Raw genomic sequence first — 262,832 nt, forward strand, 5'->3', positions numbered from 1 at the left:
GAATAAATAAATAAAATCTTTTAAAAAAATAAAAATAATGAAATATACACCATAATACTTATATTAGCCATTTTTAAATGAACAGTTCATTACATTCACAGCGTTACCTCCTCGTCCCCAGTATAAACTCTGCATCAATTTAACAAAAACTCCTCAATTTTACCTGCCCCGAGCCCCTGGTAACCTCTTTTCTACTTTCTTTATCAAATTGTCAATTCTGAGTACCTCATACGAGTGGAATCATACATTTGTTATGTCTGGCTTATTCACAAAGCACAGTGTTTTTGAGGCCCATGCACGTGGTAGGATATGTCACAATGAAAATTTCCGGGGATCCCTGGGTGGCGCAGCGGTTTGACGCCTGCCTTTGGCCCAGGGCGCGATCCTGGAGACCCGGGATCGAATCCCACGTCGGGCTCCCGGTGCATGGAGCCTGCTTCTCCCTCTGCCTGTGTCTCTGCCTCTCTCTCTCTCACTGTGTGCCTATCATAAAAAAAAAAAAAAAAAAAAAAAAAAAAGAAAATTTCCTTCCATTTTCTGGCTGCAGAGCATTTCATTGTATGTATATGCCACGTTTTGTGTATCCGTTTATCTATTGTTAGACGCTTGTTTCCACCTTTTAGTTGTTGTAAATAATGCCGTGAACATTGGTGTACAGATAGCTGTTTTCAGTGCGTTAGAACCTATATCTAGGAATGGGATTGCTAGGTCATAGGGTGGGTTTTAATCTTGAGTGACTTCCAAACTGTTTTCCACATCCAAAGCTGCACCTTTTACACCGCCGCCACCAGCAGCACAGGACGGTTCCAATCTTTCCACATCCTCCCTGACATTTATCATTTCCCATCTCCTTGATTATAGCCATTTTAGTCGGTGTGAGGTAGCATCTTATCACAGTTTTTATTTGCATGTCCTTAATGACTAATGGTGTTGACCACCTTTTCATGTACTTATTGGCCACTTGTATATCTTTGGAGAAATGTCTATTCAAATCTTTGCCCATTTTTGAATTAGGCTGTTTGTTGTTGTCATTATCGAGTTGCAATTCTTTTTCTATTCTGAATATGAATCCCTTGTCATATATAACCTGTGAATATTTTTCCCATTCTGAAGGTTGTCTTTTCACTTTTTTTTTTTTTTAAGTCAGCTCCACACCTAGTGTGAAGCAGGCATGGGGCTTGACCTCATGACTGTGAGATCGAGACCTGAGCTGAGATCAAGAGGTGAATGCTTAACTGAGCCACCCAGGTGCCCCTCTTTTCACTTTCTTAATAGTATTTGTTCTTGACAAAGGTTCTTAATTGGATGAAGTTCAGTTTACCTATTTTTTCTTTTGTTGCTTGTGCTTTTGGTGTCATATCCTCAAAATTGTTGCCAAATCCAAGGTCATGAAGATTTTCTCCAAAATTGTCTTCTAAGAGTTTTACAGTTTCAGCTCTTAAGTCAGGTCTTTGATACATTTTGAGTTAATTTTTGTATATGGTATAAGGTAAAAGCTATTCTTTAACCATTGAATGATCTTGGTACCTTTGTCAAAACTCAATTGACCATATAGATGAGGATTTATTTCTGGGTTCTCTGTTCTGTTCCATTGGTCTGTATAGCTGCCTTTATGACAGTACCATACTGTTTCAATTATTGTAGCTTTGTATTAAGTTTTGAAGTATGAGTCCCGACTTTATTCTTTTTTTCCCCAAGATTGCTTTGGCTATTTGAGGGTTAAATGCAATTCCATACGAATTTGAAGATTTGTTTCTATTTCTTTGAAATAGGCTATTGTGGGATCCCTGGGTGGCGCAGCGGTTTGGCGCCTGCCTTTGGCCCAGGGCGCGATCCTGGAGACCCGGGATCGAATCCCACATTGGGCTCCCGGTGCATGGAGCCTGCTTCTCCCTCTGACTGTGTCTCTGCCTCTCTCTCTCTCTCTCTCTCTGACTATCATAAATAAATAAAAATTTAAAAAAAAATTAAAAAAAAAAAATGAAATAGGCTATTGGAATTTTGATAAGCGTTGTGTTGAATCTGTATAGCACTCTGAGTTTTGTTGACATGTTAAGTCTTCCTATCTATGAACGGCGAATGTCTTTCCATCTATTTAGATTAAAATATTTTCATTTCTCTCAGCAGTCTTTTGTTGTTTCTGCTTGCAAGTCTTTCACCTCCTTGATGAGATTTATTGCTAAGTATTTAAAATTTTAGATGTTATTTTAAAGGGAATTGTTTTCTTTATTTCCTCTTTGGACTGTTTGATACTATTGTATAGAAACACAACTGATTTTTTTGTGTGTTGCTCTTATACCTTGCAAGCTTACTGAATTCATTTATTGATTTTTAGTGGCTTTCTTGTGGTTTCTCTTAGACTTTCTCTATATCGGATCATGTCATCTGTGAATAGAGATAATTTTACCTCTCTCCAGTTTGGATGCTTTTTACTTCTTTTTCTTGTCTGATTGCTGTGCTAGGATTTTTAGTAGTGTTGAATAACAGCAGTGAAAGTAGGCATCCTTGTCTTGTTCCTGACCTTAGAAGGAAAGTATTCAGTCTTTCACATTAACTATGATGTTAGCTGTGGATTTCCAATAATACCCTTTATCAGATTGAGAATTTTCCCTCTATTCTTGGTTTTTGAAGAGTTTTTATCAGTAAAGGATGTTGGATTTTGTCAAATGCCTTTTCTCCATCAATTGAGATAATCATGTTTCTTTTCCTTTCATTCTTTTTTTAAAACTTGTTTTTATTTTTAAAATTTTTGAAAAGATTTTATTTATTTATTAGAGAGAGAGAGAGTGAGCACATGAGTAGGGGCAGGGGGTCGGGGAGAGGGAGAGGGAGAAGCAGATTCTCCCATCAAGCAGGGAGCCCAACTCAGGGCTGGGCTCAGTCCCAGGATCCCAAGATCATGACCTAAGCTGAAGGCAGATGCTTAATCAACTGAGCCACCTAGGTTTACCTCTTTTCCTTTCATTCTATTAATATGATGTATTATTTAATTAGTTTTCTTATGTCGAATCACTCTTTACATTCTTAGATAAATTCTACTTGGTCATTGTGAATAATCTTTTAATATGCTGTTGGATTTGCATTGCTAAAATTTTGTTGATTTTTGCATCTATATTCGTAAGAGACATTGGTCTGCAATTTTCTTTTCATCTGATGTGTTTATCTGGCTTTGGTATCAAGGTAGTTCTAGCTACATAGAATCAGTTAGGAAGTGTTTCCGCCTTTGCAATTTTTTGGAAGAATTTGGGAAGGATTGGTGTTAATTTCTCTTTAAATTATTAGTTAATCTGTGAAATCATCTGTTTCTGGGCTTTTCTTTGCTGGAAGATTTTTAATTACTTTTTCAATCTCTTTACTTATTATAGATCTGTTGAGATTTTCTATTTCTTTTTGAGTTAGTTTAGGTAAATGTATGTTTCAAGGAATATGTCCATTTCTTCTAGATTATCTAATTTCTTGGCATATAGTTGTGCCTAGTATTCTCTTGTAATCCTTTTTATTTCTGTAGGGTCAGTAGTAATGTACCCACTCTCATTTCTGATTTTAGTTATTTGTGTCTTCTGTCTTTTGTTCTTTGTCAATCTAGCCAAAGGCTTGTCAATTTCTTTCCCTCCCCCCATTCTCTATTTTATTTGTCTCTGGTCTGCTCTTTGTTATTTCCTTCCTTCTGCTAGTTGTGAATGTAGTTGGCTCTTCTTTTTCTAGTTCTTTAAGGTATAAAGTCAAATTACTAATTTGAGGGTTTTTTTTAATATATGCATTAAAATCTATAAATTTCTCTCTGAGCAATGCCACAGTTTGAGCCTATTACATTTTCATTTCTAAGTATTTTCTAATTTCCCTTGTGACTTCTTTTTTGACTTCTTGTTTGTTTAATTTCCACAGTTGTAAATTTTCTATTTTTCTTTCTGTTATTAACTTCTTTTTTTATCACATTGTGATCAGAGAAGATAGTTTGTATGATATCTGATTTTTCTCCCGAGACGTAGTTGGTGGCCTAACACATGATATATCCTGGAAAACATCTCATGTGCACTTGTATTTTATTGTCGGGTAGAGTTTTCTGTATATGTATGTCAGGACGAGTCGATTTATTGTGTTGTTCAAGTCTTTTATTTCCTTACTTATTACCTTTTTGTTCTATCCATTATTGAAAGTAGAATATTGAAGTCTCCAACTATAGCTGTAGACCTATCTATTTCTCTGTGCAACTCTGTCCACATTTGCTTCATATTTTGAGGGTCTGTTATTAGGTGTATAAATGTATGGGGTATAGCATCTTGCTGTGTTGAAACTTTTATTAATAAATACTGTTCTTGGGCATCCCGGGTGGCTCAGCGGTTTAGGGCCGCCTTCAGCCCAGGGCCTGATCCTGGAGACCCGGGATCAAGTCCCACATCGGGCTCCCTGCGTGGAGCATGCTTCCCCCTCTGCCTGTATCTCTGCCTCTGTCTCTCTCTCTCTCTCTCTCTCTCTGTGTGTGTGTCTCTGTCTCTCATGAATAAATAAAATCTTAAAAATAAATAAATAAATACTCTTTTTTGCCTCTTGAATCATATTTCTTTTTTTTTTAAGATTTTATTTATTTATTCATGAGAGACACAAAGAGAGGCAGAGACATAGGCAGAGGGAGGAGAAGCAGGCTCCGCGCAGGAGCCCAATGCAGGATGTGATCCTCCAGGATCACGTCCTAAGCCAAAAGCAGATGCTCAACCACTGAGCCACCCAGGCATCCCCTGAAACATGCCTTATAGCTTTTTTTTGCCCCTCATTTACACCATTATTGCTTTCTTTTGTGTTTAGTTAATGTTTTTATGTAAAATGTTCTGATTCCCTTCTCCTTTCCTATTGTATATATTCTATAGTGATTTTCTTTGTGGTAACCCTGGAAATTACATTACATATAAAACCCCCTAAAGTGATAACATTTCTATTTGAATTTATACCAGCTTAACTATAAAATATCATATAAAATCTCTGTACCTATTGGTCCCTATCACCTCCTTGCTGTTACTGTGTCTCAAATTACATCTTTATATGATGTTTTCCCAATAGCAAAGACTTAATAATTATTTTTATGGATTTTCTTGTAAGTCATGTAGGCAATTAAAAGTGGATTTTAATACAACAATACTAGCTTTTATAATTACAATTGTCTATGTATTTACCTCTGCTGGAGATCTTTGTTTCTTCTGATGGCTTTCATTTCAATGGGGAGGGCTCCCTTCGTCATTTTCTTCAAGGCAGGTCTAATGGCAACTAACTCTCTTAGCTTTTCCTTATCTGGGCATGTTTTAATTTTCCCCTCATTGTTGAAGGACACTTCTGCTTGTTATAGAATTCCTGGCTGAAAATTGTTTTTGCAGGATGCCTGGGTGGCTCAGTGGTTGAGCATTGTCTTTGGCTCAGGAAGTGATTCTGGGGTCTGGGATCGAGTCCCACATCGGGCTCCTTGTGGGGAGCCTGCTTCTCCCTCTGTCTGTGCCTCTGCCTCTCTCTGTGTGTCTCTCATGAATAAATAAATAAAATATTTTTTAAAAATTGTTTTTTCTTTCAGTACTTTGAAAATTCCAACCAATTACCTTCTGGCCTCCAGAATTTCTGATAAGGAATCAGCTAAAACTCTTACTGGGGACCCCTCTATGTGACAGTTGCTTCTCTCTTGCTTTCAAGATGGTCTTTTTCTTTTTTGGCTTTTACCGGTTTGATTACAATATGTCTTGGTGTGGATCTTTAGGGATTAATTCTATAGAAGTTCAGTTGATTTGTAGATTCATGTCTTTCTAAAATTTGGGAGGTTTCTGGCCAATATTTCTTCAAATGTAATTTTGTAGCAGCTTTCTCTCTATTCTTCTTCTGGGACTCTAGCAGTATGTATGTTGGTCTGCATGATCATGCTCCATAGGTCATTAGGTTCTGCTCACTCTTCTTCAATCTTTTTTCTTTCTGTTCCACAGACTCGATCCTTTCAGTTATTCTATCTTCAAGTTCACTAGTTGTGTCTTCTGCCTCTCACATCTGTTCTGAACTCCTTGAATGAATTTTTTATCTTAGTAATTGTATTTTTCAGCTCTGGGATTCCTTTTTGATTCTTTTTTTTTTTATATTTTCTATGTCTCTATTTTTTTTAATTTTTTATTTATTTATGATAGTCACACAGAGAGAGAGAGAGAGGCAGAGACATAGGCAGAGGGAGAAGCAGGCTCCATGCACCGGGAGCTCGATGTGGGATTTGATCCCGGGTCTCCAGGATCGCACCCTGGGCCAAAGGCAGGCGCTAAGCCACTGCGCCACCCAGGGTTCCCCTATGTCTCTATTGATATTTTCATTCTGTTCATACATCATTTTCCGTCTTTCACCATATCTTCTCAAGTTCCTTGAGCATTTTAAGACTGTCATTTAAGTCTTTGTCTAGTATGTCTACCAATCGGGCTTCTTTGGGGATATATTTTTGCTTTGAATTGGCCCCACTTTTCTGTTTCTCTATGCCTTACGATTTATTTTGTTGAAAACAGACATTCAGGGGCACGTGAATGACTCAGTGGTTGAGCATCTGCCTTTGACTCAGGTCATGATCCAGGGGTCCTGGGATCAAGGCCCACATCAGGATCCCCACAGTGAGCCTGCTTCTCCCTCTGCCTATGTCTCTGCCCCTCTCTGTGTCTCTCATGAATAAATAAACAAAATCTTAAAAAAAAAAAAAAAGAAAAAAAAAGAAAGAAAGAACACAGACATTTCAATCTTATAATGTGGTAACTCTGGAAATCATATTCCCCCTCTTCCCATGCTTGCTAGCAGTTGTTGTTGTTATAGGGTATCTCTGTGCTGGGGATCAGCCTGAGGTGAAAGTTTAGGGTCATCTCAGATCTCTTCTGAGTTTGCATTTTTCTCTGGGCTTATGCAATGACTTTCTAAATTCCCCTACATTATGTATGTATTGTTGCTTACAAATGTCCTAATCCCTAAATGTCTGGCTTCCAAAGACAGGAAAGGGGAGAAAAACCCTGAGGCTGTCCCTTTAAATCTCCAGGAAGCTGCTTCAGGCAATGAAGGTCGAAACAATGGTGGCCTGCTGCTGTGTCTGCACTTTTGTGATCAGAAGTAGTAATCTGCAATCAGAATATAGAACCCTGATATATAGAGGACAAGGTCCTTATTGTGCATTCCCCAATAACGACACTGGCTGAGCACTTTATTTACAGGATCTCATCAAATCTTCATAAGTGCCCTTTGTAGCCAGTACCATTAAAATCCCTATTTTAAAAATGAAGAAACAGGTTCCCAAAGAAGAAAGCCATTTGATCAGCCTTTCAGTGCAAGAAGAGACTTCACTGCTGTTCTAGATATGTGTGAGAAAGAGAAAAAAGCAGCCTCTGATGTGGGAGCTGGCCTGACACTAATAACTGTTGGTGTTACTGGAAGCTGGCCTAGGTTATGGTATACTGTCAAACATAAATAATTCCACAGAACACCAACATCACACAAAACCTCCCTGTGACAATGATGGATCAAGACAAAAATGAGATCTATAATCATATCTGAAAATATAAGACAGAAACATTGTCCAAGCCACAAAATACCAAATGTCATCCTCTCCCAGGTCATATGAGTGGCTGCTACTTTAGCTTTGCATCTTCTAGATAGTGTAGAATTACTCCCATCAAATAAGGATTCTCTTCTATATCTCTCCTATATACAAAGCCCTGATTTTTGTCTTCAATGACTTCTGTAGTCAGAGAAGGTTATATTTCCCCAGTCCTAGAGACCAAATCTGATTGTCTTAAGCCTATCATAAAAATTCTATTTTTTCTCAGGGATTGGTTTGGGTCTGCACATGGCACCTAATCCTTCCCAGTGAAACCTTAGGACATCTGATGGGATGATTTTGGAAAATATTTTAACTTTACGATGTAAAAGAACACTCCTTTAGTAAACATCAAATGCAGTAATCATTACTGACTTTCTTTTGCCAAATGTTTTTTGGGCATAGCAGAATTCCATTTGTTTGTTGGGCTGGTGGATTGGTGGTGCTATGTAACTGTTCCTGGCCAGTGGCTTGTGAGCAAGTGACAGGTATCATTTAAGACCAGAGCATTTAATTGTAGACATGAAATCTTACAAAGCTCTCTTTCTTCCTCCTCTGGCATGAAACTAGAAATGTTTGAGATGGCTTTGTTCCATTATCCTCGGTCCCTACGTGATTATATGCCACCCACAATGGACATGGAACTTGAGTGGAGGAGTAAACCTTTGTTTTTATGTCACTGAGATTTGGGATAAGTTTACTATAGAAGCAAATAGACTATCTCGAGTGATGCAGAAATGAGTATCAGGAATTAGGTGCTTCTGTAACCAAACATAAAAATACATGGCATTGGCTTTGACACAAAGCAAAGGGAACAAGAAAATTTATTTGAAAGCATCAGGACTGGGCGGCCCCAGTGGCTCGGCGGTTTAGTGCCACCTTCGGCCCAGAGCCTGATCCTGGGGACCAGGGATCGAGTGCCACGTCGGGCTCCCTGCTTGGAACCTACTTCTCCCTCTGCCTGTGTCTCTGCCTCTCTCTTTCTGTGTCTCTCATGCATAAATAGATAAAATCTTTTTTTTTTACAATTATTTATTTATTTATTCATAGAGACACACACAGAGAGAGGCAGAGACACAGGCAGAGAGAGAAGCAGGCACCACGCAGAGAGCCTGACGTGGGACTCGATCCAGGGTCTCCAGGATCATGCCCTGGGCTGCAGGCGGGGCTAAACCGCTGCTTCTCCCACTGCCTGTGTCTCTGCCTCTCTCTCTCTGTGTCTCTCATGCATAAATAGATAAAATCTTAAAAAAAAAAAAAAAGAAAGAAAGAAAGCATCAAGATGATGATTGTTGCCCAAGATACTTTTTTTTTTAAAAAGATTTTATTTATTTATCCATGAAAGACACAGAGAGAGGCAGAGACATAGGCAGAAGGGGGAAACTGCTCATGTGGGAAGGAGGGCACATCTTTCAATGCCACCTCAGGCATAGCGAAGGATAGTCATGGAAAAGGAGAAACCTCTCTGGAGAGTAAGTAGAGACGTGAGCCGCAGGGAACAAAGATTTAGAAAGCACCCCCACCCCCCTCAATGAGCTGATCTGGTGCTCTGCTAATTGAGCAGTCCTTCCAGTTTACAAGACAAGAGGTCCTGGCAGTTTCCTCAGTTGACTTTAGAAATGGTACAGACCAGTGAGGTCTGCGTACTCCTGAAAGTGCAACAGGACCAAGTTTCATTCCACTCAGGGCTGATGTCTGAGTTCTGTGGGTGACTTCACAATGCCCAGGGTGGTTCCCAGCATCCTTTTGTAGTCTCAGGCTACCATGTTGGCCACCCTGTGGCTGCTTAGCCTTTCTCTCCCCACTCTGCGGGCCTACACATTAATCAGCTGTGCCTATAAGAGTCTCTGCCAGCAGGCCCTAGTCTCAGGCAATGATGTTGTCCTGCAGTGTGACTATCCCAAGGCATTCTGGTACTTCTCTTCCGTTCTGGGGGAAGAACCCCTCCTGCTCTCCTCCATGCCTTATGTAAAAAAACTGCCCGGGGGCAGCCTTCAATTGACCAACCCTCAGCCCTCCCAGACAGGCCTCTATCACTGCCAGGACAATGACAGTGCCCTTGTGGTAGAGTATGAGATTGACTTCCAGGATGTCAGCACCCTGCACATTACACACAAAGACCTGGGCCAAAAGCCCCTGCAGAATGAGACTCTGGGTCTGAGTGGCCACGTACTCATCTTCACCCGCTGGGAGCCTTGGCAGGACTGTAACCGCTGTGGGGAGCCAGGCGAGCGGAAACGCTTGGGCTACTGCTACATCGAGGAGTACCTGGAAAAATCCATGCCCTGTTGGCTCTATCTGAGAACCAAGAAGGCACGATACAGCCGTATGCGGCCTGAGCTGCAGGTGGAAGCCTGTCTCGTACCCTGCAACCACGTCAAGGAAATCGACCAGCCATACTTCATCTTTGACATTCATCAATTGGGCAAGTTGACCAACAACATGTGGCTTACCTGCCCCTTGGCATCCATCTACAGGTGACTGGACCAGGGCATCAGCCCTGCCTTTGACCCTCACCTAGACAGTTTCCTGTGCCCACCTGGGGGGCAGGGGTTTGCCTTCCAGTGGAAAAGAAGGCTCTGTCTCCCAGCCCATAAGCCTTCACCATCAGTCTGTCTAGAAAGGAGTCTCTTCACTGGCCTGTTCAGATGTTCATTCAGTAGGAAGTACTTGTGTCCCTTCTGAGTCAGGCCCTGGGCAGGTGATACTAGGGACACAGTAGTGACCAAAAAGGTTTAGTCCCTGCCCTCATAAGCTCTTGATATTTGGAATGACCAAATGTAAAACCTAGACACCAAGATGCTTTGGTCCATACTCTTGCCAACATCATCGCTAGTGTGGTTTTTGTCATCTCATGGGACTCTGATGAATTCAATTTGTCAGTCCATCCTTGCACCAATGCCACAATATTTTTATTACTCTACTTTTATAGTAAGTCATGATATCTGATAGTATAGATTTTCTAACTAGTTCTTCAAGATTGTCTTGATTATTCTTGGCCCTTTGTATAAATATTTTGAAATCAGCTTGTAGTTTCTATCCCCCCGCAAAATCCCATTTTTTAATAAATTGAGACTTCATTGAATCTAAAGATAAATTTGGGTAGAATTAATGTATTACAATATTGATACTTCCAATCCATGAACATCATAAATATTCCCATTATTTAGGCTTTAATTTCTCCCAATAATGTACAGTTATTAATATAGAGATTTTACATATATTTTTATTATATTTATTCCTAAGCACTTGATTTTTCATGCCATTACAAATTGTGTCTTTTTTATGGATTTATAATGCATGATTTAATAATACATAAAATAAAATAATCCAAGGTTGTAAACAGTGTTTTGACTATTGACAAAATTTTATTTTATTTTATTTTTTTTTTATTTATTTATTTATGATAGTCACAGAGAGAGAGAGAGAGGCAGAGACACAGGCAGAGGGAGAAGCAGGCTCCATGCACCGGGAGCCTGATGTGGGATTCGATCCCGGGTCTCTAGGATCGTGCCCCAGGCCAAAGGCAGGCGCCAAACCGCTGCGCCACCCAGGGATCCCCTATTGACAAAATTTTAATATATCTGATATTAAAATCTGATTCAAGTCATAGATATGTATTATATGTACCACACACATACAATATATAATACATATTATTATAATACAATATGTTATTATATTATCTACATTACAGTATATTGTATAACTGAAGCTAATATAATCTTATATTTCAGTTATACATCCCCCCCATATATAGAGAGGTATAATTGAAATATGACATTATATTAGTTTCAGGTGCACAATGTAATGATTCAGTATTTCCATACACTGTGAAATAATCACCACAATAAGTCTAGCTACCATGCATCCCCATACAAAGTTACAAATTTTTCTTCCTGTAATAAGATTTATTCTCTTAAAAACTTTCAAACATACAAGAAAATATTATTGACCTTTGTCACCATGTTGCACATTACATCTCCACATGCCTTACATCTCCATTTATTTGTTTTCCAACCAGAAGTTTGTACCTCTTGACTCCCTTCACCCATTCTACCCACCCTTCAACCTTCCTCCCCTCTGGCAATGAACAATCTGTTCTTCGTATCTATTTTGTTTGCTTAGTTTTTTAGATTCCATGTATAAGTGAAGTCATTTGGTATTTGTCTTTCTGTCTGATTTATTTCACCTAGCATAATGCCCTCAAATTCCATCCATAGTGTCACAAATGGTAAGATCTCATTCTTTAAAAAAAAAAAAAGATTTTATTTATTTATTCATGAGAGACACAGAGAGAGGCAGAGACATAGGCAGAGGGAGAAGCAGGTTCCCTGCAGGGAGCTTGATGCAGGACTTGATCCCAGGGCCCAGGCATTAGGACCTGAGCCGAAGGCAGATGCTCAACTACTGAGCCACCAGGTGTCCCAATTTCATTCTTTTTTAATGGCTGATAGTAGACCACTGTGTATGTATACCACGTCTTCTTTAACCATTCATCCATTGATGGGCATTTAGATTGACTCTATATCTTCTACAGTGAACATAAGGATACATATATCCTTTATATATTTTCAAATTAGTGTTTTCATTTTCTTCAGATAAGTTCCCAGAGGTGGAACTGCTGGATCATCTGGTAGTTCTATTTTTTTTTTAATTTTTTAATAGTAACCCCTTATTGGAAAAATAATTTTCAAATATTTTCTCCTAATCAGTTCGTTGCCTTTTCATCTTGTTGATGGTTTTCTTTGCTGTGCAGAAGCATTTTAGCTTGATGCAGTCCCACTTGTTTATTTTTACTTTTGTTGCCTTGCTTTTGGAATCAGATCCAAAGATTTGTTGCCAAGGCCAATGTCAAAAAACTAACTGCAGAACTAACTGCCTGTGTTTTCTTCTAGGAGTTTTATGGTTTGGGGTCGTATATTTAAATCTTTAAGCCATTTGAGTTAATTTTTGTGTTTGGTGCAACATAGGGGTTTAGCTTCATTCTTTTGCATGTAGCTGTCCAGTGTTTTCCAACATAATTTATTAAAGAAGCTGTCCTTTCCTCATTGTTTATTCTTGATCCTTTGTCATAAATTAATTGACCATATACATGTGAGTTTATTTCGGGGCTCTCTGTACTGTTCTGTTGATCTGCGTGTCTGTTGTTATGCCAATACTACACTATTTTGATTACTGTGGTTGTGTAATATAGTTTGCAATCAGGGAATATGATGCCTCCAGTTTTGTTCTTTCTCAAGATTGCTTTGGTTTTTGGGGGTCTTTGGAGTTTCACCAAATTTTAGAATTATTTGTTCTATTTCTGTAAAAAAAAAGTCATTAGAATTTTGATAAGGATTGCCTTGAATCTATAAATCACTTTGAGTAATATGGACATTTTAATAATATTAATTCTTCCAATCCACAAGCACAGAATATCTTGCTATTTATTGGTGTCTTCTTCAATTTCTTTCATTAGTGGCTTATAGTTTTCAGTGTACAAGTTTTTCACCTCATGGGTTAAATTTATTCCCAGACATTTTATTCTTTTTTTTTAAAGATTTTATTTATTTATTCATGAGAGTTACAGAGACAGGCAGAGACTTAGGCAGAAGGAGAAGCAGGCTTCTCACAGGGAATCTGATGGAGAACTCAATCCCCGACCCCAGAATCATGACCTGAGCCAAAGGCAGACACTGAACTGCTGAGCCATCCAGACATCCCTATTTTATTCTTTTTGATGCAAATGTAAATGGAATCATTTTCTTAATTTCTCTAATAATAGTTAATGTATAGAAAGGCGGCTGATTTTTATACATTGATTTTGTACCCTACAACTTTACTGAATTTGTTTAACAGTTTTTAGGTGGAATCTTTAGAGTTTTCTATATATATAAAACCATATTGTCCACAAATAGTGATAGTTTTACTTCTTTCTGAGTTGGATGTCTTATTTCTTTTTCTTGTATAATTGCTCTGTCTAGGATTTCCAATACAGTGTTGAATACAAGTGATGAGAGTAGGCATCTTTGTCTTTTTCCTGGTCTTAGAAGAAAAGCTTTCAGTTTGTCACCATTGAGTATAATGTTAACTGTGGGCTTGACGTATGTGGTCTTTATGTTGGGTACATTCCATCTATACCCACTTTAAGAATTTTTGTTAAAGGGCAGCCGGATGGCTCAGCAGTTTAGCACCGCCTTCAGCCCAGGGCCTGATCCTGGAGTCCCAGCATCAAGTCCCATGTCAGGCTCCCAGCATGGAGCCTGCTTCTCCCTCTGCCTGTGTCTCTGCCTCTTTCCTCTCTGTGTCTCTCATGAATAAATAAATAAAATCTAAAAAAAAAAAAGAATTTTTGTTATAAATGGATGTTGAATTATGTCAAATGCTTTTCCTGTATCTACTAAGATAATCATATGACTTTTATCCTTCATTTTGTTAATGTGATGTATTGCATTGCTTGATTTGTGGATGTTGAATCATCTTTGCATCCCTGGAGTAAATCTCAACTTGATCATATCTTATGATCCTTTTAATGTATTGTTGAATTTGATTTGCTGGTATCTTCTTGTGGATTTTTACATCTGTGTTCATCAGGGATATTAGCCTGTAATTTTTCCTTTTCTTTCTTTTCTTTCTCTCTTTCCCCCTTCCTTTTTTTTTCTTTCCCCTTCCATTCCCTCTTCCTCCTATTTCTTCTTCTCCTCCTCCTTCTTTTTTTTTTTTTAAGGTTTTATTTATTTATTCATGAGAGACACACAGAGAGAGAGGCAGAGACACAGGCAGAGGGAGAAGCCGGCTCCATGCAGGGAGCCTGATGTGGGACTCTATCCTGGGACGGTGGGATCATGACCTGAGCCTAAGACAGAAGCTCCACTGCTGAGCCATCCAGCCTCCTCCTCCTTCATCCTCTTCTCCTCCCCCCTCTCCTTCTTCTCCTAAAAGTAAGTTTGAAAACATTCCCTCATCTTGAATTTTTGGAAGAGTTTGAAACGGATAAGTATTAAATCTTCTCTGAATGTTTGGTGGAATTCACCAGCAAAACTTTTTGGTCCTGGACTTTTGTTTTTTTTGGGGGGGCTGGTTACTGATTCAATCTCCATCCTAGTAATCAGTTTTTTTGGATTTTCTATTTCTTTACGATTCAGTCTTGGAAGATTTTATATTTCTAGAAATTTACCTCTTTCTTCTTGGTTGTCCAATTTGTTGGCATATAATTGTTCACAGTAGTCTCATGATTATATATATATATTTTAATATATATATATAATATATAAATATATATAATATATATTCATATATATATGATTTATTCATTTATTGTAGAGAGAGAGTAAGTGTGACTGGGTGGGGCATAGGGAAAGGGACAGAGGATCTTTAGCAAATGCCACACTGAGTGTGGAGCCCAACAGGGGGTTCGATCTCATGACCCTAAGTTCATAACCTAAGTCAAAACCAAGAGTTGGACACTAAACTGACTATGCCACAGGCGCGCCATGATCCTTTATATTTTTGTGATATCAGTTGTAACTTCTCTTTCATTTCTGATTTTATTTGAGCCTTTTCACTTTTTTTAGTGAGTCTAGCTAAAGGTTGTCAATTTTGTTAATCTTTTCAAAGAACCAGCTTTTAGTTATGCTGATCTTTTCCACTGTCTTTTTAGTTTCCATTTCATTTCTTTCTGCCCTGATCTTTTCCACTGTCTTTTTAGTTTCCATTTCATTTCTTTCTGCCCTGATCTTTATTATTTCCCTCCTTCTACTAACTTTGGGTTTCACTTGTTTTTTTTTTGTTTGTTTGTTTGTTTTGGTTTCTTTAGGTGTAAAGTTAGATTGCTTAGTTGAGATTTTTTTTTTAATTTTTATTTATTTATGATAGTCACAGAGAGAGAGAGAGAGAGAGAGAGAGAGAGAGAGAGAGGCAGAGACATAGGCAGAGGGAGAAGCAGGCTCCATGCACCGGGAGCCCGACGTGGGATTCGATCGCGGGTCTCCAGGATCGTGCCCTGGGCCAAAGGCAGGCGCTAAACCTCTGCGCCACCCAGGGATCCCGAGATTTTTCTTGTTTCTTGAGGTAGACCTGTATCACTATGAACTTCCCTCTTAGAACTGCTTTTTCTATATCTCCTAGATTTTGATATTTTGTATTTCCATTTTCATTTGTATCAAGGTATTTTTATTTCTCCTTTCATTCATTTCTTCATTAATACATTGATTGTTTAGTAGCATGTGGTTTAATCTCTACATATTTGTGATTTTTTCCAGTTTTTTTCATGTAATTATTTTTCTAATTTCATACTATCATGGTTGGAAAAGATGCTTGATATGATATCAATTCTCTTTAATTTATTGAGATTTGTTTTGTGGCCTAATATATAATTTATCCTAGAGAAGATTCCATGTGCATTTGAGAAGAATGTACATTCTGCTGCTTTGGGTGGAATGTTCTGTTATATATCTATTAAGTCCATCTTGCCTATCTGTCATTTAATGCTGATATTTCCTTATTGATTTTTCTGTCCAGATGATCTATCCATTGATGTAAATAGCATATTTAAGTCCTGAACTATTGTTTTACTGTTGGATCCTCCTGTTAATATTTGCTTTACATATTTAGGTGCTCCTACGTTGAGTGCATTAATATTTACAGATATTATATCTTGTTGGATTGAACTCTTTATCATTATGTAATGTCCGTCTTTCTCTTTTACTGTAGTCTTTTTTAAAAAGGTATTATCTATTTATTTGAGAGAGAGCACTAATGGGGTGGGGGTAGGGAAGGGCAGAGGGAGAGAGAGAAGTAGACTTCGTACAGAGCACAGAGCCTGACACGGGGCTTGATCCCAGGACCCTGGGATCATGACCTGGGCTGAAGGCAGATGCTTAACCAATTGAGCCACCTAAGCACCATAGTCTTTATTTTAAAATCTGTTTTGTTTGATATAAGTATAGCTGCCAGCCTTATGTTTGTTTGTTTTTATTTGCATGAAGCATCTTTTTTTTTAATGCCCTCATTTTCAGTTTGTGTGTAACTTTATATCTGAAGTGAGTCTTATAGGCAGCATATAAATGGATTTGGATTTCTTTCTTTTTTAAAATCCATGAAGCCATGCTATGTCTTTTTTTTTTTTTTTTTTTTTTTTTTTTTTTTTGAGACAGAGAGAGAGAATACTTGTGAGCAGAGGTGGGGTAGAAAGAGAGGGAGAGAGAATCTTAAGCAAGCTCCATGCCCAACACAGGTTTTGATCTCATAACATTAAGCTGAAATCAACAGTCAGATGCTTAACCAACTGAGCCACTCAGGCAGGTGCCCCCTATGTCTTTTGACTGAAGAATTTAGTTCATTTAATGATTTAAAGTAATTATTATTAGATGTATACTTATTCCCACCTTATTAATTGTTTTCTGGCTATTTTGTAGCTCCTCTCTATTCTTTCATTCTGTTGTTCTCTTCCCTTGTGGTTTGATGACTTTCTTTAGTGTTATGATTAGATTCCTTTCTCATCTTCTGTGTCTTACTGTGGATCTCTTTGGGTTCATCTTTTTCAGAACTCTCTGGGATTCCTGGATATGGATATATGTGTTCTTCCCCAGTTTAGGGAGGTTTTCAGCCATTATTTCTTCAAATAAGTTTTCTCCTCCCTTCTCTCTCTCTCTCTCTTTTCTTCCTGAGGCTCCTATCATGCGAATGTTATTCCACTTGATATTGTCCTATAGTCCCTTAAACTGTCTTTACTTTTTAATATCCTTTTTTCCTTTTGCTGCTCTGTTTGTGTAAGTTCCACTGTCCTGTCTTCCAGATCACTGATCCTTTCTTCTGCTTCATCTAGTCTGCTATTGAACCCTTCTAGTGTATTTTCAGCTCAGTCATTCTTTATAGTTCTGTGGCTTCTGTTTGATACTTTCTTGGATTTTACTTATCAATTTTTTTGGATGAAGTTCTCACTGTGTTCATCCATTCTCCTGAGTATCTTTCTGACCATTACTTTGAACTCTTAGTCTATCAGGTAAATTATTATCTCAATTTTTTTGAAGTTTTATCTTTTTCCTTCATTTGGAACAAATTCTTCTCTTTCCACATCTTGTTCAATTTTCTGTGATTATTTCTATGTATTAGGTGAAACAGCTACATCTCCCTGTCTTGAGGAAATGGGCTTGTGTAGGAGATGAACCTTTATCATTCAACTGTGTTCTAGTTCTTGGTTTTCTCTTATGCCTTTGTGGTTTTCCAAGCAGCCTGAGGCATTCTTGATAGGCTCCAGTTGTTGAGGGTGGACCTGTCAGACTTTCAAAGGGGGGAATCTCAATCAGCAGCTAGTTTCAGGCTGACTGGAAGCCAGACCATCTGGAAATAGCTTGTAAATTATACAGATGTATACAGTCCTATGGGACCGCAATCATAAACCCTGCTGACCTCTCGACTAGGTGATCTGCAAGTGTCTCTTGTGTGAGAGTTGTGGAAATTGGGGCTCCAGGTCAGTATATAAACTCCTTTCTGGGAGGTAACAGTGAACTGTAAAGAAACCAAGGGAGAGCACAAATATGGTGACCTTCTGCCTACATTCCCTGAGAAATCCTTCATAGCCTCTAGATGTGTGGCAAACTTGAAGCTATGCTAAAACTCTAGGATGTGTAAATAGATCTTTTTCACAGAAAGACTATTATGATGTATTTCAGTCTGCTGTCTGTAGAGTGCCCTGGGGATAGTAGCCTGCCAAGAACTATCCCCACAATAGTTTCAGTCCCACAGGAGACAGAAACACAAATGCTTACACACACACCCCAGCGAGCCACCAGAACCAGGCAATCAAGGGGAATCCTTGTGTTGAGTGCATACCCGCTAGCTTTTGTGAGTCAGGGTGAGAGCACAGGGCCCAGGTACATCCATCAGCTTTGGCAAGGCTGCAGGTGAGCGCAGGGCTGGAATTCATGCTTGTCAGCTTTGGAGGGGCAGCTAGAGAAATAGATTGTATCTTTTAAATTTCATGTTCTACTTGTCTGTTGTTGGTCAATAAAAATATATTTGATATTTGTATATGACTTTCTATCAAATTATTTTGCTAAATTCACTTGCCTCCAATAAAATGCTGAGTGGAGAAGTTGATGGCAAACATAGTTATGTTATTCTTAATATTTCACTAGTAAATATAATACTGCTCTAGGTTTTTAGTAGAAAAACTATCAGATTAATAAAATTCCATTTTATTCCTAGTTGTCCAAGAGTTTTGAGCCATGAGTGAGTGTTGAATTTTATCAAATGCATGTTCTGCTTTAGTGAGATGATAATATGGTTTTTCTCCTTTATTATGTTAATATGGTGAATTTCATTTATTATGTTCATATGTAAACCCAACCTTGCTTTCCTGGGATAAACCCAATGTGCTCATGATATTTATTCTTTTTGTTTGTCATTGGAAGAAATTTGCTAATATTTTGTTTAGGATATTGTATCCTTGTTCACGAAAGAGATTGGCCTGATATTTTTCTTAGTGGTAAAAACCTTACATGATTTTGGTATTAAGGTGATGTAGGCCTCACAGAAGTTTGGAAGTATTTCATATTTTTATATTTCTGGAAAGATTTTGAAAGATAGATGCCATTTCTTAATTGTTAAGAAATGTTTGGAAGGATTCAGTGGTAAAGCTTTCTGGGTTTAGAGAGTTTTTTGTGCATAGGTTTTTAATTCTAAATAGAGAACAGTTCAGTTTTTTTCTTGTGCCAGTGTTGCTAAGCTTTTCAATGAATTTATCTATTTTATCTAAATTTTTATAAGTTTTGGCCAAAAGTTGTTTTTAATATCATCTGATTATCTTTTTGTGCCTCTAAGATCTGTAGTAATGTTTCTTTTTTCAGTACTAGTATTTGTTATTTAGGCCTTCTTCCTGTTTTTATCTTGATTAGTCTTGCTAGGCCTTTATCAATCACATTCATCTTTGAAAGAACTAACTTGGTTTACTGGTTTTGTTTATTGTAGTTTTGTTTTCTATCTAATTGATTTATGATACTTGCTTATATCTCTAGTTTTTATCTTTCCTTTTTCCCTTGAAAATATGTATTTAGTCTGGAAATTTCCCCCTAAGTACAACTCACTAGCATCCTACAAGTTTGGATATTATATATCTTCTGTCAGTTAAAAATACTTTATATCTTCAGTTGTGGTTTCTCTTTGGATCCATTAGTTATTTGGACATCTCAATGTATAAATTTCAAATATCTAGTGATGTTCTTGTCTTTTTGTATTTATATCTAACTTAATTCCACTAACCTAAAATGTGCTTCTCTTCCTTTAACATTTATTGAGACTTGTTTTATGACCTAGGATATGGTTAATTTTGGCAAAAATTTCATTTAAATGTAAAAAATATGATCTGAAGTTGAGTGCAGTGTTCTATATATATGAATTAGATCAAGTTTATATCATATCGCTCAAATCTTCTATACCTTTACTGTGGACTTGTCTATTTCAACATTTAGTACTATAAGGTTTTGCTTTATATATTTTTAGGTTCACACAAACTTAAGATCATTTTAACTTCCCATTGGACTGGCCATGTTATAAAATGTCTCTTATAGTCTCTATTAATACTTTTGGCCTTTATGTCTACTTTCTGTTATTAGTATAGCTAGCATACCAGTTTTCTTTAATGTTTGCATGATACTTTTCCATGGCTTTACTTTCAATTTCTCTATATTTTTTTACTTAGGATGAATCTCTTAAGTATGTGTTAGATTTTTGTTGGGGACACCTGAGTGGCTCAGCAGTTGAGGATCTGCCTTCAACTCAGGTCATGATCCTGGAGTCCTGGGACCAAGTCCCACATCGGCCCCCACAGGGAACCTACTTCCCCCTCTGCCTGTTTTGGTATTCAGTCTGAAAATCTTTGTCCTTAATTGGAGTATTTAGTTCATTACATTTAATGTAATTACTGATATAGTTGGGTTTAAGTTTACCATTTTCCTCTTTGCTTTCTACATGTTCTGTCTCTTCTTTTGTCTTTTTTTTAATTTGGATTTATCAAGTATTTTTTAAAAATTTTATTCCAATATAGTTAGCATATAACAGTGTTATATTAATTTCAGGTGTACAATACAGTGATTCAACGATTCTAATACATCACTCAGTGCTCATCACAATAAGTATAGCCTTAATCCTCCTCACCTATTTAACCCTATCCCTCCCATTCACCTCCCCTCTGGTAACCACCAGTTTGTTCTCTATAGTTAAGAGTCTGTTTCTTGGTTTCTCTCTCTTTCATTTGCTTATTTGTTTTGTTTCTTAAATTCCACATACGAGTGAAATAATATGGTATATGTTTTTTTCTGACTGATTTATTTCATTTAGCATTATATTCTCTGACTTCATCCATGTCATTGCAAATGGGAAGATTTCATTCTTTTTTATGGCTGAATAATACATATATATATATATATATACATATATATATATGAGTATATATACACACACATACATATATATATGTATATCACATATTCTCTATCTATTCATCTATCTGGAAGCAGATAGCATCCGTGGATGGGCTGCTTCCATAATTTGACTGTCGTAAATAATGCTCCTATAAACACTGGGGTACGTATATCCCTTTGAATGAGTGTTTTTGTATTTTTAAAAGATTTTTAAATTTTATTTATTTTTAAAGAGAGACAGAAAGAAACAGCATGAGCAGAGGGGAGGGGGGAGACAGAGGGAGAAGGAGAGAATCCCTAAGCAGGTTCCATGCTGAGCATGAAGCTCAATGGCCTGATCCCAGGACCCCAAGATTGTGACCTGAGCCAAAATCTGGAATTGGTCGCTCAACCAACTGAGCCATCCAGGCACCCCAGTGTTTTTGTATTTTGGGGGTAAATACCCAGTAGTGTGATTACTGGATCATAGTACAATTCTATTTTTAACATTTTGAGGAAACTTTATACCATTTTCCACAGTGGCTGCACTAGTTTGCATTCTTAGCAACAATGCGAGAATATACCTTTTCTTCCAAATCCTCTTATGATTGGCCATTTCTTTTATTTTTTATTTTAACCATTCTGACAGATGTGAGGTGATATCTCACTGTAGTTTTTTTAAAAAATATTTTATTTACATATTTGAGATAGAGCAAGAGAGAGAGAACATAAGCAAAGGGAGAGGCAGAGGCAGAGGGAGAAGCAGGCTCTCCACCCAACAGGGAGCCCGATGCAGAGCTCAATCCCAGGACCCTGGAATCATGACCTGATCTGAAGACAGACGCTCAACTGACTGTGCCACCCAGTTGCCTCTTCATTGTAGTTTTTATTTGCATTTTGCTGATGATGAATGATGTTGAGCATCTTTTCCTGTGTCTGTTGGCCATTGGGATGTCTTCGTTGGAGAAATATCTGTTCACGTCTTATGCCCATTTTTTAATTGGATTATTTGTTTTTTTTTTTTTTGAATGTTGAATTGTATCAATTCTTTGTATATTTTGGATACTAACCCTTGTCAGATAGGTCATCGGCAAATATCTTCTCCTAATTCAGTAGGTTGCCTTTTAGTTTTGTTGATTGTTTCCTTGGCTGTGTAGAAGCTTTTTGTTTTGAGGTAGTCCAAATGGTTTATTTTTGCTTTTATTTCCCTTGCCTCAGGAGACATATCTAGAAAACTGTTGCTATGGCCGATGTCAGAGACATTACCACCTGTGCTCTCGTCTAGGATTTTAATGATTTCAGGTCACACATTTAGGTTTTTACTCCATTTTGAGTTTATTTTTGTGTATAGTGTAAGAAAGTTACCCAGGTTCATTCTTTTGCATGTAACTGACCAGTTTTCCCAACACCATTTTTGAAGAGAGTGTCTTTTCCCCATTGCATATTTTTCCCTGCTTTGTTGAAGATTAGTTGATCATATATATATTTATTTATTTATTTGCATAATTGTGGATATACTTTGGAGTTTTCTTTTCTGTTCACTACGATCAAATGGGATTTATTCCTCAGATGCAAGAGGGGTTCAATATTTGCATATCAATTGGCATGATATATCATATTAATTAGAGAAAGGATAAAAACCATATGATCATTCCGGTAGATGCAAAAAAAAGCATTTGACAAAGTACAACATCCATTCGTGAGAAAAGCCCTCAGCAAAGGCAATATATGAAAAACCCATGGTGTACATCGTACTCAGTTGGGAAGAATTGAGAGCTTCCCCTCTATGGTCAGGAACAAGACAAGGGTGTCCACTCTCACCACTTTTATTCAACATAGTACTGGATTCATCAAGTATATTTTTCACCAAATATTTTTTAATTATTCCATTTCCCCCTCTATTAGCTTATTATTATTTTTAAAAAGATGTTATTTATTCATTCATGAGAGACACACAGAGAGAGGCAGAGACACACGCAGAGGGAGGAGCAGGCTCCATGTAGGGAGCCCGATGTGGGACTCCATCCAGCAACCTGGGATCATGCCCTGAGCCAAACAGATGCTCAGCCACTGAGCCACCCAAGCACCCCTCTATTAGCTTATTAGATATGCATTCTTTTATTGTTTTCTCTAGAGATTACAAAATTTATTCTCACTCATTATGATATAATAATATAATATAAATTTATACTTGTACCATTTCCTAGACAATGTAGAGATCTTATAACTTTTTAGCTCCATTTGTTCCCCTTCCATCTGTTGTACTCTTGTTATCAGATATCTTTATTTTAAATATATTTTAAACCCCACAAGACATTATTTTTAAACACTCTAAATGTTAATTTAATTTTACCCGCATATTTACTTTTTGGTAGTTTTCATTCCTGCATTACCTTACTTCCACTGGGGATCATTTTCCTGCTACCTGGAGAATTCTCTTCAGTATTACTTTTAGTGTGCTCTGCTGTGGTAAATCTCAGGTTTCATCTGAAAATATCTTTATTTTTTGCCTCCATCTTTAAAGGATATTTTCATTGTGGTTTTATAGAAGTCTCCATATAGAATTCTAGATTGGCAATCATTTTCTTTTAGTGCTTTAAAGGTGATGTTCCATTGTCTTCTACCTTCCATCATTTATTTTGATTATTTATTTATTTATTTATTTATTTATTTATTTATTTATTTATTTATTTATAGATCATGCACAGGGAGGGACAGAGGGAAAGGGAGAGAAGTAGACTTTCTGCTGAATGCAGAGCCCAGCGTGGAACTCAGTCCCATGACCCTGAGCTCATGACCCGAGCTGAAATCAAAGAGCCAGACACTTAACTAATTGAGCCACCAGGTGCTCCCCATCATTTCTTTTTAAAAGTCAATGTAGGGGGCAGCCCGGGTGTCTCAGCAGTTTAGTGCTGTCTTCAGCCCGGGGCCTGATCCTGGAGACTGGGATCGAGTCCCACGTCGGGCTCCCTGCATGGAGCCTGCTTCTTCCTCTGCGTGTGTCTCTGCCTCTCTCTCTCTCTCTCTCTGCCTCTCTGTGTGTGTCTCTCATGAATAAATAAATAAAATCTTTTTAAAAATTAAAAAAACATAAAAGTCAAAGTAGGATCATGATCTCAGCTCAGGTCTTCATCTCAGGGTCGAGTTCAAGCTCTATACTGGGTTCCACTCTGGGTGTGGAGCCTACTTAGTAATGATAATAATAAGAATAGTGATGATGATGATGATGATGATGATGATGATCTTAAAAAGTCAATGTAGGGCCTTATGATTGTCGCTTTGAAAGCACTTATCTTTTTCTTCTCTGGACATTTTTATTATATCCTCTTTGGTTTTCAGCAGCATTTTCCTATAATGTGTCTAGATGTGGCTTCATTTATATTTATCCTGCACGGTGTTTGAAGGTCATCTTTTTTTTTTTTTAAGATTTATTTATCTATTCATGAGAGACACAGATTGAGAGGAGAGGCAGAGACATAGGCAGAGGGAGAAGCAGGCTCCGCAATGTGGGACTCGATCCCGGATCCGGGGATCACACCCTGAGCCAAAGGCAGGCGCCCAATCTCTGAGCCACCCAGGTGTCCCTGAAGGTCATCTTGAATTTGTTGCTTTGGTGCTTTTCATGAGTTTTGGAAAATTTTTATTCAATGTCTTAAAATATTGCTTATGTTCTTGTCTCTCCTTTGCTTCTGAGTCTCCATTAACATAAATGTTAGAACTTTTCACCATGTCTTATATATCTCTTACGCTCTTTTATGTATTTTCCTATCTTTTTTTTTTTTTTTTTTTTTGCATGCTTCAGTATGGATGTTTTTCTGTAGGCCCATCTTTCATTTCCTTAATCCTCTTTCCTGTTGTGTCAAAGAGCTTGCTACTCTTTCTAGTGAATTCTCAATTTCACATATTTAATTTTTCAATTCTAGTATTTCCATTTAATTCTTCTGTATAGATTCAAAATCCTCATCTTATCATCTCCTGGACATATTAATCAAACTTACCTTAAAGTCTATAGTTGTTAATTATTAGCAAAAGTGCTGGTCTGATATAAGCTTCTCAATTGTAGCAGTAAGCAGAAACCTCACCCACGTTATTTAAAGAATATCAGGGAATCTGGATTTTCACATGAAATCTCTTGGACTGGACTCCTGGGTGGCTCAGCGGTTGAGCATCTACCTTTGGCTCAGGGCGTGATACCCGGGTCCTGGGATCGAGTCCCACATCAGGTTTGGAGCCTGCTTCTCCCTCTGCCTGTGTTTCTACTTCTTTCTATATCTCTGATGAATAAATAAATAAATCTTTAAAAAAAAGAAGTCTTTGGATTTTACATGTTGGTCACTGATTTAAATATTCTAAAAACACCCTAGGGAGGCCAATGAAAACATTTATTCAGGCTGGATCCAGGCAGTTTATTACTTCTCAGTTAGACAAAGTGAAAATTGGAAGTGGGCTATCTCAGGGTCCTCCTAGCCCTGCTTCCTTGTTTAGAAAAGAGATTCCTGGGCTGAGGAGAGAGACAGAGACAGGGAGGGAGAAGCAACAGAAGTGCAGATGTTAATGTGACTTAGGTAGAGGGACTTTACAAGATCCTAGGAAGCAGAAAAAGACTCTAGATAGTTTTATAGATGTGAGAACAGAGGGGATGTGTGGCCCATTGGGGGACAAAGGTGGTGGCAAGATGCCTCAGAAGCAGCATCAGACTGGAACTGGATGCCTCAGTTCCAGTCTGAGCATCCAATTTGTGCCAAACACAGCCTGTAGAGGTCCCTGCATGGGGCAGGGACACGACTAAGAGAGCCCCAAGCCATAAGGAGCCGGGTGGAGAGGAAGGCAGGATGTCCTAGCAAAGGTGTGCATGAACCTCTGACCTCACCGCTCCTCACTCCCCTGCTTGTCCACTACTTCTTGGTCACTCTGGCCTTTACATATGGCAGCCGTGTCAGGGTCTAGCCATCTCTTGGGAATATCTGCAGATATCCACAGGGCTCTTTATCTCACTCTATTCACATGTTGGTGAAACCGCCTTGGGGGAGTGCTCAGACAGGCCCGATCCCACTCCCTAAAACAGCTCACACCCACAAACTCTTCTCGTCCTATCCCCATTTCTCTGCTCTGTTCTCATCCTCAGCGATTATAGGGTAACCCTCCCTGTTTGAGGACCCCATGCTTTTGTGAATTCACCTACTTGCTGAAATTCACGCAAAGCCCCCAGGTCAGTACCCACAGGGGTTTCATCGTCCTCCGCAGACAGGCCCAGGGTGGTGGAAACGTTGAGTCACTAACAACGCGCATTCCCAGCTGAGGTCCAGCAACATGCGGCCGCCTTCTAGTTTTAGGGCTCCCGCTATCAGCAAGTATCCTTTGTCCATGGTCCGTTTAGTGCCGCTCTTGTGTTGTTGCTGCATTTTTGCATTTTTGCTGGTGATTCTGCTGTTTCAAATGGCTCCCAAGCAGTGCTGATGGGCTGGCCAGCGTCCCTAAGCACAAGCAGCCTGTGACATATCTTGCGGAGAAAACGTGTGTTCGGGAAGCTTCGCTCAGGCGTGAATTAATTGTGCTGCTGGTCCTAAGTTCAATGTCAGTGAATTAAGAATGTATATTAAATAAGAGGTCTTTAAACAAAAATACTCGTAAAGCAAGGTTCTGTGTTGAGCAGTTGACAAAGATATTATGACCAGAGGCTTGGAGGACCTTAAGCCTGTATTTCTCCTAGAAACAATGTTTCCACATTTGCCAACTCAGCAACTTTATAGAACATAACAGCCCTGAATAAGGAGAATCTACTGTGTCTGATACTATGTATTATATACTTGCCTATTATCTATCTCTTCCTCTAGAAGGTAAGTCCAAGGTGGGGGTGGGAAGGGGCTTTGTCTGACTCGCTCAGGGCTGTGACTAGAATAAGGGCCAGCACATGGTAGGCATGCAGTAAACATTTGTGAAATGAGTGAATGATGGCAGATCAAGCCTGCACGATAATCATTTTTAATGTCGAGCCCGACAAGGGTAGGTTAGGAAAGGGTTTTGGAAAGAGACAACCGAGAAAAATACTTATCTGCTTAAAATGAATTGAATCATGCAGATATCTGTGGAAAGAGTCTGGGACGGGTGTGTGCAAAGATCCTGAGGCAGGAGCCCTTTGCTTGCCTGATGTTTTCAGGAGATGGCAGGGAGGCCAGCGTGGCTGGGAACACAGGGCTGGGATAAAGGGGCAGGAAGTCAGAATGGTAACCAGAGAGGGTTTAGTCACCTTTCATCACCTTTCCACGCCCAGTGCTAAGAATCGTGCCCAGAACGAACGTAGTAGGCGTTTGGGGGGAAATGTGTTGAATGTTCACATGTGACACTTTAGGGTTTTTAAAAATATTTTATTTATATATTTGAGAGATAGAGACAGAGCATGAGCTGGGGGAAGAGGCAGAGGGAGAAAGAGATTCCCTGATGAGCGAGAAACCCACTGCGAGGCTCGATCCCAAGACCCTGAGATCAGGACCTGAGCCGAAGACAGATGCTTAACCGACGGAGCCCCCCGGGCAGCCCCACGTGTGGCACTTTAATGCCAAAGCCGGGGATGGTAGAGAAAACCTTGAATGGACAAATTAAGTTTCGTCCTATCCCAGCAGAGCGGGGGACTCAGAATAGGAATTAAGTAGAGTTGTTCAATTGTCGCAAATCAAATGGGGATTGTGACCTCACAAACCCATGGCATGGACTATAATGCGTCCTGCGGCCCAGGGCTGAGATCTGGGTCTCTTGGGTGACTTCACAATGGCCAGGGTGGTGTCCTGCCCACCACCACAGCCCCAGTCCACCATGCTAACCACCCTGTGCCTGCTGCTCAACCTCGCCACCCCCTTGCTGGGGTTCTATCCTTCCTTCAGCTGTCCCAGTGAGAAGCAATGCCAAACAGCCCTCCTCTCAGACAATGACATCTTTTTGCTCTGCAACTCTTCTGGGGCACAGTGGAACTTCTTCTTCATGAACAACAGGGCCAACTGGCCCAACAAAGTCTCCAGCGTTTCCAACATAGAAATAATACCTGGAACCGGCATTCTCATTAGGAGTCCGTTGCCCTCCCAGACAGGCTTCTATCACTGCCAGGACGAGAATGGCATCCAGGTGGTGCAATACGAGGTTGACTTCCAGGATGTCAGCACCCTGCATATTACACACAAAGGCCTGGGCCAGAAGCCCCTGCAGAATGAGACTCTGAGTCTGGGCGGCGAGGAGCTCATCTTCACCCGCTGGGAGCCCTGGCAGGACTGTAACCGCTGTGGGGAGCCCGGCGAGCGGAAACGCCTGGGGTACTGCTACATCGAGGAGCCCCTGCAGAAACCCGTGCCCTGCTGGCTCTACCTGGGGGATCTGAAGATGTGGTCCACCCGCCTGCGACCTGAGATGCAGGTGGAAACCTGCCATGTCCCGTGCAAAACATCAACGCTGGATTTCATCACCTTTGACAACTTTGAGATCAGCGAGGAGTCAGAATCCGTGTGGCTCACCTGCCCCCTGGGATCCATCTACAGGTGATGGAGGCAGGCACCAGCCCCTCACCCCTCGCCAGGCTCCCCCAATCTGGAGCCCTCATGACTAATTCGTGCAGAGGGCAGGGCTCCCCCGGGAGCAGCCCTGCAGGCTATCTCTGCTGGCCTCTTCAGACGTGCCTTTGGCAAGAATCCCCTGGTGCCCACATGCTCTTGGGTCACACAGGTGGTACAGGACAGCTGACACCTATGGAGGGCTCGGCTGGTTCTGGGCCTGGTCCCGTGGTTGGCCCATGCTGTGGATGCGGCAGTCATCGGACCCCCGCCCCCCGCCCGGGAAGCCCCCAGCCAGCGTGGGTGGGTGCTACGGACAGCCTCAGGGTGGCCAGGGCTGGCGTGGGAGCAGCCCATGTGAGTATGAGTCTGTGCTGGGGGGAAGGCTGTGGGCCCGAGGCTGCTTCTCATCTGGCAGGATCAGCAAGTGTCAGAGCGAGGATGGTGCCCCCGGGGGATGCCCATCAGGGTCCGCCTCCCAGAGCTCACGCTCCTGTTCTTGTCTTCCTGCCGGGAGCCCTGGGAAATCTCCCCTTGGCCTGTCTTCCCCAAGCCACCGGCACTAGCCAGGAGTAAGGACTACAACCACCCACAGTGCTGTGCTTCGGCCCAGGCTGCATCCTGTTCCCACCCTCCTTCCCGGGGCCTCAGGGGCTGGGGGCTCCACGGGGGTCCAGCTCAGAGGGGTGCAGTTCTTGTCCAGGGGGAGCCGTGGTGACTTGAAACCGTGAGGTCCCCTCGCTCTCATTCCTCACATGCCTATGGCAGCCCCTCCCTTGCAAGGCGGGAGCCCGAGCCACCTCTTGAGGCCTCTGCAGCCACCTGCTCCATCAAATCTGGGCTCGCCACCTCCATCTGGTTTTCTTCTCCTTATTCCAGCTGTGACTTCTCTCCTCCTCTTTTGTCTCCCTTCCTCCTGTCTTCCTCCCCCTGTAAGTCTAAAAGTTAACACCTAGTCTCTCCAAAACCCCCACAATTCAGAAGTGCGGGAAAGTGCATGGGTGCCGGCTATCTGGACTGGGACGCTTGTCCCATGTCATTTGCCAGATAAGGGATTCCTGAGCGCCAGTCACAGGCCCTCTGGATGAGACTCAAGAGATGGGGGACTCCTGGGCGACTCAATCACTTAAACGTCTGACTCCATCTCAGCTCAGGTCTTGATCTCAGGGCTGTGAGTTCAAGCCCCGGGCTGGGCTCCATGCTGGCCGTGGAAGAACTGAAAACAGAACAAAAAACTCAAGAGAGGTCACTGAGGCTTCGAGAGCTACCATGTCTCTCGGGAGCTGCGTAGAATGGCATTTCATGTGAGCTTTATGTCCTGGACTCTGGATTCAGGCGGGCCTGGGCCCCAGTCCCAGCACTGCCACTCTCCCAAGCTGTGCGACTTGGGGCCTGTGGCATCTTTCTGGGCCTCAGTCTCCCTCTCTGTTGAATGGGGGTTGTATCCCTTTCCTCGGGCCCATCATAACAAAGTACCACACCCTGGTGGGCTTAACACAATTACAATGTATTCTCTTACTGCTCTGGAGTCCAAGTCAAATTGTCACGAGGGCCATGTGGCCTCTGAGATGCTGAGTGGAATCTGTCCTGGCTTCCTAGCTTCTGGGACTGGCAGGCCATCCTTGGCCTTCCTGGGCTTGTAGCTACATCCCCCCCCACCCCCCACCCCGATCTATCCGCATCACTTGGCATTTTCCCTGTGTGTTTGTATCTGGGTCTCTTCTCCATTTCTTAAAAGGACACCTGTCATATTGGATTTAGGGCCCGGGGCTACGTCTTTCAGGCCGCACCTTACCTGGTACATCTGCAACAACCTGATTTCCAGATAAGGATCACCCTGTGGCAAGGACACAATCCAACCCAGTACCGAGGTCTCGCTGGCCCCGGCCTCGCTGGGTCACTGTGTGATGTCTAAGGATGCAAATGCCTACAAAACACTCCGGAGAGTGTCTGACCAAAGTTCCGAGCTCTCATTGGTGTCCTTTTTTGCTTGTGTGATTATTGGCTTTGTCAGTGTTGTCTACTGAGCGGCCCTCTGTTCCTCAGCCGTGATAGGTGTGTTATGTGTCTGATTTGCTTGGTCACGTACCATGTTTTCACTCAGTGTTTGTTTATAAACCAAGCACTAATGTTGGTCCCCGGGGGGCAGGGGAGACCAAAGCTGGGAAGATTCCTGCCCTCATGGAGCCGTAAAACAATGTCACGAATAAAACATACGGTGGCCATCAGGGAAATACAAATCAAAACCACAATGAGATCCCACCTCACCCCAGTGAGAATGGGGAACATTAACAAAGCAGGAAACCACAAATGTTGAAGAGGATGTGGAGAAAGGGGAACCTTCTTGCACTGTCGGGAATGTGAACTGGTGCAGCCACTCTGGAAAACTGTGTGGAGGTTCCTCAAAGAGTTAAAAATAGACCTGCCCTACGACCCAGCAATTGCACTGCTGGGGATTTACCCCAAAGATACAGATGCAGTGAAACACCGGGACACCTGCACCCCGATGTTTCTAGCAGCAATGGCCACAGTAGCCAAACTGTGGAAGGAGCCTCGGTGTCCATCGAAAGATGAATGGATAAAGGAAGCTGTGGTCTATGTATACAATGGAATATTCCCCAGCCATTAGGAAGGACAAATACTCACCATTTGCTTCGACGTGGATGGAACTGGAGGGTATTATGCTGAGTGAAATAAGTCAATCAGAGAAGGACAGACACTATATGTTCTCATTCATTTGGGGAATATAAATAATAGTGAAAGGGAATATAAGGGAAGGGAGAAGAAATGTGTGGGAAATATCAGAAAGGGAGACAGAACATAAAGACTCCTAACTCTGGGAAACGAACTAGCGGTGGTGGAAGGGGAGGGGGGGGGTGGGGGGTGGGGGCGAATGGGTGATGGGCACTGAGGGGGGCACTTGACGGGATGAGCACTGGGTGTTATTCTGTATGTTGGCAAATTGAACACCAATAAAAAATAAATTTATTATTTAAAAAAATAAAAATAAAAAAATTTTTAAAAATTAAAAAAAAATAAAACATACGGTGTGCCAGATGGTGGTAAGGAAGGGCTGGGAGGGGGATGGGAGTGGAGGAAAGAATCATTTTAGATACAGAGGACAGGGGAGGCTTCTGAGAAGTTGCCAGACCAAAAGGAGGTGAGGGGGCCGCATGTACTGAGGGAGTGCACTCCCGGTGGAGGGAACGGCAGGAGCAAAGGCCCTGAGGCAGGACAGAGCCCAGCCCAGCAGGTTGGAGGGCCACCTTGGAGGCCAGCATGGCTGGGAGAGAGTGAGGTACAGGGAGATTGGAGAGAATGAGGCTGGCAGGGAAATGGGGGTGGAGGGGCTATCACACAAGCAGTGTTCTCGCTGATTCCTCCAAGTAGCCCCCAAGTAGTGAGGTGGGTACGACCCCTACACCCCCAGTTTTCAGACGATGAAGTAGAGGCTCGAAAAGCTGGAGGTGTGTGCCCCTTGCCCATTAGTGTGGGGTGGAGCTCCGAGCTGCATGCCCACCGTCCCCCCTGCTGCTGGGGCCCTCTGGGAGGGGGCGCCCCGTCTGCTGTTCCCCGGGGAGCAGGGGGCCGCCGTCTCCACCTCCTTTCTCCCCGGGCTGCTGCAGCTCACCTTGTCCTCCTTTGCAGGCCCATCCTCTGGGAAGTCAACGACATGCCCCTGACGTGGCAGGGCCAGCTCTCCAACCAGGACTTAAACACCGTTCTGGAACCCGCCAACGGCGGCAGGCAGCTGCAGGTCTTCCAGCCAGCCATCTACAAGTGCTTCGTGCAGCAGGAGCTCATGGCTCGGTTCAACCCCAGGCCCTTTCCCGACGTGCCGGAGGCCCTCAGGGAGGAGGAGGCAGGCCGGCAGCAGGGGGCGAGGGAGGCCTCGAAGGGGAAGGCCGGGCCTGTCCTCAAGGGGCTGAAGTTGACGCTGCTGGTGGGCATAGTCCTGGGGCTGCTGGGGCTGCTGCTCAAGTTCTTCCACCATTCCCAGGGCAAAAGAAGTGACGAGGTGCTGCTGGTGAAATAAAGCGAGGCCTCGGTGCCCAGGACCCCTGGTCTCCTGTGTCTTCAGCCCCTTACCTGTCCTTCCCTGGGCACTCTGGGGGAGAGGGGGGCACCCAGACAGACCCATGGCCATAGCTGAGGCCGGGTCTACCCTGTTCCAGGTCCTGCTCTGTTAACTCATTAGCAATCCCAGTCCCACAGATGGGGAAACTGAGGCAAGGCTGCTGTCTAGAGCCTAGGGGGCAGGGCTCCAGTGTGAACTCGGGTTACCTGGCTCAAGCCTTGTGTTCCTCCCCGGGAGGGAGGGATGGAATGGAAGGAGGCCATTTGCAGGATGAGTCTCTGGGAGTTGGGAAACCGCGGCCACCTTACTGACTGCACTCCCCCAAGGACCAGGGCCGAGGTGGGCTGGGGGGCGGGGAGCCCGCAGACTGCAGATGTGCACTGCGTTGGGGCCTTTCCAGGCTGCTCGCCTGCCCCACCCTGCCCCAGTTGTGCCTGGGGCCTCGGGCTTAGCCACATCTCTTCCGAGGCCGAGGATGCTGCCAGGGGATGGGTCAGGGTGGCCCAGGGCAGCTGGACGCGTGTCACCCTTCCTGGCTCTTGCAGTGCAGAGAGCCCCTGGGGCCCCGAGAAGGAGAGACAGACCCCTGTGCCAGGACAAGGCGCCAGGCCTAGCCCAGCTGGCCCGCGGGAATCACCAAGCCTGGCCGTTCCCAGAAATTCTATACACTGCGCAGCAGAGTGCAAGAGCGGGAAATAAAATATTAATGCCTGGTAAAGCTCATTGCCCTGATGTTGCACTGTGAAGCAACGTCAGCACAGATCTGGAACTTCCAGAAGAGAACTTCTGCCCCTGAGGAGAGAACAGAGCTCGCTCCTCACTTAAAGACGCAGTTGCCAGAACACGTAAGGCTTCACCGGTGCCTGGAGGCGCAAAGATTCCCTGCCGAATGCGGGAATGTTCGCGGGGAGCTGCCCGGGGAGGAGGCCGAGGATAATGACAGTGGTGGCAAATATTTGTGGACTTCCTGGCAGGATCAGAACTCACACCGTTCGCGAACATTACGTCCTCACGGCCACCCGTGAGCCTGCGGTTCCTACGAACCTCGTTTTATAGTCGAGAACCGCAAGGCACAGAGGGTTCAAGCGCCCTGGCTGGGGTCACACAGTGAGCTTGGGGGGAGGCCGGGGGTGGGAGACTGAAGACCTCTGGGCCCCTCCTGGCCGGACGCCCAGGCCTGTCCGCACAGCCCTAACAGTCACAGCTGCAAGTGGCCTTTTGGACCTGAGGTGACAGCTGGGGCTCCCGTCACAACAGCCACAAGGAAACGAACCCTGCCAACCATCTGAGTAAGGTTGGAGCAGATTCTTCAGCCAAGCATCCACCTGAGAACTCAGCCTGACCCTGACACTTTGCGGGCTCGGGAGACCTCGCTGAGCGGGAGACCTGGTCCCGCCACCTCTGGACTCCTGACCCCCAGACACTGGGGTACCATGCATGTGTGCTGTTTTAAGCCACTTAACATCTGGCAATCCGTCATGCAGTGGTAGGCAAGAGATACCCTTCCTGTCACCCCAGCCCACCCTGAGGTCCCCTGTAGCTTCAGCGGTGACGCGGACGGTCCCCATATGCACCGGGGGCCCCTGCTCCCCTCAGGGGCCTGCTGCACCAGGCTGGCAGCCGGGCGCTCGGTGCCCCAGGAGCGATCCTTCCCCCATAGGGATGGGAGCAGAAGATACGACTCCAGGCCACATTCCCTCCGAGGGTCCTTGGTGGCACAGAGCTTCCGGTGGGTACAGCAGCAAGCAGCTCTCTAAGGCGCTGTTGATGGGGGCAGCCCTCCCCAGCCTCGCTCACCCTCCTGCCCCTCTCCGTATTGATACTTTCTATTTAAATATTTGCTTTCGGGGTCACCCGGGTGGCTCAGCAGTTAAGGGTCTGCCTTCAGCTCAGGGGGTGATCCTGGGGTCCTGGGATCGAGTCCTGCATTGGGCTTCCTGCAGGGAGCCTGCTTCTCCCTCTGCCTTTCATGAATAAATAAATAAAATCTTGGGATCCCTGGGTGGCGCAGCGGTTTGGCGCCTGCCTTTGGCCCAGGGCGCGATCCTGGAGACCCGGGATCGAATCCCACATCGGGCTCCCGGTGCATGGAGCCTGCTTCTCCCTCTGCCTGTGTCTCTGCCTCTCTCTCTCTCTCTCTCTCTCTCTCTCTGTGACTATCATAAATAAATAAAAATTAAAAATAAATAAATAAATAAAATCTTTAAAATATATATATTTGCTTTCAGGGGAATCCTTGCTGAGATGCCGGGGTTGCTAACTCAGGCGTGTGTGAGCCAAGCAGAAGCCACACATGAGAGGGGAAGGCCTGGCGGCGGCCGTTATACAAATTATTATACTGGGAAGGGGAAGGGCTAGGGGGCCACGTCTGCAAATTCTAGCTGAGTGTCGCCGAGCTCGGGGATGCAGGCCTCGATCCTCCAAATGCTTCTGGAAACCGAGATGTCTGAGTGAAACTGTTTCAACTTATAAATATTGGCTCAGAAAAGTTTTCAGGGATCCCTGGGTGGCGCAGCGGTTTGGCGCCTGCCTTTGGCCCAGGGCGTGATCCTGGAGACCCGGGATCGAATCCCACATCGGGCTCCCAGTGCATGGAGCCTGCTTCTCCTTCTGCCTGTGTCTCTGCCTCTCTGTCTCTCTCTGTGTGACTATCATGAATAAATAAATAAAATCTTAAAAAAAAAAAAAAAAGAAAAGTTTTCAAACACAACCTCAGTCAAACAAAACACATGAACCCACAGGTGTTAGCCTGTGGGCTCCTGCTTCGACCTTTATCAGGGTCACATGTACATTTCTGTTTTCGATTATTCTTTCAATAAATATTTATTGAGCCAGAGAAGCCAAGGACAGCTTCTCTCAAGAGAAGACATTGCCGATGAGCCTTGAACAACAAGGACGAGCCAGACAAGTAGAGGTCTGGGGGGGAGCGGGGTGGGGGGGCGGGGGGTGGTTTCCTAGGGCCGCTATTGCAAATGACTGCAAACGTCATTTGGCTTTAAAACAACACAGATTTCCAATTTTACAGTTCAGGAGGTCCAAGTCCAAAATGGGTCTGATTTTGGTCTTGAATGGGTCTAAAATCATGGACTGAATCCCTCCGGAGTTTCGAGGGCAAGAATCCTTGGCTTGCCTCTCCAGCTTCTTAACATTCCCTCCATATTTTTTTTTAAGATTTTTGTTTATTTATTCACGAGAGACAGAGAAAGAGGCAGAGACACAGGCAGAGGGAGAAGCAGGCTCCTCGCAAGGAGCCCAATGCGGGACTCGATCCCAGGACCCCGGGATCACGCCCTGGGCCGAAGGCAGACGCTCTGCCGCTGAGCCACCCGGGTGCCCCACATTCCCTCCATCTTCCAAGCCAGCAGTGGAATATTTTCGAATCTCTGTGACTCTGGCCAACGATGCCAGGGGCACATCTTCTCCGACTCCAACTCTCTTGCTTCCCTCCTATGTGGACCTTTATGGTTTTATGGGGCCCCCCCATAATCCAAAATAACGTCCCCATTCCAAGGTCCTGAGCTTAATCACACCTGCAAAGTCCCTGCCACCATATACAGTAATATTTTCCTAGATGGCAGGGAGGGATTTGGAGCAGACTCTTCGGGGGCTGTGTCCAGCCTGCCATGAGGGGTTCTGGGCAGAGGCAGCGTTCACAAGGGCTCCGGAGTGGGTGTTTGTTTACCTGCGGGCGGAGCGGACTGGGCAGCGAGGACATGAGGGAGGGGAGCACAGCCCGATGGTGAGGGCCCGGTAGGCCAGGGTGAGGGCTTTGGATTCTATCTGAAGCGAGATGGGAGCCACGGGGGGCTTTTGAGCAGTGGGGACACCTGATCGGATGCCCTTTTAAAAAGCTGATGCTGGGCAGCCCGGGTGGCTCAGTGGTTGAGCATCTGCCTTTGGCTCGGGTCATGATCCTGGGGTCCCGGGATTGAGTCCTGCATCGGGCTCCCTACAGGGAATCTACTTCTCCCTCTGCCTGTGTCTCTGTCTCTCTCTCATGAATAAATAAATAAAATTTTTAAAAACAAAATAAAATAAAAAGCTGATGCTGACAAGGTAGCGATCCTGACAGGGAAGGGGGGTGGAGGCAGCCCTAGGGCTGAGTGGGGAGTAGCGGCCACTCTCCATCCTCGCCACTGGACCACGAGAAGCTTCCATCCTCCCGTAGGAGAAGGGGTGAGGCCAGCCCTTGCCACCTCTTCCCCACACCTCTGAGTGCACTGTAAGGCACAACATGCCCCATATTCCATTTTTAACCACCCTATTTTGCCCTTTTCCTTGTCATATTGTAATTTTAAGACTTTGCCTCTTTTTTTTTTTTTTTTTTTAAGAACAGTTCGAGGCTCACAGCAAAATCGAGAGGAAGGCACAGTGATTTCGTGGATTTTCCCTCCCCCCTCGACATCTGGTGAAGGCCCAGCGTCCCCATCATCCACACCTCCCACCCGAGGGGTACATCTCGCACAGCTGATGAGCCAGCACTGGCACATCGTTATCACGCAGGGCCCGGGGTCCACATCAGTGCTCACTCTTGACGCGTACCTCCCACGGCCTTGGAGAACCGCAGGCAGCACTGCAGCATCAGAGTCGCTTCGCTGCCTCACAGGGCCCGGGGTGGCTCAGTCGGTTAAGCGTCTGCCTTCGGTTCAGGTCATGATCCCGAGATCCTAGGATCGAGCCCCCATGTCGGGCTCCCTGCTCAGCCTAGAGTCTGCTTCTCCCTCTCCCTCTGGCCCCTCCCCCAGCTAACGGGCTCTCTTTCAAGTAGGTAAAAAATCTTTAACAACAACAACAAAACAAAACAGTGGGCAGCCCGGGTGGCACAGCGGTTTAGAGCCGCCTTAGGCCCAGGGCCTGATCCTGGAGACCCGGGATCGAGTCCCGCGTCGGGCTCCCTGCGTGGAGGCTGCTTCTCCCTCTGCCGATCTCTCTCTCTCTCTGTGTGTGTCTCTCATTAATTAATAAATAAATAAATAAATAAATAAATAAATAAATAAATAAAACTTAAAAAAAAAAAAAACAAGGTGATTTCACTCCCATAAAAGCCCTCTGTGCCCTACTATCCATTCCCATCTCCCAGCTAACCCTTGGCAACCACTCATTTTTACACCGTCTCCAGACTTTTCCAGAATGTCCTAGAGTTGGAATCGTGCAGGATGTCACCTTTTCAGACTGGCTTCCCTCACTTTGCCATACGCACGGAAGGTTCCACTTGTCTTTTCATGGCTTTTGCTGGCTCATTTCTTTTTTAGCGCTGCATACTCTTCCATCATCTGGTTGTACCACAGACAAACTTGGTTGTTTCCAAGTTTTGCCACTTATGGAGGAAGCTGCTATGAGCATATACGTGCAGGGTTTTGTTTGGACCTAAGTTTTCATCTCCTTTGGGTAAATAAATACCAAGGAGGGCAATTGCTGGGTTGTATGGTAAGAGGATGTGTAAGAAACTGACAAACTCTCATCCCAAACCACTGCACCATTTTTCATTCCGACCAGCAATAAATAAGAGTTCCTGTTGCTTCACATCCTTGCCAGCACTTGGTGTTGTCTTTGGTCCAGATTTTGGCCATTCTGACAGGTGTGATGCGATATCTCATTATTGTTTTATTTTTTTTTTATTTTTTAAAGATTTATTTATTTTAGAGAGAAGAGAGAGAGAGAGAGAGAGAAAGCCAACAGGAGGGGCAGAAGGAGAAGGAGAGAGAGAATCCAAGCAGAGTCCGTGCTGGGCGTGGAGCCCGACACAGGGCTCGGTCCAGACTCCGAGATGGTGACCTGAGCCGAAACCAAGACTCAGACGTTTCACTGACTGAGCCACCCAGGTGCCCACTCATTATTGTTCTAACTTGTATTTCTCTGATGGCATCTGATGTGGAGCATCTTTTCATGTGTTTATTTGCCGGGTGTAGATCTTCTTTGGTGAGGTGTTTTACACTGTGATTTTTTAAATTCTTAGGCTTACTTTTTAAAGAGTATAATTACTAATAAATGGCAAGTCCAGCACTTGGCCTTGCTGTAGCCCCTCCCGTCTCCTACAGAAAGAAAGGAGAATGGAGAAAATAATCCTCCCTTTTTTTTTTCTGACGCTGCAGAAATGCAGACAAAGCTGCCACTAAGGTGCCACTATGTCACCTTACTGTACAATTTAAAGCGGGCTTCCTTCACACGGACACAGCCTCCTAATCAGGGTACCGGCTAGGTGAGTAGGGCGTGGAGTGGGTCCCTACTTGCTCCTTGGCTGGCCACTTTGCCTAATGCTAACCTACACAACCCCACCCGCTAATCCTGAATATAGACACTTTCGACATCATGAAATGGCCTTTGCAAATATTATTTCTATTAGAGGAGTCCTGTAAGTCATTTTATAAGTCAGAGTGGGATAGGCTTTGCAACAGTAATGAATAAACCACAGAAGAAACACAAAGTCTTATTTCTCGCTCATATCATGATCAGATACAGCTCAGGGCTTTCCTCCAAGCAGTGACTCAGAGGGTACAGGCTGCCGTCTGAAGTGTGGTTTCCAAGGTCACCACAGAATGGACCAGAAGAACATGGACTCAGATATGGGGGTTAGGGCCAGGCTCAGAAGTGTCATTTATTTTGTCTACATTTCATCGGCCAGAACCTAGTCACGTAGCTGCTACTTGACTACAAAGGAAGCTTGGATATGTGGCCTTCTGCGTACCCGAGGAGGAGGAGGAGGTGAATTGGTGAGCATCTGACCAATTATTGCCCCAATCCAGGCGTCAGAGATTGTGGTCATGTCCTCTGAAGCAATTGTAACCTCTAAAAAAATCTGTAATTCTGATTCCTTATACTAATTTGTTGACCCGAGGGGAATATTTAAATTGACATTTCCCAATTCCCAGAACTTGCATATGCTCCTCATTATTTTTGTTCACACATTAAAAAGATCATCTCTTCTCAAATTTAGGTAAAAATAAAGCTTTGAATCTGCCATAGTCTTATGAGGCCCAGAGTTTTGGAGGATCCACAGCTTTTAGCAATAAGCAGCTCAGGGCGCCTTTCAATGGCTTTCATGAGAGTCCGTGGCCGTGCTCTCCCTCAATGCTCAGGCAAATCCAGGAGACCCTACATCTGCCTAAAGCCCCAGCAATGGCTATTCCTTGCTCCTAGAATCAGACCAACTATCTTCCTGGCCTACAGGGCCTGCACCAACAGGCTGCCACACACTCTCTTCTCTCCTCACACAGTATGCCACAGCATCTCTGGCTCCAGCCAAACTGGCTGCCTTCAAGTCACCCCTACTTTTTACCTTCCTCCCCACGTGGTGCCCTCCTTCTAGGAAAACCTCCCCTGCCTCCTCCTCTTAGTCAACTCCTTGTATTGTTCAGACCTCAGCTGTTCAGGCATTATCGCCTCATGGAAGCCTCCCCACCACATTCACATTTTCAGAATGGTCATTGTGCTGTTCACCAAATCTCCCTGGCTGCCCGTCTTCCAACAGGGTAGGTTGGTGCTACTTGGCCTCCTTATGGGTGGGTGGAGCCATGCAACCAGCCCTGGCCCAGAAGATGTGGGCAGATGTAATCCAAGGCACTTCCAAGCTAGAGCACTTGATTCCAGAGCAAGATGCTCTTGGGTCCTCTTTCCTCTGTGCAGAACTCACAGTACTTGAGACTAAATATTGTGGTTTGAGCAGAGTTCCAGCTGACCCACAACAGACAGGGCACATATATAAGAAATAAACACTTCTTATCCTAAGCTATAAGGCTTGGGGGACGTCAGTTCCCACAGCATAACCCAACTTGTCCTAACTGATACCCCCTCCTTCCAAAACACTTGTCACTTTTGTGATTTTTTCACTTGCTTTTGTCACTGGTGGGTTAATATTTTTCTTTACCCACTGAACTGAGGGCTCTCTGAGGTCAGGGATATTTTTGGTGTTGGTGACACTAAAGTATAAAAGGCTTGTTGTTTCTCCACTGTATCTCCCCCTCTAGAAACAGCTAGAATAAATGTATGTCCACTGACTGAAGGAAGAAAGGAATGAGTAATGATCCTCAGAGATAGGTACTAGTTTACAGGGACGAAATGGAAGCTCAGAAGGGTTGCATGGGTTGCTCAATGTCACATGGCAGGTAAATGGAAGAGATTGGTCAGAACCCAGGTCTGAGTCCAGAACTTGGACGTTTCCTGGACAGGATGGCCTCAGTGGGCCAGGCACACCTCTAGTCAATGGTTTCAGCCCTACTTCTGAGAAGGAATGTTTCTGTGTTGGTGACACTAAGGGATAAAAGGCTTAGGAATCTATGGGCCATTGGTCATCTCTGGAATGATTCACTGCTGGCCAGATAAAGCAGAGAGATTCAAAGAGAGAGGGGAGGTGGTCAGTTGTCTCTTTGTCTTCTATTTTACCTCTTTTTAAAACAGCTTCCATTAACTGCACGCTCACTCTCTGCCAGGCCCCACACCAAAACGATCATGAGCTCACGGCATCCTCATGACCCATCCCAGGCGATTTTTATTTTTCACAGGACAATGAGGTCTACCATGGGAAATCTACCTGCCTATTGATACAAACTTGGTGTATCAATTATGGCGGCAAAATAAAACATCCTCCCAAGTCAGGGATTTAGAAATAGTAAGAATCTATGATTGCTTATGAGTCTAGAGGTGATGGGATGCTTCTGCGATGGACAGTAGGTTGGGTTTGGCTCTCCCATCTGGGCTGAGGTGTCTTCCGTGTGCTAGGCTGGAGCAGGTGCCATTCTCTGGGGCAGCTGGGCTGGTCGTGTGATCTCTCATCTTCCAGCCAGGCTTGTCCACAAGGTGGTGGCAGGGATCCAGGAGAGCCAACAGAAGCTGCAAGGCCTCTTGAGCCCCAGACTCAGAGAGGCAGCGCCTGACTGGTGACTGGAGCAGAGTGGCCTTGGCTGGCCATGTGACTTCAGTGTTAGGTTTGGGGGTGTCGCCTGGACAAGGCTGGTGTAAACAAGGTGTATCTGTTATCTACTGTCACGTAAGAAACTACCCAAAGTGCAGTGGTTTGATGCAACAATGCCTTAGTTATCTCTCCGTTCTTTTTTTTTTTTAATTTTTTTAAATTTTTTTTATTTATGATAGTCACAGAGAGAGCGAGAGAGAGAGAGACACAGGCAGAGGGAGAAGCAGGCTCCATGCACCGGGAGCCCGTTGTGGGATTCGATCCCGGGTCTCCAGGATCGCACCCTGGGCCAAAGGCAGGCGCCAAACCGCTGTGCCACCCAAGGATCCCTATCTCTCCGTTCTGTAGGTTGGTAACCTGGGCTGGGCTCAGCTGGGTAGTTCTTCAGGTCTTGGCCAGGCTCATTCATGCGTCTGTGGTCAGCTCGGAGCGGCTAGACGGCTCTGCTTCCGGGGGCTGGGTGGCAGTGGCTGCAGAGCTGTGAGTCTCCTAGGCTAGCCTGGACATATTTGTGAGGTCCTGGCAAAGGGCCAAGGGAGCGAGCAGAAGCTGCGTGAACTTCTTGAAGCCTAAGCTTGGAATGAACACAGTATCGCTTTCTTTGTGATCAAAGCAAATCACAAGGTCAGCCCAGATTCAAAGGGTGGGGACATAGACTCATGTCTTGGTGGGAAGAGTAGCAAAGTCACATTGTGAGAATGTACATGGGGAGGCATGAAAGACTGCATCCTTTCTGGAATCACTTCACCACAGGCCATAAGGAGCACAGCTGGGACTCTAACCCAGAGTTAGGAGGGTGCTAGCTCTTCTAGAGCTGTATCACTTCTGTTCCTTGCCCATCTCCTCATATGTCTTCCCTGTTTTTTTTTTTTTTTTTTAGGATTTTATTTATTTATTCATGAGAGACACACAGAGAGGCAGAGACATAGGCAGAGGGAAAAGCAGGCTCCCTGCGGGGACCTGATGTGGGACTCGATCCCAGGACCCCAGGATCATACCCTGAGCCGAAGGCAGATGCTCAACCACGGAGCCACCCAGGCGCCCCTCCCTATCTGTTATTAGAGCCCCCAAGAGCCTTCTGTATTGGCCAGAACACATTTGGCTGCAAGCAACAGAAATCCAGGCAAAGTTGTTTAACTAACAAGAAGTGTATTGGCTCTTGGAACAGAGAAGTCCAAGAGTAGCTTCTGCTTCAGGCACAGTTAGATCCAGGTGCCTCATACAGTGTCCTCCAAAGTTGTTTTTCTTCATCTCTCTACTCCACTTCTTTTTGCATTGTCTTAATCTTCAAGCAGATGCTTCCCAAGAGATGGGGGCGGCTCCGGGATTCCATCACTGCAGCCTAGCCGCCTCAGTGGAAAGAGGGCACACCTCCCGTGCCGACAGGAACAACGATGGAGTGCTCGCTGTATGCCAGGCCCAGTTCGAAGCACTTGGCAAGTGTTAACTTACGTAGGCCTCATGAGACCCTATGAGGTATAAGTAATCGCCATCCCTATTTTACAGATGAGGAAACTGAGGCCCAGAGAGATTAAGATCCATGTTTAAGGGTAAACAGGTAATAGGGGGTGAGGCTGGAAGCTGAACTCAACCAGGCCGCCCCAGAGTCCTTTGCTCTTAACTACTTCACAGAAAAGCAGTAATAATAGCAAGCCCTAGTGGGAGCAGATACCCTGTGCCTGGGGCATCAGGATATCATGATAATGGTAATAGTAATAATAACATCCATTTAATTATTTAAGCCTTCCAGGAACCCTGTGGGGTAAGCACTGCTATTATGTCCATTTTGCAGATGGGGAGACTGAGGCACTGATAGAGTCACATGTGGGACAGCTAGGAACGAACCCAGACAGTAGAATCCAGAATCTGTACCTTCTGCCCCCAGGGCACCCCCCTCCTGAGCCAGGGGTGAGGTCAGCCTCCAAGAACGTCAAGCAGCGAGATGGAGGGAGGCCGGAGGACAGCCCAGTCTTCCCCTCGCCGCGTCTGCCTCTCGCTGCTCTCCCCTCCACCCGCCGCCTGGCACAGCCTTCCCAGAACCCACTTGTGAACAGACTGACCTAATGCAGGCTCGGCCAGAGGGCTGAGTCCAGGCAAACAAGCAGGGGCCGGCCCTGAGTCACCCGGCGGGCCTTGCCAGGGCCCAGAGTGGCGGCGTGGGGCCGTGCCAAGGAGGGCGTGGGCTCGCACAGACGACACCTGGTGCCACTGGGCAGCTGGAGTCCCTTCTGAGCCCCTGACCTTGACGCCCTTAGGTCTCTGCCAAGCAATCCTTGCCCACCGCCCTGACAGGGAGCCCGGGCAAGATGCCAAGTCATTTTTAATGCATTTATGAGAAACCAAACATGGCTATTTATATCCCTTTGATTTGTCAGCCAACTGAGAACTGGGTAAATGTAATGACATCCCGTGAGCAGCTGCCCGCCCCTTAACAAAGACAGCGAGCATGCTCTGCTCTGTGGGCTCCTCAGGTTCTCATGGCAACCTGTGGGCAGGGGGAAACTGAGTCTCAGAGGGGGAAGGGCAGTTGCTCATCACCTCGGCTGGAGTGGAAATGGATCCATGAGGCCTCTTAACCCACTCGGCACACCGCCTCGGCTGTGTGGCCGGGACCCTGCCATTAAGGACAAAGCTCTTTTTCCAGCTGTTTGGAAATCTCTGGGCTCCTTCCACCTGCTTCACGTTTCTCCTTCTCCTCCCCCCTTCCACCCTCACTCCCTTCCTTCCTCTTGAATGTGAAAATGTTTCCTTTTTTCTTGTCTCTCTTTCCCGCATTCTTCCCCCTTCCTTCATCTCCTTCCACCAAGGCGATAATCACAGTTCACAAGAGCTGGCATCAGAGAGGGTCAGGGGGGCCCTGAGTTCCCCGCACACGGAGTCTCACCAGCCTCAGTGGATTCTCGAATAAATGCCCTAATTATCTCCATTCTGCAGATCGAGGCGAGTGCGGTGTCTCCTCCCGGCTGTGTCCCGCCTGCCACTGAGGCTCTCAGCACTTCTGTGCAGACCCTGTGGCTTCTGTGGCTGAGATTGAAGCGAGGGCTCCAGAGATGAGTCAAGTAACTGTCCCCCCTGGGGCGGGCGGGGGGGGGGGGGGGGGGGGGCGGGAGTCTGACGTTGGACTTAGCGTTGCTCTGCAGGGATCCTTTGGGGGCGCTGCTTCGCAGTGGCCTTTCATGGGATCTCTGTGCTGTGCGTCGTGTCCCCTCCTGGTCCTTGGCATTGGGAGGATGGAGCGAGCTGATCCCATGGAGTGCTTAAGAAACAGGTCTTAAGGGGTAACTTGCTTCAGGCTTATGCACCCCCTGCTGGGGACCGAAGCCCCTCACTCTGTAGCAGAACCAGCTTTCCTCAAGATTTGCAGACCCCTGGCCTTGGGAAGCGAAAGGCCAGACTTTCCCCGGAGATAAGGCCCGACCGCATTCGAAACAGCCTCCGTGGGTGCCAGCAAGTCTGTTCAGGGCCGTGTGGACACAGGGCTCCCCGCCCGGGGCCCCTGCTTCTCCGGCACGCAGGCCTCCTCCCCATGCCCATGCTGTCCCCATTAAAACCCTCCAGCTCCCCCTGGAAGGGGGGGGAGATGGTTTGGAGACATTAGTCCCCCCTCTTCCCAGGTTGTCAGCTCCCTGAATAAAGCAACTTTTCCTTTCTCACCATCACTTGCCTGTCGAGTATTGATTTTCGGGCGGCAAACACCCCAAGACCTGAGTTTGGAACCAGTTTTCTGTCCGGTAACACTTAGAACAGCGCCTGGCCCGGAGCACAGGCCTCGGAAGGTCTGCCCGGCGCTACCATCTTCGGCCGAGGCCTCGGGGACCTGGCCTGACCCCGGGGAGGCCCCTGTGGGTGTCCCGCACTCGTGCGGGAGCCACTCCTGGCCTCAGGCTCCACCTGCAGCCTCCAAACCTCCGCCAGCGGCTCGGATGTCGCTGACCCGCACCCCAGGTATCAACACCGGCTGCACCTGCTCGCCTGAATGACGCTTGAGGTCTCAGGAGCGGAGCCTGCCAGGCTCCCAGGTTCATGCCTCGGCCCTCCTTTCCAGATCGCGTGGGTGCTGCTGTGGCCGCGGTGCCCTGCTACCCCGTGTGTCGCCTCCACCACTTCCTCCCTCCGGAGGCGACCACTCTTCCATCACAATCTCTCCATCTCTTAACAAGATGTTTATGCCTCTGGGTTTTGACTCATCAGTGCTACCAGCAAAACCTTTGGTTGGTGACTTCCCGCCGCCCCGATGCGGGGAGTGTGGAGGGTGGGGGTGGAATTGGATGGAATCAGATTCACACCAAACCCCTCCTGATATAATGACATGGCTCCTCCTCCTTGGCCTCAGCTTCCACGTCCGTCCGTCCTTAAAGGAGAACAGCAGTACCCACCCCGTAAGGTTGTGAGGAACAAGTGGATTAATTCCCGTGGAGGCCTTGGAGCTGGGCCTTGGCCGTCATGGGAGGGGCACGTGTTGGCTCTTGCTGTTGTTACGATTATCACTATCATCACTTTTGGTTTCTCTATTAGTTAGCTTTGTACTCTCAGTCACAGATCTCCATGTCTCCCTCTGGCCTTCCCCCCACCCCCTTGGCCTAGGCCTGTGGGCCTGGCGGCTGTGAGCCTCTGAGGACCGACCACAGCTCGGGTGGCAGCCCAGCTGGCTGGCGCTGAGAAAGATCCAGACATCCGCCGGGTTGGAGCCACCGTGATTTTGAGGACCTGCCACAGCAGAGGACCCGACTCCCTGACTCTCCGTAGGCTTTCCCCCACCAACTTTGAATTAGGAGAACTTTTTCTTTCTTTCTTTCTTTTTTTTTTTTAAGATTTTATTTATTTATTTGAGAGAGAGACAGGGACAGTGCGGAGGGAGGGACACAGTGGGAGGGAGAGGGACAAGCAGACTCCCCGCTGAGTGCAGAGCTGGGACCCTGAGATCATGACCTGAGCAGAAATCAGGAGTCAGACGCTTCACCTTCACCGACTGAGCCCCCCAGGCGCCCCCATCATCTAGATTCTACAATCAACATTTTTCTCCATTTGCTTTATTACATACCCCTCAGGCCGTCCTCTATTCATTCATCAAAACATGTGATCTCTTTGTTGATTCAAGTGAAGTATCTTGAATCAGCACAAGTACCTCCTAAATATTTCAGCATGCACGTCACTAATTGGAATTCAATGTCCCCCGTTCTTTTTCCGAGGTAAAATTTGCATACGATGGAATGTGCTTCTCTTAAACCTTAAACTCAGCAGTTGCTGAGTTTTGACTGGCACACGTGTGTCCTACGAACCCCTCAAGGAAAGAACACTTCCATCACCCCTCAAAGTTACCCCACTGGGTAATCCTCGCCCCATTCCCAAAGGCGATCATGGTTCTGATATTTTTATACCTTCACTGTTAAATTATCAGGGTTGGTGACATGTATGTTCTGGGAGTGACCTTAGCTAAATTGTATGAGTTGGTGGCTAGAGTTTAAAAAAATAATAATTACTGTGCCCTTCTGAAGAATGCGGGAACCATAATCAGCACTATGATGCCAGCAGTGACTGGGCCTGGAGGGAATGAGGGGCCCCTCCAGCTGATGGACAGGACCATCCATGCCTGGTGAGCGCAGTAGCCTAAGCACGGCATGGGCCAGGCTGTTGAAGTTCCTGTGCCACCCTGGGGGTATCAATCCCGAAGGTCACTGTTGGTTGCAAGGGCTGCAAGTAAGGGAAAAAGAGATTCCAAATATCTAAAAAAACAAAGGCCTTTATTATTTTACAAAACAACAAATCTCACCAAGATGGGGAGGTCATGGTCAGTGCATCAACTGTTCAATGGTGTTCTAGTGGACTAAGATTTCTTGGCATGTGAGCAGTGTCATCCCTCAGGGTGGCTAATGGCTGCCGCAGCTCCGGCCATCATTTCCTACAGATGCAAAACATTATAACCTTATGGTTCCTTTTGCTAAAATCCTCCTCTGCCCATCCCCCCCCCATATTTTAAGTGACCTCTCTGATTTTGCTCTCGGTACTTATAGGCTCTTCTAAGTGCCGGTAGAAGAAATTGCAGAGAGATAAGTACAAAAATGATCTTTCTTTGCAGCTGCAGAAAATCAGACACTCCTCAGCATCATCAAACTCCTGCAAATATTCTTTGTAGGCCATAGGGACTTCAGAGATTGATATGTCTTGGGAAAGCAAGCTCCAACCTTCCAAAATCTGTCATTCTGATCTGTCTGTCTTAATAATTTATTGCCCTGGGAATAATACTTAAATCGACATGAAACATTCTGAAAAGGCTAAATATTTACGAATCTCTTCTTTGTTAAACCAGAAGAGTGTGATTAGCACCCACTTTCTCCCGCACGGATAGAGGGGAAAGCCAGACACAGTCTGTCATGATTCTGCTTCAGATGAAGAGTTTGAGGAAGTCGAATCCTAGGCCAATTAGTGCCTCCTCATGTGGCCGTACTTCCTGCGGGAGTCAGAAAAGGCAAATTTCTCTCCCTTGCATTACTTTTTAAGAGCAAAACCATTTTTATCCTCAGAAATTTCTACTAACCACTTCCCAGCAGATTTATCCTCCCATGTAGGGGAGTAAGTCTGCTGGGAAGTGGTTAGTCAGAGCTTCTAGAACCAGTCACCGCTCAGGACACTAGAGAACTATGAGGGCCTTAGATGCTTTCCCTGAACACATGGACGAAGCTGATAAACAAGCTAATAAAATCCAGGCACAGCCTACCAAGAAGAGGGAAGGAAAAGGGATTTGCTTATGAACAATGCAGATTCTCAGTTCCTACTGCTGGTTGCATGGCTGCTTCTGCAGTCACCCCACCTCTGGCTGCAGGCTCCTGATTCTGCTTTTTTTTGCTTCAGGTTGAGCGAGGCCCAAACCCTAAGGCCTCGGAGAAAAAGAGCCTGAGATGGGGGCGTGGCTTCTGAATGAGGGAAGTGCCTGCCCACGTCCCTCAAGGGGAAAGTACCTGAGCTTGACCGAGGCCCAGCTTCAAGGCTTTGTTATCAAGTAGTCCATCTACTGCTAGGAAACCTAGACCAGCTTAAGCACAAAGGGAACTTATTGGTTCTTGTAATGGAAAAGTCCAGGGGGAGTTTGGATTTCAGGTTTGGCTGAATCCAGGTGCTCAGACAGTTCACTCGGGACTGTGCATCTCTCCTTCTTTTACCTTTCCTTCCTTCCATCTGGATTTCATCTTCAGGCAGGTCCTCTCCTTCCCCAGCAGTTCCAACCTTGCAGCCTAGCGGCTAAGCAATCACGGTGGAACAAATCTTAGCTCCCAATAGCGCCAGCAGAGTCCTGCAGCTGCCTCTCATTGGCTTTACCCGGATGATGGGCTCATTCCCGGAGTTAGGGAATGGGGTTGCCACAAACAAATTACGCAGGCAGAGAAGGGAAGGATGGGACATAGATCTCTTACATACAGACAGAGAGCCCCTGGGAGCACCAACCTATCCTGTTGTATCCCGAAAGGGAAGTATAGTTGCTAATGGGTGATAAGGGGCTAAACTAGCTGGGAGTGGTCAGGGAAGGCATCTTGGAAGAGGTGCCATTGGAAGCAGAGCCCTGAGGGATAAAAGACAATGTTCCAGGCAGAGGGACCTACAAAAGCAAAAGACCTGTGGCAAATCCACGCGCAATGGGTGAGTGGAAGGAGGAATGAATGAATGAATGCTGATAGGCAGGGCCTGCACGCCGAAGCCCCGTCTTCCTGCTCAGAAGGAGCCCGTGAGCCTGGTGGTAAAGGGGGGAGCTGGGGTCAGGACCGCAGCTATTGCAGGGGAAGTAGCCCCAGTGGAGAAAAGGAAGAGCCTGGAGGAGAAGTTGACAGTGAACCTTGGAGACCACGACCCACATCCCTCCCTCCACTGCAGAGGCTCCTGGGGCTGCCCGGAGGCCCTGTCTCCTCCCTCTCCCCAGCCTCTCCCCTCCCTCTCTGCCTTCTCTTCTCACTTCCTTTTCTCAGTTCCTCAAACACACCTAACTTGCTCCCATCTTGAGGCCTTTGTGTTTGCTATTCCCTCCGCCTGAAACACCCTTCGCCGAGGACTTTGCGAGCCTGGCTCTTCCTTGGCCCTCAGGTCGCAGCCAAACCCCCTCCTGCGAGCAGCCCTCCCCGACCACCCCAACCGAGTCACCCGCCTCCTGCTCCACAACTCTTTCCCAGTCATGCGCCCGGCTTGACTTCCTTTCCCTGAGGCTTTGAGGCTGCTGTAGTCACCCCAGTGCCCAGTACAAACCCCGGCACAGAAGCTCGCTCTCCCCTCCCTGAGCATCTGCTCAGGGGCTCAAGGTTCAGCAATGCTCCGTGTCTGCTCTTTCCAGGGTGATCGTCCGTCTCTGTGCCTCAATTTCCAGTGGACGTAACAGTAGACACAGCATCTGAAGACGACCTATCTCAGGCACGCTCAGCACCCAGGGGGAGCTCGGCTCACAGAGGTGCCCCACAGGGGGCAGCCACTTTAGTATCATTCTTACCACCCCAGGGCTGTCATGAGGTCTTTGGAGGGGAGCCGGGCACAGTGGTTACCTGTAGATGACCACCCAGTGCGCAGATTCCAGCCACGGCTGGGACCTCCCGGCCCTGTGACCCTGTCCAAGTGATCTCTCTTTTCTGGAGCCGTTTCTCTCTGGAAAACGAGCCTCAGTGCAGCACCACCACGCTTCTCTGCTCCCCGTCATGGGAGCACACGCATACAGGCCCACACAGCTGTGCTGCAGGTGGAACGAACTCATGCAGAAAGAAGTGTCTAGTGCAAGCCTCCAGGCAGCAAACGGAAAGTGATTTACGATGTCGTTTGTTCAGCCAGCTACAACCTAGAGAGGTTTCTTGGCAGGACATGTGACTCCACCCATGGCCTGGGTCTGGCTTTATCACCAGTCCTCCCCCAACCCTTACCTCCCTTCTTAAGGGCCTGCTAGGGGCTGTCCCCTGCACAGAGGGAGCATCAGAACTGCAAGCATCAGCCCCATGATGCTCCCTGCCCTGCTCATGCTGTCACCAGGTGGGGGCAGCTAGATTGAAAAAGGTCCCACAACTCTGGGATGAACATTTATAACTAGAGACATTGTGGGGGTGGGGTGGGGGGAGGGGGTAGACCAGAACAGGAAATTCCCCGGCCCCCAAGCCAGACACCTTCCTATTCTATGATCTATCTATCTATCTATCTATCTATCTATCTATCTATCTATCATCATCATCTCTCATCTCTCAGAGCTCCGTGGACTTAACCGTTTGGTCCCTGGGTCTTGGGAAAGCTGGGTTGTTTTTTTTTTAAGACTTTGGTTGTTTTGTTTTGTTTTGTTTTGTTTGAGAAACTGGTAAGGTGTGCAACAAAAATATAAAGTCTGATGCACTGTTCTTGCCTTTGAAAAAATTTGCAAGTAAGGACATGGACAACAAAACAAATCTACTAGATGAAAAAGCATTGCTGTATGATAAAAAAAAAATTAAATTAAAAAAAAAAAACGGGCAAAGACCTGAACAGACATCTCAGCAAAGAAAATATGCAGATGGCAAATAACCATGTAGAAAGATGTTCAACATCATACGTCATCAGGGAAAGGTCAGTCCGAGATACTATTAGAATGGTCAAAATCCAAAACACCTGACATCACCAAATGCTGGTGAGGATGTGGAGCACCAGAAACTCATTCATCACTGGCAGGAATGCAAAATGGTAACAGCCACTTTTGTTTTGTTTTGTTTTGTTTTTTAATTATTCTACAAATATTTATTCAGTGCATACTATACATCAGATATGTTTTAAGTATGTTTTCTTTGTTTAAAAATGACTTTGGGGATCCCTGAGTGGCGCAGCGGTTTAGCACCTGCCTTTGGCCCAGGGCGCGATCCTGGAGACCCGGGATTGAATCCCACTTCGGGCTCCCAGTGCATGGAGCCTGCTTCTCCCTCTGCCTATGTCTCTGCCTCTCTCTCTCTCTCTCACTGTGTGCCTATCATAAATAAATAAAATTAAAAAAAAATAAATTAAAAAAATAAAAATGACTTTGTTTCCAAAAATCATCTCACAGGGTAACTGTATACAACTGAAGTGACTTAGTGAGGTGCAAATGCACTTTTAATTGCATCCTTACTTATTTTTTAAAATTTTTTGTTTGAATTCAATTTGCCAACATATAGTATAACACCCAGTGCTCATCCCCTCACATGCCCTCCTCAGTGCCCATCACCCAGTCACCCCAACCCCCCACCCACCTCCCCTTCTGCAACTTTTTGTTTCCCAGAGTTAGGAGTCACTCATGGTTTGCCTCCCTCTCTAATTTTTCCCCACTCAGTGTCCCTCCTTTCCCTTATAATCCCTTTCACTATTTCTTAGTTTCCACATATGAGTGAAACCATATGATGATTGCCCTTCTCTGTTGGCTTATTTCACTTAACACCCTCCAGTTCCATCCACGTCGGAGCAAATGGTACCCACCATTCGTCCTTTCTGATGGCTAATATTCCAGTGTATACGTAGACCCCCATCTTCCTTATGCATCATCTGTTGACAGACATTGTGGCTCCTTCTGCAGTTTGGCTATTGTGGACGTTGCTGCTGTGAACACTGTGGGGACAGGTGTCCTGCCCTTTCACTACATCTGTGTCTTTGGGGTAAATACCCAATAGTGTGATAGCTGGGTCATAGGATAGCTCTATTTTTAACTTCCTGAGGGACCTCCGCACTGTTTTCCAGAGTGGCTGGTAGTTTGTAGTTTCTAACACAACTAAACCCGCTCCTACGGGATGATCCGGCAATGGCACTCCTTGGTGTTCACCCGAAGGAGGTCCCCACCAAACCTTGCGCTGATGTTTATGACAGCTTTATTTGTAATTACCCAAACTTGGAAACAACCAAGATGTTGTTCAGTAGGTGAGTGGCTATGTAAACTGTGGTACATCCAGGCAGTGGAATATTATGCAGGGCTGAAAAGCAGAGCACGGAGGCTTTTTAGGGCAGAAACTATCCTGTATGGTATGATGCAGATGGGTGTATGTCATGCATTTGTCCAAAGCCATAGAATGTGCAGCACCAAGAGTGAACTGTAATGCAAACTACGTACTTTGGGTAATAAAGATGTGTCATTGCAGGTTCGATTGTAATACATGGACTCTGGAGGGAGATGTTAATCACAGGGAGGCTGTGTCTGTGAGAGGAGGAGGGATTTTATGGGGCAATCTGTACTTTTCACCCAATTTTTTTTGCAAACCTAAAATGGCTTTAAAAAATAAAATTAAAAAAAAACAAAAAAAAATAAAAATTATTATTATTATTATTATTATTATTATTATTATTTAAAAGCATTGCTTTCAATCTCAATGGTTTTCAAGCTTTCTGGACTCTAAAAGGTCACCTTACATCACAAGTCAAGATGAACACATGATCACAACCGAAGCTTCCCAAAACAATACTTCCTGACAGCCCAAGACAAATTCTGATACTCTGAAATTTTTCTTCTCCTCAACTCAATTTAAAAGATGTTTATCATGACCTTCTAAATTGATCTCATGAACCACAAATGAGTCACTACTCACAGTCTGCAAAGCTTTAATTACAGGCAAGAAGAGGATGTTTTAACACAGGAAAAAGTGGGAGAGTTGTACCCAAGGAATATTCCTTCACGCTGGTTACATTTTGCTCAGTGAAAACATCATAGTTTTGTTTTTTAAAAAATCTGCAACGGACAGATGAGAGTGTGCCATGGAAAGGCACAGGTGGGGGGGGGCTATTTCTGTGGGATTAATTCCTTTCATTCATTCATTCATTCATTCATTCACTCGTTCAGCAAACCTGTGCTGGGTGCTGGGTGTCGGCTGCAGTGGGCGGCTGGAGCTGGCTCCACCAGCTGGCAGGAGTCAGTTGTTAAAATGTCCAGGAATTTTGGCTGAAGTCACATTGGTGGCTTGAGACTGGCCACACTAATCATCAAGAGCCGTCAATCGGTGCCCCCCTACGCACACACCTTACCCCTCTGAAAATTAATAAAGGGAAACTTCACTAAAGTCCAGGGGGAAGCTGGAAGGGGAGACTGTACCACTCAGTGTCAATTATAGGAAGAATTGTCCGTTACAGACCCCAAGCAAGAATCCCCAAGGGGAAGAATGACCAGTCAGAGGCCCTAAGAGGAGAAGATGTACATTGGATCTTCTGCAACAAATTGACAACCCAGGGACGCCTGGGTGGCTCAGTGGTTGAGCGTCTGCCTTCAGCTCAGGTCATGATCCCAGGGTCTTGGGATCAAGTCCTGCATCCGGTCCCTATGGGAATCCTGCTTCTCCCTCTGCCTGTGTCTCTGCCTTCTCTTTGCGTCTTTCATAACTAAATAAATAAAATAAATCTGAAAAAAAATTGACAACTCAGCCAATGAGCAACCACCATCAGCCTGCACTCTTGCTTTGCTCCAACGGACTTTCATTCGGAACAACTGCTCCCAACCTCCTCCTTCTTCTCGTAAAATAATATTCCTCTCCTGTGTTCTCTGGACCTGCCTATAGTTTTGCCATTGTTTGCATAGTCCAAATTACAATCGACTCCCAAATAAACCCATTTTTTCCTGATAAAATAACTGACTTTTACTTTTGAGGTTAACACCCCATAGCTGCTTGTTAAACACTCGTGAGCGCATTACTGGTCAGTTCCCTGCACTGAGTTTATGTTGTTGTTGTTGTTTTTTTTTAAGATTTTATTTACTCATTCATGATAGACACAGAGAAGAGAGAGAGAGAGAGAGAGAGAGAGAGAGAGAGAGAGGCAGAGACACAGGCAGAGGGAGAAGCAGGCTCCATGCCGGGAACCCAAAGTGGGACTCGATCCCAGGACTCCAGGATCACGCCCTGGGCCAAAGGCAGGCGCTGAACCGCCGAGCCCCCCAGGGATCCCCTCTTTAAAAAAAAAAAAGATTTTATTTATTTTTGTGAGAGTCACAGAGAGAGAGGCAGAGACACAGAGGGAGAAGCAGGCTCCTCACAGGGAGCCCGATGCGAGACTCGATCCCCAGACCCAGGATCATGCTCTGAGCTGAAGGCAGTGGCTCAACCACTGAGCCACCCAGGTGTCCCCAGAGTTTATGTTCTTCAGGGGAGTGAACCATTTACTGAAGTAACCGCAAAAGTAAACGTAAACATGTAAATGCTGTGAAGTAAACATAGGAATCCATGAGAGCCTATGATGCAGGGGGCTCCAAGAAGACTTTTCTGGGGACACGAAATTTGAGCAGAGACTTGGAGGATGCGCGGATTTAACTAGATGATGCAGGGAAGAGTGTTTCAGGGAGAAGGAATGGCATGTGCAACAGCCTTGTGCCAAGAGGGAAAAGGGCGAGCCTGAGCCTGTAGCCGGAGTGGAGAGCAAGTGGAGAGCAAGTGGAAGCAGGGTTGGAGCCGGGCGGCGGGGGGGGGTTGGGGGTGCAGGTGCAGGTGCCGGGCCAAGCAGGGCCTGCAGCAGGGCGGGGCATTTGGGTTGCAACCCAGGCACAGGGCTACTCCCACGGTGCAGGGGGGATGGGGGGGATGTTCTTGGAAATGTCTTCTTTCACACTTTCTCCCAGCACATCCTGGGGGCTAGATTTACGACACAGATTGTACACAACTGCGGGCAGAGAAGGCAACTCTGCTTCTTCTGCACGTGCCTCTCGGTAACGACGGAGACTTGGGTTTTCTTTCTTTCTTTTTTTTTTTAATTTTTATTTATTTATGATAGCCACAGAGAGAGAGAGAGAGGCAGAGACATTGGCAGAGGGAGAAGCAGGCTCCATGCACCGGGAGCCCGACGTGGGACTCGATCCCGGGTCTCCAGGATCGCGCCCCGGGCCAAAGGCAGGCGCCAAACCGCTGCGCCACCCAGGGATCCCGAGACTTGGGTTTTCAAAGCCAGCCCCTGGCAGGTCCGTGTGACCACGATGAGAAAAAGCAGACCTGGGGAGCTCGGCGTTTCGCTGGCGGGTGGGGAAAGCGTTGGCCTGATGTGACGTAGCAATGATGGCGAAAGGAGCTCAGAGGCCCACACAGGGAATATATTTTGAGGGCAGCCGGAACAGCCCACGGGCGGCAGGGGGAGGAACCAGGGGTGACAGGGGGAAGACGCAGGGCGCACACAGCTGCTTGGGCGCTGCTGCTCTTGGCGCTGAGGGTGGAGACAGAGGGGGGCGGGTTCCTTATGACACTGTGGTTAGGACAGTCATAAAGGGGCAGCTAGCCTGTACCAGTGCCCTCGGGATGGGACCTTTCCCTCTCCCTCTCTTGGGGCGTCCTCGCAGTCTGCTGTCCCAAAGTGATTGCCGTTCTTGCTTATTGCGCCTCACCTGCAGGTGGCCGTCTACACTGTCTGCGCCACGTCTAAGACAGGGGGGCGATTGTGGTGGCCTTCTGGTGGGGTCGTTCTGAGGACCCTGAGATACCTGTAGTGTTTCCAGGGTACCTGGTCCCTGATAAGTGTCCCTTCAGTGAGGTTAGCTGCCATTGTTAACGGTGTCTCCAGCCTCCTTAATTTCCCCCGAAGTCAAACACACTTGTGATGTGAGGCAGGCGTGAACAAATTCTTTAACTGAGGGGTCAGTTGATCAGTTTTTTTTTTTTTCAGTTGATCAGTTTTGACCCTGCTGCAAGTGTCAGAACCCCACTTTCAGATGGACTTAAATAGAACAACAACAGCAAAGGAGATGGAACTTATTATTTTTTTAAGATTCTATTTATTTATTCATGAGAAACAGAGAGAGAGGCTGAGACACAGGCAGAGGGAGAAAGCAGGCTCCATGCAGGGAGCCCGATGCGGGATTTGATCCCGGGACCCCAAGATCATGCCCTGAGCCAAAGGCAGATGCTCAACTGTGGAGCCACCCAGGCATCCCAAGATGGAACTTATTGGTACACTAGAATGTATTTAGCTTCAGGCATAGTTGGATCCAAGTGCTCGGAAGACAACATCAGGAGTGTATCTCTGCCCCTCCAGCAGCTCAACGTACCTTTTATGTTGGCCTCATCATCAGGCTGACTCTCCTGCGCCTGGGAGAAACAGTGGCAGCTCCAGGTTCACATCTTATCAAAAGGCGGAGCAACCCAGACAAAATATCAGCAAAGGTCCCAGAAATGAATGTCATTAGCTCAGCATAGCCATGTACCCATCCCAGAACCAATGACAGTGGCCAAGATACAATCTGGGGGCATATGCGTATCCCTGGAGCTAGGAAAGGGGGTCATAGCCCAAACTATAGGGGCTGAACATGGGAACAAGAACTCTCCAAAGGAAAATGGGCGGGGGGGGGGGGGGGCTGTTACTCAAAGACGAGAGAATGATTCAGAGGGAAACAAGAGATGTCCTCTAGAGTCACACAGATCCCTGCTTAGAGGGCTTAAAGGTGTGACTCTATTTAGCTTTTTTGCCTCCTTGAGCCACTCTGGCTTGGCTCTTGGAAAGGGCAGTGAAATATTTTCTCCTGTTCTCTCTTGTTCTCTTCTCCACCTTCCCCCTATAGCTCCTCTTTCCAGCCTCTGAATCTGGCATTCCTCCCTTCTTCCCTGTGAAATTCTATCCTCCCATCTTTTTTTTTGGGGGGGGGGGTGAGGGTGGGAAGGGTGAGGGGGTGCGGAGCTTCAGTCAGATGCTAATGGAAACTCTCTTCTGGCCAGAGCTTCCTACTCCCCAGGGGCCATGCCCACGTTCCAGGCTCTGGTTCTGAAGTCACAAGGATTTGGTGGGTGTTTCAGTCAGGATTCAACCCGAGAAGCAGAACCACTAAGACATATCTATAAATAGCCAGGAAGGCACTTGTTACTGGATCTGATCTTATGCAATCTGGGGAGTTAGCAGAGGGAGCAGTCTCTCTTAGGGTGTTGCCTCTGAGTCGCCTCTGAGTCTGATGCGGGAACTTGGAGTCCTGCAGGGCAGGCGGTCAGGAAGGAGACATGCACGTCAGGTCAGGGAGAGCAAGAATTAGCAGGAGCACCCAGCACAGGCTGGACTCCAGAGGAGGGACGGAGCCTCCGTCAATTCCTGTTGCCTCTGACGACCTTGGTGGTGTACGTGTCCTGCTGGAGCCAGAACCCTTCTTGGTGGTGGGGGCGGGGGTTGGGGAGGTGGGGGGGGGGGGGGGCGGGGGAAGGGGGTGCTGAATACACACCTGGCCCAGGAGCTAGGAAGCCGAAAGGAGGTTCCAGGAGAAGGCAGAGTCCTTGCAGGACCAATGGAGTGAGCCAGCCCATAAAGGACAGCATGTATGAGCTTCTAAGCAGCTGATTCTTACCCAAACCCTGCCCCATATCTTCCATAAGAATCCCTCCTTTGGGCTCAGCCTTGCTGGAAGCACACTGAAAAGGGCCTTCTGGGAAATGTAGTTCAATGTAAGCAACCGAATACATTACAAAGCCACCACACCACAGTCTACCCCTTGTCACCTCGCAGGTACACACGTCCTTAAACCACACTTAATCACCAAAGAGAATAACAGAGTCATGCTTTAACTAGAGCATACATCTGGGGATCCCCGGGTGGCTCAACGGTTGAGCGCCTGCCTTCGGCCCAGGGCGTGATCCTGGAGACCCGGGATCGAGTCCCATGTTGGGGTCCCTGCATGGAGCCTGCTTCTCCCTCTGCCAGTGTCTCTGCCTCTCTGTCTCTCTCTGTGTCTCTCATGGATAAATTAAAAAAAAAAAAAAAAGAGTATACATCTGTGCCAGCTAAAACTCAGAATTTGCTAGCACTTTCCTGAGGAGAAAATAGAATCTCTCTTGTTTTGGTTATGGTTGATGCTCATTCTTTTCGTAGCTGATTCTATACCTTTGATATCCTGTAGTTTACATATTGAGAAGTAAACCTAACCACTACGGACACATCCTGTGTTAGCTAACAAGGGGAAAGAGAGAAAGAAAATTAAAATATGTGTGTTTTAATAAACACACACACACACACACACACACACACACACACACACAAGCATATTCATTCCGAAAAAGGGAAGCAATATTTATTTCTACCCGTATAGCTGCTACAATTATTATTTCTGTGCGGGCTCACGGCTGGCGTTTATAGTTCTATTTATAACTACCTTTCCCATTACCCACCCATCTGCTGTGGTCTAAATGTTTGGGTTCCCCCCCCCCGCCCACATTCATATATTGAAATTCTGATGACCAATATGATGATATTATGCGATGGGGCCTTTGGGAGGTGATTAAGTCAGGGGGTGGAGCCCTTATGAATGGACCGCTTATAAGAAGAGACCCCAGAGAGCTCCCTAGCCCCTTGCACCATATAAGGATATAATGAGAAGTCTGAACCCAGAAGAGGGCCCTTACCCAACCATGCTGGCACCCTCATCTTGGACTTCCAGCCTTGAGAAGTTTGAGAAAGAAATTTCCATTGTTTATAAGCTACTCTGCCTGTGGTTATAGCAGCTAAATGGACTAAGACACCACTCCATGTTCACTCTGCCCTCAGCAGCCACCTTGTCTGGCCATGAATCTCTGGTAGGATTTAAATCAATGGTGAGTTTGCCATTTTATTTTTCTCATGTATCCCCTGGGTACAGTGATACGGACAGAGAAACCTTGAATTTGGGTGCCTTAAATTTCTTTTTCTTGCCTATTTGTTCTGGCTAGAACTTCCAGGACTATGTTGAATAGAAGTGGTGAAAGTAGGCATCCTTGCCTTGTTCCTGATCTTACAGGCAAAGCTTCCAGTCTTTCACTATCAAGCATGATGTTGGTTGTAGGTTTTTCACACATATCTTTTATTACGCTGAGCCAGTGTCCTATTCCTAGTTTATGGAGTGTATTTTTAAATCATGAAAGAGTGTTGAGTTTTGTCAGTGCTTTTTCTGCATCAGTTGATACTATCCTTCATTCTGTTTATCCAATCTATTACACTGATTGATTGCCATATGTTGAACCATCTTTGCATTCCAGGAATAAATCTCACTTGGTTATGTTTGTAATTCTTTTAATATACTGCTGAATTTGGTTTGCTTGTATTTTGTTGAGAATTTTTGCATCATGTTCATAAGAGATATTGGTCTTGAGTCTTCTTTTTTTTTTAATATTTTATTTATTTATTCATGAGAGACACAGAGAGACTGGCAGAGACACAGGCAGAGGGAGAAGCAGGCTCCCTGCAAGGAGCCCAACGTGGGACTTGATCCCGGATCCTGGGATCACGCCCTGAGCCACCCAAGCATCCCGGTCTTGAGTTTTCTTATGGTGTTTTTGTCTGGATTTGGTATCAGGGTTACTCTGGTTTCATAGATTGAGCTAGGACATGTTCTTTTCAATTTTTTGGAAAAGTTTGAGTAGCATTGGTAATAGTTTTTCTTTAAATTTTTGGAATGATTCACTAGTGAAGCCATCAAGTCTGGGACTTTTTGTTGTTGGGAGGTTTTGATTACTGATTCAATCTCCTTACTAGTTGTAGGTCTATTCAGATTTTCTATTTCTTCGTGATTTAGTTTTGTCAAGTTTTGTGTTTCATTTCATCTTTGTCCATTTCATCTGCATTGTCTAATTAGTTCACAGAACTTTTATAATACTTTTTTTTGAAGATTTATTTATTTATTCATGAGAGACACAGAGAGAGAAAGAGGCAGAGACACAGGCAGAGGGAGAAGCAGGCTCCCTGCAGGGGATTCAAATTCTGAGATCATGCCCTGAGCCGAAAGCAGACGCCCAACTGCTGAGCCACCCAGGAGTCCCTATAATCCTTTTTATTTCTGTAGAATTAGTAGCAATGTCTCCACTTTCATTTCTGATTTTCATAATTTCTTTTTTGAATCTGGCAGATTTTTCTCTTTTTCTCTTTTTCTCTTAGTTCTTTGAGCTAAAAGTCTTGGCAGTTTTGTTCATCTTTGCAAAGAATCAACTTTTTAAACAGTTTTTAATTTTAATTCCAGTATAATTTCTGGTGTAGAATATAGTGATTCAGTAATTCAGTACTGAACCCAGTACTCATCGTGATAAGTGTACTCTTTAATCCCCTTCACCCATTTCACCCATCCCCCATCGACCTCCCCTCTGAGAACCATCAGTTTGTTCTCTATATTTCAAAGAATCAACTTTTGATTTCATTGATTTTCTCTATTGTATATATATTCTCTACTTCGTTCATCTCTGCCCTAATCTTTATGTTTCCTTCCTTTGCTAGCTCTGGGTTTACTCTGTGCTTCCCTTTGTAGTGCCTTGGGTTATAAAGTCAGGTTGTTGATTTGCATTCTTGCTTTTCAACATAAGCCTCTCAGCAATAAATTTCCTCTAGCACCGCTTTCACTCATCCCAGAAGTTCTGATAGGTCATGTCTTCATTTTCATTTGTCTGAACTTTCTAGTTCCCTTGTGACTTTTCTTTGACCCATTGATTTTTTTAAGTGTGTTGTTTAATTTTATGAATTTGTTCAGCTTTCCTTCTGTGACTGATTTCTAACTTCATCTCATTGCGGTCAAAAAAGATATTTTGTGTGACACCTATCTTTTAATATGTAATGAGACTTACCTGGTAACCTGACCTACAATATATCCTGAAAAATGTCCTGTGTGCCCTTGGGAAGAATGTGTATGCCATGCTTGGGTAGCATGTCCTATATGTCTATTAGATCTTCTTGGTTTATTGTCTCGTTTGAGTCTTCTGTTTCCCTACTTATTTTTCGTCTGGTTGTTCTATTCACTATTGAGAGGGAGTATTAACATCTCCTGCTGCCATTGTAGCAAGGTGTACTATCTCTTATTTCCATTCTGTCAGTTTTTGCATTGTATATGTTCATAGTCTGTTACTAGATATGTAAAGTTTATAATTCCTTTTTTAAGATTTTATTTGTTCTTTTTAGAGAGAAAGAGAGGGAGGAGAGGGAGAGTGATAAGCAGACTCCATACTGATTGCAGAGCCTGATGCAGGCTTAATCCCACGACCCTGAGATCATGACGCGACCTGAAATCAAGAGTCAGATGCTTAACTGATGGAGCCACCCACGTGCCCCTAACACTTTATAATTCTATCTTCTTGTTATATTGTACTTTTTCTTAAAACATAATCTACTACTTTGTCTCTTTTAACATTGTAATTTAAAGTCTATTTGGTCTGTTATGAGTATAACCACCCTGCTCTCTTTGGGTTACTCTTTGTTGTTTTGTTGTTGTTGTTGTTGTTGTTGTTGTTGTTTAAGATTATTTATTTATTTATTTATTTATTGGAGAACGAGAAGGAGAGACAGAGAGAAAGAACATGAACAGGGGGAGGAGCACAGGGAGAGAGAGAAGCAGACTTCCCCCTGAGCAGGGAGTCTGATGTCAGGCTCCATCCCAGGACCTCGAGATCATGAGCTGAGCTGAAGGCAAACCAATTTAGCCAACTGAGCCACCCAGGCACTCCTTTTGGTTACTCTTTGAGAGGAATATATTTTTCCATCCCTTTCCTTCCAATCTATTTTCAATATATTTGTGGATTCAGATGATTTTAATCTATTCAACCTATTTATGTATTTCATTCTCAGTATGACTTTTTAGATCCAATCTCCTTGGATCTAAAATGAGTCTCGGGATCCCTGGGTGGCGCAGCGCTTTGGCGCCTGCCTTTGGCCCAGGGCACGATCCTGGAGACTCGGGATCGAATCCCACGTCGGGCTTCCGGTGTATGGAGCCTGCTTCTCCCTCTGCCTGTGTCTCTACCTCTCTCTCTTTCTCTCTCTGTGACTATCATAAATAAATAAAAAATAAAATAAAATAAAATGAGTCTCTTGTAGGGGATCCCTGGGTGGCGCAGCGGTTTGGCGCCTGCCTTTGGCCCAGGGCGCGATCCTGGAGACCCGGGATCGAGTCCCACGTCGGGCTCCCGGTGCATGGAGCCTGCTTCTCTCTCTGCCTGTGTCTCTGCCTCTCTCTTACTCTGTGTGTGATTATCATAAATAAATAAATAATTTTTAAAAATATTAAAAAAAATAAAATGAGTCTCTTGTAGATGGCATTTTTTTTTTTTTATTCCTCCTGCCAGTCTCTGTCTTTTGACTGGTGAGTTTTTTTGTTTTTTGTTTTTTGTTTTTTTTTTTAAGAGCCTGATGTGGGACTTGGTCATGGGACCAGGATCATACCCTGAGCCGAAGGCAGCTGCTCAACCACTGAGCTACCCAGGCATCCCTTGACTGGAGGGTCTAATTCATTTCCATTTACAGTAATTATTGATAAGGAGGGGTATAATTTCTGCCACTTTCCTATTTGATTTCCAGATGTTTATAGCTTTTTAGTCTCTCATTTCCTACCTTACTATCTTCTTTTATATTTAACTTTTTTTGTAATGAAGTATTTAAATTTCTTTCTCATTTCCTTTGTGTATATTTGATAGCTATTTTCTCTTCCGTTGCAATGGGGACTATATTTAACATCCTAAAGTTATAAGACTCTGACTTTAATTTATACTAGCTTAATTTCAACAAAATACAAAAACTTTGCTTCTTAACAGCTCTGTTCCCACCCCTTTTGGTTGTTGATGTCATACAATTACATCTTTAGACATTCTGTGCCCGAAAACACAAATTAAGAATTCTTTTGAATGGATTAGTCTCAAATTATGTAGAAAACAAAATGTGGCGTTAGAAACCAAAGTCACAATAATAGTAGCTTTTAGACTAATAATTTTTAAAATGTCTCTCAGATAAGATAGCAAACAAAAAGTACAGTTATAAATCTTTATTAAAATAATGTTAGCTTTGGGATGCCTGGATGTCTCAGTGGATGAGCATCTGTGTTTGGTTCAGGGCATGATCTCGGGGGTCCAGGATTGAGTCCCACATTGGGCTCCTTGTGGGGAGCCTGCTTCTTCCTGTGCCTATGTCTCTGCCTCTCTCTCTCTCCATGTCTCTCATGAATAAATAAACATAAATATTTTTTTAAATGTTAGCTTCTTAAATGCCCATATGTGATATTGTAATTTATAATAAGAATTATATATGTAGTCTCCAACCTCATTCCTGCACAGAGCTCCTAAAACCCTCAGAGTGATAAAGATGTCTTTTGTTATGTTAATGAGGTGATTCTTGGACCTGTACCTAAGGATGAGAGACATTGCCAGTGGAGCCAACAATGTGACTAGAGATTTGGAACTTTCCACATTACCACCCACCTCCTGGGAAGGGAAGGGCCTGAAGGTTGAGTTGAATCACCAATCTTGCCTATGTCATGAAGCCTCCATAAGAATCCAAAAAGAGGGATCCCTGGGTGGCGCAGCGGTTTGGCGCCTGCCTTTGGCCCAGGGCGCGATCCTGGAGACCGGGGATCGAATCTCACGTCGGGCTCCCGGTACATGGAGCCTGCTTTTCCCTCTGCCTGTGTCTCTGCCTCTCTCTCTCTCTCTGTGTGACTATCATAAATAAATTTAAAAAAAAATTAAAAAAAAAAGAACATAAGAACTTCGGATTCTTTAAAAAAAAAAAAAGAATCCAAAAAGATGGGGGTTCATAGAGGTTCTGAGTGGTGAAGACACGGACATCTGGGGAGAGTGATGCACTCAGAGAGGACATGGAAAGAGGACCTTGCTCCATGCATCTCTTCTATCTGGCTGTTCTTGAGTTACATTCTTTTATAACCAGCAATAAACCAGTATTCTAGTAAGTAAAATGTTTCCCTGAGTTCTGTGAGCCACTCTAGCCAACTAATTGAACCCAAGGAGGAGGTCATGGGAACCTCTGATTTACAGCCAATTGCTCAGAAGCACAGGCGACAACCTGGACTTCCAATTGGCATCTGAAGGGGAGGTAGTCTTGTAGGACTGAGCCCTCAACCTGTGGAATCTGATGCTATCTCAGAGTAGATAGTGTCAAAACTGTGAAATTGTAGGACACCTATCTGTGTAGGAAAATTGCTTGGTGTGGGGGGAAAACCCCACGTCAGAATTGGGTACAGAATCTCACCATGTATTTTCCTTTATTGAGATCTTCATTTCCTTATATGGCTTCCAGGTACTATCTAGTCTTTTCGTATCACCCCACAGAACCACTTTAATCATTCTTGTGGTGGAACAAACTCCCTCAGCTTACTTTTTAAATATGAGAATATTTTGATTTTGTTCTCACTTTTGAAAGACAGTTGCTGGATATCAAATTCTTGGTTAACAGTGTTTTTTTTTTTTTCTTTTAGATCTTTGCATATATCAGCCCACTGCCTTCTGTCTTCCAAAGCATCTGATGAGAAATCTGCTGAAAATCACATTGAGGATCTCCTGTACGTGACAAGTCATTTTTCTCTTGCTGTTCTCATGATCCTATCTTTTTCATTTTGGCTTTGGAAAGTATCTATGCTCACAACTATACCGCCAATGCACATTTCTTTGGCTTTTGAAAGTTTAATTATAATGTGTTTCAGTATGGGGATCTTTGAGTTCATTTTGCTTCGAGTTTGTTGAGATTATTAGATGTTTATATTAATGTCTTTCATCAACTGTGGGAAGTTCTCAGCCATTATTTCTTCAAATATGCATTCTGTGCCTTTCTCTCTTCTCCTTCCAGCACTCCCACAATGTGTGTATTGGCCCACTTAATGGTGTTCCATAGGTCATTTAGGTCTGTTTGCCTTTCAATCTTTTTTCTTTCTGTTCCTCATACTCAATAATTTCCATTGTCCTCTCTTCAAATGCACCAATTTTTTTTTTCTGTCTGCTCAAATCTGCTATGGAATCCCCCTAGTGAATTTTTCATCTTACCTATTATACATTTAAATTCCAGAACTTCTTTTAGGTTTCTTTTCAGGTTTTCTGTCTTTATTGATATTTCCATTTAGCTCATATATCATTTTGTTGACTTTCCCCACATATTCTTTTAGTTGTTTGAACTTCTTTAAGGCAGTTGTTTTAAAGTCTTTGTCTATTAGATCTGCCACCAGACATTTTTCAGGGGCGGTTTTGGTTGCTTTATTTTTTTCCTTTGAATGGGTCACATTTTCCTGTTTCTTTGTATGCCTCGTGATTTTTTTTTTTGAAAAATGGACACTTGAATCTAATAATGTAATCTGGAAATCAGATTCTCCTCATCCTCAGGAATTGCTGTTTTTTATTATTGGTTTTGTTTATTGTTTTTTTTTCTTTTTTTAAGATTTTATTTATTTATTCATGAGAGACACACAGAGAGAGGCAGAAACATAGGCAGATGGAGAATCAGGCTCCTTACAGGGAGCCTGATGTGGGACTCAATCCCCAGACCCGGGATCACACTCTGAGCAGATGCTCAACCACTGAGCCACCCAGGCATCCCGGTTTTTTTCTTTTTTTCTTTTCTTTTTTTTAAAGATTTTATTTATTTATTCATGAGAGACACAAAGAGAGAAAGGCAGAGACTCAAGCAGAGGAAGAAGCAGGCTCCACGCAGGGAGCCCGATGTGGGACTCGATCCCAGGTCTCCAGGACATGTCCTGGGCCGAATGTGGTGCTAAACCACTGAGCCACCCGGCCTGCCCTGTTCTTGCTTTTTTTTAAAAAAATTGTTATAGGCTGTCTCTGTGCTAAGAATCAGCCTGGAGTGTAAATTTAAGGTCTTCTGAGGTCTTTTCTTATCTTGCATCTTTCCCTTTTCCTTGTTTATGAATGTCCTGGTCTTTAGTATCTGGCTCCCGAAAGGGGAAAAAGAGAAAAATAAAGGTGGGGATAAAAAAAGCACCAGCTCTTTAAATCCCCTGGAAGTCACATCAGCTGGAGAGGAAGAGACTGAAATAATGTGAGGGCTTCTGGAAGGTTTATCTGCCCTCTTTATCTGCACCTCTGTCATCAGAAGCAGCAGCCTCTGGAAAACAGTATGGAGATTCCTCAAAAAGTTAAAAATAGAGCTACCCTATGATCCAGCAATTGTACTACCAGGTATTTATCCAAAAGATACAAACAGTGATTTAAAGGGGCACATGCGCCTCAATGTTTATAGCAGCAATGTCCACAATAGCCAAAATATGGAAATGTAGACAGATCAATGGAGAAAGAGAATGTGGTATATATAATAGAATATTACTCAGCTATCAAAAAGAATGAAATCTGGCCATTTGCATTGACAGGGATGGAACCGAAGGGTATTACGCTAAGCGAAATAGGTCAGTCAGAGAAAAACAAATGCCATATGTTTTTACTCATATGTAGACTTTAAGAAACAAAATGGCTAAACATGGGGGAAGGAAGGAAAAATAAAATAAGATGAAAATTGAGAGGGAGGTAAACCATAAGAGACACTGAACGTTAGAAACAAACTGAGGGTTACTGGAGGGGATGGGAGTGGGGGAGAAGGGATAACTGGCTGATGGACTTTAAGGAGGGCACTTGATGTAATGAGCACTGGGTGTTATATTCAACTGATGAATTACTAAATTCTACCTCTGAAACTTAAGCAAACAAACAAACAAACAAACAAATAATAAAGCAAGCAGCAGTCAGCGATCAGACCACTGATCCTCTATATTTGGAGGACAAGGTGCTTTTTGCCCTCTTTGGACCTGCAGGATGTGTGTAAGCTGCTGCAGAAACATGTTCACAGCTGCTTGCCACAGGGCTGGGGCTGGCGGGTGGGAAGCTGCTACTCTGCTAAGAGCGAAAATTGACTAAAATTAACCACAATTTACCATCCAAGCCTTCCTCTGGAAATTTTCAGACTTCAATAGTCTCCAGAGTTCTAAAATGAGTCTGCCAGTGCAATTGCTGTCCAGGTGGGGAGACAGATTCCTCGTGCTTCCTCCTTTGCCATCTTCCCAGAATCCTCCTGGGGTTTCTTTGTGGGATGATGAAAATGTTCTAATACCAATTGTAGTGAAGGTTCTATATATCTGTGAATATATAAAAAACCATTAGCACGTACACTTTAAAGAAGTGGATTGTATGGTATGTCAATTTTATTACAAGAAAGTGGTTATTTAAACAAAAAAAATGCTGCTCTTTCCATGAGGAAAGCAGTTCATTGTAATCAACCTGCCATCATCAAGCTGACTGATCCTCTTGAGGAATGGTGCCATATCAGGGGATTTAGTGCTGGTCTTTATTGCTGGAAGACCGGGCACTTATCAGCGGCAGTAGCCAGATCTGCCTTTGCGAGAGGAAGTTCTCACTGCTGACCCCACGCACAGTTCCCATGACTCCACCACCTTGGTGACATTGTTAATGAGCTGGCTGGGCGATGACAGGAGTGGCTAGGGAAAGTGGCTGACTGGTGTCCACAAAATGGGTTATTCTGTATTCCTAAAATCTCATTTTCTGAGGTCACTCTGGTGAGCATTCGCATGGGACACAATTGTCTTCCTCTCCTGCAGAGGTCTCTCTACTTATCTCTTCCTCAGACCTCTTTGTAGCCGTCCCAACCATCTAGCCAAGCCATTAGTCACAACTGATGAATTGATATGGATCCATATTTCTGGGCATCTCTTATTTCAGTCAAAATGGGCAACCGGGTGCACTGCTCAAATTTCTGCCCATTGGCAAAATCTCCCTGTACCCCCGTCCTTCAAGGTGTCCCAGAATGAGGCTGTAGTGATGCAGCTGTCTACTTCTGGGTGGCGCCTCCGTGTCCTGCAGAACTATATGTAAACCAGAGTTTTACTATTTGTAAAACCTGAGGTCTTTTTTCTTCTCAGCCAACCATAGAGAACTCTCCATTAGCCATAGGTGAGGTTTGAGAGAGAGAAGGCACTGAAGCAGGAGTCAGGGATCTGGACATAGGGGCATCTTCCTTGGGCAAAGTACTTTTATTGCCTTTCCGGCCTGCTAGAGCCATCTTGTACAAACCACTTCCCCAGATTGCTGCTGTGCATGCCTGACTATGTGACTTCTTGGATCACACAACAGATAATGACAAGTAGCTCAATTTGCATAGTATCTTAGTGGCCTGAGGTCAAATATTTAGTCTTGACTAAAGCCCAGTAGAAAGCCAAGAAGTCTCTCAAAGGTAGAATGATTATTTTCAGAGAATGACATGGCTTTGCTCCAAAATCCTACAGGTCTGCAGTGTGATTCACCTCTAGGGGGCTGCCAGTCTCCAAACAGCATCCCTATCTACCACTGACATGTCAAGCACCAAGTGTCATATCATATTAGCCTGAATCTGCTGCAGAGCTTTCTCTCATTCTAGATCCACTCAAAACTGGCAGCTTTTCAAGTTACTCAGTAGATGAGCTACAGCAGTATTCCCAAGTGAGGTGTACGTGGACTCCAAATTCCAAAGAGGCTCCCCAGGCATTGTGTCTCTATTTTGGTGTCAGGAGGGGCCATGGGCAGCAACTTCGCCTTCACTTAGGAAGGAATATCTCAACATGCCTCAAATCACTGTACTGCAAGAATATTCACTGAAGTTATAGGCCACAAATTTTTGTGGGTGTGATTTATTTCCCACTCTCTGGCATGCAACTGTCTTATCAATGTGTCTAAAGTAGTTGCTACTTCTTGTTCATCAGACCCCATCATCATCATATCATCCATGTAATGGGACTGCATGATGTCCTATGGAGAAGGAAGGTGACTAAGGTCGGTCCAGACTAGAGTATGACATAGGGCTGGAGCACTGGTATATCTCTGAGCTGGGGCAGTAAAGGTGTTTCTGGCTTTGCCAGCTGAAAACAAACTTCTTCTGATGGTCTTTACTATCAGGTAGAGATTTAAAAAAAAAAACACATTTTCCAGATCAATAACTGAATAATAGGTCCCGGGAGTTGCATTGATTGCTCCATCAACAAAACCCCATTTGGAACAACAGCAGCAGCAGTTGGAGCCACCACCTCCTTAAGTTTATGATGATCCACTGTCATCCTCTCAGATCCCTCTGTCCTCTGCACAGGCCAGATAGGTAAGTTGATGGGGTTGTGGTGGGAATCACCACTCTTGTATCTTTTAAGTCTTTTTTTTTAATTTTTATTTATTTATGATAGTCACACAGAGAGAGAGAGAGGCAGAGACACAGGCAGAGGGAGAAGCAGGCTCCACGCACCGGGAGCCCGACATGGGATTCGATCCTGGGTCTCCAGGATCGTGCCCTGGGCCAAAGACAGGCGCTAAACCGCTGCGCCACCCAGGGATCCCTATCTTTTAAGTCTTAATGATGGCCCCAATTTCTGCAATCCATCCAGGAACACAGTATTGCTTTTGGTTTAGTAGTTGCATAGGCCCAGAGAGTTCTAGTGGCTTCCACTTGGCTTTTCCAACCATTATATTTTTCACTCCATGGTTCAGGGAACCAATGTTGGAATTCTCCTAATTGCTCACTATGTCTATCCCAATTATGCATTTCCACATTGAACAAAAATCCACAGGGTGGATTCAGTGACCAGTTAGGCCTCTTGTGAGACAGAACTTCCCCTAAATTTCGTTGATCACCTGATCTCCACAGCCCCCCTCTGACTAGTGAACCACTAGTTCCTGGGATTCCAGGAACTAGAGTCAGTTCCCTCCCAGTGTCCAGTAATCCTTGGAAAATCTGATTATTTCCTTCCTCCCCACCCCAAAGTGTGCAGGTGCCTGGTAAATGGCCACAGGTCTCCTTGGAGAAATCTAGGAGAAAGATTAACAGCATACATTTTTGGCTGGGTAACAGGTCCTTCCTCAAAGGAACCTGGCCTCTCCTTTCATCGAAGGCTCTAGTGTACGAAGTGATTGAGGTTGCATGACTCCGTTTTGGACATTCAGGTCAGGTTCGTTCACTAGACCCAGAACTCACCCACAGATTCAGATCAAGCAAGACTTTAGTAGGCTGCCCACCTATGTCATGTCTGAGGATGCCATGACAAACTAGGAAATGCCAAGGAGCTCTGCAAGTCAAACTATTCCCATTATTGATTGGCCTTCACTATCCACTGTGGAAACCATGCCATCTTCTCTTTGGTGTGGGAGTGGCCCCAGGATCCCCGCTACCCCTGGTTCCGTCATGCCTCTCGCATTTAGAGGTCCCCGTTCAATGACAGCCATTTCCACTAGAGTTTCTGACCTTCCAAGAAGAGCCACCCTGGAGCTCTTCAAGGATGCTAGGACTCCTTCTTATGAATTTATTTCTGACAGCCACATGACAGCTAATGATAGTGATACCACTGCGGCTCTCTGACCCCCCAGCCGATGTGTGTGTCTAATAAGCAGTCATAATGACAGAGCCACTCAATAGTCTAATCTTTCTAAGCCTGTGTAGATTTCTTTCCAGCTTTACTGAGGTTTTATTGGTAAGTAAAAATTCTGTATATTTAAAGCATACAGTGTATTACTTTGATATATGTATACAAGGTGAAATGATTACCATCATCAAGCTAATTAACATTTTCGTCATCTGTGTGTGTGTGGGGGGGGTGAGAACACCTAAGATCTATTCTCTTAGCAAAATTCAGTATTACTAGAATAAATAAAGTATTATTAACTATGATCACTATGCTGTACTTTAGATCTCCAGAATTTACTCATCTCATATGACTGGAACTTTATGCCCTCTGACCAACATCTCCCCATTTCCCCCATCTCCCAGCCTCTGGCAACCACCACTCCACTCTCTGCTTTTATGAATTTGATTTTTATAGATTCCACTTATAAGTGATATCATGCAGTATTTATTTCTCTGTGTCTGGCTGATTCTACTTAGCATAGTGTCCTCCAGGTGCCAAGCCTTTTGGATACCTTCCTCTATAGCAGGAGTCAGCAAACCAAAATCCAGCGTGCAGGCTGTTTTGTATGGCCTACAGGCTAAAAATGGTTCTCGCATTTTTAAAAAATTTATTTGAGAGAGAGAGAGTGTGTGCGTGCACGAGTGGCGGCGGTGGGGGGTGGGTTGGGGGGAGAACAGAGGGAGAGGGACAAGCAAACCCCATGCTGAGCACAGAGCTCAATGCGGGGCTCCATCCCACGACCCTGAGATCATGACTTGAGCTGAAATCAAGAGCTGGATGCTTGACCAACTGAGCCACCCGGGTGCCCTGGTTTTCACATTTTTAATTGAGATAAAAACAAAAGAAGAATAATATTGTGTGACACATGCAAATGATATGAAATTCACATTTCAGTGGCCATAAATAAACTTTTATTGGGACACTGCCATGCTCATTCCTTTACAAATTGTCTTTGACTGCTTTTCCGCCATCGTGCCAGAGCTGCAGCTGACACTGGCCTGCAAACCCTAAAACATGTATTATCTGGCCTTTTACAGAAAACGTTTGCTGACTCATGCTCTGTTGATACATCAAGGAACCTCTGACATTTGACCTAGTACAGGCCACCTTTGGGGTTATATGTCAGTCAAACAAGCAAGCAAAACATCAGAGAGATTCTTAGACCCTTCTAGTCAAACATTGAAGCCAGAATCTCTGTTTAGTGGGCCAAATCAATACATTTGGCCTGATCCAACTTTATATCCTGCCACCACCTTGATTCAGCACACCGAAGACCCATTTCCATACACATCCTGCAGTTATCTGTTGATATAAATCGGCAAATGGAAACTGGCAATTGTTTCGGCGACTTCCTCATGGGTCATACTTTGTTCCTCGCCCTTTGGGTTCTGTTGAGACTTGAGTCTGGATATAGGTCTTAGAGGCAAGGAAAGGTTGTAGAGGCATCAGCAGCTCCTTGCCAGGCAGCTACCTTAGGGAGAGCCATTTCGGTTTTTTCAAGCAAGAGGAGACCAACCTCCCCAGGCAGGGGTGCAGACTCGCTCGACGGGCAAAGAAGAGGTGACAGCCTTATTAGGGTCTGCCCATGCATCCCGATTCCAATTTTTTTGTCTCCTGTTCCTTCCCATTCAATGCCCTCGTGTTAACAAAAGGACCTTGCGAGGTTGCAAGTTCCATGGATTGTAATTTGGCCACCTGCAGGAATGTCACTTTGAGTGTGGTTTTCAGAACTCTAGGCCCTGTGTCTGGGGGAAATAAGAGTTTCTTCCCTTGTAGTCACAGAAACTTTCAAGTCCCTTGGACAGCTCTTGAGCTGAGGATGTAAAGCTCTGAGCTCACCGTTTTCTTTCCCTGAGTTTAAGCAGTGGTAGAGGCAACCAACCAACTCATCAGGAGCCTTATTTTTACTAAAGTGTTCTATGGAAGCAAATATTCGGTCACCCGGAGCCTTGTCCCTGATATGGGAAGGTACTGGCCCTGATCTGAGTAACTGCTCTGCCATTAGATGCCGTGAACATCACTGGAAACAGGGTCATTAATGCCTTTAAATCTAATTAGATCAGAGAACCAACTGGCAAACCCTGACTACCATCATGGAAAACAAAGAGCTCCAAGGAGTTTGTTGATGGGGTGGGGAGGAGGCTGAGTTTCTCCCAAGTTAAGGATGTGGAGACTCTGCCTATTTTTATTCAAATATGAAAGGAAAAGGTAATTCTTAAGACCAGAGTCTGTGGACACTTCCAGGGGACAGAAGGCTGAACCTCAGACTTGGAAAAGACATCTGGGCATCTCTCCTGTTCATCTGCTGCCCCAAGCCCTTCTGGCCTAAGACGCTTTTTTCTGCTGCGGTGTCTGAGAGGCAGCCTCCTCCCCCACTCTTACATCAGGGGAGAGGTTGGAAGTTCCATGTGCATTGTAATTCAGCCACCCACAGGAATATCACTTTGAGTGTGTTTTTCAGAACTCTAGGCCCTGTGTCTATGGGAAATAAGAGTTTCCCATAGAAAACCCCAGAACTCATCTGTAAGATTTGGTTTTTCTGGAACCATTCTCAGACCAAATTCTGTATCAGCAATGCAGAACTACCGACAAACAGATGGACAGATGGACAGATACACACACACACACACACACACACACACACACAATTTGTTACAGGAATTGGACCCTTCACAACTGTGGGAGCTGGGTAAGCTGTCTCTGTAAGGCTGTCGTCCCGGTGCTTGACGCTGGAACTTGAAGTCCACGGAGCAGGCAGGCAGTCAGGAGGGAAAGAGAAGTGCGCAAGGTCAGGAGGAGCAAGAACAATCTGGAACCTACCAACATGAGTTGGAGTTCATGAGGATGGACTGAACCACATGCCACTCTTGTCACCTGTGACCATGGGGGTGCGAGGTCCCGCTGAAGCCAGGGCCCCCCACGCAGGGCAAGGCAGGCAGCTGATGCGGGACTTGGAGGAGCTGAAAGAGGAGGAGGTGGGAACAGATGCAGGCCCAGCTGTTGCCTTTGGCTGATGAGACAAGTCACAGATAAGCGACAGCTAGCGCGGGGAGGCCACAAAATGGCTGAGGCTCCAACCTCTACCCCGCAATCTCCCATGAGAACTTCTCTTGCGGCCCACCCTCACCAGAAGCGTAGAGGGAGGGGAATGCAGGGATGCATGGGTTAAATGTCCCTTAATCCAGCCGAGTGGACACCTCACAGAGCCACCTCATGGGGTGTTTCAAAGCCGGTTTGATCTCCCCACCAGCAGGAGCTCGCCGACTCGCCAGCCACCCTAAAAGCAACACCTCATTGTCACAAGCATTGCAAGTCCCTCCTGACACCCCAAGAGAAGCACAAGGTAGGCCCATGTGAAGAAAGTAGACTCCTTCCAGTTAGTGCGATTTGGCCTCAATTCTTCCAGAACAAGAAGCTTGTCGGGATTGTACTCAGGAGCCTGGCCGCATTACAAGAGCAATTCCATTAGGCCTTGGCAAGCCCTCTCTCCCCTGATGTAAGAGTGGGGGAGGAGGCTGCCGCTCAGACACCGCAGCAGAAAAAGGGGTCTTAGGCCAGAAGGGCTTGGGGCAGCAGATGAACAGGAGAGATGCCCGGATGTCTTTTCCAAGTCTGAGGTTCAGCCTTCTGTCCCCTGGAGGTGTCCACAGACTCTGGCCTTAAGAATTACCTTTTCCTTTCATATTTGAATAAAAATAGGCAGAGTCCCCACTTCCTTAACTTGGGAGAAGCTCGGCCTCCTCCCCGCCCCATCAACAAACTCCTTGGGGCTCTTTGTTTTCCATGATGGTATTCAGGGTGTCATGGACTTAATGAAAAGACTACATTTCCCGATTTCTCTTTGCAGGTAGAGGTGGCCAGTCAGAAGTAAGTAGAAGTCTTTGCGAGGGGATCCCAGGATTCCCTTTTTAAAAGGACGAAACTTACCTAGTGGTGCCTCCCCCTCCACACCTTTTTCTTTCCTTCTTGCTTTTTCTCCTCTGGAGTATGACACGATGGCTGAGGCCCCTGCAGCCGTTTTGTGATCTTGAGGATTAGAGCCACATGCTGAGGACGGCAGAGCAGTAAGACACCAAAGGACCCCTTCTCCGGCCCCGGACTATAGACTCCATCGTATGCTACGTGAGAGAGAAATAAATCACCTTGTTGAGCCCCTGCTGTTTCTGGCTTATGTCTCTTGACATCGAGCACGGTTTCTGCTTCCAGACTTCTTGGTATGTGAGATTAATTAATTAATTTCCTTTGTGGCAATACCCGGTGCCCTCGCTGTAAGAAGATGGTAGTTTCCTACCCTCTTGAACTCAGACGTGGTTGTGTGATTTTCTCTGGCCGGTGAAATGCGAGCAGGTCCCTTCTGGCAGAGGCTACAAGAGCCAGCATGCGTCTCACCTCATTCTCTCTTCTTTCTGTCACTGATAACCAGAGATGTTTCCGATGGTGACTTCGTCATCAGCTTAGGTCACATCATTGCTCCCAGCCGACCCATGGCAACCATGGGTTTTTTGCTGTTGTAAGCCCCGGAGATTTTGCGATTATTACTGTCACTTTCCAGCAAAAAGTGGGTTGGCTTCATATAGGCAATGAGGAGCTGACAAGCTTTTTGGGAAGGCTAGTGGGGTGGGCTCTAGGCTCACTCTGCAAATGATTCCTGGAAACCAGACTATAAGGAAAAATTCGCCTCTACTGCCGTGTGTTGCTTGTTTACCCTCACACTGCCACCACATCAAGCAACTCTCTGTGACACGAGCTGGGTGTCCTATAGTTCAATTCGACACTGACCAGACTTAACACAGACCCCACAGGTTAAGGGCTCTGTCCCATGCAGCTGCCCCTCCCCCACCTCTGATGCCAATTGCTGGTAGGTCCCAGGTTACCCACAACTTCTGTCAAACTCGACTACAATTGGGAGGTTCCCATGATTCCCTCACCTCGGATTTAATTATTTGCTAGAACAGCCCGTAGAACCAGTTTATCGCATAAGGAAGGATATGATGAAGGATACAGAGGAACAACCAGGTAAAGACACATGCAGGGCGAGGTCTAGAAGAATCCTGAGAATGGGAGCTTCGTCCCCCGTGCAGCTGGGTGGGTCACCACCCCGCCAGTGTGTGGCTGCGTTCACCAGACAGGCTGCTCTCTGAACCCTATAATTTGGGGGCTTTTATGGAGGCTTCATCATGTAGGCAGGATGGACCATTAACCCAATTTCCAGCCTCTGTTCCCCCTCCAGAGGATCGGGTGGTGGGACTGGAAGTTCCATGCTTCTGATCATGAGGTGGTCTTTCCGGTGGCCAGACCCACCCAGGAGCCCACCACACTCTGCCTCCTTTGAACAAAAGATACTCCTGTCACCCAGGAAATCCCGAGGAGCTGTGTGCCAGGAACTGGGAGCAAAACCCAACATACCCATTTCCTAAAACCCAACATACCCATTTCCTAAAACCCAACATGCCTATTTCCTATTATTTTCCAATAACCGGACCAAACCACTTGGGGAGCTTCTCTCTCCACCTCGGTGGCGAGGGCCTCCCCCACCGCCGTCCGTGGCACCTTCAGAATCCTGTTGCTCCGTCTCCGATCCAGGACCTGGAGGTCAGCACCGCCCAAGAGAGAACTGCCTTTTGTTTCCAATTTTGTTGTGCTCTGTGTTGAGGCACAACTTGCGTGTATTAAGCACGCAGGTCTGAAGCGAATGGTTCAGGAGGTGTTGACCGGTAGATACCTTTGTGTAGCCTGCGCCACCGTCGTGGTGCAGGATGTGTCGGGCCTTCGAGAACATTTCCTTGGGCCTCTCCTCAGCCAGCGCCAACCTCCCTCCCCCACCCCCACGGGAAAGGCAACACGATGTAGTAAAGGCAGCCGTTACTCTGACCATCACTTCTTCTTGCTTATTCCAGAACTTCCTACCTACAAGCGGTATTACACAGTCTGTGCTCTTTGGTATCCGGCTCCTTTCACTCAGGATACTGCGCCGTGATTCATCCGTGTCGCCGTGTGCACCATTGTTTCTCCTGTTCGTGTTGAGTGGTGGCCCATCACAGCACCTGCCAGCTGTGTTCACTCGGTGTGTGTATAATACATCATGTGTATACACGAATGACACCGCCTCCTGTCGGGGTAGGCATCTGAGTAGCAGATAGTGGATGCCAAGCAAAAATATTTTGAGAATCTCCCCTAGATGCATCTATCACATACTCTATGTGTCACATCTATAATACGCATGTGTCATACATGTCTACGCATGTACAGAGTATATATCACATGTGTACATATGCCATATATCGCATATAATACATGCTTGTTTTCAATGGATTTATCCTATTTATTTTTTTATATGAGAGAGAGAGAGAGTGCAAGCAGGGGTAGGAGCAGAGGGCAGGGGAGAGGGAGGAGCAGAGGGAGGGGGAAGGGGAGGGAGGAGGAAAGAATCTCTAGGAGACTCCGTGCTGCACGTGGAGCCTGACACAGGGCTCCATCCCATGACCCTGAGATCGTGACCTGAGACGAAACCAAGAGTCAGTCGCTTAACTGACTGAGCCCCCCACTCCCGGGGGGCCCCTCAATGGATTGAATCCTTATGGCTAACTTCTACTTACATGTAGCCATACTGGTTTTCCATACATGATTGTTCCTTTTAAAATAAATGTATTAAGTTAAAAAAGGAGGTGATGTCTTGAAAAAGTGAGTAATGATAAGGTAGGATGAAAATGTGCCAAAAATTGAGGAGAGTATATAAAGAGTCAGATTATTTGGGATATATTCTGATATTTTTCTTTTACATTTTATTTTCTTTCTTTTTTAAAAAAATATATTTTTTTTATTTATTCATGAGAGAGAGAGGGAGAGAAGCAGAGGCACAGGCAGAGGGAGAAGCAGGCTCCATGCAGAGAGCTGGATGTGGGACTCGATCCCAGGTTTCCAGGATCACGCCCTGGGCTGAAGGCAGCGCTAAACCGCTGAGCCACTAGGCTACCCTGTTTTTCTTTCTTTTTTAAAAGATTTTATCTATTTATTCATGAGAGACACACACAGAGAGAAGCAGAGACGCAGGCAGAGGGAGAAGCAGGCTCCCTGCGGGGAGCCCCAGATGGGACTCAATCCCAGGACCCCGGGATCACACCCTGAGCCGAAGGCAGATGCTCAACTGCTGAGCCACCCAGGCGCCCCTCTTTTTCTTTTTTTATGCTACCCACAGCTCACAAAACTGATTTCACAACCCATGAATAGGCTGTGACCTGAGGTCTGTGAACTCTTGTTATGCAACCACTTGTGAACAGGACCTCGTGTCTTTACCTTGTCCTGATGGCCCTTACCCAGGCTTCAGAGGCCTGCTCTGGCTTTATCCAGTTGGGTCCCTCTCCAGGGCCTGCAGGAGGTGCCCACCAGAGCCTGTGGCCCTTCTCGACCCTGCTCTGGGCCCCTGGAATTCCCTGCCCAAACTACCCCGAGCCCCCGTCTCCAGGCCCTGTGTAGCCTTCTTGGTGGCAGGCCCCTACACCGAGAGGTGGCCCAGAGGCAGTCACTTCGGCAGGGGGTGTAGATGGAGTCTGGATGTGTGGGCTGGGGTGTCCGCACCCATGTGTGAGGCCCCTCATGATGGTGGAAGGATCTGGAGTGTGAAGAAAAGTGGACCGCTGGGAGGCCCGGAGCCAGTTACCACTACCACCCCCCAATGGGAGGGGTGAGCTCCATCGGACACCAGGCTCTGCACACGCACAGGCCAAGGGGCCCAAAGTGCCAGGAGCAGAGCCCAGCGCAGACGCTCCCACTGGCCAGAGTCCCCCACGGCCTGCCCTCCCATCCCTCCTGCCTCACACCAGCCAGGCTGTGTTCACTGTGACCCCATCCTTGGCTGTTGAGTCTGTGACCCCTCCCTTTATTCCTCAGGGCACCTGTCCCCGTCCTGGCTGCTTCTTCCTGCCACCCCACCCCCCAGTCATGAATGATCAGAGACCACGGGCAAGGACCACAGTGCTTTACTTTTCGTCTGAACAGAATGGGTAATTGGGGGGGCAGTGCCCAAGGAGCCGGGCAGCCCTCAGGGTGGGCAGGGTGGGGAGCAGAGGGGCCTCGGGCCATCAGCCCCGGCTCTGGCTCCATCCGGGTCTTCCCTCCCAGGCTGGGCTTTACTGACTATTCTGTAGGAGAGGGGAGGGAGGAAGCTGGGCACGGTGAGCTGGTGAGGACTCAGTCCTGGGGTGCCCATCGATGGGGTTTCCGGCCCCTACTTCTGACGGCCTCACCTGTTATAATTCCGACATAACTGGGGTAACCGCCTACATTTGCCACCTGTGGGTGAAGGAAAAGTTTCCATCATGAGCCAAACAACATCCATCACTGCACGCTCTGGGTGCTGGAGACGAGGCCCATCAACCCCGCCGCTCGGGAAGCTCCAGGGCAGCCTCCACAACCCCCCTCCGCCCCCAGACACACAGGAGCCCTTTGAAAACCCAGCCTCGCTTGTGTGTCACTCATTCATCCAGCGAACATTTACTATGCGCCTACTATGTGCCAGGCTCTGATCTCGACCCTGGGAGCCAAGCTGGGAACAGGAGTGAATCAAATCCCTGTCCTGGGGGAGCTGACTTTCTAGTCGAGGAGATGCTCGGCAATGAGAAAAACGACTCCATCAAGTGTATGGACAGTGTCGTCAGATGGTGACGCGTGCCAGGAAGGAGGCAGGGAGGCCCAGGGGTCCGGGGCATCCTCATGGCGCTGGCTACAGGGGCCTCACTGAGCAGGGGACTTTTGAGCACATTGAAGGAGGTGAGGGGGGAGCCACGTGGACATCTAGAGGAGGGGTGTGCCCTGGAAAGGCAGAGGGAATGGCCAGTCCAAAGGCCCTGAGGTAGGAGGAGACAGGGGGGCTTAAGGCACAGCAGGGGAGTCAGGGGGGCTGCACCAAAGCGAATGAGGGGGGGACATTTCAGAAGACAGGTCACCTGACTGCCGCCCTTGCCTCCTCACCTCTTTCTACTCCCCGCCGAGCTCACCCGGCCCCAGCCACCCCGGCCTCTTCCTGTGGTTATTGCAACACGCTCAGCTCACTCCTGCCTCTGGGGCTTCGCCTTTGCTGCTCCCTTTACCTGTGTTCTTAAACCGTCTTTCTCACCATCAAGAATGAGTTCTGATTCGATCTCTTTAGAGGGAGTGTCGCCCCCATCCCTGTTGGCCTGTCATTCTGCTGTATCTTCCTTACAGCAATGACCTCTCAGCGTCCACTCCGCTCGGTCACGCACTTAGACTGCTTACGGTCAGCCCCCCACTGGCTGCGAGGTTCCCGAGGGTGGGGACCAGGGCACAGGGTGAAGACAGAGCAGGTGCCCACAAACCATTGTCACTGGAACGATTTACGGCCCCAGAGCTCATTTTGGGCTCTACACCCACACAGACCCGGGTCCAGTCCTTCCCGAATTTCTGTGTGCCATCTGGACAGACCCCTCCGGTCTCGGAGCCTCACTTTTCCCACAGCCGGTGGGGACAGGGCAGGGGGTGCAGACAGGGACCCGCACACAGTCGGGATCAAGGAACAGGTGTTTATGACTGAGGCTACGGTACCCTAGCCCTGGATTCTGCGCTGCCGGCAGGCGTTAGGGACCTCTTCCGGGGGCTGTTCGTGCCCCCCACCCCCGCCCTAGACAAAATAGAAGCTGTGGCGTGTGCATCCTCCTGATGGCGGAGTTGGGCAGGAGCGGGAATAAAATTTGGTGTAAAAAAAGGCTTCACTGAGAGCTTGCAAACTGGCGGCCTGAGTGTTCCAGTTAATCAGCAGCATTTTAAAGACTGTTCTAAAAATTAGTTTTTCTGCGTGTTCTTCTCTCCATGCCCCCATCCGTCGGGCAACACTTACCCCACGCAATGCTGCCCCTGCCCCGCAAGCAACGGCATCCCCTGGCCCCTGGCCTTCTAGCTGAGCCCCAGCAGGGTGGGGGTGACCCCCCTGCCCCCGCCACCCCTGCTCCCTCCTGGTAGGCCTACAGTGGGGCGGGGGCTGGAGCTACAGCTCCTGCTGGGGGGGGGCCCTGCCTATTGGTCTGTCTCCCAGCAGTCCCTGGCGTGGTCGCTGCCTCCCGTCACCTGTCACCCCTCCCGGCTGCCGGGACACAGCTCTCCGTGGCGGGGACCCTGCGAACAAGCCCAGGACGGCCTCCTGGAGTGAAGACTATGAGGTGAACGGCCCACGCACCCACAGAAACAGAGCCCCCTGCCAACCCGCCCCTGAGCCCAGGTGCCTGAATAAACCCAGCTGGGACCCCAAGAACCAGCCAGCCGAGCCCTGCTGACATTTCCAAATTGCACACTTGAGAGCTAAGCAAACGGTGATCATTTGAAGCCGCCGACTTCTGGGTGGTTTATAGGGATCTGCAGCTAATATGCGTCCTTTAAAACGACTCTGTCCCTGGGCGCCTTCGAGGACTGAGCCCTCTGTCAAGGTGCCAGCGAAGGCCTCCTCGCTCCCGATCTCGGGGTCCCGGGGTCCACCGCCGCCCCCCATCCCCGGTTCTCACTCGTGAGGATGACAATGCCTGTGATGAACAGCACAGCTGCGACCAGCAGCCCCCGCTTCCGGAGAGTGTCCTCGTCTGCAGAGGGAAGAGCGGAGAATGGCAAGAGCTGCCTCCCTGCCTCCCGCCTCCCACATCCTCCGGGGGGTAACTCACCGTAGGAGAAGGGGTCGTCCTCGCTGGAACCTGGGGGCACAGACAGGGACCAAGTCAGAGTTCGGCAAAAATTGTGGAGGGAAGCAGTGGATGGCAGAGTCGGGGGCAGGGGTGGGGGTAGGGGTGTAGCTTGGGCCTCGGCCTTGGGCAACTTAGAACAAAAGCCTCCGTGGCACACCCAGTGGCTCCCACCACCTCCCCACCTCAGCTCCTCACTCGCCCCCTCACCCAGATGCTCCAGCCCCACCGGCCGCCCTGCTGGTGGCCATGCCTGGCCCCTCTCACCTCAGGGCCTTTGCACTGGCTGCTGCCTCTGCCCGGAACACCCCCGCCCAGACATCCACGCGACTCCCCCTCTGCTCCCTCTCAGGGAGGTCTCCCCGGCCCTTTATGGGAAATACCCTCCAGTCACCTCTGACTCTATCTAATGCTGCTTCATTTCTCTTCAAAGCAGCTTTAAAGCACCTGATACATAATTCTTATGATTATGACTTATTGTCTCTACCGCCCCCCACCCCACCAGAATGTCTGCTCCACGAGGGAAGAGATTTTGGTCCATCCTGTTCACTGCTGTATCTCTGGTGCCGAGGACACAGTGGGTGCTTGAGAATATGTCTTGAATGAATGAATGAATGAATGAATGAACTCTCTTTGTGACCCGTGGACATGTCATTCCCATCCATTCAGTGGGGTTGGCTGGGCAGGAAGCGGAAGGTAAGACCACGAGGGGACGGATCAAGGTGTCCCTGAAGCAGAGCTCCCTGCTGGCCCTCCAAACTGATCTCAGGCGCAGGAGTAGGTCCAGCTGAGACCAGAAGAACCTCTCGACTGAGCCCAGACTGAACTTCCAAACTCCAGACTCGGGAGCTCCAGACTCGTGGTTGTCCTCCTAAGCTGCTGCAGTCATGCGTGGATTCATTCGTCTATCCGGACACTTTTTGGCTGTCTACCTTATACCCCCACCCCTCCAGCCCTCAAGTCACGTATCCACCTGACACATGGTCACGGAGCACTAGTTCACGCAGGGCAGGGTTCCAGGTGCCAGAAATACACAGAGAATAGGAAATAGCCTATTTCCAGTCTGGGAAGAGAGTTACTGACCAGTTGGCCCGAGTGGGGGGTCCCGCCTGATGTCTCTGCCTGGAGACTGTCTCTTGGAGGGCGTGGTGCCTTTGGTGGGTTCAGGAGAAGGAGTTGCTAAAAGGTAGCAGAGGGTGGAAGTGAGTCGTGGAGGAAACACAGGATGATGGGGACGATGTCGCTGTATGTGTGTCCCCAGGAGACACACTCCCCTCCATGTCTACACATGCAGGGGGCAGGAGCGGTATCCCCCCCTCCCACTCCTAACCTGGGCGCAGCAGGGAGGTAGGTGTGGAAATATTGACCAGCCTGCACCCCCTGGTTAAGACCAGCTGTCCCATCCCCCTGGCTCCTCCCCCAGGACCTCCTGGGCTGCCTCACAATGGGAGAAGCAAAGGAGAGTGTGTGTCTGAGCCAGGCAGGGGGCCCCCAGGACGGGGCCCAGCACCGGGAGACGCAGAACCTAGGGGTACTGGTTGGTTGTAAAATATTTTGTAGGTCACTTCTGCTCCCAGACCAAAAATACTAGACTGTTCCTCTCCTTTAAAAAGTCGATGCCACGGGGCGCCTGGGTGGCTCAGTGGGTTAAGCGTCTGCCTTCAGCTCAAATCATGATCCCGAGGTCCTGGGATCGAACCCGACATGGGCTTCCGGCTCAGCAGGAACCCTGCTTCTCCCTCTCTCTCTGCCTCTCCCCCCAACTTGTGCTCTCTCTCTCTCTCTCTGTCAAATAAATAAATAAAATCTTAATTTAAAAAAGCCAATGCCCCAAGGAAAATATCTGCCCTGCTGACACTGAGAAGTGTTCCCAGTGAAGTGGTCACCCCTGTCTGAGGCCCTACTATGAAGCCAACAGGCAGAAAAACTGCCTCACAGAGCCCAGGCTCCCAGGCCAATCTCAGCACCTCACTTTTTTTTTTTTTTTTAAGATGCTATTTATTGGAGAGAGACCGAGAGCACAGAGCAGGGCAGAGGGAGAGGGAGAGGGAGAAGCAGGCTCCCCACCTCCACACGGAGCGGGGAGCCTGATGTGGGGTCTCCATCCCAGGATTCTGGGACCATGACCTGGATTATCAAAGGCAAATGCTTGACCCCACTGAGCCCCCCAGGCACCCCAGCACCTCACTCCTTAAGTATGAACCGAAGGCAAGGATCCCGAGATGTTCAGCTGGAGGAAGGCTCGAGCCAGACAGTGAATGCAAAGGACAGCCTGGGTGCTGCGTGGTGCTCAGGCACGCTGGCCCTAGAGAGCCTGGGCTCAAACGCTGGTTCTGCCGCTCTGGGCTGTGTGGCCTAGGGCGGCACAGTAACCTCTCTGGGCCTCCGCTGCCCTCCTGTAAATCGAGGTACAGACAGCCCCTCCCACGCGGGGGGTGTGGGGGGGACAGTCCCTCCCATGCAGGGGGGCTGGGAGCCATGAACAAGTGAGCACAATGCTCACTCTGGGCAAATGCCTCCTGTCGCTGTTACCACGGTGCTGGCTCTCAGGCCTCCCTGCTTCCAGAAGCATCTTCCTCTTTCTTGGTGGGGACTGCTCCCCCTCCCTCCTCCCGTCCCCCCCCCCCCCCCCAACGGCCTCCTGGGTCTATCAGAACGCAGGCCACAAGGGGGAGCTTGTGACCCAGTCTCCTCCTTCCCTGGGACCTTCCAACTTCCAAGTAGGCATGGGAGGCACAGCTGGGCGAAGTTAGGGAGCTCTGGAGCTTGCCCCGGGGACGGGCAGGAGCCAGTTTCCTCACCAGGCGGGGGACAAGACCCAGCACCAGAGAAACACAGACGAAGGAGGGAGAGAGGCGCTGGGGGCGGGCGGTCCTGCCCAGGTTCTGGGTGACCCCAAGGCTCCTCGATGGCTTTTATCACTTGGCTCCATGACACCCCCGCCCCCGGCCCACTTGAATGCCTGTCACGTGTAATCAGGAACACGATATAATAACACAGAGTGACTCTGTGTTATTATCAGGACTCAGGTCAACCAGGACTCACAGCAAGCAAAGATGTAAGAAGGTTTCCTCAACGGGGAGGTGTGGACACAGTCACCGTCCCCTCACCTTCCCTCTTTCGGAAAATAGAAAAGAGTTCTTCTCCGAGACGCTTCATTTCTATCTGTTGTGAAATTGTTTTAATAGACAGGCTCTGTCAGAATTGGGGGCTTCACCGCCATCACTGGAAACTATAACAAGGATAAAAATCCACGTGGGGGATGACACGGCCTTAGAGGCGATGGTCTTGTGCAGTGCCCAGTCTCAGAACTGTGCACACATGTCAGCCTGGGAATGGCCCAAGCTACAGTACTTTCCAGTAGGGGCTGCTCCTCAAATATGAGTCAGACAGACCTTGGGGCCACCTGCTGCCTCCCCCCTGGCTCAGCTTCCTTTCCCATGCCTCTAAAACGTTAACTACTCGCTGGTCCCAGGGAGAACTACCTCTTCCCTGACTCCAGGTCTATGCCGTTCAGGCAGAGCAGATCCTGCTCTCCAGCCCCACAGTGGGCACAAGACTCAGGCCTAACCAGTCAGAGCAGTACATGTCCCTGGCTCCCCCGCCACCCCCAGCCAGACGTGGGCATGTGACCCCAGGTGGGCCAATGACAGTCCATTAAACACCTTGGGCTAGAGATGAGAAAGAGAGGTGCTCTACCTGCTGGGTGTGTGACCTAAATAGAACTATGGGACTATCTGTGCCACCAAGAGAACTTGAGGACGTAGATAACAGGGCTGAGAGACAGAGCAAGCCAGTTATGATGACAGTGCTTGAGCACCTTGATCCAGCTGTTCCTGAAACCATGAATCTGGATTTTACAGAACATATATAGCCATGAATCTATTTTAGCTTTAGTTGCCTTTGCAGTATTTTGCAACCGAAAAGCTCCTGCTCTCACATGAACAGGTACATAAAGGAAAAAAAGCCACACCCACATTTCCAAGGCACCAGCCCTATAAAGGAACCTGAATGAGAGTCCCAAGTCCAATCAGGTTTGGGGAATGCTTGCTGCAAATAAGCATTAATAAGACTCCAAGAAGTCCTGCCACAAAGAAATGTGTTTAACTTTAACTCAGAGTTTCCCTTGGACCGCAAAGCAAAACAGATGTCTCGAAAATGTATTAACAATTCCCCAAACGGGTGCTCCGAGAAATGTGCTCGGGGAGCTGCTGACCCAGATAGAGAATTAAACAAAATTTGCATGTTGCCCTTCTCGTTCCAGGACCTACCTCTCAGGCTGCTCTTGCCCGTTGTCATCGTCACCATCGCCCGATCCGCTGCTAGAAGCTCGGACGCTTCCGGGGGTTGTGGGGTCTGGGTCCCCTCCATCTGCTCCCATGTTGTTCCTACTCGGGTTGGATGAGCAAGGGGAGGGTGAGCAACGAGTGAATCAGGGACACTCAGGTCCACAAAACAGCAAGGGGCCCTCTCCCCTCCCCAGGCTGGTGAAAATCAAAGCTGTTCAGGCAGCAGGTGTCACTGCCTGGGCGGAAAAGGTGGGGGACGCGATGGCCCAGGGCTGGTGGTGGGGCTGATCCGTGCAACCATTTCCCAAGTGGCTTCGGAGACACGTTTCAGCATTTGTCTCCTCCCCCCACCCCCCGCCCCAGGTCGTGTTGTGGGTGAAAGCCAGGCCCTCGGGCCAGGCTCCAGGGTGCCGGTCCCAGCTGTGCGTCCCTGACTTGCTGCGACGCCTCGAGTGAGTCACTCCAAGCCTCTGTTTCCCTGTCTGTCAAGTGAGGTTGCTGCACCTCAGCGGGTTTGTGTGGGGATCAAATGATCAAACACAGGTAAGACATTGGGAACCGCGGCCGAGGTACAAGAAGCGCTTAGAGCCATTTGCTCAAGGAGCGGGGAGCGAGGTTGCTTATTGTGGCAACAGGTGCAGCAGAGGAGACCAAGATGTTGGGGAGCTGGGCATGGTTTCACCCCCACGCACGGGCCCCCGCACACCAGCACATGGGACGCGATCAGTGTTACATGGGAACTGGGAGGAGCCCCCCAACATACCCTTGCACGGGGCGGGTGGAGAAAGTTGCAGGACAGCAATCATTTTGCAAATGACCAGCTCACAAAAACGTACCGCCGGCCAGCATGGTTTCTGCCCGCAATACCCAGGTGGCACAGCACCACTGGGGGGCCCCCCCAATCCGGTGCTCGCAGTGGGGGCCTCTCAGAGACCAGAGTGGGGAACGCAACAAGGGATTTCATCTCGCCTATATGAATTTTATTACTTCCAAGCAGAACGTGTTTCTAGACGGCTGTATCGTTAAATATTGACGGAGAAAATCGGGGAGCCCTTTTTTGAATTCTGTTATACTGCAAGAAAGAGTTCAAAACTGGTCTGCACACTCAAAAAGGGGAAAAGATGCAGAGATGCAAGGAAGGCAAGAATGGCCTCGGCACATGGCGGGGTTGTAAAGCTCCATATATATGCCGTGAGCTGGGAGCTGGTTACACGGCGGTTCAGGTTAGGGTTTCCTCTGAAGTTGTACATTTATGGGGGGCTTTAGGGGTACTTTTCTATATACGTATTATTTTTCATGCTTTCGGAAGATTTGTTTTGAAAGACGTGGATGTGGGCGGCTGGCTGCCCCACCACAAAGTAAACCGGAGGATTCAGAGCTGGGGAACTGAAATGAGTAACCAAGGACCCAGAGTGTCGGGGGAAGAGGGGGAGCAGTGTCTGTCCCGGGCCCACGCCGCGCCCCCCCCCCCCGCCTCCCCTGCCCCGCTCACCACCAGTCTGCAGGCCCATCCGAGGTGTGGACTGGGGTTCCCGGTGGACTGTGTCTGGAGTCCGCGAACAGGGGGAGGAGAGACAAGATGTGGAGAAGGTCCGTGGATGGAGAAATAACTCAATTTTGACATCATCGAAATGACTTCGTTAACCGAGTCGTTTGCTAACAGCCCGACGGCCCTGCCCGTGCCTCAGACCTCCCCTGCCTCAGCCGTCCCCTCCCGCAGAGGGACTCTCCCCTACTCAGAACCCATCCGCCTCTGGGAAGAGCCCCTGGAACTTTCTTTATGAACCACCCTTCCCTGGCTCTGCGTCCACTCATGCACTGAGGCTGGCACCAGCCTTGGTGGAGGTTGAACCTGAGACCCGGGTCTGGCCGACCGGCTTTGGCCTGTGGCCACAACGATCACCTCACGGTGGGACGTGTCACCTGAGCCTGGGCAGGGACACTCAGTCACGGGATGTTTGCTGGATTGGGAAGGACCACCCCTTTCCTCTGGCTTCTTAGCAGGTAGGACGGAAGCCTCAGGTCTCTAGGGGCCATCCTGGCCCCGTAAAAGGAAAATCCCGCTTGAGAATGAAGCCAACACAGGAGAAATAGAGCCGAGAGGCGGTGACAGGCTTCCTGAGAGCATCCTCTGAGCACCTAGACCAAGCCGTGCCTGAAGGTCCATCACCAGACTTTCCAGTTGCACAAACCCCAAATTCCCAAGCGGTCTGAGCTTGAGATTTTTCGGCTTTTGTGATTTGCAGTGACAGGATCTTGACAGATCCATCCCTCTTTCCTTACCTGGGACTGGTGGGGTCAAGGCATTAACGTTCACACTGGTTAGATCTGCTGGAGAAATGGATGTGGCCTCCTTCAATATCTGTCCTGAGAAATCAAGGGCGAGGAGTCAGAGAGGAGCCTCTGGTGCCCCTTCTCTCACCACCACCCCCTTGCCCTCCCTTCAGAAGCTGTGGGCCGGAACTCGGGACACCTGGTAGAGCAGCGCGTGGACATTTGAAGGGGGGGTATCCATCCGCGGCCCTGGAGGTGTTTTAAGAAACCCCTGCGGCCAGGACCCGAACCCCAGCCCATCTGCCTGCCTGTCCTTGTGGGATGGGAGGCGCGATCTAGCCCAGCGAGCCCGGGGCCTGAAGTCAGGCCGGGGCCCTGGTCTCAAATTCTCCTCCCAGCAACTTCCTCGCCCCGTGACCTGGAGCAGGTGAAGTCCCCTCTCTGTGCTTCAGCTGTCTCACCTGTCTCACCTGTGGGGACACCTGGATCTACTTCTCGGGGCTGTAGGGAGGGCGAAAGGACACGGCAGAGGGAAGCATCTCCCTCACCCCTGGATACGCAGCCGGTTACAGCCACTGCCCGCCCCCTCCTCTCTGGCCTGGACCCCCTCCCAGGGCTCCCTGGCCTCACCCCTGCCCCCTGCAGTCTGCTCCCCGTCAACAGCCAGAGGGAGCCTGTGGACCCTGGGTCAGGGCAAAGCCCTGCTGGCTCCGACCCCCCCCACCTTGCTCCTAATAAAAGCCAAAAGACTCATGGGGCCCTCCCCCTGGTCTGTGACTACTTGGTGGCTGGCTGAAAGAACACATGAAAACCATTTTATCAAAGGCCAACGGGGACAGCTTCAGTGGAGGGTAGGCCCTGGTTCCAGGGGCAAGAAAGGTGGTCCTCTCCCCGCCTCGCCACTCACTAGCCTCCGGCACAGGGCACTGCCCGTTGCGGAGCCTCAGTACCCTCATCCATAAAATGGGCACGACAGTCCGTATAACCGAGTGGAAGTCGACATGAGTTCACACATGCAGCACCTGCCAGGTAGGAAGCCCCTGCAAATGCCCACCCCGGTCCTGCCTTCGAGAAACGCTTCCTAGGCCAAGAGTGAGACACCCCCAACCCTTGGGCGGGCCCCAGCTGGCCCCCCTTGCCTAATCGTGTATCACCCTGTATCCAGGCAGCTGCTTTGCTGGGAGCCTGGGCTTCCTGGCTGCTCAGTAGAAAACTGACACCAATGTCCCCGCCAAATCAAACTCAGTGGATTCTTCTTGGAGGTGAAATGGAGGATGCTCAGCAGGACAGGCTCTGGCCAGACTCATTGGAAGCGGCCACCCAGGTGCGAGGTGCCCACAGAGGGTGTAACCCTGGGCCCCTCACCGACACCTCACTTCCTGCTGCTGGCTCCGCAGGGCAGGGCAGCCGAATTCACCAGGTGCCCAAGCCAGTGCCCTCCAGGTGGGGGACTCTGGGGCGGAGGGGGGCAAGAGCTCAGCCTTACCTCTGGAGGGGAGAATCAGGCCAACGACGGTGAGGAGACACAGGTGACCAGAGAGCGACATCTATGGGGTGAGCAGGAACTGGGGTCAGCCATGACGTCACTGAGGCAGGCCCAGGACTGCACCGCCACCCCTCCCACCGGCCCCCCAGCCTGGTGGGATCCTGCAGCCCCTTCTTTACCCCCAGGCGAGCACCCCTGGCTTCAAGGGGCCCCTGCCAGGGCGGACAGCTGGTTCCCAGGGCGGGTGAGGTTTTAGGAGTGGAGGGCCCCGGCACCCACCCCCTGCTTCCATCCACAGGTCCCCAAAGAAAACAAGAAGCATCCGAGCAATCTGGGCTTCCAGGAGCAGCCACCGCACAGGGCCCAGAAGAGCTCCCCCTCCCCAGACTGACCCCGCGGGGCCCAGGAGGGCTGGGGGGCTGGTGCCTCCCTCTGGGGCTGTCCCCAGGGCCCAGGAGTCAGCAAGGAGGGGAAAGAGGAAGAATGAGTAATGTGCTCCCGATCTCAGAGGAAAAAGTGAGCCGGTGCGAGGGGCCTGTCGCCGCCGGAGCGGGACGGGACGCAGCGGGATGCGGGGCACCTCCGGGCCGGGCCGGGGGGGCGCGGGGCGGGGAGGCGGCGGGGGGCAGAGGAGCCGCAGCCCCCGGGGCGCCCCGGCAGGCGCGGGACGTGCGCAGGGTGGGGGCGGCCGCCCGACGAGCGCGGTGCCCCCGCACCTGAGCCCGGCCGGGCAGAGGGGAGGCGGCGCGGGCGGAGCGCAGGAGAGACTCACGTCCGAGCTGGGGGTCCCGAGCCGGCAGCCTCGTGGGCAGAGGGCGGCGGCGGCGGCGGCGGCCGGGCGGAGGGTGTGGCCAGGGGAGCGCTGGCGGGCGGGGACCGAGACGGGCTCAGTCATTTCCTCTCGGGTTTCCTGGCTTCGGAGCCCGCGGTGGGAGCAGGAGGGGGAGACGCTGAGGGCGACGGGGGGCAGGGGTGAGAGCCGGGCGGCGGCCTCCGCCCAGCGCTAGGGGGAGGGAGGGTGGGGACGAGCGGGCAGGTCCCGTGGGTGGGGCTCCTTGGGGAGGCGGGGGGGGGGGGGCGGGGAGACGAGCCGGGAAGGGGCAACTGGGGAGGGGACGTCGGGCAGGGGAGGGGCAGGGGAGCGGAGGCTCCCGGGTCTCTGAGAGGTGACGGGGCCCTGGGGCGCTGGGGGAGGCGAGGGAGGAGGAGGGGGCAAGTGTGGGCGTGGGACAGAGCTCCCGCAGGGTTCAGTTTTGTCCTCTCCCCCCGTTTGGTCCCCACAGATGAGAACTTACAGACAGAACAGGGGAAAAAACCAAATGCACATTTATTAAGCTCAAGACAGACTCCAAGGGTGCAGGGCAACCGATCTTCTTCGGAGGGGAGACAGGGAGGTGCCGGGGAGCAGTACGTGGGGATCCTGGGGGGCTGGGGCTGGGCTCCCGGACCCCAGGAGCTGGAGGCCTGAGTCCCCGGATCCGGGATGCACACGGGCTCTTTGGGGGGTCGTCATTGCCAAGGCCTGGGGAGGGGCAGCAGGGTGCAGCGGCACCAGCCTCGGGTGGGTGGGGCGGCTCATTCGGGGGAGCGCTCCCCGGCGCAAGGCTGGGGTCCCCACCGCCTCCACCCGGTCCTCAGGCTTCCGCACTCAGGCAGGGACAGCAGTGGAGGTGCCCAGGGCTGGTCTTACACGCCGCCACCTCCAGGGGCTGGGGGGCGGGGCACAGAGACAGAGAGAGGGGAGCGTCAGAGCTGTGGTCACCCACCTGCTGCACCTGGACAAGCAGCCCCCTCCCACAGCCGTTGGGGCCTCCCATGGGAGCCAGACCCCCAGGGACTGTCACCCGTGAGCTAACACTGGGGAACTAGGGACCCCTGGGTGGCTTTTGTCCTGCCCCAGGGGACACTGTCACGGAGGGGAACACACTTGAGGCTAGAGACCCCTGGGCCAGGCTGAGCCTTTCTGGGATGTCCCCCTGGTGCCAGAAAGGGGGGGGCTCCATCTCCTCCCACGTCCCCAACCTCCTCTGACCCTCCCACCCCAGTCACACACCCTGTCTCCCCAACACGTGGACGCAGGCGGAATTCCTCTGTTTCTCACCCACCCGGGACCATCACTCGGCTGAGTGGGTCCCAGTCCTCTGCCTTTGCCCCGGGAGCAGGGCCACCCCCGGCCCCGCCCCAGGCTCCCGCGAAGTCACCCGCGCACCCCCACCAGGGGTTTTAAATCTCACGAAAACAACAGGAAACAAAACCCATGAAATTCCACACCAAATCCCCCAGCACTGAGTACCCCAAGGCCCACTTTTTAGCCCTAAGACCTTTAGGAGAGGCAGGGAGACTCCCCTTTCTGATGTTTCCCATCCCCGGAAAGGATGCGGCTCCACGAAAAACAGGTCAAGATATTTTTACAGAATTTGAATTAACACCCCAAGGAGTCTCATTCCTGCTTATTCTCTCCTACAGCCTAATCTCTGCCCATCTTCCTTCACCCCTTCCACCCACCTACACCCCCTCTCCCCACCCCACCCCTCCACACCCCCACCCCTCACACTCCCACACCCCTCACCCCTCCACACCCCAACCCACTCCCTCCACACCCTCCACCCCCTCATGCCCCACACCACTCACCCTTTCACACTCCAAAACCCTTCACCCCCCACCCCCTCATACTCTCCCACCCCTCACCCCCTCACACTTTTACACCCCTCATCCCTTCACCCCCACCCCACCCCTTCCATACCCTCCACCCCCTCACCCCTTCACACTCCAATCCCTTCCACAGTCCCACCCCCTCACATTCCTACACCTTTCACCCCCTCACTCTTACACCCCTCACCCCTCCACCCCCCAACCCCTCACACTTGTACACCCCTCACCCCCTCACACTCTTACACCCCTTCTCCTTCCACCACCCACCCCACTCCCTCCATACCCTCCACCCTTTCACCCCCCACCCCTCCACCCCCTCTGTGGCCTCCCCCCAACACTTCCATCCCCTTCCTCTCCTATCCTCCCCCTCCACCCTCCACCCCCTCACACACCCTCCATCCTCTTCACTCTTTCTGCTTTTCCTGTACTTTCCATCCCCACGCTTCTTACATCCCCGCATTCTCTCTTTTCCAAAATCAGCTTTTAAAATCTGTATTCTATGCATTTCTCCTCTTGTTATTTTGCTACAATTATTCAAAAACACTTCCCTCCATTCCCCCCCCCCCGCCCCCTCTCTCCTTCCCCTTCTCTTTCCTCCCCTCCTTCCTTTTTCTTTCTTTCTTCTCTTTTTAAGTCATCTCTACCCCCACATGGGGCTCGAACTCCCAGCCCTGAGATCAAGGGTCGCAAGCTCCACCCACGGAGCCAGCAGGTGCCCCCCTCCTTCCTTTTTCTAGGTCATTTCATCCTCATTCTTCCCACCTGAACAGTAGTCTGGAAAACATCCCCTCTTCCCGCCTCCCCTAGCACCTGCTCTGTGCCCCTGGGACTGTGGCCCCTCTGGTCGCAGACTTGTGGCTCCCTCCCCTGGAGCATCAGCCTCCCCCCCCCCACCACCACCCCGGGCTTCCACACTCATCTCTGGGAAGCTTCTGTGGACCCTTGAGCACCGTCCCCACATCCCAGGGACTCCCATGGTTTAAGCTCTCCTACCGACGGGCCTGGCGCGGGCGGGGTCCGCAGGGACATCCAGCGCAGCTCCCCTCACCCTTCCTGCCCCCACCTCCCCTCCTCCCAGAACCACAGACTTCCTCACCCTCACCTGAGGAGGGAAGCTCCGACTTACAGGATTTGCATGTTGGGCTGTGGAAGCAAAGACCAAGAGAAAAGCATCAAGAAATCCAATAGCCACAGGCTTTGCGTTAGATGTTGTGCAAGCACCCCTGCACCCCGGGCTGCCCCCACCCCTCTCCTCTCTCTCCCCTCTGCTGCCAGACCTCTCAGACCTGGAGTCCGCCTTCCTGCACTTCACCTTCTTGCCTGTTAGGAGACAGACACAACGAGACAGGGCATGAGGGGCTGGACAAAGGCTGGCGGGGAAGCTGTAGGTGCCCAGGGCCCCCGACGCAGCCCTCTGTGAGGTGCTTTGGAGCCCAGGAAAGGGTCACACTTACTGATGATGATGAGAATGCCCAGCAGGAACAATATGGTGGCCAGAGTCATGCCCACAGTCTGTACAGTGTCATAGTCTGGGGGAGATAAGGGGGCGCATCAACGTGGGTAGTACGCAGCCCTCCCTGGAGCCTTGACTCGGCCAGGGGCGCAGAGTCCAGGGATGCTGCAGGCTGCGCTGGGGCCCCCCCAGTGTGAGGATGGACAGCAGGAGCTTGGGAGCTCCTGGACCTCTTTACCCTCCCCCTCCTCTAGATGCCTTGTACATCCAGAAAACCATGCTCTACGTCATGTATCGCAGACACATACATCTCACCTCCTTTCACGGCCTCCTCCCCGGTCCTGTCCACCACTGTCACCTGTCTGAACCATCGCAGCAAGCAAGCCGCTCTGTGGTCTCCCCACACCCCAGTCTCAGGGATCCTGCCAACACCTAAGTCAGATCGGGGTCCCTGAGCTCAGAGCGCCCCACCCTGCCCTGGCTTCCATTGCATTCCAAGGAAAAGCCAAAAAATCCTCACCATAGCCCGCCTAGTCCTGCATCACCTGGTCCCTGTTCCTTCTCAGACCTCACCCCACCCCACTTGCTTCCTCAGTCTCCTGCCCCAGGCAATCTGGTCTTTCTGCCTCTCCTGGAAGAGATTAAGTATGGTCCTACCTCAGGGCCTTTGCATCTGCTGTTCCCTCTACCTAAAAAGCTCTCTCCCCCGGTTTTTCTTCCTTACCAATTTCTGGGCTTTATTCAAATGTCGGTGAAACCTTCTCTGAAACCTTGTCTATTTAGAATTTCCCATCCTCTCCTCAATACTTTGTAATCCCATTCTTTCCTTATCTTCCTTCATAAGAAGCATTCTTGTCCAATATGCCACAGGAAATACAGTTGACCCTTGAACAATGTGCAGGTCCCCTTATATGCAGATTTTTCAATAAATATTGTACAGCACTGTAAATGTATTTTCTCTGCCTTATGAAATTTTTTTTATTTTTATTGTTTTGGTAAGCTCTACACCCAACCTGGGGCTTGAACTCACAACCCCGAAATCCAGAGTCACATGCTCTATTGACAGAGCCAGCCAGGCGCCCCTCTTCCTTCTAATTTTCTTAATAACATTTTTCCTCTAGTTCCCTGGGTTGTCAGAATACAGTATATAATACACATAACATACAAAATGTGTGTTAATCGACTATATCTTCTGTAAGGCTTCTAATCAACAGTAGGCCATGAGTAGTTAAGTTTTGGGGGAGTCAAGAGTTATATGTGGATTTTCAACCGCATGGGGGGTCGGCACCCCTTAATCCCCACACTGTTCAAGGGTTGATTGCATTTATTGGAATATGAATGTATAGAGCACCCCCTCTGTACCAGCAGTTGTCCAGGCCTCTGCCTCAGGGAATTGACTTTCAGAGTGTGATAAAGCCTTCAACAAAATAAAATGAAACATCAGGGCCATGTGACTATGGCTAGATGTATCTGTGGCTCCTGTTGGCAGAGAGTCAGGAAGAGCCTCTCCTAGCAGAACAGTCAATATTTGATCTGAGCCCTGAAGAAGGAAAAGGAGCCTTAGTCAGCTGTTTGGAGAGCTAGATGAGGAGTATTCCTGGCAGAGGATACAGCACGTGCAAAGGCCCTGAGGTGGGAAAGAATTTGGCATATTGGAGGAACAGAATGAGTGAGCAAAGGTAGAGGGGTGTTTAGAGAGGGAGCCAGGGCCAGGTCTGCGAGACCTGGGGGTAACTTCTTCAAGCTTCCATGCTGTGGGGGTGATTTAATGGCCTCACTCAAGTAAATCTTTCCCACAATCCTCATAGGTAAAAACTAATACTATCCCTTATTTACAGAAGAGCCCAGAGAGGAAAAGTTGCCTGCTCAAGGCCACACCGCTGCTAGCAAGGAGATGAGCCAGGATTCAAACCCGGGCAGCCTGGCCTCCGAGCTGTATGCCCCTCTGATGACCACCATGTACGATCCCAGAGTCCTGGTGAAGCCTGAAGGAGGTCCAGAGAGGGTACCCCTCAAAATCTGGTTTTGCCCTCTGAGCCCAGCTGGTGTAAACCGAACCTGCATGGTCACATGGCCAGTGGCCCAGCAGGTATCATGTTGCCGGGGCTGAAGCCACTTCAGCAATTACTTGTGAGGACCTGCAACCACCCCTTTATCCAGCCCCAGGGTACCCTCATCAGAATCTGCCACTCACCATAGTAAAATGGGTCAGGCTCCTGAGGAACTGTGGGAAGGAAGGCAGGAAAAGAGAGAGAGGGGAAAAAATATTTCAACACTGGGTTTCTTAACATTTCTGAGGCTCCAGTTGGGGCCACTGGTCCAAGGTTTCTGGGTAGAAATCAGATAAAGATGCCCCTTGATCTGAATGATACAGCTTCATGCATGGCAGGACACAAGGCTTGAAGAGTGGAGCATAGGATGGATTCCAGCCCCCTACTCACACCATTAGTCAGTACCTTCCCTTGTTCAGTGCACAACCTACCAAACTGTACATGGCAGTCTTGGTCCTAGTCCCCTGTGGAAATCTGAGGCAAGCTATGGACTCATTTCCTGAAAAACACATACACACTCCCATTTGCATATGATGCTGGGTTAACAGACTCCAATCCCACTGGTAAACCGCTGAGTAGACCAGCTTCCCCCAAATACTCCGTAAAACTCCTCAGTCATCTGACAGCTCCAAAAAAGTCAGACGCTGTCCCTACTATTCTCATCCACTCGCTCCTGCCATCAAATCCTATGCAGGGAAGCTGTCCTATAATATACCCTGTACTATACTACATAGGATACATACTTGATGACTTATTTCTAAGCCATCACCAATTTTAAGATTCAAAATTGATTTCATAATAGCTTTCTGGGTGTGTGTGTGTGTGTGTGTGTGTGAATATGTATGTAACTCTACCATCCAAAACATACCCATCCATTAGAGGACTCACCCCAATTTCAGAAATGTTACTGTGTAGATAAAATGTGTGGTGTGGGGGGGTATTTATCTCTCCCCCCCACCCACCTCCCTGTTCCAAACCATATCCCCCTTCAGGAGAACTCATTCCCATTCGAGAAGCCCATCCTGACGGCTCCCTAATTCCTGAGAGCTCTCAGTATGTTCTTTCTTGGCTAGAGCAGAATTCGGCACAGTGTGCCCCACTAGGCGAGGGGGACCAGGAATGTCAGGGCCATGCCAGGCACCGGCATCAGTGCTCTCTTCCAGGATCCGGGGAGGATGGCAACTGCCTTGAGACTGGGGGAGGCCACGTGACTAACTCTGGCCACTGAACTGTGAGCCCAGGTGTCCCATCTCTTCCAGGCTGGACATTTAAGCGCTCTTAGCAGAGCTCCCTGTGGCCATTGGCCCAGTGACATGAAGCTGACCTGTGATGGACATATCGTGTAAGTGAGAGTTCCTCCTTGGTTGTCACAAGCCCTTGAGGTGACACCGTTTAATATGTTTACACTTGCTTTTAAGACAAAAGAAAAAAAAAGTCCCAATTTTCCATGTCTGATGGTGATACCACATGAAGCTAATTACGTTTTTTTTTTTTTTTAAAGCGAATCCTTGAAAGGAAAAATACTAAATATGAGTGTGGGGAACATCTGGATAGGCCAAAAACTGTGGAGGTGGTCCTCGAAAGTGTCAAGATGGGGAAACGCTATTTTAGAGTCATATGTGCTATCTTAGCTCCCCCCCTCCACCAGATGGGGAGTAGATTTGTTTGACTCCTCTGCCATTAATCGTGGCATTTATAAAAATATTTCGGGGAAGTTTTCTAGGATGAATGAAAGAAAAAATGAATAAATGAGTGAGCGAGTAAATGAATGAATGAATGAATGAATGAATGAGAGCCCCTGCTAGGCTTTGGAAGCTGCATCAGAGGTGGAGTGGACGGATTATCCTGATTTGTCTCCTGTGTTTCCAAACACCCTGCCCTCCTTAACCATCAGAAACCCACTGGATGAGCACCTGCTCCAGAATCCTCTTTGGTGCCACCCTGGGTGCCCCGTGCTCTATGCAGAAGTCCCTCTTCTGGTCCCTGCTGCCCCAGCAATCTGGTTCCTCAGGGCGAGGCTGGGCTAAGGGTGGAGCCAGGAGGCAGGAGGAGAAATGTGCACCACTCCTGGCTAGTTGCCAGGGAGACATCAGGAAGGAGGTGGTTGCTATGGCAACTGGGGCATCTTAAGAGGTGAAGAGAGGTGATGGGTCTGGGCACCCCCAGGCTGGGTGGGGTCCTGAGGGTTAGGTCTCTAACTCTAGGGCCAATCTTGACTCCCTCTGCTCCCTTCGTAGCTCCCATTGTCCCTGCAGGGCTGGCTTCTGGCCAAACCCAGGGTCCTTCTCAAGGATGGGGACCCAAGCCCAGCTGTGCCTCTGCATCCCCTTTCTGCTTGCCCCCTGATCTCTGACACGGTGGGAGAGCCCTCAGCTCCCTCCCCCATGCTCCCCCCCAATAATCCATTAATCAATTTAAGTGGTGCAGCACACAACATGCTCTTCTTCACCCCCCCCCCACACCCCCCCCCCCCGGGGTTTCCCAAGACCTGCGGTCCCCTCTTGTGCTGTGACTGGGGAAAAGGTGGGGGTGGGGGTGGGGCTGAGGCGTCTGTCCTCCCACCTCTGCCCGTCTGCTGCCATCGATCCTGTTAACCACCATCTCTGCGAAAAGAAGCCCTGGGCTCCCGCCAGGCCCGCTGGCTCAGCCCTGCCCCCTCTCCCTAGGGTGGCTTCCAGCCTCTGCAGCCCCCCCCTCCCCGCCCTGCTTCAAATTCTGCAGATATGGCTCAGTGCAGCAGCCCCTGCCTGCCGGGAAGGGGGGCAGGGAAGGAGAGATCCGAGTGGAACTGGGGTTCCCTTCACCACCAGGGGCTCCTCAGCACCACTGGCCTATCCCCTCTGGCCCTGCTCTCAGTGCTGGAAACCCCACCCCCACCCCTACCCCTACTAGAGCATCCTTCCCCTTGTTCCTCCGCAGAGGCAGGCTCAAGAGCGGGCTGTCAGGGGGCAGTGGGGGTTTAAGTGGGTGAATAACTGGGTTAACGGTGTGAAATGTAAATCGCTGTGTGGCTAGCCGGGGGTGAAGGAGGGACATCTGTGTGCACAGTCGAGTGCACCCTCCTGGACCAGACGACACCCCTGCATGTGGGCTGGGAAGGAGGGTCCCACCACCCATTCCTGCCCGGGGGGCTCACTGCAGTGGCTCGGCCCCACCCCATGCTGCTCCTCCTGTCTGTCTCCTGCTCTGTGGGTCCTTCTCTCTCTCCTCCTCCTCGATGCCTTTCTCTGTGCTTCTGTCTCTGATTTTCTCTCTTTCTCTGCATCTTTCTATTGCTCTCTGCCTTCCCGTCACTCCCAATCTCTTCCAGCCCCGTATCTGTCCTCTCCCTCCGAGTCTCGGACTCTGGGTCGCCTGTCACCCTTGCTCGCTCTCTCTTTCAGGCTCTCAGACAATTTTCACATTCCTTTCCGTCTCCCTCTCTCTTCTGTCTCTTTCCATCTCTCTCTCACTTCCTCCGGCGCTCTCCCCTCCCCTGTCTTTCCATCCTTCTCCCTCCTTCCCGCGGAACCTGCCTGTCAGGGATTTCTGGAGACACCCACCACAGGAGCCAGCTCTGGGAAGGAAAGGGATGCAACCCCCCCTCGCCCACCTCGGAGACCCTGAGATTTGCAAGAGCCTCTGTGGCGGCCGAGCCCCCCGTTCCCACCCTCGAAGCCCGAAGCCCGGCTCTCCGCGTCCACTACCGCCGCTGTGCAGGACCAGCCGCCCGGTTGCCATAGCTACCGGTCCGCGCATCCCTTCTCCCGGGACTGCCGCTCTCCGATCGCTGGTCCCGCACGGGAACGACACCGCCGGGAGGGGGTGTCCCAGAGGCCTGGAGGGGCGCCAAGGGGTGCACTGCAGGGGCCGCCGCCCGTGGAAGAACGGACATCCCCTTCCCCATTCCCCTCCTTTTCCGTACTGGCATCCCCCTCGATCCTCTCCCCTAAGCTCTAAGATCCCGGAGCCTCCCTGCCCACCCGCGCGCCCTCTCCCCAGGCGACGCTCACCCTTTGTGGGGGCCTGGGTCGGGGTCGCCATGCCGGGCCGGAGCAGGGGGCGGCTGGAGGCCGAGGCGGTGAAGGCGCGGCTGCAGCAGCTGGAAGCGGGACGGACTGATGTCGGGGGGAGATGGGGGGAGCCCTCGTGTGGGGGGGGCCGTAGCCAATGGGGGCCCGGAGAGCCCGCCCCCGTCCCGGCCACCCCCGCCCCCGCCCCCGCCCACTGCCGACGTCCCCGCCCCTTCCCCAAGGGTGGGGGCGCCCCCTGCCGGGGCCAAGGGGGCGCCCGGGCTTCCGCGCAGAGGGACTGACAGATCCACAAAGCGCCGTCAAGAGAGAAAAGCACGTTTTATTGAAGTCTGGGCGGCAGAGAGGAGCCTGCGGGGGCAGGGCTGGGGAAGAGGGCAGTCCAGGTGGCGGTGGGCGCACAGGTGGTGGGTGGGAGGCATCAGGCGCCAGGGGAATCCTGTGGGGGTGACAAAGGTGAGAGGCAAGAGAGCCCCCCGGCCATCCCAGCCCACCCTTCGCCCCCTTCTCCTCCCCCCGCCCCCCAGCCTAGCCCGAGCTGCAGGACCTGGCTGGGTTCCATCGCGCCAGGTGTCTCTACCGCCTGCGGGTGGACAGACCTGAGGGGGAACACGGAGAGTCCGGGCGTCAGGAGGGGCACCCTAGCTCCTGCGGAGCGGGAAGCAGCAGGGGGACTCGGGGACCTCGGGTTTCAAAGCCAGCCCCTCCCACCTCGCACCCCGGGAGGGCCAGGAAAGGGGTTCTTGGAACCCGCCCTCACCCCCGCCCCAAACACTCGAAATCTCCCCAGACTCACGGCGGATGGAGCTGCGGAAAGTTCCCTCCTCTTCATCAGGTTCCCCAGTCCTGGCAGAAGGAATTGGGGATGAAAACGGAGAGAGGCAGCCGCCCCCTGGACCCCTCCCTCCGCCAGGGCAGCCCTCACTTCACAGTCCCCTGCGCTGAGGGCTGGAGATGGGCGAGGAGCAGGCTCGGGGGCCGCCAGAAAATCGGGCGCACCCAGGAGCGGCTTAAACGTGTGCCAGGGGGTGCTGCTCCCAGTGCCTCCCGGAGCGCAGGGGAAGAGACTGGAAGTTGGTGGGGGAGGGGCGCCGAGGGGCCTGAGCGCGGCCGGCCTGGCGACAGCCTAGGTTAGAAAAACCCAGAACCCTCATCTCCTCGTTGAGCGATCTTGGGCAAGTGGCTTCGCCTCCCTGTGCGCCGGTTTCCTCACCAGCAAAATGAGGTTAATAACAGCACCTACCTCCTACTAGGGGTGTGGGGAGCAGATAAGGCAATAAAACGGTATCTGGCGCGTGGCGCTAAATATTAGCTATTATTTAAAATGACATCCATGACTGTTTCAACATGGAGAAGGTGTTCATACGTTGCCTTAAATTTTTATTTAAAGATGAATCAAAGAGCTAGGAACAGGACTCTGAGCTAAACTGGGCCGCCAAGCGCGGTGATCTCATTTCGCCGTGGCTCTTTCACAGCACTTATCACGCTTTGTGATTTTATATTTGTGGGGCTGTTGGAGCCCACGGCCGCCGCCCCCACTGGGCTGGGAGCTCAGCCAGGCAGGGAGGGCAGTTTATTTATTCACTGGTCCCCAGGGCTTGGCTTGGGGCTTGGCACACATAGTAGGGGCTTAATACATTTTTGCGGAAAGGGCTCCGGCTGCGGGTCTGGTGGATGCCCTGCCTCACCCCCGCAGCGCCCCTCTAGAGCGAAAGTAGGTGAGTGAGATCCCGGAGGGGCCTCTTACCTCTGCTGCTGGTTGAATTTGCACCGGCACCTTCTGCCTGCGGGTGGGGGTAGGAGGAGGCCGGGATTCAGCTCCGGGCGGGCACGGAGCGGCGCTGGTGAGCCGCCTGGGGCTGGGGAGGGGCGGAGCCGCAGGGGTAGGGGCGGGGCGAGGCGGAGGGGCGGGGCGGGGCGGAGGGCGGGGCGGAGGGCGGGGCTAGGGCGGGGCGGAGGGCGGGGCGGCAGGGGGCGTGGGCGGGGCGAGGCGGAGGGGCGGGGCTGGGGTGGCAGGGGTGGGGCGAGGCGGCAGGGGCGGGACGTGGGCGGGGCTAAGGCGGCGGGGGCGGGGCGAGGGCGGGGCGGGGCGGAGACCCGCGGCGAGGCGGGCACGCACACCACGGCACCCGCGGGGGCTGGAGGCAGGGGCTGGGGGTACTCACTCAGGACGATGAGGATACCGAGGATGAAGAGGATCCCGGCGATGATGAGGCCTCCGATCCGCAGGGATTGGTAGTCTGTGGGCGGCAGGGAGGAGGGTGAGGGCAGGGAGGGGAGGAGGAAGGGGAGGAGGAGGGGGCGAGGAGGACCCGGGAGGGGAGAGGAGAACGGTGAAAGGAGGAAGTGGGAGCGGGATCAGGGAGGGAGATCAAGCGGGGTGCGAAGGAGAGGGAGGAGGTGGGCAGGGCAGGCGGGGAGGAGGCAGGAAACAAGGAAGTAGAGGAGGATGGTGGAGAGGGTGAGGGGACCGCAGAGGGGAGAGAGGGAGGCACAGCAGAGGATGAGCCATGAAGTACGCAGAGGTGACAGGAGAAAGAGACTCAGAGAGGGACCAAGTAGACAGACACACAGAGACACAGACAAGGGCAGATCAAAACAGGGAGTCAGAGAGCCAGATCTCTGAGAGACGCGAGAGACCGGAGAGTGACCGAGATACAAACACCGAGCCCGAGAGACAGGTGGACAAGGAGAAGAGAGGTAATGAGGACAGGACGGGCACACCTAGGCCATGCGCCCTCCCGGCTCCCCAGTAGATGCCTCTCCCTCCCTCACCGTAGGTGAACGGGTCGTGTTCCTGTGGCGCTTCTGGAAAGAGAAGGAAGTCAGAGGTTGGCTGCTTCCTGGGACTCTGCACAGGGAAGGGCGTAAAGAGACCCTCTGGGGGCTTTACTCCCGTGGGCTGAGAGTCTGCGGACCGCTGGGCCCTGAGCAGGCTGCCCACCCTCCCTGGGCCTTAGCCGCCTCATCTGCCCTGTGCTGGGTGGGGCAGGGGGCTCCTAACTGCCCCCGCTTCCTGTCTTATCCCCTGTTGTCAATGATTCTGTCATTTGAGGTTAGAGGCCTCCATCCCACCATCCGCCTTTGCCTGACCTTGCATCCGCTCCCCTGCCCCAAATACTAGCTGGTGTTTGGGCCCACGCGAAGTCCCCAGTTTCCTGGTACCCCAACTGACTGGGTGGAGGTTGGAGTCTCCAAGTTGGTTCTCTTGAAGGGCTTTCCCCTCCCTGGCCTCCCTTGGGGCTGAGGTGGGTTGTGGGCTACCCGCCCTAGACTCACCTGCGGTGGCCATGGTGAGGAAACCCACACAGAGAACCAAGATGTGGTGGAGAGGTGCCATCGTCCTGGGAGGCAGCAAGGGTCAAGAAATGTGTTCCTCGTCTCCCTCACCATTGGGGCTTGAACCCAAGGGGTTAAATCAGAGTCCAGGGGCTTAATTCCAAAAGCACCCATCATCCAGCTTGGCCACTGCTTCATGTGGACACGGTGTCCCCAAAACAAACCACCGTGGGGGTGGTACGACACACAGCGAGGGCAGGGGTGAGACACACACAGCCCACCGGGGTCGCCCAAGGCCTGGGCCTCCTGACAGCGGGCCCCAGGTTCCCACACCTACCCCGTGGGAAGAGCAGGATGGCTCACCCCACCAGGTGGGGAGACAGACGCACGCCGTGAGGGGTGAGCGACACTGCAGCCCAAGACACGCCCAAGGGCCACCTGCCCACACACAGGGCCTCGCTGTGTCCGTGTAATATCCCGGCTCCCCTGGCCTCGGCCGCTGGCCGGCTCTCTCCTGACCCCGGGTATAAATATCTCCCACTTCACCCTGGAGGAATTTGCCTCACACAGGCCACCATGGCAACAGCCTTCCTTCCCCCACTCGGGGGTCACGCACAACTCTGCCGGGGTGAGGCCCGGCTGCCACATCGCTACAGGCTGCCCCTGGGGGAAAGGCCACCCCCTTCTCTTCTGGAAATGTTGAGAACAAGGATAAACATCCCCTCCGCCTGCCTCTGGGTGACATCTCTCACAGGCGGACACCACCAGGCGAGTGGCATGAGGCCCAGAGCAGCGGGGCTGAGAGACGGAAGACAGATGCCAGGGCCAGGGACACACACAGACACACAGACACACAGACACACACACATACGCAATGGGGCTGGAATGGAGACAACGCCTACTCCCCAAACCTCTGGTTTGAGCAAGACATGGGGTGGAGACACAGTCACTAAAACGATACTCTTCATCTGAGCCTCCAGTGCCCCCCAAAAGTGACGCCACCCGACCTACACACATCAGTGCTCAAAACCCACCCCAGCCTGCACACGCAGCAGCAGGGGAGGGGGAGTCGCACCCACACTCGGCTCCTGGGGAACCCCACGGCCGTCCCAACCACACTCCCTTCCTCTTGGGTCTGGCCTGCCTGGGAAGCCACGGGCTGGCCACTCCTGCTCCCAAAATAGGTGGCGTGGCCAGGCCAGGGGTGAGGCCTGGGGGGGAGGGCAGGGGACGCTCACCCCAGTCAGGCTGTCCCCTGCTGAAAGAAGGCCCCCAAACGTCCGGCTGTGCCGGGGGTGAGCACTTTGGACCCCCTGGCCCAGAGCTGGTCCTGCGCCGCCCTCAGCGGTCTCCCCTCCCAGCCCCACCCCACCCCTACCCTCCCCAACCGGCAGCTGTAACTGGAGCCCGGGCTGGAGGGGGGCCAGGGGGCGGCCCCCAGCCCAGACCGCCCTGGCCCGCTAAGTTAACTCTCTCAGCTCAGATGGAGGAGCCAGGGCGGGATCGCGGGGGAGGGTGCTGGCAGCTCACGGACACGCACCCGCACCCACGCAGGCAGGCACCCACGCTCCGCCCCCGGCGCCTCAGAGAGCCTCTGCCCTGCGGTGGGCCGGTGGGTGTCGGGGATTTTCTGGGAGGCTCCCCGGGCATTGGGCCGGTCGGGGCCTAAGGTCACCCTGTCTGAATGCTTCGGAGCCCACTGACCCCTGACCCCAGCGTTCTGCGGAGACCTGGTGGGCACCGCAGGGCTGTTGTGGGAGCATTTCAGTGTGTGTACGTTGTCTGCTGCTGACGGTGAGTTCACCCAGGAGTGCACACCACACACACACACACACACACACACACGCGCGCGACTCCATTTACATAGACAGAAAATCAAACATACGTATGTGCTCCTACATACAAACACAGAGACAGACACACAGAGGATAACACCCGTGGAGACCCCAAAGACACACCCGTACAGCCGATACTTCTTACACCAGTCACAAAACACGGACAGATACATTTGTATACGCATGCCATACACACGCGCGCACACACACATGCACATTCGTTCGCATGGATGCCCCTACAGAGACACAAAGACCTAGCCACGCAAGTGTGCACCCTTACAAATGGCCACACCCTTGTGAAGACGCACTCACAAATGGCTGTACAGAAACACACCAGTACACACACCGCACATCAATACATTCAAAAGCACAGATGCCCACCAGCCCTCCCACACCGTTTCCGAGATGCGAAGGCCCACAGACCATGTACATATGTACGTGGGTACCTGCATATACCTCTGCGGGTACAAAGAGAGACAGAAACTCTGTCAAGGACTCAGGTGTAAGACGAGCCACTCTTACAACCACAAAACACACACAGACACACACACACACACTGTGTTCATACCCTCATGCACGGGCAAATAGGACATAGCTGGCCACTCAGCCATAGGCAGACAGGTCTACACCTGGAGGGGGGGCCAGGGGGCGGCCCTTGTGTTGACACACTTGGAGACACCACCCAATGTGTGGTGATGTGTTTAACCCCAAACCCCCCCTTTCCTGATCTCATGTGGCCTGTAGGACTCTCTGGAGAACAGCACGTGGTGTCCTCACAAGCGGGCCAGATTCGTAGGTACAGGTGACAGAGAAACCTGGGGCCAGGTCTGAGCTCTGCCGCTGGTGGTTGTGCGACCTTGAGCAGCCCATGTGACCTCTCTATGCCTTAGTTTTCTGTCCTATAAAATGGAGAAATCACCAAGAGCGTACGTAAAACGCTGAGGCAGGCTCAGAGGCCTGTGAACCCAACACAGTCCTATTATGAACCCGTTTTAGAGATGAGCAAAACAAGGGTCAGCAAAGTGGAGCTAATTCTCCTGAGGTCCCTGGTGGTTAAGGACAGACTCTGTAGGACGCAGTTTCAGGGGCAGGTGGACACGCTCGCACTTGGCTCAGGCATAGCTAGTGCTCACACGATACGTGTGTGTGCATGTGTGTGTGTGTGTGTGTGTGTGTGTACTGCCTCAGAGGAGCCTCAGAGGTGGCTTTGAAATGCACCCTCATCCCTGTACATCTGAGCCTCTGCCCCCCGTGGCCCTGCACCCCTGGGTCACCAGCAGGCCTTGGTTAATGATAACCAGGATGTTTATGCAGCCGTGGGGAGGGCTGACAGCGGAGCAGGGAAGTCAAGCAGGGCTGGGGGCACCCGGCCAGCTGCAGCCAGTCCTTGGCATCTCCTCCTCACAAGGCCGACAGCTCCAGAGTGGAGCAGCTCAGCCACTTCCGTGCTAGGTGACGTTGGGCACATGACATAACCGCTCTGAGGCTCAGTTTCTCCTGCTGTAGCACAGAGGTAAAATCGCAGTCACCTCAGAGGGAAGCTGGGATGATTATCTGAAGTGATCCATGGACAGCATGTAGAACAAAGCCTGGCCAACAGTAAGTGACTAAAAAAAAGGTTAGCTAGCATCACTGTCGTCATCGCCATTCTCTTTGCAAACCCAAGTGAGAACGCTGCTGGCCAGGGACGCTGTATGGATTTACGCCTGTGTCCCCCCTGTGTCCCTGGCACAAGTTCTTCATCTTTGCAAAGGCTTTGGAAAGAAGTTTATCACCTCTGCTTTATAGCCGAGGTAACCAAGTCCCGAAGGCCTTGCTCAAATCACAGAGCCATTCCGGGTGCAGGACAAGCGCTGGGATCCAGAATCCACCTGCAGGCCTGCCGGCCACCGTGGGGGGCCCGCCCTGCGCTGGCCCACAAGCAGGGGCCACCGCCCCCCTCATCTCATGGACAGTTCTACACACAGGGGAAGTGGGAGCACCAATTGCCCCACTTGACAGGGAAACTGAGGACCAGGGAGCCAGATGACTTGCCGGAGCCACGCAGAGCTGAGTCTGTGATCCCTCCTGAACTGTGCTGGAGCCTCCTGACCTCCGAGTCTTCTGGGTGTGCGTGGCCGTAGCCAGAGAGGCTGTGTGTTTTCCTCAGGGTGGGGAGGAGGGTGGGTTGGTCTAGTTCGGTCCAGGGCCATGAAGTGAATCGATAAACCTCTTCATACCTCATTTTTTCCATCTGCAAAGTGGGGATCAGTAGTATGACTCCCTTCACAGGGTTGTTGTGGGAGCTGATCACATTCGTGGTAAGTCAGGCACACAGCAAGGGCTCAATGATTATTAGTACGACTATTTCGGGTTGGGTACAAGTGTCATTTATTTCTTTTTCTTTTTTTAGTTCTTTCTTTCTAAAAGGCTTAATTTCTTTATTCTCGAGAGACACACGGAGAGAGGCAGAGACACAGGCAGAGGGAGAAGCAGGCTCCGTGCGGGGAGCCCCACGTGGGATTCGATCCCAGGACCCGGGGATCACATCCTGAGCCGAAGGCAGATGCTCAACCGCTGAGCCACCCAGGCATCCGTATTTATTTTTCTTACTTAATGGACAGAATCTATCCAAATTGCTAAAAGCTTAGTCCAAATGAAAATGACCAATATCCATGAGCTCTGGTCCCCCAAGAGGGAACACAAAGTCACGCGGAGAGGCCCTGGAGCTGGCTGCTTGGGCTCCAGAGCGGGCCCTGCCCCAGTCCCTAACCCAAATCTCAAGTTGACTTGACCTCCCTCCTCAGTGTTTCCATCTGTAAAACAGCCACGTAAGAGGATCAGCCTCAGAGGGTGCGGCGAGCTCAGCATGAGCTGAGAGACGAAGTGTCAGGACAGGGCCTAGCGCAGAGCCAACGCCGAGGAAGGGGGTGGCATCCTCACCATCGGTTTCCCCTGGAGTCGGCTCCTTATCCCAGTGGGTGGCTGGCACTCAGGGGGTTAATATGAGGCGGGGCCGCGGCTGTGGGCTCGGGGCAGGGCTACTGTCCCGCCGAGTGTGGCCACCAGAGGGAGCAGCTGGCCCCCTCTGAGGCTTGGGGCCCGGCTCATCACACCCTCCAGGGAGGGGGCTGGCTGGGCGAGCCCAGGATGGGACCAGCACCCCCCCTTCCCCGGGGTCGCTCCTGCCACCCCACCCCCACCTGCAGAGCCATCCGGTCCCCACCCTGGTGACATGCTCCTCACACTCCGGGTGCGGTGGAGCGGGAATCTGGGGAGGGGGCCGACTGAGAAGGGTCAGGGCAGCTCCGGCCCTTGCAGCCCCTCCCCTCCCATGGGGCCATCCAGTCCCTTCCTTAGGGCCGCTCTTCCTATGGCCTCTGACCCCCTCCTCCCGCCGCGGCAGTGCCCAGAGGCGCACCCGGTGCCCCAGTGAGTCCCTTTCCCAAACCTCCAAGGAGAAGGGGCGTGGGAGGAAGGGGAGAAGGGGAATTGGAAGGGGCGGTGAGAAATAAAGACACCAGACAGAGGGACACACACACACACACATACACACACACACATACAGGCCGACAGACCGACAGAGACAGAAACAGAGAGAGACAAAGAAACAGAGATAGAGAGACAAACAGAACTAAAGACAGAGAGTGGGAAGCGGACTAACTCACTGAGTCAGAGAGAGAGAGAGAGAGAGAGAGAGAGAGAGAGAACTAAGAAAATTAGCCGCCCAGGGCATACAGGAAGAGAAGGCAGCTGAGGAGAGACGGAGAAGGGAGAGACCCGGCGGCCGTGCTGTGCCAGCCGGCCAGATGGGGGGCCGCCCGGCGGGGCGGAGGTAGTGGCCCGAGCCACCCACCGCGCGGGTGGGCAGCGAGCAGAGAGCGGCGGCCGCAGGGGTGAGGGGGCATGGGAGGGGCGGGCGTGCTGCTGCTGCTGCTGGCCGGGGCCGGCGCCTGGAGGCCCCCCAAGGGAAAGTGCCCCCTGAGCTGCTCCTGCTCCAAGGACAGCGCCCTGTGCGAGGGCTCTCCGGACCTGCCCGACAGCTTCTCCCCGACGCTGCTGTCACTGTGAGTGTCACAGTGGGTGAGGACCTGGGGCCCCAGGGGCCGGGGGCAGGGCGTGGGGGGTCCCCGAGGAAGCCGGGACCCTCCAGGATCTTGGGAGGTGGGCAGCAAGGGCTGTCGGGATGCCTCGAAGGGAGCTGCTGGGATGTGGACAGGAGCCGAAGGGAAACTCCAAAGCCCAGGGCAGCATTTGGGGCTCCAGGTGGGGGGCGCGGGGCGGCCGGGGTTGGGGGACTGGATGTCGCCAGGATCCTTGCCAAGTGAGGAGGGCCAATGCCTGTTTCCCTAGGATGGAAAGGAAAGACATCCAGGGTTGGGGCGGCGTGCCAGTGTCCCCCAGACAGGAGACGGCTCTGGGGCGGGACCGGAGCATTGGGGTGGTTTTCTCCTCCGTCCCCAGCTCACTCGTGAGGACTGGAGTCACCCAGCTGAAGGCCGGCAGCTTCCTGAGGGTGCCCACCCTACACCTGCTGTGAGTGCGGCTCAGCTGAGCCGAGGACAAGCTCGAGGGAGTGGGTGGGTGTTGGCACAGGTGCGTGGGGGTGTGTGTGCACAGAGGTGTACGTGCACGTACAGGTGTGTGTGACCGTGTCCATGAGGGTGGAGGTTGGGGGCCAATGTTTAAATCTCATGGGGTGCAGTAATTTGGGGGAAAAAACTCTTCTTGCTCCCTTGGCAGCCTCTTCACATCCAACTCCTTCTCGGTGATTGAGGACGATGCCTTTGCGGGTCTGTCCCACCTGCGGTACCTGTGAGTGAGGCCAGGGGATGGGGACAGGGGTGGGGGCTTGGGAGAGGAAGTTGTGGGGGGCCATCTGAGGCTCCGAGAGTAGACGCAGGTAGGGCCTTATTGGCATGGGTAAGGGGAGTGTCTGGACAAGGGTCCCTCTGGAGGGCAAGAGGCCTGGCGTCTTGGGCTCCTGCTCAGCTGTGTGATCCCGGCCTGCTCACCTCCCCTCTCTGTGCCACAAGATCCACAGCCCCAAGACTGTTTCTGGCTCTCTACCTGACTTAGGGGAGCTCAGGGAGAGTGAAAGAGGCCAGAGATAAGGAAATACTTCAAGTGAACAGGAAACAGCTCTGAGGTGGTGGTGGTGGTGGTGGTGGTGACAGTGTGACAACACCAGCATTGGTGTCGGTGTCAGTGATCATGGTGTTGATGGTGATCCTGTCGCTGCTGCTCACAGGGAAGGGGTGACATTATTAAGGACAATGAAGTGGGGATGATGTTGGTCACCATGGCAGACCCAATGGTGCTGGTGCTGGTGCTGGTGCTGGCAATGAAGTTTGAGGGGCTGGTGTTGCTACTATCAGTGTTGTGGGTGTTGGTAATTACAGCATCGGTGTCGCTGTTGGCAACGGCTGTGGGGGACGCTGGTATTGGTGCAAGGGCAACGTTGCTGGCCCCGGGTTTGGTGGTGATGATGGAGGTGTTGATGTGTATGGAAGTTGTGGCGGTGGTGGTGCTGGGGGTAACGGTGACGTTGGTATTGGCAACGCTGGTACCTGTGCCGAAGCCTTCGATAATGGTGGCAGTGTTGGTGATGACGGTGGCAGTCCTGTTGGGGCCACCGTGAAGGCTGTGTTGCCGGTGACGCTTATCAGTATAGCTGGGTAAGGCTTGGCGACGATGCTGTTGGTGTGGACGACGGGAGTGGGTGGTGATGCTGGCTGGTGGCGGTGGTGGCACAGTATTGTATGGATGACAGTAACAGTCATTGGCACCGGGGGTGGTGATGGCGACAGGGGCACGGGTGTTGGTCAGATGGATGACGGTGGAGGTGCTGGCGGTGATACTGGAGCGAGTGCTGGTGTCGGTGGTCCTGTGGTGGCAGTGGTGGTGATGCGGTGGCAGTGCTCACTGTCAGGCTGGCAGTGAGCCCAGGGTTAGGTTCTTGGCTCCTGGGATGATAGTCTGGAACCTTGGGGAGGAGAGTTTCCTGGGGAGGCTTCGGTGGGCTGAGTTTCCCCAAACGCTCCGGGGCCACCGCAGGGACCCGAGGGCCTCCCCCTCACCCCACCTTCCCTCCACAGCTTCATTGAGGACAATGAGATTGGCTCCATCTCTAAGAACGCGCTCAGAGGACTTCGCTCACTCACACACCTGTGCGTGCCTCCCCCACTCGCTCACCAGCCCGCCCAGACAGCCCCCAGCCCCAGCCCCAGCCCCCAGGGACACAGGGGAGCCGGGTAGCTGGTGACAGCCCCTCCTCCTCTCCTTCCACCAGGAGCCTGGCCAATAATAATCTCGAGACCCTCCCCAGATTCCTGTTCCGAGGCCTGGAGACCCTAACTCATGTGTGAGGCTCAAGGGGGCTGGGTGGCTCCAGGGAGTCTGGGGATGCTGGAGAGGGACGGGAATGGCTGTGCCCACTTTTGGTCGACAGAGATCAGTATGCGATGGTTCTTCCGTATTTTTCACACACCGCCTCTGGGGCCCCATCCTGAACCTTCGCCCGGGGAGGGGGCGGCAGACGTGGCCTCCAGGGGGGTGGAAGCCAGGTCGCAGCCCCTCCCCGGCCTCTTGCCCCAGGGACCTCCGCGGGAACCCGTTCCAGTGTGACTGCCGTGTCCTCTGGCTGCTGCAGTGGATGCCCACCGTGAATGCCAGCGTGGGGACCGGGGCCTGCGCCGGCCCCACCGCTCTGGCCCACATGCAGCTCCGCCACCTGGACCCCAAGACGTTCAAGTGCAGAGCCATAGGTGGGGGCTTTCCCGGCAGGGTGGGAGGGACCGCAGGGGTTCCAGAAGAAGGCGGGAGATCAGGGGAATGGCTCCCAGGGCTGGAGGGCTCACCTCGCTCCCTGCTCTGCTGTTTCCCAGCTTGTGAGACCCTGGGCATGAGCATCGGCTCCCTGAGCCTCAATTTCCTCATCTGTAAAATGGAGGTAATAAGCCGTGACATAGGATTGCAGCGAGAATTCAGTGATGCATCCACCCACGCCCGCATTTGGCGCAGAGCCTTGGATGGGAGGCCCTCACAAGTGTTCACTCTGGTGGTTGTTATTCATATAAAAAATGACCGTTTACAAATACTTGCTATGATACTTGCTATTTTGCTTTTCCATAAATACGTTTTGGCACCTTTATGGGTCCTGGGCCATGCAAGAGGCACAGCAGGGATGAGGATGGCCCCGGCTCTTGCCTTCCCGGAGCCCGCAGCACAGAGACGGTGGAGAGTGAGAGCCCAGAGTGCTCAGGGCTGGGGTGGGGGAAGCCCACCTGCAGGCGCCCCGAGCCAGGGCCAGTGCCAGGGGAAGGTGGAGCGGGAGGGCCAGGGACGGCTTCCTGAAGGAGTGGGTATTTGAGATCAAATCCGAAGGCTACTAATATAATCATCAATTCTTACCATCATCTCAGTGTAAGACGTGTTTTTGGTTTGTGGGACTCCTAGAACCAGAGAAGTTAACTTAGGGTCACAAGCAGTCACTGAGGGCCACTCTGTGTCCTGCCCTGTGAGAGGCGATGGGCGCACCATGGTAACCCAGATGGCCGTGGGCCCTGCCCTCAGAAGCCCTGGTGGGTGAGGACATAGACATTAAACAAAATCCTGCTGAAACAAATGTATGCTACATGTTGTGCAAACCCAGGGAGCGATGAGGGAGATGAAGGGGACGGAGCGGTCCCACCTTCCACGGGGCATCGGAGAAGCCTTCTCTGAAGAGTTGGCTTTACATCCAGATGTAGCTCAGTGAGGTTCAGAGGGAAGGGCACTCAAGGAGAGAGGGAACAGCATGTGCAAGGGTCCTGAGGCAGCAGACAGTCTGTCCAGCGTGGGGGACTGAGTGAAGGGAAAGACACAGGTGAGGCTGAAGGCAGCAGGGGCCTCACTGTGTAGGACTTTGAAAGCCCACAGACAGCAGAGTGGACTTACTAAAGGCTGGGGGAACCCGCGGGGGGTTTCGAGCAGGGAGAGGGGGTGATGATATGATGGACGTTTTTAATAGACCCACCTTTGCGTGGGCATCCTTGGTAGCTCGGTTCGTTGCTTCAACCCTGGGGCCTGGAAACAGGGCCTGGCACATGGAGTGGGGTATTATAACCAGGAGTCCATCACCTGGCTCTCCCCTCGCGTGCCGGGCCACCTTGGTGCATCAATACTGTAAAAGCTAAGTTGCTGTAACAAAGAGGCTCGAAATACCACGAATTAAAGACGACCGAAGGGTCTGAGGTGAGCAGTCCAGGCGGGTGGGGCAGCCCCCGGGTGTCGTCCTGGTTTTCTCGTGGTTGAAACAGAGTTGTCGCACATCCATCTGCCAGGTCATGGGGAGAAGGGGAAAGAGACCAAGTCCAGGGGAGCCGTTGCCAAACGAGCGAGCGAGCATTGCCCCCATCACTTCGCTCTTTTCCGCTGGGGACCCGGCCTGGACATGGCCACACCGAATATCAGGAGGGAGGCGTCGGGGGCAGCGCTGGGATAAGGTGGCCTGCAGCTGGCCAGCTCTGCGCCCCAGTTCTTTCATGGAAGGGGGGAAGGATGGATCGTGCTGCGCAACCGGCTGCCTGAGCCTCTCAGCCTTAGCTCCCTCGTCTGTAAAACGGACGCAATGGGATGTCCCCCAGAGGGAGCTTGGGGAGGTGAATGAACGAATAACCAATGGTTCCTAAGCAATTAGTTGATGACAGGCAGCTTAGGAAATCAAGGATCACCATCTTGTCGGGACTTGATCCACCAACCTGATAGAAAGATTCCGCTGTAAGTCCCGCTGGGGCGCACACCGCAGTGGTCCTCGTTGCAGAGATGTGCAAACTGAGGCTCGGCGACGAGGGCCCTCGGGGTCCCCCGGGGCCTGCCTGACTCTCTCCCGCCACCCCCAGAGCTGTCCTGGTTCCAGACGGTCGGGGAGTCGGCGCTGGGCGTGGAGTCTTTCTCCTACCAGGGGGAGCCCCACATGGTCCTGGCACAGCCCTTTGCCGGCCGCTGCTTGATCCTGGCCTGGGACTACAGCCTGCAGCGCTTCCGGCCCGAGGAAGAGCTGTCCGGTGAGCGCCCCGCCTCCGTCCTCCCCGCGCCCCACAGCCGCCTGGTGGGCCTGCCCCTGCTGGCGGCCTAACCAGGGGCCTGCTCCCCGACGCCCCCACAGCGCCCTCCGTGGTGTCCTGCAAGCCGCTGGTCCTGGGCCCGCGCCTCTTCGTGCTGGCCGCCCGCCTGTGGGGGGGCTCCCAGCTGTGGGCCCGGCCCGGCCCCGGCCTGCGCCTGGTGCCCACCCAAGCCCTGGCCCCGCGGCGGCTGCTGCGGCCCAATGACGCCGAGCTCCTGTGGCTGGACGGGCAGCCCTGCTTCGTGGTGGCCGACGCCTCCAAGGCGGGCAGCACCACGCTGCTGTGCCAGGACGGGCCCGGCTTCTACCCCCGCCAGAGCCTGCACGCCTGGCACCGGGACACGGACGCCGAGGCCCTGGAGCTGGACGGCCGGCCGCACCTGCTGCTGGCCTCCGCCTCGCAGCGGCCCGTGCTCTTCCACTGGCTCGGGGGCCGCTTCGAGAGGCGCACGGACATCCCCGAGGCCGAGGACGTCTATGCCACGCGCCACTTCCAGGCTGGCGGGGACGTGTTCCTGTGCCTGACGCGCTACATCGGGGACTCCATGGTGAGGCTGGGCCTGCTCGGGGTGGGGGCCAAGCCGAATCCCCTCGGGGCTGGCTTTTCAGCGCCGGCCACCTGATGTGGACTGGTCTTCCGGCACTGACCCCGCCTTGCACGCAGGCCTCCAAACTCTGACCCCACCTAATGTACTGATCCTTGACGTCTGGCCACCCCAACACCGACTCCAAGACCACTATGACTCCTCAAGGCTGGCTGACCATAAGCCACTTCCTACCCCCAACCCTGACACTGGCCCCTAACCCCAGCTCTGTAACAATGACGCACTCTAAGACTTACATTTGGCCACAACCACCACACGCTGGACCCCCCAAGGCTGAGGGCCCACCCCCCTCTGGCATTCCCCTTCTCGGGTGAGGAACAGCCAAGTGGAGCGCTCTGGGCCTACAAGGCTGAGTCAGGCGTTCACAGGACACGTGTGTAGGGAGCAGACTGTGGGTGCAGGGATGGGAGTGGAGAGCCCAGGGAAGAGCCTGCCGTCACGGAGGGAGGTGACTGTGGCGGGGCGGAGTGCGGCCAGAGGAGACGGAGAAATAGACACCCTCATAGGAAAAACCGACGGATTCTATGTGGGGTGCGAGGGAGAGCGAGGGAGAGGCCAAGAACGACCTCGAGTCTGGGGTCTGGGCAGCTGGGCGGTGACAGGTGTGAAGGTAAGAAAGCTGTGGGAGTTTAGGGACCTCCAGGCCGTTCCAAGTGCTCTGAAGCCCCGAGGACAGGGGCAGACCCGGGCCTCCTGGGCCCCAGGCCCTAACCAGCGGCCACACTTCACAGGTCATGCGCTGGGACGGCTCCATGTTCCGCCTGCTGCAGCAACTTCCCTCGCGAGGTGCCCACGTCTTCCAGCCCCTGCTCATCGCCAGGGACCAGCTGGCCATCCTGGGCAGCGACTTCGCCTTCAGCCAGGTCTTCCGCCTCGAGCCTGACAAGGGGCTCCTGGAGCCACTGCAGGAGCTGGGGCCCCCAGCCTTGGTGGCCCCTCGCGCCTTCGCTCACGTCACCATGGCCGGCAGACGCTTCCTCTTCGCCGCTTGCTTCAAGGGCCCCACACAGATCTACCAGCATCACGAGCTAGACCTGAGCGCCTGAGACCCGCGGGGGCCTTGGGCATGGCCCGGAGGGAAGGGGGCACCGGCGGCGGCAGTCCCAGGCCTCTGGACACCCCCCTGGACCGGCCTCCTGGCCCTCCTCGGGGTGCCGGTGCCTGCGAGGTCCTGACCACAGGCCAAGTTCAAGGCGAGAGCGGGCCCTCCGGTCTGACGCCACGCCTCTAAGGATGACGTGGGGGCTCGGGCCGGGGCGCTGCAAGGAGCCGGGGTGCAGAGCCCCACGAGGTCCGGAAGCGCCCGTCCCGCCCGCACCCACCCTCCCGGCTCCCAGGGACAGGGCCGAGGCGCAGCCAGCCGTCCCCTCCCCTGAGCGCAGTCCGGCCAATCGCTTTTAGCGCCCGCCTCCGTGACGTCACCAGTCGCTGGGCGGGGTTCCCCGCCGGGCTTGCTGAGGGCCTCTGCTGCCTGTGCGCATGCCCGCGGCCGAGGCGGAAGCCCAGCGTGTGGGCCCTTTGCGCGTGCGCGGGGAGCAGGTGGGAGAGCGGGAGCTGCGGGTCTCCGCCGAGGGGCGGGGCTGAGGACCGGAAGTGTATGAGCTCAATAAACGCGCTGTGCACCTGCCGCGCTCGTGGGTGGGGATACTTGGGAGACGGTGTTTCCTGAGTGGCCTGGGCGGGGGCGGGGGGGGAGTGGTGTCCCAGCTCCTGGGCTGTATCATGGGGGGTGGAGGGGTCCCGGGGGTGCATCTTGGCTGCCCTGGTGCGCATTCGCTTGCCCCATGAGTGTGAGCTCATGGTTGGGGTGGGGCGGGGGGAGGTCATGGGATGTTCAAGGGATTCTAGGGCCTTATTAGGGGACAAGTCGCTGGATTATTGTGGGTCTCGGGGTCCTGTCTCAGGGCATTGTAGGAGATCGTTTTGGGTGTTTTAAAGGGTGTTTTAAAGGCATTTCATGGGGTGGCCCTCGGAGGCATCTTGGAGATCGTACTGGGCATCGGGGGGGTTTCAGAGGAGTCTGTGGCTCCTTGGAGGTTCTCACACCATATGGCCACTATATATTAGGAGTGCCGTGGGGCATTATTTAAAGGCCTCGCGGGGACAGTTGGGTATTAGGAAGGGTTTTCTATAATAAAGTGGGGTCTCGGGGGTGGGTAGGAGGGTCATGCGGTCTTACTATTAAAATCATAAGCTCTCTGACTACTCATATCATAGTAGGAACATCCACATCTTTGTTTTCCTGGGATGGTCTCAGTGTCCCCTTGAACGTCCCAGCAGTGCATCTGGTTAGAGCTCTCTTTCACCCCCCAAAGTGTCCCCCATTTGGCTACTAGAAAAATCTTAAATTGTGCTTGTGGTTCCCCTAGCTTTGGAGGCAGAGGGTGGGCCGCATGCCACTCAGCAGGTCTTGGGCTTTTCCCAACAAGGAGATTCAGCTTCCAGCTTCTGCACCAGCTGCCAGTGTGCATCCACCTTCCAGTCCTCAAAAGCCCACCCCCGTGTACACATAGGGAGTCTTGAGGCTCTTTGGACAGGAGGCGAGATCAATGTTAAGGATACAAATTGAACAAAAAGACCCCTCCGGAGAGAGGTAAGATGAAGCCCTGGCAAGGTGGTCTGAGGCAAGAAAGGAGAATTCTATCCTGGTGTCCGGGCTCCTGTGCAGGGCCAGGACTTGAGGGAAGAGAAGGGACCTCTATGTCCTTTTGGGATGATGCATCCTCAGCAGTTCTGGGCAGAGCCTGGGAGAGATGATGGGTCCGCTTGTGAGAGCAGATGGAGTCTTTTCCCCAAGGCACGTGCGCACACGTGCATGCACACTCCCACGCGCCCACCCCTCCCATCCTGTGTTCCCTGCACGCCCATTCTGTTCCTGTCTTACCTGGAGTGATGAGAGGTGGGGCGTCCCCCGGATGGTGGCTAGGGAAAGAAAAGTGGTGAGATCTGTATCCACCCACCTGTCCTCTCCCTCAAGCCTAGAGGATTCTCAGCTTGCCCCTGACATAGCTTCCTGGCTATTTTTCCTGGAATGGGAGCAAAGCTTTTCAGGATTCAGGGCCCTCTGAAGACTATCAGCTCTGAAGAATAAACCTGGGAAATCTTAGTGGCGGGAATTCTCCAGGGCAGAGCTGGGAGGCCTCTTTCTGCAAGATTTAGCTCTTTTCACCGGTGAAATGTGTTCACTGCTTATTGTGAAGCGGGCAGCAGGGAACCCATCTTACCTGGGCTTCTGGCTGAACTTGCATTTGCATTTCCCACCTGTTGGGGGAGAAGGAACGGTTGGGGGGAGGGGACCCACAGCCCTGCCCTGCCAGCTCAGCCACCAGGGTCCCCACTCACTCATGAGGACAATGATGCCGATGGTGCACAGAACCGCGGCACAGATGAGCCCCCCGATCCGGAGCCTCTGCCAGTCTAGGAGAAACCCAGAGGAGGCGATCGATGCCTGCCTGTGTCCTCCCCAGCCCAACCTCCCTCCATTCGACAGGTAGGTATCGGGCGCCTTATGACGGGCAGGGAGCTGGGGACACGGAGCCGAGAGGACAGCAGCCCCCCAGCCCTCCCTTTACCCAACAAACAAGCGATAAGAGATTTAATGGAAGGTCAGGTGGAGATAAGCTTATCTGTCTGAAGACAAATAAGCAGAGCCAGGGAACAAAAAGTCAGAGGGCAGCTCTTTTAGGGAGGGTGGTCAGGGAAGGCCTCTCTGGCCAGGGACCCGAGGAGGCAAGGCAAGGGGCCATGGCAGAGGGATCAGAAGGCACAAAGGTCTGGAGGCTTGGAGTGTGTCTGCTGTGTCTGAGCAACAGCAGGGAGGCCACCCAGGCGGTTGTCGCAAGGCGAGCCTCCTCCCAGCAGTGGATTTGAACCCTAACAACGGCTCCTTGTGAACCGCCTGGCTTCCTGTGTGCGTCTCTCCTGCTGGAAGGGAACCTTCCCAAGGACCAGACTGGCAGGGCTCGTTCCTTTTATTATTGTCGACAGTTCAGTGCCCGCCCCCCATCCCTGCCTCTTCCTATCCTCACCCCTGTTTCACGCACATCAGACCCCTGCCCGACCTGTGGGGGCCCCTTGGCACAAAGTGGGGTGCGGGGAGGGGGGTAGTGGCGGGGAGACAGCGGCACTAATTCTCACCATAGTAGAAAGGACTGTCTTTATCTGCAAGGAAAGAAAAAAAAAGAACATGAATCCAGGACAACAGCCAGGAGGGCAGGGGCGCGGGGAAGAATTTGGGGGCGAGCCCAGTGGAGTTGTCCGACTCACCTTCTGGGTCGTTGGCCTCCAGGGCAGGCAGGCCTGCTGGGAGAAGCGGGAAGGAGTGGGGATGGCCATGCTGGCCCCAGCAACGCCGGCAAGCAGGGCCGCAGAGCCTCGGGGGCCTTGAGAGAGGGTCCCCTGGTGGACAGTCACCCCCCACACACACACCTGCTGAGGGCACAGGGGTCTGGCCCCAACCTAGGAGATGTGGACTTCCCCCCAACCCCACCCCTGTGAGCCCCACCCGAATGCTGCCTCCCTAAATCAGTTTTACTCGGGGTGTCTTTGGACCACCCCTCCACCTGGTGCTTCCAGACACCTGGCTAACCCTGCCTCCTGCAGAAACGGAGCAACATTCTTGTCACGCTGACAGATGGTACCGGTTCCCATCTCAGAGCCTCGTCCACACCGCACCTGTTCTGGTGGGTGCTCACCACTTCCTTTTAGAGCAAATTACTAATTATAAACCCAATACACTGTATTTCAAAGAAATGCAGCTTTCCATCACTACCCTGAATGGAATGCCAGTCTTGCCTAATGTAAGGGATAAAAAATACAATAAAAGCAAAGGACTAGGATTACATTCTGGCCAGAAGCAGCAGGCTACCTGAGCTCTGGCCCTAAGCTCTGTTCTTTTTGTCAAAGGGCCATTAATCAGTTTTAATTATATTTAAAGCACAAGCACATAGTGCTTACTCCGTACTAGGCCCCGTTCTAACCGCTTTTCACATACTAACTTGCATCATCCTCACGACGACAGTACTAGGTACGGACCAGTATTGTCCTCATTTTTACAGCTGGGGAAATTGAGGATTCCTGTAGCTGCTGCATCCACTAAGCTCCCAGTTACCTCTCCTAATAAGGTGCTGGGGAGGTGGTAAAGACACAGCACACAGGGCTGAGCCGTCCCATCAAGGAGGCCTCAAGACGGTGACTCTGCAGCAGTGTGAGCCGCTGTCTCCGTGTGTACTTTGCAGCCACCGGTTCCCCCTCAAGGAGATGCTGTCCGGGTAGTCACCACCCCACAGGGGAGGCAGAAAGCACCAGAGAGAGACACACATACGCGCGCGCGCGCACACACACACACACGTGGGGCTTTGCCACCCCTCAGTGGAGGGGTTTGGGGAAAAGGCGGCCTGGGGCACAGGTGCTCACCTGCCAGGAAGATGAGCAGACTCAGGGCCACCTCTTGCATGTCAGCGAGCTGGCCTGGAGGGGTGTGGGGGGTGGGGAGGGTCCAGCTTTAGCAGGGCCTCTGGTTCCCGATCCCCTCCTACTCTGCTCCCACCCAGGGTACACAGCTCGTCCCGGGGCAGAAAGGCTGGCACTAACCACCACCCCCGCCACCACCCCCCCCCCCCCCCCCCCCGGCTGGAAGGTAAGAAGGAGCCGCAGAGTACAGGGGGGTGGGCGACAACGGAGACCTGGCAAGGAGCCGCAGTAATAACTCACTGGACACCGGTTTGGGGCTTTACGGGAATCGCCCTGGTGACCAAAAGAGGGAGGCGCTGTCTGCTGCCAACCCCATCTTACGGTTGGGGAAACTGAGGCCCTGAAAGGTTAAAATGGGTGCGCAGGGTCACCTTGCCAGGGAGCAGGATTTAAAGCAGCCTTGGCTCTGCAGCCGCTGTTTGTCACTCAGGATTCTCAGGGCCTCGGGGTGTTTTGGGAAACGGGATATTGGGAGCCAGGTGGCAGGAGGCCCGGGTTCCCGGGTGTGTCTCCCAGAGACAGCTCGGAGCTTGCCCGCCCTGCCCGGGCTCTGCAGACCTTGGGCTGGGCCCCGGGTCAGGCCGGAGCTGGCTCCTTAGGCTGCTCAGAGCAGGATGTGCAGAGGAGAGCACTGGAGCCTGGGGTGGAGGTGGTGGAGGTGCGGGGGGGGGGGGGGGGGGGGGGGGGGGGGCCAGAGCAGGGAGGAGCCACCTGGCTGCAGCCCCAGTCCCATCTGTCTCCACAACCCTGGAAGCCCTGGTTTCTGTACTGCCCCAGCCCCTACCCCTGCCCCTACCCCTGCCCCAGCTCCACCCCCTGCCCCTGCCCCAGCCCCAGCCCTTACCTGTGCCCCGCCCCAGCTCCTGTCCCTGCCCCACTTCTGCCCCTGCCCCTGCCCCAGCTCCTGCCCCTGCCCAGCCCTTACCCCTGCCCCTGCCCCTGCCCCAGCTCCTGCCAAGCTCTTCCTGGCAGCCATTATTTCCTCTTTCCCCAGATAGGGCTGTGCAGCAAAAAGAATCCCTCCGTCCCTTTCCTGGTCTGGTATCAGCCCACCCTGCCCCCATCCTGAGTGCCTGAGATAAGCCCCATCTCTCTGTGCACCCTCCCATGTCCTCTCCCTGCCCCCGCCCCAGCCCTTGCCCCTGCCCCTGTCCTGCCCCTGCCCCTGCCCTAGCCCCTGCGCCAGCCCCTGCGCCAGCCCCTGCCCCTGCCTCTGCCCCAGCCCCTGCCCCTGCCCCAGCCCCAGCCCCAGCCCCGGCCCCGGCTCCTGCCCCTGCTCTTGCCCCAGCCCCTGCCCCTGCCCCTGCCCCTGCCCCTGCCCTGCTGCCAAAAGCATACACTGTCAAAATGCTGACAGCCAGAACTCGCCTGTCCTCCGACCCATCCTGTGCTGGGCACTGCCCAGCGACCTTGCTGTGTCTTCACCCATTGCACCCCCTGGCACCCCCGGAGGTGATCTGTCCCAGCCCTCATTTCACTGAGCCCCTGGACGTTCCCTGCTCCATCCCCAGGATCCTCTCTACAGCTGAAGAGAACCACCCATCTCTCTCGTACCCCCCACGTAACCCCCACCTCGAGTTTCTTTCTCCTTCCTGCCTGTTCTCACACACTCCTCCCTGTCCCTGTGCCCACTCAGGTCCTGGCAATCCTCTCAGCGGTTAACCCCCTACAGTGGACTCAAATGCAACCATTTCTTGCAGGAAGGGGCCCGTAGCTTTGGGGAGCATTACTAAGGCATTTAGGACCCCAGAGATTGGGGAGAAGAGCTGGAGCGGGTGTGTGGGCAGGACAGCCTGGTGGCTCAGGGCGCAGGTCTGTAGGAGGACCACCTATCCTCTAAAGCTGCCTCGTGGGCACCTGGGTGGCTCAGTGGTTGAGCATCTGCCTTCAGCTCAGGTTGTGATCTCAGGGTCCTGGGATCGAGTCCCACCTCGGGCTCCCTGCATGGAACCTGCTTCTCCCTCTGCCTATGTCCCTGCCTCTCTCTGTGTTTCTCATGAATAAATAAATAAAATCTTTAAAAAATAAATAATACATAAAGCTACCTCGTGAGGCTTTGTCACCCGAGAGGATGCCTGCGTAGTGAGAGCTAGGGCCTACTTGAGCGGTTACCCCATGCCAGGCACTGGTCTCAGCTCTTCACTCATAGAATCTTCGCCGCTCAATGATGTTGGCACCGTGGTCACCCCACGTTGCTGCCACGGCCTTGTAACCCCTGCTCACTCAGCTTAGTGCTGTCTGCTTCACCCAGGGCCCAGAGTCCCTAGCTCTGAAACCTCTTCCCATGGAATGCACCAAGTCCCCCCGGCTGTGAGGGCTCTGTTACTCCCCATCCCCAGGGCCTGTCCAGGCGTCCCCGGCACAGGGGAGACCTAAGGGTGATCTCAGCTGCACCCCAGCCCCAGGACAAACTTTCCAGCCTGGCTCTCCTGCAGTGCAGGCTGCCCTCACCTTCCCTTCCCGGCCCAGGCTGCTGTTGGAAGGGGCCCTGAGCTGCTCCCGAAGGGACTGTAGTTGGTGTGAGGACTTGGAGATGATGACAGCCTGCAGATGGGGGCTCTGCACACCCCTCTAGGCTCCCTCCCTGCCCTGCAGGTCCCAACACCAGTGCGATGGCCGGTTCCACCGTCCGCGCTCTGCTGGCCTCTCCATGACGGTGGCCATCAAGCCCACGCAGAATGACTCCCCCATGTCCCTGGAATTTCCTACCCAACTCCCCACTTTATAGCTTCCCCAGGAAGCCACCATCCCCTTTCCTGAGAAGCTCCAGGACCCACACTCCTCAATCCCTAGATACCCCAAGTCCACCCCGCCACCCACGCATCCACTCTGATACCCTCAATCTGGCCCTGATCCACCTGGATACCCCCGTCCACCCAGGCACCCCTCTCCAACGCTGTCCACCCAGATACGCCCAACCCAGATGCTTCTGGTCCACTCTGACACCCGCGATCCACCCAGGCACCCCGCTTCCACATGTGGACCTTACCCTCGTCCCAGCTCACTCACCCAGTCCCCTCAAGGCAGAATGATCAGGGTCAGGGGGACCCCCGATCAGGCCAATGGAAGATGCTTTGTCTAATCTCCTGCCTCCTGCTCCTTGCCCCCCCCTCCCCGGAAAAATCCTTGCAAGGAGGAAGTTCTAGTTAGTGTCTTTAACAGAGATCAGTGGGAAAGCTGGAGTGGTTTGGGGGCAGAGCCAAGAGGGTGTTGGAGGGAGGGGACCCCAGCCGCTCACCTGTGTGGCTCCCCAGAAGGCTTGGAAAGTTCTGGGAGAGAAGGGAGGGAATGCAGCTGCTAAGCCTGAGTCCTGCCTTTATCCGCAGCTGCCACGCCCTAGGCAAACCTGGGCAGGTAGAGAACAAGTCGGACTCCCTAAAGCTCTGGGGCTCTCTCACCCCATTCCTGCTCTTAAAGAGACAGCTCCCACATCCTTCTTCCCAGCCAGGGTGCTCCCTGAGGTCCCCAAGGTCACAGCAGCCTCAGGTAGGCGGAGGGGGCATACGATGGGCTGGATTCTGCTCCTCACATCAGGACAGGGGGCTTTCTTCAATGTCTCGCCCCCGTGGAAGGGACCTGGAAGGAAGAAGGTTGAGGTCTCCAACAGCAAAGCTTCTGTCTGGAAGAATGGTGGGGGGAAGGCGAGGCACTGGGGTGATAATCTCATGTCTATCACTTAGATTGTGTGCTACACTTGGTCCAGGAGGGCTTGGTGGCAGTTTCAGGATATCTGAAGTCCCTTTCCAGATCGCCTGTTGCTTCCGACCCCTTGAGGGTCAGCAGATGATGCTGATAGGACCAAGGTCATGAGGTGGAAGGTGGTGACAGGAGTGGAAGGTGGGCGCCTTCGGGCTTTAGACTATGACCTCGCTCCCAAGTGCCCAACGTGCCCTGGAGAGATTGGGAACTGGTTTCTGAGCATCGGCAGACCTTCCTAGCTCGGGCTCTTCCCGAGGGTGCTGGGAGCCAGATGCCTGGGTCCAGGCCGAGGGCGTTGGGGTGGAGGCTGCCTCCCACTCCGGATAAGGCCATTGCTCAGTGGTGCAAGGCCCCCTCCCTCCCTCACCCCTCCTGCCCCTCCTCCTCATGGCATTCTTTCTGGCTGGGGTCTGTGTAGGCCCCCACATGGTCCTCGTTGGGGTGCCCCCTCCCCCTAATTCTGCCTTTTTAGACAGAGGGACTTTTGTCTGGGGGCTGGATGGAGAACAAGGCGCCTTTGAGTGGCTGGCGGAGGATTGGGGTCATGGGGAGGGGCAGGGCCAGGAAAGGGGTGGCTCTGCACTGGCCACCAGCTGGACTCCAGGCGACCCCCAACACCATCTCGGGGCAGGGGAGGAGGGCTGCAGGAGCCAGGCCAGGGAGAGTGCGGAGTACAGGATGGGGAAAGGGAGTTTCCGAGGTCAAGACTCTGCTGGGGGTTGTCTGCTGGGGGTTGTCCGCAGGGCAAGGGAGAAAGGACCCCCCCACTTCCTAGCAGGAAGGGCTGGGGAAGCAAGGAAGGCAAGCCCAGATACATGCTTTCTTTATGTGGCTCCCTCAGGCAGTTTTTCAATCCCAGGCCTTAGACTAGGACAAGGCCTCCCCCGCCCTGCTCCCATCAAGAAGTCCCTACAAGGAGTGGAGGGGGCACTCGGGGTGAGAGGCTCCATCAAAGTGGGAGGTTCAGGGGGAGACAGAAACAGTCAAGGGAGGCCTGGAGGGGATGATCCCAGTGCAGCTAAGGGGGTCTTTTGTCTCGGGGAAGACAGACTCTCTTGCCCAGACTTTCAAGATGCAATGTCCCTGGGAAGACCCCCTAGGTGCTCTTGGGGGTTGGGTGGTGTCTCCCTCTGCTGGGAAGTGCAGGAACTGCAGGCATCAGGGAGAAGAGGCCTGCGCTCAGGGCTGGACTGTCCTTTACCTGGGCCCGCTTCTGCAAACTGAGATGCCAAGGGGGCCTGGCAAGGATTGTGAACGAGTGCAGCAGGACGGGCACGAGACCACAGGGCGCGCTGGCAGCTGGGCAAACGGGAGAACTATTGTCCTGTTTAAAAGGCAGCCACCCACGGGATCCCTGGGTGGCTCAGGGGCTGAGCGCCTGCCTTCAGCGCAGGGCGTGATCCTGGAGTTCCCAGGATCGAGTCCCACATCGGGCTCCCTGCATGGAGCCTGCTTCTCCCTCTGCCCCGCCCCCCTCTCTCATGAATAAATAAATAAAATCTTAAAAAAAAAAAGGCAGCCACCCAAACGACTGGAACAAGCTCCGTGCACAGAGAGGACAACTCGCTACTATGGGTGCAGAAAAAAAGCAAGATATATAGGAGTATGCTACCTTTGGGGGGCGTGGAGAATGTATTTGCATACACTTGTTCATGAATGAAATAACTCTGGTTAGTGAGGGGCTGGGGGGCTGGCACCAAAGGAGACGCCTCCCTTCTTGTACCTTTTGAATTTTTATATTCTGAAAATGTCCTACTTCAAAATAAGTATAATTAAAAGACATAAAGGATAGTCTCCACACCATCCCAGGCAATTGCTGTTATATTTTCAATTGATATTAGGAACCCGAATCTTTACACGGAATCCCCGATATGAAAAGTTGGTTCAGGGGCGCCTGGCTGGCTCGGTGGGTTGGAGCCTGCGACTCTTGACCTCAGGGTGGTGGGTTTGAGCCCCACGCTGGATGTAGAGAAGACTTAAAAAAAGAAGTTAAAATAAATAAAATAGATAAAATAAATAAAATAAAATTTGGCTAGACTTTTTTTTTTTTTTTTTTTAATGTGTAGGTTTAAAAAGTTATGCAAGTCCAACAAAATACCTCTAAGGACTGGTTTCAGCCTGCAGGACCAACTTCCGCCAACTTTGTTTCCTGAATCTTTCATCACAGTGGCCTTGCATTTAGATATACAGACATTTACGGGGCTTTTATTCAACCCAGGCCAACCGTAACAACCCCCCAGGGCTGGACCAGAATGTGCTTATATAACCACATGTGCGTCAGGCTGGGGATGGATGAACGTGCGCACATTGACACTCGGGGGAGGTTTGCAGGGAGTAGTGGGTGCAGCTGCTTGCATCCTACTGGGGGTTGAATCTTTCTTGGGGTGTCTTCTAGGCCAATTTGACTTCAATCATATTTCAAATCTCTCTCTCTCTCTCTCCATATATATATGATGTATGTATATATGATCTTTTATATGTAAATATGTTACATATATTATTATATTATATAGGTAATAAAGTCATTTGAAATATTTCCCCTTCATTTTGCTTTGACATCACTTGGCCCTGAGGAATCTGCTGAAGCTCATGATTAACTGTGATTTCTCAGTACCTTGGGAATTCTTGCAAAATGAGAAAAACCAAACCTACAGATAGCTTCTGGACGCGACAAAGTGTTCAGCAATGCCGCGCTGAAGTACCAATGCAGAGCCATAGGGTGTCATGTATCACCGACTCCGCTCTATTAATTTGGGTTTTGCCATTTGCTTCTGATGTCCGGGAGGGGGGCCAAAACCCAACATGCCTCCTTTGGTTCGCAACGCGGTGCAAAAATGCACAGTTGCCGACATTTAAACATCAGGATGTTCCCAACTGTAATCTGTCTTTCCAGCTTCTCGTGGAAGACACAGCCTGATCCGACCTGCGCTTGGAGATTCCCACTTGGCAGCAGTGGCTGGAGGGGCAGGGCCATGTCCTGCCTGGTTTGAGGCTTCATGGGAGGGAATGGGAGACAGGGACACCCACCTCCTGTCTCACACCTGCATCTGCCTTCGGGGCCACGGTTATGAGGCAGACCCTGGACGGCCGCTGCCCAGGATCGATGGGGCCTGGTTTACACAGGAAAGACCCCAGGCCTGTCATCCCGACTCTGCCCACAGCGACGGGGAAAGGCTCAGTTAAGGAAAAGCTTGGTTGTGTTTTGTGACCCCCTCCCAAAAAGGCATTGACAGCAACTGCCCGTGGAGAAGATCGAATCCTTCGACAGTGCCCACCTGCCCAAAGACAGGCAGGAGAAGATGTCTGAGAGGCAAGACACTCGGGAAAAAAAAATAATAACTGGGACACAGATACATGGAGCAAAAGCAGATGAGGGAAAATAGGAAGAATCGATGGATCTTCATAAGGAGTATTTGAGTTCGTTGTACTCTTAAAATTTTTTTTTATTTATTCATTTGATAGAGAGAGTGCGAGACAGCACAATCCTGGGGGAGAGGCCGAGGGAGAGGGAGACGCCCACTCCCCCCACTGCCCCAGCAGGGAGCCCGATGTGGGGCTCGACCCCAGGACCCCGGGATCATGACCCGAGCCCAAGGCAGACGCTTCATCCGCTGAGCCACCCGGGCGCCCCTCGTTGTGCTCTCTATGTAACTTTCCTGGCGTGATAAAAATTCAAGATCAAAGTTGGCGAAGATAAATAAAAATTCTTAAATTGAGGTTAACACCAAAGAGGCAACTGCAGGGGGAAAAAAAAAAAGGCAAAAGTAGGGGAAAAAAAAGTAAATTCGGAATTGAATAAGTTGTTACAGGAGCAGAATTGGATTGGACTTCGAAAATTGTGTATTGAGGTATTTGGCACGTAGTACATATGAGATATTATATGTGAAAAATAAATAAATATCATATATGCTTCTTTCTTCAGAGATAAAAGCTCGCGTTCTTTATTCGCCCTCCCACGAGGTCTTCCTTTCCTTCGCTTGGGTGGGTTGCCTCCTCCGCGCTCCCCGGGTGCCCAGCCCTGCCCGGTGGGGTGGGGGTGGGGGTCCCCGGGGCTCTGAGGCTGGCGCTGGGGCTGACAGGCTCCCTCCTGGCTGCAGAGGCAGGGCCATGAGTCTGCAGATCCAAGAGCTTGGCCGGCACCCGTGGCTGTGGGGAGGCAGTGACCCAGCAGCTGCTGGCAGCAGGGCCCCTGCCTTCCTAGCATTTCCACTCTACCCCCCCTGCCCCTCCGAGTCTAAGAAGGTGGGGCCGCACCCCTGCACGTCCCTGGGTCACCTACCAACCATGGCTGACTGTCTCACTCTATGTCCAACCAACGATGCTCTACTCGGCTGCAGGTCTCACCTCCTGCTAGGCAGGCGTCGCTCTTCCCAGTGGGGGCAAGGGTGGCAAAGAGGGGCTGTTGCTTGGTCTCGAGGCACACGGTTCTCTCAGGGTCGAAGTTGGGGTGTCAAGCCAGGTCATCGGGCTCCACGCCTATGTGTATGCTTATGGGGGAGAGGGGTGACCAAAGGACAACAGGACCCCTGCATAAATTTGAGGGTCCTGAGAACAGACAGCAGGTTAGAAAAGAGGCTTATACCACAAAGAATATTTCTAGAAGCAACCACCTCTCCCCCACTGCCCCCACCCTGGCCTGGCCTCCATTGTCCCCGTCTGGGACCCCATAGCGGCTGCTCCCCACGCCCCTGGTCCCGTGCCTGCCCTGGGTCTGTTCCCCACCTGCCCGCAGCCAGAAGGAGACTGTGTGCGACCCCCTGAGTCAGGTCAGGGCCCTCCTGGCTCAGAGCCCTCCCCTGGCTGCACCTCTCTCCTAGTCCAAGTCCACACCGTGCCCTGCGACCCCTAAGTCACTCCTCTGTCTGGTCTCTGGTTTTCTCTGACGTCATCATCTCCTCCCCTTCAACCCCTCACTCACTTGCTCACTCAGCTCCAGCCACACTGACCTCCCTCTTGGTCCTCCGGCACCGCGGGCGCCCTTCCAGCCCCCGGACATTTGCACCTGCGGTTCCTTCTCGTAGGGTGCACTTGGGTCCCTCCCTCAGCTCCGTTCTTCGGGGCTTTGCTCAAACATCACCTTCTTGGTGAGGCCATCGGTTTTAAAACTACATCTTCCACCTGGAGACCCTGCCCCATGCTATCACCTCCTGACCTGTGTATAATTACACACTTACTGGTTATATTCATTGTCTCTTTCACCTCTGGAACATCAGCTCTGGGAGGGAGGGACCTTGGTTGTCCTGTTCCCTCTGTGTCCCCAGCGCCAAGCACAGGGTCCCGGCACATAGCAGGCGCCCAAGAAATATTTGTTGAGTGACTGAATGAAAACCATTCTTGAGAGTTACCATACCCTGGGCCTGGTAACAAGATGACTCAAGTACCCTACTCTCCTCAAGTAGATCACACTTTGGACGCACACGTAGGCCCACAGGTGGAGAGGGAAGGAACTTGGAACCAGAGAGCCTGGCTTCACATCCTAGTTCCACTCCTTTTCCACTATGTGACTTCAGGCAAGGCAATCTCCCTCTCTGGGCCTCAGTCTCCCCATCTGTAAATTAGGCTAAGAATAGCCCTCACCCTGTGGGGCTGCCCTTTGGATTCAATGGGGTTGTTGTGTGGGATGCTGGCAGCGTGACTAATTCTGAAAGCTGGTTCCCTTCCTGGAAGGGGGTGGGGTGGAAGGGGCAGGACCGTGTATTTTCCAACAGCCAACAATGGAACTCTTGTAGGCAGGGGCCCTCAGGCGTGGCAAACACAGCCACCCCTGTGGGTTCCAGATAAAATTTTCAGGCCTCAGAGGGGACGCTTTCCAGGGCATTTACATTCTTTGAAGACTGTTGCAATAAGAAATACTGGTTTCAGAATGTGAGCCCACTGGGGTGGGCTCCTATTTTACCCTTCTCCCTATAATGAGCAGCTGTGAAGGTTGGGGATTGGGGTGGGGGGTTCCCTGCCACCTACAGCTCCTGAGGGCAGGACCAGATAGGCTAAGATAATCTTTGGAACACAAGGATTGGTTCAGTGGGGTCCAATAGAAGTGAGGCCCAGAATTTTGCTTAGTAATTAAGGGAAGAAAAGATTTGGGGTTTGCTTTGATTAGTCCGAAATGCACATTTGGGACCTGGAAATTGCAATCATTTTGCCACCACAGGAAGAGCCAACCTGAGGCCAAAGCTAACCCTATAGAGGACCACAAACCAAGAGAAAGGCTGGGAAACAGAATCTGCACCCTGATCAAATCATGCCTGATCTCCCTCTGGAGTTTTCAGTCATGAATCTAAAAATTTGACTTGTTCGAGTTAATTTTACTGGGGTTTTCAGTCTTTTGTAGATAATAACAACCAAAATAGTACACAGAGAAATTGTGCAGACCCAGAATCACACTGCACTTTCACTGGGATATGTCACAGGACTTTTACTTAGTTTGAGCCAAAACATTTCTTTTAGCTTTAATCAGTCCAAATATCTTTCTAGAAGCCAATAAGTGCTTACTTTGGCCGGGTCAGGTATTTCTCTGTGTGGACAAATCTTTGCCCCATTCGGCCAGATAGACATCTTTGAGAAAGACCTGTCCTCCTTCATAAGGTCCACCTTGTAAAAGGGCAGAGCCACGGGACTTGGCAAAGACAGAAGCGTAGGTGCCTGGGAGCTCAACAGTCCTCCCATCAAAGGTGGCGATGTGCTAGTGCACAGACCCCTGGCAGGTGCCTGAGAAGAGTGGGTGGCACCTGGAGATGCCCTCAGGGTCCCATACTTCCCCCAGAGCCTGCAGGAGCAGTTGAGTATTGCGTGGCATGGTTGGGCTATGACGGAATTGTTCACAATGCTCCCCGGCCCAAAGAGCCTTCCTGGCCAGGAGGTCCCTGCCACCCAAGGAACATCCACAGTGGATGCGGGGCATGCCGTCAGTGCCCCTGAGCATGAGGCCCATGTCACACGGGCTGCCTCCTGGCATGGTGTCAGGCAGCTGTCAGGCAGGGCAGTCTCAGTGCAGGAGCTGAGACGTATGAGGAGCTGCAGAGCTCATAATGGCTGTTGGGGGGACAGGCCAGCTCTCTGAAGGAACACAGATGGGGGTTGATAATAAGTCGAGCATTACTGTTCTAGAATGTTTCCAACCAGAAGAGGACTAAGGGAGCAGAGGGCAGGGTGAGGAAGCCAAGGATGGGTCATAAGGGCAAAGTGGGGAATGTGGAGGTATCATCAGGAAGTATTGTGATATTGATGGTGGTGGTGGTGGTGGTGGTGATGACAATGACAATGATGGTGATGAGGATGATTGTGGTGATGGTGATGATTGTGGTGACGGTGGTGAGGGTGATGGTGGTGATGATGGTGATGATGGTGACGATGGTGGTCGTGATGATGGTGGCAGTGATGGTGGTGATGGGGTGGTGGTGATGGTGGTGATGATGGTGATGGTGATGGTGGTGATGATGGTGATGGTGACTGGTGGTGATGGTGGTGAGGGTGATGGTGGTGATGGGGTGGTGGTGATGGTGGTGGTGGTGGTGGTGATGGTGGTGATGATGGTGATGGCGGTGATGATGGTGATGGCGGTGATGGTGGTGATGGTGGTGATGGTGGTGAGGGTGATGATGGTGACAGTCATATGGTGATGATGGTGGTGATGATGGTGGTGATGGTGATGACGGTGGTGGTGGTGATGATGATAACGGTGATAAGGATTGTCCTAGATAAGATTTCCCGAGCACTCTCTGTATGCTGGGTCCTGCTCTATGCTCCTTCTAGGTGTTATCTCTTATAATGCTTAGTAATTTTCTTCCTGACTTCACTGAAGAAAACTGAGTTAGCCAGAACCTGTACAAGGTCATTATCATTCATCAGTGAAAAGAATGACCCATAATTGAGCAGTTCCCAGGAGCTTGCTTTTCACCCGCCGTCTTGTTTATGCCTCACAACAATCTCTCGAGATAGAGACTTTCATCACCCCTTTTACAGATAAGGAAACGGGTCCAGAGACATTCAGCGACTTGCCCAAAATCATGCAACTACTGAGAGACAGAGTTGGGACTTGGAATAAAGTTGTTGGCCCCCCTGAGCCCACATTCCCAATCCCCTCATGCAGGACACGATGCCCACCACCCCACCCCACCCCCGGCCCACATCAGCCATTTGCATGCCTGGCCTCACTGGCATGTGGGTTTCTGAGACTTGAAAGAGCGGCCAGTAGCAGGAAAATGGTTGGAGAGTTGGGACCTTATACCCTTCAGGATCCAAAGTGTCTGAAGAGGCTCAGGGCAGCAGACAGGGCTCAGAAATGGGTGCCAGTCTACGTGAGCATTCAAGGACTCAGCCAAGGGCTTGGGCTTCGTCGTCCTAAAGGCAGCAGGGATCAAAGCAACACACATCCCGCTGACTCTGTGGGTGATGTTGCACTAGTTCCCTAACATCTCTGTGCCTCAGTCTCCTCACCCAGAAGACAAACGTTATCGGGATTGAATGAGCTAATGCATATGGTAGAGTGACCTACAGCCACCAAAGGCCCATGTGCTTCCCCATCCCAGGCCTCTTGGAAATAAGTGGGTCCGTAACTAGCTCTGGCCAAAGTCCTAGGAGCCATGAGTGTGACTTCCAAGGTGAAGGACTGGAGGGTGGGGTGCACATATCTCCAAGGTGCCATCACAGGATGGAGGTGAACTTGAATGATGCCCTGCCTGCTGCGGAGTTCGTAGAAGGGAGAACAATCTTCGGCCACGCTGGGGATGTCAGGTTGCTTTGTTACCGCAGCGTGACCTAGACTATCCTGGCCGGTTGATGGTACCCAAGGCCAGCTCATTATTACCGAGGTATTTTAAGCAGGGAAGGCCCTCAGGGGGGCAATTATCCAGCAGGACACACAGTGATTCAACTTGGGTGGCGTTGGCCTAGGAAGACATCCTGGAGGTGGCACTGGGTCAGCCAGTGAGGTCGGGCTGAGAAAGGACCCCCATGGCGACACTGCTCACTGCAGGCGACCAGAGCTGCACAAGGAGGCTGTGTCACTGGTATTCCTGGGCGTGGCCCCTCAGCGTGGCACACAGAGTCCCTTGCAAGCCCCCTGTGGCACAGAGGTCATGGACACAGCTCTCCCCGTGGACCAGAGGCTCCATGTTCTCATTGAAGACCCTGTCGTGGGTGCCTGGAGGTCTCCAGAAGGTCCGATATAGGGCTGCCTTGTCCAGTGGGCACAGGGCTAAGCCCGTGGTTGAGCCACGGGCATCAGAGAAGCAGGTGCCACTGGAGCCGGTGGAATCACCCAAGACATCCAAGTGGACCCGAGGCCTCCGAGGTGCTAGTGTAGATCGGAGAGGCCAGAGGTCACCTGGACCGTGATGGCTGAGGATGTGGGGAAGGCCCAGAGCATGACCCCAGCCAGAGGCAAGGGCAGGCCGATCTGCGACCCAGGGGGCCCCTGGCTTCCGCCCCATGATCCAGTCTCCACCAGATCCCATCCCTCCCTCCATCAAACCCTTCTGTGGCTCCCTGGTACCCGCAGATAAAATCCAAAGTCCTCCTCCCCGTGGCCTGCGCAGCCCTCGGAGGCCGACATGTCACCTCGCTGTCCTCGCTGTCCTCATCTCCGCCCACTCAGCCCCCCCCCCTCCCCGCGCTGGCTCTGCTCCAGCCACACCCCAGGCCCCATTCCAACCTCTGGCCCTTGACACCAGCTGTTCCTTCTGCCTGGACGCTCTTCCCTTATGTGTCTACACCACTCCCTCTCTCCCCTCCTTCGGGTCTCTGCCCCAGCGCTTCCCGGCCTCCCTGCCTCCACTGCCCTCTCTGGCCTCTTTCCCTGCCTTGTTTTTCTCCAGAACGAACTGCATGCATCACCCCTGACATTTTAGAGGCTTGCTTGGGTATTGGTTTATTGTCTTTCTCCCAGAGATTTTTGTCTATTTTTTTTTTCTGCTAAAAGAAACAAAGTCCCTGCCCTTGGAGAACCCCTACGATGGCAAGAGGAAGACCAACAGGAAACAAAGATGTGATGAATAGAAAAGGTGATTTAAGATACTGACAAATACGTCAAAGGAAAGAAAATGGGAGATTATAATAGAGAGAGAGAGAGAGAGACTGAAGGGGACTCCTTGCAGGGGGGTGGTCAGGGAGGGCTTCCCAGAGGAAGTGACATTTGAGCTGACGCGTGAAGGAGGAGTCAGCATCAGCTATGTGAGCCTCTCGAGGAAGCCTGTTTCAGGCAGAGGGAACAGCCTGTGCAAAGGCCCTGAGGTGGGGGAGCCTGCCTGGGGTTTTGGGAGAACAGCAGAGAGGTCAGTCAATGTGGCCGGAACAGAGTGAGGGAGGGGATAAGGAAGAGAACATGAGGCCAGAGACGCCAGTTTGGTGGGGGTCACACAGGCCACAGTTTTAGTCCGAGTGAGATGGAACCATGAGAGGGCTTTAAAATAGGACCTACGTGACCTGATTCAGGGTGTTTTAAATATTGCACCGGGGCCTGCTGTGGGGTGCGGGGCGCTGCTGCAAACTTATATGTATTATTTATTTATCAAATCCTTTTACGCCCTAAATGCCTTGTCCGGGGCAGCTTGCATCTTAGTCCTCACACCCAGGTAGGCACCTGTGACATATTAAGAAGTGTGTACATATATATTTTGTCTATGCCCCATGCCTGGCACATGGCTCCTAAAGCCCCTGGAACTTCCTGAGCAATGGGGTGCTAGGGATATCTCTTATTCTGATGTCTGGTCCTTGACCCCAGTTCCTGGCACAGGGCTCCTAAATCTCTTGGGATTTCCTGGGTGCTAGGAGCATCCTTTTTGCTCGGTGGGCGCCAGCATGGCTCTGGTCACCAGATGCCAAATTATAACCAGAAGCTTGGGACTTCCATTCCCACCTCCACCTCTGGGGAAGGGACGGAGGCTGGAAAATGAGTGACGGACCGACCAAGCCTACATGCTGAAGCCTCCACAAAAATCCCTCAAGTATGGGGTTTGCAGTTTCCAGGTTGGTGAACACATCCAACGGGTAAGGAGGGTGACACCTCCCCTCCCCGCCACTCCCCGGGGACAGAAGCTCCTGTGTCCAGGACCCCTGCGGCCCTGGCCCTAGGTACTTCTCCACCTGGCCATTCACCTGTATCCTTTGTGATAGACTTTATAATAAAGTAGTAAGAAGGGGCGCCTGGGTGGCTCAGCGGTTGAGCGCCTGCCTTTAGCTCAGGGCCTGATCCCGGGGACCTGGGATCGAGTCCTGCATCGGGTTCCCTGCAGGGACCCTGCTTCTCCCTCTGCCTGGGTCTCTGCCTCTCTCTCTGTGTCTCTCATGAATCCATAAATAAAATCTTTAAAAATAAAAATAAAAATAAATAAATAAACTAGTAAATGTGTTTCCCTGAGTTCCGCGAGCCATTAGAGCAAATTAGCGAACCCGAGGAGGGGCTTGCGGGGACCCTCCGTTTGTAGCCAAGTCGGACAGAAGTCGTAGGTGCCACGGTGACCCACTACTTGCAGCTGGCGCCTGAAGGGGACAGGACAGTGTGGGACTGAGCCCTTAACCTGTGGGCCCGATGCTGTCTTCAGGTGGGCTGTGTCCGAACTAAATTGAATTGTCGGATCACCCGCCGGTGTCCACAGAGAACTGGAGAATTGCTTGGTGTGGAAAACCCACGCGTCCGGCCACAGAGGTGTTCTGTGCGAGCAGAGAACAGTGCCACGTGGTCCTCACAGGAGCATTACCCCCCAAGCCACAGATGGGGAAACCAAGGCACGCAGATGTCAAGCCTCTAGGCCAAAGGCAACAGCTAGTGGATGGCACAGCGGGATTCGAACCCAGGCCTCCAGGCCCCGCGCCACCGGCTTCATTCCTTCCCCACTTGCTTGTTAGAGCATCGACTAACACCGTTGGGTGGGCCCAGCGTCCATCCCCGCCAACTTGTGGGGCCCCGAACGAGAGTCTAAATGGAGGCCCACATCCCGTGCCTTCCAGCTGCCAACCTGGTAAATGAATCATGTTCTATCCTCCTGCCCTGGCACGCAGACCTTCCTAACGCCCTGGAGGCCAGGTGGACCTCAGAGTTCCTGGGCAGGACGTGGTGCTCAGGAGAGGCCACCCAGGCTCACGTCCTGTCTTCCCAGGCCTGGCTGCGGCCCACCCGCGGGAGGTCTCGCATCCCCATACCCTCCGTACTCCTCGGCCTACGTTGGTCTCCCCGCCGCCTGCAATGGGGCCTGGTCAGAGTCTGTGTCCCTGAGGATGGACCGGGGACGAGGTCACTGCAGACCCTGCCATGAGCTCTGAGGCCCTTGGGCGGGGAATTCTGGCTCCCAGAGCAGGTGTTGGCAGGAAGTTGGCAGGCACCACCTTCCCAGAGGTCCCGGGACTCCCCGGCGGCCAGGCTCCGCAGCCCAAGGCGCGGGCGGGGACCCTGTGCCGGTTCCAAGGGTGGCAGCACCCTGGCAGCTCCCTCTCCGAAGTGAAGGCCCCTGGGCTTCATCAGCCTATTGGTATTTTTGCTCACTAGTCATCAGGGGTCTCTGAGACCGGAGACTAGAGTTGGGTTGTGCCTACCTGGATCACCCCAAACTGTCCCTCCGGCAGCGACAGGTGCCATCCTGGCACGTCCACCCCCATCCGTGGCCCAGATAGCATCTGCTCCCCCACCTTGAGGTTGTGCAGGTGGGGGTCTCCAGAGAGCCACAGCATCCCCTAGTGCATGGGGTGGCAACCCCAAACACCCCTGCATGGCCAGCAGAGCTCTCAGGGCCTGCAGGCACAAGGGTGGCGCCCAAACGGGTACGCAGGCCTGCGGCACAAGTAATTCTGGTCACAGGTGGCCATGGGGCAGCACCCTGGTGCCTGAGAGGTAGCGGTCCTGCAGGTGGCAGCTGCAGCCAGCGGGCGGCCCCCAGAGGCCCGCCGCCAGGGCATCCAGAAGCAGCCCGCTGTGTGCTGGCGGGTGCAGGGCGTGGAGTGATGCTGGCACAGGTGGCTGGGGGAGGGCACAGAAGTCACAGTAGCTGGTGGCTGGACATGCCACACCTGGGGGAAGGGACAGATGGACCCGGGCCACCCCCTCAAGCCCTTGATTCCTCAACCAGCGCGAGAAGAACCTGGGATGGTTGCAGGTTAGTGCTTTCCCTCCATGTGGTTTATGAATATCGTGGCCACAGGCTACTGAAAAATTGTGGCCCATCGGGGCACCTCGTGTCTCAACCGGTCAAGCATCTGCCTTTGGCTCAGGTCATGGTCCCAGGTCCTGGGATCGAGCCCCACACCGGGCCCCTGCCTAGCGGGGAGCCTGCTCCTCCCTCTCCCTCTGCCGCTCCCCCTGCTTGTGCTCACTCTATCTCTAAGATAAATAAGTAAAGTCGTTAGAAAAAAAGCTTGTGGCCCATGATGAACAATTAGGACAACTCAGGATCAAGGGACAAGCAGATGGGCCCAGAGAGAGGCTGAAGGAGCCCTGATGCGGGTTTGAGGTTTGGGTCACCATCCCGGGGAGCAGGGCCTGGGGTCTCCCTGGGGATGAGGAGTCCCAATCAGCTGGGGAAGGGGGCATCCTAGCCGCCCCAGGGGTGAGGCCCTCGTCACAAGGCGAAGGGGCATCCGTGGGTACCCCGGGCTGGCTCGCCACTCAGGCAGGTGGATGCCCCCCAGGGTGCAGAGCTGGACACAGGCCCCCAGCACGGCCCAGGCCTACAGGCGGAGATCGAAGACGCAGCCTGCACGTAGGCCGTGGGGTCCTTGCGTGTCAGTGACGCTTGGCGAAGGGTCTGGAACCGTTCGTTCGCCAGAACTCCCCAGAGCTGCTCCATGCGAGGCCTGTCCAGGCAGGGCTCGGGGCCCCCCCGTGTCCCGCTGGCAGCCCAGGGGACCACAGGGACTCAGCACGACACCTCTGGGCATCTCAGGTGAGGCTTTCTGAGTAGGGGAAAGGACAACTCGTCTGCTGGACAGGGAGGCAGAGAACAACACAAGGAGTCACAGAGTCCGCCCAGAGGTGGCATTAAAACAGATGGCAGGGCAGCGGGGGGCTCAGCGGTTTAGCGCCGCCTTCAGCCCAGGGCGTGACCCCGGGGTCCCAGGATCGAGTCCCACATCGGGGTCCCTGCATGGAGCCTGCTTCTCCCTCTGCCTATGTCTCTGCCTCTGTGTGTGTGTGTGTCTCTCATGAATAAATAAATAAAATCTTTAAAAAAAATAACACAGACGGCAGTCAGCAGGACACCAGCTTCATATAGGTGGGAGCCTGCCCAGCGGGAGCCTGGGAGGAGAATCTGGAAGTGTCCTCCACGCTGCGTTTTGGAACATGGGAGGAGGTTGGGGACACTCGGGAGTACAGAGCGTTAGTCAATGACCCACCACCGACGGAGGGATTCCCACAGAGTCCAGTGGTGACACTTGCACCCTCGTGGCCTGTGCCATGTACCCGCGGGGCCAAGCAGAGGATGCGGCCACTGGCCCAGGGAGACACAGATCACCGACATGGCTGGATCCCCATGGATCTGGGTTGATTCTGCTGTGGCGGGGGGCACGGGCCCCTGCGGACCCTGCAGGAGCGAGGACCACCACCCCACTGACACAGCCTGCCCCTGGTCACTGGGCAGCCGCAGCCATCCCCGCCAGCCTTGCTCTTCTTCTCCAAGGTAACGTGGACCTCTAGCATCACTGGGGTCACCCCTGAAGCTCCCGCGGGGCCCCCGGGGGTGACCCCCGCCTTAGGGCTGCAGCAGGGTGAGGCTGGGGCTGTGGGTGAGGTCCAAGCAGGGCCACTGGCCCCCTTCAGGCCACAGTGGGAGCAGAGGCCGTCCTGGTCCCCAAGCCTGGCCCCCCTGCCAGCTGACAGGGAGGGCTACCCCCTGGGCGTCCACCCAAGGAGCGGACAGAGAAAAGGAAGGTTCAGGAGAACAGGACCGTGTTTGGTCCAACACCACCGGGCCCATAGTAGGTGTTCAAATGTCCAGATGGGACGTAGTTTTGAAGGAAGGGGCAAGACCAAACCGTCACAGAGACCCTTGCGGCCTCGCCCTGCTCAGCACTCTTCCCCCTTTCCCTGGATCTCCTCGGGGAGCCGTCCGTCGTCTTCCTCCGGGCACTTCCCACGCAGTTCACCCCACCCAGCTTTCCGCACCCACCTGGGCCCGGCACCCAGCCTGGGTGACTGGGTCAGAGGTGGCCACGCGGCTCGAGCGGAGCCAGTGAGCGCAGCCCCAGGACCTTGCAGGAAGAGGTGCTCTGCCGGAGGCGCTTGCTAAGCTGGCCACCGCCGTCCCTGTGGGGCCGTCCCTGTGGGGCCGTCCCTGTGGGGCCGTCCCTGTGGGGCAGCCCGTGCCTGGAAGGGAAGCCACCACGGAGGAGAGGAGAGCCCAGAAGCGGGCACAGGTCCCGGACATGTTGTTTGAGCGCTTGGATCCAGCTGTGCCTGAAGCCAGAGACCCGTAGACCCTTTTTGTTTGTTTGTTTTCAATTATGTGAACCAATAAATGCCTTTCTTAAGCTGGTGTGACAGGCGTTTCTGTTATTTTAAACTGAATGTGTCTGATGGATGTAGACAGAGAAGGGAGCATAATCAGAATAAGGGTAAAATGAGGAAACATTGGAGGAAAAGGCAATTATCCCCCCTCCCCCCCGTGGGGCTGGGATTCCTAGGACTCACATGTCCCCCGGGGCGGCATGCTTAGCTGAACACGCCTGGGCTGTCCCTGGAGGCCGACCCGGTTCTCATGAACCCGGATAGTATCCAGTTCGGGGGTGAGCCTGATGGGGCTGCTGGACCTGTTGCTTTTCACCCGCTTTCTACCCTGGAAAAGGGGACAAGGAGCCAGAGCAGCACGGGACCTGGCAGAGACGGACACACAGGTGCTTGAGCCATCAGGGTGGTGCAGGAGCCGAGATGCCCGAAGGGAGCGGGTGGCGCACAAGGATGCCCCCGGGACCCCACGCTTCGGCCCAGGTTGGGGGGTGCTCACGGTGTTGGGGGGCAACAGCAGAACGGCGCCCGGCGCTCCCCAGCCCGGAAGGTCTCCCCCAGCCACGTGGCACCTGCCCTTGCTCCCGGGGAGCTGCCACACCGGACAGGGACGACGTTCAGCGACGCAGAGGCCGAAGCCCATGCCACACCGCAGCCCTCCCCGCGCAGTCAGGCCGCCGTCGGGGGGCGAGGAGGGGAGCAGGCTCGATGTGGGGCCGGGGTTCGGGAGAGCCTGAGCGGCTGCTGTACCCAGGCTCCGGGCCCTGCCCTTCCCTGTGCCCTCCCACCACCTGTACCCCCGGCATCTACCTCGACCGACCGAGCCCCCCGTCACCCTGGCTGCGGGGCTTAGGGATTCACTGCCCACCCACGCTGTAGAGGCTGCCCCCCGCCCCCAGGGGTCCCCTCAGCAGGTGCGGCCCAGCACATAGCAGCAGGACCGCTGGGTGGTGACGGCAGCGCCACCAGCGGTGCTGTGATGGGGGTCACCTGACGCCTGCCTCTTGGGACCCCACACCAGGCTCCAGCATGCTCGGGACAAGCTTGCGGGCTACAGCTGACGGCGCCGGCCGCCTCCTCTATCGCACAGCTCACAGCCCAGGGCGCTCAGCTCGGGGCCCCGAGGGGCAGGATGGGTCCTGTGGGGGGGGTGGCAGCCAGAGCAGGCGGGGACCCGCAGGCCTCACCGCCGACCCGGCAGCTGGTGTCCCACATGCCGTCCTCACGGCACAGAGGCACCTCCTCACATGGGCAGCTTGCCTCACAGGAATTAGCATGTGACTCCCTGTGGCCACTTTCAGGACACAGTCGTTCTGGGGCCAGGAGAGAGAGAGAGAGAGAGAGAGAGAGAGAGAGAGAGAGAGAGAGAGAGAAATCCACACCAAGCATTGGATTCAAGACCACACTCTCACCCCTCACCCTGACCCAGGTCCAGATCATGACCTGTCAGAGCCCCAGCACTGTGTTTTTCTTAGAACCTCCCCTCAACACACACACACACACACACACACACACACACACACACACACACACACAGTAGGATCTGTTCTCAGACCCCAAAGCAGGAACAGATGTTTCTGAGCAGTTCACAGCCTGTGCAACTGTACACAGTGGTCTTGGTGCAGATCCCACCCTCCTCTTTACTGGGTCTCCCTCCAACTCACCACTGAAGCCTGGATGTCCCCCCCACAGGGCCATCAAGAGTTTGACAGGCTCAGGCCAAGGCGGCCAGAGCCTGACAGCCAAGCCCTCACGGCTGCACACGGCTCCGCGCACAGCTGTCCATGGGTGGGCCCACAGGGAGGGGCCGGGCACAGGCTGCAGAGGGGCCCGTCAGTCTGGGAGCTGCCCGCAGGCCTCGGGGCCCGCATACCGGGCCCTCCTCTGGCCTGGGCCGCTGGACCATTCTGAGCTGCAGGGCCCTGCCTCCTGCCAGCTGACCTGGAGCAGCCCAGGCCCCAGCTGGCATGTTCCCAGGCGTGTCAGGGCCTCAGGGCCACACATATCCCAGCGACAGCCACCTCAGCGTCCAGCGCCATGAGTTGAGGTGCACACCCTGGATCCCCGGCTCAAGGCCTGTGTCCACGGCCAGGTGGGAGACTGAGTACCTGCGGACAGCACAGCCTCAGGGATGGAGGGGGCAAAGGAAGCAGGTGCACATCCAGCTGTGGGGACAGGACACAGCCCTGGAGTCGGGGGTGGGGAGGGAGGCTCAGCAGGCTCAGTTCTGGGGGAGGCATTGACTCCATGGGAGGCATTTCTGGTAAAAACCTGTGTCAGGAAGAAGGGGGGTGAGGCTCAGGTGACCGGGGTCACTCTGGAGAGGGACGGGGAAGCAGGTGGCGACGTTTACAGAAGATGTAAAAGAGCTGCCCAAGGGAGAGGAGGAGGGTGTCCCAAGTCAGAGGGGTGGCCCCCAGCGTTTGGGGCAGTGGCAGCTGGACAGGTGGGAGCAAAACCAGGAGCGCAGGGTCCCGGAAGCAGGGAGAGAGTGCTTCACGGAGGAGGGAAGTGTTGGGGTGTCTGAGGCCATGGAGGGCCAAGCAGGATGTGGGCTGAGGATTGGACCTCCGGACTGGGGACCCTTATCCAGGGTGGTTTGGGGGGGGCGCGGCTAAAGGCCTAACCTCAAGGGTTCGCAGAATGAACAGGGAGGGATCGGAGGCAGTGAGCACAGACCCCTGTGCCGTGGGTTGCTGTGCAGGGTCCCTAAGAAAGGGAGCAGAGCTGGGGGAGGGGCATGGGGTCCGGCAGGCTGTTAGAGATGCAACAGATCACAGCCCTGTGGGAACAGGGCGAGAAGGATCCCGCAGGAAGGGGCAGGGCGAGCGTGGACTCGGACCAGCAGGGCTTGAACCTGAGGCAGGGTCCCCAGAGGCTGGCAGAAAGGGGCTGTGGGCCCCGCAGAGTGGTGGCCTGCGGGGGTGGGGGCAGCACCCAGGAGCTTCCATTGCAAGCGAGTTCCCAGGTGTTGCTGATGCAGCCCTCGGGGACCCCGCTTTGAGAACCGTGGATGCAGAGGAGAGAAAGGACAAAGAGTCTCAACAGGAACGATGGTGGGGGCGCTGAGCCTGGGCACGGGCCACCGTCACTGTCACCACAGCTGCCAGGACCCCGAGGGAGCTCCAGAGGTTTGCTGTTGCGTTTCCCAGTGAAAGAGGAGGTGAGACGGGCCAGCCCGAGTGAGGTTCGGGAAAGGAGGTGTCAGTGGTCACGGGGGGAGGGGGCGTTGCAAGGTGGCCCTCGAGGTCGTGATCACAGGTGTGAAGCTGGCCCAGGCGAGTGCCTCAGTGGTGGGGTTCACCTGCTGAGTGGGCAGGAGGCGAGGGTGCAACCGGGAGGAGGGTGCGGCCCGGAGGAGTTACAGACGGACCCTGGAGTCCAGGAGGAAAGGGCAGGGGGCCGCGGCTGTAGGGTCGGTGGCTCTGGTGGGGGGGAGGTTGGATGGCCAGTGGGCTCAGCGGCTGGAGTTGTGGCGGGGAGGCAGCCAGAGACTGGGTTGTGCAGCCAGAAAAGTGGGGGGCAGTGGGGGTGAGGCCGAGGGCTGCCCCTTAGGAGGAGCAACGAGAGGCCGGTGGGGAGGACGCCACCTGGGGGGCCCATCTCTCCTGTGACCCGCTGTGCAGCTCAGGACAGCCCCCCGTGCGGTTCACCCTCTGCCCACCATGTGTTCACCTGTCCGTCTGTCTCCCCAACTTCTGTCCCGCCACTGCCTCTCTTCACCCCAGGATCATTCTGTTTTTCCATCAACCTGACGCTTTGTCCATCCGCCTGATGGTCTGTCTTGTCCCTCTCTCCTTCTGTCTGCCTGTCTATCTGCCGTGGGCTCTCTGCCTGCCAGCCTCTAAGTCCCTGTGATGGCCCTTGTCCCCCTGGGTCTGTCACCCCCGGGTGCCCCTCCCCACGCCGCTCTCTAGCCCAGCCCCAGCCTCACCCACCCGCACGTGGCCTGCAGGGTCTCCGGGTCTCTCCGCCTCGTCCTGGCCAAGCACCGCAGGCGCCTAGGGCTCTGGTATCGGGGTTCCCGACTCCAGGGCCGACCTGGGGTGTGCGCCTAGACCCCTTGGTCCTGCAGGAGGAGAGGGCTGGGGCCTTGGGCTCCTGGTGCCCGTGGGCTTGGACCTGGGAGCAAGCAGGTCCACTCACCCTGTAGACACAGCCACTGGGAACCACCGCGGTGGCAGTGCGGGAGGCCCAGGACCCAGCGACGCCCACGCTGCTGCTGTCTGCTGCCTGCAAGGTGTCGGGGGTCCCGGACGCCGGGATGGGGTGGTCCCTCTGCTGGCCACTGTCGAACCCACCTGGGGTATGATTCAGGACAGGGTTGGCCAGCCAGCTCCTCACCCCCAGGGCTCTGGGCAGCCTCTCCTGGTTCCCCACCCACCTGGGCAGCCGTGCCCCCTGTGCCATTGTGGGGGCTCCTGCCGCTGGCACCCCTGGGGTCCACTGGATGTCGGAGAACCAGCACCTGGGAGGGACCACAGCCCACGGGCAGCGGCACCCAGGAGGCGTTCACCTGCGGCCCACTCCTCAGATGGGCTCCGTGGCCCCATCCACCAGCTTCATCCCGGCTCCCCTGCCTCCCCAGCACCCCATGCCTCCCCACAACCTGTCCCCCACAAGCCAGTCCCCCCACGTTTGGTCCCCCCACACCCCATCCCCCTCCATGGCCAGTCCCCCTCCATGGCCCCATCTCCCTCTACCCCGTCCCCTCCACGCCCCCATGCCACCCCATGGCCCCATCTTCCTCTACCCCGTCCCCCTCCACACCCCATCCCCCTCCACCCCATCCCCCTCCACGCCCTGTCCCCCTCCACCCCGTCCCCCTCCACGCCCTCGTTCCCCTCCACATCCCCGTCCCCCTTCCACAGCCACCGCAGCCTGCACGGCCTCCCTCTCACCTGCCGTCTGTCCATCTCTATTTCTCGATTTCCCTTTGGCCCACCCCTCCATCTGTCCTATTCCTTCACCTTCGCTCACTGTCCATCCATCTGGCTCCCTGCCCTCCTCGCTCTTTCCTCCTCCATCCCTCGTCCAGTCCATCTCTCCCTCGCGCTCTCGCCCGTCTCCCGTCCCCCGTCTCACTTTCTGTCTCCGTCTCCCACCTGCCCCAGAAAGGAGACCCTTTCCCGTGGGGGCCGGGCCAGAGAGCCCCAGCCTGGGCCCTTCTGTTGGACCCCCCTACCCCCATCCCACTCCCGTCCATCCCCAGAAAAGGGAATTCAGTCCCAGGAGGCCCCGAGCAGGGCGCCTGGGGCGGGAGACACGTGGGGAAGCAGAGGCCGGCTCGTGGGCGTCCGCTGCCCCAGCCCCTCCTGTGATTCTGCTGCCAACACACGTGGGCCCCACTCTGTGTGGACCTGTCTGCCCCGGGAAATGTCTCAGGTGTGAACAGGGGTGTAAGACTCCGGGGAGGCAGGAAGGGAAGCCAAGGCTGGGGGTGGTCACCAGGACAGGGATGAGAGGGCCAGGCCCCAGCGGCCAGCGGACAGAGGACTGGGCTCAGAGGTGGGAAGGAGCAGATGCAGACAGGACAGTCAGGTGGGGCCAAGGGCGTATGGTCAGGGGGTCAGGGCCCTCACCCCAGCTGCCCTGGGCACGACCTCAGAGAGGCCATCATCCATCCTCTGAGGGCGGGCCTCGTCCTCCTGCTTCAGCCCACAGGGGTACAGGGGCGAGGCTGGGGACATGTCCCCTCAGTCCCCAAGGACAAGGTTCACCAGATTGGGAGCAGTCCAGCCTCAACTCTGATCGCCTCATTCCAGGTCACTTGATTCGATGGGACAGAGGGGAAGGGTGTCAGCCAGGGGCTGGGGTCCACCCGCCACAGCTGACCCTCTTCCAGGCCCTCATTCCCACTCGCCCACCAGCAGCAGCCAGAGCAGCCCCACGGTGGCCTCAAGTACTGGGTGGGTGCAGAGGCCGATACCAGGGCTGAGGTGGGGGCCCAGGAGGGGGTCGGGGTGGCGCTGGGGAGCCTGTAACTCAGCTCCACTACCCAGGGTTCGTGGATCCCGCAGGCCTAGGAAGCTCCCCTGGATCCTGGTCCTCATGGGTCTGGCCCGGGCTGGGTCCGGCCTGCAGGTTGGGGAGGGGGGAGGCGGGAAGAGCAGATGGACGGCTTCCAGGGCCTTCCTTCCCCACGGGCAGGGTGGCCACAGGCCCTCGGAGGAGCTCCCCACTCCATTAGCAGGCCTGGCAGGAGTCAGGCGATCCGCAGATGCAGAACTGGAGCTCTGCTGCTCTGAGGAGCTGACAACGCAGGTGCCTCTCCTTCCCTGGACCCTGCCAGCCTTCCCTGGGGCCGGAGCCAGCGTGGGCAGAGGGGTGGTCAAGATGTGCCCCGGGGACTTTGAGGGGTTGCAGGCCAGCCGAGGGGCCCGCGGGGATGGGGGCTGCAGAGAATGATGGGGGATTCGAACTCACAAAGGGGGCTCATGCTGTGCCCCTGTGGAAATCGGTGGGGGCTGCCTTGGCGGATGAGGTCCTGAGTTAGGCAGTGGGGACCCCATCGTCAAAGTGGGGGTCCCCAAGGCACTGCATTGGCTCCCCAAACCCAAGGCTTCACCTGGTCAAACAGGTGGGAGAGAGGGGTGCTTATCCCGGGCCCTGATGTGAGCGGACGCCTCGCCTTCGCCCAGACTCAGGCGTCTCTGGTTGAGGCCTCCTGCTTGCATCCCCAGAACACCCCAGCCTGGGGCCAGGGAACCCCCGGGGAACAGTGTCCAAGTCTGGTCAGCAGGGAGGGGCTGGGAGTGGGGGACCCAACACCCTCTCCTGTGACGCTCCAGTCACAGCCCCAGCTTTGCGCCCTCAGAGGTACCACCTCGAGCAGACGACAGAGCCTCCCTGAAGGACGTCACCCCCACAGCCCTTTCCTCCTGGCCGCTGTGATGTTAAACCAGCACGTCCCAAAGTGTGGCTGGCTGCTGGGCTGCCAGGGCGGGAATGCTGGGGGCGCTGGGGACGGGGCAGCGCCGGCGATGATTTCCCTCGTGTCCGTTTATCTAATATTTCTCATTTCCTTTGAAAAGAATATGCCACCGCCACACGAAACCTTCAGTTTTGCAAATGCTGGTGTTAAAGTCAAGGCTAAGTTGGAAAAAAGAGAAACAGGAAAACGTGATCTAAATAAAATCATAATGCAAGCGGGACCGGTGGTATTCGTTCCTGGTCTGTCCCCGTCCAAGACAACCCCGTAAGAGCAGGGACCTCATCGGCAGTGTCTCCACTTGTGTCGCAGTGCTTGGGACAGTGCTTGCGTGGCACATAATAGGTGCTCAGTATATACTGGTTGAATGAATAGTAAAAATCAAGAAAACCACACTCAAATGTCTGCCTTTGAGCAAATAATGGAATTACATACATGAAATTCCCAGCAGCGCCCAGCACATAAGAAGTGCTAGAAAGGGGGCACCTGGGGGGTTCAGTCGGTTAAGCATCTGCCTTCGGCTCAGGTCGTGATCTCAGGGTCCTGGGATAGAGCCTTGCATCGGGCTTCCTACTCCGTGGGGAGTCTGCTTCTCCCTCTCCCCCTGTGATCGCTCTTGCTCTCACTCTCTCTCAAATAAAAATCTTTAATTAAAAAAAAGAAGTGCTAAAAAATATTCACGCATGCTCTTATTCCTGTAATAATTATTATTATTTACAAGCGCAAACAAATAGGCATTCCGGCCAAGCGCTGACTAGCTGAGCATTAAACTCAAGATACGCCCAAGGCTGGATATCACCATCCTAGGGTGGACTTCTGGGATGTAAAGACAAATCTGAAAAAAAAAAAAAAAAAAAAAAGACAAATCTGAAAACCTATTAAAACGTATTGCTGGGGCGCCTGGGTGCCTCAGGGGTTGAGCGTCTGCTTTCAACTCGGGGCCTGATGCTGGAGTCCCAGGGTCGAGTCCCACATCGGGCTCCCCGCATGGAGCCTACTTCTCCCTCTGCCTGGGTCTCTGCCTCTCTCTCTATGTCTCTCATGAATAAATTTTAAAAATCTAAAAAAAACAAAACAAAACAAAAAAAACACCTTTCATTGCTGTCACAGTCTTATTATCCACAGTTACAGCAGGCAAATCTTTCAGGCTGAACACTTGAGTGAGGGACAGTTTCTCCACTTTGTCAGCTGCGAACGTGCTCCCACAGTCAATGAGTCTCTGTGGCGGTTCTAAAACACGGCCCCGAATTTTTTCAGGGGGTTAGGAGGTGGCGTCTGTCTCTCTGCTTTTCTGAGTCTGGGCAGGTTTGTGGAGGCTTCAACCGACCGAGTGGAGCAGGAGGGAGGCCGGGGTGTAAGAGGCAGTGTTTGCCGAGACGCTCACTGGGGCGCCCGAGACACGAGAGACGTCCCAATGTCCTGAGGCAGCCGTGCTCCGAGGCCGGTGAGCTGAGAGCTGGGCCCAGCCTCTGAGCCCTTCCAGCCCAGGCACCAGATATGCGAGGAAAGCAGCTTCCCTGTCCCCGTCTCTGTCCACCGCGTCCCTCTGTCCTTCAGACCTTGGAGCTGAGGACCCGGACATCGCGGAGCAGAGACAAGCAGTCCCTGCGGCTCCCGTCTGACTTTCGGAGCAGGATATTATGACATTATGAGCATAATGAGGTGGTTGCGAATTTACACCCCTAAGATCAGGGTGGTTGGTTAGGCAGCGATGGACGTGGAGCCGCGGCTCACTTGACACCGCGGCATTTCAATGGTGTTACTCTTTCTGCAGAAACGAAAATCCGTTTCCCACTTGCACCCCAACTTGAACGTTCACAGTAATTATTTCTGATCATCTCGGTCATTGTGCCGTGATCTGATCCTCACGGTGGCATTTTCCTTGTAAGGTAACTGTTGTGAAAGGCTGTGCATTTCTCCTTGGACTCGCCTGGGAGGACGCCAACCAATTTACCAACCACATGCGGGACTTTCCATTCCGAGCTACATCCAGAAGGTTTTCCTATATTTGCAAGTGAATGTGCAGATGGAAGCACACGCTGCGAACGCAAAGCCCTGCTTGGTTCCGGACATGGTTACGCTCGGTGGGCAAAATACTCCCGGCTGGGAGATGCACACACACCAGTGCCACGGAAGTTAAGAGTTTGGATACTCAGTTTTTCTGAAGACCAAGACCCCAGCAGAACGTGGAAACAATGCTGTATTGTCATCATTGTTCTAATATCTGCGTGGGTCCTTGGGGAGGGGGGCAAGGTAGGGGGGACAGGAGGAGAAACCGAGGCTCACCGTCCCCTGGCAAACACAAGAAACTGGTAAATGGCTGTCGGGTGAGTCACAATCTCCCAACAGCCTCCTTGCCTCCGAACAGCAATAATGGGGGCACAACCCAGAGCGGCCCCCCCGGTTGACCTGTTTCCAGTAGACCTGCTATTGGCTTTTAATGCCCAAACATCCTCTAGATCCCTGAGGATAGGGCCGCCTCCCCTCAGGTCTTCCCAGGGCGGACCGTGTCGTGTTTTGTCCCCTGCAGAGCTGAGTCAGGTCTGCTCAGACCACCGCCCTCCTGCCAGGGACAGCTGTGTCCCCTTAGGCCCTCCAGGACATGGTTATACCCATCCAGTGCCCCCACAGTGGGCTGTGTTCTCTCAGAATCCCCGAGCTTCCTAAAACACACGTACAGTTTGTTTTTCAGCTAATTATAAAAGAAAATGTACAGTCACGTCCCCATAACTCCATACATTTCTAACAAAACAATGTGAGTCAAGTCTCAAATGAGCATCTCAGAGATGATGGGTAAGGCCCCACGCAGCCTCATGCAGACATTTGGAAAACCTGCCTGGAGCTTGCAAATGAGACGGGGTGGTGGCGGGGGTGGGGGTGGGGCTGGGGCTGGGGTGCTCCCGAGGTACAAAACGATGGCAGGGATCCTCCAGGCTAACAACTTAGTATCCAGGGAGTGATGTTTGCGGCATTTTCCAAATGCTCTGCTGTTCCAAGGCACTTTCCTGTGCCTCTGAGATTGCTTGGGTGCATGCAGTCGGTGGACATTAAAATGTTTTTATGTTTTTTATTTTTTTAATGTTTATCCCTGGAAGTCATGGGAAACAGGCATCTTCCTGCAGACCAGCTGCTTTTCAGCGGCACTGGGGACTACCCAGGCAGGAATCGCTTCATTTCTCCCGGTTTAGGGGCAGCAGCACCCCCTGGCGGCCCGCAAGCCTCCAGCCCATCTGCAGATGCTCAAGGGAAGAGAGAGGGGGTCCCAAGGGAAGCTGGGACCTGACCCGCAGCCCACATGAAGGAAGGGGGTGGGGGGTCTCAGGCCCTGTGAGCGGGGCCTGGCACTCCTATTTCCACCCTACAGGGCCCAGTTTCTTGTGTTGGCCTTTGATGAATGTCTTTTTTATTCCCCACTGGGCACCTACATCCCTTTTTTAAGAAAAAAAAAAAAAAAAAAACCTCCATTTTCCACTGGGGAACCCCCTACGCTGAAGTCATATAGGTCTTGAGGGTCAGTCCCCTAGCCCCACACATCTCGTGCACAGTGATTTGATGACGGAGGAGCACGTGACCCAAATCTGTCCAGTGAGAGCCAGGCCTGAGGCTTTCTTGCTGCAGCTAAAAAGAAACATTTCCTTTTCCACTAAGGCTGCTAAGTGGTCCATGGTATATCAGCCCAGCGTCTGGGTGAGTGGTCTCTGGTTGTAGGGGAGTCTTCTTGCAAATAAAGCTCTTCTCCGTACAAAAGCAGATTTTAGAGAGGAAATGGGGCAATCTTAATGAAAAATATTTGAGCAGCTGGATCCAGCAGTACCTGAAGCCGCCTGCTCCAGGGCATTTTCAGTTAAGTGAACCAATTAAATTTTTTTTTCTCTTCAGCCAGTGGGGAATTGGAGAATAATGCTCCCTGCCTGATGTGGGCCAGTCCCTAATTTCTCTCTTCCCTCCCCGACAAATGTCCTCATTGCTGTCCTCATTGTTTGCAAACTCAGAGGCCATGTTAATCAAAACTATCTTTATTATTTAAAGAGCATCCTGTCATCAGGGGCACCTAGATGGGGTCCCTAGATGGCAGAACAATATTTACATGGGGGTCAGGAGGGTGAGTCTCAGGTGGTCCCAGGGCTGAGTGGGCCCGCCACTGTGGAAGGAGGAGCCTTGGAGGGAGGGTATCCTTGGGCCTGTGGGCTCAGCCCAAGAAGAAAAATGTCCCGTTCCGGGCCCAGGGTGAACCCACCAGGTGGGGCCGGAGCCACCTAGGTGAACTTGGGCCCTGGAGGCGTGCGCATCAAGGACAAGCCACAGGTCAGAGCTGGGTCACCATGCCGCTGGCTTCGGAGTGAGTCTGCGGAAAGACAACTGGGGGCTTCTGAGGTCTGAGAGGCTCCCCCAGTCCCACAGCTAACCTCCCCTCCCCAGAAGCCCTTTGAAACCCCTCTGTTCCCTGGGGCGCCCCCCTTCTGGCCAGAACGCAGGCCTCCTCCCTCCCGCCCCCTGGCTCCCATCTGGGCCCCACCATCACCTTTATGGCCTGGAAGATCCACTCCCGGAAGTCACTGACTTTGGTGTAGACACCTGGCTTCTGGGCCAGGGCACAGCCGGTGCCCCAGCTCACGATGCCACACAGCCGCCAACGTGGCGTCCGAGAGATGCTGTCCTCACACACGAAGGGGCCGCCGCTGTCGCCCTGGTGGCGGGGGCAGGGGTGGCCTGGCTGGAAGCCCAGAGGGCATCCGGGAGGCCCTCCTGGATGGCCGGGGGCCCTGAGATAGGGACCCCCCCCCGCCCCCGCTGCCCCGCGCCTCCACCCCCACCCCGCAGTGGCAGCGCGGGGGCTGCCCACACACCTGGCAGGCATCGATGCCGCCCTCGGGGTAGCCGGCACAGAACATCTTGGGCTTGATCTGGTTCGCGTAGAAGTCGGGGCCGTTGCACAGCTCGTTGCTGATGATGGGGACTCGGGCCTCCTGGAGCACCCCAGCCTGTTGGCCTGGGGGTGTGCGGGCAAGGCTGGCCGAAGCTGGGGGACAGGCGCGGCGCCCCGCCCTGCTGCGGCCCGCCCGGGCTCTCACGGCCCCGGGCCCCCGGACCTGGAAGCGTCCGACCGGCCGGACAGCCCTTCCCAGCCCAGCCCGGTCCCCCGAACGCCGGCGCCGCAGGCAGAGGCCGGGACTCACCGTAGTACTGCGTGTTGCCCCAGCCGGTCACCGTGCAGATCTTGCCGTCCACCAGGGCCTGGCCGGCCGCCGGGAGGCACACGGGCTGGATGTACTCTGCGGGGGACACGGCGCGTCTGCTCAGCCACGGCGGGGCCTGCCACCCTCCGGGGGCTCACCGCGCACCCCCGCCATCCGGAGCTCGGGGCCCATTCACGGGGCGGAAACGAAGCCAAGGCCCTTGTCCCAGAGTCAGTGACAGAGGGAGAACCTGACCCTGCGGGCCTGGCTCCCCAGCCTGCGTTCTTAACCCAGGCCCACAGGCCGCCGCCCCCGCCTAGCAGGCGCTCTGGTAAGACATAGAAAAAGGCATCCCTAGTTTTAGATACTCGGCTTCCGTCTGTCAGAAAATCACTGTGACAGATACCCAGGTGTACCCCAGCAACAGTGAGAATGGCGCCACTACGGTGGCATGTCCTTGTGCAGTGCCCAACCCACACCGGAGGTCCGGGCAGCTCTGTCTACCGCCTGCTGCTGACTCCACGGGCCTGAGCTCTCAGGTATAAAATGGACAGAATCATCGCTTTCCTCGGAGGTTGTGGTGAGAAATTGGTAAAGCCCTGAGTGGCACGCCTGGCAAATAGGAAGTGCGCCCCTAACTAGTAATAGTAATAAACGATAACGGCGATGACTGCTCATATTAACAGTGCTCACTATGTGCTGGCATCGCTATAAGCTCTTTACTTATACTACCTTCCTTTTTAAAAAAAAAAAAAAAAGATTTTTATGGGCAGCCTGGGTAGCTCGGCAGTTTAGCACCACCTTCGGGCCAGGATGTGGTCCTGGAGACCCGGGATCGAGTCTCACATCGGGCTCCCTGCATGGAGCCTGCGTCTCCCTCTGCCTGTGTCTCTGCCTCTTTCTCTGTGTGTCTTCCGTGAGTGAATAAATAAAATATTTTTTTAAAAAGATTTTATTTCTTTATTTGAGAGAGAGCATTAGCAGGGGGGCAGGAGTAGAGGGAGATGCAGGCTCTCCACTGAGCAGGGAGCCTGATGCAGGGCTTAATCCCAAAACTCCAGGATCATGACCTAAGCCCAAGGCAGACGCTTAACCAACTGAGCCACCCAGGTGCTCCTCATCTCACCCTTTTAATCGTCATGATAACCCTAGGAAGTCATTTAATGGATATGGGAAACTGAGGCACAGAGAGGCGAAGCCACACACCCAGGATCACACAGCTGGCAAGTACTTGAATCTGATCCCAAATCCTATGCCCTTACCCTCTCAGCCCCATGCCTCACACCCAAGCCTCCCGCTGGGCTTCCGTGGACACCTCTTTACTTCCTTATTTGTAACCCCTCCCTAAAGACAAGGGTTTGTTTCATTTTAAAGAAAAATGTGTATCATCCCCTTCGATGGAAAACCGGTAACACGGGTCAGTCAAAAGAAAATAACCATAAAAAGAAGTAGAACGCAAACCTTCCACCGCGTGGGAAAACAGGATCCTAAGAGGACCCCCCACCCGCCACCCCACTTCCCGGGGTGCCGTGGGGGCTTAGTGTGCGCAGGCTCGGGGCACGCTGAGAACAGCGCCAGGCACACGGGGGGGGTGTGTGTGTGCAAGTGCTGGTGTTCGCAGATCATCACTGGGATAGCGTTTTACTGAACCACCTCCTTATTACACTGCTACCCGGAGGCTCACCCCCGTCGTGTTACGACTTCATCGGCCTTGCTTTTATTAGTGCCGCGGTCGCACGGTGACCCAGGGCCTGCTCGCTACCCAAAGGTGGGCGACGCAGAAGCGCCAAAGCCATCCTGGCCCCCGAGGGAGTCCTTCTGACCGAGAGCAAGGAAATGCTCCAGGGACCCGCAGAGGGAATTGCTTCTGATTCCCTCTCGGACTCATTCATAGATGGTAAAAGTTTCCATTTCACGGAACTGGTTTGGTTGTTTGGTAACAGCTTTTCTGAGCCCTAATTCACGCACCAGACAGCTGGCGCCCTGCGAGTGTACAAGTCGATGGTTTTTAGAGGGTTCACAGGTAGAGAGTAAGGTGCTTACCTGGCGATAGGAAGGTGCAACCGTTGGCACCGCCGATTTTAGAACATTTTTATCAACCCCTCAACCCGCAAAAGAAATTCTGTGTTATTTACTTACCACCTCCCAACCTCCCCGTCCCCATCCTCCCCCCTTACCTCTTAGCACCCCTGCCCCCTGGCGACCACTAATCTACTACTTTCTCTCTCCAGATCCCCCAATCCTGGTCATTTCCTATAAATGGAATCGGGTAGTGGCCTCTTGTGTGTGACTTCTTTGGTTCAGCACAACATTTGCAAGGTGTATCCGTTGTGTACACGGGTCAGGACTCCATCATTCCTTCTTATGGCCAGATATTATTCTATTGGGTAGATTTGCCACGTTTTGTTAATTTATTTAAACAGACGTCTGGGTTGCTTCGAACTTTTGACTGTTGTGAATAGAGCTGCCGTGGACATCTGTGTATAAGATTCGGTGTGCACACGTGTTTTCATCTCTTCCGGGCATGTACCCCGGGGTGGAACAGCTGGGTCAAAGGGTAACTCTGTGTTTAACTTTTCAAGGAATTGCCAGGTGGTTTCCCAAAGCGGCTATACCAGCCATACCTATCGAGTGCACGCCTACTTTGTGTCCCCTCAAGATCGTTTTTCTCATCACCATGGAGTCCTATGGCTCGGTGCTCTGTCCCTCCAGCCTCTAGAGTCCCCAGGCCAAGGCTCATCCCCCAGACTTACCTGTGAGGGGCAGGGGGCTGGACAGGTGGACCAGGGCAATGTCATTGCTGTTTTCCTCACTGTTGGGGTCTCGAAAGGGGAGGTAGCCCCCGTGGTAGACTACTGCCTGCACCCCCAGCTGCAGGCCATGGGGTGAGGCCTGGGCCACGGCGCCGGCAAACACTCGCCACCGAGACAGGACCCGGTTCCGCCTACCGGGGAAGAGGAGAGGAGAGTGGCAGCTGCCTGGGCGCAGCCTCTCTCACCTCCCCTGTCCCCTGCCTCTCCCGCTCAGGGCCGTGGGGGACACTCACTCGGGGAAGCAGTGGGCGGCTGTCAGCACCCAGTCTCCTGACAGCAGGGACCCTCCACAGAGGTGTGCTCCATCGTAGCGAAGACTGACTTGCCACGGCCACCTGCCCAGGCTGGTGTCTTGGCCTCCAACGATGCGATCCACAGGCAGCTTCCTTCGGCCACAATCTGTGGGGGGAGGCGGAGTCAGGGGCGGCGGGAGGGTCTGGAACCTCAGGACACAGCCCCATCCCCGGGGACCTATAGGAACATGGCCTGCTTTGGGGGACTGAGGTGACATGGACCTGCCACCCTGGGAGAGTCAGGGGACACAGCTCCATCCTCATAGAATCTAAGAAGATATGGCCAGTCGTGGTGGTGGAGTGTCTGATGGGACGAGACCCTGACCTGGGGGGTCTCCAGGAGCATGGGCCCACCTAGGGGAGTAAAGAGACACAGTCCCATCTTTGGGACCCTATGGGGACATGGCCGCACCACCCTGGGGTCCCAGAGGACACAGCTCCATCCTTGTAAGATAAGAGGATATGATGGGTGTGGGTGTGGGGAGGAGGGGGCATCCAATAGGACATGGCTCCGCCCTGAGGGGTCCCAGGAAGAAGGTTCTGGGTTTCAGGGTCTCACCTTGGCAGACGGTAGCCAGGAAACGGCCCCTGGGACAGTCACTGGGAGAGAAACAGGGGCAGAGGCAGAAACAAAGGGGAGGCCAGTTAGGACGGGAGGAAGGGCCCCTGGGGGGGGCGGGTTGGGCGCCCCGGGCCGCGGCCCTCCTCACCACACGGAGATGACCTCGAGCAGCCTCCGGGCCAGCGGCAGCCTCCCCTCGTCCACGCAGAAGAAGCCCGACGTGCCGTTGGCGCCCGCCGTCCGCACGTCCAGCTCCGAGTGGCCCAGGGCCCTGGGCAGGCAGGGGTGAGGCCTGCTCCTCCCGCCCCGCCCGCCCCCCGCCCGTCCGCTCCCCCACCCGGGCCGCCGGTACCTGAGGAAGCCCATCTCCTCGCAGCTCAGGCCCGCCACCCTGGCGTTGGAGCGCGAGGAGCACAGCAGCCGCCACGTGCCCTCCGTGTCGTCGAACACCATGAGCCGGCCGTCGGCAGGGCTGGCCTGCACTGCAGGGCGACAGGACGGCCGCCTGGTCACCTCCCCGCCGCGCCCCGGGGCGGGGGGCCAGGCCTGAGGCTCCACGCGGGGCCCATCGGAGCGCCAGGTGCACCTGCTGGGGGCGGGACCCCAGGGACCTCGCGGCGGGCCCTCCGCAGGGACATCGGACATCGGACATCGGACGAGACGAGAGCGGTTTCACCCGCGCTCCCAGGAGGATGGCGTGTGAGGCTGGAGCCGCCGGGGACCATCTTTGCCCCCATGAGGGGAAATAAGCCAACGTGGAGGAAAGCCAAGAGATGCCTGCCCCTTGATGGAGCCAGGCTCAAAAGCCCCCCAGAATTGTTGGATACGTGAGCCAATCGTTTCCCTTTTTTGTTTAACCGGTTTATTTTCTCCTTTTGTCTTAGGCAGCCCGAAGACCCTGGACTAACAGACGCATCAGTTTGCCAAAGTATTCAGATGCCCTAGAAACTTTTATAAAGGAAGAGAAAAGAAGAAAAAGAAAGAAGGAAGGAAGGAAGGAAGGAAGGAAGGAAGGAAGGAAGGAAGGAAGGAAGGAAGGAAAGAAAAAGAAAGAAAAAGAAAAAGAAAAGAAAGAAGGAAGGAAAGAAAGAAAAAGAAGAAAGAGAGAGAAAGAAAGAATGAACGAACGATCTTTTCTGCAGGACTTATCCGAGCCTTGAATACACTAAAGTGCAATTCTCTGAGCTGAGGATATAGTATTCATTCATTCACTCATTCGTTCATTCACTCACTCGGATAAGCGTTAACTAGACATCGATACCCCATACCCAGCCCTGTGTGAGGTGATGCTGGAGGCAGCAAGAGGATCAAGCCACCCCCTTAGCCCCTTACTGGCTGCTCCCCACCGGTGGCCAGAGGACCCGTTCCCACACCCCAGCCCTATTTATTTACATTTACCACTCAGGATGCGCCAGGCTCTATTTTGGGCAATGAAACCGATCACCACAGCAATAAACAAATCAGACACAACCCTCCGCCCTGCGGAACTCAAGGGCCAGCAGGTGAGATGGGTAACGAAGGGGACAAGTAAGCAAAATACTTATTTTTGCAAAATACTTTTTTTTGTGTGTCCAAAAAAAAGGAGCCAGGGAGACAAACCTAGCTTGACCGGCATGGGGGAGAACTTGCCATTTCCCATGGGCGGGCAGGGAAGGCTTCGCTGAGAAGGCGGCGGGGGCGGGGGGGGGGGTGGTGTGTGAACAGAGATCTGAAGCGGGGGAGAGAGTCGTGAAGGTAGGTGAGGGAACAGAGAACTAGGCCACGGGAACTGCAGGTGCAGAGACGCCCGGGCTGCTGGCGTCCGGGAGGAGGAGCACGGAGGCCCGAGCGGAGGGAGCCGGGGCCAGATGAGCCGGGAGGGGGCCAGGTCCACACCAGGACTTTGCCTCTCCCCGGAGCGAGGTGCGAGGTGCGGCCAAGGGAGGCTCTGAGCCAGCAGGGCCCTGACCCTCTGGCTGCAGGCCCCGGGGAGCCGACTGCAGGGGGCCCAGGGAGGGACGATGGAGGCCCCGCCAGGACTGGGGCAGCGGGGGCGGTGAGAATTGAGACTCTGGAGAGATTTTGCGGGTCGAGCTGACAGTCTGGATGGGGCCATAAAGGAAAGAGAGGAATCAAGGACAAGTCCACACACGGTGTTTGGCCTGAGCACAGAAGGATGGAGCCCCGTGGAGCAGGATGGGGGAGGGAGGAGCGGGAGGTTTGGGGAAAGGCCAGCTGCGGCCCCTCGGTCCTATTCCCCTGAGCCTCCTGCATGGCTGGCGCCCCAGAGCACATTCCTCTTAGGAGGAAGCTGACCAGGCCACACCCGCACTGAGCGGTCTTCCCTCGGCGCACAGATCTGGGGGGACAGGGTAGGCAGGAGGTCTAGGGAATCTGCTGTGTGTCCCACCCCCTGCCTCGAGTTCTCCCCGCCTTGCGCCACCCCGAGGCCAGGCCATCCCCATTCTGATCAGAGGAAGGAGCCCGAAGCTCGACAGGTGGGGTGACTTGCCCAACATCACCAAGCGAGTGAGAAGCAGAGAGGACTTGTGCTGAGGCCTGCGCGCTCCAGACCCCAAGCTCTGCGTGGGGGCCCCTGGGACAGCCTCTGGGGTGACTTCCGCTAACCTGCAGCTGACTGCTTCCTGGCTGCCTCACCTCCATCGCAGCCCCCCCAACCCTCGCCCCCGATTTCCAAGACCAAGACTTGCGGTTTGAAACTGGGGGTGAAGAGCTCCCAAGTATTCCCAATAGGGTGAGATTTTAGGGGGAAAAAGGATCACTCTATGGATATGTGTTGGGGGAGGGAGGGGCACAGGGTATCAAATGCCCCCCCATTATTTTTAAAGGCACATTCTCACCCACTGAGAGAGGCACCCACTTTAAAGGCACCATTCTCTGCCTCTGTTTCTCACCTTTCAACTCTTTATTCTTGTTTGTATAATTTGCACACACACATGCAATAATAATACTGTGTTCTGGGTCACCTGGTTTGCTTACTAAATTGTCTGATATATTTAGAGGTGTGAAAAGTCCCAGAAAAAATTGAGGTGGGGATATAGTTTGGGGGCTGTTTTTGTTTGGTAATTTCCCAACAGTTTTGGAAAACCCAAGCAGAACTGAAGGGCAGCACTGCTGGCGTTGGCCGGAGCAGAGTCTGATTCACGGCCTAGTTACTGTCTAGCTGGAGGCCAAGGACAGGTTAGCTCGTCTCGGCGACCTGCCTGTGCTTGTTGGTTGAGCAAAGACTTCCCGAGCACCCACATGTGGGACACTGTCTGGGGGCAGCAAACGAAGTGGCCCCGCCCTCCTAAAATTCACCCGACGTAAGGTGTGAGGATTCTTACCCCGGCAACGGGCATGGCCATGTGGTGGGGGGGAGCGTGGGGCCTAGGGGTGCAAGAAGGCCTTGCTCAGGAGAGTTAAAGCCTGAAGGTGGTGAGACCCCAAAGCGACACTTGCCAAGTGTCTGGGAGCCAAGCAGTGCCTCATCTCTCATTCTCCCCCCGCCCCCCGCAGCTCACGGGTGAGGATGTTGGGACCCGGAGAGGCAGGACTGGGATGAGGCCGCAGAGCTCAGCAGTGACAGTGCAGAACTTCCAAACCGCTTCTGGGCGTGAGCGGGAAAGAGGTGCTAAGCAAAGACGGGGTGGGGGTGGGGGTGGGGGCCAGGAGGGCCCTTGGAGGGCATGAGCACAGCCCACAGGCTGGACCCCAGAGGGCGCCCGCAGCAAGCCCGAGGAGAGGGCAGAAGAGGGGTCTGCACCCAGGTTGCCTGGAGCCTGCAGGGGTGGGGGGGATTTTAGCCCAGGGGTAGTGGGGAGCGACGGAGCGGCTTTTCCAGGGTGTGACCCCCCCCAAGCTCCCTGGCCTGTGCCCGCCACTTCTGCAGCCCCTGATGTTGGGCAAGTCACTTCACTTCACTGGGCTTTCAGTGTCCCCCATCTGCCAAACGGGGGTGATGAGGACAGGTCCGAATTCGCAGGGTTCTGGAGCCAAGGGCACAGCGCGGGCCTGGCAGGTGGCAGCCGTCGCGAAGGCAAGTGGCTTGGCCGTTTCTTGAGAAACAGCAGAGTGTAGCGTTCTGCAGAGATCGAGGCGGCCTGGGTTCGGATCCCAGAGCACCGCCTACTGGCTCTGACGCCTACGGCCGGTCGCCGGGCCTCTCTGCCTCAGTCTCCCCGTGTTAAAATGGGCTTTTGGGAGGGTTTAATGAACCGAAACCGGAGAGGCCCGAGGCCTGCGCCTGGCACCTGTAAATGCTCTGAGTGCCGGGATGGTGACCAGCGCTGATGGAGGCTTCCTTGTCTGGATTTTCATTTCTTAGCGCGAGCTGAGTCCTTTAGGGAATTGGAGGAGGCTCCTGGGAGTGAGAAACACATCCCCTCACCCAGCTCCCCCTTTCTTCCCGCTGCGCTGGGCCACGGGACCAGCAGCTGGGGGCTGGGGCCCGGGAAAATTCATCCATTCATTCCACATTTAGTTTCCGCATCTATTATTAGCGTGGCCGTTCATTCTCAGCTGCGAGCAGACCCAGCTCCGCCGCCCGTCTGGCAGCTATTCCCGGCCTCCTCACCTCCCAGCCGCGAGTCCTCTCTGGTCTCACTTTTCCACATCTGTAGATGGGGGTCATAGCCGCAGCCGCCCCCCACCCCCGGAGAACTAGAAGGGGTCGCCGAACTCATACGGCAGCTCGCCAATAGGTTCTGACCATGCCTCCCGGTAGGGGACACGTGTTTACATTTTACGACATAGCCCTGAATGAGCAAACCAAAGCATGGCCCCGAGCCTCAGTTTCCCCATCTGTAAAATGGAGAGAGCAACAGCGCGGCTCGCGCAGAACCGGAACGAAAGGTTAACACCACGTTTTCGCCCCAAAGGAGATGCGCTGCGGTCATTTCTAATCTAGGCTCCTTCGTGCTTTTTAAAATGTGGTTTTTGACTCCCTGACTTATGAACTTCATGAGGCCCTGATGGGGGGGTTGGGGGGAGTGCATTTATAGTCTAGAAAATACTAGAATGGCCGGCAGCACGGAGCAGGTGCTCAGTCCCTGGGCGCTCCAACCACTGGCGCGTCGGCCCCTGCCCGCGCAGCCGCTCAGAAATCGTCCCTTGAGCCCCCACCGGCTACAGGTTTCCTCCAGGGCTCCCCCGAGGCTCCCGGCCCCCTTTACTCACCCGGATACAGCGGCTCCTGATCACTCTTGAGTAGGAAGGTCACTGCAGAGAAGGCAGACAGGTGAGGGCAGGCGGGCAGGCAGGGGGCTGCGGGGGGCGGGGGGGCGGGCAGGGGAGGGTAGAGGCGCAGGGGCCACTCTCACCAATGGCCCAGGACGCTGCCCCGATGCCTGTCAGGAGCAGCAGGGTCCCTGCAGTGAGAGCTGCCACCTTGGGTCCGGAACAGCATGGCACAGTCCGGGCACCTGCAACAGACACCATGCCGGGGCCACTGCCAGGCCTGTCCTCGTCACCGCCACGTCGGGGCACTGGGGCCAGCCGTGCCCTGCCCCCCAGGGCTACCGTGGCCCGGTTTCTCAGGCCCAGGGTTGGCAGGGCCGTCCCTCCCCTACTGTGCGGGCGACCAGGTGTCCGGCTCCCGGAGGCTTCCTGCTGGGCAGGGGCGTGGCTGGGACTGCTGCCACCTGCCCGCCCGCATGCCTGGCTTGCGGCCTTTCTCTTCCCGGGGACACTGCACTTCGCTATGTCCTTGTCCCGTTGCACCATCTCTTCTTGAACCTCTCATTTCCACTAAATCAGAGGCTCTGGGAGCCTCTCAGGGGCCGCGACCCCTGACCTTTGCCTTCCTGGCAGCTCACTTCCCTGCTGTTCGGGGTGTCCTCACCACTCTGTCACTCTCTTTCTCTGTTGCTCTACTTCCTCTGTCCCTGGGCATCCATTCCCCCCCCTACCCACCCCCTACCCGCCGCAAGACCCAGCTCCGAGGTCAAATGTGCCCCCTGGATGTTAAGGACCCAAATTTGAAAATTGGCCAGCCTCACTTAAAAATAGTGGCCTTAGCCCTCCCGAACCTGGGACCTTGGGCAGGTGGCATCAGCTCTTTGAACCTTAGCTTTCTTGTCTGTTTAATGGGCATCCACCCCACACTCACCTCTAAAAAGACTACTTTAAGGTTCTCTTACATCCTAATAGCCAAACTCTTATCACAGGCTTGTTCTCCCAAGCACAGTCCTCATTTGGGGGAAGGATTCCCATTTTTTGGCCAGGGAATCCTAAGGCTCAGAGAGGAGAGTCACATGCTCCTGGCGGTGATTCAGCCAGCAGGAGGCAGTGCTGAGCCCTGGACCCGGGGACACGCGCGCTGGGACCCACACATAGGAGCACATAGAGGCCCTGCTCCCTCTCCTTGTCATAATGCCTGGCAGGGAGCAAGTTCTCAAGAAGTGCTTTTACATCATGAGAGCTGGGTGCTCCTGGGCAATACCCCTCGCCTCTCTGGGCCTCAGTGTCCTCCTTGGTAAAATGGAGCTTTGTTCCCTCGTTGTCCTGCTGAGCAGCTGCTGTCCCTGGCACCGTACTAGGCTCAGAAGACACAGCCCAAGACAGATGAGATGTGGGCGCTCCGGGGCTCGCATTCTCACACGTGTAAGGTTGAGGGGAAAACATAAACAAGTAAACACACTTGATCGTTTCCAGGTGGTGGCAAAGCCTATGAAGAAAATAATTCAGGTCGGGGGCAGCAGGTGGCTTCTGTGGAGCGCTGAGGGGAGGCCTCCCCAGGAAGTGGCTTTTGAGCTGAACCCTGAAGGGTGAGAGCAGCCGTGCAAAGATCTCAAGGAGGAGCACTGAGGGCAGAGGGAACAGCACGGGCAAAGGCCCGGGGGCAAGGATAAGCATGATCTGTTTGAGAGAGAGAGAGAGACCACTGATGCGGCCAGAAGGGCATGAGTTTGGGGAAGGTGGGAAGGTAGGGACCTGGGCTGGGATCCTGCTAGGGAGGCCGGGTGGCCTGAAGGGAAGGGGGATTTTTATGCCCAGGGCCACAGGGGTCCCGGGGACTGAAAGCCAACCCCTTGATAAGGGTCTGTGGGAGAGCCGAGGAAGAAGGGCTCCTAGGAGCCTTCAGCTGGGCCTGGCGTGCCCCCGACTGCCCCCTGGCACCTGCGCGGCCTCTGCAGGGCGGCAGGAGTCCGAGCGCTCCCACCTGCGTCTGGCACCACAGCTGGTGGGCACAGGGCCAGACCGGCACCCTGAATGGAGCAGGACCTGGCCCAGGATCTTCCTGGGACGGCCACTGTCTGGGCGACTTAAGAATTTGAGAGGCCAGCAGTTCTCGGCAAGGCATGAGAAAACAAACACACCCTCCCTCCAAAGAGGCCGCAGGGGCCCAGGCCAGGCGGGGCCTCCGCCCTCCTGCCAACTGTGCTCCAAGCCATCTTCCTGGTTTCAGGTGTTGGCTCCTGCAGCCATCAGGCTGGTCCTGGTCCCTTTGTTTTCAGGTGTGCCTGCCAGGGCTTTGGGCCACCCGGAGCCCACCCAGCCTAGGGGCGTCGGCGTGCGTGCTGGGGTGGCAAGCACTGTCACTCCGTGTCTCTTGGGGTGAGAAGGACCTCCTTCCACGGCCCTCTGGATCTGGGGGCTTCGGGCAACCCCAAAACAGGTGCCCTGGTAGGACGGGAAGTGTTCTCACTCTGGGTCCTCCGGCGTGAGAGGCATCCTCACTGCACGCCTTTCCCGAGGCCAGAAGTGTCCCCACGGTGGGGACAGCATCCTTGCCGCGATTCCCGGGGAGCAGCCTGCCCAGCTTCTCCCCGAGGCTCCTCAAGGGCACCAGGCTGCCCTGACCTTAGGTGTTCTGTCCGCACCACCCGGCTGCAAACCTCTCAGAGGTGACACCTTTGGCTCCTTGTCTCTGAAACCCCGGTCAGTCAATAGCTCAGGGCTCAGCCCTCGTCGTACCCAACCCCAGCTTCCTGAAGACACTCTCTGCTTCAGCCTCTGGGACAGCACATGCGTCCGATTTTCCTTCTGCCTCTCCATCCACTGACCCTCTTCCCACTCCCTGAAACCTGGAGTTCGTAGGGTGGGACGTGGCCTCCTCCCCCACATGCCCCCTGCTCCCACGCCTGTCTCACACACCTCCACAGCCTCAGTTTCCATTTTCTGCCCTGCAGCCTCATAGATGCCTCTCCCTGGAATCCTCTGGGTCCTTCGCATTCCCCAGGTCCTATACTGGCCTCAACGTCCCCCCCCGCCGAATCCCCAGATTCCATCTCAGAGGCCCTCATCCTCCGGACTGTCCCCTCTCTGCAGGACACCTCCCCACAACCACAGCTTGCCAGCCCCCCCAGCCTGCAGGCCTCCTGAGCACCTCCTGTCCACCCTCTCCTTGCCCACACCCAGCCCCACCCAAGCCCAGGACTCAGCCTCCCCTCTGGTCCAGCCTCCACAGGGAAGCTTGAGGATCTTCCTAAACACCAAATCCACCCTGTCCCTTCTTTACCTAGACCCCTCCATGACTCCCGGTGTCCCCAAGACAGAGTCTAAGGCCCCCAGCCCTGGGGTGTCAGCTTTTCTAGGATATAAGCAGGGCCGTTAGAGACCTGGGGGTTGGACCTATGTTTCCCTGAATTCCCAGACAGCCTTGAGGGTCCTGATCGGACACCTGATGGAGCTTCCAAAAAGCAACCCAAACCACCACCGGACTTGTAAACCACCAGTCAGAACCAGAGAAACAAAGAATGACCACCGCCACCTGGTGGAGACACCCGGCACTGCCAGGGCACCACAGGCCTGCCACCAAAAACAGTCCTGGACGCCTCGCTCCCCTGGGCACTCTCAGCTTCCCACAGAAGCCCCGGGAACACCCGCAGTATCCGCGGGCCTCTGCACACCTGGCAGCCCTGCTTTATGCACGCTCTTCCCTCTGCCTGGCTACCCGTTCCCTGCTCACCTTGAGTGCCAACCCAGGGGTCACCCCCTCTGATCCCAAGTCCTCCGGGGAGCACCAAGAACCTTGCCCTGGGCACACTTCAAAGCCACCACCAACGGCAGCCGCGGCTCTCAGAATCGGGTCCTTCCCAGCCCGGCCCTGGCCCCGTCCTGCACTTTCCTCCGTCCTTGCACCGGGAGGGGGGGGTGAGAAGGAAGGTAACGTTGTGGCCATCCTCGGTTTACCGCTGAGGAGAGGAGGCCCAGAGAGGGGCCGCCGCCTGCCCCTGGTCACCCGGCAAGTTGGCACAGCACCAGAAGCTTTCGGCATCTGGGTCCAGGTCTGATCGCTGGCTCCAGCCCCGGCAGCAGGACGCGGCCAGAGAACCGGGCCGAGCCGCCTGGGGATGCGGGGCACCCCCCTCGGCCTCATTCCCTCCGCTCCCAGACCAGCTCTGGCCATCTTCGGGCCACAACCCGCTTTTCTCCCCGGTTCATTCGCGCGTGGCCCCCGGCCGCGGAGGCTTCCCTCAGTCCGCTCCAGGAGGAAAATCGTCCGTCCCTAAGTTTCCAGGCTCTGCACCCACCTGCTCGGCAAGGGCAGTGCTCGCTCCTGAGCCACGGGGGGCGGGCGGGGCAGGGTGCTGGGTTTGCTCTGGGCCATGGCTGGGCTTGCTAACTGCTGAGACCCCAGGGGGCCAGTCATCCCCACTGATCTTTCCGGCCAAACACCCAGCTCTCCCTGCCGACCATGCCCTTTAAATCCTCAGCCATCCGGAGGTGCGTATTCACCCCACCTCCGTCTTACAGACGAAAACTTGAGGCCCAGAGAGGGGAAGCTGCTTGCCCAGGGCTGCCCAGCTCGACACTGCTACCACCTGGAACTGAACCCAGCTAGCCTGGTTCCAGGAAGAAGAGAGGGAGCCAGCCCCCGCTGGAGAGGGCAGGAGGGAAAGGCTGCCCCCCGCTCAGGCCCCTCCAGCTGGCTCCCAGGGAGCCCCTACCAGGGCCTGCCCAGAGCCCTTCCATGCCAGCCACTCGGGCAGGGGCTTTCTCTCCTTGTTCCTGGAGTGGTTTCTCTGCGGTCTCTCCCCTCTCAATCCATCCTGGCCGAGTCCAAAGTCCTCCCTCTGCTCTTTTGCCCGCAGTGTGGAGAGATGGGAGGAGGGTCTAGGATCGGTGGGGGTCTTGGGGCCCCTAGACACCAAGCTGGCCGACCTCTGTCATGACAGCTCTGGTTCACAGCGTGGGTTTTACATGCTAAGCCCCACACTGGTGCCCTGTGTGCGTTCTGTGCTCCCAGCAACCCCTGTCAGTAGCTAGGCAGGTAGCATGAGGACCCATGCTGGACCCCGGGGGGGAAACTGAAACCCAGAGAAAGGACGTCACTTATACAAGATCACACAGCCAAAAAGTGGCAGAAGCAGATTCAAATACAGGCCTGTGCGTTCAGCTCGAGTCTGTGTCCAGAACCGTGGTCGCTGGTCTTCCCACCTTAGCTCCAGGTGGGGGACAGGGTTAGCTGAGGAGTCACTGGGTGTGAGGGGAAACTGAGGCAAGGAGCCAGGAAGGTCATACGGGATAGCAGGAAGGCAAGTGGTGGCACAGCCCCACAGAAGATTTGGTTAATAGTTAATCAGGCAGAGGAGACTGTAGAAGGGGGTGGGGATGGCCCCGAGGGGTGCCAGAGAGAGGGGGCTCTCAGGGGGCAGAGGGCTGGGAGCAGAGCACAGAGGGAGGGGCGCCAGGCAGAGCCCAAGTCGGGAGGGACTCAGGGGAAAGAAGCTGAAAAAAACCTCAGCTTTAGGTAATTGAAAATAAAATCGCTCTGTTACAAAAGAGCAATAGCGATCGTGATTCTGCGCGAAGGCGATTATCCTCGGGGCACCAATGGTTCGTCCTAAACTACTAGGGGACTCACCCTCCTTCTCCGCCATGTCACGGCCTCTTGTTAATGATTCCCCGGCTGACCTCCCGGGCCGGGGTGGGACCTGTGGGGAGACGGACAGAGAGGCAGGGCCTGGGGGAGCCGAGCCCAGCCCCGGTGCCCCCCGGCCCCGGCGCCCATCCAGGGAGGCTGCAGGGACTGGGCCCCGGCCAGAGCACGCCGTGATCACGGACGCAGACCGGGCTGGGTTCAAGGATGGGGTCAGTGTCCGACCAGCAGCCAGGGGAACGCCTGGATTCGCAGCGTGGGGGGCCCCCTGCCTGGGCCTGGGGGAGCAGAGAGATCCCGGCGGCCAGGACCCCTGGGGAGAGGGATCTGGGGGCTCCAACCCCTGGGTGTGTGGGAGGAGGGGCGGAGGGGCCCAGAGTCTGGGGTCTGAGCGGGGAGGTGACCCAATCTCTGAGTCTGAGGCAGGGGGGCTGGAACTCCCAGGTCCTGGGGGAGAGAGGTCGAGAGCCCCCCTCCTGGGTCTCGGGGAAGCCCTCTCTGGGGAGCTGGGCATTAGGTGGGGTGGGGGTGACGGGACCCTTGCCCTGGGCCTGGGAAGGCAGGGCCCGGTGCTTACCCTGGGGTCCGGCAGGTGGGGGCGGAGCTGAGATAGTGCCCTCTCTGGGTCAGTCTCCAGGCCTGGGCGGGAGCATGGTGGCCCCGCGGCGGTGGCCCGGAGGCAGAGGCGGCGGCGTGGGGCCTGCTAGGCCTGGCGGCCTCACCTGAGGAGGAGGGGGCCGGGCGGAGGCGGGGGAAGGGGCGGGGAGGGGCAGGGCCACGGCCGGGGCGCCGGAGGCCACCTGGCTGGCGGGGCGGGATCGCGGCGGGCGGGTGGGGGCCCAGGTGTGCGCAGGGTGGGTCTGGGCAGCCCGCGCAGCCGGGGGTGCTCAGCACCCAAGGGCGGGCCTTCGGGCCTGCAGGGAGTCGGGGACCGCCGCCCCACGCCCCACCGGCCCCTGCCGTCCCCCCACCCGGCCCAGCCCAGGCCCGACCCCCTCCCTGTGCCCCGGGCCCCTCGGACGCCCTGCCCGGTACCGCCGCCCCGTCCAGCTCGCGAGCCAGGCGGTCCCGGTCCCTCGGGCCCTGGCCCCGGACCCCCCTCCCCCAACTCCGGCCCAGCCTCTGCCCCTTCCCCTCCCCCAGCTGCCTTCCTACAAGTCACGGGGGCTGGTTTGCTTTGGCAGCGACTGGCCGCAGCGGTGACCTCTGGAGCCTGGAAGCCGCACACGGCGAGGGGGGGCGGGAGGGGGGGGTTGGCCCGGAAAAGGCAGCAGGGCGTGCTGAGGTCCAGGCCAAGGGGCCGGAAGCGGCCGGGCAGATACACGCTGTCCCGCCAGCAGCCCGGAGGGATCCACGTCAGACCCCAGGGCCAGATAAACACCCAGACACACAAGGGTCACCGCCAGACACCTGCTGGTGGACAGCCACGCACCCAAACACAGACCACAGCTGCTCGCCCCACGCTCGCCCCACGCAGAGCCACAGCCTCCTGCAGGGGGTCATGCTGGGGGGCTCCTCTTCCCCCCATCTTCATCTCCTTCCCTCCCCCTCCCCAGCCCCCAAGGCAGCAGAGAGCCAGCCACCCTGCTAGGAACACGCAGACCACCCAAACTCCTGCCTTCCCTCCACAGGCCCTTCCCTGCCCTGCTGCCCCCAGCTGCCTCCAGGGCTCCCCTCTGGCCCCCTCCCACCCTCCCACACCCCTCATGGTCCCCACTGAGCTAACGACTCCCCCATTCCCCACCAATCAAGTGCTAAGAGGCTGCGCCCTGAGGAGGGTGAGACTCACCCACCTGTTCTTTCTCCATCCTTTTCTCTGAACCTGGGCAGAGACCCGGAGGACGGTCCCCGGGAACACGGAGGCTTTCGGATTTGGGGGCGTAGAGGGTGACAGGGCTCACGAGAGAGACTATGAGTCAAGTCCAAGAATCTTTATTTCATGAACAAAACTACTTGTGTGAAGAGAGAAGAGGCTGAATGGGCCCTTCTAAGTGGCCACAGTCCAAGGCTGGTGAGAGAGGGCAGGGTTGGGCTGGGGCAAGAGTGCATCACAGGGAGGGGGACCCCAGGTCCAGCCAGAGGAAGGAGGGCAAATGTTGCTGGGGGTCGGAGTAGGTCCCAGAACCCCCTGCCCCAAACTGTGCCAGCCCATCACGACCCCTGCCGGGCAGGGGAGGGGGGCAGGGGGAGGCTGGGCCCCAGTAGTGTGCATCTGAAGCGGCCGATGTGTGCAAATCAGCAAGAAGGAGGGGTGCGGAGCCGCTGCCCCCACCTCACCGCCCCCCTCCTGAACAGGCAGCAGAAGCAGGGGCGGGGGCAGCGGCAATATTGCTTTACCCATCATGCATGGCGTGGGTGGGCAATGGGGCAGGAGGAAGTAGGCCGGATTGGGGGTGTGAGCCAAGCCCCCTGCCCCCTCCCACCCAGGTGGTTCCGCTGGCAGGACTCTGAGGCTCGTAGAGGCCCAAGAATGGCCAACCCCCATTGGGGGCAGGCCGTGCCCAGATGTTCCCCATTAGGGCTGGCTCTTCCTTGAGATGGAGCCCAGGGCCTAAAGATGAGGGAGAGACAGGTATCAGGGACCCAGTGGGCTGACACCCGCCCAGGCCCTCCGGCGCTGCCCACCCACCTCCTTACCAGGGCTATTCGGCCACCTGGACACCCGTACAGTTCTCCTTGCTTTCTGAGGTGATGGCCAGGTATTCCGAGCTGTGGGGGCAAAGGCCGGGTGTACAGTGACCCTCCTCAGCAGTCTGGCCCACCCCCAGGAACCTGAGCAGGGCTGGGGTCTCTGCCCCAGACGCATGGCGTTCTGGAGTTAGAGAGAGGAGGGGACTGCAGGCCGGACTCCTAGGGATCCACAAGAAGTCCAGGCTGGGGCCTGGAGCCCTGAGTGTGAGGGAGGAGGGGACTGGGAGGGGGGTCAGACTCTGGGTCCTAACCTTACCCACCCAGGATAACAAACATAGCCCTCTGGGGAGCCTGGGTGTCTAGGTCACCTGACCCCCTCCCCACCGACCCCACTCACGCGTTCTCTTGTGCAGCAGCCTCCGTGGCCGCAGCGATCTTCTTGTAGCAGTAAACCATCTCTGCCACGAGCCATATGGTCAACACCACGATGAGCACATACATCATGATCTCCGACACGATGGACGCCATGTCTCTGTTGGCTGCAAGGGCCAGGCAGGGTTAGGTGGCAATCGGGGCCAGGGGCAGGCGGCGTGAAGTGCCCCGAACTTGCTTGGCCGAGTGGCCTGGCCTCTCTGGGCCTGGTCTGTCTGTGAATAGGACCATGCTGCTTCCCCAGAGTCATTGGGTTGTTACTGTGATTCTTTTTTTTTTTTTTTTTTTTCTAAGTAGGCTCCACACCCAGCGTGGAGCCCAGTGCAGGGCCTGAACTCACGACTCTGAGATCAAGACCTGAGCTGAGATCAAGAGTGGGACTCTTAACCAACCAAGCCATGCAGGCAGGCGCCCCATTACTGTGATTCTTATAACCAGCCTCCAGTGGGCATTGGGACCCCCCTCAATCTGCCTCCCTGTGTGGCTTGAGGGGGCATCTGTGCCATTCAGCTGACTGGAGGCGCCCAAGAGCTGTAGCTTTGCAACCAGAAGGCTCGGGTTTAGATCCCGACTCTGCCACTTGCCGGCTGCGTAACCTTGGGCAAGTGACTCACCCTCTCTGGGTTTGAGTTTTCTCCATCTGTGAAAAGCTGATAACCACAGCATCTCCTGGGGAGTGTTGTAACAATTAAATACACTTCAAAAATCCTTAGAATGGTGTTTGGCATATAGATAGCGCTCAATAAATGTTTGCTGATGTTAATAGTATGGTTACTGCTATTATTGGAGCAGTACAGCATAGTAGTTAAGAGCAGGGGACTCTGGGGGCTGGATTCAAATCCTGACTCTGCCTCTTATTAGCTGTGTGACTTTAGGCAAATGACTCCACCTCTCTGAGCCTTAATTCCCCCTCTATAGAATGGAGGCGATAACACCCATGCCTCCTCACAGGGCTGCTGGGAAGAGAGAACAAGTTAATATCCTGAACACGGGGACGCCTGGGTGGCTCAGTGGTTGAGCATCTGCCTTCAGCTCAGGTCATGACCCCGGGGTCCTGGGATCAAGTCCCACATCAGGCTCCCACGGGGAGCCTGCTTCTCCCTCTGCCTGTGTCTCTGCCTCTCTCCGTGTCTCTCATGAATAAAATAAATTAAATCTTTAAAAAAATATCCTTAACACGCATGGATGTGCTCACAGTTGGCACTGCCGAAGTACTGGCTATTTCACTGACGTTTTCCGGAAACCTTCTATCCTTTCCACGGCACTAGGCTCCTGCCATTGCCAGCTTCCTCTCACTGCACCTAAATTTAAACTGTGAAGGGGATGAGCTCAGCCAAGGAACCAGAGGCAAAGGCCACCGGGGCGTCCTAGGCCGGATTTCACAGGTGTCCACTCCGTATTCCTCCGTGTTGCCTTCCCCCACTGTCCTCACATGGTCTTGGGCACCCTCTGCTGCCCTACGCTATGCAGATGGCACCGGTGCTTTCTGGGCCAGGGTGAGGGAGGGTGCAGGGCTAGATGCTTCTCCCCTGCTTTCTCTGCCCGGAGGAGCTAGAGAGAGGGCTCCACACATCATTCATTCCCTGGTTCATTCATTCATTCATCCAAAAGATAGGAGTGGGTCTCATACGGAGGATGCGTGCTTTCAGCCAGGCTCTCTGCTAAATTCTGTACGTGAGCATCGCCCTGAGTCTCTGAAACAGCCCCGAGGAGAGAGTCCCGGCTTCCCGCGTCAGCTGACCTCAGGAATCACACGGAGTTGGATTTATGTTGGATAAAGCCCCCCTCTTCAGAATTCTCAACCCTGCTCCGGGAATTCAGTGCTCAAACGGATTTAGGGAATCTGCTATCCTCGGCCCTCCCAGTCAGATTAGGACGGTGACCCGCAGGGCTCTGTAGCCCATTTTCCAGACAAGGACATCGAGGCTCAGAAAGGGGCCAGTGCTGGGCAAGGATGCACAGCCAGGATGGGACTCGGAGCCAGGATTCAACCCCAAGTGTAACTGGCTGCAGGGTCTGAGCTCTCACCTGCTCCAGAAACTACCCCAGCCAAAGACACCCTCGGTCAAGGGTGCCCTATGTCAAATGCAGTCTCCACCAAGCCACACAGACACCTCAGGAGGCGGGGCTGTCTTTGCCCCACTTCACTGACGAGGAACTGAGGCAGAGGGGTCACGCAGAGGGTACCAGGCACCTCCTCCAGGGAGAACTTTGATTTCTTCAACAGCCCCCAAGTCTTCCAAAAGCTGGCAGCCCCCAGGTGTGAAGCCGCAGCCTGCCCCCCCATGCAGGATTTCTCACTGGCCTCGGATGCTGCTTCACCTCAAGACGTTCCCCACCCATAGTGCAGACATGCAACGTGGAAGCAGGCCTCTTGTCCCCATCCGCCGGCTCCACTACGCTGGGGGGCCCTAGGTGCTTCTACCATCTTCTGCAGCTCTGCTGCCTCGGTAAAGGGCTCACCACCAACACCCACTGGCCCTCCTCTGGAAATGACTCCATTCATTCCTTGGGGTTATTACCGGGAGGCAATATAAGCTGATGAGTAATGCCGAGGATGCAGGGAGAGAGTGGATAATAATAATAATAATAATAATAATAATAATAACAATAATAATAAAAGAATACAACAGGCTGGCAATGCTAACAGTACAACCATACCAGGGGGGAATGAAAGAAATACTGTGGTGGGATGAGTACGCTGGCTGATGATGAATACAGTATAACCAGTAAAACTTTTAACTACTAGAATATGATCAATCTAAAATACTATAGCATGGTGGGTAATGTTAAAAAAAAAAACCTGTAGTATGATGGATTACGATAAAAATACTATTGTATGTTTGGTAATGTTAAATCGGAGAGTATACAGTAATATAAAATACTGTACCAGGGCGGATAAAAAACCACTAGAGGGGATCCCTGGGTGGCTCAGTGGTTTAGCACCTGCCTTCGGCCCAGGGTGTGATCCTGGAGTCCCGGGATCGAGTCCCGCATCAGGCTCCCACATGGAGCCTGCTTCTCCCTCTACCTGTGTCTCTGCCTCTCTCTGGGTGTCTATAATGAATAAATAAATAAAATCTTAAAAAAAAAAACACTAGAGTATGTTGGATAGTCCCCTAGACCCTGGGAAGACGACGGAAAGAGCTCTCTGCCCTTGGTCAATGTGAAGAACACGGGCGCGGGCAGGTAACAGAATATGGGACATGGTGTTTAACGGAGGCTCTGCTGGGTCCTGGGCGAGCCTGAGCCCCAGCCTCCGCCCCGCAGAGGGGGACAGCACCCCAAGCGAGGGACACACGGAAGGAACCTGGCAGGCCCCCTACGCTCCTGACCCCTCCCCGGGGCACCGATCCCGGAGGCAGGATTGACGCAGATTTCGTTAAACCACCGCACTTGGGGGCGCTTCTTGTCACAGGCACGCCCATGGGCAGGGCTCCCTCTTCCACATCCACGGGTGGCCGCCCACCCGGCATCGTGACCTACACCAAAGCATAGCTGTCTCCTGCACTGAACCCTGCTGGATCAACTTCGATAACAAACGTAAAAAATGCTAATTATCAAGAGAAACCCACAGGCTCTGGCTGACAGCAGAGTAGAGTGAATCACGCCAAGAACAGACACGCAGTCACACACGCTTGGTTGGGTTCAAATCCAGGTCCCAGCTCTGTGATCTCAGCCACGTAATCTCACCTCCCTGAGCCTGGGTCTCCCCATCTGTAAAATGGGGAGAGTAACAGCCTCTAGCCAGGAGAGTGGGCCTGCACCCCTCTTGGGGGAAGGAAGGACAATGCTTGGTTCGGGTGGCCCCACGGGAGTTGCTTGCCAGGACTCGGGTGGCTCAGGTTCTGGGATATCTTCCTGACTCTAAGCCAGTGGGCCCTCGGGCCCTGGAAAGTTCCAATTTATACCCCTCGGAAGATGGTTCAGAGAAGGGATCCAAGGCGGCTAGAGCCAAGATGATGAAATGTCCCCAAATAGCCTGAGATCTTTGCTGTTCAATGTGGCCCCAGACCTGCAGCATTGGTTCGCCCGGGCCCAACCCCGGGTCTGCTGAGTCAGGGTCTACACTAGCAAGACTCCCGGGAGCTCGGGTGCACAGCAGAATTTAAGGGGCTCTGCTCTAGGGAGGCGGGCCCGAAGCTCCCGGACAGTCGGAACCTCCACTGTCAGCCCCACTGCCGAGGCCCCGCGCACTGCTCCATCCTCACAGCGCCTGCGAGGTGGATGCCATCATCAGCCTGCTTCCCACCCGACGGCCCTTCCTCGGAGACAGGAAGGCACCTGCAGGAGAAACTCTGCACAGGTGGGCGAGTTCTGCACCCAGAACTTTCAGGCGAGAGGCCTGGTGTGGCCTGGCCGCGGGTTCAAAGGAAAGGGAAGCCGGTGCCCCCGGGGCTGGGGAAGGAGGTGCAGCTCCCCACCGCACCCCCCTCTCCCCGCTGCCGTGGGCGTTTGCCTGGCCCAGGCGTGGAGCCAGGCTGTCCCCTACCTGCCATCTGTCCCACCATCTGGCTGCCAGTGGGCAACGGGGGCGAGGGGGCAGCAGCGCCTGACTCACCCTTGTCCACCACCTCAATGTGGATCTTCTTGACGACGCTGGTGTTATGCTCGTAGTTCTCGAAGAAGAGCAGGCGGTAGACGTGGCACTCGTAGTCGCCCGAGTGGTTGTAGGTGACGTTGGTGATGAAGATGGACAGGTCCTGCAGGTCCTTGGTGCCCCGGCTGCCGTTCCACACCACACGGCCCTCGAAGCGCTCATCCTCCTCCAGCTGCAGGACCTCGTTCTCATAGCGCAGGATCTGGGGGCAGCGGGCCGGTCACTGGCCGCAGCCCCCAGACTTTTCCGCCCCTTGCCCTGCCGCTCAGAGAGACAGCGGGCGCCCTGACCTCGGGCAGGGAGGGCACGGGGGGCTAGGATCGTGCCCTGGCCTGCCCCCAGCCCTGTGTCCCTGGCTCTGACACACGCACACATAGGCCTCCGGCAGCAGCCCCCTCCGCACCTCCTGCCCCTCCTCCCAGCCCCATCCGGCCTTCCTGGCTTTCATTCTCCCTCAGGCAGGGACAGAGGCGTCCCCTCCCAGCCACCGCAGACCCCGGGCCTCAGGGGGCCCTGCGGGTTTACGGTGCCCCCCTCGCTTGTAGCTCAAAATACACATCACGCAAAGGAGGTCAGGAGAGTTCTGCTTTGCTCTCACGATGACTCTGTGAGTCGTCCTTGCTGGGACTCAGTCACTCCGACGACACTTACCCGGTGCCCCCCCCGGCACCAGCTGGGTCGACCCCCACCCAAGCCTACGAGCCAGAGACCATCGCCAGCCCATCTTTACGAGGAGGAAACTGAGGCTCAGAGAGGCTCAGCGCCTTCCCCAGGGTCACCAGCTGGTCGGCGGTGGAGCGGGAATCAGAATCCAGGTCGCCGCTAATAGCACATGGCTGAAGACGGACAGACAGCCCCTCCCGGGTCCTGCCTGCCACCAGCGCCCACGCAGCCGCCCCCTCCCACACCTGTGCCAGGCACCCACACACCTTGACAAACTCCTCAGTGCCCTTCTGGCGGAACGTCCACTCTGTGAAGGTCTCGGCGGTGGTCTCGCTGCGGCGCTTGCAGGAGATGCACAGGATTTTGAAGGTCATCCCGTACACGGCCTCGGTCTCTGAGTCCACCTCCACGCAGCCCCCCCAGGCTGAGGACACTGTGGGGACAGCGGGCTCAGGTCGAGCAGGGGCACCCGTCGCCCTGGAGGCAATGCCAGGCTTACTGGCTGTTGGCTCTCGGGCGCTCGGAACCATCTGTTTCCCCTCCAGCGAATGGACACTACGCCCGGCCCTGCCCCTTGCTGTGTGCCCTTGGCAAGTCACTCATCGTCTCTGGCCTCAGTTTCCCTCTGTGAGGTGAGGGGGACGATCATCTCTGCCTCTAGGGGCTGCTGGGCAGATTCCACAGGTTAGGTGAGCCCCAGCAGGGGGCCTGCCACACAGGAACCCCCCTCCCCAACAACAGGGCTGTCACCGCGGTCAGTTACTCGGAGTCTTTGCTCTGTGCCCAGGTAGATACCCGAGCGCCCCTTCTTAGGTCCCCTTGCCCACGGTAGGCGGCAGTTAGGTGGGACTAGAGTTCTGGATGTGTCAGAAGTTCAAGGCGGCCGAGTCATTTGCGCCGCTACTGCTCTGCAGAACCAGCCAGCCCGAGAGGGTGGGTGGGAGAAGGCAAGGCCTCAGGGGGGCAGGGGGGCCCCAACTCCTGCCCAGCTCCCCGGCCCCACAGTTTCGGCTGTCACACACCCCCTCCCCAGCCTCTCTGGCCTCTGTCCCCCGTTCCCCTCCGGGCTCCTCACTTCCACACCCCTCTCCCACCTCCTCTCAGCTTCTTGAAACTCACTGAGCTCTTTGCAGCCTCAGGGACTTTGCACCCCCGCTGGATTCCGGTCCCTCTGGGTGCCTCCTCCGTATCCCTACCTGCCACCCACTTGCCGAGGCCCAGAGCCCACCAGCTAATGCTGCGCCTCTGGGGCTCCAGCCCTGGGTGTTTCTTTGTCCCCCAGCGGCTTCCTCTCTCAATCTTGGGAACTTGGGGTCCTCCTCCGCTGCCGTCTCTAACTCCTTGAGCACCTCTGTGTCTGTCTCCCCGGACTTTTTATCTCTTAGGGAGTCTCTCGGAAGGGCCCACCCCGGCGGGTCCTCTTTCCAGGCTCACACGGCCTCTCGGGGTCTCCCTCGGCACCGGGCCGTCCCTTTCAAACTCGTGTCTCCCTGTGTCTACCTGTGTCTCCATCTCTCCCTGCCTCTCCCAAGTTTGCTGGGTCCCGGCCCTCCGCTTTCTAACTCGCTCCTCCGCCTCCCCGGGCTCACCCCGCAGCCCTCTCCGTCTCCTCCGCCGCCTCTCCCGCTCCCGGGCCCGCCGGGCCACCCCGGAGCTCTCGGAGCCGCCGCGCCTCCCGCGCCCTCCCCCGGGCTCCCGGGCTCCCCCGTCCCGGTCTCCGGGCGCCGCCTTCCCCACCCCCTCCCGCGGCTGTGGGTGTCACATTGCAGCCTGCGGGGCTCCGGGAGCAGCTGACTCCGCGTTTCCTCGCCCCCGGCCGGGCGCCCGCAGCCGCCGAGCCGTGCCAGGCCGGCCCCCGCCGCGCGCCCCCGGCCCCCGCCCCGCTCCCCGCGCTCACAACTTCGGGAGCCGACTTGGCCGGGCCGGGGGCGGCCCTCGCCCCGCCGCCGGCCCCGCGCCCCGCGCCCCGCGCCCCGCGCCCCGCGCTCACCCAGCGCCGCGCCGACCACCAGGGCCAGCAGGGTCCCCATGGCGCGCCGCGCGCTGCGCCCCCCTCCCGGGCCGCGGGATCAGTGGCGGGGCAGGAGGCAGCGGGCCCGGGCGGCGAGTAGAATGTCCCCGGGAGCGCGCGGGCGCAGCAGCTGCGGCTCTGGGACCGGCGGGGGGGCGGGGGGGGCGCGGCCCCCCCGCTCCGGTTACCGCCGGGGGCCCAGCCCCGGGGCCCTGCGTCCGGGCATCCCCGCCGCTCGGGCGGCCGCTGCTCGGGCTGCTGCGCTGGCGCGCGCGGCGGGGCGCATCCGCCAGGTGCGCCGACCCCGGCCCCTCCGGCTCGGGCGCGCTGGGGCGCGGGCCGCGGTCTCCTGCGCACTGCAGCGGCGGCGGCGGCGGCGGCGGCCCGGGAGGGAGGAGGAGCGGGAGGGGGCGGGATGAATCACCGCGGGGGGAGGGCGCGGCCGCCCAGCCTTTGCCGCAGCGGCCCGGGAGGCGCCCGCTGCACCGGCCTCTCCCGGTGGCGCAGGGACGGCGGCTTCTGGGCAGGGGGGTGGCCGGGGTGGGGGGGCCCGACCCCTCCCGGCTCTGGGCCCCCCCAGCCTCGGAGTCTGGGAAAGGTCACCCCCCCAGAGTCACGGAAGGGCTTAGAGGGCGTTTGGGGGACAGGGCTGCCGACCTCAGTTTATGGAGGTCATCCTCATGGGACCGGAGGGGGACTCGGCTGGGACGTCCAGCGGACCTCGCCTTCAGATCCCTGACATCTGGGCCTGGAGGTCACTGTGCTGGAACCCAAGTGGGCGTGAGGCCGGGGGAGTCAGGCCAGGGCCACCAAGAGTACTTCAGACTCCACCCAAGCAGGTGGGGTGTGCTGGGTCTAAACCAGAGCCGCTGCCCTGGGGGTCCCCGGGGGTACCATGTTTCAGGAGGAGGGTCCCTGGGCTCTGATAACGCCACCCCCAACCGCCACCACCGTCCCGGCCCTTGCTGCTGTCCCCAACACACCACACTCATTCCTGCCTCAGGGCCTTTGCCCTCTTTGCTCTTCCCTCTGCCTGGACCACTCTCTTCCCCCTGGTAACTCACGCCCTCTCCTCCCGCATCTCTTGGCTTCAATGTCACCTTCCTCAGGTCTTCTGTCCATTCCCAGGAAACTGCCTCCCCTGTCCCTCACTTGACCGACTTTACTCATTTCGTTGTTTTTTTCCACCGCACTTGTCACCACCTGACATTATACTCCTCCTTTATATAGATCTTCCTTCCACGCCTGTCCCTCCAACCCTGGGATAGAAGGTGCCCCCAAGTGAGGACACTGTCTCACACACCACTCTGTTTCCAGCATCTGGAACTGTGCCTGGCACATGATAGGTGCTCAGTAAATATTCATCAAGTGAATAAATGCCAATGCCAGAGCCCTTCCGATATGCTGGGTCCATTTCTACCTCCCCGACATTGGCAAGTTATTATCCCCATTTTACAGAAGAAACTGAGGCCGAGAGCGCCTCACTCCCTCGCCCAGGGTCTTGTAGTTGGCCTCGGGTGGATCTGGAATCCTGCCCCAGCAGTGGTGGGTGGAGAGGTTGGCAGTGGGGGCTCTGGGGCTCTCAGGACCAGGGTGGGAGTGAGTTTTGGCTGGCTGCTCAAGTCCTGGCCTCCAGTTATGGATAGGGTGAAGTTCCAGATTGCCCGCCACCCCCTGGCCCAGACCCGCTGAGCAAGAGGAACCAGGGTGTGTGACAGGCTCGGGGCAGAGGAACAGGAAGCCAGGGACAATGGACACCTCTGTGGTCTGGGCCTCTCTGCCAACACCTCCTGGGCTGTGAAATTGCCCTGCAGAAAATAACTCCCTTGCCGTACCAGGCCCTCCCCCGGGCAGCGAGTGACGGGCAGAGGCAGTGAGCACAGGCCTGAGGCACTGGGCGAGGGCACCTACTCACAGCCCTACAAGCTGGTGTTCACTGAGCACCTACTATGGGCTTGGTGCTCTTCTAAGCACTTTCCTAATATTAACTGTAATTCTTTCTATAGGGCGGGTGTTACCATTATTGCCAATTAACAGGTATGGGAAACTGAGGCGTAGGGTGGCTAACTTGCCATGATCACACAGCTAGAGGAGAGGCTGTGCCACTTGTGGTCCTTCCTGCCTCCATCCAACCCCTCTGTCCAGTCCTCTGTCCCAAGCCATCAGTTGAGAAGTTTCTTCCAGCCTGACCGGGACATGTCAAAGGTCTCTCCTGACCTCTCACTCACTCTGGAACCAGACCAGGGCTGAGAGGGAGACCTGGGTTTGACCAGGACCAGACACCTGGCCTCCTCATTGGTAAGACAGGAGTCCAGATGGCCTCAACCCAGACAGGCCATTGTAGGGTCCTGCAGGGGACAGGACCTTGCATTTAAATGTGGAGAAGCAGGGACCAGGCCCGCGGCTGTTGTCTTCCTGCAGAGTGGCCTCAGACATGTGCCCATCTGCCTACCGCATCTCAGGGGGTCAGGGTGAGACTTAAATGAACACCAGGCCTTGGCACAGAGCCTGGTACACACTTGGTGCTTACTACAGCACTTACTCCCCCACCCCAATTTTTCCATGGTAAGAGTAAGCTTAGTTGAACACTTACTCTGTGCCAGGCCCTGTTACGAGTAGCCACATCTATTAACTCATCTCTCGTAAGAGTGCCTGGCAAAGGGAGATCCTAGGAACTTGATGGAAGTGCAGACTCTCAGCCCACCCCAGACCTGCTGACTCTGAACCCCGGGGGGTGGGGAGGGTCTGGAAGTCTGTTTTTCAACAAGCCCTCGGGGAGACTGTGCGGCAGCTCAAGTTGGAGAACCATTCACTTCTAAGAACCCCGGAGACAGGTGCCACTCTTACGCCCATTGCACAGAAGGGGAAACCAAAGCTCAGAAGGGTTGACCCCAGTTGCATGATTGCTAAGGGTCAGGGGATTTGAACCCAGGCCTCCAGGCACCTAAGTCTGTCCTCACAGCCCCAGCACGGGACCCTGATGACGCAAAGCTCGTGGAAGATGCTGGAGAGTCCCAGATCGTGTTAATGACTCAGCCCCTGAAAATGGACAGATTCCCCCCCTTCAGCACAACCGGAGGCTCCCGCCCGCTCCTAGGGACCCCACAGGCACAGCCACAGCCATTTCCAACCCTTTATTGGGGCTCTGTCACCCCAAATAAATATAATACATTAAACCCAGAGCTGAGGGAATCGTGCACCCCAGAGGCACCCCCCACAACCCCAGCTGGGCAAAATAAGTTAGCGGAAGGGGCCTGCCGTAGGCCGGGCCAGCTCCCTGGCTGGGCAGGCGATGGCAGCTGGACTCGCACACGCTGGTCTAAAGTGCATCTCGGTTCTGTGGTCCCCATGTCTGCGTGGCCCCTGGCTGGGCCTCTGGGAGGGGTGGGCGGGAGGCTCCCGGCGCTCACACCGTGCCAGCAGTGGCCGCCGAGGCTCTGTGTCCATCTGTCCACTGGGAGGGGGGGGTTGGCCGCAGGGCTGGGTGTCTGCCCTCAGGAGAAGCTGTCATCGGGCCGTGGCTGGGAGTCGAAGGGGGGGTCTGAGACAGTGATGCCTTGATGCAGCTTCTCCAGCGAGAACTTCATCTGGGAGGAAGGAAAGGGCAGGGTGGGGGGTGAGCACCCATAGGGGTTCCTGCAGTTGAGGACCTGGGGAGAGACCTGAGGGGCCCTGCCCCCTGCCAAGGTCAGCCGGGGACAACAGGGGAGCCTACTGCACCCAGTGTAACTTCTAAGTTGCGGCCGATGGGAGGAGCCCAGATGGCCCAGGTTCCAGTCACAGCCCTGCTACGCACTGGATGGTCTTGGGCAAGCCCCTCCCCTGCCCCGGTCCCTCAGCTGAAAGGTGGGTCAGTCACAGCCCTGCTCCACAGGGTTAGCTCCGGTTCTGACGGGCAAACATGTAGCACCTGGCACACGGGAAGGCCATTCTCATTCCCCACTGGGTGACCTTGGGCACGTCTGAACTTCTCAGACCTTAGCATCCCTATCTGCTGGACGGCGGGTAACAAGAGCATCCCTCTCACGGGCTGGCCTCGAGGGGCAAATCAGTTGGTCCTTTTAGCCCAGAGAACAGCCCGGCTCAATCTGTCTGTGGTGAACCAATACGAGAAGCTGACTCTGTGCCCTTGGCAATTTAGGAGAGGAAAATCATCAGAATTTCTCTTAACATGGGGAGGCCCTGCCATCCCTCTGAGGGATGGGACCCCAGCCTTAACCCCGCCTGCCCCCAGCCGCTGTCACCGGTTCAGCGATGGACGCGTGAGCCCAGCAGCCGGTGAGAATGAGCTCTTTCCTTTTCAGGTCAGCCTGGAGCTGCTGCTATTGCCTCGGTCAGGGGCGGGAGGGGAGGATGCCCCAAAACAAAGCCAACTCTGGGGGTGAGCAGAGTCAAGAGATGGCGTGGGAGTGGCTGGACTCAGCCATCCCTGAAGTCACACACCGTGGACACTCTTCCTCCAATGAGAGCCGATTCTTTCTTCCATTTTTCCAGCAACCCTGGGAGCTGGGGACTATGAATGGCTTCCTCGTTTTACAGAGGAAGAAACTGAGGCCCAAATGTATCTACCACACGTTGGGATCTGAACACGGGGCCCTGCAGCCCCAGAGCCTCACCTCGTCTAGAAGCTCCACGGAAGCCCGCAGGATCTGCCTCCACTTGTGCACCTCGACGCTGTGGAACTGCTTCTGCAGGGCTAGGATCTCCGCCCACTCCGTGGCCGTCTGGGGGAACTTGCTGGAAGGGAAGCAGGGCCTGAGCAGGGCCGTGGCCTCTCTGGACCTGCCCGAGTTCCCATCCCCTGCAGGCCATCTACTCACCCCTTGGCCAGGGCCAGACTGTGCCAGGACTCGAAGGTGTGGGCCGTCCTCTCCAGGGACCAGAGGCGGTAAAAGAGCAAGACATTGAGGGCGATGAGGACGATGAGGCTGAGGGCAGGGGTCAGAGGTCAGAGTCAGGACACAGATGCTCTCGTAAGTCGGTACCCACACAACCACACCTTGAAGGGGCACCACAATCACCTCCCTTCTCAGAGGACAAGGCTGACTTAGAGAGGGTGACAGACCAGAAGCAGCAGCAAAGTCAAGAGGTCAAATCCAGGCCCATCTGACACCCCCGCCCTCAACTGCCACAGCAGGCCGCCTTGCCGGGAGAGCTGGGGGCTCAGGTAGGGACAAGGGGCTGCAGCTGGGGGTTGAGGTGAGAAGTGAGGGGGGTGCAGGATGCAGGGCCCTACCTCACACAGATCCTGCGGAAGCAGCAACGGAAAGACAAGGAGGTGAGAGCCGCCCAGCCATGAGAGCCCCCCCAGTGCCCCCCAGCACGCCAGGCAGCCCCTCTCTGGCCAGTGCTGGAAAACAGAGGCCCAGAGGGGCTGAGTGAGTGACCTCTGCTTCCCCAGGAAGCCTCCCCCAGCCTCCCCGGCCCGGCCCTGACCCCTAGCTCTCTGGCCTGGCGTCAGGTCTGTTAGTCACTACTGTCCCCAGTGTCACCCAAGTGAGGGTCGGGCACAGAAGACAGGATTGAGATGTGTAAGTGACAGCGCTTCTTTTCCATTGCTCTCCCGGTTCACCTCATTCCACCTCCTTTGGGCGTCAGCTCCCCCAGAAAGCCCTCCTTGCCCCCTGGGTGAGGTCAGGCCCCCCTCCGACCTCCCAGAGCCCCCAGGGTCCCCCTCTCCCAGCGGGACAGACTTCTCCACAACAAACGGAGCGGTACAGTCATCTCCGCTAGGCCACGGGGTGAGCCCACGCTCTGGCTTCAGCAGACGCTGGGAGAGGCCAGGCACCTGCCGAGGTCACACAGCCAGAACGCAGACCCGGGCCTGTCTGACCCCAAAGCCCGGGCCCCTTACTCACACAATGCTGATGAGAACCAGGGCGCTGGGGATGCCCGCCCCGGGGCCCTGGTCCACGGATGGTTCCGAGAAGCGCGAGCTGAGGGAACCTGATGGGGAGCACCAAGGAGTCAGACCCGTCCCAGCACACCCACGGCCCCCGCTCCTCCGCCTGCCCTGCCCCGGCCTCAGGGACACACCCGAGGTGTGCATGCCAGCCCGGGCACAGGGGTCGGGGTCCGGGTGCTGGGGCCCGTCGCCGTGACCCCTCCAGCTCAGGGGCCGCTTGCGCCTCCTCAGGCCTGACAGCAATCCTCGGGCATCCTTCCCGCCTTCCTCCAGGGACAGCTTCTCGGCTTTGGCAAGCTCTCGCTCTGTGGACACAAGGGAGGCCTCCGCATGGCTGGACCTAGCCGGGCCACGACCCCGTCCCCGCCCTGGCCGACCTGTCCCCTACCCAGGTGGTGGAAGTAATCCTCAATGCCGCTCCAAGAGTTCTTCTCAATGAGTGACTTCACGAGGCTCCAGGGCTGCTTCCGGTAGCGGATCTCGGAGGACACTCTGGGGTTGGGGGGACAGGGTGAGGGGATCAGGGTCTGACTCCAACCATTCCAAGCGGGTGCTTTCCGTCCATCCATTCAGAGAGGGCCCCTGGTCCCCCACAGACAAACAAGCACCCCTTGGCAAGTGTCCCAGCCTCAGCAATGCCCTCCCACGCCAGCAGCGGAGCCTGCACCTCGCCCCGGACTCTTCCGTCACGCTGCTGTGCCCCAGCTCCACCCGGGGTCCCTGAGACAGCTCTCCACGTCCCAAATGTGAGCTCCTGATCTTCCCCCAAACCCATTCCTCCCCACCTTCCCCCTCCCGGGCAGTGGCAGCCCAGGCCAGACACCTCCGGTTTGCTGTCCCCCCGCTGTCGGGAACAGCACCAGGCACAGAGCACAGCCTCCAGAGCGGACAACAGCTGACCCGAGTCCCTGCGCTCTGCCTTCTACTGTTCCGAGGTCAGAGGCCTCGGGGCCCAACACGTGCGCTCCTCTGCAGGGTGCAAGCAACTGACTTGGGCTGGGGAGAGCGGGGCAGGGACCCCGGGACCCCCAGAGCGCCAGGCGAGGGGCCGCTACCCACCGGAGCCGGGCCTTGTTCCGGGCAAGGCCCAGGATGCAGTAGCGGTGGGCAGTGTAGAAGTAGTCCTGGTACGGGATGCCCTGTGTCAGCACCTCCGAGTCCACCACACAGCCGCCCGCCTGGGGGCCACGCCGGAACAGTGTCTGCGGAGACCAGGGTGCGGGGGTGAGGGCCGCTCCACCCGGGCCGTGCCCCCCACCCCGCCAGCCCCTCTGCCTGGCCCACCTGTGTCTCCACCACCGACGCGCTCTTGGGGCCCAGGGGGTTGCTGATGGGAATGGTATACGTCAGCACTCGGCGCTGGTGGCACTTGTTGTCCCCACTCCAGGGACTCAAGGTCACATCTGCAAGAGGGAGGAACACAATGAGGAGACCATTCTCCAGTCTTCTGCCCGCAGGCCGTGGGAAAGAACTCCAGTTCTCTGGGGACTCGCCCCCAAACCTGCCCTGCTTCTGCACCCCCACCACGTGTCTGGCCCACCTTCCTTCTGGACACCCTAAAACTGCAGGTGTTGGGAATAATCAGAGCTGGGACCTCTCTCTTCCCTACATTCGTCACCCACCCATCCTGGGGCCATCTCGTCCGCTCCTGCAGCCTCAGTTTCCCTCTCTGTACCCGTCCTGGCTTCTCCCCTAAGCCTCCGACCTAGGATCCTGTGACCTCCTGAACACCTTTCCCTTGAAGTTCCCCAGACATCTCATACCCACCAGCTCCCCCACTGGTCTCGGCATTCCCCTAAACCTCCCTTCCTCTCGGGGTCCCGTCGCAGGGGTAGCCCCCCACACACACCCTCCAGGCTTCCCCAGAGCCCTGGGCCCTGCCCTGGACACTCCCTCCCGTGTGTTCACTTGACCTCCTGAGCGTGGCTCCTGGTTCAGCCCATCCCTGCCTGCCCAGGGTCCCACTCCGTCCCCCCGCCCGAGTTTCTGGCGCCAGTCTCCACTGAGGTCCAGGCGTAGCTTCTTAAAGCCAAGCCTGCCCCTGCCCCCAACCTGCCTAGAACACTCCATGGCTCTCCAGGGCCCCGGACAGAATTTGAGTTCCTCAATCTGATGTGCCAGTCCTTCTAGGACGTACGCATGGAACCCCAGGCACGGTCTCACTCATCCTGCAGGGGGTTCTACGGGGTTCATTTCCACCCACATCGATAAAGAAACAGGAAGGGATCCCTGGGTGGCGCAGCGGTTTGGCGCCTGCCTTTGGCCCAGGGTGCGATCCTGGAGACCCAGGATCGAATACCACATCGGGCTCCCGGTGCATGGAGCCTGCTTCTCCCTCTGCCTGTGTCTCTGCCTCTCTCTCTCTCTCTCTCTCTCTCTCTCTCTCTCTCTGTGTGTGACTATCATAAATAAATTTAAAAAAATTAAAAAAAAAAAAAAAAAAGAACAGGAAGACTAGCATCTGACCCACCCCTCGCTGCTTGACGCTCTTCCACAGCCTACTGAGCTCTTCGCCTGGTCCCACGGGAACCCTTCCACATCCCTGGCGCTGTGGCTTCACCTCGCCACACCAGCCACAGAGGCCCGGCCTCAAGGGATCCTCCCAGGGTCCGCCCCTGGCCTCAGGGCCTTTGCAGGTGCCCCGCTGGCCGCCCGGGTTTCCCCTCGTCTCCTTCCCTTTCCCCAGAAGAGTTCCTCCTTCAGGCCTCGTGGTTCCAATCTCACATCCTTCCATCCATCCTTCCATCCTTGTCTGTGACCTGACAGCCCTCTGACGTGCAGAGTCCCAGCCCGCCTGTGACTTGCGCTTCTCTAGATTCTCGAACTCATCTGCCCCGGCCTCTGCAGCAAGTGTGTGATCGCGAGCTTGGGCTTATTAAACGCTCCCGACCTACCGCTGTTCGAGGCTCGTTTCTAGTATCAACTCAGAGTTCTCGGGGGCCGCGGACAGGGCAGGGACTATCATCACACCCCTAATGTACAGATGAGGAAACTGAGGCAGAAAGGCTCAGAGTCCTGCCCGAGGCACTCAGCTAGCTGCGAGGCAGAGGGGTGAGGTCTCCGGGATGTGGCAGCCGCACCAACGCGCAGGGCGATGCCGGCCAGGCCCAGCGTCCTCCCCGCACCCCCGCCCCCGTCACCCGGGGGCCCCCCCGACCTGTGAACTTGCACTGCTGCAGGAAGCCCTGCAGGAAGGGCGAGTCTGAGAAGAGCATCTGCTGCAGCCGTTCTGCGCCCACGTGGAAGACGGAGTTGATGAGGAGGCGGCCGGAGAGGTCGGGAAGCAGGGCGGCCAGGTCAGCTGGGGGGCGAGAGGGGCGCTGGATGGTGCATCCCCCCCAGGGCAGCTCCCGGGTCTCCCCCTGGCGACTGCCCCTCTGCACCCTGGCCTCCCGGGCTGCGGGGGCTGGGGGCGGGCGCTGCCCCGGAGCGCAGCTTGGCCCCCTTCTGCCACACGGGTGGCTTTGGGAGGGCCTTGCCCCAGGCTCAGCCAGAGCCACCGCGATTGGTTCACGTGGGACACACGCCCAGGGCACCCCGCCCCGTAACCCTGGCCCACACTGATGGGCCCGGGGGTGGTGGGCCTGTGCTCCAAGCTGGGCCAATCAGAGCCCAGCCGAGAGCTCGGGGTGCGGCCCATGGGAGAAGCTCAGAAGCTCGCTCTCTCCCTGCTAGGCTAGGCCGAGGGGGGCCAGGGGTGCCAAGGGGGCCCGGGCTGGGGCTCCTGGGCCCCCGCGAGAATACAGGCTTCCTGAGAAGGAAGTTGGCACAGGAAAAACGGACACAATAGTAACAAGAGCCACCGCTCAGTGGGCTGAGCACTGCTCGCATATTAACTCCTTTCATTCTCTTAACGGGACCCTGTGGTCCTTAAGGTCTCTTAGCAGGGACCCTATGAAGTGGGTATTAGTATCGCTGCCCCCATTTTTCAGATGAGGAGGATGAGGAGTTAAACAGCCTCCCCAAGTCCCAGGGCAGTGTGGCCGGCACTGGGCCCCTGGCTGGGGATCCGGCTTCAGCCTGCGCTCCTCTCCATCCCTGCGCTGCCTGCCCGGCGGAGCTCAGGACAGGTGGCTGCCTCGCCATCTGAATGCCCTACCCGCCCGCCCCTGGAGCTTCCAGTCCCCCGAGCCGGTGAACCCCTTGCTAACGCCAGCCTGGGTGAGGCTGGTCACGGGTAACCCACGGGGAGGACGGGGCCGCCCCCTCACCTTCCTCCCCTGTGGACGAGGAGGAGTTACTGGTGTCTGTCAACACTTCCTCACTGGGCAGGAGATCCAAGGGGCCCAGGGAGGTGGGCCCGTTGGGCGGGGCAGGCTCTGTGCTTGGGGGTTCAGCCACCGGGGTCACTGTCTGGCTGGAGGAGGCGTCTGGCTGGCTGTCTGTCTGCTCCTCCTTGTCCTCCTCTGCCTGCGGAGAAAGGCTCCATCCAGCCCCGTCCCACCCCCATTCCAGCCCGAGGCCCCCGTGCACCCACACTGGCCAGACGGATTTGTAGGAAAACCAACGCTGGGGGGGCGTGCTGCAAGGGGCCCTGGGGCTGCCCAGATGAGGGCCCCTTTCGGCCCCACCAGGGTGCCTGGTGCCTGGGTGCCTCTCCTGCCCACCCATCCTTCCATGCCTCCATGCCTCATCTGTCTGTCTTTGTCCATCCACCCTTCTGTCCTCCCATCCATCCAACTCTTGCTTCTTCTGTCTCAGAGTCTTTTCCTGTCTTCTGCCCTTCTGCCTCTCTCTCTCTCTCGTTCCTTACCCCATCCCTCTGTCCATCTCCTCCCTTACCCCTCCAACCCCCTCTTCTCTGGCCCTCTGGCTGCCCCCTCTCCATCCTGCCGCCCCCCCCCCGCCCCGGTCTGTCCCTCTCCCTGACAGCACTCCCCATCCTCCTCTGTCCCCCATCCTGGGCTCACCACGTGGTCTGCATCACTGCTGGCCCGGGAAAGGTTGGGGGTGAGGCGGCCACGGCGCGAACCCACAGGGCTCGGCTCCTGGCTGTTGTCGGCTGCCCCCGAGGGGGTGATGTCACTCAGGGCAATCACATCTCCCACTTCCTTGGGGCTCCTGCGGGGAAAGGGAGGGTTTGGGATCACCGTACCTTTGAACCCCACACACCCTCCTGGTCTCCCAGGCTGGACACCCACCTCGGTCCACCCAGGACTCCAAAAGCTCTGCACACAGCCCCTACGGTCTCCCCCGACCCCAGGAACCAGCCACCAACCTCTGACTCACCCCAGACCGTTCAGCTGCAAGGGGCAGACATAGTCCTCATCCTCACTGGTGAGGCCCAGCTCTGAGCCGTAGCACTGATGCACCAAGTGCCAGAGCTCGCGGGGACTCAGCGTCTGGGCAAGCAGGACATGGGGTTGGCCTCCACTTCACTAGGCCAGAGCCCTTTCATCCCTGTCCCCACTAGCCACCCCCCCACCCCCACCCCCGCCCACTCCCCGGGCTCTGCATCCCTGTGGTGTCCACGAGAGGGCAGCACAGTCTCCAGTCCCAGCCCTCACCCAACCCTGCTCCATTCCCTATCACCAGGAGTCAGGGTGCTCAGGACATTCCCCTTAGGTCCTCACAAGAGGTTAGCATTTCCAGATGTACAGAGGAGAAGATGAGGGAGGCCCAGGGAGGGGGGGACATGTGTCTGAGGTTCCACAAGTGGAATAGCTCAGGGATTCAAGCCCAGCCCGACTCCAGAGCCAGGGCTCCCACCCACCCCTGCTGTACCGCCCCTGTTTTCCCGAGAGTTCCTGGCCAGAGCAGCTGAAGGCTATAATGGAGGAGCATCGTGGAGGAGTAATAACAGTAGCAGGGGAGCCAACCACTGAGCTGTTTCCAAGTGCCAGGCCTTCCTCTAACTCCAACCCATGGGCACACTCACTGAATCTTCCAGAACAATTCTATAAAGTGCTAACATGGTCATTTTAAGGCACAGAGGTGTTCAAGTGGCAGTGGTGAGGTGTGACCCAGGTGGGGGGTGGGGCATGCTGCTCTAGATCTTGGAGCTAACCACTGGGCAAGCTGCCTCATGAGAGCTGACATGACTGAGCACTTAACTCTGCTCCCAGGTCTGGGGGCTATGAAGTAGGAAAGTCCCTGTCTGATGGGGTTCAGTTACTTGCTCCAGGTGGCTCAGCTCCTCAGTGATGGAGCTGGAACTCCAACCCCGGTGGTCTGGCTCCAGGGACTGACCTCGGATGCCTCCTCTGCCTGTACCCTCCTTGGAGGTTATGACTCTGCACTGTCCCTCTCTCGGGCTCCTGTCTGGCACTTTCGCCCCCCAGGATGGGCATGGCTGGCACTGCCCGCAAGAGGACAGGACATGAGCACAGCACAGCTGGAGGGGCAGGTTTGGCCTTCTGAGGCCAGCAGTAAAGACATCATGCCATGCCTACCTGACATCTATCCTCCCTCCCTCACTCACAGCAGAAACTCAATTTGTTTGGGGTGAAACTCTTCCCCAGCCCTAGAGATAAATTATAACTGGTTTACACCAATTTTTCCATCTTTTCCTTTGCAACTGAGGGTGATTATGCTACCTGGTTCTAGCCAAAGAAACGCAAAGAAAAATTGGTTTAAAGGGGGCTTTCCCTCTCTGATAAAGGAAGGTCCCCTTTCTACCCACCTATTTTCTCCTTCACGTTTGGGACACTTATGTGAGGGAGGGCATGAAGCCTTTGGCCGTAGCCACCATCTCGCAACACGAGGCAACAAGCATGTGGACAAAACATCAATACGTAGAAGGGAGACAGTGTGGGAGAATAAACAAGAGGTGGGGTCCTTATGACATGGGGGGGAGCCCTCAAACCCACCCTGGATTGCCTGCCTCCAGACCTCTGGTTAGAGGAGCATCAGTATGATACAGACCCTACGGGCCACGGGTCAGAACCCCACCCTTGCTGAAAACTCTCATGACCACGGGCAAGGCTACCCCTCCATGTTTCACTGGTGAAACATAAGGGTGGTTGTGAAGATAAAGTGAACCAATGCATGTAATGCTCAGAGCAGGGGCTGGCACCCAGGAGCACCCTAAGTATTAGCTATTATTAGGATTCATGGAGTAATTCAGGATCTGTTTGCTTCAAGCATGTGTGGTTGAGTTTTCAGTGACTTGCAGCCGACTGTATCCTACTTAGTAAACTCACGCAAACACAGTGGGCAAGGCAGGAGAGCCTGCAGGCTAGCACACCGTAGACCCTGGGAATGCACAGAGTCTAAAAGCCCTTACTCAAAACCTCTGGGGCAAGACATACGTCAAAATTAAGAAGTCTGGGGTTTTAAGAAAGATAATACAGCACCTATACGGTATGTAGTAATATGGTCCCAACAATGATGAATGTGCTATATTCAGTATCCAGTGTAACATATACCACAGGTTCTCCAAGTATGGTCCAAGGAGGATTTCTGGGGGTCCCCAAACCCTCTCTGGAGATCCACAACATCAAAATTATTTTCATAAGTACGGTCAGTGTTACTGACAGTGTCAGACGCTACTTGCCTTTTTCACTTTTATTCTCACACTAGTATACGGTGGAATTTTCCAGAGGCTACGTGACATGTGATGCTGTCTTTTTCTGGTGGCTAATGCAGCGTGTGCTCGTGTATTCCCATGTTTAAGAGTTTTCCCCAGTTTCAATTTCTGATCCAGTAAACACTGGTAGATATAACCCACTTAACCAAAGGTTCTTTGGAGTCTACAATCATTTAGAGTATAAAGGGTTCCTGTAGCTACACAGTTTGAGAATCATTGGCTGAATATGCTCTCGGATAGAAACCATAACTTCATGTTGAATTACGATTATGTCTAAGCTTTACCCCAGTCATCCACGTTAACATTTTTTGTCCTGAGGCGTATGGACAGTCAGTCACGTGGAGATAAATGTAGCCTGTGCTGTACAGGAAGCACGTGCAGCCATTCAAGTTCACTTAAATAAAATTAAAGGTGCTGATCTTCAACCCACCCGCTTTTCAAGAGTTCAGTAGGCGCAGATGATCAGGGGCTGCCGTATGCAGACAGCATGGATGGAGAATGCTTTCATCATGGCAGAAAGTTCTATTAGCCAGTGTGGACGTAGACCATAAACAGCCACGTTAGCTCAGGTCAGATTTTGCTACCACACACACAGAGGCACCCCCTCACTGTCAGAGCATTTTTGATTTGTGGAGGTGAATTAAGGGACCACGGCGAGGTGTACGCATGGGCAGGGCCTGGCGCTAGAGCTGCTGGCGGCCCCCTGACGGGTCTATGCCCACGGAGGGGAGCCAAGGGGCCTCCAGTTCTGGCGCCCCCGGTGCCATGAATCCCCGCAGCCCCCCATCCGTTCGCATCCAGACCTACCTTTTCAAGCAGCGCGTTCTGCCACAGGCGAAAGATGAGGAGGAAGCAGCGGTCCCGGGCCCCGAAGGAGGTGAAGAAATGCTGCAGGAGAGAGATTGGGGCGTGAGGGGGCAGAGAACAGGCAGGGCCAGAGGGAGGGGAGGCTCCATCGCCATCCACACTTTGTGCCCCGATCTCCATCCTGATGTATCCACTCCTGCATCCCTTCATTCCCGCCCCAGAATGTTCATCCTGTGAGTCCCCGTGATGAGGAGACGACCCCTGGCCCTGCCCCCAGACGGGCTGTGAGGGGGCTGCCCAGGGCACTCTCCCGGTCTCCTTCGACCAGCGGGGGTGGTCACCTAGTCCACATCTGGCCAATAAAACACAACGGGAAGTCTGCTGTGAAGTCTCCCCACCACTCCCTTCTCCCTTCCTGTCTGAGTCACTGGTGTCAGGCAGCCTGTCTTGGGACCACGAGGCAACAATCATCAGGACAGAACGGACAGTCAGGGCAGGCTTCCAAGGAGAGGGGATGCCTGAGTTGACAGATTTATGGGAGGGAGGAATTTTACTATAGATATTACCCCCGAGCAGCTGCATGAGGGGACAGACCAGGGGACTGAGACGAGGGGCTGCTGTCGGGGGTCCAGGTCAGAGGTGGTGGGAGCCTCGGCCAGGCCAGCGGGGTGGCGGGGAAAGAAAGAGAAAGCGAGGGATCTGAGAGCTCGGGGTGCAGAACAAACAGGGCTCGGGGTGGGAGGGACGGCTAGGACCAGTGACCCCAGCCCCCCACTCCCCCCAGGCCCTCGGCGCACCTTCTCGCTCTCAGTGCAGATCTGGATGGCATTGGGGATCAGCTTGGCTGTCTTCTCCTTCTTCAGGCACGTCACTTCCTTCAGTTGGATGGAAATCTGAAGACGAGAGGCCCGGTCAGAGGAGGCCCGGCCCGGCCCGGCCCCTCCTGGTCCCCCCAACCCCCGCCGGCTCACTGTGGTTTCCCAGCGGAAGATGTTGCTGTAGAAGCAGATCCAGTTCTCAGAGAGGTAGAGGCGGCCCTGGAGGAGGATCTCGCGCTGCAAGGCACAGGAGTAATCTGAGGTGGCCGAGGGGAGAGACAGCAGACACCCGAGTCACACACACGGCCCACGGCCAGGGCGGGCGGGCGAGGCGGGGGGACGGGGACTGGGACCGGGCGGCAGGGCTCACCCACGATGAGGCGTTCGGCCTCTGGGAGTTTGCTGAACAGCTTCCGGAAGTCCTCGTTCCGCTGTTTGTACGTGGGGCTCAGCATCTGGGGGAGGTTGGGAGGGAAGAACCCGGAGGGGGGCTCGCACCCTTGCTCCCGCCCCACAAAGTGCCCGGCAGCCCCTCAGCCCCCCGCCAGCTCTCTGAGGTCTCCTGGGGCCCGGCTCCCGCCTGGCTGCCGCTGCCCCCAACACAGGACTAACGGTGACCGCGGTGCACACAAGCCGGTCCCTGCGCCACCCACCCACCAGCATCACGGGCTCTCAGCGGGTGTCCCCTTCGCCTTGTAAGGCTGGGACAGTTTCCCGGGACACGGGAAGTTAAGCAATCACTCGAGGTCCCACAGGAAGCAAGCAGCAGCTCAGGGTGGGACCCTAGGGCCGCCGACCCCAGCACCCAATCCCCCGGCCCCCTCCCTCTCCCCGCTCCGGCAAGACCCCTGCCCAACACTTACGCTGTACCAGCTCTGCATCTTCTGCAAGAGAAAGGAGCAGAGTCAGAACGAGCCCCTAAACTCCCCTGCCCTCCCACCCGTCTCCCCAGCCCGCGGGGCTTGTGGCAACCTTGCTATTGCGGATGAAGTTCCGGCTGCCCAGGCTCTGGGTGCTGGGTGTCCCGGGCCCCCCACCCTTCTCTGAGGAGCTGTCTGACCCCTTCTCCACCATGGTGCCCGGTTCAGGCTCAGGCGGGGGCCGGCTTGAGGGCAAGAGCTGCAGCCGCTTCCGGAGAGACGGGGAGCTGCTTGGAGTGCTCCGGCCGGAGTGGGGGGTGGTGCTGGGGGAGAAGAGAAAGAGGGACATGGGGGGGGGACAGGCTAGGTGTGGGGACAGGCCTTGTTGGGAGGCCCACACAGCAGCCCATCGACCCCCACCTACCCTCTCGCCTCCACCTCCAGCAGCAGGACCCAGTGAGCGAGCAGTTCCCTAATTCCCTGCACCCCAGTGACTTCATCTGTGACCCACGGGTGATAAATAAGTGTCCTCATCTGCTTGTTTGGGCACTTAAAGGAATCAATAGGCATAAGTGCTTCTAGTCGCCCCTGGCATATAGTGAGCTCTCAAGGACACCTGCCATTTTTAAAATTACTAATTCATTTATGAATATTTTTTGAGTAGCCCCTTCCTACTCAGTTGCTTGAGCTAAAAAACCTAAGCATCTGCTTAATTTTTTTGTTTGCTCTTCCTTTCTAACCTGGTAGCCAGTCCCACCTGCTCTATCTCCAAAATCTATTTCCGTCATTTCTATTACACCCCTTTCCCCTGCTCCAGCGCCCCGGCCCGGCCTCCATCCTCCCCTGCTGGACATCCCAGCAGCCTCTCCCTGGGCTCCCTGTCCCCATCCCCGCCCCCCTGCAGTATGTTCCCCACCGGGAGCCACAGGGAGCCTGGGAACCCACTCAGGCCAGGGCCTGCTGGCTCAGAGCCCCTCCTGGCTACACTGCATTCCAGGTAAAGGCCAAATCCTCACCCTGTCACCCAAGGCTCTGGGGTGGCCTGTCCACATCCTCCATTTCAGCCACCCCAGCTTCCTTTTGTCCCTGAGCTCACCAACTGCATTCCCACGTCGAGACCTCTGCACTTCTGTTCCCTCTGCCTGGAATGTCCTTCCGCAGCCCAGCCCAACAGGCTGTCTCGCTTGGCTCAACGTTCCCCTTCCCCTGGGGACCCAGCCCACGAGGCCCACCTCACACTAACCTCAGCTCATCCTGTTGGCCTGTTGATTTGGCCCACTGTGGCCTCCGACTGTGGATTAAGGAAGTTTTAGTTACCACCTTGTCCCCGGCACCCAAAACTGTACCCAGGAGTGAACTCCCAACAAACACCGGAGGCTACACGAGTGATCTGTGCGCCGGCGGGAGCGGCAGAGGGACACCTGCTGGCCCTGTACCAAGACTCGCCCTCGGATTCCCTAGTCCTCGGGCAACCCCGTGCACGTGACAGTATCGCCATCCTGCTTCCCAGAGGAAGCAGCTGGGACCCGAGGCAGCAACCACTTGTCCCAGGACGCAGTGGTTTAGGTCAGGGCAGGGCTCTACCCCGGGGGCCTCCATCTACTCTGGGGTGGAGGTGAGTCCCCGGACGGCTCGGGGCTCCTCAAACTTCCCTCTCTCGCCTCCAAGCTTCAGCACAGGCTATTCCCTCACTGCAGACTGTCCTTGGCCTTCTTCGCCTAGCGAATTCATGTGCGTCCTCCAGGACGCTTGCCCTCCACCCCTGCCTCCCGGACAGAGCCTCCCTGTGGGCCCCGGGCAGCTCGCACCCTGTCCCTAACCACTCTGCCACCACTCTCTGCCTCTGCTTCCCCATCCCAGCCCTGACTACTTCTGGGCTGTCGCTTGTCCGACGACAGCTCCACTTCCCCCACAGGTCTGTGAGCTCCCCAATGGCAAGCCTTGGTGTTGTCTTGGTCACTGCTCTGTCCCCGGTATTGCTCAGGACAGGACCCAGGGTGGGCATTCATGTCACACTTGTGAAATGAGTTTGTAGAATAAAATAAGTAAATAAATGGTGGTGACCCGGGCCACAGCCATTCCCCCTGGACTACTGCAGCTGCTTCTCTCAGGTCTCCCTGACACCCTTCCCCGGCTCTGCTCCCCACCTGTGGCCAGAGGGGAACTATGAACACCTGAGTCAGGCTGGGGACCCTCCCCCGAGCTGCACCTGCCTCCAGCTAAAAGCCTGGGGCTGGACCCTCTCACCAACCCCTTGCTCACTCTTCCCCAGCCCCTGCCTTGGCTGTTCCCGCCTCCCAAACGCCCTTCCTCCCAGATGTCCAGAGGACTCTCTCGCCTCCTTCACATCAGGGTTCAGTGGACACTTCTCTAAATCGGCTTCCTCTCTATTTAACCCACACTCCCCACCTCTCAATCGCTCTCCCTCATCCTTTTCCACATCAGCACTTCCCCCGCTCGACTTTCTGTAATGTCTCTCCCCACCCTCCGCAGGGAAGGGGCTGCTCCAGGAGCATTTGCTCTTGTGGGCTGAGAACCTGGAATCAATTAGGTGTGAGCTTTGCCCAGCCCTCGGCAACCCCCAGCCGCTCACTCCCTGCGTGACTTTGGGCAAGTGTCTGCACCTGGGCCTCATTTTCTGCCTGACTGTAATGGCAATAACAGCATCCGCCTCACAGGGTTGTCTGGGGGGGACAGTGAGGTAATAATACACAGATGATCCTTGAACAACATGGGTTTGAACTGCGTGGGTCCACTTCTACGGGAACTTTATCCAATAAATACGGTACCATATTGTAAACGTATTTTCTTTGTGATTTTAATAGTTTTATTTTTCCAGATGGCTTTATTGTAAGAATATAGTATATGATACAGAGAGTATCCTCCCCCCAAAAATATGTTAATCAACTGTTTATGTCATCAGCAAAGCTTTTGGTCAACAGCAAACTGTTAGTAGCTAAGTTCTGGAGGAGTTAAAAGTCACACACCAGTTTTCACTGCACGGCAGCTCCGCGTCCCTCACCCCCACGTTGTTCAATGTCAACTGCACGGAAAGCCCAGCACGTGGAAGGCCCCCTGGTTTGATTAACCGGGGCCGTCGGACAACGGAGGACAAGGCCCCGCCACTGCCCCTGTGTTCAAGATGCAAAGGCGACCCTGACAGGTATCACACCAACACCTCGCCTGGGGCTCAGAGCCCGAGCTGACCCCAAGCTCCATCATTCACTCACTAAATACTCATTAACCGCGCGTGAGCAAAGCGGATACCATCCACCTGCAGGGACCTGACACCCCAGCTGGGGAACAGGGACGATGCGCAAGAGAACGTGTAAATGGAGATGCGGACCTCAGACACTGGTCATTGCTATAAAGCGGCCCGAGCAGCGTGGGCAGACCCGGAACCCCTGGGACCCGCTGCAGACCTCCAGACTCTGAACCTGGGGGCGGGCCCGGGAGGCTGAAGCACGTTCAAGTTTAAGGGCCAAGGAAACAAAGGAAGGCTAAGTGGGCACAGGGCACACCTGAGCTGAGCCCCAGGACCAAGAGCAGCTCTGCCAAAGGACAGGGGAAGACTGTTTTAGGGACAGGGGCTTGCAGTTCAGGGACAGGACTGAGCCTGGCAGGCCTGAGGAGTGAGGTGGGCAGCGGGGTAGGGGAAGGCAGACAGGAGGGCACAGGCCCCCCTCCGGCCCTGTAGCCCTGGTCAGGAGTTTGGGTTTCACCCTGAGGGCACTGGTGAGCTACAGAAGGGTTCTGAAGGAGGAGGTGACCACATTCCCCACCCCACCCCCACCCCAGCCTCATCATCTCACCTCTCTGGGCTAAAATGCAGACCTGTCCTACTCTCCCACAGCCACAGGTCTAGGGGAGGGTTGCCTAAGGACAGGCCCCATAACACACAGACAGGGCAGGGTTCCTGCTCCCAGATAGTGCTCCTCTGTAGGAGGAAGAGGAAGTGCCAGAGAGCGGCACAGCCCTGAGGCTGCCCAAGCAGGCAGGCTGCGGCACAGGGAAGGGAGGGGCCGGTTGTGGCTGAGGACCGTTATGGGGGGCAGGGACTCGGAAGAAAACAGGGTTTTGCCACCGCAGACACCTCTCTTGGGACTTCCTGGGCCTAACCAAGCCCAGCACTCCCTCTGGTCAAAGAGGGCAGCTGCACACCTACATGTGTACTAAAGGGAAACGTGGTGTGGGTTGCACACAGCCAGTATCACAGGCAAACGGTACTTCCCCCACTGTTACAAGCCCCCCCCCCCACTCCATCCCCACACAGCGGTGGTATCGCGGGTGTGCTACTCTCACACGCAGAGCCACAGAGTTCTAGCATAATTACAAGTATGCTACAGCCCCAAGGTCCCAGAGGTTACACACACATGCCTGTCCACGCTGCACACATGCAGCTGCAGCGGGTCACGGAAACCACAGAAAGCTCCACAAAATTCCATTCACACGTATGGCCACAAGAAGGTCTCAGAGAAGAGGTGAAAGCAAATCATGTTCCAGAGGGAGAGCCATACAACTAAAAGAGCGGCCACAGAGGAACTCAGCCAACGCAGGTACAAGGTAGGTAAACTTAAGCCAGGCCTCCTGGCGTTCACCACCTGGCGGGGAAGACCTAGTGAAGGCCTGCTCTGATGTGGCAAGCGACGGAGGCGTCAGCTGTTGTGGCCGCGGGAGAACCTGGACGCTCACAGAGCCATGAAGGAAGGACCCAGGAGGTCATGGACACATCTTAACACAGTGGCCCGGTATTGAAATAATGCGTGGGACATGCTTTATAAACTCCCACAGAGGAGGAGTGTCAGTCGTTACTGTTCCAAAGAGTCAAGAGTCTCAGGAAAGAAGGAAAAAACGTCCCGGGCCCACTAGGAGCCACAAGGGATCTCTCTCCCTCTTGCTTTCACACACACAAAAGCCCTGAGGGGCTCAGCTGCGCGCGCACACAGACACACACACACACACACACACACAGAAGCCCAGGCACATACAAAACTGTCACGTATGGATACACACAGGAACTTTCACACACAGATGTAATCGGAAGTAAATTACAGGCACAACCCCAGGGGGTTCCAGCCATATCCGCCAGGCCCCAGACACAGTGTCACAGATGCACGCACGCAGGTAACTAACTTAAATTTGCGCCAGGCATGAATGTGTTCCAAGGTAAATTACAGAGACGGAGGGTAAGAGCTGTTAACACCACGTATACACACCAAGTCACAACTGGACACACAGGCAACTTAGTGACACCTTAGAGCCACCGATGGAAACAGAGGTAATTTTTACAGACGTGCACACACAGCCAGGGAGGATCACAGCTGCCTGTGCACTAGGAGACCTAGACACATGCATACACACCCCAAAGTCACAACCAGACATGCATGGTCTGATGGGATGGGATAACACATCCACGCTTCTACAGCCGTGGAAGGTCACAGACACACACACACGCAGGGCCCCCAGACACAGGCAGAGTCGCAACCAAACCTCCTCAAGGAATTTACAGTAACACATGGAGTCACAGATGGAGTTTGACGTAAATTACACACGCGGCCAGACAGGATGCACAGCGGGAACACAGACACGCACACACACACTTCCAAGACACCTACAATTCACACTCGAAAACGTTCGCGGCCCAGACGGGGGGTGGGAGCTCAGTCCCGGCCCAGCACCCGGAATTCAGGCCGAGGCCAGGCGGCCACGAGCCCCCCCGCAGCAGCTCCCGCGGACGAGGCGGCCCCGAGGGGGCCCGGGCCGGGAGGCGGCTGCGCCCCGGCCTGCCCCGGGCTCCGTGGCCTGGGCGCGGGCAGCGGGGGTCGTGCGCGCCGCCGAGCACCCGGAGCCCCGCCCGCCCGCCGCGGCCCGCTAGGCCGGCGCCCTCCCCGCAGGCCCGCGCCCCCCGCCCCGCCCCCACCCCAGCGCCGAGCGCCGAGCCCCGGCCCCGCCGCGCCGCCCTCCCGCCCGGTCCTTACTCGAACATGGATGCGGCGGCGGGCGCGCCGGCCTCAGGGCAGGGCCGGCCGAGCGGGGCTGGGCTGAGCTGGGCGTCCCCGCGGGGCACCTGCCGGGCCTGCCGAGGCCGCCGCCCGCCGCGCGCCGCGCGCCGCCCGCACAAAGGCCGGAGCCGGAGCCGCGGGAGCCGCCGCAGCGTCAGCGCAGCCCCCCGCCCCCGCCCCGCCCCGCCGCGTCACGGCGCCGCCCCCGCCCGCGCGGGAAGGGGGGCTGCGCGGCGCCCGGGAGGGCCCTGGGTCCGGGGGCGGGGGGCGGGGCCCAGCCCGGAGCGGCGAGCGAGTTAGAGACGCGGGGCCGGGGCCGGGGCGGGGGGGCGGTTAGAGACCCGGGGCCGCCCGAGACGCCGAAACGCGAGAGAGGAAGGGGCCAGAGCCGGAGACCGAGACGGACGGAGGCGGGAGCGAGCCGAGGAGACGGAAGCCCAGCACGAGGCCCGGGCACGGGCTGCGCCCCCTCCGCGTCCCGGAGCGGGTCTGCGGCCCAGCGCGCCCCCGAGGGCGGGACGGAGGTTGTGGGGGGCGAGGGCGGGGGCTGCGAGCCCCGAGGAAGCGCCGCTGGCGGGAATGGGGCGCGGCCCGGAGGCCGCCTCCGCCCTCGCAGCGGTTTCCACACCCCGCAGGGCTGGACCCAGGGAGCCCTCCCGGGCCCTCAGCCGAGCTGGGACCTTGGGCGCGTCACCCCCGCCCCGGCGGCCCCACCGCCTGGCGCTAAAGGGCTTTCCCACGGGACGGCGCGGGGTGGCGGCGGCAGCCCCCCTGCAGCTGGGGAAGCCCCGTCTCGCGGCCGGGAAGGGACTTGGCCCAGGTCGCGCCCGGGGTAGGCCGCGGAGCTGGACGCCCCCCCCGCGGGGGCTCAGGGTCGGTGTGGACTGTGGACGCGAGCCTGAAACGCCGGAATGGGAGCCCCGCCCCAGTCCTGGCTCGTTACCCCCGCGCCGAGACGCCCCCCGCCCCTCCCCACGGCATGGGCATGCTGTTCCCACCTCTTAGAGAAAACGCCATTCCTATCCCTCTCCCCACCTTTGCAGCACCCCCGCCCCCCAGAAACCCCACTCCACTTCTCCGTTCTGGGGGACGGCGGGCCCCAAACTCCATCTTTCCAGACCCCTCTGTTTCCCTCACAACCACATCCAAAGTCTCAGCAATCCGTGTACGTTCCACCCCTAAAATCTCTCCAGGATCTAAACTTTTGGCCCCCACTGCCCCCTGTGCTGGACACCACGACAGCGACTTGACTGCTTCTCTGCCTCCTGCAGTCAGTCTGCGCCCCACCTGCAGCCAGAAGGAACCTAGGAACCCCTGAGTTAGGTCAGGGCCCTCCTGCCTCCCAGCCCTCAGGTGGCTCCATCTCAAGCCAGGTAAAAGCCAAGTCCTCACCTACTTGGTCCAGGGGGCTCTAGTGTGGCCCTCGTCCCCATTCTGGCTTCCCCTCCTCCCTGTCCCCTTTTTGCATTCCCTTGGGCCGCCCAGCCTCCCTGCTGTTCCTCTAACTCACCAGACACATTCCCGCCCCTGGGACTTTGAGCTTGGGGTTCCCTCTGCATAGAAGTCCTCTGGGGCCTTAGAGAGGCCCTGCTGCCGTCATCTCCCTCCCCTCACAGTTCTCTTGTCTCCATACAGACGACCCTTGAACAACATGGGTTTGAACTGTGTGGGTCCATCTATACACGGATTTTTTTTTTTTTAACAATTCAGTACTGCACATGTATTTTGTCTTCCGTATGATTTTCTTAGAAACGTTTTCTTTTCTCTGGCTTACTTTATTGTGTATAATACAGATAACATACAAAATATGTGTTAACACCTATTTAGGTTTAACACACGTTTATGTTGTAGGTAAGCTTTCCGGCCAACAGTAGGCTAATAGCTGTTAATAACAGCTAAGTTAATTTTTTATTTTTTATCTTTTTTATTTATTTTTTAACAGCTGAGTTTAGAGTCAAAAGTCACACTTGGATTTCTGACTGCACGTGTGTGGGGGGGGGGTCCGTGCCTCCTAACCCCCACGTCGCTCAAGGGTCAACTGTACTTCTCTTTGCCTGTTTCCTGTTTTGAAATACTTGTAGAATTTTAATTAGAGAATATTTCTTTCAAACAGGAAAGAAAGAAAATGGTCAGCCCCACCACCCATATCCAACAGATGTGGACATTTCGCCATTTTCATTTCAGATCTTTTTTTTTTTTTCTTTTTTAAAACAAACTTTTACAGGCACAAAGGCCCAATTCCCGATCCCTCCTCTCTCTGCTCCTGCCCCCAAGATACCCACTGCCCTGAAGCCGGTGTGGGTGCCTGCTGTGCACTTTTCCATTCAGGATGCAGCCACCACAATATACCCTATTGTTGGATGTCTTTTAAAAGATACACAATTAGGCTCCTACTGTATCATTTTGCAACTTATGTTTCTCCATCATCATTATTTGCTGAGGCTTCTCCACTCTGATATACAGAGCCCTATTTCATAAACCTTAACTCTTATCTGGTGTCCATTGTTGGAAGAAACCCTGGACCTGGATATTTCTATTCAGGGCTAGTATGATTCTTTCTTTCCCCCTGCAGCCTCGAACCTTCGACTCCTGTCTCCTTGTGCCAGAGGCAGCATTTCTTTGCAGAAGTTTTGCTTACATGTTGTTGTGGGGTTTTTTCGAGATTTTATTTATTTATTCATGAGAGACACACACACAGAGAGAGAGAGAGGCAGAGACACAGGCAGAGGGAGAAGCAGGACGGGGAGCCTGGTGCAGGACTCGATCCCGGGACCCCAGGATCACGTGCTGAGCCAAAGGCAGACGCTCAACCTCTGAGCTGCCCAAGTGTCCCCATTTCTTTCTTCTTTTCTTTCTTTCTTTTTTTCTTTTATCCCTTTTTTTCTTCCCATGAACTGCAGCAAGACGTACCTTCTACACTGGCCTCTAGTACAATATATGTAATATATATGTGACATGTAGAAATATATGTAATGTCACAAAAGTCAGGAAACCACCCTTATTCACTACCTCATACACTGTATTTTCAATTCTATCCTATTTCTGTTTGGAAAAAATGCTGATCGCAACACACTACTTTGGTTTCATGGCCCTTAAAGGGTCACGATGCAGTCTGTAAACCCCTGGGTGTGCCCAAGGGGTGTCCCCCTCTCCCCTAAGGAGGCCTCGCTCAGGAGAGCAGAGAGCTCGGAGCCACTTGTCCCAGCGCACGTTCCCAGTTGCCTCTTTCTCCTTCTGCGTCTCCTTCACAACTGCCCGTCAGGCCCCACTGCAGCTGCCCTCCAGCTCCCGCACCTGGACGGCGTCAGCCACCCTCGAGCATGAGTCCCTAGAGAGGGAGAGCACCTCATTTTTTGCCCCGACCCCCGGCTGACCTGTCCCGGGGTCGACTCTCCGGGTCTGGGGTCCTCGGCAGCTGTAGGCGCTGGGGGGTTGGGGTGCCAGGGGGTGACTCTCCGTCACTGCATGGTGTTATGTGAATGGAGGGCACCTCCAGAAGCCTCCAGGGCTCAGGGGCCAGGCCGTCCGCCCTGCGACCCTGTGGGGGCTGGCTCTGCCACTCGGCTGGGGGCCCTGATGCGCCCGGGTCGCCCCCCTCGGCTGATGGGGGCCAAGGTGGCTGGGGCAGGAGCTGGGCCATGGCGAGGAGGGCTCCACCTGCTGGTCCGGGGCCTTGGATAACGGCACAGTCTCTGGGGGAGAAAAAGAGAGGTGAAGGGGGAGGCCCCCCTCCAGCCCCGCCCCTCACCACGGCCCCACCGCTCCCCTGAGGGTCAGGGCCATCTGGTCCCCTTGTGCCCCTGACTGAGACTCAGTTTCCTCTCCTGGAAACTGGGGATCCTAGTGCCCACGTCCTCCGGCGGCTGGGCGGCGTCAGAGCGCCCTGGCAGGTGGGGGGCCCGGCCCAGCGCCCGCACATGCTAAGTGCTCGGGAACAGATCTCGCCCCTGGGTTGGGGGTTCGTCTGAGCGCTCACGATGGGGCCAGGCCCCGGGGTTCCTGCGCACCAGCGGCCCTCGCTCCCTTCCACACACACCAGGCCAGGAAGGAGCCAGGCCTGAGGGGCCCCGGGGAGACGGTCCGGGATTTCCCTTCCCTGTTTGCCCAGCAATCGCCTCTCCCAAAGCAAACAGAGGGAGGGTGGCCGCTGGGGCCTCCTCAGCTGGGAGGAAGCCAGGCTCTTTCTCCACCGTGGCCGTCATATTACAGGCCACCTGGGTCAGGGGACATCAAATCAGTGTCTGTCCACACAGCAGAACGCAGAAAGGGCTGCCCAGGGAATAGGGAAGGGGGACCCGGGGGACCCAGAGAGGGCTTCCCCTGGCTTGTGGAAGGGACCCTGACCCTGACCGGCCAGGCCCGGGCCCGGGCCCCAGGCTCATTCCCAGGCACCCCAACATCCATACCTTATGGTTTCCTCTGCCTTCTGTCCCTACAGGGTTCGGACTTCCAGGGTAAGGACAGGAGACCAGGCCCGTCCCTGCCCCCAGGAGTCCTGGCTGGACCAAAGAGTCACAACCTTGCGGCCAGAATAGCATGTCCGGCTGGAGTCGTGTTCCCCTCTGACCAGCTGTTCCTGGGAGAAGAGATGGAGTGGGGGTGGGGGCGCCCACACCGCACGGGAGGCTGAAGTCAGCCCTCTTGCCTGTCCCCTCTTGACCACCCTAGGTCTCTACTGGCCCATCTCTCCTGTTGCTCAGCCTCCAGCCACGATGCAGCTTCTGTCCGTCCCCACCATTCCCCCAGAACTGCTCCTCCAAGCCCAGGGTCACCCCCAAGTGACCAAACCTGGGACACTTTCTAGTCCTCCTCATCCTTCCCTGCTCCTAGAAGCCACAACCTGGGAGACCCGTCTTCCTTCTGGGAGGTTCTCTCTGCCTCTGAGATGCCCCAGTTTCTGGCTCTCCCCCTACCCCACTGGCAGCACCAGCTCAGCTTTCTGTGAGCAACTCTCTCCCCTACTTGGTCTGTGTGGGAACTGGTAACCCCATGGCTTAGGTCTGGGCACTTTTCTCTTACTTTCCCATTTTTATCACATAATGATTGACACATACTAAAAAGTGTCTGTGTCATAGACTTGAGTTATAAAGCATGACAATAAGGTGAACCCCATAGCCCCCCACCCAATTTGGGTGCATCACTGGTGAGTACCCCTGTGACTGCCCTGCGCCCTGCCCACGCCACCCCACTTCCCTTCCAGAACTCTCCATCACCTCTCACTTGACAGTTATCATTCCCTCGCGTTGTTAACAGCTTGTAAACATCACAGGGGCATGCAGCCCCTCAACAATATATTTTTAGTTCTACTGCTTTCGAGCTTTACACGAACCATACCATGTGTCATCTGTGACTTGCTTTTCTCGCCCAACATGATTTCTCAGGCTCAGCCACAGGGGTGGTGACACTTCATCTAATCCTGCGACTACCCTCCCTTCCGTTGTGGGAATACAGCACAATTGGTTTATCCAACTTCCTGCCCATGGACAGCAGGTTGTTTCTGGTTTTCTGCTCTGATGAGTAAAGCTGCCCTGAAAGGTCCCCGGGTGCGTTTCTGGGGTAACTCTCGGGCTAGCCAGCGTCCCCCTGATTGCCTGGCCCTCCATGCCTCCCTGTGCATGTTCACCTCCGAGCACTCAGGTCGGTTCTATGACCTTCTGTCCAGCCCTGGGTCTATAAGACGTCGCCTTCATCACTTTAGGGTTACGGTTAAGTCTTGATGTCTGAGGAGCAAGGCCTCCTCCTTTGTTCCTCTTCGACCACAGTCAGCTCATCAAGCCCCAAGGAGAAAAAAAAATCAACAAAAGGAATTTGCTTGTTACGTTATACCCAACAACTGGTATCTTTGAATACCGAGTTTTCCGAAACTCTCCAAGTATTTGGGTAGGGGTTCACGTCACTCTCTGGGGGTTTAGGAATTTTTCTTAATTGTGGCAAAATATACATAAAAGGTACCATCTCAGCCATTTCTAGGGACACAGTTCAGCAGCGTCAGGTATACTCAGTGCTGTTGTGTGTACGCATCACCACCTGTGTTTAGGTACTTTTGAGAAATGATTTTCCTTGTAAATTTCTTTCCTATCATTTTTCCCAGTTTTATTGAGAAATAATTGACATTTGTCACTGCGTAACTTAAGATGTACGGCATGATGGTTTGACATATATTGTGAAATGAATAACACAATAGACTCCGCAAATGTCCTCCTGCCCGTGGAGAGACATTAAAAAGAAAAGAGGGGCGCCTGGGTGGTTCCATCGGTTGAGTGTCCACTTCGGCTCAGGTCGGGATTTCAGGGTCCTGGGATCAACCCTTCATCGAGCCCTGCATTGGGTTCCATGCTTCATGCTCAATGGGGCAGTCTGTTTCTCCCTCCTCCTCCCCCTTCCCTTGCTTGTGTTCTCTCTCTCCCTCTCAAATAAATCTTAAAAAAAAAAAAAAAAAGGAAAATAATTTTCTCCTTGTGGTGAGAACTCTTAGGACCTACTCTCTTAAAACCTTCCTGTCCATCACACAGAGAGTTAACTATGGTCATCACGTTGTACGTCGCATCTCTAGCACATAGTTGTCTGATAACTGAATTTTTTACCTATGGACTCCTTCCTCCAATTCTCCCTCCCTCCCACTTTCATATCTTTTGCTAGATTTTTCCTTTGGAATTTCACGTTTATAAATGATCTTTTTGTGACAGATAACAAAGGAAAAGGCATAAAATATATGTGTGGCTTGAGGGGCACCTGGGTGGCTCAGCTGGGTAAGCATACGATTCTTGATTTCAGCTCAGGTCATGACCTCAGGGTCGTGGGATCGAGCCGATGTTGGGCTCCATTCTGGGCGTGGAGCCTGCTTGAGATTCTCTCTCTCCTTCTCCCTCTGCCCCTCCCCACCTTGCGCACACATGCACCTGTGTGCACAAGTGCGCGCTCGCGCTCTCTCAAAAGTAAAAAAATAAAAGTAAATAAAATATAAATATATGGCTTAATATATAGTTACAAAGGAAGAACCCACGGACCCACAGACCCACCACCCAGCCCAAGAAAAAGCATGGTGCCAGCATCCTCAGAAGTCACAAATGCCTTCCCTATTAAACCCCTTCTCTCCACAAAAACAATACACCCTGACCTCTCTGAAAATCCCTTCCTCTGCTTTTCTTTAGTTTTACCACTTAAGCACATATTCCCCAAAACCCAAATTTAGTTTTAACTGTTTCTGAACTTCATACAAGTAGAATAACACACTTTGAATTCTTTTGTACTTGGCTTTTCTCGTTTAGTATTGTGTTACGAATCATTCGCCTTATTGCGTATAGCTGGAATTTGTTCATTTTTAATATCATATAGTATTGATACAGTACTGATGAAATAAATTGTGGATAAATACCACTATTTATCAATTATGTTGACGGACATTTGAGGGCTTCCCAGTTTGGGCTATTAAAAATAGTACTGCTATGAACATTCTTTTCCATTTCTCCTTGCATTCCTCTCTGCCAAATATCAAGCATCCATCCATCCACTCATCCATCCATCCATCCATCCCTGGGTGTTTCAGAGCTTCCTTGATCTATTGGTCTATTCCTGTGCAAAACCTACACTACCGTAATTATATATACCTAATTATCCTAATTATATGTATAGTTTTATAATTAGTCTTGATATCTGGGATGGAAAGTCCTCCCACCTCGCTCTTGCTTGGCTGTTGCGTTAGATGCTTTCCTCCACCGCATGATCTTGATTGTCAGTTCATACTTAGGAGTTGGGCCCAGCGTGAGGCTCAGCCTGTGGTTTAACCCTGAAGGGGGAGTGGAGGATTGAAATAAGGAAATGTTTTGGTGAAACACATTAAGAGTTCTATTTCGGGGATGCCTGGGTGGCTCAGCAGTTGAGCATCTGTCTTCGGCTCGGGTCATGATCCGGGAGTCCAGGGATCGAGTCCCTCATCAGGTTCCCTGCAGGGAGCCTGCTTCTCCCTCTGCCTATGTCTCTGCCTCTCTCTGTGTGTCTCTCATAAATAAATAAATAAATAAATAAATAAATAAATAAATAAATAAAATTTTTTGTTTTGTTTTGTTTTTTTGTTTTGTTTTTTTTAAAAGCCTAAGGTCCTTGGAAACCTGGGAAGGGCTGATGTGTGGAAATGAAATCTCCAACAGAGCCAGGCCACTGAAGAGCACCCCACATGAGGCCCCCTCCAGGTTTCTCCGTCCTAAAAGCCCTGTGGTTGAAAACCATCTGCCTCTTGTCCATCATTTCTGCCTTTGCCTCATTCAGGGGAGCAGTAGGGTCATGAGCCTGGCCTCTGGAGTCTCCTTCCAGCTGGGATCTGATAGTGGGTTGAGGAGTCTAGATTGTGTGATGTTTCTGCAGCATTTTCCCCATGAATATTTGGTGTACAGATAGCATCCATGCTGACTGTTCCACTTTCGACTCCTACGTGGCTGCTCAAGAAGAGTGTGGGCTTATGTATTTCTGAGAAATAATAAGCAATAATGTGATATTTGCATTCCCCAGATACTTCGAGTTTCCCAACTAACTGTGACTTCTGATTTCTTCTCAGAGTGTGCCCACGTGGGTCTGGGTAAATTTTGCCTCCTCACTGAATCTCTCCCACATCTCTGCATACGTAAGGTTTCTTCCCCAGCGTGTCTGATTTTAGCGAATTCCCTCCCACACTCTCCACCCTGGAAAGTCCCGAATGTTCTGCAGGCCTCCCCTTGGAGTCCTTGTTTGCATCCCGAGAGTTCTCCCTTTGGATGAGACCGAGCTCCATTTCTACGAAACAGAAATGGTACCACCTGGGTGCACCAGGTGGTACCCAGCTGCCATGGAGCAAGTTAGTTCCCTCCGGCTTCCCTCTGCCTTGACCTGCCAGTCCTTGTCGTGGCCTCCGTTTCTCAGGAACTTCTGTTTTGTCTTTCCAGAGTCTTGGGGAAAAGTGTCATTCCTGCCCCTGTCACACCAAAGACACCGAGCCCAAGACCATCCCCTGCCCTTAAACCTGGGGCTCTCTGGGGAGAAAGCTCAGTGTCCCTTGAGTTGTCCAAAAATCGGCACTTTGACAAGAACAGAGCAGGAGGGACGAAGGTGGGCTTTTGGCATGTTGTCAACCAGACACCCCCAAGGGTTTCTTCCTTCCTCGCACCTATTTTTCTCTTTTGCCTTCTAATTTTATATATTTTATTCCCACCCTAAACGCCAAAAGGAGGTGCCCAAAACAGACAGGGTGGCTTGCTGTTTCTCAAAACCTTAAAAAAAAAAAATCACATTTTTTTGACCATTTGGGTTCATTTCTGCAAAGAGTTGTTGGGACCACGTACGTTTTCTGTAGGACCAATAGCTGCTTCTGGAGGGACCTGCAGTGCCCTGTGGAACGTCCATCTGTGTTTCCTCCGGACAGGGCACCCTTCAAGGAAACTTCCAGATTGGAGGCTTCACTTCAGCAGCAATGATGGAGAGTCTTCTGATCAACTGCAATGAAGTTCTAGGCCGTCCCCCCAGCCACTGACACACCCACCGTTGGCTGCTCTTCTGGAAAACAGGGATAAAGCTGCCAATGAGACACAATCCCCATAGTCTGAGTTTACAGCCTTCCTCTGTGAAGTGTGGAAAGTGTGATCGCCCACCTCGAGGCGTTTTGACAGATTCTGAAAAGATAATATAAGGAGCCGGGGCTCAAGCATGCAGTGAATCAATGATTCTATTATTATTATTATTATTATTATTATTATTATTATTATTATTATAATATTCCGGGGGGGAGGGGGTGGTGTTCGAATGAGCATCTGTGGGTCACGATTTCAACAACCACACTACCAAGATGCCGAGAAGCAGGGGCCGGGGAAATGGGGCAAGAGGTAATGTAAGAATTCTAGAAAGCTAGTCACGTCCCTGTGTTGGTTTGGGGTTAGCTCACAGTGTTTTTCCACATCTCTTATTAAGCAAATTCTTAAAACGAGGAGGCAACGCATGCTTACAGAGGCCAAGGAAGGAACTGGAAGGATTTCATTTTACTCCACAGTCAGGCTTGTGAGGCAGAGGAGAGACTTTCAAACATAGCAGCTTTGGTTGGGTTTTGGTTTTTGGTTTTGTTTTCTGCTTTATGTATTGGGATTATGCACCCATTTTGGTTTTATTTAAAAATATTTTTTAAAAGTTACATGTGGCTAATTTAATAGGAAACGACTGGTCTTGCCCCTGCAAGCCTGAGGAAAGGAGGGGCAGGAGGTGACAAGTGGGCCATACAAGTAGAGGCACAGGCCGCTAGAGGAATGGACGCGCACCTCTGGTGGGACAGGGCTCTCAGAGTGGCCCCACTGCCACCGAAGAGGTTCACAGGTCCACCAGACAAGCCCATTAGGGACACTCTCAGCTCTTTTTAAAAAATATTTTCTTTTATTTAAATTCAATTAACATATAGCGTATTATTAGTTTCAGAGGTAGAGTTTAGTGAATCATCAGTTGCATGTAACACCCAGTGCTCATCACATCACGTGCCTCCTTAATGCCCGTCACCCACTTACCGCATCCCCCACTCCCTCCCCTCCAGCCACCCTCAGTTTGTCTCCTATGATTAACAGTCTCTTATGGTTTGTCTCTCCCTCTGATTTCATCTTATTTTATTTTTTCTTCCCTTCCCTGTGATCCTATGCTTTGTTTCTTAAATTCCCCATATGAGTGAAACCATATAATTGTCTTTCTCCAATTGACTTATTTTGCTTAGCACAATACCCTGTAGTTCCAACCACGTCATTGCAAGTGGCAAGATTTCATTCTTTTTGGAGGCTGATATACTGCATCTTCTTTATCAGCTGTTTTGTATGTTGAGCAAAACACTACCTATTCTCAGAAATAGGAGAAAAAGTCTGACTCTGGAAAGTCCGCACTCAAAACACTTTTAAACATTTCAATTGGAGAGTTGTGCACATTTCAAACAAATATAAATGGATCTCAATAAAGCTATATTTTAAATGACACCTGTATGATCTTGAATTTCCTGGAGCTGCCGTAAAAAGTCCCATGAATTTGGGAGCTTACAGCCACAGAAGTTCATTATCTCAGAATTCTGGAGTTCAGAGGTCCAAGGTCAAGGTGTTGGCAGGGCTGTGCTCCCTCCGGAAGCTCTAAGAGCAGAATCCATCCCTGACTCCCGCAGCTTGCGGGGGCCCCGGTGTTCCTTGGCTGATAGCTGCATAACTCCCAACCTCTGCCTCGGTCTTCAAATGGCCTTCTCCCTGCTGTGTGTCTCTCATAAGGACATTTGTCATTGGATTTAGGGCCTGTCCATATAATCCAAGATGATCTCATCTCAAAATCTTTAACTTAATTATATCTGCAAAGACCTTTTCCCAAACAATGTCACATTCACAGATTCTGAGGGTTAAGCCGTGGACATATCTTTTGGGGGCCACCATTTGTGTCACTCAAGAGAAAATATGGTAAATAGAGCAGCCCGGGAGGCTCAGTGGTTTGGCACTGCCTTCAGCCCAGGGCCTGATCCTGGAGACCCGGGATCGAGTCCCATGTCGGGCTCCCTGCATGGAGCCTGCTTCTCCCTCTGCCTGTATCTCTGCACCTCTCTCTCTGTCTCTCATGAATAAATAAATAAAACCTTTTTTTAAAAAAAAAGAAAATATGGTAAATAAATGGTAATAGAAAAGATGGGAGGCAGGGATGGATTCTGCAAAAATATCTACAAAAAGAAATGTACAAGAAAACAGTGGCCTTATTCATAATAACCCCAGACATGAAACAACCCAAATGTTCATCAACAATACAATAATTAAATAAACTGTGATCTATTATAAAATGGAATACTATATGGCAACGAAAAATGAGCAAACTATTTACAAGCGTCAACATGGCTGCATTTCTATTAATGCAAAGTTCAAGAACAGGCTAAACCGATCCATGGTGCTAGAGGTCAGAATAGAGCTTACCTCCAGGGGGTCCTAACTGGGAGGGCACAAGGGACCCTCTGAGGTATGGGAAGTATTCTATATTTTAATATGCACGGTGATAATATACGTATGAAAAATTAATTATGCTATAATTCAAGATTTGTGTATGTTACTGTATGTACATTGTACTTTGATAAGTAGTTAAAAGAATAAAATTTTAATGACGGGTTGTAATATATTATCCACATTAAATCTATTTTAACAGCTCTATTGAGGCATAATTGATGTATGAGAAACTGCACACACTTAAATCAGAGAAACCGCACACATTCAAAGCATACAGTCTGATATTTGCTATTGACATATGTATATATCCGTGAACCCATCCGCACAATCAGACTAACCAACATACCATATCCATCACCCTCAAAAGTTGCCTCCTGCCCCCCCCCACCTTCCCCCAGTCCCTATCGTATTAACATTTTTATGTTAAAAATTTTTGCAAATAAAATTACTGCTGAACTCTTTCTTTCAGGAATAATGCCAAACCAGCAAGGCGAATTTAGAAACATTAATGCACTCTCCACTTTTGGCATAACTAGGGGACATCTGAAAGGCCCGACCTTGGCCTGGGAGGCAGGGCTGCCGATACAGTGAAACTCAAATGGGTCTTAGACAGAAGCCAAGAAAGAGTGCCCATGGTTGTGACCTCAAGCTGAGCCCGGAAGGCACAAGAGGCTCATCCTGTTGGGTAAATGGTGGCAGTCACTTGTTTGGAATATGAAGAGGGGGATGTATAGCCTGACAGTTGGAACTTTCCTGGAACTGCCTGGCGTGGAGGTGGGGGACCGGGAGCCACCTGTGGGAGAGATTGCGAGGAGGCCTTCCTGCTGCCACTGGCCTGTGGGGCGAAGGCCAGTTAAACCTCTCACACAGGCACACAAGCCCTCTGAATTAGGAATTTGCTGGAGCCCACGGAGATTTCCCACGAGGCAGAAACGAAAGCCTCCCCTCAGCCCACAGATCTTTTTGTCAGTTGGCACTGAAGGGCTCTCCTCACTCCTGGTCAGAGGCAACTGGAAGCGGGGGCATGGCTGATGTATATAGAGGAGGAGGCCCGATGCCTATGATGTACTTCTAATGCACAAAACATAAGATGGAGCAGGTGCAGTGAAATGTTGACAGAAGAATCCCAGCAGTGGGTAAACAGGTGTTCACTGCACAGTTCTTTCAACTCTTCTGTATGTTTGAAATCTTTCATTAAACGGTTGAAGAGAGAAGGATATGCACAGGAGCTGAGCAAAGATAAAGATATTGAAAGAAAAAAGGAGAAATAGAGCAATAAAATAATTCCAGATGAAGAATACTCAGCTAAAAATGCTGCTGGGGGGACATCTGAGGGGCTCAGTTGGTTAAGTGGCTGACTCTCAATTTCAGCTCAGGTTGTGATCTCAGGGTCCTGGGGTGGAGTCCCGTCAGGCTCCGCGCTCAGCAGGGAGTCTGCTCGAGGATTCTCTCTCTCTCCCTTTCCCTCTGTCCCTCCTATTCATGTGTTCCCTCACCCCCTCAAATAAATAAATAAATCTTAAAAAAAAAAAAAAAAAAAAACACTGATGGGCTAGAAAGCCCAACTAATCCAGAGAAAAAATTAAGCAAATTTTTAAAAAAGATTTATTTTTATTTATTTATGATAGACATTTATATATAGAGAGAGGCAGAGACACAGGCAGAGGGAGAAGCAGGCTCCATGCACCGGGAGCCCGACGTGGGATTCGATTCCGGGACTCCAGGATTGCGCCCTGGGCCAAAGGCAGGCGCGAAACCGCTGAACCATCCAGGGATCCCCAATTAAGCAAATTTTTAAAATAAGATAAATAAAATGGAAAAGATAAGAAAAAAATAAGATAAAACTAAAATAGAAAAGATTTTTAAAAGATTTTTTAAAAGATAAAAAAATAAAAAAAAATAATAAAATGCACACCTGGAAACCAGAGAACACCAAAGGCAATGGGATGATCTTCAGAGCAGCTGGAAACAAAAGACAGATTACCTAGATGGAACCAAAATGCGATTTACTGCTGACTTCCCAATAGTAAAATGGGAACAAGAAGACAGGAGAGGAATGCCTTCCACATGCTGAGAAAAAATCATCGTCAACCCAGAACTGCATTCCCAGCCATCTTGCAAGGATGCAGACGAAGGAAGCACACTTTAAAATAAATAAAAATGAAAATATTTTTCTATGAACAGATCTTCACTAAAGGAAGTTCTAAAGAATTCAGCTCATCAGAAAGAAGTAATAACAAAAGGAAAATATGAACCATAAGACAGAATAATGAGGAATAAAAGTGAGAAATGTGTGGGCAAATCTAAGCAGACAATAATAGTATGAAACAAGAAATTTTTGTTTTTCAGTTTACAATAACAGGCTAGAACTAAAATCCATGGTGATAACAGCCTAAAAGTCAGGATGGATGATTGGAATTAAAGTGTTCTCGTGTTGTTCAAGGGGACTAAAGATACTGATAAGAAACTTTGAGACATGAAACATGCACCTAAAGTAAGAGAAAGAGAATATCCACCATCTAAATCTGTAGAGGGAAGAAAATGGAAAAGAAAAACCTTCAGTCCAAAATAAGGCACAAAATGTGGAAGAAGGAGGGAAAGTGGAATAAAGAGAAAGTGTATACAATATTATGGCTGAAGCATCAAAAGCACATCAAGTATTATAAAATAAGTAAAAAGATGAACTTCTCCAGGTAAAGCACAAACATTGCCAAACTAGACAAAGAGAAACATGTTGCTACATGCTCTTTACAAGAGAAATAACTGACAAATAAGGATAAAGAAAGATTGAAAGGAAAAAGAAAAAGACTTATCAGGAAAATACTAACAGAAGGAAAGGTAGTGTAGCTATAATACATCAGACAGACAACAAAGATGTAGGACAAAAAAAATATTTTTAAAGGTAAAGACAGCTACAACCTAACAATATCAAAGTTCCAAGTTACCAGGAAAATATACCAGTTCTAAGCTTGGGTGCACTAATATACAAACTGTATCCAGTAAGGAAAGAATGTACACTTTTTTAAAGTTTTATTTATTTATTTATTTATTTATTTATTTATTTATTTATTTGAGAGCGAGACAGAGAGAGAAAGATAGAGCAGGAACAGGGAGGAGAAAGAGAAGCAGGCTTCCCACTGAGCAGGGAGCCCAACGTGGGGCTCCATCCCAGCACCCTGGATTCATGACCTGAGCTGAAGGCAGACACTTAACCAACTGAGCCATCCAGGGCCCCAAGAATGTACATTTTTAAAAACTGAAGTATTTTGACACATGCCACGTTAGCTTCAGGTGTATCAACCTAGTGATAGGACAAGAATGTACATTCCTTTTTTTTTATTTTTATTTGTTTATGATAGTCACAGAGAGAGAGAGAGAGGCAGAGACACAGGCAGAGGGAGAAGCAGGTTCCATGCACTGGGAGCCCGACGCGGGACCCGATCCCAGGTCCCCAGGATCGCGCCCTGGGCCAAAGGCAGGCACCAAACCGCTGCGCCACCCAGGGATCCCCATTCCTTTTTTTTTTTTTTTTTTTTAAGAAAGTACATTCTTTTAAGCACACATGGAATATTTACAAAATTTCATCACAGTCTAGGCCATAAAAAAGTGCCAGTGCATTGTTAATTTTTTTTTTAAGATTTTATTTATTTATTCATGAGAGACACAGAGAGAGAGAGGCAGAGACACAGGCAGAGGGAGAAGCAGGCTCCATGCAGGGAGCCGGACGTGGGACTCGATCCTGGGACTCCAGAATCACACCCTGGGCTGAAGGCGGCACTAAACCCCTAGGCCACCAGGGCTGCCCATTGTTAAATGTTTTAATGGCAAACAAATACATTCTCTGGTCTTAATAAAACTGTCATAAGTTAATAACTAAAATATTGCTAGAAAAACTCATGTGTTTGGAAATTAAACACATTCTCAATAATTCATGAGTCAAAGAAGAAACCATAATTAAAAATTAGAAAATATACAGAACTAACGAAAGTGAAAATACCATGTATACAAACTAGAAAGAAAATGATGGGCCACCTGGGTGGCTCAGTGGTTGAGTCTGCCTTCCGCTCAGGTCATGATCCTGGGATCCTGGGATCGAGTCCTGCGTCAGGCTCCCTTCAGGGAGTCTGCTTCTCTCTCTGTCTGTGTCTCTGCCTCTCTCTGTGTCTCTTATGAATAAATAAAGAAAATCCTAAAATAAAAAAAGAAGAAAATGAAAATTATAGCCTTAAGTGCTATTTAACAAAGTAAGCAACCACATTAAAAGATGGAAAAGAGATAGGAGAATAAATCCTAAGAATATATGAGGAAGGAACTAATAAAGGTAAGAGCAGAAAATTAAAATAGAAAACCAGGATACAATAGAGAAGATTGGAAGTCACAGGCTGGTTCTTGAAAACTTTGGAAAGATGGATTAGGGAAAAAACAAAGAGAGAAGGCACAAACAAGGGACAAAGATACAGATGCTACAGGTATTAAAACAACAGGGTATATTATGATCAACTTTTTGTTGATATATTTGAAAACTTAGATGCAAGGGACTAATTCCCAGGAAAAAAACTATAATTTACCAAAATGGATTCAATGAGAAATACAAAATATAGAGGTGCCTGGATGGCTCAGTTGGTTAGGCATCCAACTCTTGGTTTCAGCTCAGGTCATGATCTCAGGGTCATGTGATCTGGCCCCACATTGGGCTCCATGCTCAGCACCAAGTCTGCCTGAGATTCTCTATCTCTCTCCCTCTGCCCCTCACCTTCACTCTCTCTCTTTCAAATAAATGAACAAATCTAAAATAAATAAATAAATAAAGAAGAAGAAAGAATGAATAAATAAATAAATAAATAAATAAATAAATAAATATAGGGATGCCTGGGTGGCTCAGTGGTTGAGTGTCTGCCTTCAGCTCAGGGCGTGATCCTGGGGTCCTGGGATCCAGTCCCACATAGAGCTCCCCATGGGGAGCCTGCTTCTCCCTCTGCCTATGTCTATGCCTCTCTCTCTGTCTCTCATGAATAAATAAATAAATCTTTAAAAACTCAAAATAAAAAAATAATAAAAGAAATATAGAATATAAACAATTATATAAGAAGTAATGAAATACATTTAATTACTGGTTAAAAAGTTCTGCTCCCTGCACTCCCCCATCAGACCACACACACAAAAACACAGACCAAATGGTTTTTAACAGCAAGTTCTGCCAAACATACTAGGAAAAAGTAATTACAATCTTAAACTGTTTTCCAGAAAGAAAAGTGAAGAGAGATCTCCCAACTCATTTTATAAGGCTAGCATTACCTTGATACTAAAATATGCAATCTCATCATGAGAAAGGAAAATTATATTCATAAGCATAGATGCAAAAAATCCCAAACAAAATATTAGCAGACTAAATCCTGCAGTTGGGTTTATGCTATGAATGCAAGGAAGGTTAACAAAGAAAGTCAATAAACGTAATTCAACATGTTAAGAGATCAAAAGACGGAAAAAAAAAGTATTCAAAAATTCTACATTGATTCATGATTAAAAACTCACAGCAATATGGAAATAGAGCACTTCCATTGACGAATAAATGGTATATACACTGGAAGTGTTAAACCAAAAGGAAAATTTGTAGAAAGTAGAACACAAGACATAATGGTAGTAGGAGAAAAGATAAGAAAATTAGAGGATAAATCCAGGAATTCAAAAAAAAGAGAGAGAGAGAAAATAGAAAACACAGTAGTGAAGAAGTTATTAAAGAAATATTACAAGAAAAAAAGAAATATTACAAGAAAAATCCTACAACTGAACATTGGAAGGGGCCTACAGAGTGTGGAGCACAATTATTAAAATACAATCATGTGGGAACCCTGGGTGGCGCAGCGGTTTAGCGCCTGCCTTTGGCCCAGGGCACGATCCTGGAGACCCGGGATTGAATCCCACGTCGGGCTCCCTGCATGGAGTCTGCTTCTCCCTCTGCCTGTGTCTCTGCCTCTCTCTCTCTCTCTGTGTGTGACTATCATAAATAAATAAAAATTTAAAATAAAATAAAATCATGTTATTTCAGAACATCAGTTCTAAAAGTTTCCAGAAAGAAAAAAAAAAAAAAACTATAGTTAAATGATTTGGAAGGACACCAAATAATCAACAGGAAATGTGATTAAACATTTTCAGACATACAGTGTCTGAAAAAATTGCCTTCCCAGCACTCTGTCTCCAGAAGCTTCTAGAAGATATTTCCACCAAAAAATGAAGGCGTAAACCAGGAGGGAGAAAATGGCAGGGAATCAACCTAGGAAGACGGTGAAAGAATTCTGCAGCCTATTAAAGAGCAGCCAGTCCAGATGGGAGCAGAAGAACAGAGATGTTGGAGGTTAAATGATTCAAAAGGCCGGGGGTGGGGAGGTGGGGAGGCAAATGTCAACTCCAGTTGTGAAGAAAAACAAAAAGCTCGCATGAGGACAAAATGTAAATCACAGCACGCTACATAGCTTGGCTCTGACCAACATTTTCCTAATCATAATCATAGAAGCACTGAATGTTGATTTCATAAAAATCATGAAATAACCACCTTCTGAGTTGGATGGAAGGGAAGGAAATAGGTGTGTGGAAAAGGATGTGTGTAATATGTAAATACGTGTATAAGAGCTAATTTATCATCATCCAGTAAAAAGCCAATGGGTAAAACATACAACTAAAAAATCAAGACTGTAAAAAAAAAAAAAATCAAGACTGTGTACAAACTTACTATCTATAAACCTGAAGATTGAAACAGAAGCGTCCACTAAAAGAGAGTGATTGATTCTGGAGAGAGGAATCAAGGATGAGAAGGCATGAGGTGGAGGAGACAACCGCATGCGGAATTATTTTACCTTTTCTACTATGTGTGTGCAGAACTTTGATCAACATAACAATTTAAAAGGTTGGCACTTGTTAGGCCCAATAATTTTAATTCTAAGAATCCATGTGATGGAACTACTAGCAATGTACATAAACATTTTAATGCATTTTTAAACTTCTCCAGTCACAATCCTCTGTCTTTTCATCCACGCACTCATGGAAGCTTCCTGCTTGGGATCTGTGAGTGGAGAAGCAAAGCTTTCCTGTCCTTTCACTGGGATGCCCTTCCCAAAGCGCTCCCACCAGCTACACCCCCCTTCCCTCGGCCTGCCTGTTGCCTGTCCTAAGTGTCCCTGATGCCAGCGTCCTCACCTGCCACTGCTCGCCCCTCATGAGGCCCTAAGTAGGGGCCAAGAGCAAACAGAAGGCCTACCGCACCAGGGATGCCGGACACTGATTCTCGGTGCCGGGGCAGAGGGGGGCTGAGCAGGAGCCATGCCCTGGGGTCACAGCACCACCCTGGGCAGGCACTACAGGCCCTGGAGAGGCAGGTCTCAAGGAAGAAAGTGGGAGATGGTGGGAGGGAAGCAATGGGAGAAGGGAAAGTGTAGCTGGTGTGTGTGTGTGTGTGTGTGTGTGTGTGTGTGTGTGTGCATGTGTGGTGGCGTAAGAGGGACCTTGGGGGGAGCCTCAGAGCAGAAACATGGGATGAAGGCAGAGCACATTGTTCCACATCCCTCCTCAAACACCTGGGAGAGGAGAGTTGTTTGGGGACCCAGGAAGGAGAAGGATTTCTACCCAAGAGGAGTAGGACACCTGAGAGAAGAATGCTGGAAGGCCCTACTGGAGGAGGAGACATCTGGGCGTTCTCTGAACTCTTCAAAGAACTTTCCAGCATTGAGCACCTGGGTGGCTCAGTCAGTTGAGCATCAATCAGACTCTTGGTTTCAGCTCATGTCATGATCTCAGGGTCGTGAGATCGAGCCCCACCTGGGGCTCGGTGCTCAGTGAGGAGTCGGCTTTAGATGCTCTCTCCCTCTCCCCTGGCCTCTGCTCATGCTCACCCTCTTTCTCTCTCTCTCTCTCTCAAATAAATACATAAAAACTTTTTTTTTTTTTCAGAAAAAGAACTTTACAGCATTTCATGTGGGCAGGAAATACACCCAAACTTTAACTTCCACTTTTTGCACCATAGAGAGGAACAGGAAAAGGAAGTAGGACACAGAGCAGTGGCCGTTATTTGAGAAGATGAACCGGCTCTCCTCCGTGGTGCTGACGGTGTGTCTACACAGGCCCCCTCTCTCGGCTCTGGGGCAGAGTTTGCCCATGATCCCCCCCCCCAGCACTTGCACCCCAGCGGCTGGATTGCTTTTCTCTCTCTGTTCTCTCTGTTCCCCCCACCCCAACCCCCATTTAACTTAGCAAATCCGTCCACTTGGTTCGCGATTCATTATTCCACGAATATTTTGTGAAAGGGCTGGAGACACAACAGGAGCTCGGTTTCCTGCGTTCAGAAAAGCTACACCGTTATCGCTAACGTGTACTGAGACCCCCCTGGCGAACCTTCTAGCTGAACATGAGAAATCCTAGAAGTCGGTGGACGTTTAAGAGGAGATCAACTGAGAATTCTGGCACGAAAGAAGCAAACCCTCCGTTTGAGGAAGGAGAAGGGAGAAGGAAAGAGTGGGCTCAAATCCCCCAGAAATGCTACTGAACAGTGAGGGGAGAACAGCCGGGAGTCGGAGATTGCCACATCCTGGAAATAGCCCTGAGCAAATGGGGACATTTCACAAAGTGACTTCTCGTCCTCATTCGGCCTGACTCATCCTGCCAACTTCAGGGCATCCGTGCACCTGCCTGCCGCCCCGTTGCCCACATCTGTGTGGTTAACCCGGTCTCTGCTAAGAGGGTGGGTTATAGGTGCCGTGAAAATGCAGAGATGTACCTAAAGGTGCATTGGGATTGCAGAGCGCCGTATAATTGGGGAAGAGGGAGAAAGGGATTTTTTTTTTTTTTTTTTTTTACAGTTCCTCCTAGGGGCGCCTGGGTGGCTCAGTCGGTTGGGCAACCCATCCTTGATCTCAGCTCAGGTCATGACCTCAGGGTGGGGGACCAGCCCAACCGCCAGCTCTGTGCTGGGCAGGGAGCCTGCTTAAGATTCCTCCCTCTCTCTCCCTCTCCCTCTCTCTCTCTCTCTCTCTCTCTCCTCTGTCCCTCCTCCCACCCCAAAGAAAAGGATATTTTGGGGAAAAGTCCCTCCAGACACTGGCGAGCTGCTCTGTCCTCCAGGTACCTTCTTCTTGAGCTCCCCCTCTCCATCAGCAGGGGCGGGGGTCCCACCATCAGCGGGGTGAGGGGGCGGGGTGGGGGTGCAGACATCTGCAGGGGGGACTCAACACATTTCCTGCTTTCAAGGCGACAACCAGGAGGCAGCATCACCGTCAGGTGCTACCACCGAGCGCGGGGCCGGGGGACCAGGGTCCGGGCGCTGGTCTCCGAAGCCCCTTGAACACGAGACACTTCCTCGGTGCTGCACGTTGGCCCGCACGTCACTATGACCCGGGGTCGCGGAGGGCCGGTCGCCCCGCCCCGGGCAGCCCTGAGAGGGGGACTCTGCACCCTGGCCTGCGGCTGCACCCCGGGCCGCCCAGCGCTGCTCCCCTGCAAGGTCCTGGGTGGGCGGGAAGGAGCTAGACTCGCCCAGAGACCAGTATCACCCTTGGGTGCGTGTGACAATCCTCCGGGGAGCCTTCGGCACGCTGCACGCGGGGGCCTCAAAATCAGAATCCCTGGGAGGAAGGGAGCTCTTGCATCAGGAGCTGTCACCCCCCCCACCCACCGCACGCCCCGCACCCCGGGGTGCGTCTAACCCGCGCCAGGAGTGAGGGCCACGGAGGCAGCGCCCTGCAAACCACGCTGCGCTCACGAATTCCCGGGGGGGCTTGACCAAACGCAGGTTTTGGTGCAGCAGGTCTGGTTTGGGGGCCCGAGGTTCCACCTTCCTAACGACTTCCCAGGCGACGACGCGGCCGATGCGGGTGCCGGGCCCCCCTGCGGCCCCCCTGCGGCTCCCCTGCGGCCCCAGGGAACCGGGCCTGTGGTTCTTGCGCCCCCTGGTGCCCAAAACCTCCCTAGCAGCGCCCCGCGGAGAAGAGGGGGCGTTTGTTGGGAGCCTCCCTCCTCCAATAGATGCTATTTCTAGACCATTTCCAGATTCTTCCCCAGAGCCTGGCCACTGACGTCTTCATTTCGGCGTCGCAATAAACTGCGTGTGAACCTGCCTGGACTCCTGACCTACAAAACTGTGAAGTAATAAATGGGTGTTGTTCAAGCTGTTAAATATGCGGTGATTTGTTATGCGGCAATGGGAAAGTAATACAGGGAGTTTTACAGGTTTTGAGATAAGAGGCCAAGTGAGACTCTCAGGCCCACAGGCTTGGCGCAGTGGCTCTGGCCGAGGTCTTCGATGGACCTATTCCCAGCCTCCCAGTCAATGGCAGGAGAGGGAGGAAGGATTGCTTTTCTTTTCTTTTCTTTTCTTTTATTTATTTTATTTTATTTTATTTTATTTTATTTTATTTTATTTTATTTTATTTTTTATTTCCTTTCCTTTTCTTTCTTTTCTTTCTTTCTTTATTATTTTTTTTTTTTTTAGATTTTATTTGAAAGACAGAAAGAGAGAGAGAGAGAGAGAGGAGGAAGAGAGCGGAAGGGAAGGGCAGAGGGAGAGAGAAACCCAAGCAGACACCACACAGCGTGGAGCCCAGTGGGGGCCTGGATCCCATGACCCTGAGGTCAGACTTGAGCTGAAACCAGGAGCTGGATGCTCAACTGACTGCACCCCCCAGGCGCCCCAACTGCATCTCATATTTATCCATCATTGCACTTGTGGTCTTATTTCTCCTATCTAGACACTTCTGTTCCCCGACTGAGGTCTGTTGTCACTGACCCCCCTGAAGGCTCAAGGATGCAGTGGGGCTAGTTGGCCCTCTGTGGCAGATTGTGTTTTCCAAAGATGAATCCCATCTTATGTGCCGCTCCTACAACCTTCTTACAATGGAGACGCTCCTCCATCCCCAGGACTGGTGGGGAGGACTGGTGGGGAGGACTGGTCGGGATGTCTTTCGAGGCTAAGTCCTAACAGGTGGAACATCCTGCCTGAGTTCTGTCAGGACACTCATCCCTGGAGCCCAGGCACCGTGCTGTGAGGAAGCCCTAGCAGCCACAGAGCAGGGCCGCCTGTGGGTGTCCTGGCCGCAGCGCCCCACTGGGAGGCAGCAGCAATTGCAGACACGTGAGCGAGAGAGCCTGGAGAAGATTCCAGCTCCCTGTCTTCAGGCTGCCCTGGCTGAGGCTGAGGGCAGCAGACACGAGCTGCCCCACTGAGCCCTGGCCAGATCGCAGACCTGTAGGCAATACGAATGGTTTAAGCCACTAAACTCTGGCTTGTCGTTATGGGGCCATAGTCTGGAACACTCTCAGACTCTCCCCTGGGGACAGTCCTCTGAATCTGACCAAGTGTGAGGTGGTGGTGAGGAACCTCTGGATTCAATTAATTACAGGCAAGTTACCTATTTTTCATTATCTACTATTTTTACAGGGCTGTCGCATTAGAAATTAAGTTCAATGCTTATAAACTACCAGGAAATCAGCCCTAATGTTAACCTAATGGTTAACATTTTTTATAACTTTTCTTCTTTGCCATTTAATTCATTTAAAAGGTTGTCTCCTTACATAGGTCTCAAGAATAAGTATTTTCCTGCAGATTTTCCCTCACCTGTGGGAGGCCAACTTCTAAGAGGGCCTACAGTGCCACCCCCCACCCACCCACCACCCTGTTGTTGGTGTAATTTCCTTCCTAGAAGGTGGACCTGACCTTGTGACTCGCTTCTAATGAATAGAACAGGGCAAAGGTGACGGGATGTCATCCCATGACGAGAGCACAGCTGTTGTGACTCCTGTCTCACTAGCACACTCTCTCAATTGCCTTCTTGGCTTATGCACTTTGATGACGCTGCTGCCACGTTGGAAAGAAGGACCCAAAGGCAGCAAAGAACTGAAGTTCTCAATAGCCCATGAGAAAGGAATGTACTAGAACGTGGCTCCTTCTTGGTTGAGCCAGGAGATGAGACATCAGCCCTGGGTGGCATCTCCATTGCAGCCTCAGGACCGACCCAGAGCAGAGCACCCAGCTAAGCTGCAGCGGGACACCTGACCCACAGAAACAGGATGATAGATGTGTGTTGTCCCAAGCCACGAACCTTGGGGTGATTTGTTACACAGCAGTAGTAGTAGCTAACACGCCACCTCCCTCTGGCGGCCTGAGTGTCATTTCTTTACCCGAATCCTCAATCACTCTCGGCCTAAAACATGTGGCCACACTTAACCACACATACCAGGGTTCTTGGCCAAGCACGCGAGCCTGTGTATAAGCGAAGGGAATATTCAGCCCCACACTGGCCAGGTGGCTTCTTTCCTGTGTGTCTGTACCTGTGTTTGCCAAGCCTGTCTTGGAACACGGACTCTCTTCATCACCCCTATAAATCTTCTTCCCTGGAGCCTCGGTTGGATTCAGGTAAAGTTTCATTATTCCCTAAATATTGCAAATTCGCGTTCTCTCCGCCCTGGACCAAGCTGAGCTCAGACTCTGCGAAGCATGTGGCTTCCTCAGGATATATTGGCTCTTCCTGTGGCAGGAAGAATCATTTCCTCCGAGCCAAGGGCTTTCTTTCGTTTAAGCTCCAGCCTCTCCTCTGGCAGTTCTGAACCGGGATCCTCAGATCAGAAGCCATCTACACTCCTCAGCGTTGGAATCTGAGAAGTCTTGCCCAGTACAGTTGATTGTTTGGAGCATCCAGAGGGCAGGAGGAGCAGAAGTGGATTTCTGGACTGGGTTATGTCGGAAGGAAAACCATTTTAAGACAGATGAATGGAAGCTGGGGCCACGTGGGTTTCTCTGCCTGGCCTCCCTGCCTCCCCTCTCCGCACCCACATTCACCCACCTATAGATCATGTGAGAACAGAAGTTGTTTTCCCCACAAAGGGTGCCTTCATACCCCTGATCTTTCCTTTTGTCTTCACAACACTACATTTTAAATTTGCATCCTGTAAACCGGAACCAAACACCACACACCAGGACAAACAGACCCGTTTAGGTTCTCTAACTCTAGATTTTTCCAGGACTTTTGGGTTCACGTCTTCAATGGTTTCCAGAGCCAGACAAGGACGAGGACGTCTTCTATATTCTGGAGCCAGGCATACTTTAGTTACCACCTCACATTATGAAAAAGAACCCGGCAAGGCCGGTGAGGTAACCATCCTGGAGACAGCAGTGGTGTAGACGGAGCGATCAGAGCCGAGTGGCCTTCACGCCTGAGGAGAGACTGCAGACAGTCCCCTTCTCGGAGAAATGTCCATGCACATTGCTCTCTGAGGAAATGCTCTGAGGGAGTTTTCCTGTGAGAAACAAGGGAAACGGGAGGCATGCCCCTGTGTGAGTCCCTTCTTTGGAGTGTGGGCCTGACTTTGCGTCTTGCTTCTAACCCCCAGAATATGGCAAATGTGAAGGGACGTCACTTCCATGATTAGGGCACAAAAGGTTGTGACTCCTGCCTTATAGCAGCCTCGCTCAAGTCCTGGCTTGCACGCTTTGATGATGCAGGCCGCCGTGTTGGAGTGTGCAGGACGGAGGCCCCCGAGATGCGCTAGGGCAGCACAGGGATCAGAAAATAATGGTTTCAGGAGAGGATGTATTGGCACAATCGTGTGTTAATTTGTGCATCCGTTCAACAAATACCCACTGAGTAACTGAGCTTAGAAAGTGGTGCTCCAGAGAAGGATAAGACACAGAGAGCCGTCATCTCAAATCAGGATCCATTCCCAATGATGCAGACGTCTAAACATAAGCAATGGAATCCATGAAATACATAAGCTAGCATGGAGAAGTATTTTTATTTTTATTTTAAAGATTTTTATTTATTTATTCATGAGAGACAGAGACAGAGACAGAGAGAGACACAGGCAGAGGGAGGAGCAGGCTCCATGCAGGGAGCCCGATGTGGGACTCGATTCCGGGTCTCCAGGATCACACCCTGGGCCAAAGGCGGCGCTAAACTTCTGAGCCACCCAGGCTGCCCTGGAGAAGTATTTTTAAAGATTAATCCCAGCTTTGGGATTTTTTGTGTGTGGGGGGGGGGGGGGGCTGTGAGGGGGATGGTTTTTCTATGTCTGATGTCAGAAACATAAAACTCTCTGACATTTTTCTAAAAGCCATAAATAAAACACAAATAAAATGCTAAAAATAATCGTTCTTCATATAATTTTTTCACATATAAAAAGAACTCCTATAAATCAATTAGAAAAAAAAACAACAATCTACTTAAAACTGAGCAAAGAATATGATGAGATAGTTCACAGAAAAGGTAAATCTAAGGTCTCTTAGACATAAAAAAAAAAAAAAAACACTCTAGCTCATTCATCTTGAGAAAAACGCCAACTGTCTTCTACATACATGCACAGTTTTCCACAACAATTTGTGGTTCAGAGAAGCCAGGACACCCCAACCTCACCAACTGTATTCCCAATGGCAGATTACGATTTTGCTTTTGGCTCTTCCCACTATCACATTTAGCCTCATGATCTCTTTATTTACTATATCATACATTTATTTATTCATCCAGAAGATTTTTCTTTTTTTTTTTTTTCAGAAGATTTTTCTTGTGGCTATATTATGTCTCGGCATCAAGCAGGATCTGGGTTGTGTCAGTGAATAAGATATGTTCCTTGTGGGGGATCCCTGGGTGGCTCAGCGGTTTGGTGTCTGCCTTTGGCCCAGGGCGTGATCCTGGAGTCCCGGGATCAAGTCCCGCATTGGGCTCCCTGCATGGAGCCTGCTTCTCCCTCTGCCTGTGTCTCTGCCTCTCTCTCTCTGTCTCTCATGAACAAATAAATAAAATCTTTAAAAAAAAAAAAAAAAAGATATGTTCCTTGTGCTGAACAAGCAAATATAATGAAATATTTCCTACTGAAGTTAGCATTCACTGAGCACCCATGGTGAGTAAAACCTTTTCTATCTCAACATACGTTTTCACAAATGCTTGTAAATGATCTTCCATGTTGTAGTTAGCAACGTGAAACAGAAGATTTGGGTGATCTGGCTTTCACAGCTTTTATAGATTCAAATCAGACCTTGAAGACGAAAAAACACTTATTCTTCAGTATTTGCCAATACCGCGTTAAAACTTGGCCTTGACTCACTCTGAACAACCCATGCACCCCAGGGCTGGACCCAGGCCTGGACTGAAGTCATCCCACACAAGACATCCAAACCAGGGCAGCCAGGCAGAATTATTCCCAGGTGTTTTCCTTTTACCCACTTTCCACCCAGCCTTCTGTCAGTACCTGCTTCTTCGGTATGCACAACTTCCTTAGGTCTGTTCTTGGTTGATTGCATTCAAGGAGTCTGCAGGTCCTGTCAACAAATTCGAGCAACATTTTTTATTTGGCAGATCCTTTGGCATCAACTCTTTATTTTTTTTAAAAGATTTTATTTATTCATGAGAGATACACAGAGAGAGGAGAGGCAGAGACATAGAGAGGAAGGCAGGATCCCTGCAGGGAACCCGATGAGGCTAAATGTGAGACTTGATCCCAGGACCCCGGACTCACACCCTGAGCCCAAGGCAGACACTCAACTACTGAGCCAGCCAGACGTCCCCGGCATCAACTTTTTAATTTGAGAATCATAGAAGAAATGATAACAACTAATGGCATTTCTCTGGTGCTTTCAAATTTACAAAGCAGTCTCACATATGGGATCCTAGTCAATCCACACCTGAAACACGAGGACCCTAAAGCCTGGAGGGAAATGTAGTGGCCTGTGTGAAAGTTGAATCCAGAATTAGAAGCCAAATCTTTAGAGTTTTCTGTAACAAAAGTTACGTGTTTCCATGGAAGAGGTTTTGCAAGAGATAGCAGGTGTGGGAATGATGTCAGGAGATCAGCAAGGTGTGTGAAAAGAGGGGATGAGTTTTGTAAGAAAAGGGGACACCAAAAAAAAAAAAAGAAAGAAAAGGGGGCACCTTAGAAGTTAGTAGACATTTTGCAGGAGAATGAGTGAAAAAATAAGTGCAGAGGGAGGAAATATCAAGCACCCCTGTAAAGTGATGGGAGGGTGTGATGAAACTGTAAAGAGAGAATGAGGACAGGGTCCTAGAGACTCATCCACACTGATGAGGACGGGGTGCTGGGAGTTCTCTATCGCTGTGTCCAGAAGAGAGCATAGTATTTGAAAGCTAGACCTTGGACCAGTTCTGCCTTATATTAACTAAGGCCACTCTTAATCTGTCACTCAGTCCCTTCGACCATTAAATGGACGTGATTCTGAAGGTGAGTCTGAAGGTCAAATTCAATAACATCCATTAAAATACTTTGTGAGCAAGTGAACATGTGTGAGTGTCAGGATTCTAATAATTTCCCTGGAAATCCTCCCGATTCATTTCCAACCCATTCATGTAAACATCTCCACATTTAAAATCTGCCGCACGGACGCTGTGGCGGTTTATATCAGATGGCTTCCACGACACTAGAGCCAGCTTCCTCAGAAGTCCGAGCCCTGCATGTTTTTGCATCAGAGTTGGCCAGCAAAGCACTTTGCATGAGATTTGGTTGGCGGAAGCGAAGCAGTTGTATAAGATCCAGTTCTTGTTTTCAAAAAGTTAATTTATTTATGTGAGACAGAGAGAGAGCTAGAGCGAGAGTGGGGAGGAGGGACAGGGAAAATCCTCAAGTAGACTCCCTGCTGAGCACAGAGCCTCCCACGGGGCTCCATCCCACCCTGAGATCATGACCTGATCTGAAATCAAGTCTGCCCCTTAACCCACTGAGCCTCCCAGGCGCCCCAAGGCCCAGGTCTTATAAGTAACCCCTAATCCCAGCAGACTCAGAAAGGTTCTAGTTCCCTGGCTGAATTTAGATGGATGGACGGACAGCCACGGTGCTGTGAGTGGTTCCAGGGAACAGATAGTTGAGGACAGGCGTCTGGACCAGGCTCTCAGACCTGACCAGATTTTTTCTTTTTTTTACAGCTGGATTTTTTTTTTAAGATTTTATTTATTTATTCATGAGAGACAGACACAGAGAGAGAAAGAGAGGCAGAGACACAGGCAGAGGGAGAAGCAGGCTCCATGCAAGGAGCTGACGTGGGACTCGATCCCAGGACCCCAGGATCACGGCCTGGGCCAAAGGCGGTGCTAAGCCACTGAGCCACCCGGGTGGCCCAGACCTGACCAGATTTAACTGCCCTCATGACCCTGTTTCTGACGGTAAAGGACACATCCGTCGTCTACAGCATGCTGGGGCAAACTAGTGACTCAAACCATTGCCTTTTTTAGTATAATGTCTGACATTAAGCGTTGATTGCCACAGCCTCCATTTCAAAAGACATCCGCTCCAGATAAACACATTGCCCGCCGTATGACACAGCTACTGGGGAAAGAACCAGATAAGGAACTAGGCACCCCCACACCCATGAAGTTCTCCTTTCAGAAAACCCTGGATGACCGTGAAAACTGACATTCCTTGGGGCACCTGGATGGCTCAGTCAGTTGAGTGTTTGACTCTTGGTTTCAACTCAAGTCATGATCTCAAGGTGGTGAGATGGAGCCCCGGGTCAGGCTCCCTTCTCAACACTGAGTCTGCTTGGAGATTCTCTCCCTCTGTTCCTTCTCCTGCATGCTCTTTCTCTAAAATCAATCAATCAATCTTTAAAAATAAACACAAAATCTGACACTCCTTGTGTGACCCTGCCTTCAGTCTTCTGTGCCCTGACTCCCACTCTAATGCTTCAAATTAGCCAATATAGAGTGACCTCATGAAACCCCAGAGATCCCATTCTAAGACCTTCATAAAGGCAGAGCCCCAGGTCTGTGTTTTCTATCAGTGACCTTGCTCTGTGGCCCCAGCACGCCAAGATTGTGAGTAATTAGTCTTGTTTTCCAAAATTCCCTGATGATTTTCACCAAAGTACATCCTGCAATCAAAGTAAAAGCAATAAGATCCAGTCCAGCCACATTGGCACTGTTGGGGGAAGTATCTGGGGCTCCCTACCAGTAACATGGGCCTGCTGAGTGCCTCAGGTGTTCCTAGTTGAGAACATTACCTTCGACAGGCTGGGACCCACATGGCACCTGTAATCAAGATACCCGTAATGAAGCGTCTCTGAGGTGAGGTTCTGGATGACCACATAGTTGCTGCCATAGATCATTTTAGAAAATTTAAAAAGGAGTATAATGACGTTGGTTGATTGCTTTGAAGTACAGAAAGAAAATGAGCTCAGGGCTTCGAATTCTCAGCTCAAAGTCAAGGTAAGGGATGGAAAACTTTTATGACTGTCCTAAAAGAAACCCTTATCTTGGGGAATCCCTGGATGGCTCAGTGGTTTAGTGCCTGCCCTGGGCCCAGGGCGTGATCCTGGAGACCCTGGATCGAGTCCCACATCAGGCTCCCTGCGTGGAGCCTGCTTCTCCCTCTGCCTGTGTCTCTGTCTCTCATGAATAAATAAATAAAATCTTAAAAAAAAAAAAAGAAAGAAACCCTTATCTCCCTTCACCACCACCCGAGTTGAGATTTCTTAAAATTAAACCTAAAATATAATCCTGTGAATGACTGAATTATAATACAGATTGAATCTCCAACTTCTCATGGTCTCATGTTAAGGCAAAGGCATCTCAGAGATTTAAAAATCCAGGGGTTATAAGAAAACAGCTGTTTGACTCAGGGATATGTAAGCACTGTAGTTGAGTTACATGAGAGCGGGGAGTAAGATACACAATGTTAGTCAAGAGCTTGGTGACGGCATTTAATCTTCAGGGCTGGAACCCCAAAGAGTGGTCCTAGTGATTGTCAAGGTGGCTTGGCTGAGCTTTTGGAGAGGACAGTGAGAAACCATGCGATGCTGGCATGTAGTCTGGGGTTCAAGTCTAGGGTACCTGTCATATGTATGAAGCAAGAACCGATGACACTATCATTTGAGGCAGTTGTTGGTAAGAACTTGTGTAAAAGAGAGATCCGTATTTTGAAAAGGACAACATCAGAAAAACTCCTAGCATAAAACGGGCAACTTGACTACTAGTAAATTGATGGCTTTATACACATTTTCTTCTTAAAGTTCACAGCAGGCTGTTTGTGGATGAGGCTAGTGGAGGCGCTAACAAGCAGCTGAGCCAGGAATCAAACCTATGCCTGAGCCCGATTTCTAAGTTTCAATGGAAAGAATAATTGAGAAGGGAACAGTCATATTTTGAAAGCAATCAATAACGAAGAAGTACTAGAAGCCATGAACAGACATTTCTCCAAAGAAGACAAACAGATGGCCAACAGACACATGAAAAGATACCCAACATCACTCATCATCAGGGAAATAAAATCAAAACCACAGTGAGATGCTACCTCACACCTGTCAGAATGGCTAAAATCAAAAACACAAGAAACATGGGGCACCTGGGGGGCTCAGCGGTTGAGCGTCTGCCTTCGGCTCAGGGCGTGATCCCAGGGTCCTGGGATCGAGTCCCACGTCGGGCTCCCTATATGGAGCCTGCTTCTCCCTCTGCCTGTGTCTCTGCCTCTCTCTTTCTCTGTCTCTAATGAATAAATAAATAAAATCTTAAAACACACACACACAGGAAACAACAGGTGTTGGCAAGGATGTGGAGAAAAAGGAAGCTTCGTGCACTGCTGGTGGGGAATGCAAGCTGGTGCAGTCACTCTGGAGTACAGTATGGAGTTTGCTCTAAAAGTCAAAAATAGAATTAACCATGTGATCCAGAAATCACACTACTGGGCATTTACCCATAGAATACAAAAACACTAATTCGAAAGGACACGTGCACCCTTATGTTTATAGCAGCACTATTTACAATTGCCAAGTTATGGATGCAGCCAAAGTGTCCACTGATAGATGAATGGATAAAGAACATGTGCTATACATACACAACGGACTAGTATTCAGCCATAAAAAGAATGAAATCTCGGGGCACCTGGGTGGTTCAGTCTGTTAAGTGTCTGCTTTCAGCTCAGGGCATGATCTCAGGGTCCTGGGATTGAGCCCTGTGTCAGGCTCCCTGCTCAGCAGGGAGTCTGCTTCGCCCTCTGCCTCTACCCCTCTCCCCCTCTCCGCCCCACCCTGGCTCATGCTCCCTCTCTCACTCCATCTCATTCTCTCTCACAAATAAATAAATAAATAAATAAATAAATAAATAAATAAATAAAATCTTTTAAAAAAAGAATGAAATCTTGCTATTTGCAATGACATGGATGGAGCTGGAGTGTATAATGCTAAGCAGAAATAAGTCAGGCAGAGCGAGACAAATACCATATGATTTCACTCATACGTGGAATTTAAGAAACAAAGAAAAAATGAACAAAGAAAAAAGAGACAAATCAAGAAACAGACTCTTTTTTTTTTTTTTTTTTTAAGAAACAGACTTTACTATAGAGAACAAACTGATGGTTCCCAGAGGGGAGATGGGTGGGGGGATGGGCGAAACAGCTGAAGGGGATCAAGAGTGCACCTATCATCATGAGCACTGAGTAATGAATAGAATTGTTGAATCACTATATTGTACACCTGAAATTACTGTAACACTGTGAACTCTACTGGAATAAAAATTTTAAAAATAACAATATTTTTAAATACATTTTTAAAATAATAATAAAATTTCAGCTCAGGTCGTGATCTCAGGGTCCTAGGACTGAGCCCCACATCTGGCTCTGTGCTCAGCAGGGAGTCTGCTTGGGATTCTGTTTCTCCCTCTCCCTCTGTACCTCCCCCCTCCTCTCTCTTTGAAATAAATAAATAAATCTTTAAAATAATGATAAAATAATGAAAAGGCACTTACTGTTCCTCACATATAAATATTATGAAGCTATAGCAATTTAAAGAATGGAATTGAATTACATATGATTACATAATCCAAAGAAATAAAGCAATGTAAATGATAGGATTTTACGGAAAAAAAATGTTGACATTAATGGGGAAAGAATAAGATGATAAAATTTAACATAGCAAAAGATGATTTTTTACTTTTAAAGACTGGACTTACTTAAAAAACATTTTTAAATTCTGGGCCATGCTAATAATAAAAGTAAGACTTTTCAAATTAGAATTTCCTATTAGAAGAAAATCCAAAGAACATCTATTTCTTTATTTTCTGGTAGGGGAGAGGGATGATCTTTGGAGGAATGTCAGAGAATCCATCTAATTAGAGATCCAAGAACAAAGAAGAACAAATGTAGGAGAGGACTTTTTTTTTTTTTTCCCAAAAAGACATTTTCTAGATTGAACAATGACTCAGATTCTCAGATTGAAAGGGTCTGCTGATGCCTGGCTGGCTCAGGCAGGAGAGCCTGTGACTCTTGATCTCCAGATTGTGAGTTCAAGCCACACATTGGGTAGAGATTACTAAAAAATAAATAATCATAAAAGAAATCAAACTTTTAAAAAAGAAAAAGAAAGAAAAACAAAGGGTCCGCTGAATTCAAGAATACTACAGAAACACGTGTAACTCCTCTGGAGGAAGGCACCTTCATCCCAGGTCCCAGAGAAGTCCCATATATATTTTAAAATAGGATGAGGGCATGTAATCAAAATAACCATGCAGACTTGCACTGCCCACGTGGTTGATTTGGGTCATTTCAGATCAGCCTTTCCAGTGGAAAGCAGTTGGAAAGCTGGACAAAATAGGAAAAGTTGAAGATATTTTGGAGGGTTGCCAGGGCAGTGAAAATCTCAGAATAATTAAACTGACTGGGAAGCCAGACAAAGGGGAGCGCCTACTGTTATGATTCCATGTATTTACAATTTTAGGAAATGCAAATGGCCAATCCAGACAAAATCCCTGCTAACGTGATCTGACCTAACTAGTCAGGCTCCTCTCCTCTCCACAGGCCCTTGAACTTCAGCCCCCCTGGGGTTTAAGCAAGCACTAGAACGCAGGACCACCTCCTCCACAGGCCCTTCAAAGGATTGGCTGACAGCAAAGAAAAACATTTCCTGTTCAGTTAGTTGCTTGACAACACACCACTTGCTCACCTTCCTACCCTACAGCCAGTTCTTTCCAGCCTTGTTTGTGCCTCCCTAGAAAAGAAATGGCATTTCCTGCAGCCTTCTGAGGTGCTCAGAGATCTTATAGTTGGAATGTGTGATTATAAGACTTCTTGAATAGTCTTTCCTTATGCAGTTGGATTTTTTTTTTTTTTTTTTTTTTGGACAGTTTTCTGGCGCTATGACTCAGATGGAGTGCTGACTGCACCTCTTCAGGTACTTCTACCTTCACCGCCGGTGTTCATGCCAGCTTCGTGTATTCTTTGTGTCCTTTCTGCATTGGGGAAATGTGGATCCACACTATAAACTACAATCCCTAATCCAGTGCTCCAGACATGCACCTGTTGTAGTGCAGTAAAGAGTTACTTTGATTCTCTTTGGTTTTGTTTTTTTAAGATTTTATTTATTTATTCATGAGAGACACACAGAGAGAGGCAGAGACACAGGCTCCATGCAGGGAGCCCGATGTGGGACTCGATCTCAGGATTCCAGGATCATGACCTGAGCCAAAGGCAGTCTCAACCAGTGAGTCACCCAGGTGCCCACTTTGATTCTCTTTGAATGAAAAGTTTTTTCTTTGGCTCTTGAGTGGGCATCTGATCTCTGACTCTGTTGAGCAGGAATCTTCTGAGTTTTTGGATGGACGAGAATCTCCCCAGCTCTTTTGTGAAACCTCTTTTGTTTATTTGAATACTTGTCTAATCCCATGAGAAGTTCTCGCTCCACTGGATGCCCTCTCACCTCCTCTGTTCTTGATCATACGTTCTGCCTTGATAGCACTAATTCTAACATTTCAGAAAAGGTGGAATTTCATTAAGGATAATTTGGAACTACAATCATCTCCCTAGAGTTCTTGGGGTCTCCCCAAACTGATTTATTTCCAAGGGACTTTGAATCCTGGAGATCCCAAATCCCCTTTGGCCCCTTTGGCCCAACCTTCATCAGGTCATTCAATGATCTCAATCCACCTTATCCAAGGCTATGCAACCTCTCAAAGATCACCTGTCACCTGCAATTGATACTCCAAAGGACTCCCCTCTAAGGAATCTGTTCCTGTCCTCCCCCAGACACCCGTGAATAGACTGGGTTAAATGATCATCTTGATCAATGGACACCACCTGTCTGGTGGATACTGGTACCACCTACTCCACCCTCAACATCTCCGAATTCCCCACCATAATTCCTCAGAGTACACAACTCACCTCTGTAGTGAAAGTAGATAATTTACCACGTGATTTATCCCTTCAAAAAGCCCTTTCTTTGTCTCTCGGACCCCATGATGCTCAACACAGCCTTTTTTGTCAAGCTCCACAACTTCTTGTAAGCTATCAGGCAGAGATTTAATTTCTAATTGTAATGTTAATATTTAATGTGCACCCAAGAAACTGGCCTTTGAAGTTCTAGATTCCTCCTCCATTTGTTGTGCCCTCTGCCACAATTATGTGTTTTTTTGTTTTTTTTGTTTGTTTGTTTTTTGTTTTGTTTTTTTTGTTTTTTTTTTTTTTGCCTCTCAGAGCTCTCCAAGCTCTAGATAAGCCCCACATCCAGGACATGCTCATTCACATTCCTGACCCAGTTCAGACTAAAGGAATGACAGATGTAGGACACTTCTGAGAGGCAGAGCCTATAAAAATGGATACAGACCTCACTATGTTTCTCCCTAAATTAACTCAATGCAGTACCCTAAAAATGATATAATTTGTGGTCTCAGACCAATTACTCATTGGTTACTTGACAAAGGGCTGTTTATCTCTACATCCAGCCCCTGCAGCAGATCTATTTTACCTGTAAAGAAACCAGATGGAAAGGAGGGTTACCAATTTGTCCAAGAACAGTGAGTCATAAAAAAAAATTGTAAAATACATATTGTTTTTCCCAAACCCCAACACTCTTTGTTTCTATATCCTCTGACGTAACTTATTTCATCATTGTTGCTTTACGCTCTGCTTTCTTCAGCAGATCCTCTTTTATCTAATTCCCAATACCTACTCACCCTCACATGTGAAAATCAACAGTATACCTGGACAGTCATGTTCCAGGGTTTTTCCAAAGTCTCCATTTATTTTACCTGGAAAACATTCCAGTGTAAATCTGAAGAATCTGGGCTTCTCTTAGCATTTAAAGCTCAGTCAGTATGTGGATGACCTTCTTTGTTCTACTAAGTTCAGTAACTCACAGTCAGATATTTAATACTTATTAGAAGCTCTGGCTCCTGTTAACCTTAAAAATAAAACTGTCAATTATTTTGCCAGCAAAATGAGCTTATACAGGAATAGCAGAGAATTACAATTTGGGACATTCAAGCTACAGCGAAACCATAAGCAAATCCAATGAACAAAGAGAGTAATGATCTTTTCTAGAGAAAAGGGGGAAGTTGGGAGGGGCTATTGTAAACAAAACAAAACAAAAAAATCCATTGGAGTAAACTGGAAGTCAAAAGTGTAGTGGCTTTTCATTGGCTGTGTTGTGACAGTCTCTCATTGGCTGGGCTGTTGCCAGGTGGGGAGAAAATCTTCCTTCCCCTTGCTGGGATAGTCAAGTAGGCTTCTTCCTCTTGGAAAATGCAAGTTATGTGTCTTCCTGTTGGTTCTGCAAAGGGCTGTGAGGAATATTACAGCATGAGAGCTCCTCCTTCTGGCCTCCCAGCTCCATTTCAAATGGTGTTCCCTTTATTCAGTTCCACAGTACTAGCTCAAAAGCTATCTGCTATCTATGCAGACGTTAATTCTCCTATTCTTTTTTTTTAAGATTTTATGTATTTATTTGAGAGGGAGAGAGTGCATGACCAAGAGAGAGAGCAGGAGCAGGGGCAGAGGGAGAGGGGAAAACAAATTCCTTACTGAACAGGGAGCTCAAGATGGGGCTTGATCCCAGGAACCTGAGATCATGACCTGAGCTGAAAGCAGATGCTTAAGCAACTGAGCTTACCCAGGTGCCTCAATTCTCCTATTCTTAACTAAAGTGCAGGCCCTTGTGAGAATCATGAGTTCCGCTATCTGGAATGAATTCTGTTACCTGGAATGATTTTGTGTCAGGCTGAGACTCATATTTATGAGGTTCTGGAAATCTGTAATGGCATTCCAATGGCTGGAATGTTCCTTCCAAGGTGAGGAGATAAGATCCATCAACAAGGATGGTGAGTTCTGGGTCTGTAAGGAGAACCTCTAAAAGATCAGGATGAGGAAGGGTTAAGTTTCAGTGACTGCAATGCGGTCACATAGATATCCTCCTATTAGGAAAGGAAGAAGAGCACGAGGTTAAGATTTCGAACAACCAGCAATGGTAACATGAGAAGGAGAGAGCAAATGAATCTTCAGAGAGGCAAGGTGAGAGGTAAAAAAAAAAATGGGGGGGGTGTTTCAGTTAGGAGAAGGATCTGGGATCATGGGATACAGAAAAGTCAGAGTATGACCCAACACAAAATCCATTGTAGCTTGAACAAATTTTGCTGTTGTCATGACTGCTCTAAAACAAGAAAAAGCTTCAGCCATGCACTCTGGAGTGAGGCTAAAATATCCAATGGGTCTTTAGTTTCCATTAAGCTTCTGAGATAAGGCACCTAAAGCATGTCCTTCTCTCTCTTGAGTGAATAAGGAAAACGGCAAAGGACAGTTTGTTTGCTTCAAGGTGGAGGCAGAGGAAAGGAAGGTTTTTAAGGATTTGAATGCCATCATGGAAAGTGAGTGCCAACATAGGGGGTCAAGCAGAGATTCCTAAATTATGCCATCTAAAGGGGATTCCACATTAGAAAAATTAGGAATCTACTTCCTACAACATCCAATTAATCTTAGAAAGCCCCAGAGTTGTCTTTTTGTTTCAGGCAGAGGGTAATTAAGGATGGTCTTGATAGTCCTGAGGAAAAGGATTTTTCCCTCAGGGGAGATATCATGTTCTAAGTATTACACCTGGACAGTAAGGTTGCATTTTGTCCCTTGAAACCTTACATTCCTTGTAAATGTGAAGCTGAATAAAGAAATCTCATTTAAAATGGACTTGAGCCTGGGTGGCTCAGTCGGTTAAGCGTCCAACTCTTGATCTCAGCTCAAGTCTTGATCTTAGGGTTGTGAGTTCAAGCCCCATATTGGGCTCCATGCTGGGCATGGGGCCAACTAAATAAAATAATAATAAAATAAAACCAAATAAAGTCTTTAAAAAATAAAATGGAGCTGGGAGGCCAGAAGGAGCTCTCATGCTGTAATATTCCTCACAGCCCTTTGCAGAACCAACAGGAAGACACATAACTTGCATTTTACAAGAGGAAGAAGCCTACTTGACTATCCCAGCAGGGGGAAGGAAGATTTTCTCCCCACCTGGCAACAGCCCAGCCAATGAGAGACTGTCACAACACAGCCAATGAAAAGCCACTATGGGACGCCTGGGTGCCCCAGTGGTTTAGCACCTGCCTTTGGACCAGGGCATGATCCTAGGGTCCTGGGATTGAGTCCCGCATCGGATTCCCTGCATGGAGCCTGCTTCTCCCTCTGCTTATGTCTCTGCTTGTCTGTGTCTCTCATGAATAAATAAATAAAATATTTTTTTTAAAAAAGAAAAGAAAAGAAAAGCCACTACACTCTGGATTCCCGGTTTATTCCAATGGATTTTTTGTTTTCAACAGCCCCTCCCAACTTCCCCCTTTTCTCCATAAAAGACTGGTCCTCTCCTTTGTTCTTTGGACTTGCCTATAGTTTTCCTGTAGCTTGTGTGTCTTGAATTGCAATTCTCTGAAATTCTGAATAAACCTATTTTGCTGGTAAAACAATTGACAGTTTTATTTTTAAAATTAGCAGTTACCTGACTGGTATTTATGACTGCACTGGAACAGCAATTAAACATGGGAAGCCTGTGGCTGATCACTTAGAGGATTTATTATTACCAAAAGAAGTGGACATATTTAAAAATAGAAACTCATATGGGTAATAAGATCCCAAAGCAAAGGGGGATCTTGCTAAAGCTAGCAGCTCATAAACACGCTAATCCAGCAACTCATGAATCTGTCCCAATTCCCACAACAACCAGACACAATATTAAATCTATTCTGCTGACCTTCTGACCCTCAGATAGAAGAAATGAAAAGCTCTCAGTTCAAAGCCCATAAGATTAAGTTGGAAACAAGCTGGATGTCTTTGCATTCAGATAAACTTTGGAGAAACCCAGCTGGACATTCAAGTTCTCCTCAATCCCTTGCCTGAAATGTAGTATATAACTTTCACAAAATGGGAAAGAAAACTAGATCAGCTCCTAGTATTGGTATTGCTGGGAAATTTTTACTTTTTACCTGGACCAATGGGTATCTTTTTGCCCCATCTGCTGAAAACATAATCCTGGTCAAGCTGTAATGGTGGGGCAAGGAAGAAAGCCACCTCCAGCAGGACCCTTTTCCTACTGGCAATTACAGTTTATTCCATTTCCTATATATTATGGTTATGAAATGTCCTTATCATTATTCATGTGTTCTCTCATTGGATCAAAGCTTTCCTATGTAGGAGGGCTACTGCTACGATTGTTGTAATTGTTCTATTAGAACAATTTTTCTCTGTCTGGGCTATTCCTTTTGCCCTGTCTTGATTGAGTGGGCAAATGGATTATTAAATCTAAAATTGCAAAACTCTCAAAGAAACTCGGTCTTTCACGGTCCAAGGTTTTATCTTTGGCTTTGATGACTTTCTGCTCTACCTACAAAACCACAGCAACTCTTCTTCTATGGGATAATTAATTAACATCTATGAGAATTCCCACATAGACATGGGCTACAGAAGATGCCAATTTGGTCAATTCAGACATTCTCAAATATTGCAATGGGCTTATTAACTATACCTAAACCTATCAACTCGTTACACTGTTTTTTCCTCCTGTCTTCTCATCTAAACTAGTCGACATATAGAGTTGGAGATTTGGTTCTCTGGAGACAACACTATCAATGAACCTTGACCTTCATTGGGAGGGTTCATACATGCAAGTCCCAATTTCCCTAACTGCAGACAGAAGCTCTATGGATCTGATCCTCTATCCTCACACTTTTCTTGACACTTTTCTTGACATATCCTCTGGCCATATCACACTTGTAAAGTCTAAGAGAACCCAGAATTTTAAAACTAGTAATAGACTTTATGCTTTTTAAGACTACTTTTAGGGGTGCCTGGGTGGCTCAGTTGGTTGGGTGTCTGCCTTCAGCTCAGGTCTTGGTCTCGGGGTCCTGGAATGGAGCTCTGCATGGGGCTCCCTGCTCAGTGGGATGTCTGCTTCTCCCTCCCCTTCTGCCTGCTGCTCCCCCTGCTTGTGCTTTCTCTCTGTGTGTGTGTCAAATGAATAAATTTTTTAAACTTTTTTTTTTAAAAAAAGACTACTTTTAGATTTACAAAATAAACTGAACAATTAGTACAGAGGGTTCTTATATACCTCTCCCATATGCATATAACATCCTACATTATCTGATTACAGTTGTTACAATGAATGAATCAATGTTGATATATTATTATTAAGTGAGGCCCATAGTTTACTCAAATTTCCTGAGTTACTTAACCTAATGCCCTTTCTATGCATCAGACTGCCATCCAGGATGCCATGTTGCATTCAGTTGTCATGTTTTTGCAGGCCCTACTTGCCCATGACCGCGTCTATGATTTTTCCTGTTTTTGATAACTTTAACAGTTTTGAGTAGTAGTGGTCAGGTATGCTATAGGATGTGCCTCTATGGGAATTTGTTTTATGATTTTCTCATAGACTGGAGTTACAGGACTTGGGCAAGAAGATCATAGAGGTAAAGTGTCATTTGCCCCACATCTAATCAAAGGTACTCTGCTATAATAAAAAATACATTTAGTTTTTGTCTCTGGTCCCTGAACAAAATTCTAAAACCCATGGAATTTCCTGAGTGATAAGAATGTCTTTGTTATTCATAAGGAACCCCTTTTGGGACACCCAGGTGGCTCAGTCAGTTAAGCATCTGCCTTTGGAAGCCCTGAGTCATGCTCCCTGCTCAGTGGAGCCTGCTTCTTCCTCTCCCTCTGCTCCTCCCTCTACTTATGCACTCTCTCTCTCATTCTCAAATAAATAAAATCTTTAAAAATAAAGAAATACATAAAAGCAGGTACATCTTATTAAAAAAAAAATAAGGAACCCTTTTTGAGTACACCTGAGTTTCTGCTAATGAGCTGACTTAGGATGGGGTTCCTTAGGATAGCCTTAGGATGGGGCTGATCACCAGAGAGATCAGGTGATTTAAGGTTGGAAGTTTCAGCTCCAGCTGAATTGATCTCTGGGAAGGGAGGTGGGGGTCATTACAGATGATATTCTATAAAAAACCTTGAACAGCAAGATTTGATGAGCTTCCAGTTTGGCGAACTCATCCACATACCTTGAGGGTATGTGTATCCCCAGTTTCATGGGGATAGAAGCTCCTGCATTTATTTGAGACTCTTCCAAACCTGTCCCTATGTACCTCTTCATCAGGCTGTTCGTCAGTATTCTTTATAATAGCCTTTATAATAAACTGGAAATTTTAGGTAAGGGTTTCCCTGAGCTTTGTGAGCCATTCTAACAAATGATCAGGGATGCCTAGGTGGCTCAGTGCTTGAATGTCTGCCTTTGGCTCAAGTAATGATCAAGTCCCACATCAGGCTCCCCGCAAGGACCCTGTTTCTCCCTCTGCCTATGTCTCTGCCTCTGTGTGTGTGTGTCTCATGAATAAATAAATTTAAAATCTTAAAAAAAAAACAAATAATCAGATCCAAGGAGGAGGTTGTGGGAACCTCTGATTTATATTCATTCAGTCAGTAGCATAGGAAACAATCTGGATTTGGAATTGGAATCTAAAGTAGGGGACTGTTTTATGAGACTGAGCCTTTAATCTGCAGGTTATGATGCTAACTCCCAGTAAAGAGTGTCAGAATTGAGTCAGATTCATAGGACACCCAGTCAGTGTCTGCTGAGAACTCGAGAACTGCATAGTGGTCTTGGAGAGCTCAGAAATGGACCCATACACATCTAGTCAACTTATCTTTGACAAAGGAGAAAAGACAGTTCAATGGAGAGAGGGTAATCCTTTCAACAAGTGGTGCTGGAACAAGTGGACAACCATATACAAAATAATAAAAATAATAATAATAATAATCATCATCATCATCTAGACACAGACCTTTTGTCTCCACAAAAATCAACTCAAAATTGTTCACAGACCTAAATTTAAAACAGACCTAAAATTAAAACAGTAGGAAATCTGAATGACCTTGTGTTTGGCTGTGACTTTATATACAGTACCAAAGGGCGACCCATGAATGAAAAAATTGACTAACGGGGCTTCAACAAAATTAAAAATTTCTGCTCTGTGAAAGGCACTGGCAATAGAACCAGACAAGCTTCAGATTGGGAGGAGATTTTTTGCAAAAGGTATGTCTGATAAAGGACTGTGAGCTAAAACAAACAAAGGACTGTTAAGTCGACAGAGAAAGTAAACAACCCAATAAAAAACAGCAAAAGATTGTACAGATACTTCACCAAAGATATACAGAGGGCAAACAAGCATATGAAAAGACGCGCAACACCAGGTATCAATAGGGAAATGCAAATTAACACAGCAAATGTCATACCACTACGTATTTATTAGGATTGCTAAAATCCAAAACACTGACAACACTAAATGCTGGTGAGGATGTGAAGCACCAGGAACTCTACTTCATTGCTTGGGGCAGGGGAACACAAAATGGTACATTTGCTTTGGAGACAGTTTGGCAATTTCTTACGAAACTAAATGGAGTCATACCACACAATCCAGCAACTGTATTCTGTGGTATTTACTCAGAAGTGAAAACTTAAGTCCACACAAAAACTTGCACATGCAGCTTTGTTCATAATTACCAGAAACTGGAAGCAACCAAGATGTCCTTCAGTAGGTGAATGGATATGTAAACAATGGTATGACCAGACAGTGGAATATTATGCAGTGCTAAAAAGAAAAGAGCTATCAAGCTATGAAAAGACTTAGAGGAAACCTACATGGATATTACTAAGTGAAAGAAGCCAGGCCAAAAAGGCTAAGTATTGTATGATTCCAACTATATGCCATTCTGGAAAAGATAAAATTATGGAGGCAGTAAAAAAGGTCCATGGTTACAAGGAGTTTGCAGGGGTTGACAGGGGATGGACGGATGAAGAGATGGAACATGGGATTTTATTATTTAGGGCAGTGGAAGTATTTTGTATGAAACTATATGATGGTGAATGGATGATGTAGAGGTCGCTTTTTTAGGCAAATGGACTTGAGCGATGGAATGTAGAAAGGACCCACAGTGACCACCTGGGTGAATACAGACAGGTCATCACGTGACCTGCCTCAAAACATCTACAGGCCCTAACTGATCAATGCGCTACTTACAACCAGGCACAGTTACCAAAAATGGAGAATTCCATATATTGTCATAACTGTTCCTCTTCCCCTTTAGAAACAGTCCCTACCCACTGCCTCCTGGTAGACAGCCTCTCCTCTGCTGTCCTGCCCACTGCTCCCTTGCAGGGTATTCCGTAAACTTCTATCTCCTGTGTTATGCCTCGGGTGAATTCTTTCAGGGCCCCTGCCACTGGCTTCCACCCAATTGTCGCTCCACATTTGGGGGCCCTCATCTGATCAGAAGAGACACTCCCTTCAGACACCACACATGATATTATATATTTGTCAAAACCCCTAGAAAGTGAGGCAGGTAAGCCAGGTCTGAGGACCCAGAGGGGGTCACACAAGACCAGCTAAGAGCATCCTTGGCTTCATCCAGGATGGAAATCAAATACGAGCCCTCAGGAAGTGAGAGCAGAGTTTACTGCAGTTGTAGACAGGGCAGATACAGATGGAACATCTGGGACACTCAGAAAGGAAAGGAGAGAGATTCTCATCTTTGTTTGGGGGTCTGGAGTTTTATTGAGGATGGTGGTCTGGTGTACGTATCCTTAGGCATCCAGGAACCAATCTAACAAGGACAAGTGCTCAAGTGTCCCCCATAAGTCACTTATACCCTCAGGCCAGGAGTCTTGGCCCCAAGGTGTCCAGAATCAGTGGCCCTGGAAAATGTACATGATGATCTCACTTGGTCACCCCTTTAGATGTCAGCCATTATGCTAGAAGATTCCAAAGAAATCATTAACTCCTTGACCTTCACAAGGAGGACATACATGAAGGCATATGTGAGGTGGGGGTGCAGCTTCTAGCAAGAATAGAAGCAGGAAAAGGACAAAAAAAGAGCAGTCTTAAAAATGGGATCCTTTCAGTTCCCCTGTCTTCAAAGCATAACACAGTGGACTCTAATGTAAAACAGCCTAAAAGGGCCCCTACTTATTTTATTTAAGCTAAAAATTACAAATACTGGGCAGCCCGGGTGGCTCAGCGGTTTAGCGCTGCCTTCAGCCCAGGACCTGATCCTGGAGACCCGGGATCAGGTCCCGCATCAGGCTCCGTGTGTAGAGACTACTTCTCCCTCTCCCTGTGTCTCTGCCTCTCTCTCTCTGTCTCTCATGAATAAATAAATAAAATCTTTTTAAAAATAAAAAATAAATAAAAATAAAAAAATAAAAATTACAAATACTTATTTCAACACATTAGCACAGAGTGTTATAAATACCTTTATCTTCCTCCTGGACAGTATAGGGAACTTGGAATATTCATCACTTTGTCCCATTTTCACTACTATGATCTTTATGGTACGCATGGTAATGCCATCATTTAAATTCCGCAGGAGATAATATTCACATGTTATACAGAGAATGAACAGTTACACGAATCCACAGACACACTCGTCTCTCACATCTTCATTCCCATCACCCCAAAGATTTCACCTGGAATCATTTTCATTGCTCTTAAATTATAGTCATTAGAATTGCATATTATGTGAGTTAATTTTCCACTAAAATTTTCATTTGGGGCTTGAAATAATCTTATTTCAGATCTTTTTTTCTTGAGAGTCACTTTTGCTATGTATAGAAATCTAGATTGGCAGGAATTTCTTCAGTAGTTTGAAAAGATCCTTGCATAGTGTCCCTGAAACCACAACTTACAGTGGGAGTGAGAGGTGACAAGTAACCTATTTTGTTATAGCCTCCTAGTTATAGGTTAGGTTAGGAGCCTAAGGTCTAAGACTGAAATTGAGGTAGTGACTGGATGAGGTTTTGGGGTTGTCCTATAAAAGAGAGTTAATGAGTATTGAATGCGTAGGAGGAATAAAAGAGGAGTATGCGGTTACCAAACTGATGGATTGTCTTGAAACTGGTTATATGCTCACCAATTGCTTTTTCTCTTTCTGTCCACCCAGCTTCCCTTACATTTAATTTGAACCACATAAATGAATTTGGGGCAATGAAAAATGGACGGAAGCAACTGTGAAATTGTGTCTCCATTACATCTTCCCTTTGTGCCTCATCCTGGTATGGCCTCCTTGGACCGCTGTTTCCACCTCTCCAGGAGTTAGTGCTCCCTGGTGGGCTGAAGCTTCAGGTGGTGGGCCGATTCAGCATTGATGAGGACAGGCCTGGTCCCCTCCAGCCACTGGACACCAAGCTGGGATATCTCGTGATCATATATTTGTACCTGGATCTGGCTGCTCTGAATGCCACAGGGTAGTCAGGAGGGGAAAGTTTTGGTTCCTGTGACAAAGATATTCCCCTTGATCAACCTCTACTTAGTCTGTTCTGAATTCTCTTCTCTGCAGGGGCCTGACTTTCAGACTTCCATGGTCCTCTCTGCATTGTCTAATTGTAGCAAGAATCCTAAAGTCAGTTTGACCAGAACTACCCTCCGTATTGATCACTGGTGATATCTGATCAGGTCCCTCATTCCCCAACACCCCCCTGGTGACATCTGATCCTCCTAGGCTGCCTTCAGCAATAATTCTGCTAGGTTGGTTTAGCCAGAACCCCTCTTATCTTCTGAAGTCTTCTTTTAGTAATTTCCCATCCCCAACCCCACCTGTTGCTTTGCTATAAATTCCATTTTCCTTGTTCTACCTGGAGTTGATCTCAATCCCTCTCACTACAAGCTCTCACTGCAGTGGTTCCTATTCCCAGCACAATAGGGTCTCTGAACCGTCTGTCTTATTCTCAACAAGTGTCCTGAATTTTTTTTCCTTTAATCCCTGAGAATTAGACGTGAGTAATGTATTGAACTTGAAACCATTGAAAGAAACCATGTCAGTTCCATTGTGTCCACTCATGCCTGAGGAGGTTTCAGCCTGATGCTCTCAAATGTTGAATCAAGTGACCTGTAAGAATCCGTCCTTTGCGCAGTAGACTTGTTTGTGAAACTCTCCTGCATGATGCATTTTTTTCTATAATGTATTTTAAATAATAAAACAGCCAAATGGTTAAAAGTGTGCTTTCATGTAAGTATTACACCATCACCGATGCAGTTATTTGCTGAGTCATTATTTGTGGAGCGCGGTCTCCGTTTGCCCTCCCACAAGGGGGTTCGTGACCCCTGACGACGACGTTACAGATCCTGCTGCTAATGGCTCAGGTCCCCCGCAGTAAATACGTGTGGGCCCTGTGACCCTACCAAGGCTCCCCTTTCTCAAATTGGAGTCCCCTGGAGGGTTTGTCCACACACGGAAGGCCGGGCCCCAGCCGCCGAATTTCCGAGTCCCTAGGCCTGGGTTGTTGCCCAAGACTTTGCATTTTTAGCAAATTTCCAGACGATGCTGATGCTGGTTTGAGAAGCACTGAGTGAACCTACAGATCCCGCAGATCAGGCGTTAGCTTCGTCCGTCAGGGCCAGCCTGGGCCCTCCCGAGGGTCCGAGAGGTGGAGGCCCAAACAGGTCTCCGTGGCGCACCCCCGCGGGCGCCTGGGACGCGGCTCCCGGCACAGAGAAGCCCCGGGACAGCCCCCGACACAGAACTCCCGCGCCCCCGACGCCGAGGACCGGCGGGAACCAGCGAGACGCCGGGAGCAGGCGCGCGCCCCGCCCTCCGCACGGACACCCCGGCACCGCCCCTCGCATCCCCGCCTCGCCCCGCCCCTGCACCACCCCCAGCACCGCCCCCTCGCACCGCCCCGGTCTCCCGCCACCCCAGCACCGCCCCCCGCCCCACCACCAAGCACCGCCCCAGCACCCGGCACCGCCACCTCCGCATCACCACTCACCACTCCGCACCGCGCCCCCCTTACCACGACCTCGCACGGCCCTCCCAGCACCGCCACCCACACCCCCCGCCGCACGACGCAGCACCGCCTCCCAGACCCGAGCCCCACCACTACCCAGCACGGCCCTCCCGGCACCGCCCCCCGCAGCATCGCGCTCCGAGCACCACCGCCCGGCACCGCCCGCGCCCCGCCCCTCCACCCAGCACCGCCTCACCACCTAGCACCGCCCCCAGCACCGCCCCCGCCCCGCCCCACCTCCTGGCACCGCCCCTGCCCCTCGCCCCTCCACCCAGCACCGCCCCCTGGCACCGTCCCCCGCCTCTCCCCCCAGCACCACCCTCCACCCAGCACCGCCCCACCGCCTAGCACCGCCCCTACACCCAGCTTCGTCTCACCACCCAGCACCGCCCCCGCACCGCCCCCGCACCGCCTCACTACCCAGCCCCGCCCCCCGCCCCGCCCCGGCCACCCAGCACCGCCCCCAGCACCGCCCCCAGCACCGCCCCACCACCCAGCCCCGGCCCCGCCCCTCCACCCAGCCCCGCCCCCGCCCCTCCACCCAGCGCCGCCCTCAGCACCGCCCCCCGGCAGGTTTGCCCCCCACGCCCCCCCAGCTCCGTCCCCCAGCGCGGCCGTGGGCGGGACGGGAAGCGCCGGCGGGGGACTGAACGCGGAGTCCGCGCCTGGCTCGGGGCCAATGACAGCCGGGAGCCGGGCGCCGCTCGGGGCGGGAACTTCCTGCGTCCCAGGCCCGCCAGTCCCCGCCGGGCCGGGGGTGCGCGCCCGCGTCCCCCGTGGCCTTTCCGGAGCCAGGGGCCGAGGCCGGGGAGCCGGGACCCTGCTCCGCCCCGCGTCCCCCGCGCGTGCACCAGCCCGAGGCCCGAGGCCCGCCGCGCCCGGGGCGGGAGAAGCCGGGGAGCCCGGGGGGCCGAGTCCCGGGCGGATCCGCTGCGAGCCCGGGCACCGATGGCGGCGGCGGCGGCGCTCGGGGACCCGGCGCAGGTGAGTGCGCAGGTAGCCGCCGCGGCGGGGGCCTTGTCTGTCCGCTAGCCTCGCCCGCCTCTCCTCGGCTTTGGAGTCTGGGGGCGCTGGAGGGGAGCCCCGCCCCGCCTGGGGTGCTGGATCCAGGCCGGAGAGGATACCGGGCGCTTCCCACTTCCGAAATCCAGTGGCAGGAGGCGAGCAAGGGTTTCCCGGGCACACGGACGGGCGTGTGCAAATGCTTGGCGGGGAGAGTGAGCTGAGGGTCCGGAGAGCAGGTGGGAGACGGGGAGCCCCGGATGGCGGGCAGAGGAGCTGGGCCTCTGTTCTGAGGGGGTGGGAGCCACAGCCGGTCGCGAGGAGAAGAGGAAGGTGATCTGACTCGGGTCCTGACAGGCTCCCTGTGGACGCGGAGTGGAAAGCTGACCCGGGGGAAGGGTGGAGGCAGGGAGAGCAGGAGCCGCCGCTGCGCTGGCTCGGGTGGGCGCTGCAGGGGCTGGAGGTGGAAGTCACTGGATTCTGGATCCCTCTTTTAAGTCAGGCTGACCAGATGTTCTGACGTGGAAGGTGAGAAAGGGAAGGGATGGTTTTGGGCTTCAGCAGCTGGAAGGCTGGATGGGAAAGTTGGTTGTAGAAGGAATTTTCAATATAAAAGTAGAAGTGAGGTTTTGGCGCCGCTGAGCTCTGGTGTTCCAGAGACCCCTGAGCGGAGCGGAGCGGGCAGCTAGACACCAGTTATGGGGTGTTTGGGGGCCATAGAGTTAAGGTTATGAAGGACTGAATACACAAAGGGACAAAGGCTAGGCCTTATACAAAAATAGAATTCCGACCCACAACCTGCAGGGACCTGCCCAGGAAACCAACCTCTTTATCTACAATAAACAACCCAGGAAGCTAGCCTGCTCACGTTAGACTGCAGGAAGCCAGATTGCTATCTCCAGTGACAAGCCAGGAACAATAGCTTCTCTAACAACTGGCCCCAGATGACCAGGGCTTCATTAACCACTGACAGCTTCTCTAATTTTTGTTCCTGCTTCCAACTTCTCTTCTCTTCCAAGTAGAACCAAATGTACACCCCTAACCAGTCACACAGGGGACCCGCTTCTGGTTAGCCTGGCTCCAGCTTCCCCGTGCCAGCCCCGCCCGTCAGCGCACACTTGAAGGCTTCTGTTTTCTGCTACTCAGCTCTCCCACTCCCCTGCCTGCCTTTGGGTCTGCCAAAACTCGAGCGACGGCGGCTCTCTCCCTTGCCATAGCGAGCTCAGTATAAACAGCCTTGGCTGTTATTCTGCAGCTAAAACATCTAAAATGTGGCATGTGGTTGTGCGTCCGAACCTTCAGGTCCTGGGGGCAACGACGTTCAGCGGGAAAGAGGAAGGTGGGGGCTGAGAACTGAGCACTGGGTCTGTTGCTGGGACAGCATGGTTGGCTTGTTTGGCTTCATGAAGACTGACATGGAAGAGTAGTGGTGGTGGTGGTGGTGGTGGTGGTGGTGGTGGTGGTGGTGGTAGTGGTGCTCTGTAGGGAAAGGGGGTGTGGCTGGGGGTGTAGAGATGGATGGGATGGAGAGGATCAGTAGTAATGGAGATTGGAGCTTAGTCACCCCTCCACATCCTCAGCAGGACTTTGTGGTGCCCCTTGGTGGGGCCGGGGGTTTTCAGTTGGGCTGGTGAATTAGCTTAGGGGCAAATGGTGTCAGCTGGGAGCAGGTGACCCTGAGTGGGTGGGGGTAGGAGAACCCATGTGCAAGAGGCCCAAGGGTGTCTGATATGTGTGGCTCTGCATAGCTTTGGATTGAAGCCAGGAAAGGACCAGGCAAAGGGACCTTTAACTCCCTGGCGAGTGTTGCCCTTGGCGGTGGGAGCCATCCCGGATGGGATCATGGTTGTCTTTGCCAAGAACTTTCCAGATGTCATGTGTGGAGTAACATGAGGGTCCATGGCGATGGCTATGATGTGGGCTGAGATGGGGGAGGGCACGGTGACAATGGGGATGCAGCAGTGTGGTCCAGAGTCTGAGGAAGGTGCAGTCCAAGTTCTTGGCCCAGGACCTTGTGACTGGCAATTAAGGGAGAAGATTGAGTCCATGTTTGTCTGTTAATGACATAGGAGGGGGGCCCACAAAGGAGGGGGTTCAGTCCTGCACTTCGGGCCCAGAGCGTAGCTGGTGTCTCTCTCCCCCCTGCCTGTTGATGTTGTGGACCACCACAGTGGTCAGACGAGGCATAGAAAAACGCAAACACCAGTGGAACCAGGGCCTTGAGTCTCCTCTGAGTTGGGAGCTAGGGAGGAGGCAGTGCAGGGGACAGACAAGGGAGTCCTGAGGAGAGAAGCTGATCATGGCATGAACTGTCCCCATCATGGCAGGGCTGTGTGACCTTTGAGGACGTGACCATTTACTTCTCCCAGGAGGAGTGGGGGCTCCTTGATGAGGCTCAGAGACTCCTGTACTGCGACGTGATGCTGGAGAACTTTGCACTTATAGCCTCGCTGGGTAAGGCCTTCCCACCCACCTGATGTCCTGAGCTCACGCTGCCTGTCCCCTGTTCCTTCCTATGGCCAGACTGTGGCACCACTTCCTTCCCAGTTCTCCCAGGATATGTGGTGCACATTGGAGGCCTGTGCCATGTGCAGTGTCCCATCCTCTCCCTGAGCCACCCCAACACCTGCTACCCCAAAGCATTGTGGGGAAGGGGCCAGAAGTGAGGAGTCTTGCATGTAGCCCCATGGATCCTGGCTGGCTCGGCTGCTCTCTGCCTGGGTGACCCTGTCCTTGAGCTGATGTGTCCTGGGGCCTGACTGCTGGGAACACTGTGTGTTCCTTTTGTAATATTTCACCTTGTTTCCTGTGGTCTGTCATCAGGTAGTTCACCTGGCCAAGTGCTGGCCACTTAGCTGCCATGTCTTTCCCTCAGGACTTACGTCTTTCAGGTCTTACATAGTTGCCCAGCTGCAGATGGGGGCAGAGCCATGGGTACCTGACAGGGTGGACATGACTTCAGCCATGGCAAGAGGGGCATACAGCGGACCCATCTCTGGTGAGTGGGGGGTGAGGGGGCAGGTGACATCACCACCATCCTCACATCACACCTGCAGCTTTTCTCATGTTCATCCTTGTTTTGGTGCCCAAGCCCATGGCCACATCTCTCTTCTACCTTTCCTGTTCTTGACACATCGCCCATTTGTCATTTCTGCTCTGACTTGTGACCCCTGACTCACTCTTTCCACAGCTCCCCCTGTGACTGTCTCCACCAGGACATACACTTAATGTCATGATATGTGCATATTTCCCTTTCGTAGTCCTTAAACAGTGGCTACTCAGTTGCAATCAGATTTTCCTGGGCCTGGACACGCCGTTCTGCACAGGGCTTATGGGTTAGCAATAGCTAAGGCCCTGCTGAAAAGCCTTTAGAGAAGTGAGATGAAGACCCCACCTTTTGTCCCAATACTGTGCCCATACTTGTGTCCTTGGTCCTGGCAAGGCCACCCTTAGTTTGTGACCTTGCCAATCACGGTACTGCAGAGCAGATCATCCCTTACCCTGACTTCAGGCTTCTCGTCTTGCCAGCTATCCTGAGGACCCATTCCAGGGTCAGGGGTGCCTTTGTCATGGGGCTGCTTCCTTCCATCAGAGCTCCTAGTAACTTCACCAGCATTTCTCTGTTTTCAGGTTTTTGCTGTGCAACAGAGGCTGAGCATAGTGTGTCTGTAGCAGGAGTGTCCCAGGACAGGAAGCTCAAGGCGGCTCTGTCCAAGCAGAAGGACTACTCCTGTGACATGTGTGGCCTACACTTGAGAGACATTTTGCACCTGGCTGAACACCAGGCAACACATTCCAGCCAGAAACCATACATGTGTGAGGCACCTGGGAGAGAGTCCAAGTCCAGAGCAAACCTTTACAAGCATCAGATGCAGCAGAGTATAGACAAGCCTGTCAGAAGGGATGAGGACAGGGCCTCATTTGTGAAGAGCTGCAGAGATGACACATCAAAAGAACCTTTTACAGTCAGGGAGGGTGGGAAGGACTTTGTGGGTGGGACAGCTACATCTGACCTTCCGCAGCATCAGGTCGCTCACAGAGTGGAGGAGCCACCCCAGAGCACTGGTCACACTGTGCAAAGCCACAGCAAGTGCGGTGAATTTGGGAATGCTTTCAGCGACAAACCCACACCTATTCAGCACCAGAGAACCCACACTGGAGAAAGGCCTTATGAATGCAACAAATGTGGGATATTCTTTAGCCACGCCTCTGGCCTCTTTCAGCACCAGAGAGATCACAACAGAGGAAAGCCCTATGAGTGCTGCGAGTGTGGGAAGTTCTTTAGCCAACACTCAAGTCTTGTTAAACATCAGAGAGTTCACACTGGGGAAAGCCCTCATGTGTGCAGTGAATGTGGGAAATTCTTTAGCCGAAGCTCCAACCTCATTCAGCATAAGAGGGTGCACACTGGAGAGAAGCCTTATGAGTGCGGTGAATGTGGGAAATTCTTCAGCCAGCGTTCCAACCTCATTCATCATAAGAGGGTTCACACTGGCAAAAGCGCTCATGAGTGTAGTGAGTGTGGGAAGTCTTTCAACTGCAACTCCAGCCTCATTAAACACTTGAGGGTTCACACTGGAGAAAGACCTTATAAGTGCAATGAATGTGGGAAATTCTTCAGCCACATCGCCAGTCTCATCCAACACCAGATAGTCCACACTGGCGAGCGGCCTTACAGGTGCAGTGAATGTGGGAAAGCCTTCAGCCGAAGCTCCGACCTCATGAAGCATCAGAGAGTCCACACTGGGGAACGGCCTTATGAGTGCATCGAATGTGGGAAATTGTTTAGCCAGAGCTCCAGCCTAAATAGCCATCGGAGACTTCACACTGGCGAGAGGCCTTATCAGTGCCCTGAATGTGGGAAATTCTTTAACCAAAGCTCTAGCCTTAATAACCATCGGAGGCTTCACACTGGCGAGCGACCTTATGAGTGCCTGGAATGTGGGAAAACCTTCAGGCAAAGATCTAATCTGAGGCAGCACCAGAAGGTTCACAAATCAGACAAGCCGTATAAGTGCAGTGAATGTGGAAAAGCCTTTAGCCAGAGGCCTACCCTCGTCCGGCACCAGAAAATTCACACCAGAGAAAGGAGTGCAGAAAATGTGCACCCTCCTCCAGCACAGCGATGTGCAGTGGAGATGAGCTCTGAGAACAGTCTCTATAAGGGGGCCATCAGCCAGAGGTTGAACCTTGTTCATCCCAATGTCCACACTGGACAGATTCCCTATGAATGCTAATTATGTTGGAAGCTTTCTGGAATAAAGTAGCATTTTCTCACCATGGACTCTATCAGACCTTTGTCACTGCGAGTGTTTGTGGAAGAAGCCGTTTAGCTCTGGCAGGTCTCCAAGAGCGTGGGTCAGCCAGTCCCTGTATTCAGACTCCTCTCTCCCAGGAGGGAATCCAGAGGAGCCTGAGGCCACAGGGAGATGTCATTCCCTCCCTCTGACCAGTGTAGCTGTGGACATGACCCATCTTTGACCATGAAGACCTGAGCTGAGTTCTGCTGGCAGCTTGTGGAGAAGGTTTCCCTTCTTTCAAGGACATGGCTGATCTCATACGATGCTCATGGTGGATTTATCCGATCTCCACATTACCCATCCCAACAGCTACCTACTTTGCATTGCCTTAGTGATAAAGCCACCTTAAATCTCATGTGTCTTGATCACTGTGGAGTGGGTTGAGAACAGTTGAGGTCTACCAAACTAAAAGGGCCTCTTAAACGTATTGCTTCTAAGGGAAGAGCAGGATGGTTGGAGAACAGCTCTTAGTCTAAATTTGGCCTCCTCTGTGTTGCTGCTCAAGGCCTCCAGGGGAAGATGGTAGGACTTTGTGGGCCTAATGCAATCTGAATGGCATGAATTTTTGTGAGCCAGAGATTACTCCGAGGACAGGGCAGTTGTGACAACCTCCACTGCATCTGGGAGCAACATGAATAGGGCCTCTTGTTTCCCAGATACTGTTTACCTGGCTGGCACCTTCCAAGGAGCCATATGCCATGAATTTTAGCATCTGGTATACAGGTTTCCTAATTGTAAGACTTACTGGGACCAATTGAGACCATAATTTGTATGGAAAAACTGCGGGTAATAATGGAGTAGGCAAGTCTACAGCAAACTAGAGGGAATGTACCTGTTCTAAAAGTGCATCCACAAATGTTCCTTTGAATGTGACTCTGCATTCAGGATTCAGGCTCTGCAGAAATTCTCAGGACCTCTAGACCTCTGCCCTATGGCTTAGGTCACCAGCAGAGCAAAAATCGAAAGGTTTTGTGCATACTAAGGCTCTCTGCACTATTTGTGTCATGGCCATTGCTGCATTGGCAGGAGAATAGGGGTAAGAGAAGGTAATCTTGTACTCCAGGGATGTAGCGTTTGTGACATAGCCAGCCATTTTTGCAACCAAGGCTTCAGAGACAGAGAAAGAGAGCAGAGTCAATATAGGGTTGGCAAATCTAATTTTCTAAAATGAATGGGAGATCAGATTTTTATGTGCAACAATTTCTTTAAATGTTTTATTGAGATATAATTGTCATGCAATAGTTGTACATATTTGATGTGCACAATTTAATAAGTTTTTCAGTAAGTAAACACTCAGGGAACCAACACCAGAACTGTGACAGTGGACCTATCCATCACCCACAAAGCTACCTCGTGCCTTTTACTTTCCTTCCTTGCCTTCCCAGAAAACTATTGATTTACCTTTTTTTCTCCCACTATAGATATGTTTGCCTTCCTTAGAATTTTATACAACTGGAATCATAAAGTATTTCTACCCTATTTTTGGTCTATTTTCTTCCACAACAGAATTATCTTGAGGATTATCCATGCTGTATGTATGAACAGCTCATTCCTTTTGCTGTGAGTGGTGCTCTCTTGAGATCCATCACAGTTTGTTATGCTTAATTTTTAAATTAAAAAATCTCTGGTAAAATACATCATAAAATTTACCATCTTAACCATCTTTAAGTGCATAGTTCAGGGGTATTAGGTACATTCATATTGTACAACCAGCACTACCATTCACATCCTGAGCTCTTTTCATCTTGCAAAACTGGAAGTCTGTACCCATTAAACAATAATTCCAAAGACCCCACCACCACCACCATCGCCTAAACCCCTGGAAACTGCCCTTCCACTTTCTGTTTCTGTGAATTTGACTGCTTCAGGTACATCATATAAATAGAGTCATCTAGTATTTGTCTTTTTGTAACTGGTATATTTCACTTAGCATTAGTGTCCTCAAGGTTCATCCATGTTTTATGGCATGTGTCAGAATTTCCTTTCGTTTTAAGGATGCATAGTATGTATTCATAACATTGTATTTCTATGCCATATTTTGCTTTTTATTCATCTATCAATGGATATTTTATTTCCATCTTTCAGCTATTGTGAATCATGCAGCTACGAACATGGGTGTAGAAATCTCTCTTTGAGACCTTGCTTTCTGTTCTGTTAGACATATCTGGAAATGGAATTACTGGATCCTATGGTAATTATATTTTTAATTTTTTGAGGAACCTCCATACTGATTTCCACAGTTGCTCTATCATTTTACATTCCTACTAACAGTAGGAATATGGGTTCTGGTTTTCCCATATCCTCACCAACACTTGTTTTTTTGCTTTTTTTTTAAGATTTTTTATTTATTTATTCAAGAGAGACACAGAGACAGAGAGGTGGAGACACAGGCAGAGGGAGAAGCAGGCTCCATACAGGGAGCCCAACGTGGAACCCTATCCTGGGACCCCAGGATCATGCCCCGAGCCAAAGGCAGACACCCAACCACTGAGCTACCCAGGCATTCCCACTTGTTTTTTCTTTGAAAAAAAAATTTTTTTAATTTCTGAATAGTATCTAGCTAGATAGATATGAAGTGGTTTCCATCTATCCTAGCTTGTTGAGTGTTTCTATCTTGCAGGAGTTGGATTTTGTCAAATGTGGGTTTCTTTTGGGGGGGGTTGCATCATTTGAGAGGATCCTGTTTTTTCCTTCTATTAGTGTGGGGTATTACACTGATTTTCGTATGTTGAACCTTCCTTCCATACCAAGAATAAATCCCACTTAAACATAGTGTATAATCCTTTCAATGTGCTGCTAAATTCTGTTTGCTAGTATTTTGAAAATTTTAACAAAGGTTAGTGTTATTTCTTTAACATATAGAATTCACCAATAAAGTCATTGGGTCCAGAGCTTTGTCTGTTGTGGGGAGGTTTTTGGTTGTATATTCATTATACTAATTATAAGTTTATTCAGATATTCTCTTCATGCTTCAGTCTTGACAGGATTTGTTTCTGGGGCTTAGTCTATTTCATTTAGGTTCCATTTTTTTGTGTGTACAATTGTCCAGAGTACTCTCATTATCCTTTTTACTTTGGTAAAATTGGTAGTAATGTCCCCACTTTTACTTCTGGTTTTAGTATTTGAGTCTTTTAGTCATTCTAGCTAAAGGTAGTCAATGTTGTTAATCTTTTTAAGAACCATCTTCTGGTTTTGTTGATTTTTCTGTATTGTTTTTCTATTCTCTATTTTTTAAATCTGTAGTCTTTATTATTTATTTCCTTTGTCTAGCTCTTGGTTTAGTTCTTTTCCTAGTTCTTTAAGTTGTAAACTAAGGTTGTTGATTTGAGATCTTTCTTTTTTAATGTAAGCATCCTCCTTCATACATTTTTTGCTACATCTCATAAATGTTGATATGTTGTGTTTTTCTTATCCTTTTTTTTTTTTTTTGAGAGAGAAAGAGAGAGAGCGCGCATGCTGAGAGAGTACATACACATAAGCAGAAAATGGAGATCCAGAGGGAGAGGGAGAGAATTTTCCTTTTTAAGATTTTATTTATTCATATGAGAGAGCGAGGCAGCGTAAGAGGGAGGGAGCGCAAGCATGTGAGCATGAGCAGGGGAAGCAGGAGAGGGAGAGGGAGAAGCAGACTTCCTGCTGAGCAGAGCCTAATATGGGGCTCAATCCCAGGATGCTGGGATCATGACCTGAGCCAAAGGCAGATACTTAACTGACTGAGCCACCCAGGTGCCCCAACAGGGAGAGAATCTTAAGCAGACTCTGCATTGAACACAGCCCTGACCCGGGGCTTAATCTCAGGATCCTGAGATCATGACCTGAGCTAAAATCAAGAGTCGGATACTTAACCAACTGAGCCACCCAGTTGGTGCTCTGTATTTTTGCTTTCTTTCATCTCCAAAAATTTTCTAATATTCCTTGTGATTTCTCCTTTGGTTCCATTGTTTAAACCTGTGTTTAATTTCCACAAATTTATGAATTTTCCAGTTTGCTTTTTATCAATTTTTAACTTCATCCTGTTGAGGTTGGAGAAAATAGTTTGCATATTTATCTTTTAAAATCTATTAAGCCTTAATTTGTGGCCTAATGTGGTCTATCATGGAAATGTCCATGTGCACTTGAGAACAATGTGTTTTCTGTTGGTGGTGGTTAGAGTATTGTGTACATTTCCATTAGATCTGATTGGTTTATTGTGTTGTTCTAGACCTTTATTTCCTTAATGACTTTTGTCTATTGTTGAGCACAGGGTATTGAAGTCTCCATCTAATGTAAAACTATTTCTTCTTGCCAATTTTTAAGTCATATATTTTCTTGGTCCATTATTAGTTTCACAAGTGTTTGTAATTGTTACACTTTCTTACTGAACCTTTTATTATGATATAAAATTATCCAAATTTGTGTTGTAAATTTTTTTGTTTGGGAACTTATTTGTATGGAATATTTTTGCATTCTTTCACTGTCAACATGCTTGTATCTTTGGCTGTAAATTGGGTCTCTGTGGACAGCATATAGTTGGATAATTTTTTAAACGTCTCTTCTGTCAGTCTTTGACTTTTGATTGGAGAGTTTAGTCCATTTACATTTAAAGTAGTTACTGATGAGGGATTTACTTATGTCACCTTGCTTTTTTTTCTGCATCTTTTTTGTCCTCCATTTCCTATATTAGTATCTTCTGTTTTTTATTTTTTTAAGTGAAATGTTTTAGTTCCCTTCTCATTTCCTTTTGTGTATATTCTGTAGCTATTTTCTTAGTGGTTACCATGGAGATTATGTTCAACATCCAAAAATTATAAATATTCTAATTTGAATTTATGTCAGCCTAACTTCAATACCATATAAAAACTCTACCCTATCCTATTCCATCCCCAAATCTTTCAGTTATTGATATCCCAGAATTACATCTTTATACATTTTATGTCCAAAACATAGGGTAATATTTGTTTTTAAATGCATGAACTTCTTACCAAAAAAAAAAAAAAAATGCATGAGTTTTTAAAATCATGTAGAAATTTAAAAATGGAGTTATAAATTAAAGGTACAATAATGGTAGTTTTTAAAATTACCTATGTATTTATCCTTACAAGTGATCTTTTTTTTTTTTTTTTTTTTTTTTTTAAATTTTTATTTATTTATGATAGTCACAGAGAGAGAGAGAGAGAGAGAGGCAGAGACACAGGCAGAGGGAGAAGCAGGCTCCATGCACCGGGAGCCCGATGTGGGATTCGATCCCGGGTCTCCGGGATCGCGCCCTGGGCCAAAGGCAGGCGCTAAACCGCTGCGCCACCCGGGGATCCCCTTACAAGTGATCTTATTCCTTCATATTGCTTAGCATTAGTCCAATGTCCTTTGGTTTCAAGTGAAAGACTCCTTTAGGCACTTCTTGCTGGGCATATCTAGTGGTAACAAACTTCCTTGGATTTTGTTTATCTGGGAATTAATTTCTGCCTTACTTTTGAAAGACAATTTTGCCAGATATACAATTCTTGGTTATCATTTTTCTTTTCTTTCAGCACTTTGAATATACCAGCCCACTGCCTTCTGGCTTTAAGGATTCTGATGAAGAATCTGTGGATAATCTTATTGAGTATCCTTTGTACATGACAAGTCATCTCTCTTGTTCCTTTCAAATTTCTCTTTGTGTTTTGATTGTAATTTGTCTTGGTTTGAGCCTCTTTGAATTCATCCTTCTTGGAGTTCACTGAGATTCTTGGATACTTCTATTCATGTATTTCATCAAATTGGGGTTCAAATCAAGTTCAAGTTATCCCTCTTCTCCTTTCGTTCGCCTCCTGGGACTCCCACAGCATGTATATTGTTTCACTTAAAGGTGTTCCAGATGTGCTTTATATTCTGGTCACTTTTCTTCAATCTTTCTTTTGATTTTCCTATCTTGAAGTTGACTGATTCTTCTGTAGTCTCAAATCTGCTTTTGAATCCCTCTAGCAAATTTTTCATTTCAGTTATGGTAATTTTAGCACCAGAATTTTTTTTATTTCGTTTTGTGTTTGTGTGATATTTCCATTTTGTTCATGCATCATTTTCCTGCCCTTCTCCATGTCTTCCTTTAGTTATTTGACCATCTGTGAGATAGATGTTTGTATAATAGAACTGCCATCACGTCTTTTTAAGAGACAGTTTCTGAATTTTTTTTTAAAGTGGGCCTTGTTTTTTTCTTTCTGTTGTTTTGTTTGGGGTTTTTTTGTGTGTGTGTGTTTCTTGTGGTTTTGTTTTTGGCTGTTGGGTTGTTTTTGTTTTTGAACACTGGACATTTAAATTTAGTACTGTGTTAACTCTGGAAATCAGATTCTTCATCTTTTCCCAGGGTTTGCCATTTTTACTTAATTTGTTTAATTGTCATAGGCTGTCTCTACTGGGGAACAGCGTGTGGTGTATCTCAGGGTCTTTTCTGAACCTGTGCCTTAACTTTTAAAATTCTACTGTATATGTGATTGCTTTGAGATGTCTTAATCCTAAATATCTGGCTCCCAAGAGAAGAGAAAGAAAAATGAAGAGGAAAGGTATGTGGTACCTTAAGTTCCCTGGAAGTCACTTCAGCCACAGAGGGAGGGGCTTGCAACAATTGGATAAGGGTTGTACAAATGGCTGCCCACTTCTATGTTTTCACCTCTGCAATCAGTTTAGAGCACAGATCCCCAATATTTGTAGAGTGGGATCCTACCCAGGCTCCCAAAAACTGCATGCAAGCTGCTCCAAGGACACACATAGAGCTGCCTGACAGGGCAAGTGGATAAGGGATGGGTAGCTGCTACAGTGCTAAAGACTGATACTGGCCCAAAATAGCTGCAATTTACTACTGCTTATGCTTTCCTCTGGAAGTTATAAGCCTTCAATGGACCCCAGAGTTCCAAAATAGTTACAGTAGACATTCTGCCAGTATAATTGTTGTCAGGGTAGGGAGATGACTTCCTTATTGCTTCCTATCTACTATCTTCCCAGAATCCTTATTCAAATGTACTAGAATTTTTTAACCCTTTTATGTTACATGACATGGGTTTTTGGCTATTACAAATTAAGCTATGACCTTGAATATACAGGTCTTCAGATGGGTCTATGCTTTCATTTCCTAAAATCTAGAAGTACAATACCTTTGTTACAAGTCAGGGGAATATTTAAATTTTTGGAAACCAACAAATTGTGTTCTAAAGTGCCTATAGCATGTTACTTTCCCCCAGCAGTGAATGAGGTCCAATTCTTCCATATACTAGCCAATAATTGCTATGATCAGCATTTTTAATGTTTGCCATTTTAACAGGCAGGTAGTTGTAGAATCTCATTGTGGCTTTACCTTGCATTTATCTAATGACTCATGATCTCAATCGAACATTTTTAAAATGTTATTTACCACCCACATATCTTTGGTAAAATTTACATTCATATCTTTTGCCTATTGTTGAAATAAATGTTGGTTGATATTTCTATTTTCATTATCAAGAATATAATGAAACAGCAAAGAAATTTGTTGGAACTTCAGTCATTTATCAGTGATGTCAGTAACTTATTTACTTAACGGGGTAATAAGTTTTGGATACCAAAAATATTTCCTCAAATTTCCAATGGAAAACTATAGACACAATGCACTTTTTAAAAAATATTTTACTTATTTATTAATGAGAGACAGAGAGAGGCACAGAGACACAGGCAGAGGGAAAAGCAGGCTCCATGCAGGGAGCCCAACATGGGACTCGATCCGGGGTCTCCAGGATCAGGCCCTGGGCGGAAGGCGGTGCCAAACTGCTGAGCCACCCAGGCTGCCCGACACAATGCACTTTTAAGTTTAATTTGAATTATTAACATAATGTCTACTTTCTTAAATCTTCACAGCTAATGAAACAATAAGTTGAGCTCTGAGTTATAGTGTTTACCACGCAGCCATTTTCAAACTACAACATGCTGTCATTGAATGTGGAGTTGGGAGACTATGTGCAGTAACACACCATTGTAGTCTATTTCCACTACAGAGATGCAGTAGATGTAAATTACCTTATGCAAAGGTTTCTCTTTTTTTAAGATTTTATTTATTTATTCATGAGAGAGGCAGAGACATAGACAGAGGGAAAAGCAGACTCCCTGCAGCGAACCTGATGCGGGACTTGATCCCAGGACTCCAGGATCATGACCTGAGCCAAAGGCAGACACTCAACTACTAAACCCCCCAGATGCCCCATGTTTTCTGAATTCCATTATGAATTCTCTAATATGAGAATATTTTCTAAAGGCATACCAAGATTTTTTACATCCAAGTTTCTCATTAGCATAAATTCTGTAATCCTGAGCAGTGTTGGAGTCATCCATAAAGGACTTCCCAAATTCCTTAAATTCTTAGGAAATTTTCACCCATATGGTTTCTCTGGTGTACTTTTAGGGCTGGACTGTATATAAAGGCCTTCCTGCATTTTTCACATTTAAAGGGTTTCTCACCAGTGTGTATCCTCTGATGTTCAGTAAGGAATGAATTAAGTCTAAAGGTCTTGCCACATTCCTTACATTCAAAGGATTTCTCACCAGTATGAACATTCTAATGTCCAATAAGTTGCCCATACAGGGTAAAGGCCTTTCCACATCCCTTACATTCATAGGGATTTTCACCAGGATGAATTCTTCCATGTTGTACAAAGTATGAGGCATGACTATAAGTTTTCCACATTCCTTGAATTTATATGGTTTCACATCAATGTAAATTTTCTGAGGTTGTGTAGGATGTACATGTATTCTAAAGGCCTTCTCACATTCCTTAGATTCATAGGGTTTCTCACCAGTATGAATCCTCCGGTGCTGAACAAGGTACAAGCCAGTACTAAAGGCCTTGCCACACTCTTTACACTAATAGGATTTCTCACCTGAATGAAGTCTTTCATGTTGAACAGGATATGAGGTATGACTAAAGGCTTTCCCACATTCTTTGCATTCATAGGGCTTTATCCCTGCATGAATTCTCTGATGTGCATTAAGAAATGAACTAAGTCGAGAGGCCTTTCCACATTCCTTACATTCAAAAGGTTTCTCATCAGTATGAATACTCTGACATGGAGTAAGCTGTCCATATACAGTAAAGGCTTTCCCACATTCCTCACATTCACAGGATTTCTCAACAGTATGAATTCTCTGATGTTTAACAAGGGGTGAGCCTCTAATAAAAGCCTTCCCACATTCTTTACATTCATAGAGTTTCTCAAAAGTGTGAATTCTCTGATGTTGAACAAAGCACAAAATGGTATAGTAAAGGCCTTCCCATATGCCTTACATTTATAAGGTTTCTCACCAATATGAAGTCTGATGCTCAGGGAGTCGATGTCTATTCCTAAAGTTCTTTCCACATTCTTTATGTTTCCAGGGTTTTTCACTAGAATGTGTTCTCCCATGTTGAACAGGGTTTGAGCCTTGACAAAAAGTCTTCCCATATTCCTGACATTCATATGATTGCTCTCTATTAAGAATTCTCTGATGTAGACCAAAAGATGTACACTTCTCAATTGTGGGCACTTCTTTAGAGCTGACTGTCTCATTCTTCAGTTGAAAATCTGAAAGAAGGGGATGCCTGGGTGGCTCAGTGGTTGAGTGTCTACCTTCAGCTCAGGACATGATCCCAGGATCCAGGGATCGAGTTCTGCAATGGGCTTCCTGCAAGGAGCCTGCTTCTCCCTCTGCCTGTGTCTCTGCCTCTGTGTCTCTCATGAATAAATAAGTAAAATCTTTAAAAATAATCATAATAATAAAATAAGATAAAATAAAATATATTATTTAAAAAAGCAGAGCTTTCTCCTGGCTAAGGGCAGAGGGGAGTCAGAGACCATCAAAGTGTGAGAAGGACAAGACTTGCTGGTTGCTAGCCAGAAGACAGAGGGGGCCACATGGAAAGTGTGAGAAGGAAATAAATTCTACCAGTAACCAGTGAGCTTCAAAGAAGACTTCATGCCCTAAAGAACTGCAGTCACAGCTGATACTAGGATTTACCATCCTGTGAACTAATGTATAGAACTATGTGATGATAAATTACTGTAGTCTTAAGCTACAAAATTTGTGGTCTTTTGTTACAAAGCAATAGAAAACTAACACACTCTCTAAAAGCAGGCCCAACCCCTATTTCATTCAGCACTGAACTATATAACTCTTCTAGCACATAGCAGAAATAGATTATAAGGGGAAAAAAAGGACAAATCCCTAGACAAAAGAATTAGGATATAATTAAAAGACAGTATCATACAAATAATTCACTGATAACCGATTAATATGAAATAGATAATCCCTGAAGAAATAAACAATTTCTGAAATGAGGCAGGGAAGGAGGAACCTTAGATATCTTTGCCAAAAAGTCAGGTAAGTTTCCAAGATTCATAGATTTCTCCAAGAAACAGGAGAGACTTAATATGGAGCTCCGTATGGCAAATACAATGACAAAAGGAACACACAAATGATTATTTTGATTTACACATTCTGAACAAGTGCTACTGGATGGATAAAAGATGAATCCATATTAATTCTTGCAAGGGAACAGAAAAAATTAAGTTTTAATCTTTGTTGTTGGATAATCTCCTACTTAGGAAAAGTATTTAACTACTAGTAAAGAATCAAGTAATTTCTCTTTCTCTTTTATTGGAACTATGTTTCAAGACAACTAAAATTACTAATTTACACAAGAAATAATAGTAACAAAGTATCTTCCTACAAATAATGATTTTTTTTTATTCTGATGAGGATTAACAACATGACAGGTTGCTAAAGAAATGACTATTTCTTGATAATAAAATAAAACCACACAGATTACTGTTTAGCCACAAGGGGAAAAATTAACTACTGTGACTGTAGACTATTATCACTCTAATCCAGTGGTCAATCTTTTTTTCTTTTTTTTTTTTTTAGATTTATTTATTTTACAGAGAGAAAGAGAGAGCAAGCAAGCATGGTACACACATCCATGTGAGTGCGGGGAGGAGAAGGAGAAGGAGAGAGAAAATCCTCAAGCACACTCCCAGCTGAGTGCAGAGCCCAATGCAGGGCTCAATCTCAGGACTCAATCTCAGGACCCTGAGATCATGACCAGAGCTGAAATGAAGAGTTGGCTGCTTAACAAACTGAGCCATCCAAGACTCCTCCAGTGATCAACCTTAATAATGAGTGCAACCAGATACTATGCATTTTCTGATAAAATACACATCACCTCCTGTGATGTATTCCAGACAAAAATGTTAACCTTTTAAAAACATTTCCATACAATGTGATAAGCCATACAGGCATTTTGACTGGAACCAGACCACTGGGATGGCCCTCAAAGATTAGTACTGAATTTGCACACAAAAGTCAACAGAAAATTGAATCAGACATGTTATTTAACTATCTGCCTTTAGGATGATTTCTGTTATCTCTTAAGACCATTTTGGCCTATCAACCTCCCAATTCTCAGAAAAAAAAAAAAAAAGAGATATTTAGATCATTTGATTCAAAGAAGAGGAAAATCTGGGTGTTGATTATTGTCAAAAAACTTCCAACCACTATTAAAGGATAATTTTCAACTGCTTTCTTCTGCCCTCATGGCTTTTCATGTCACACTACACCAGAGGACCTCAAAATGGGGAAAATTATACAGCACTATGGCCCAGTAACACTAGATCTAGACAATGTCACAAAGGCATAGAACTCTTATCCAAGAAATTGCATAGGCACTAGTACAAAAAAGATTCTGTTTAGAAAATATACTGGCCAACAAGAGAGATGACTCTTATGAAAATGTTGTACTCACATCTTTAAAGACCTCTCTGAGATCTTTAAAATCACTAAAATTATCCAGGAAACAAGCAAGAAATCACCAAGTTAGGTAATTAGGATAATTTCCTCCATAT

General features: G+C 51.8%; 10 protein-coding genes and 2 long non-coding RNA genes across 37 annotated transcripts; 4 read left to right on the forward strand and 8 right to left on the reverse strand.

Annotated features, from left to right (window-relative positions):
- Positions 1–9,311: 9,311 nt before the first annotated feature.
- FAM187B (family with sequence similarity 187 member B) lies at positions 9,312–32,560 on the forward strand. Of its 2 annotated transcripts, none has more exons than XM_038529350.1 (2): positions 9,312–10,062; positions 32,151–32,560. In XM_038529350.1, the coding sequence occupies exons 1-2, from the start codon at positions 9,350–9,352 to the stop codon at positions 32,536–32,538; spliced, it is 1,101 nt and encodes a 366-aa protein (XP_038385278.1). In that variant the 5' UTR covers positions 9,312–9,349; the 3' UTR covers positions 32,539–32,560. The 2 variants fall into 2 exon arrangements, with proteins under 2 accessions (XP_038385278.1, XP_038385277.1); XM_038529349.1 differs by lacking the exon at positions 9,312–10,062 and adding an exon at positions 27,718–28,490.
- A 14,653-nt stretch (positions 32,561–47,213) lies between these two features.
- On the reverse strand, positions 47,214–50,238 carry LOC119870686. Its single transcript, XR_005353231.1, has 2 exons — positions 50,008–50,238; positions 47,214–47,387 (listed from the first exon to the last, which is right to left on the reverse strand). It is a non-coding gene; the product is annotated as an uncharacterized LOC119870686 (long non-coding RNA).
- A 28,256-nt stretch (positions 50,239–78,494) lies between these two features.
- FXYD5 (FXYD domain containing ion transport regulator 5) lies at positions 78,495–90,210 on the reverse strand. Of its 3 annotated transcripts, none has more exons than XM_038529351.1 (10): positions 90,036–90,210; positions 89,264–89,324; positions 87,787–87,870; positions 86,996–87,049; positions 85,486–85,602; positions 82,298–82,393; positions 81,197–81,226; positions 81,044–81,118; positions 78,779–78,824; positions 78,496–78,673 (listed from the first exon to the last, which is right to left on the reverse strand). In XM_038529351.1, the coding sequence occupies exons 1-10, from the start codon at positions 90,156–90,158 to the stop codon at positions 78,574–78,576; spliced, it is 786 nt and encodes a 261-aa protein (XP_038385279.1). In that variant the 5' UTR covers positions 90,159–90,210; the 3' UTR covers positions 78,496–78,573. The 3 variants fall into 3 exon arrangements, with proteins under 3 accessions (XP_038385280.1, XP_038385279.1, XP_038385281.1); XM_038529353.1 differs by lacking the exon at positions 90,036–90,210 and adding an exon at positions 89,543–89,685; XM_038529352.1 differs by having other exon boundaries at positions 78,495–78,824; positions 90,036–90,208.
- A 356-nt stretch (positions 90,211–90,566) lies between these two features.
- FXYD7 (FXYD domain containing ion transport regulator 7) lies at positions 90,567–99,603 on the reverse strand. 4 transcript variants are annotated; one of them, XM_038529357.1, is made up of 7 exons: positions 99,412–99,603; positions 95,563–95,592; positions 93,684–93,800; positions 93,370–93,444; positions 93,202–93,235; positions 93,018–93,058; positions 90,572–90,972 (listed from the first exon to the last, which is right to left on the reverse strand). In XM_038529357.1, exons 1-7 carry the CDS (start codon positions 99,440–99,442, stop codon positions 90,950–90,952), a joined length of 351 nt encoding a protein of 116 aa, XP_038385285.1. In that variant the 5' UTR covers positions 99,443–99,603; the 3' UTR covers positions 90,572–90,949. The 4 variants fall into 4 exon arrangements, with proteins under 4 accessions (XP_038385286.1, XP_038385285.1, XP_038385284.1 ...); XM_038529356.1 differs by having other exon boundaries at positions 93,193–93,235; positions 99,412–99,597; XM_038529358.1 differs by lacking the exon at positions 93,684–93,800 and having other exon boundaries at positions 90,567–90,972; positions 93,193–93,235; positions 99,412–99,575.
- Positions 99,604–99,731: 128 nt separating this feature from the next.
- On the reverse strand, positions 99,732–104,067 carry FXYD1 (FXYD domain containing ion transport regulator 1). 2 transcript variants are annotated; one of them, NM_001195142.1, is given in 8 exon segments: positions 99,732–99,868; positions 99,977–100,028; positions 100,226–100,275; positions 101,177–101,213; positions 101,595–101,669; positions 102,205–102,237; positions 102,709–102,773; positions 103,947–104,067. In NM_001195142.1, coding segments are annotated over 6 exon segments (279 nt in total). In that variant the 5' UTR covers positions 102,770–102,773; positions 103,947–104,067; the 3' UTR covers positions 99,732–99,868; positions 99,977–100,005.
- Positions 104,068–106,709: 2,642 nt separating this feature from the next.
- LGI4 (leucine rich repeat LGI family member 4) lies at positions 106,710–115,860 on the forward strand. Of its 2 annotated transcripts, none has more exons than XM_038529354.1 (9): positions 106,710–108,589; positions 108,876–109,058; positions 109,266–109,337; positions 110,621–110,692; positions 110,815–110,886; positions 111,120–111,289; positions 113,405–113,569; positions 113,671–114,176; positions 114,965–115,860. In XM_038529354.1, the coding sequence occupies exons 1-9, from the start codon at positions 108,429–108,431 to the stop codon at positions 115,277–115,279; spliced, it is 1,716 nt and encodes a 571-aa protein (XP_038385282.1). In that variant the 5' UTR covers positions 106,710–108,428; the 3' UTR covers positions 115,280–115,860. The 2 variants fall into 2 exon arrangements, with proteins under 2 accessions (XP_038385282.1, XP_038385283.1); XM_038529355.1 differs by having other exon boundaries at positions 107,022–108,589; positions 108,987–109,058.
- Positions 115,861–116,444: 584 nt separating this feature from the next.
- FXYD3 (FXYD domain containing ion transport regulator 3) lies at positions 116,445–123,080 on the reverse strand. Of its 8 annotated transcripts, XM_038529366.1 has the most exons (9): positions 122,944–122,960; positions 119,946–120,045; positions 119,649–119,702; positions 118,500–118,535; positions 118,371–118,394; positions 117,576–117,650; positions 117,458–117,494; positions 117,118–117,155; positions 116,445–116,977 (listed from the first exon to the last, which is right to left on the reverse strand). In XM_038529366.1, the coding sequence occupies exons 3-9, from the start codon at positions 119,686–119,688 to the stop codon at positions 116,958–116,960; spliced, it is 270 nt and encodes an 89-aa protein (XP_038385294.1). In that variant the 5' UTR covers positions 119,689–119,702; positions 119,946–120,045; positions 122,944–122,960; the 3' UTR covers positions 116,445–116,957. The 8 variants fall into 8 exon arrangements, with proteins under 8 accessions (XP_038385294.1, XP_038385292.1, XP_038385295.1 ...); XM_038529364.1 differs by lacking the exon at positions 119,946–120,045 and having other exon boundaries at positions 122,944–123,048; XM_038529367.1 differs by lacking the exon at positions 119,946–120,045 and having other exon boundaries at positions 118,500–118,532; positions 122,944–123,047.
- Positions 123,081–149,765: 26,685 nt separating this feature from the next.
- HPN (hepsin) lies at positions 149,766–166,136 on the reverse strand. 2 transcript variants are annotated; one of them, XM_038529369.1, is made up of 13 exons: positions 165,992–166,136; positions 165,400–165,469; positions 159,911–160,012; positions 159,768–159,809; positions 154,963–155,092; positions 154,759–154,881; positions 154,608–154,648; positions 153,989–154,154; positions 153,696–153,886; positions 150,943–151,038; positions 150,613–150,755; positions 150,288–150,452; positions 149,766–150,110 (listed from the first exon to the last, which is right to left on the reverse strand). In XM_038529369.1, the coding sequence occupies exons 2-13, from the start codon at positions 165,413–165,415 to the stop codon at positions 150,072–150,074; spliced, it is 1,254 nt and encodes a 417-aa protein (XP_038385297.1). In that variant the 5' UTR covers positions 165,416–165,469; positions 165,992–166,136; the 3' UTR covers positions 149,766–150,071. The 2 variants fall into 2 exon arrangements, with proteins under 2 accessions (XP_038385297.1, XP_038385298.1); XM_038529370.1 differs by lacking the exons at positions 165,400–165,469; positions 165,992–166,136 and adding an exon at positions 161,001–161,398.
- LOC119869745 lies at positions 165,481–169,189 on the forward strand. Its single transcript, XR_005354765.1, has 2 exons — positions 165,481–165,626; positions 167,245–169,189. It is a non-coding gene; the product is annotated as an uncharacterized LOC119869745 (long non-coding RNA).
- Positions 167,931–175,773, reverse strand: SCN1B (sodium voltage-gated channel beta subunit 1). The gene is given in 6 exon segments (NM_001025398.2): positions 167,931–167,965; positions 168,052–168,123; positions 168,443–168,584; positions 173,039–173,279; positions 174,007–174,173; positions 175,731–175,773. Coding segments are annotated over 5 exon segments (657 nt in total). The 5' UTR covers positions 175,771–175,773; the 3' UTR covers positions 167,931–167,965; positions 168,052–168,056.
- Positions 175,774–178,869: 3,096 nt separating this feature from the next.
- On the reverse strand, positions 178,870–201,326 carry GRAMD1A (GRAM domain containing 1A). 5 transcript variants are annotated; one of them, XM_038529373.1, is made up of 21 exons: positions 197,648–197,670; positions 192,913–192,960; positions 191,782–191,992; positions 191,673–191,693; positions 191,180–191,264; positions 190,963–191,066; positions 190,789–190,884; positions 189,992–190,072; positions 186,886–186,998; positions 186,567–186,717; positions 185,868–186,066; positions 184,814–184,957; positions 182,941–183,059; positions 182,716–182,858; positions 182,045–182,148; positions 181,788–181,961; positions 181,610–181,697; positions 180,988–180,999; positions 180,572–180,679; positions 180,368–180,488; positions 178,870–179,338 (listed from the first exon to the last, which is right to left on the reverse strand). In XM_038529373.1, the coding sequence occupies exons 1-21, from the start codon at positions 197,653–197,655 to the stop codon at positions 179,246–179,248; spliced, it is 2,223 nt and encodes a 740-aa protein (XP_038385301.1). In that variant the 5' UTR covers positions 197,656–197,670; the 3' UTR covers positions 178,870–179,245. The 5 variants fall into 5 exon arrangements, with proteins under 5 accessions (XP_038385301.1, XP_038385299.1, XP_038385302.1 ...); XM_038529371.1 differs by lacking the exons at positions 192,913–192,960; positions 197,648–197,670 and adding an exon at positions 201,046–201,326; XM_038529374.1 differs by lacking the exon at positions 192,913–192,960 and having other exon boundaries at positions 197,648–197,756.
- A 44,225-nt stretch (positions 201,327–245,551) lies between these two features.
- On the forward strand, positions 245,552–258,410 carry ZNF792 (zinc finger protein 792). 6 transcript variants are annotated; one of them, XM_038529377.1, is made up of 6 exons: positions 245,552–245,662; positions 248,008–248,134; positions 248,556–248,678; positions 249,311–252,016; positions 253,066–253,171; positions 256,488–258,410. In XM_038529377.1, the coding sequence occupies exons 1-4, from the start codon at positions 245,627–245,629 to the stop codon at positions 250,915–250,917; spliced, it is 1,893 nt and encodes a 630-aa protein (XP_038385305.1). In that variant the 5' UTR covers positions 245,552–245,626; the 3' UTR covers positions 250,918–252,016; positions 253,066–253,171; positions 256,488–258,410. The 6 variants fall into 6 exon arrangements, with proteins under 6 accessions (XP_038385305.1, XP_038385306.1, XP_038385304.1 ...); XM_038529378.1 differs by having other exon boundaries at positions 249,311–251,502; XM_038529376.1 differs by having other exon boundaries at positions 249,311–253,171.
- The last annotated feature ends 4,422 nt before the right edge of the window (positions 258,411–262,832 follow it).

This window comes from Canis lupus, chromosome 1 (assembly GCF_011100685.1).
Source record: "Canis lupus familiaris isolate Mischka breed German Shepherd chromosome 1, alternate assembly UU_Cfam_GSD_1.0, whole genome shotgun sequence".
Classification (NCBI taxonomy): Eukaryota; Metazoa; Chordata; class Mammalia; order Carnivora; family Canidae; genus Canis; species Canis lupus.

Excerpts from the sequence above, each read along its gene's own strand:
- ZNF792 (XM_038529376.1), top strand. The coding sequence starts at position 245,627 with ATGGCGGCGGCGGCGGCGCTCGGGGACCCGGCGCAG. Across the intron at positions 245,663-248,007 it reads CGCTCGGGGACCCGGCGCAG|GGCTGTGTGACCTTTGAGGA; the intron begins GTGAGTGCGCAG and ends CCATCATGGCAG. Across the intron at positions 248,679-249,310 it reads ATACAGCGGACCCATCTCTG|GTTTTTGCTGTGCAACAGAG; the intron begins GTGAGTGGGGGG and ends CTCTGTTTTCAG.
- FXYD5 (XM_038529351.1), bottom strand. The coding sequence starts at position 90,158 with ATGACTGAGCCCGTCTCGGTCCCCGCCCGCCAGCGCTCCCCTGGCCAC. Across the intron at positions 89,325-90,035 it reads TCGGGACCCCCAGCTCGGAC|ATGTCGCTCTCTGGTCACCT; the intron begins GTGAGTCTCTCC and ends CTCACCCCATAG. Across the intron at positions 81,227-82,297 it reads CCCCCCACTCGGGCCAACTG|GTTCCAGCGAGGACGACCCC; the intron begins GTCAGTAACTCT and ends CTGTGCCCCCAG.
- GRAMD1A (XM_038529371.1), bottom strand. The coding sequence starts at position 201,311 with ATGGCCCAGCTCCTGCCCCAGCCACCTTGGCCCCCATCAGCCGAGGGG. Across the intron at positions 191,993-201,045 it reads GAGAGTCGACCCCGGGACAG|CACCACCCCCCACTCCGGCC; the intron begins GTCAGCCGGGGG and ends CTTCTCCCCCAG. Across the intron at positions 191,067-191,179 it reads GGCCGAACGCCTCATCGTGG|ATTACTCCTGTGCCTTGCAG; the intron begins GTGAGCCCTGCC and ends CGGCCACCTCAG.
- FXYD3 (XM_038529368.1), bottom strand. The coding sequence starts at position 119,688 with ATGCAAGAGGTGGCCCTGAGTCTGCTCATCTTCCTGGCAG. Across the intron at positions 117,156-117,457 it reads AAGTTCAGCCAGAAGCCCAG|CCACCATCCGGGGGACGCCC; the intron begins GTAAGATGGGTT and ends TTCTTTCCCTAG. Across the intron at positions 116,978-117,117 it reads CCCACCTCTCATCACTCCAG|GCTCTGCCCAGAACTGCTGA; the intron begins GTAAGACAGGAA and ends CATCTCTCCCAG.
- FAM187B (XM_038529349.1), top strand. The coding sequence starts at position 27,733 with ATGGCCAGGGTGGTGTCCTGCCCACCACCACAGCCCCAGTCCACCATG. Across the intron at positions 28,491-32,150 it reads CCCCTGGGATCCATCTACAG|GCCCATCCTCTGGGAAGTCA; the intron begins GTGATGGAGGCA and ends CCTCCTTTGCAG.
- FXYD7 (XM_038529356.1), bottom strand. The coding sequence starts at position 99,442 with ATGGCGACCCCGACCCAGGCCCCCACAAAGG. Across the intron at positions 95,593-99,411 it reads GACCCAGGCCCCCACAAAGG|TTCCTCAGGAGCCTGACCCA; the intron begins GTGAGCGTCGCC and ends TCCTTCCCACAG. Across the intron at positions 90,973-93,017 it reads GTCGGAGCTTCCCTCCTCAG|CCCCTGGAGGTGGCGGCGTG; the intron begins GTGAGGGTGAGG and ends CCCGCCCCCCAG.
- LGI4 (XM_038529354.1), top strand. The coding sequence starts at position 108,429 with ATGGGAGGGGCGGGCGTGCTGCTGCTGCTGCTGGCCGGGGCCGGCGCC. Across the intron at positions 110,887-111,119 it reads CTGGAGACCCTAACTCATGT|GGACCTCCGCGGGAACCCGT; the intron begins GTGAGGCTCAAG and ends CTCTTGCCCCAG. Across the intron at positions 111,290-113,404 it reads GTTCAAGTGCAGAGCCATAG|AGCTGTCCTGGTTCCAGACG; the intron begins GTGGGGGCTTTC and ends CGCCACCCCCAG.
- HPN (XM_038529369.1), bottom strand. Across the intron at positions 155,093-159,767 it reads TCAGGAGCCGCTGTATCCGG|TGCAGGCCAGCCCTGCCGAC; the intron begins GTGAGTAAAGGG and ends GTCGCCCTGCAG. Across the intron at positions 153,887-153,988 it reads GCCGCCCACTGCTTCCCCGA|GCGGAACCGGGTCCTGTCTC; the intron begins GTGAGTGTCCCC and ends CTTCCCCGGTAG.